At 40.6% G+C, this 288,358-nt stretch overlaps 1 protein-coding gene, 1 non-coding gene and 1 pseudogene across 3 annotated transcripts; 1 reads left to right on the top strand and 2 right to left on the bottom strand.

The window, feature by feature from the left end:
* Positions 1 to 52,771: 52,771 nt before the first annotated feature.
* Trnat-cgu lies at positions 52,772 to 52,846 on the bottom strand. Its single transcript has one exon. It is a non-coding gene; the product is annotated as a tRNA-Thr (tRNA).
* Positions 52,847 to 74,664: 21,818 nt separating this feature from the next.
* LOC124607721 (ubiquitin-protein ligase E3C) lies at positions 74,665 to 288,108 on the bottom strand. 2 transcript variants are annotated; one of them, XM_047139927.1, is made up of 17 exons: positions 287,938 to 288,108; positions 287,436 to 287,579; positions 287,135 to 287,344; positions 257,530 to 257,685; positions 243,335 to 243,588; positions 210,861 to 211,084; positions 197,419 to 197,594; positions 177,586 to 177,743; positions 170,258 to 170,505; positions 143,942 to 144,150; positions 130,774 to 130,963; positions 114,632 to 114,865; positions 114,175 to 114,419; positions 113,857 to 114,069; positions 113,633 to 113,761; positions 95,490 to 95,747; positions 74,665 to 76,416 (listed from the first exon to the last, which is right to left on the bottom strand). In XM_047139927.1, the coding sequence occupies exons 2-17, from the start codon at positions 287,553 to 287,555 to the stop codon at positions 76,249 to 76,251; spliced, it is 3,192 nt and encodes a 1,063-aa protein (XP_046995883.1). In that variant the 5' UTR covers positions 287,556 to 287,579; positions 287,938 to 288,108; the 3' UTR covers positions 74,665 to 76,248. The 2 variants fall into 2 exon arrangements, with proteins under 2 accessions (XP_046995883.1, XP_046995884.1); XM_047139928.1 differs by lacking the exon at positions 287,938 to 288,108 and adding an exon at positions 287,665 to 287,927.
* LOC124556638 lies at positions 226,771 to 226,888 on the top strand (annotated as a pseudogene).
* Positions 288,109 to 288,358: the final 250 nt, after the last annotated feature.

The raw sequence follows: 288,358 nt of genomic DNA, 5'->3' as shown, positions 1-288,358 counted from the left end.
AATTCTTTCACATCAGCTGTCCGGGAAGAAAAACTATTCCGCCTTTCGTACCCGCAAGTACAAAGAATGCCGAGAGCGGCACGGAGAGCCTACGGCGGCAAAAGAGCCGACAGCGGCTCCGCCTCGTCAGTATTGTTGCGCCCGCCTGTGCGGCACGCTTGATCTCACTCGCCTGTCTAACGGCATTTCCAGAACGTCCGCTTCACTGAATTCTTTGGGAAAAACTCACTCCCGAGTAATCTCAAGGAGTCCATTAACACTATCACAGTGGATAACTCAACACTGTCCATCATCACACGCATGTACTAGCCTGAAACTTAAAACACCGTCTAAGTACATCGGCAATGACTAGTAAAACACATATTCATGAAATCTTACAGCTAGTTACAAAATCATATTTACATTGCTTAATCTACTGTGACTCAGCTGAAAACTTAAACTAGCAGCTTGGATTTTTCAATTGATAAATAATCACTTTCTCTTAAATCATTTAGTCAAAATTAATTACTTATTAATTACAACTTCTTTAATGTCCTCTTGGTCAGGCAAAAGCATGGCAATCTAGCAAACCTTAAATCTTACACTCTATATTTACATATTGTACAAATTACTCATTGTGTGGTATTAATCGATCCTAGGTTGGTACAATTTCAGGTCTACTATATTCCGTATACCTAATCGTTTTCCAGAGCTTGGATACTCTAAGCAATAAGCATTTGTGTGAGGTATACCAATGACTTTGTATGGTCCATTATAAACAAACTTAAATTTAGAGATTTCATTGTCTATCTCGCTCGATTTCTCATGAGCTTTTACAAGTACTAAGTCTCCGATTGCAAACTTAGCAAAACGCGCTTTAGCGTCATGACGACGTATGCGAGCATCAGCTTTTAGCTTCATTACTTCTCGCAAACGATCTTTTTTCACACCAATACTAATGTCAATCCGTGGAGGGAATTTGATTACCTCTTCCACTAAACTTTTACTTCTGTCATCCAACAGGATTTCCTCTGGAGAAAATCCCGTAGATTCATGTCTCAAGGTGTTCATAATTCTCTCAAATACTGCTACATATTTGCCCCATGCCCTATGGTTGTGATGGAAATAGGTACGGCAAAGTCGGCCTAGCTCGCGCATATACCTCTCAGCGGGATTCCCAGCCGGACAATAAGCTGAAATATGGATCACCTCGACACCATTACTTTCCATGCCTTCATTCCACAACTTAGAAGTAAATTGTGCCCCATTGTCTGATAGAATCGCCTTGGGCTTGCCAATATGAACAAAATAATCGTTCACAAGCTTGCTATAGACCGCTTTGGCTGTAGCTTTCCTAATCGGGTATAGTTTGATGAACTTGGAAAAAGCTTCTAGCACTACTAAAATGTAGGCAAAGTTTCCTGATGACTTGGGCAAAGGTCCGTACAAGTCCACGCACAGTAACTCAAAGGTGTCGTTAGGCCTTATACTTTGCATAGGACCACGACTCGTACAGTTGGTAACCTTCACCTTCTGACATAAATCGCAAGTTTTCACTCTGTCAGTAACTCGTTTTAACATGTTGTTGAAATGCACTACTTCACTCAGCTTTTCCGTACATTTCTTTGGTCCACAGTGACCATACGCCAAATGGTAGTAGTCTATTATTTCCGTGACGTATTTGCTGGGCCAGCATACCCGCCAAATATTACTATCTTCACCCTTACGTATGTACAAGATATGATCGTATATCTTGTAATACTTCCTTAATTTCTCTCCTTCTGGACTCTTTTCATCATATCGGGTTTTCACCATATTTAAACAACCATCCTCGTTCTGATGACGACGTAGATTCTTACAAATGTTCATTATTAATTTACGTCCCTCAACTTCTTTAAAATAGTACAATTTGACCACTCCATCTGCCTCATCTTTCAATAGACCTTGATTAGACTCGGGCAACCGCGACAGCGCATCCGCTACGCAATTGTCGGTCCCTTTTACGTAACAGATGTCATAGTTAAATTGCTGTAAATACAGCGACCACCTAGTCAGTCTTTCGTGAAGTAGTTTACAATCCTTCAGATAAGTGAGCGCCTTATGGTCCGTATGAATAATCACCTTACGGTCCCATAGGTAACCCTTGAACTTCTTGAATCCCCACACGATAGCGAGACACTCTTTCTCAGAAATCGTGTAATTTCGCTCACTTTTTGATAATGTTCGACTAGCGAACGCTATCGTCCGGTGTTCCTTATCCTCTCCTTTACCAACTTCTTGGAACAGTTCTACCCCCACCCCGTAATTCGTCGAATCCGTTCCCAGATGGAAGAGTAGCGATAAATCAGGATGAAATAGTATGTTAGATCTTAACAACTCGTCTTTCAATCTCTCGAAAGCGGTCTGACACCCGTCAGTCCACACAAATGGAACATTTTTGCGTAAGAGGTTATTCAAATTTTCATCATTAAACACTTGTCCTTTTACAAATTTACGGTAAAATCCTGTGAGCCCTAGAAAACTTTTTAACTGTTTCCTAGACTTGGGTGGAGGACAATTCCTTATTGCCTCTAGTTTCTCTGGGTCTTTCGTAATACCAGCAGTGGTAATTACATGCCCTAAAAATTTCAGTTCCTGCTTCACAAATTCGCATTTCTTTAGCTTTAGAGTCATTCCGCCACGGCGCAATGCTCTAAAAACTTCATCTAACAGGTCACAATGGTCATGCCAAGTGGCATTGGCCAACAATAGGTCGTCAACATATACAGTTAATCTTGAACTCAAAGCCGGTCCTAGCACTTTATCTAGGGCCCTGATGAATACGGACACAGATATATTAAGTCCAAACGGCAGTACTCTATACTGATAACACCTGCCCGCAAACAAGAAGGCGGTGTATGGCCTAGATTCTTCTTCGAGTTCTATTTGCCAGTAACTAGCTGTCAGATCGAGGCTAGTCATGAACTTAACGTCATGAAAACGTTGCAAAATCTCCTCCATACTCTCTGGTCTGTCTGTTTCACGTTGAACGACCCTATTCAACGTGCGTGCGTCAATCACAATACGCACACTACCATCCCGTTTTGCTACAATGACCAAACCGTTATTGTATGGACTTGTACTTCTTTCAATCACTCCCCATTCGATCATCTTATCTATCTCCCGTTGCACTGCTTCCTTTTTGGACAGCGGTATAGCATACGGTCTCACGAAGAATGGTTCGTGCGGAATTACATGCAACTTGCATTTATATCCTTCCACAAGACCCGGTTTGTCTGAAAACACACTCTTATTCCTCATTATTACTTCATACAGGCCTCGTCTTTGTTCGTGTGTTACGTTTGACACACCGTCTACAATACTTTCCAATTCACTTTCTACACTATTGACAATGCCGAGATTCCTCACATTACAGTAGTTCAAATTCATACCTACGTCAATACCATTCGGCCAGTTAACAATGTGTATAGGCTGGTATAGCCTATGCACACCGTCTCCTGCCTTGTCAAAACTAACTACTATTGTTTTATCTTGGGACGTACATGTCAAAGTTTTGCTTTCGCAGTTAATCACTGCACGGTACTTTAATAGCCAATCTAACCCGATAATTACTTCCGTAGTTAAGTCTGGCACGACGACAAACTCTTGTTCAAATCGTGCCCCACATATCTCGAAGTTGACAAAAATCTGTTTTGTGACCGGTTTACTGGCCTTCCCAGTAGCACCGATAATTTTCACTCCTGTTACTGGCATAACTACGATGCCAGGTCTGTCTTTCAGTAACTCAAATATTTTCCCAGATACAGCACTCAATTCTGCACCGGTGTCAATCAACACGTTTAGTTGTAGGTCGTGCATATTAACAGACACTACTATCTGTCTACACTTGTCCTCGACTGTTTCTTTATTTTCCCACAGTAAATCCTCGTCTATATCCAGGTCATTCCAGAAAAAACCATCCGGCTTTGATCCTAAATCCGGTTTATCAGGCGGCTTTTTCAGCCTCTGTTCACATACAGTTTTAATTTCAACACGTTTGTTCTGAGGCTTAGTCTGTAGCGTCGCCTCCTATACCGAAACCTTTTCCTGTAACTCGTCAACTAGTGAGTGTTGCTTTGCTATCAATTCACTAATTGTCACATTCGTTGATTCCTCTTTAATCAGATTGATCTCATCTGCCAATCTACCTGGAGACATGTGCCCAGTAGTATCTGCAATTACTTCCTCTAGATCTGCGCAACCCACACTGTTATCTTCTGACCGTATAATGTCAGCTCTAACCTCATACACGCTGTAATCTACGTGCTTTTCTACCAATCGTGTCCGGCTATCACTAAAATTTTCGTAATCTTTCTCCTTAATACTCTCGCAATGTTTAAACTGGATGTTCGCGTCGGATGGGTCGGCTACTTCTACCACTACAACTTTCGGTAAAGTCTGCCGGTTAGGGCCAGAACTTTGCGTTACTACTTCAACATTCAACTCCTGCGGGACGAAACACGACGCATCTTGCTCGTGCTCCCCCTTAACATCAACTATTTCTAGTAAAGTCTGCCGGTTAGGGCCAGAACTTTCCATCACTTCACAATCACTATCTTCCTGCGGGACGAGACGCGGCAAATCCTGCCCGCGCTCCCCATAAACACTTCTCCCGTACAGGCCCCTATAATCTCTTAGTTCGTCGTATAAGCGACCGAACTGCCTTAACCAGACCTCATCCCTCTCTGCATCCCCTCGCTCGATGACGGACGTTTTATCCGACATCTGATCTTCTTTCAACACTTGCGAATCATTCTTAAACTCAATCTCCAGTTCCGCTGTGGGTATTACAGCTGCCACTTTATAGTCGATTTCCGGAACACTACTTAAATTGTTCTCACTGACAGTGAATGTATTTTCTACTGCCGTGTCTACAGCTGATCTACTACTTGTGGGCGCACTCCTTTCTCCTAATACTGGCACACTCTCCCGCCGTTGATTATTCCATACGGAATTTCCATAACGACGACACCTCGGTTTTCTACTGTTATTGGGCCGACAAAATTTCTCCACGCCCGGTCGGCCCCTCACCGGCGCGGCTAATGGTTTCCCTGTCTCGTCCCAGCAGATACGCTCCCCGGATGCTGCTGAGGCGGCTGATCACACCCTCTGGCGTTATTACTATTCTGTGAAGCCCGTATCACGTTAGTGTGATACTGGTTTCCGTCATTCCTGTTATTATTTGCATTGTACCGATTGTTATTACGGTCCGAACCATTATTGTTATTGCTGCCATGGTTGCGGTATGCATTATTCCCATGGTTATCGTTGTTGTGGTTGCTGTGGTACCCGTTGTTGTTACCACGGCCTCTACCACTGTCGCGATTATTGCGCCAATTGTCCTCGTCCTCCACTCTTTCCAGGAAATCATTTATTGTCCTGTAATTGCTTCCTACGTAGCGTTTTGTATCATCTGGAAGCTTTTTGTAGAGTTCCCAGACTATTTCGGATTCCGTGCGGCGATCACGCAAATATTCCAACTTGCGGATCCAGCCCTCACAAAACTCCTTCATCGAGCCGCGCGGGTTCGCATCGAAAGGCCTCGATACGACAAATTCGCGCCAGACACTTTGCTGTTTTTGCTCTGACCAGTATTCAGCCAGAAACAAATTTTTAAACTCGTCAAAAGTCAGGTTCGTAATGTTAAGGTTTAAGCCCCAACGCTTGGCATCAGCAGCCAACACATCAATAACCGCATTAATTTTTCTCTCATTAGTCCATGATCTGGGTAAAACTCTTTCACAATTTTTAATGAAATCCGTCGCGTGTATACCGCCTTTTTTCAAGGGGTCGAACCGTTCCTCTTTCGTCAACAATTCCGAACTATTTGCACAGATTGGCACATAGCTCTGTTTTTCGTCAAGTTTCTTTTCTAATTCCGACACTCTCGTAATTACTTGGCAAGTGGTTGTCGCAAGCGTTTCTACTTCCTTTTTTTTCTCTTCGCAGGTATTAGCCTGCTTCGTCACTTTGGTATCTACTTCGGATACTAAAGCCTTTAAAGTTTCCACCTTCTTTTGATCCTCTTTTTTCACTAATTGAATTTGTTCCGTCACCTTATTCTCGATGATCGGAGCAACTGCTTCTCCTACACTTTTTTCGATTCTGCTAATTTCGGAATTAAAACGCGTATTTATGCTCGCAATTTCCGCCTGAACGCCTATCATTTCCTGTTTAAGATTACCGATTTCGGTATTAATCACAACAATATATTCTTTGATTTTATCAACTTTTGCGTTAACAACTCCAACATTGTTGTTAACAACATTAATAGCTTTGTTCTGATTGTCTAGCTTCCTGTCAATTTTTTCAGACTGAGCTTCTTGCTTGGCAGCCTGAGCTTTAATTTCTGCCGATTGAGTTTCTATCTTGCTAGACTGAGCCTTGATTTCGTTAATCAAAACATTCAATAAATCAGCTAAATTCCCGGAAACTACCGGTTCTACTTCCGTAGCGGCTTCCTCTTTAATTGTCCCCGCGTGTTCGTCCTCAAGGGGTTCAGATTTGATTTTCACTTCCGATTCCGAAACATTTTCTAAAGTTTGGAATTCCATTTCTGCTCTTTGTTGCGTTTCGGCGGTCGCGTCTTTCACGCTAGCCGCCTGCCCCTGAACAATGGGTACCGCGGTGCGCGTTTCCCACTGTTCTACCGATTGTTCCGTATCCAAGTCTACCAAATTTTGGTAATTGTTGCCTTCACTCATTTTAATAATTTTCAATATAAATAACAAATCTCAAATCTAATTAGGATTCCTCCCACTACTTAATCTCGCTGACGTAACGACCTGTTCGTAACCAACACTTTGTTACGAGATTTGCACCATACAAAATTCGTGTCCAGAACAACCTCAAATCTGAAGATTGTCCTGTCACCAGGTCGCCACGTGTAACCTCCCCCCTCTCACTTATCGACCTTAATGACAGTGAAAAATTAAACCGCGTGTACCTAATGGAAATTTGGAAAAAGCAATCGTCACCGAAGTTAATCTATCGGTAAAGAGGGAGGAAAGGGTTACATCTAAATGAAAGGAAAAATGCAAATGAAACTGGTGGAAATTAATTTTGAAAAGGGGTAAAGTTAATAAAGAAAGTAAATGTGCGGCTATTACGTTAACAATTAACTAGCGGTAATTAGATATTTGAGATTTGGGGGAAATCACGGTCGCCAGTCCTAAGGACAATTACTATAGTAACTGAAAAAGAAAGGTTATTACACATATAATTAACACTAGAAGCGTGGCAACTGAAGGTTGACACGTGTAGTGTGAAAACTGAAAGTTTGTCAGAAGTAATAAATTTCGCTACACTCTGACTTAATTTAGCAAAAGAATTAATAAAACCGGAAAATCGAAAGTTAATTTAGTGACTGAAGTTAATAGTGAGCTTTCTTTCTGAAGCACATCGAAATCCAGTAAAATACGGTTAGTCTTGGACTACCTCAACAATCATTTCAAAAGCAACTTGACACGCAATTTAGAAACAAGAGATTTAACTTTGAACTTGAATTAAATGATTCTGAACTATTAACAATAGTAAAATTTAGTACGTACCAAGCTGAGCTGCAGTCACAGGTAAGCTAAAATACGGTAACAAAACTCGCACTCTTAATTTGTGCTTGTGTAATCTAACTATTGTAGCCAGCTAATGCTTGAATTGAACTTTGAAATTAAAGCAGTGAAATGGAATTATGCTGGCGTTTGAATTTCAACGACACTCGGGTTCATTTCGGAAAAGGAAGGGACCCTGCTTGGCAATGCAACTGGGACAATGAGCAACAAAGGTTCATGCTAAGTTGCTGTAATTTTGCGAGGCAAATGGAACAATTTGAAAAGCTGAGGTCTGCCATACAGTTCTGAAAGTTTACGTGCTTTTAGTCTTCCTTGTTGGTTGATTGAAGGTTTGAAGCCGTCGATCGAGGAGGTGGCGACAGTCACTCATTGTCGGCCGTCGCTGTTGCAGAAGCTGGATGTTGGCGCGCCTTCTTCTCGACACGGTCACCAGGCGAAACGGGCTCTTGATGTGCGCCAGCTAATGCTTCCCGTCCGCGACACACCATGTCAGAAACTATCATCGCGAGTCGAGCGCAATTACATGCTGCCAAACCCCGAAAGCGCGGCAACTCGCGGGAGCGTCACACAACACACCTGCTCCACTCGCTACTCCAGCCAGACTCCCACTGCCCGCGCTCCACGCGGCAGAGTTAACACTACCAAAGATCCTACACACTTTGAGTCTTCACACGACCTATCGATGTAATCGTTCGATAGCAGTTTTCCCTAGGCAAGACCCAGCGTAAAAATACAAATAATATTTACGAAACAAACCAATTATACATCGACATGAGTGCATAAATATATATATACCAACAGTAAAACAATTACAATATATAAAGAGACAGAAATGTCATATCTTGAGGTAACAAAACAGCGCCATGATCGGTCACGTTCAGGACATCCTGCTACAATGACTGCTCCTGACCTGGTGAATAGTGTGGATGTCATTATTCGTGCAGACCGACGCACCACAACTCCACGATTGGCTCTACTGATACCGGTGAGTACTGGAAGTGTGTGTGTGCAATGAATGAGACTCTCGGATGTTCACGGGTGTGCTGGAGACGTATTTCAAGAATGTTCACAAAAGACAATAAGATTCAAAGAAAAACCGTTTCATCTGAACTGTTGAACTAGTTTCAAACCAATGGACAAGGCCATTGTGTCACTCGGGTGGCATTACCCGCAATCACCGAAAATGAATAAATTCAAGACAGCTTCCTCTGCTGGCAAAGTCAAGATAACAGTCTTTGGGGGCAGTGGTGCTGTCATTGTCGTAGATATGTTGCTAATTTAGAGGCATTTATGAAGACTCTGAACAAGCTGAAGAACCGTAACTGACATGTTAGGTATGACAAGAAATCAAAGGAAATCTTGCTCCCGCACTACAATGCACGCCCATACACAAATCTCAGGACCCGTTAATACATCGCCAAGTAACTTTGCACACCGGTGCCTCATCTACCGTATGGCCTAGACCTAGTGCCCCGAACTTCCATTTGTTTGAGCCAGTTAAGAAGTGTGTACGTGGTACACCTTTGGAAGATAATGAGAAAAAACATAGCTACGAGCACAGGACAACAGCTTTTACCAACAGGGAATACATGCTCAAACACAACAGTGGCATAAGATCATACCACGTAAAGTATACGTTGTAGAGAAACAGTACACGTGAAAAACAGTTGTCTGGCGTTGTCACCAAATTCTGACCCCTAAGAATAAATATGTTATGTGAAAAAATTATGGGGTGTTATCTGCTGAACGACTGTCGTAGTTTCCCCAGAGACTAATGCCGCTCTGAAGTAAAGTCGACTCTTCGGACACGGCTGTGACAAGCACTGGAGGCAAGTTAGAGGCACGATCCAACACTGAAGATGGAGTTATGCCATGTGTCCGCCACGCGCGGCCTTTTCCAACACCACGTCACTGCGCGTCAGTGGAGCACTTACTGCAGGTACAGTTTCCTGTTGGTTAGCTGTTGCATTTGAACCATTAAGATCCAAAATCATAATGGAGGTTCTCAGATGGCTGCATGCATATGGTTACTGATTGTTTATGGCGCCACGTTTACTGCAATACTTACTCGAATTTGCGCTGTAGATGCTCGGAGGACTCCATGTGGAACATACTAGTGATGCGGGAAACCTCACATGACGATGCGCAATGGCTCGATTCTGTACGAGCTTTTTACTCAAGTGCTGCTTGATTAGTGGTGTCAATCATTTTATACTGCTAATACTGTTCGGCGAATACGCAATGTTACAGTGTTCACTGATAACAAATTCTCATTGTAAACAATTACTGTTTTACAAGTGAACATTTCTCGTCTCTTAAACCTCTGCTTACCAGAAAATCTGTACAGCGTTGCCTACCTGTCGGGCCTGAGAAGCATAAAATGACACTTTTTTTGGCAATTTACGAAGTGAACGACTATTGAGGTATAAATACTCATAAATTAATTTTATTTATTTAAAGTTTACATTTCAAAAACACATTTTTATACTTTTACAGGTGGCTTTTATTCTTAGTGAAAATTTTGCGCAGAATATACAGACAACAACTGACTGTTCCGAGCATACAGGTTTGATGCACTTATAACATGTAATGTGACATTTTGTATCTCTTCTCTATACAATATGCATATCTTCCCCTTTACTTAACTGGTAATTTCACTGCCCTTCCCAGATCGGGTGCTACCAATGAATCCACTGACTTCCTTACCCCTGCTAGCTGCTTTTCCAAATTGATGATGAAAGTCCGAAGTGGCATTTTTTATTCGTATTATTTATCATCCAAATTATGTCTACATTCATTACACTAACATCGATTATTTTGAAAAAAATTACAAATGGGCAAGGCTTCTCTACTTTTGATGATAACACCGTTGGTTGATCATAAAGAAAGGAAAAACGGTAACAGTTATGTTTTTGTTAGGAACGTAAAAGGCTATCATCACATTTGGTTGAAAACCAGGTGATGTAGACTATAGTCCACGTCCTTTAGGTATAATAAAATCGGCAGGCAGTTCAACTTTGTTTTTTTTCTGATAGTACCGACCAGTGTTAGATCTTTTGACAACAAATAATGAGATAAATCGAGAGATGTAAAAAAATATCACAGGCTCTATTATGTCCAGACTTTTCAAGTTCCATCACCAGGGTTTTCGCAACATTCTCTCCAAATTGCACAGCTCTGATTTCCTCCTTATTCCCCAAATACAGTTACATGGTGCAGCAGTACCTTGTTAAACTGTCACAAATTGCCAAGAACTTTATTCCGTATCTACCAAGTTTTGATGGGATGTATTGTAGAAATGGACAGCGACTTCGAAATGTGAGCAGCTGTTCATCCACAGTCATGCACCATCCTGGAATGCAGGCATCTCTAAGGGCAATTTCCTACGTATCAAAAACTACTCTGATTTGTTCCAATTTGTCACTTGACCTACGTTCAAGTCGGGCTGCTGCATTGTTAAAGCGCAACACCCTCAGAATACCATGGAAGAGGTTGCGAGACATAATTTCACTGAACAGTGTTCGGCCATTCTCAACACTCCAAAGCTGACTGATACTCCTATCTTCTTTCCTTGAATTGTAAACTCCAGTCAGGATCAGAACACCAAGAAACTTTTTCATTTCATGCATATTTATGTCCACCCAGTTTTCATAAACGATTCGACTTTCTTTGTTGGTCCACATACATACTTTGCCAATGAGGGGCACACGAAAGAACAACATAAAAAAGATTCTGCATCATCACAGTTTCTAATCGAATTACTTGTGGGGCTCTGGTCTTCTTTCAATACGTCCTTTTTGCTCCGCCTCCCAGAAATTCGATCTTGAGGAGCTGTATCAAGTATTTCACTCCCATTACGAGAAAACAATAAGTCACACTCAACAGAAACTGCACTGAATTGCCGGCCGAAGTGGCCGTGCGGTTAAAGGCGCTGCAGTCTGGAACCGCAGAACCGCTACGGTCGCAGGTTCTAATCCTGCCTCGGGCATGGATGTTTGTGATGTCCTTAGGTTAGTTAGGTTTAACTAGTTCTAAGTTCTAGGGGACTAATGACCTCAGCAGTTGAGTCCCATAGTGCTCAGAGCCATTTGAACCATTTTGCACTGAATTGTTCTTCTCTGTCTTCGTACAGGCATTCATCATCATCATCATCATCATCTTCGTGTAGGTTTGAGTTTTCGGCGACTTGCATCTCATTATCATCATCATTGGAAGATTCACATTCACTAGGCGGGATTTCAGAGTCAGAAGACTGCTCCAACAATTCTCTTATCTTCTCATCTGACCCCGGTAACATTTGCAGTTTGTAGAACTGGCAATTGTTATGAAAAAATGCACAAAAATAAACATGTGATTATCACAGGACTGGTGAACACTGAATAATAGCGCGAGTCAACAAGGGCAAATGACGTAACACAGCAGCGCAGACAGACATCTGGTTGTTGAAAAATTGCAGTTGAGGCCCGTACGGGAGGAAACTTGCACCAATACCTTAACATACATCCCTAACATTCTGCGTGGTGTCTGTTTGTTCTATATCGTGTCTCCCTACCACTTTCGCGCAACGACGCTCTGAGCGTGTTTTTTTAGGGAATTGACTAGTTTGAACCTGGGACCTGTTGCTGGTAAGGAGACGTCAGACCACACATGACATGTAGAGTTCAGAAGAGTTCAGTGGGACTAGCGATGATATAACCAAATACTTAATGATTTCAGCGTCAGCTCCACTGCACTCCCTGTAAAAGAATCTTAATACTAACTAAATTTAGTGGAAGGGGTTCAAGGCTTTCCTATTTTTAGTTATCTGGTAAAATAACGTCGAAAAAGCAGTTAAGTTTACCATTGGAAATTTTATTCTACTCAGAAAACATTGTTTATAAATTGCACTATTGATAAAAGGAAATGTTTTAATACAGGATGGTAAAAACCAACTGCATTCAACAAAAATGTGAACGAATATTCCCTGAATGGGTTTCCAAGTTCTACAATGGATCGAAGGATGACCTATGCCATATCACATCTATAATCTAGGTTTAAATTAAGTTTCACAAAAGAGAAAACTATCAAAATGGTCTACAGTGACCCTCAATTATCTTTAATTACTTATCTAACTTGTCGTAAACTACAGTGGCTGATGTGGCTTCTCAATAACTATATAACAGAAAAATCATCGCGTTTCAGATTTTTACTTCAAGTGGCAAATGTGAACACCATGAGCTTTAATTGACGATCGACACTAGTATTACGCAAAAAAGGGGGTGTAACAGATGGGACTTCTGCAGTTCTGAGTGAAGCTTTATGCGCTGTTATGCAGCATCGCGTGCATTTGTTACCTTGTCGGTGTTCGTCAGGGGGCGGCGGGCAGCACAGCTCCGCTCACCTCGCCGTCTCGGAAGCAACTCTCTCCTAACGTCTCCTTACTACAATTTACCGAAGTTGATTTAAAAAAACTATCTGGCTGTGTTTTCATCTGACCAATCAGGGTCTCAATGTTAACCTTAAGCTCCGCCTACAAAAATTCTGTCCATCCAATGAGAAACGTTATACTTTTCGTGGTGGGGCAATGTTTTTAAAGTTTGCAACGTAACAGAGACGCGAAAAAGTCTCACGCTAAAACTTGCAGCTGGTGTGGTCCTTTTAATGTTATCGTAAGATCTATACTGTTCTTCTGGAGGGCTCTAGCTTTTAACATGGGCTGGGGGTGGTCCTGACGTAACAGAGACGCGAAAAAGTCTCACGCTAAAACTTGCAGCTGGGGTGGTCCTAGTGGTTAGCTGGCGACGTGGGTGTCCAGTCCGTCCCTTATCGTAGGGCCTTCTAGCTTAACACGGTTCTGCTCTCGTCTTCTGTTCTCGTTTCTCCCCTCAGAACTGTGTCTGTCTCACAGTGGGAAGGTATGACATGCATTTAGGCATTCTTGTGTTAGTCTGTGGTATTCCATTTGCTCACTCGTTACTTGTATTACTTTGGTTAATTTAATGTCACGATTTATTCGGAGCTATGTGACATACTACTGGATTTGCTTATCATGTCAGGGTTTTCGTGGAAGGTGTTGGATTTGCCTGACACCTTACACATCCATACGTAAATTTTTATAATTTTTTCCAAAATTGTGACTAACTTGACAAATTAGGAAAATTCATAAAACTTGATTATCATAAAATGTATAGTTACTAATAGAGAAGACACTAAACATCACGGAAGGGCCTCTGAGGCATGGTGGTAGGTAAAGGGTTAATTTTGCGGCCTGTATGTCTCAACTAAGTTGTACACGGATTCACTTATTTTAATTTGTTTGTCTATGGCGAATCCTGTGTGTGGCTGTATAAATAGCCCAAACAGCATCGACAACATGTTAAACTTGCAGCTTTCCACTTCTCCAAACGTAACATATATGAACATTTCCTTCCATTTTATTTCATACAATTCGTGCCATCACACACTTCCTGAATTTAAATTGTGTTCTAGAATATTTCCGTGATCGAGACTGATGAGCGACGATAACTGACTGCTGTCACTCGTTCCGCCCATGAGAGTATGTTCCAGCGTAGGTCTGAAACACTTCGAGAAATTTCGACCAAACCTGGTACACATATGACTTATTACCACGAGATAATTATCGTTGAGACAAATCACATCTAGCGCCCATATTTGTGTAAGTGTCGTGAGAAAGTGGTGACATGTAGGCGTTACTCTGCTAGAGACACTTTCGATGGGGTGTCTGAACGTCTGTGGAGGAGTGGCAGTCCATTCTTCCTCAAGAGTCGAAGCCAGAGAAGGCAGTGATGTTGGACGCTGGGATCTGGATCAAATTCGAGGTTCGAACTCATCCCAAAAGCTTTCCATTGGATTCTGGGCAGGCTATTCCCTTACAGGAATGTTATTGTCCACAAATCATTGTCTCAATAATGTAGCTTTATAGCAGATGTATTGTCATGCTTTAGTGTTCTGTCAAGTGCGATAAGAAGACTATACCCTAACCATGAAAAACTTGTCAGTTTCACCTTCCATGTACTTCACGGTTGGCACTACACTTGATAGCAGGTAACATTCTCCAGGCATTCGCCAAACCCAAACCATTCCAACGGAATGCCACAAGATATACCGTAATACATCACTCTGAATCACTCGTTTCCAGTCATCCAGTGGCCAGTAGTGTCGTTCTTCACACTACCGCAAGCACCGCTTAGTTGCTGTTTCGTTTATTTTCTGAGATAATTCACCGAACTTTTCAGACGAATCTTGGATGTGGCGTCCCCTCTAGAGCCTTTTGTAGACAACACTTTAAGCACACGCACATACATTGGCAACAGTTTCACAGTATATTTACTCTCTTATGAAGATTGTTTCCAGTATCGAACAATAATTTGACAGTAACAGTAACACTAATAAATATAACACCGAACGGTCAAAGGAAAAAGAAAGAGATTGAACGTAGTTAAGAATAAATCACTGTTGTTGCTGTGCGATGGGCAAGCATACAAAAGTGCAAAGAAGGAGGCAAAACAAGCCGTGGCTAAAGCTAAAGCTGAATCAGTAAGGGAGGCATACGAACAATTACAGAAAAATCAGGATATGAGACAACTGATACGGATAGGCAAATCAAGAGATAAAGCTTCTAAGGATCTAACAGCAACAAAACAAATGAAAGATGAGAAAGGAATAATTCTGCATGACCATGGAAAAATAATCCAAAGGTGGTTGAATTATTTTGAGAAATTGCTGAATGAAGAAAACGTAAGAGTGAAAACTGAGGAAGGAGGGGCAAACGAAGGATTAACGATGGATATAAGTAGAGATGAAGTCGAATGGGCAGTTGAAAAGATGAACAATGGGAAGGCAGTTGGCCCAGACGAGATCCCCGTTGAGGTATGGAAGTGTCTCGGTAAAAAGCGAATTGAGCTCCTTTGGGATTTAATGAAGAAGATTTGGCGACAGGAGGAGATGCCAGCCGAGTGGAGAACTAGTGTACTGATCCCAATATGCAAGGGGAAAGGTGATGTGCAGGACTGCAGTAACTATAGAGGTATTAAACCGATGGCACACACAATGTAAATTTGGGAAAAAGTTATAGAGGCAAGATTACGCAAGGAGACTGTGGTATGTGAAGAACAGTTTGGGTTCATGCCTGGAAGAGGAACGACTGATGCAATACATGCTTTAAGGCAGATAGTGGAGACACACGGGGAGCTACAAGCCGACTAAATATGGCTTTCATTGATTTGGAGAAAGCATATGACAGAGTCCCAAGGGACGGAATATGGAGAAGCATGAAAGAGCAGTGCGTGCCAGAGAAGTATGTGAGGTTAGTGAAGGAAATGTACGGAAGAGCAATGACACTGGTGAGAAGTAGTGTGGGCATGACAAAGGAGTTACCAGTAAAAGTAGGGTTACATCAAGGGTCTGCGCTTAGTCCCTACCTCTTTGACCTGATTATGGATGTGCTGGTGAAATATGTGAAGAAGGAAGCGCCGTGGAATATGATGTTTGCTGATGATGTGGTTCTTTGCGAGATGAGCATCGACAGACTTGAGGAAAAGCTGGAGGATTGGAGGAAGGCACTAGAGGAAAGAGGGATGAAAATTAGCAGGACAGAGTTAGAATATTTAGCACTAAAGGATATGCAGATGAGGTCTTGCAAGATCCAGGATGATGAGCTGAGATCGGTCTGCAAATTTAAATACCTGGGGTCGTACATACAGAGGGATGGAGGACTGGAAAGCGAGATACAACACCGAATAAATTTCGATTGGAACAACTGGAGGAAAATGAGTGGAATGTAGTGTGACAAGAAGGTGAGCATTGGGTTGAAAAGGAAAGTGTACAAGTCGGTGGTAAGGCCTGTTATGATATACGGGGCAGAGACATGACCAATCACAGTAGCCCAGGAAAGGAAGATGAAAGTGGCGGAAATGAGGATGCTGAGGTGGATGTGTGGGGTAATAAAGAAGGACAGGATTAGAAATGAATTTGTTAGAGGAGCTGTGAAAGTGGGACCCATGGGGAAAAAGATACAAGAGAGCAGACTAAGGTGATACGGACACTTACAGAGAAAAGGGGAAGAGTATATCGGAAACAGAGTTGAAGATATAAAGATTGAAGGAGCGAGAAGGAGAGGAAGACCGAAGATGAGGTGGAAGGATAAGATTTCCGGGGACCTAAGGGAGAAAGGATGGAAGAAGGAAGAGGCAATAGATAGAGTACTATAGAGGAGAAGGATCCAGAAGAGCAACGCGGACCATACGTGACGTGGGACAAGGCGACGATAAAGAAGAAGAAGAAGAAGAAGAAGAAGAGAGAAGTTGCTGTTGTGATCTTAGGTCTGAAGAACTGTTTGATGTAGCTCTCCACGCTAATTTAATCTGTCCTGTGCAAGCCTCTTCATCTCTGGATAGCTACTGTAGTCTCCATCTATTCGAACCTGCTTACTGTACTCAAGCCTTGGTCTCCCTCTGCAATTTTTAGTCCTCTCCCCCCCCCCCCCTCCCCCGCTACGTCCATCCGTTAACATTCTTTGACGCTACAGAATGTGTCCTATCAACCGATTCTTTCTTTTAGTCAGCTTGTGCCATAACGTCTCATTTCGGACTCTAATTCTACCAGCATCAGCATTTACCTATAAAAAAAAAAGGAAAATAATTAAGAGGTTGAGGGAGAGAGATTGGACATAGTTAAGTATGAATCACAGTATTAATGTAAGAAAAAGAAGTAAATCATGAAATGTAAATGGTTGGCGTGTTGTCATATTTCCCCTTGAACAAGTGTACTATAATTGTAAAACTGACTTGTTTCACATCATAGGGAGAGGCCGCTGTTATGACCGATGGAAGACACAAGTAACTAGCTAACTGACTAGATGTGGGACTGACGATGGGAAGGTGCTGGACAGGGCAATTACAGTATTATTGCATGATGTGTGGAACAGTTTCAGCCAAAGTAAATCGGCTATGCCAAAGTAATCAGCTCGTTAACAGTAAAGCACCCAGAGGCAAATGAATGAGTGGGTAGGGGGAATAGTCTAATAAATGTAGAAGAAAAACTTCAAAAAGCAAAGATCGCAAGTAGAGCATTTGTTTCGACGTCTGGTTTCGATACGACTGCATTACCATCTTCGGATCTGCAACGGATAGAACCAAGTTGGCAGGGTAAAACAAGTGCGGTATAACTATACACAGAATTAATTGTCCATACACTTGGAAAAGAAACATACCTTATGCTCTATAAATTCACACAATGACTTCCCTGTGTCCTATGTATCGTGTCACATCATGAATATCCATGTGAAGATCATCAGCATCACTGGATATCTGCATGTCAAATTTAAAGCAAATAATATGTATAAAGACAAGGACAGTGCGCCGAATACGAGCAGACTGAGATGCAGAGTACTCACAACAATCATTCAATTAGCCCACGTGGCACTGTGGTAGGACAATTTGGAATCATCTTGTGTAAAGCCAAGGCTTGATTATACAATACCGAGTAACTCTATGCTTACTAAAAAAAGTGCTTTCAAAAAACCATTATTTATGTACAATGCATCATCCAAATCAGAAATCATAGTGATTTTAAAACAATAATTTATTTTTTATAAAATGTTTTAGCGTATTCTTAAAAGAGTCCATTCCATTAACATGTAAGACTGGTTTACATAGTCAGTTTATAATGTAATGTAGTAAGTTATCAAGCCAAAACCCTTCATGCTCTATAACATACATCAATAAAACAGGCTCCAAATTGTCGAGTTTGTGTTTAGAACAACACATTGAGAAACTAAATCTACTATGTATTCATATTCCATACCAAGAAATAAGTCTTAGAAGTTTGTAATGGGAATTTCTCAGCATCCTGTATATACTTATTATGGTATCTTATACATTACACGACTATCAGTAAAGTATGATATCTTGTGTCGGCCGATGTCCCTGGTGAATTTATGTTATGGCTAATTATCGAAATGTGGCGTTAACCATTTTAATTTAATTCATAGATACAGTTTAAGTTCATAGCGTTTGAATATGACCCCTTAAGTAAAACAACCTGCACTATATACACTGAAGAGCCAAAGAAACTGGTACACCTGCCTAATATTGTGTAGGGCCCCCGCGACCACGCAAAAGTGCCGCAGCAAGACGTGGCATGGACTCGACTAATGTCTAAAGTAGTGCTGGAGGGAATTGTCACCACGAATTCTGCAGGGTTGTCCATAAATGAGTAAGAGTAGGAGGGGGTGGAGATCTCTTCTGAACAGCACATTGCATGGCATGTGAGATATGCCCAATAATGCTCATGTGTGGGGAGTTTGATGGCCAGCGGAAGCGTTTAAACTCAGAAGAGTGTTCCTGCAGCCACTCTGTAGCAATTCTGGATGTGTGGGGCATCGCATTGTCCTGCTGGAACTGCCCACGTCCGTCGGAATGCACAATGGACATGACTTGATATAGGTGATGAGGCAGGATGCTTACGAATGTGTCAACTGTGAGAATCGTATCTAGACGAATCAGAGGTCCCATATCACTCCAAATGCATACGACCCACACCAATACAGAGCCTCCACCAGCTTGAACAGTCCCCTGCTGACATGCAGGGTCCATGTATTCATGAGGTTGTCTCCGTACGCATACACGGCCATCCGCTCGATACAATTTGAAACGAGACTCGTTCGACCAGGCAACATATTACCAGTCATCAACAGCTCAGTGTCGGTGTTGACGGGCCTAGGCAAGGCGTAAAGCTTTGTGTCGTGCAGTCATCAAGGGTACACGAGTGGGCTTTCGCCTCCGAAAGCCCATGTCGATGACGTTTCGCTGAAGGGTTCGCACGCTGACACTTGTTGATGGCCCAGAACTGAAATCTGCAGCAATTTGCGGAAGGGTTGGACTTCTGTCACGTTGAACGATTCTCTTCAGTCGTCGTTGGTCCCGCTCTTGCACATCTTTTTCCGGCCGCAGCGATGTCGGAGATTCGACGTTTTAATGGATTCCTGATATTCACGGTACACTGGTGAAATGGCCGCAAGGGAAAATCCGCACTTCATCGCTACCTCGGATATGCCGTGTCCCATCGCTCATGCGCCGAGTATAACACATCGTTCAGACTCTCTTAAATCTCGATAACCTGCCAAGAGTAACCGATCTAACACCCGCTCCACACACTTGTTGCCTTATATAGGCGTTGCCGACCGCAGTTCCGTATTCTCCCTGTTTATATATATCTGTATTTGAATACGTATGCCTATACCAGTTGCTTTGGCGGTTCAGTGTGATTAATTTCATCACAGTTAGAGCATAAGCTATGTTACTTTTCCAAGTTACGGACAATTAATTTTTATACATTGTTGTAATTGATCCATTGCAAACCAGAAGATGGTAACGCAGTCTTACGGAAACCAGTTACCGAAATAAATGCTTTACTAGCAATCTTGGCTTTTTGAAGTTTTTCTTCTGACCTTATTGCATTGCAGATCCCCATATTCTGGCACAGTGGGAGGAATATATAGGAACAGCTTAAGATTTGAAGCGTCTAGGAGCTGTGAATGGTTAGGGAGGTTAGAGATGGGTGTAAAACCTCGGCGTGGCATCGCCCTACTTGTCGGTTGCGGGCTGGGCTGACCTCTCCTGGTCGGCGTCGTCGCTGCCGGCGCCGGGCCCCCTCAGGCCGACGGCGTCGTCGTCGACGCGCTCGTACGAGACCCCGGGCCGCTTGACGACGTTGCGGCGCTGGCGCTGCGGCGGCCCCACGTCCTCGCCCAGCGCCGGCAGCTGCAGCTCGCGCTGCGCCGCCTCCAGCTTGCGCAGGAACTCCTCCAGGCCGCCGCCGCCGCCGCCGCCGGCCACCTGTCCACGCCGCCTCCACTACAGCCATTCCCGCAGTTACACTCTACTTCATTCTAGGCTTAAAGCTCGATTCAAATTGGACGCCAACGGAACGAAACGAGGTGGCAGGCGACGCTGCCGTCAAATCGTAGTGTCTTCACACTAGACGAAACGTCAACACGGCGTCCTTCGCTTATGCCTGTACCGCAAGGTGAATTTCGGGTCGGGAGATACCATCTGTGATACACTACTGGCCATTAAAATTGCTACACCACGAAGATAAAGTGCTACATACGCAAAATTTAACCGACAGGAAGAAGATTCTGTCATATGCAAATGATTAGCTTTTCAGAGCATTCACACAAGGTTGGCGCCGGTGGCGACACCTACAACGTGCTGACATGAGGGAAGTTTCCAAACGATTTCTCATACACAAACAGCAGTTGACTGGCGTTGCCTGGTGAAACATTGTTGTGATGCCTCGTGTAAGCAGGAGAAATGCGTACCATCACGTTTCCGACTTTGATAAAGGTCGGATTGTAGCCTATCGCGACTGCGGTTTATCGTATCGCGACATTGCTGTTCGCGTTGGTCGAGATCCAATGACTGTTAGCAGAATACGGAATCGGTGGGTTCAGGAGGGTAATACGGAACGCCGTGCTGGATCCCAACGGCCTCGTATCACTAGCAGTCGAGATGACAAACATCTTATCCGCATGGCTGTAACGGATCGTTCAGCCACGTCTCGATCCCTGAGTCAACAGATGGGGACGTTTGCAAGACAACAACCATTTGCCCAAACAGTTCGAGAACGTTTGCAGCAGCATGGACTATCAGCTCGGAGACCGTGGCTGCGGTTACCCTTGACGCTGCATCACAGACAGGAGCGCCTGCGATGGTGTACTCAACGACGAACCTGGGTGCACGAATGGCAAAACGTCATTTTTTCGGATTAATCCAGGTTCTGTTTATAGCATCATGATGGTCGCATCCGTGTTTGGCGACATCGCGGTGAACGCACATTGGAAGCGGGTATTCGTCATCGCCATACTGGCGTATCACCTGGCGCGAGGGTATAGGGTGCCTTTGGTTACACGTCTCTATCACCTCTTGTTCGCATTGACGGCACTTTGAACAGTGGACGTTACATTTCAGATGTGTTACGACCCGTGGCACTACCCTCCATTCGATCCCTACGAAACCCTACATTTCAGCAGCATAATACACGATCGCATGTTGCAGGTCCTGTACGGGCCTTTCTTGATACAGAAAATGTTCCGACTGCTGCCCTGGCCAGCACATTCCCCAGATCTCTCACCAATTGAAAACGTCTGGTCAATGGTGGCCGAGCAACTGGCTCGTCACAATACGCCAGTCACTACTCTCGATGAACTGTGGTATCGTGTTCAAGCTGCATGGGCAGCTGTACCTGTACATGCCATCCAAGCTCTATTTGATTCAATACCCAGGCGTATCAAGGCCGTTATTACGGCCAGAGGTGGTTGTTCTGGGTACTGATTTCTCGGGATCTATGCACCCAAATTTTGTGAAAATGTAATCACATGCCAGTTCTAGCATAATATATTTGTCCAATGAATATCCGTTTATCATCTGCATTTCTTCTTGGTGTAGCAATTTTAATGGCCAGTAGTGTAAAAAAATGTCGGAACATAGTACCAGATTCAAACAAATAGCAATGATAAAGTTTATTAATGTCCAAAGCGAACTTCGTAACTGGTGTTCTTGAGAAACTTTGCATGGTATGGTACACTGCTGAGAAGTGAAACAGCAAAACAAGTGTCGTCTAAACATTTCAAATTACCGACTTTTTATTTTCTAACGAAAATACCCGCTAAGTGCAAAAAGTCTCTAGCCTGGATTAATAAAAAATAGACAAAAGTTATGACGGTGGTTTTAATGCTTCATTTGTTCTCCCCCTCTTTGAGTTCAACGCATAGAACGTTCAAATAACCGTACGAAACTGTTAGAGAAATCCTTCTTTGGGATGTTCAACTAGGGCCCCACTTCCATTTGAATGTCGGCTATGTCGTCAGTGCGTCGACACAATGAATTTCTGCATTTTATCGTTGTGCTGCGGGTTCGCATTGACAACATTAGGTCTCGTTTATTCGAGAAAAGAATTGTCCATATTTTGCATTTCAGTCAAGTCGCGGTAGGTGTCCACGCGTAGCTGTTTTTGTACGGGCGGTCTAGTTAAGCGAGACCCGGAGATTTATCTCCACGCGGGGACTGGCTTTTGGGTTGCCGTTACGTTCGTGTCGTGATAAGTATCATTCCTCTGTCGAGATGGCTAGACGGGGTAGGTCCTGAAAGCCAAAAAAAAAAAAAAGTTATTTTTGGACAGACAGTACACAGGGTGAGTCACTAACTGTTCCCATCAAGAATAACTCCGAAAGTATGATAGGAGCTGAAAACCTTGTGGGTCAAATGCTGCAAAAAAATGGCTCTGAGCACTGTGGGACTGAACATCTTAGGTCATAAGTCCCCTAGAACTTAGAACTACTTAAACCTAACTAACCTAAGGACATCACACACAACCATGCCCGAGGCAGCATTCGAACCTGCGACCGTAGCAGTCCCGCGGTTCCGGACTGCAGCGCCAGAACCACTAGACCACCGCGGCCGGCACAAATGTTGCATGGCACAACGGGGGCCATAATTTGACGTTGGTTTTTTGTTGCTAGGTGGGGTCAATACAGAGATATGAAGGTCAACTTTATTTTTTTTTTTAAATGGGATGCTATAGTTTTATACTTACTTTCTGATAGTGGCTATCAGACGAATCCAATGATATGTAACAGTAAGGTCTTTGACGGTCAATGAAGATAAAAAAGGCGGAATGAACGTCCATTTACAGAAGGTGTTAGAAGTGGTGACCATTGGTATCAATGCAGTGCTGCAATCTTCTTATCATGGATTGAGTGGTATACCTTATCGCTTCGGCATTTATCGAAGCACATGCTCTGATAGTTCTCTCTCGTATATCGTGCAAATAGTAAATATTCGCCGAATACGGCGTATCCATCTAACGTGCCATTGACATGTAAACACCATTCGACGGTTTCGCAATACAGCACTAATAGGAACGGTAAGACAAGTATCGTCAATCAAGCGAATGTGAATGATGTATTCCTTCGAAGAACAAGTCGATATGCTCCTCATTTACGGAGAATGCCAATGAAATTCAGTGAGAGCTAGAGACTTACACGCTGAAAGATATCTTCAACGTACTCTCCCCACATGTCGTACATTTAAATACGTGTATGATAAATTGAGAACAACTGGATCTTTAACGCATCGGAAACACATTCGGCAAAGGAAAGTTACTAACGAGGAAACGGAAATTGGTACTCTTGCCACTGTGGTTCTAGATCCTTGTGTTAGTTCACCTCAAATCGCAAGGGAATCTGGCATGAGCCAGAGTAGTGTTGTTCGTGTTCTGCATCGCCATAAATATCATCCTCACCATATCAGTCCCCACCAAGAATTAACAATGGGCTGCATTGAATTCTGCCGATGGGCTCAACTTCAGATTGAGAGGGATGACACATTCATTAATTTGATTTTACTTACTGACGAGGCTACATTCATGAACCATGGAAATATTAATTTGCATAATACGCAGTACTGGGCAACTGAAAACCCATGTTGGCTGCGGCAAGTTGCACACCAAAAACCGTGGTCGGTGAATGTATGGTGTGGGATTCTGGAGGACAGAATTATAGGCCCCTATTTCATCGAAGGAAATCTTAGTGGTAGGAAGTACACCACATTCCTGCAAAAAACATTACAATATCCAAATCGTTGAATTGGACGCGGAGGAGACGTGTCGTGGCCGGCTCGCACGCCAGACTTGACGCCTCTGGATTTTTTCTTGTGGGGATTCGTAAAAGACGTTGTTTATAAAGACTTTCCAACTACACCTGAAGATATGCGAGACAGAATTGTCAGAGCATGTGCATCGATAAGTGCCGGTGCGATAAGGAATACCACTCAATCCATGATAAGAAGATTGCAGCACTGCATTGATGGTCATCACTTCGAACACCTTCTGTAAATGGACGTTCATGCCAACTTTTTGACCTTCGTTGACCTTCAAAGACATTGCTGTTACACATCATTGGATTCGTCTCGATAGCCGCTATCAGAGAATAAGTACCAAACTATAGCACCCCATAAAAAAACTGACCTTCATATCTCTGAAGTGACCCCACCTAGCAACAAAAATCCAACGTCATATTATGGCCCCCGTTGTCCCACGCAACTTTTGTCCCACAAGCTTTTCAGCTCCTATCATACTTTCGAAGTTATTCTTGGTGGGAATAGTTAGTGACTCACCCTGTATTTACATAAAAACGCAGCAAACGATATTTATAAGGTAATACATAAAACCTCTTCATCTTAGCGACTGTATTTTCTTTTTTTAAGTAGCAAATGAAGTCAAACCAACATTATTTCTTCTCGCTCAGTAAACCTGACCTTCTCACTTTTTAAGAATGTTTATTTAAATAAAATCGTTTCTTCAGTTCTTGTCTATATTCGTAAACGGAGTAAACTTTTTCTCTGTCCAGTTATTGTAGACCTTAACTCATTTTCGCTTTCACATATCTCCCCTCTCTTGTGAACAACACTCAACAGCAAAAAATATTAATGTCTCCTTGGAAAATTTGCACCTCGTCCCAAAAATATAAACACTATGACAACATAAAAGAACGAAATCCAGTACTATGAGTGAGAGAGGCGAGAACACATCAATTTCCAGTTCTAGGAAATGACGGCAGAGTTATCCCCCACCAATGTCATAACCAAAATTTTCTTGTCGACAAACCCTGACCTTGACGTCCCATTCCGTTGGTGGTCTGTATGAGTGCCGCCATTTGAAATGCGTTGTGGGACGTTTTGACGTTCGTTCCATCCAGTTCCATTCCGTCAAGCGTTAATCAGCCTTAACACTGTGCTAACCTTTAAGTAAGCAAACTGGACAAAAAATAAAAAAAAATTAAGTCACTCCAAAGAGACCATGAAGCACCGCTGCTAGTCTTGATAATGAACACATTTCGACGAGGAAGAGAATCCAAAAGTATCTTCAGATATGGCCTATCAATCTGATGCCATTTATTGATAATTAGACTCAGTAAGGCTACCAAGCTGCGGGGAAGTTGACTGCTGCGTTTCCACTGCTGTTCAACGCTCATGCTCATAAATTAAGGATAATGCTGATACATGGTGAAACAACGCTCTGGTGGGCGGTTTGCGGGTTTAAATCACCTCGGGGTATGACCATGCGGTGCATTTGACCTGCGGTCGTCGCTCGGTGGCACTGGCAGCAGTCCACATATGTAGAGGTGTGTTGGTGCATGTCAGAGTACGGTGCAGCGAGTAAGTGTGCAGACGTCTTCAGACATGCTAATGGTGACTGTGTGTTGAAAATGGCTCAAAGAACACATATTGATGACGTTATGAGGGGTAGAATACTAGGGCGACTGGAGGCTGGTCAAACACAGCAGGTCGTAGCACGGGCCCTCCGAGTGCCACAAAGTGTAATCCCAAGATTATGGCAACGACACCAGCAGACAGGAAACGTGTCCAGGCGCTAGAGTACGGGACGTCGACAGTGTGTAACACCACAAGAAGAACGATATATCACCATCAGTGCCCGCAGACGGCCACGAAGTACTGCAGGTAGCCTTGCTCGGGACATTACCGCAGCCACTGGAAAAGTTGTCTCTCGACACACGGTCTACAGACGACTTAACAGACATGGTTTATTCGCCCAGAGACCTGCAAGGTACATTCCACTGAGCCCTGGTCACAGGAGAGCCCCTAAAGCTTGGTGTCAAGAACACAGTACATGGTCATTGGAACAGTGGTCCCAGGTTATGTTCACGGACGAGTCCAGGTATAGTCTGAACAGTGATTCTCGCCGGGTTTTCATTTGGCGTGAACCAGGAACCAGATACCAACCCTTTATTGTCCTTGAAAGGGACCTGTAAGGAGGTCGTGGTTTAATGGTGTGGGGTGGGATTATGACTGGTGCACGTACACCCCTGTATGTCTTTGAACTGTAACAGGTGAGGTGTATCGGGACGTCATTTTGCACCATTATGTCCGCCTTTTCAGGGGTGCAGTTGGTCCCATCTTCTTCCTGATGGATGATAACGCACGGCCCCACCGAGCTGTCATCGTGGAGGAGTACCTTGAAACAGAAGATATCAGGCGAATGGAGTGGCCTGCCTGTTCTCCAGACATAAACCCCAACGTGCACGTCTGGTATGTTCTCGGTCGACGTATCGCTGCACGTCTTCAAACGCCTGCGACACTTCAGGAGCTCCGACAGGCACTGGTGCAAGAATGGGAGGCTATACCCCAGCAGCTGCTCGACCACCTGATCCAGAGTATGCCAACCTGTTGTGCGGCCTGTGTATGAGTGCATGGTGATCATATCCCATATTTATGTCGGGGTACATGCGCAGTGAACTGTCGCGCTTTGTCGCACATGTGTTTCAGGACGGTCTTCTCAACTTATCACCAATACCGTGGACTTACAGATCTGTGTCGAGTGTGTTCCCTATGTGCCTATGCTATTAGCATGAGTGTAAGTATTCATAAAGATTTTCTGTGTGGTTAATATCGGGTGATTCACCGAACAAGTCGAGGTGCAATAGGGTTTCTGATTGTCCATTACACCAGGAACGTATGTGCTCAGTTCTGTGGTTGTTATCTTGGAATGCAGGAGTGTCCAAAGCATACTCATCATGAAAATGTAAAAGAAAGGCCAACACTTGAACACGAAAAATGTTCAAATAAACTTCCTGGTTTACGGTTTAATAACCAGAATGAGCAGATCCAAATCATGGTACGAAAAACAGTCCCAAAACAATGTTCACTCGAAAACTTGTTGAGGGGGACCTTCATTCACTGACAGCAGAAATTCCTGTCGGGTACGAAACCGACTACCACGCACAGATTATGACACTCGCCTCACGTCGCTGTAAGTTCGGATCTTTTTTGCGACCAGTGTTCTTACGCCATGCTACAAGGCTGTGAGTGGTAGGCTGTCCTTGGAAACACATTGAACAATCCGTATCGACACGTCAACAAATCGAGCAACTTCATTCGCAGTGTGTTCTTGGGCCTGTACAAACACAATAGGTTCTTTCTGCCATTTTATCACGTCACCCCATCTTACTGCGCAAGGTCTACAAAACTGCTGACACATACAGCACTTCATTGACATTCTATCCGTCAGCGATAGAGCATCATATGACCGCCTGGTAAGTGTTCTACATCACACACAGCGCTTCAAAGCGACTAGTGTGCTCCTTTGAGGCTTTGAATAGTATTTTGTCCAGCTGCGTTATGCTACCACATCACCCTAAACTTTTTAAATCAAGCAAAATCATAACAATAAGAACCAAGAGACGGCAACGTCTCAGACGCCGAACCGAGCAGACGCGCCAGCAGCGGTAGCCGCTGCAGCAGTTTTCTGATACACAGTAATTTAGTTTAGTTTGTGTCCTTTTTTTTCACGTGCTTCGCAAAGAAGTGAACTATATTTTACTATGTCCACTATTGGTGCTTATCCTTGTGTAAAGCAGCTTCTTAGCATAATTCTCATACCGCCAGAGGCTCCACGTCACGCCACTAAGTGTAAATATCGTATGGTACACAGTATACAGTTTAAATCAGTGAATTCTAGTTTGCATACTTATCTCGCGCAGTAGCTTTGGGAAAGCAGAGTTTCTAGTAATAAGTTGGCTGTAGATACATCCACTTCAGTACAGAAATTTATATATGTTAAAGAGCTTTCTGTCTCAGGGTATAGTGAGAAATTTGCAGAGCAGTTTTTAGTGTTTCTTTAGTCTCCTCGTTATATTTTGCGTACATCCCAAACTCATTAGCGCCACTGGAGGTCTTATCTCTATTTTTTATACACTACGATATGGCTAGAGACTGTGCTTATTGTGAGCGGACACAAGGAACATTGGCTGCTATCCGTAAACAGCTGGAAGCTATGTTGGCTGCCGTCGACATGTTTCTGGCTAATGTTCAAAGTTGTGGCGACATCTTGGCGCTGGTGACGATACCTGCGACACCTTTGGTGCCGTTGGAATTCGCTGGTGACCCATGTGTCGCTGCATCTTCTGATACGCAGCCTCTAACTGAACCATCCTCATTCGGCCGCGCGGGGTAGCCGCGCGGTCTTGGGCGGCTTGCCACGGTTCGCGAGTCTCTCCCCGTCGGAGGTTCGAGTCCTCCATGAGGCATGGGTGTGTGTGTTGTCATTAGTGTAAGTTATTTTAAGTAATGCGTAAGCCTAGGGACCGATGACTTCAGCAGTTTGGTCCCATAGGAACTTACCACAAATTTTTTCATCCTCAATCGAGAGTGGGTGGCAGACAGTGCAAGGTTTGCGTGTCACCGGGCGGAAGGCGAAAGGGGCAGGTCGCACGGCCGGCTCCCTACGCCTTAGCAACAGGTACGGAGTGCTACCCAGTGTTGATCAGAACTCTGAAACGGCACGGGATGTCTCTCCCGTTGGATCAGCGGCCGATTTTTCTTCCCGGACCAGACAAGTGCAGAGGGTGGGTACGCTTGTCATTGGGACCTCCTTGACATGGAGGAGACCCTGCCGGCGGCTATCGAGCACGCTGGGTACAACCGGCTGCATACAGAGGCACAAGTCGGCACGAATGACGCCTGCTGCTTGGGTTCTGAGTGCATTCTCGGCTCCTTTCAGTGGATGGCTGATTTAGTGTAGGCAACTAGCCTGGTCCGTGGTGTGCAGGTTAAGCTGTCTATTTGTAGCATTGTATCCAGGGTTGATTGCAGTCCTCCGATTAGGAGCAGAATGGAAAGTCTAAACCAGAGGCTCAGACGACTCAGCGACGGTATTTGAACGGAATTTCTCGACGCCCACTATCGGTTGCAGAATTGTAGGGCTCCACTTAATAGGTCAGGCGTGCACTACACGCATGAATCGGCTACGGGTGGCGCGCACATGGGGCTTTTTTGGTTAGAGAAACCCTCCCTTGGGATCAAAAACGATTTGCCAGATAAATTTGCCACAATGTCCTCAGAGAACGTTCGTCGTCCCAGATCAGAGATAGGAAAGTTTAATATGATTTTAGTAAAATGAAGGAGCATCCAAGGAAAGGTTCCAGAATTAGTATCGCATATTGAAGGTTATAATGCACAGATAGTATTAGGAACAGAAGGCTTGTTGGAACCGGACGTTAATGAGCACGACATCCTAAGTTCAGACTGGAATATTTATCGTAAGGATAAATTAGCTGTCAAATGGTGGCAGCGTGTTTATTATAATGAAGAAATCAATAAAACCTAGCGAGGTTATCACATACCGCAATTGTGAATTAATCTGAGTGAAGGTTAGTATGAAAGATCGGTAAAAAGTGGTAATCGGAAGCTTTTAAAGGTCGCCTGGGTGAGGAGATTTAGTGATAGGGCTTGCAGACAATCGTTAATAATTTTCCTGATCATGCCGTTCTAATAGCGGATGACTTTAATTTGCCAGGTATAGACTGGGAGTGTCATGCCATAAAGACTGGTGCCAGAGACAGGGATTCGTGTGACATTGTTCTGGACGTCTGAAAAGTACTCTGAGCAGATAATTAGAGACCCAAATCGCGAGGGTATCGTCTTAGACCTCCTGGCAACAAACATACCTGAACTTACCTAATCAGTTAACGTAGACGAAGGTATCAGTGATCATAAGGCGGTGATAGCATCTCCGAAAACGAGTCTTACAAAGAATGTTAAGAAAGATAGGAAGACACTTTTGCTTGGCAAGAGTGGTACAATACGAATTTCAGAGTACCTGAGCAGTCAGCATCAAATATCCGGTGATGAGGACGACGATGAGGAGAACAAAAGAAAAAAAATCAAAGGCATCGTGTAATACGTCCTACACAAGTATATTCCCAGTAAGGTCTTAATGGATGGGAAAGACCCGACATGGTTAAATAGCCGTGTTAGAAAACTGCTAGGTAAGCAAATAGAACTTCATCTCAGATTCAAGAGAAGTAAAAATCTAGCTGACAAACAAAAGCTGAAGGAAGCGAAAACGAGCGTAAGGAGAGAAATGAGACTTTTAAAGTAAAATTTTGTCAGCCGATCTGAGTAAAAAGTCTAAGAGGTTTTGGTCGCATGTAAAATCAGTAAGTGGGTCAAAATCATCTATTCATTCACTCAGGCATCACACTGGCACCGAAACGGAAGATAACAGAGAGAAGGACGAAATACTGAATTCGGTCTTGCGAAACTGTTTCACCGTGGAAGATCGTAACACGGTTTCTCTTTTCAATCGTCTTAAGAACGTCGAAATGACAAATATTGAGGTAAGCGATCGTGGAAGAGAACTACAATCGTTTAGTAGTGGAAAGGCGTCAGCACCAGATGAGATACCAACAGGATTCTACAAAGACTATGCGAAAGAACTTGCTGCCCTGCTAGCAAAAATTTATCGTAGATTGCTTAAGCAACGAAGGGTACCTAGCGAATAGAAGGAAACTCAGTTCATTCCCGTTTTTAAGAAGGGCCGTAGGACAGATGCGCACGAGTACAGACCTACATCGTTGACGTCAATCTGTTGTAGAACTGTGGAACATGTTTTACGCTCAAGAATTATGACATTATTAGAGAAGGAAGTTCTCCTCTATAAAAATCAACATGGATTCCGCAAACAGAGACCCTGCGAAACTCAACTCACACTATTCCTCCATGAGATCCACAGCGCCGTTGACAATGGCGCTCAGGCTGATGCCGTGTTTCTTGACTTCAGGAAGGCATTTGACACCGTCCCGCACTGTCGTTTAGTGAACAAAAAAAAAAAAAAAAAATAACACAAGCTTATCGAGTATCGGAGAACATTTGCGACTTGATTCATGAGCTTCTTGCAGACAGAATTCAACTCGTCGCTCTTGACGGGAAAAATCGACAGACGTGAAGGTAATTTCCGGAGTACCCCATGGAAGTGTGATAGGACCGTTCCTGTTTACAATCTATGCAAATAATCTAGTAGAAAGCGTAGGAAGCTCTTTAATACTGTTCGAGATGATGCCGTTGTCTATAAGAAAGTAGCAACGCCTGAAGACAATATCGATTTGCAAAATGATCTGAAGAGAACTGATGAATGCTGCAGGCTCTGGCAGTTGACCCTCAACGTAAATAAATGCAGCGTATTGCGCATACATAGAAAAAGAAATCAACTACACCACATCTACACTAGTGAAGGCAAATTGCTAGAAACAGTATCTATCAACATATCTAGCAGTAACTATCCACAGCGATCTTAAGAGTAATGATCACGTAAAACATATAGTAGGAAAAGCAGATGCTAGATTGAAATTCATATGAAGAATTTTAAGGAAATATAACTCATCCACAAAAGAAGTGGCTTATAAAACGCTTGTTCGACAGATTCTTGGCATTTTTCATCTATCTGGGACCCTGCCAGGTACAACTGATAGAAGGGATAGAGAAGATCCAACAAAGAGCGGAGCGTTTCGTCGCGGGATCGTTTAGCCGGCGAGAGAGCGTTACGGAGATGCTCGAAAATCTCCAATGGCAGACGTGAAAATAGAGGCATTGTGCATCACGGACAGATTTACTATTGAAATTTCGAGAGAGCACTTTCCGGGAAGAGTCGGACATGTTACTTCCCCCCACATACGTCTCGTGCAATGACCACTAGGAGAAAATTCGAGACTTTGGAGCCAATACAGACGCTTACCCACAATCTATCTACATCTATATACATACTCCGCAAGCCACCTGACGGTGTGTGGTGGAGGGTACCCTGAGTACCACTTATCGGTTCTCCCCTCTATTCCAGTCTCGTATTGTTCGTGGAAAGAAGGATTGTCGGTATGCTTCTGTGTGGGCTCTAATCTCTCTGATTTTATCCTCATGGTCTCTTCGCGAGATATACGTAGAAGGGAGCAATATACTGCTTGACTCTTCGGTGAAGGTATGTTCTCGAAACTTTAACAAAAGCCCTTACCGAGCTACTGAGCGTCTCTCCTGCAGAGTCTTCCACTGGAGTTTATTTATCACTTCCGTAACGCTTTCGCGATTACTAAATGATCCTATAACGAAGCGCGCTACTCTCTGTTGGATCTTCTCTATCTCTTCTATCAACCCTATCTGGTACGGATCACACACCGCTGAGCAGTACTCAAGCAGTGGGCGAACAAGCGTACTGTAACCTACTTCCTTTGTTTTCGGATTGCATTGCCTTAGGATTCTTCCAATGAATCTCAGTCTGGCATCTGCTTTACCAACGATCAACTTTATATGATCATTCCATTTTAAATCACTCCTAAAGCGTACTCCCAGACAATATATGGAATTAACTGCTTCCAGTTGCTGACCTGCTATTTTGTAGCTAAATGATAAGGGATCTCTCTTTCTATGTATTCGCAGCACATTATACTTGTCTACATTGAGATTCAATTGCCATTCCCTGCACCATGGGTCAATTCGCTGCAGATCCTCCTGCATTTCAGTAAAATTTTCCATTGTTACAACCTCTCGATACACCTCAGCATCATCTGCAAAAAGCCTCAGTGAACTTCCGATGTCATCCACAAGGTCATTTATGTATATTGTGAATAGCAACGGTCTTATGACACTCCCCTGCGGCACACATGAAATCACTCTTACTTCGGAAGACTTCTCTCCATTGAGAATGACATGCTGCGTTCTGTTATCTAGGAACTCTTCAATACAATCACACAATTGGTCTGATAGTCCATATGCTCTTACTTTGTTCATTAAACGACCGTGGGGAACTGTATCGAACGCCTTGCGGAAGCCAAGAAACACGGCATCTACCTGTGAAGCCGTGTCTATGGCCCTCTGAGTCTCGTGGACGAATAGCGCGAGCTGGGTTTCGCACGACCGTCTTTTTCGAAACGCATTCTGATTCCTACAGAGTAGATTTCTAGTCTCTAGAAAAGTCATTATACTCGAACATAATACGTGTTCCAAAATTTTACAACTGATCGACGTTAGAGGTATAGGCGTATAGTTCTGCACATCTGTTCGACGTCCCTTCTTGAAAACGGGGATGACCTGTGCCCTTTTCCAATCCTTTGGAACGCTACGCTCTTCTAGAGACCTACGGTACACCGCTGCAAGAAGGGGGGCAAGTTCCTTCGCGTACTCTGTGTAAAATCGAACTGGTATCCCATCAGGTCCAGCGGCCTTTCCTCTTTTGAGCGATTTTAATTGTTCCTCTATCCCTCTGTCGTCTATTTCGATATCTACCATTTTGTCATCTGTACGACAACCTAGGGAAGAAACTACAGTGCAGTCTTCCTCTGTGAAACAGCTTTGGAAAAAGACATTTAGTATTTCGGCCTTTAGTCTGTCATCCTCAGTACCATTTTGGTCACAGAGTGTCTGGACATTTTGTTTTGATCCACCTACTGTTTTGACATAAGACCAAAATTTCTTAGGATTTTCTGCTAAGTCAGTAAATAGAACTTTACTTACGAATTCATTGAACGCCTCTCGCATAGCCCTCCTCACACTACATTTCACTTCGCGTAATTTTTGTTTGTCTGCAAGGCTTTGGCTATGTTTATGTTTTCTGTGAAGTTCCCTTTGCTTCCGCAGCAGTTTTATAACTCGGTTGTTGTACCACGGTGGCTCTTTTCCATCTCTTACGATCTTGCTTGGCACATACTCATCTAACGCATATTGTACGATGGTTTTGAACTTTGTCCACTGATCCTCAACACTATCTGTACTTGAGACAAAACTTTTGTGTTGAGCCGTCAGGTACTCTGTAATCTGCTTTTTGTCACTTTTGCTAAACAGAAAAATCTTCCTACCTTTTTTAATATTTCTATTTGCGGCTGAAATCATCGATGCCGTAACCGCATTATGATCGCTGATTCCCTGTTCTGCGTTAACTGTTTCAAATAGTTCGGGTCTGTTTGTCACCAGAAGGTCTAATATGTTATCGCCACGAGTCGGTTCTCTGTTTAACTGCTCAAGGTAGTTTTCAGATAAAGCTGAAAGGGTCCTGTAGCCACCTTTCATTGCCAACTCTCGTAGTGGTCAAGTCGGCAAAGAGGTTTCCGCTACTTGGGAGAAATCCACCTGCGTTAGGTTGGTGGCGGAAATGGCATCCTGGGGTTTTCCGGTCCACGCGGAGCGTGGAAGAGGCTGGAGAAGCGGGAGGCAGTCTGCCGCCGGTACGGGAAGCGTACACAGCTGTGCTCCAGTTGAAGAAGGGTGAGTTGGACTGACCGCGTGGCACGTTGTCACATAGAGAGGGGAGCTTTTAGCTTTTGGTCTCGAATTTCGTCTTATAAAGATTTATTTGCTGGGTTGCAGCAGGGAATGCAAGGCTTTTGTAGACTTTCAGTTTGATTCCCAATGCAGTGTTGACTTTGATCCGTGAGAGGAACGCAGCACAAGGGAGTTGCATGTGTTGAAGTGCCCTCGGTTCAGTGTGAGTGTTTATGTGCCTACAACTGTGTGTGTATGCTTCTAATCTTTTCCGTAGCTTGGTAATTTTTGTGTATTTGTGAATTTTCTTTGTCTCATGTGATTAAAATTTGGCCACGGTCCATAGAAATTGTCTCCGCGGACCGAGTGGGCACGCGAGTCTGTTATGAAACGTATAGTATTTCACAAGCAATTGTACATAGTTAGCATGCAACAGCAGTCTATAGATGCACTACATCAATGTTTTAAGGAATAAATAATTTTGCCTTCAATCTTATCTTGTGTACCGATGTTACGTCGCCGTTACCTTCGCCATTTACCTTGTAGTTTTCCTTGTTGGCTCACCTATAGCGTTTCCATGTGCACAGGTGTAGTGATTAGTGTCCCTTTTTTTATCTGAAACAAATGCTCTGGAATAGATCGTGTTTTCACGAATCTTGCTGCAGGCTGCACTTACGCATGGTGTTCACGACCTATTTACTTTACTCAAGATTTGATTCACGGGAAGAATGCCTGGATCATATTAATAACTACATCCCATTCTTTATCAATGACTTTACAATGAATGTTCTTTTGTGATTTTTTCTTATTAATAAATTAAGTAATTTTCCGACTCAGTGCTACTTCTTCTTTGTCGTGTGGCTAGAGTTGGTGGCGACCCTATCTTTTATATTGATTTCAGTGTCAAGTAGCATTTTCTTATTCAAAGTGCGCGCTATCAGGATACACTCAAAGGGCGCTTCATGCTTCTTGCACATAGCGTCCTTTTATTCACGCCACTTACAAAGCACTTAAAAAAGTTTCACTGGATTCTTTGTCCCTGCCACCCGTTATGAACGTTTGAGTCTCCCAGTCTATATCCGGCAAATTAAAATCTCCACCCAGAACTATAACATGGTGGGGAAATCTACTCGAAATATTCTACAAATTAACCTTCAGGTGCTCAGCCACAACAGCTGCTGAGCCAGGAGGCCTATAGAGACATCCAATTACCATGTCCGAGCCTGCTTTAACCGTGACCTTCACCCAAATCATTTCACATTTCGGATCTCCGTCAATTTCCTTCGATACTATTGCACTTCTTATCGCTATAAACACGCCTCCCCCTTCACTGTCCAGCCTGTCTCTGCGGTATACATTCCAATCTGAGTTTAGGATTTCATTACTGTTTACGTCTGGTTTCAGCCAACTTTCTGTCCCTAGTACTATATGGGCGTTGTGAACGTTTATTAATGAAAGCAGGTCTGGCACCTTTCTATAGATGCTCCTGCAGTTTACTATTAGCACATTAATATTGTTATTCCCTGTTGCATTTTGCCTACTCCTACCTTGCCGCGTCTCAGGAGGCGTCTTGTCGGGCCTAGGGAGGGAATTCTCTAACCTAAAAAACCCCCATGTGCACTCCACACGTACTCCGCTACCCTTGTAGCCGCTTCCGGCGTGTAGTGCACGCCTGACCTTTTCAGGGGGACCCTACATTTCTCCACCCGATAGCGGAGGTCGAGAAATTTGCACCCCAGATCTCCGCAGAATTGTCTGAGCCTCTGGTTTAAGCCTTCCACTCGGCTCCAAACCAGAGGACCGCGATCGGTTCTGGGAAACATACTACAAATAGTTAGCTCTGATTCCACCCCGCGAGCGAGGCTTTTCGCCTTCACCAATTCCGCCAACCGCCTGTACGAACTGAGGATGATCTCTGAACCCAGACGGCAGGAGTCATTGGTGGCGATATGAGCAAGAATTTGCAGTCGGGTGCACCCAGTGCTCTCTATCGCCGCCGGCAGGGCCTCCTCCACATCTCGGAGACCCCCCCCCCCCCCCCCCCCCCCCGGCAAGCAGACAGAGTGAACACTGGCCTTCTTCCCCGATCTTTCCGCTATTTCCCTAAGGGGCTCCATCACCCCCCTAACGTTGGAGCTCCCAATAACTAATAAACCCCTCCCCCCGTGTGCCTGCTCGGACCTTGCTGAAGGAGCAGCCACATGTCCACTCACAGGCAGAGCGGGCGATGCCACACGGCCAGCCTCCACATTGACCCTCCGCCTCGTGCGCCGCGAACGCCGCTGAACCCGCCACTGCCCTTGGGGAGAGGGTGGCCCAACCGCGCCCGGTACCCGCGAAGATGTCTCGACAGCATGGACAGTGGGTGAAGCATGTAACACCTGGGGTGTACCATGTGACACACCAGACACCCCACTGCCGCTACACTCCGAGGCAGCAGCCTGAAGACGGCTGACCGCGGCCATCAACACGCTCAGCTGTTCGCGAACAGTGGCCAGCTCCTCCTGCGTCAGCGCACAGCAGTCACACATCCTATCCATCCCAAGGAATCAATTTACTGTAGAGAGTTAATCAACTTTTAACTAGACTGCTAATTCACTAAAGACGGCTGATTGTTGACTAAACTGTGATTGCTAGCCACTTCTTGTAGAAAACAATGAAAATAGCACTACCTGTCTCTGAACTGTATTCAAAACAAATACTAGCACTACTGGCACTGTGGCTGACTAAAGGGTCTGTATTCAAAACAAACACGAAATCTATGGAACACTGTTACTAGCACTCGACAATTAAAGCTTCCTAAAAGCAAAAACACACTGAAGAAGAAGTGACAAGTAAGAAAAATACAGTTAATACTTAAATTAAGGTAGCTCGCTGCACAGCAGACGTGAAGCAAAGGCAGTTACGCGAGTGGAACAGGGTTGGAGACCTCAGTTAGTGGTACAAAGGTTCACTCAGCCACACACCATTAGGTGACTTGCGGAGTATGATGTAGATGTATCAGTGGGACGAACTGTGAAGACACCGGAGTATCTCGAGGATGATATATGCTTGCTCCTTAATGTTTTAAAAGTGTTCAAGAAAGAAAGATTTACATTTCAACATATTTTTGTGCTATAGGAATCAGCTTACAACAACACATATTTAGTAATTTAGGGAAACAAGATTATTGAATGTTTTTAAAGTACAATTATATTTAAGAAGAAAAATTAAGAACAGTATCCATAGACTTGCAGAATAGGTAACTTACACTGTTCATACAATTCAAGAAAAAAAAAGAAAAAAGAAAAACTGAACGCAACACACAAGGATGGAGAGAAAGTTTGTTCATATTCAGCAGTAGATGGCTTTTTAATCACATAAATCTGAAAATATTATTCGTATTTGGCATTATTAAACACAGTGTACTCGAGAAAAGATCACGCATCTTGAATCTGAACGAAAACACAGAAAGAAAATCTACATTTCTAAATTTGTTTACATATCGCGATTTGCGCTGTCGAAAACGACTTGTGATGTTTTTGAACAGTGTGTGCCATCAGCAAATCAGGCACAAGATTAATTAAGTCTTTTCTGTCCGTAAATTTTGATGTAAAAAGTACCCCTGAAGCTTTACACCAGATAATTGGAACAACAGAGGAAATTACGGGGAACTCCGAGCAACACTGCACAGTAGCAGCCATGCCATCTGTAAGGAACTAAACAACGATTACGGCGTAATTCTACAACATTTAGAGAAAGCTACATAGTAACAAGTCTATTGCACCTGACTCACAGTGAATCATGGTTCTATGCGCAAAAAGTTCGAGGCCAGACGACTTTTCACAATTCATTAAGGGCGGCAAAATGTTGTTCCTTATTTCAATGACGCACGAAAATGGTGGTCGTACGATGAATTTCTCTGAAAGAAATGGCGCATGAAAAGTGCTGCTTTTGCACGCGCGCGCGCGCGCGGGTGTGTGTGTGTGTGTGTGTGTGTGTGTGTGTGTGTGTGTGTGTGCGTGTGCGTGTGTGTGTGTGAGTCCACTATCTTTTCTGATGTAGTCACTGCTCTTTGTAACGTTTCAAATACTATAATAATAGTGATGATTAAAAATCTCTTAGTGTTTTCGACGGCTGCGGAGAAATTTGTGGAAAGACGTTCCTATCTGAAGTAAAGACGCTTCTGCAGGTTTCTATACTTCGGACAACGTGTGTTACATGACAAAAGGAGAACTGAGTACCTAGAGCTGGGCTATCTTTTGTAGTAATTGAAGGTGAAGACGACGCTCAGCACAGTGGCTGATGGGCGTAGCAGAAACAAGATAATGTACGACTTTGGACCAATATTCACTTGTTTTGGGTTGCTACTAACTCTAGTCCAACATACAATGCAGCTTGCTCTGGCAGTTTTGTCCCATCCTGTGTTGTCTTCGCTGTGTTTTGTTTCGTGTGTCGGTAACTTCACGTGTCACGTCCGCTTTCGTATAGACAGAGCCAGTAAGCTCGGGCCTAGGTATCGAGATGGATCTCGACGGGTGCTTGTATTTTCGTTAGACCAGTGTGCTCTGCGGAGCCGTAGGGCTCTGCAAGGCCTCTATGAGGAAACAGCCAAAATAAAATACACAGTACATCAAGTCTCGAAACATACACTGAGAAAAATAGCTCTTATTAATATCACATCAACGTTGATTTTTCTTGTCTCAGAGCGAAATAGCCCATAGTGAGGCGAAAAGAGCGTAACAAATCTACAATAATGCCACGACGAAAACATACGAACAAAAGAATTTAGCTTGTACGAGTAAGTGTATGACGACTCGATACATGTCACTGACTACACACGTACTTCTGTTTCGCAGCATGCTGTCTCATCTACACACATGTCTGCAAACTGACCACCACGAGTAATGGTCTGGGATGTTGCGTCATTTCATAGCACGACCACTTTGATTGTCATCTGCAGCACCTTTACAGCAGTGCGGCAAATCGACGATATTCTACGTCCGTTCTGTTGCCCTTCATGACAAGCCATCCTGGGCTTACATTGCAGCAATATAATGCACGCCCGCACACGGCGAGGGTTTCTACTGCTCGTCTTCGTGCTTCCCAAACTCTGTCTTGGTCACCAAATTCGCCCGCTGGATCTCTTCCCGATTGAGAACGTCTGAAGCACTATGAGCGGGGTCTTCCAACCATATCGAGGTTTGATGATCTAACGCGCCAATTGGATATCCCTCAGGACGATATGCAACAACTCCATCAATCAGTGCCGAGCCGGATAGGTGCTTACGTAAGAGCCAGAGGTGGAACGCACATTATTGACTTGGTCAGTTCGTCTTTCTCTGGAATAAATCATTCAATTTTTCTGAAATTTGTAAGATGCGGAAGTGTTAGGAGGAAGTGTTGTCTACTTCCGAGTGGTTCTCGGACTGGGTGAGCCCGTGGTCTAATGGTAATCGTCGTGCATTCTAAACTTGAGGTCGCATGTTCGCGTCCGGTATATCTTTCTTTTTTTTTTTTAACCACATGTCGGTCTAAAGTCGTGAGTCTGATTGAACATGGAAGATAATTCGCTTAACATCCTACCCACCAGCAATAACAAGTATTCCAGAAACAATTCCGCAGGACAGCTCGTGGCTGCGTCGCGATCATAACAGCTTACGCTCGAGCGTTTCCTCGCGCTGCAGCGGCTACCGGCCACCGGATAGACGCCACCCGCTGCCTGAAATACGGCGCCGCCCATGTGAACGTGGCGCGACGCTGTCAGTGTATGTATCAACAGTCATTTTCGAATCTGATTTTCTAATTATCATCTTGCAGTTAAGCATTGGATTTATGCATACTTGAAAATCATGAACTACAGTTCAGCATTGTAAAATTGAGTCGCGAGTGGAAAAAGGTTTAACATCTGCAACACAACGTTTACTTTTGGTATAACAGAGGGGTGAACGCAGAGGAGGCAGCTAGAAAGATTTGAACTGTGTTTGGCGTATTTTTCGCAAAAACACTCGCTCCAAAGACCGTTCTGGCATGAATGATTTTCCACATTAAGGAAGTCTCGACTACTGATATATGTGAAAGATTACCATTTTACCATCATGCGACATTTGCATTCAACAGGCAAAGTTCAGAAGTCTGGTGTAGGAGTACTGCATGCTCTAATTTGAAACAATAAAAATCAACGGAGTGACTATTATTGAACGTCATCAGGTCGCTCATTGAGCAGTCCTATGCAGTACTGATACTGGTGACGTGTTATGATGCCTTTATCGTTAACCTCCTAAGAAGAAATGAAAGTCTGAGCTCCACTAAAAGACGTAAACTCGAACAAAGAGTAGTGTGAACATAATATTTTACATCTGATAGCTCCAAAAGTGTGTTTTGGGCTAAGAATTCTGGCCCAAGGGGTGTGTGCAACACAGCTGGAATTTGTTGCCAACAACATCCAGGAGATTGATAGGAAAGTCGTCTCACAGGCACTTGAATTGATAGGGAAGTCCTCTCTCACGCACTTGTCCCTCTCGTCATATATTCGTAAAATTTTACCTTTCCCGCTCTTGATCGATCAACCGTCAAGGCCATTCATTTCTAGACGAAAACACTCTTAAAACTACACTGGTTTAATGACATTGTTAGAACCAGTGGGTTTCTACGGGCGTAGAATTTGTAAACAACTTTAGCATTCCAGAATGAGATTTTCACTCTGCAGCGGAGTGTGCGCTGATATGAAACTTCCTGGCAAATTAAAACTGTGTGCCCCACCGAGACTCGAACTCGGGACCTTTGCCTCACGCGCGCAAGTGCTATACCAACTGAGCTACCGAAGCACGACTCACGCCCGGTACTCACAGCTTTACTTCTGCCAGTACCTCGTCTCCTACCTTCCAAACTTTACAGAAGCTCTCCTGCGAACCTTGCAGAACTAGTACTCCCGAAAGAAAGGATATTGTGGAGACATGGCTTAGCCACAGCCTGGGGGATGTTTCCAGAATGAGATTTTCACTCTGCAGCGGAGTGTGCGCTGATATGAAACTTCCTGGCAGATTAAAGGTCCCGAGTTCGAGTCTCGGTCGGGCACACAGTTTTAATCTGCCAGGAAGTTTCAACTTTAGCATTGTCAGATTGTTTTAGATATCGTGAAAGAAAATTCTGCTGCTGATTAATTTCTCTTTGATGATTACTGTTGCGTTTAGTAAACTAATGGAAAATGGAATTAAAATATTCACTGTACTAATACAAATTAAAATCGGCTTACTACAAAAACATCACGACAGCAGTCTATCTCAGTAAAGCGTTAAGTGTCTGTAAGATGATTGAGCCTATTTTAACAGGAATTTGTAGGATATTACCGACTTTTGACTTCGTAAAGATTTGTATTTACTTCATTTCCTGTATCATTCGCAAGTATTATGAAAATGTGGGATATCATAGATAAATTATGTATTCACAGCAACAAAAAATACGTCGGCAGAAAACAAAAGTGACGCAGAAGCGTACGGTTTTCGCTCTGAGACTAAGGATTACTGAAAGTAGCAAGACGAATTTTTCTCGAGCGTTATCTTATGATTCCCTTATTGAGTTTGTATCTGCCTCCTTGTAGCTCTGCTACAAAAGAATTAAAAATCTGGCCTCCACCGAGTCTCGAAAGGCGAACGAAAGCAGCTTGCATCTGACAGCCAAGCATGTTAGCTGGGAACTGGTTTTTTCCTAAAGTGGGAAGATATCCTTTTGTGGTTAAATTGTTGGCAGATGTCAGTCAGACGTGTGCCGTTGGTCTAATCGTTTCGGTGTGTTGAATTTGTACCAATGATTTTTCTATACGTTTTTTCGGTCCCAAATAGAGAGTTGAAGTCTCCCATTAGTATTATCACGTCATCTTGGTGAATTTTGCTCATAGTATCTTCGAGTGTGTTCCAGAATTTTTCAATATTTCCGGTGATTTTTTTACTTTCGATGTTGGTGGGGGCATGTGCATTGATGAGTGTATATTTTTTACTGGGACTCTGAATGAGCATAGTCGTCATAAGTCGATTGTTGATGGGTGTGATTTCTTTGACAGAGTTGGTGATAGATCTGTGTTCGAGAAATGCAATGCCGAAGATTGGTAAGCTTCTCGCTACCTTTTGTTGTATTTTGCTCTTGAAGATACAATGGTTTCCGTAATGCAAGGTTTCATTGTCAGTTAGTCGTGGTTCTTGAAGTGTAAGGATGAGAATTTTTTGTCGTTCGATTTCTTTTGTGAGATTATTTATTTTTCATATTTGGATCAATGTATCGACGTTTAGTTTGCAAATGCATGTTTTCTGCTTGTAGGGAAATTTACCAGAGATCTTCGATATTCTCTGCCGTGCTGACCTGGACTCCCCAGAATCCGAGAATCCAACTGCCGCCTGTCGACAGCCGGGTTGTGTACCACTAGGGGTAAAGTTGACTTTGCTTGCATAGTTCATGTTTGCTTGTGTTTCATTGGTTTGGCCTGGGTGATTCCAGGACCGAACAGGACCAGAGGGTGTTGAAGCCTTTGAAAGCGAATATTTTCAGCCGAGATGATTGAGTTAACAGACGGTGACCAGAGTAGCGGTGATTTTCACTCAGACGTGTCTGGATTTTGGGTTCAACGGATTGAAAAGCCATTCAGGATTGTGTTACAATTTGGTTCACCCCAAGTATTTGATTTCCTCGGTACCGCCCATATTGGGGAGGATTCCCCCTATCCCCAAACGGGATTATTATTTTTATTATTGTTATTATTATTATTATTATTACTATTGTCATAAGCAAATCCGATATGGTGTATCTTCACGCCACTGAAATAAATGGTTCAAATGGCTCTGAGCACTATGGGACTTAACATCTATGGTCATCAGTCCCCTAGAACTTAGAACTACTTTAACTAACCTAAGGGCATCACACAACACCCAGTCATCACGAGGCAGAGAACCACTGAAATAGATGTGTATTGTTCGATTCAGTATTTCCATCACATACATATGGGTTACAATTACGTTACATTGCTGCTAGTACACATATTTCTCACTTTTTCTTAGACAGTTGCTACCTGTTACTCCATCATAGGAATTTATGTGCGCAGCATTGTTGCAATACAGACGTTTAATATTATCCGATTTTTGTAATTTCATTTTGATACCAGATCGTTCTAATCGAATTTAGCCAATCAGTCTTAATGTGAAGATCCCTCTACGACTTTCATCATATGATGGATCTTGCAAAGCACATTCTTAATCGGACTGTTGAATCTAGATCACTTATCTATGACAAGGCCTGAATTCTTAAACACTGTGGAAAATAATAATCCAATACGCTTATTACAAACACGTTATTTAAATATAAATCCATGAACTAACGAGATAACAGTTTATTTACAGGAGCAGAGCACCATCCATCATAGCAGAGCAGTGCGAGATTGGTTTCAGGGCCAAGAGAGGATAAAGCTGTTGCCGTTTGTTCCACGATCACCGAACATCAACAAGATATAGAATATGTGGGCAGAGGTAACAATGTCATTGCCATGTGGACCTACAAATGCACGTGACCTTTGGGAAGTAAACCACCACGCTACACTAAAAGTAAACTCGTCCACAAAACCCATGTGGACAATTATCTGATAATCGGTCAAGCTTTGCTTTGTCCCAGCTCTTTAGCTTACAAGTCCATTTACTTTCAGTCTCCTCCATACATTTCTTGCAATGCAAGGTAATTGAAAAATCTCATCCACTCAACGCCAGCTGAGGAACTGACTGGTGCATGTGTTGCTCAACACACAGTAGTTGTCATCGTCACTGGAATCAATGACTGTTTGTGCGCGCGCCCGCGCGCGCTTGTGTGTGTGTGTGTGTGTGTGTGTGTGTGTGTGTGTGTGTGTTTTCGTGTTCACGCACAATCTGAATCAATACTATTAACATTGGAGGGACAACCAACAATAAACATTGCATCGAATTTGACTGTAAAGTATTTTAATGCGATGGGAAGTTACAAACTCAATTGTTACCCAACCCACGTCCTGCATATTACGTCAAGTAAGATGTATTAACTCCATAGTATCGTTAGCAGAGACAGTGCGCTCTTGTTGTCGAGGCTCGCGACAAGTGCAGCGATTAGCAGTGCCCAATGCCGCCGCGATTTGTTTATGTTGGGTGAGCGTGGACACTGCAGCAGACGCTTCGCCATAAAGAGAAAGAAATCACCTTGGCTCTGACTGCAGTGAGCGGATATCACTGCCTGCGTGTTCTTAATAGTAGCCAAAGTGAGACTCTACTCACAGGTGCCATGGAGCAATTGCAACGGGTGTCATGGCACTAGTCATCAGAACATTATCCACTGATGAAATGTCCACTTTATTTGAATCCCAAGAAAATAGGAACGTTCTCACAAAGGAATGTGAGGTGATATCGAGATTTATCCAACTGCGACAATTATTTGTGTTTTACTGACTTAATCGGGCCGAAACCTAGAAAGCGTCTTCACCAGACGCGATTCACAATTTTGGAGCTTCTACAGTGGTTGAGTTGGCAATGTATCTTTGCTGTACAATATTGTTATTGAGATCACAGTCATTGGCCCATCCACCAGAAGATAGGCATGGCCTGGCTTATTGTTGTCATTTTTCCTGACGGATACTCTGCCTTTGCTCGAAACGTGAAGACTTAAGGTGAATTCGAACATTCCATATGGCGAAAATTTGATGTTTCTATTCTTCCATCTCTAACATTCAAATAACAGTTACAATAAGCGGCAGAAAAGCACCTGTGAACCAACAGTTAATCATAATTAGTGCAATCTGACTAATTCCATCTGTCATCTGATAATTTTGAAAAACTACTTTTCTCATAGAATGAGATTTTCACTCTGCAGCGGAGTGTGCGCTGATATGAAACTTCCTGGCAGATTAAAACTGTGTGCCCGATCGAGACGCGAACTCGGGACCTTTGCCTTTCGCGGGCAAGTGCTCTACCAACTGAGCTACCGAAGCACGACTCACGGCCGGTACTCACAGCAGTACTTCTGCCAGTACCTCGTCTCCTACCTCGTGCTTCGGTAGCTCAGTTGGTAGAGCACCTGCCCGCGAAAGGCAAAGGTCCCGAGTTCGAGTCTCGGTCGTACTTTTTTCATCTTCACAGCACCGCAGTATGAACTCAAGGGTTTCATAGGATACCTATACTTAATTTCGTTGTGATCGTTTTCTATGACAGTAGGGGAGCAGCAAAACCATCTGACTTGAAGCATACTTTTACAGCGGGATTTGAATCTTTCGCTATTCTTGAGGTATCAAGGATGTGAGCAATCACTCATTGCTACGGTATAGGCTAGGGCAGAAAGAAGCAGGTTTCTGTCAAACTAAACAATGAGAGACAATGTCGCTGTCACTTATTAAACAGGAATTGTTCAGAAAATTACAATTAAATCTAGTGAAATGAGTAGGTTGATGCAGCTGCAGTCCGGCACTATCACTGAGTTGCCAAACATTTTCCGATAGTACTTAAGATAAAAATGTATGTGTGTGTGTGTGTGTGTGTGTGTGTGTGCGTGTGTGTGTGTGTGTGTGTGTGTGTGTGTCTGTCCTTTCGGACATTCCCGAAAGAACAGACACTAAGAATCTCTCAACGGGTCATCGAAAGTTTTCAGTGCTAGACGAACGACATCGTCCGAACCCTCACGGGAATACAGTGTGGCCACGAGCGAGTGCATTAACGGCCCAACGGGTCATCGAAAGTTTTCAGTGCTAGACGAACGACATCGTCCGAACCCTCGCGGGAATACAGTGTGGCCGCGAGCGAGTGCAATAACGGCCCGAGGAGGGGGAGAGTGGGGGGGGAGGAGGGGCGGGGGCGGTGGGTACTGCGTAGGCGGCAAAGATGGGAATTCGCGTCTGACGAGGAGCGTGTGTAGATAGGTGCTGCAGAGAGGTTGGGTGCTGTGTCCCGACAGTGCCCACCGTCGGAGGTTCGAGTCCTCCCTCCGGCATGTGTGTGTGTTGTGTGTGTTGTCCACAGCGGAAGTGAGTTTAAGTTAGATTAAGTAGTGTCTAAGCTTAGGGACCGATGACCTAAGCAGCTTGGTCTCATAAGATCTTACTACAAATTTACAAAATTTTAAATCCAAAATACTGCATCTCGGTTCTTACAATAGTGCAATAGGTGCGCACTGGTTAGATGTAACTGATGAGAGACTCCAACTCGGATTGTGGTTAAGGGCGAATCCCAAGCGCATGGCCACGAACAATTGGGAGCGGAAACTTAATGTCATCGGAACCTTGTTGAAGGAGCATGGCTCAAAAATGGCTCTGAGCACTATGGGACTTAACAGCTGTGGTCATCAGTCTCCTAGAACTTAGAACTACTTAAACCTAACTAACCTAAGGACATCACACACATCCATGCCCGAGGCAGGATTCGAACCTGCGACCGTAGCAGTCGCGCGGTTCCGGACTGCGCGCCTAGAACCGCAAGACCGCCGCGGCCGGCTGAAGGAGCATGGCATGCGATCGTTAGACCGACTGCAGAAAGTTCAGTTTATAAATACATACATACTTAGCAAAATATATCAAGTCGTAGCAGTCTTACCGATACCACAGGTGACTGCACATAAAATATTAGCTGTGGCCTCTTGGTATGTGTGGAAACAAAATATCTTCAAAGTATCCTTCCACACGGCGACTTTGCAGAGGCAAAACGGAGGACTTGAAATTAAAGACGTACTTTTAAACTAATACATGCCACTAAGTCAGGCAATACGAAACTTCTGTTCCTCTCGTTAGATCCTGGGGATAGGAACGCTCCTGTTAATGTGGCATGCCAGCCTAGATTACGTCCGAAAGTACTATGGCGATTGGAGCTGTGTAAGACTTCCACCAGCACAAACCAACACTAGAACCGTCTATGATTATATTACCAGACATCGTTTTCGTCGGCCGCGGTGGCCGTGCGGTTCTAGGCGCTTCAGTCCGGAACCGCGTGACTGCTACGGTCGCAGGTTCGAATCCTGCCTAGGGCATGGGTGGGTGTGATGTCCTTAGGTTAGTTAGGTTCAAGTAGTTCTAAGTTCTAGGGGACTGATGACCTCAGATGTTAAGTCCCATAGTGCTCAGAGCCATTTGAACCATTTGAACAACGTTTTCAAAAAACAAAACCCGGTAAATTAACCTACAAAAAACTGGAGGAACGTCTGGAAAAATATCAACAATAAAATTCTGCCAACTAGAGTCAGTGCCGTATGGTGCGACGTTGTAAACGAAACCATATCCACAGCGGAATGATTATGGAAAATCAAATTCAGGCCATCTCCATACTGCGACAAATGTCGGCTTGTAGAAACTGTAGCGCACATCTTCTTATGTGAGAATAGAATCAGAATTTGGAACTGGACTAGGAAGAAATTAGCACTATCAACAGAACAGCAGAAAGTCATATACCGATAACTGAAGCTTTACATCCCGACTGGAAATGTTACCCGTCCGCTAAGAATAACAGTTATTCGTGGCTTCTGGGACAGTTTCTGTTTTACGTCGTAACAAACAAAACTTAGAAGAGTACATGTTTTATATTACGGAAGAACATATTAAGCTGAAGAAGAATAACAAATATAAGGAATGGTTTCAAATTTTTTTTATCTATATGTTGGCTACAAAGAGGTGGACAGTTTTTTTGATTAGAAACAGAATACTATTCTTTAACTTTTTTTTATTCCTGGAATATTCTTAGGCAGAATACTATTCTTTCACTTTTTTATCCCTGGGAAATTCTTTTACGTTGATTCTAAAATCAGAACTGTTCTAATTTGGCAAAACCCCTCTGGCTCCGAAATTTCTTTCATTTGTTGAAAAATAAATGGCTTCGTTACAGACCTCATACGCATCCAGTGCATAATAACTTAAACTATGAATATATTTCTGAATGAATGTTTGCTATGTATTTTTCCGTCACCCTCTTCACTGTTATAAGTTATGTTCTACAAGGAACGCACGCCATTGGAGGCTCCAATCTGTAATTTATTTTACCTTAATAACTACATCAATTTTGTTCTACAATTTAAAGTAATATATGGTGATAGGTATGGGGGAGGCATTGTGGCTAGGCCTCGGATCTTCGACCCCTCCCCTCTTTGCCACCGCCTACCTGGCGCTGAAAGTCTTCTCAACTTAAAAAAAATAATAGTGCAGTGATCAGCACGTGTGTCTAGTAAGCAGGAGGTCCAGGTTCGAAGCCCAGTCGGTCTCAAATTTTCATCTGCCGTCGTTGCTGTATTTCAACGCGCTGTGACAGTGTTTTTGAGGCAATAGAGGTGATTTGCGAACATTTGTCTTGCCATCAATGTAACAGGACTTCAACGGCATCCAACCCTTAGTCATTGCTTTGTGCCAACACTAGCCCATGTCATGTATATGCGAATCAGATTGTAGTTCATATTTAGTCAAATAACGAATGGTCGGTATACAAGTATGCCGGCCGGAGTGGCCGAGCGATTCTGGGATCTACGGTCTGGAATTTCGCGACCGCTACGGTCACAAGTTCGAGTCCTGTCTCTGGCAAGGATGTCTCTGATGTCCTAAGGTTTAAGTTCCAAAAAGATGTGTGTGAAATCTTATGGGATAGCATGTTGTTATCAATAGAGAGACGTCTACAGACGTTAAAGTAACCTCTGGCGTGCCACAGGGGAGTGTTATGGGACCATTGCTTTCCACAATATATATAAATGACCTAGTAGATAGTGTCGGAAGTTCCATGCGGCTTTTCGCGGATGATGCTGTAGTATACAGAGAAGTTGCAGCATTAGAAAATTGTAGCGAAATGCAGGAAGATCTGCAGCGGATAAGCACTTAGTGCAGGGAGTGGCAACTGACCCTTAATATAGACAAATGTAATGTATTGCGAATACATAGAAAGAAGGATCCTTTATTGTATGATTATATGATAGCGGAACAAACACTGGTAGCAGTTACTTCTGTAAAATATCTGGGAGTATGCGTGCGGAACGATTTGAAGTGGAATGATCATGTAAAATTAATTGTTGGTATGGCGGGTACCAGGTTGAGATTCATTGGGAGAGGCCTTAGAAAATGTAGTCCATCAACAAAGGAGGTCGCTTACAAAACACTCGTTCGACCTATACTTGAGTATTGCTCATCGGTGTGGGATCCGTACCAGATCGGGTTGACGGAGGAGATAGAGAAGATCCAAAGAAGAGCGGCGCGATTCGTCACAGGGTTATTTGGTAACCGTGATAGCGTTACGGAGATGTTTAGCAAACTCAAGTGGCAGACACTGCAAGAGAGGCGCTCTGCATCGCGGTGTAGCTTGCTCGCCAGGTTTCGAGAGGGTGCGTTTCTGGATGAGGTATCGAATATATTGCTTCCCCCTACTTATACCTCCCGAGGAGATCACATTGATCAAAATATGAAAAATAAATAATCTCACAAAAGAAATCGAACGACAAAAAATTCTCATTCTTGCACTTCAAGAACCACGGCTAACTGACAATGAAATCTTGCATTAAGGAAACCACTGTATCTTCAAGAGCAAAATATAATAAAAGGTAGCGAAAGGCGTATCAATCTTCGGAATGGCATTTCTCGAACACAGATCTATCATCATCTCTGTCAAAGAAATCACACCCATCAACAATCGACTTATGACTACGCTCATTCAGAGCCCCAGTAAAAAATATACACTCATCAATGCACATGCCCCCACCAACCTCGAAAGTAAGAAAAACACCGAAAATGTCGAACAATTCTGGAACACACTCGAAGATACTATGAGCAAAATTCACCAAGATGACGTGAAAATACAAACGGGAGACTTCAACTCTCTATTTGGGACTGAAAAAACGTATAGAAAAATCATTGGTACAAATTCAACACACCGAAACGCTTAGACCAACGGCACACGTCTGACTGACATCTGCCAACAATTTAACCACAAAAGGATACCTTCCCACTTTAGGAAAAAACCAGTTCCCGGCTAACATGCTTGGCTGCCAGGTACAAGCGGCTTTCGTTCGCCTTTCGAGACTCGGTGAAGGCCAGATTTTTAATTCTTTTGTAGCAGAGCTACAAGCAGGCAGATACAAACTCAATAAGGGAATCATAAGATAACGCTCGAGAAAAATTCGTCTTGCGACTTTCAGTAATCCCTAGTGTCAGAGCGAAAACTATACGGTACTGTCAATTTCATAATACCAGTTTTTTTTCTGCCGACATATTTTTTGTTGTAGTGGATACATAATTATATCTATGAATTGCCACATTTTCATAACACTTGCGAAGGATACAGGAAGTGAAGTAAATACAGATATTTTCGGGGTCAAAAGTCGATAATATCATACTAATTCTTGTTAAAATAGCCTCAATCGTCTTACAGACACTTTATGCTTCGCTACAGTCTGAGGCCTGCGACCACTACGGTCGGAGGTTCGAATCCTCCTTCGGGCATGGATGTGTGTGGTGTCCATAGGTTAGTTAGGTTTAACTAGTTCTACGTTCTACGGGACTGATGACCTCAGAAGTTAAGTCCCATAATGGTCAGACCCATTTGAAACACTTTTGAACTTAATGCTTTATTAAGATAGACTGCCGTCGTGATATTTCTGTAGTAAGCTGAATTTAATTTGTATTAGTACAGTGAATATTTTAATTGCATTTTCCATTAGTTTACTAAACGCAACAGTAATCATCAAAGAGAAATAAATCAGCAGCAGAATTTTCTTTCACTATATCTAATACAATCTGACAATGCTAAATTTGTTTACAAATTCTACGCCCGTAGAAACCCACTGGTTCTAACAATGTCATTAAACCAGTGTAGTTTTAAGAGTGATTTCGTCTAGGAATGAATGGCCTTGACGGTTGATCGATCAAGAGCGGGAAAGGTAAAATTTTACGAATATATGACGAGAGGGACAAGTGCTTGAGAGAGGACTTCCCTATCAATTCAAGTGCCTGTGAGACGACTTTCCTATCAATCTCCTGGATGTTGTTAGCAACAAATTCCAGCTGTGTTGCACACACCTCTTGGGCCAGAATTCTTAGCCCAAAACACACTTTTGGAGCTATCAGATGTAAAATATTATGTTCACACTACTCTTTGCTCGAGTTTACGTCTTTTAGTGGAGCTCAGACTTTCATTTCTTCTTAGGAGGTTAACGATAAAGGCATCATAACACGTCACCAGTATCAGTACTGCATAGGACTGCTCAATGACCGACCTGATGACGTTCAATAATAGTCACTCCGTTGATTTTTGTTGTTTCAAATTAGAGCATGCAGTACTCCTACACCAGACTTCTGAACTTTGCCTGTTGAATGCAAATGTCGCATGATGGTAAAATGGTAATCTTTCACATATATCAGTAGTCGAGACTTCCTTAATGTGGAAAATCATACATGCCAGAACGGTCTTTGGAGCGAGTGTTTTTGCGAAAAATACGCCAAACACAGTTCAAATCTTTCTAGCTGCCTCCTCTGCGTTCACCCCTCTGTTATACCAAAAGTAAACGTTGTGTTGCAGATGTTACACCTTTTTCCACTCGCGACTCAATTTTACAATGCTGAACTGTAGTTCATGATTTTCAAGTATGCATAAATCCAATGCTTAACTGCAAGATGATAATTAGAACATCAGATTCGAAAATGACAGTTGATACATACACTGACAGCGTCGCGCCGCGTTCACATGGGCGGCGCCGTAATTCAGGCTGCGGGTGGCGTCTGGCCGGTGGCCGGTAGCCGCTGCAGCGCGAGGAAACGCTCGAGCGTAAGCTGTTATGATCGCGACGCAGCCACGAGCTGACCTGCGGAATTGTTTCTGGAATACTTGTTATTGCTGGTGGGTAGGATGTTAAGCGAATTATCTTCCATGTTCAATCAGACTCACAACTTTAGACCGACATATGCGACCTCAAGTTTAGAAAGCACGACGATTACCATTTTTTTTTTTTTTTTTTTTTTTTTATTGGTCGTTGTGTCTGGTCGTTGCGGACGTCGCAAGACATCCTGTTCAAGTTCGTTGGTTGATCCTTCCACTCAGTTTTTTATTACAGAGGCCAACCGGCTCTCTGACCGAACACGCTGAGCTACCGTGCCGGCGAAACTGTGTGCCCGACCGAGACTCGAACTCGGGACCTTTGCCTTACGCGGGCAAGTGCTCTACCAACTGAGCTACCGAAGCATGACATCATTAGCCCACGGGCTCACCCAGTCTGAGAACCACTTGGAAGTAGACAACACTTCCTCCTAACACTTCCGCATCTTACAGTGTTGCCAGATTGTGCAGATAGCTGGTTGTCAGGGGCGGTCAGTTTTATTGGCCACCTTAAGTGAACGACTTGGACTTAGTCTCTGTGGCGGCTGGCCGGCGGCCAGGTTTTATGTCTAAGACTGTACATCACATCTACCGATTTCCATCCCATCCGGGTAATTACTTAGTGATGCATATTTTGTTCTGTTTTCTTTATGGTTAGCAAAATTTCGAAAAGTCCTTGACCGATTTACTTCAAATTACAAGACACTCTAGTAATCATTTAGATGCACATACGTAAATATTTTTAAGATATGTAATCGATAAATATGTACTACTATGTAGTAGGGAAACGTTGGTAGCAAAATTCCCGAAAGTTCTCGACCAATTTACTTCAAACTTTTTATACATTGCATTATATTTTTAATGTATATACTGTATGATTAAGGTTGGTCAGAAAAAGTCTGCAAAGCTTGTCAGGGTGTTGCAGGGTAGGTTGTGCTGAGAAGTAACTGTTTAGAAAAAATTCGATACATTGCGCCGTTTCCGAGTTATTTAGTACTGAAGGTAGGTTGGTTGGTTTGTGGGGGTTGAAGGGACCAAACTACACAGGCCATCGGTCCCTTTGTACTGAAGGTAGCCTATCAGGTCGCTGCGCGCGCAAATTCAAGCACTTCCACGCACTAAAATGCGGTAATGTACAGTCATCTGTGATCCGTGAGTTATCACTTGTTGAACACTCTTTACCAGTTGAAATGTGCCCTTTTCGGAAGTAATAAATTTAAGCTAGATGAGCAAAAGCTGCGTTTGTTCGGTCTGAGGAAACCAGTCATTGTCCACTGGTTTCGAAGAGAGTAGAACATCTAAACCAGAGGTTCAGACGATTCTGTGGCAGTTATCGGATGAGAATTTCTCAATCTGCGCTATCGCGTGGATAATTGTAGTAATCCCTTTAATCGGGCAGGCGTGCGCTACACACAGTAAGCAGTTATTAGTGCAGTGGATTGTGTAACGCGTGCACATGGAGGATTTTTAGGTTAGAGGAAACCACGCTCACTCCCCTTGGGATCAGAGACGGATTCTCTACCAAAATCGATGATACATCAGCCACAATATTCTCAGAGACTGCTCGTCCTCGCTGATTGGACACAGAAAAGATTGAAATGACATCAGGGAACTGTAGGGGCATACAAGGAAAGGTCCCAGTATTAGTATCGCTTTTTGAAGGTTATTATGCCCAGATAGTGCTAGGAACAGAAAGTTTCTTGAAACTGGAAATGAACAGCAACAAAATCCAAATTTCAGATTGGAACATTTTCGTAGGAATAGGTTAGTCACCAATGGTGGCGGCGCATTTATTGCAGTAAAGAATTCGATAATATCTAGCGAGATTGCCACGGATTCCGAATGTTAATTAATCTGAGTGAAGTTGCGCATCATAGGTCAGTCAAAAATGTCCGCTGGGTCTAGAGCTGAAGTGGTAGAGCGCTTCAGAGAGAACTTGCAGAATATTATTCATAACATTCTCATCACGCCGTTGTAATATGGGGTGACTTCAGCGTCCCACATACAGATTGGGAGAGTCATGCTATCAAAACTGATGCCATTCATTTGACATTATTCTGCATGTGTTTTCTGAAAATCAGTTTGTGCAAACAATCAGAGAACCAACTCCAGAAGCTAACGTCTTAGATCTCCTAGCAACAAAGAGACTTGACCTTATCGAATCAGTTAACGTAGATGAAGGTATCAATGATTATAAGGCATTGATAATAACTATGACTAAAGGTATTACAAAGAATGGTAAGAGAAGTAACAAAAATCTTTATTTAGCGGGAGAGCAGGGCACAAATTGCAGAGTATTTGATTAATCAACATCAAATATTTAGAACCAGGGACGAAGCTGTGGAGCATAAACGGAAAAAATTCAAAAGCATCGTTCAACATGCTTTAGACAAGAATGTTCCAAGATGGGAAAGACCCACCGTCGTTTAATAGCCGTGTCAGAAAACTGTTGCGTAAACAGAGTGTTTCATTACAGATTCAACAGAATCAAATCCTAGCAGACAAATAAAAGGTGAACGAAGTGAAGGACTACAATGAGAGAAACGTTCAATGAGTTTGACAGTAAATTTTTGTAAACCAATTTGACTGAAAACGCTTACTTGCAAAATATCGTTCATAACTGATGTAAAATCTTATGTAAAATCAGTGAGCGGTTCGAGGTCATCTATTCAGTCACTCCGTGACCATACTGGCACCGAAACGGAAGATAACAGAGAGAGGACCGAAATACTGAATTTAGTCTTTCGAAATCCGTTCATTGCAGAAGATCGTAATCGATACCCCCTTTCAGTCGAAATAGCAGATATAACAGAGAGAGGACCGAAATATTGAATTTAGTTCAAAAATGGTTCAAATGGCTCTGAGCACTATGGGACATAACATCTTAGGTCATCAGTCCCCTAGAACTTAGAACTACTTAAACCTAACTAACCTAAGGACATCACAAACATCCATGCCCGAGGCAGGATTCGAACCTGCGACCGTAGCAGTTCCACGGTTCCGGACTGCAGCGCCTAGAACCGCACGGCCACCGCGCCGGCCACTGAGTTTAGTCTTTCGAAATTCTTCCATTGCGGAAGATCGTAATCGATACCTCCTTTCAGTCGAAATGGCAAATATTGAGATAAACGATAGCGGAATAGAAAAGTAACTACAATCGCATAGTAATGGAGAGGCATCAGGACCAGATGAGATATCTGTAAGAGTCTACAAAGATTATTCGGTATAACTTGCTCCCTTCTAGCGACCGGAAAATGCACAAATCATTCCCGTTTTTAAGAAGATCTAGGACAGATGCACATACTTACAGATCTACATTGCTGACACCAAGTTGTTTTTGGATAACGAAAATCTCCTCTATAAAAATCAACACTCGATTCTGCAGAGATGTTATGAACTCAGCTGGCTCTGTTCCTCCATGAGATCCATAGCGCTGTAGACAACGGCGCTCAGGTTGATGCAGCTTACCGAGTATCGGAGCACATTTGCAACTAGATTCAAGAGTTCCTTGCAGACAGAACTCAACACGTTTCTCTTGACGGAACAAATCGACAGTTGTAAAGGTAATTTCCGGAGTACCTCAATGAAGTGTGATATGACCGTTTCTGTTTACAATATACACAAACAATCTAATAGACAGCGTCAGAAGCTCTTTAAGACGGTTCGAGATGATGCCGTTGTCTATAAGAAAGTAGCAACGCCAGAAGACAATATCGTTTTGCAAATTTATCTGAAGAGAATTGATGAATGGTGCGGGCTCTGGCAGTTGACCCTTAAAGTAAATAAATGTAACGTATTGCGCTTACGTAGAAAAAGAAATCCACTACACTAAATCTACATTATTGAAGGCAAATTGCTAGAAACAGTGTCTATCGTAAAAGATCTAGCAGTAACTATCCAGAGCGACTTTAAGTGGAATGATCACGTACGACATATAGTAGGAAAAGCAGATGCTAGACTGAGATTCATAGGAAGAATTTTAAGGAAATATAACTCATCCAAGAAAGAAGTGGCTTATAAAACGCTTGTTCGACAGATTCTGGCATTGTTCATATATCTGGGACCCCCACCAGGTACGACTGGTAGAAGGGATAGAGAAGATCCAACGAAGGCGATCGTTTAGTGGGTGCGAGAGCGTTACAGAGATGCTCAACGGACTCTAGTGGCAGACACTACAAGAGAGGCGTTGTGCATCTTCAAATGTTTACTGTTGAAATTTCGATAGAGTACATTCCCGTAAAACGTCGGACAGCATATTACTTCCTCCCACATACATGTCGCGAAATAACCAAGATAACAAAATTCGAGGAACAGGGGCTACTAGAGATCCTCACAATCATTTTTCCCACGTGCCATTCACGAGTGGAACAGGAAAGAAGACATCGGTTAGCGGTACCAGACGTACACTCTGCCAAACACAGTCATGTGGGCTGTGGTATTGACGCAGACGTAAATTATTATTTCTATCTGTAATAATACATAAAACAGAAACGTTTAACATTGTTTCCAATAATCTCGAAAACTTCTTGACCGACTGACTTCAAATTTTTGCCCGAAACACGAACAAACATTTGACATTTGGATGCACATAGGCTGTATAACATATATGTAATAGGCAAATGTTGTTCGCAAAAATCTCGTAAAGTTTTCCTCAGGAATGGGTGGACGAATCAAACTGAAATTTATCTGACATGCTAATATCTATGGTCCGTTGGCCATGTAAAAAATTACGCTTCTACGTGAATTCAGTCAAAGGATATCGTAATTTAAGTCTCATATTTTGATACTCGCAAACTCATTCGTAAAAACCTATAGGTTACCTCCCGTTGACTTACAACATGAAATTTGGCAGGAAGCAAGGTTCCACAGCATAAAAAAAGGGAAAAATCCGAAAATTATCTCTACTTACACACACGAAAGAATTTTTTTAAAATTTTTATCCGACTGTCTGTATGTTCCTCTAATAAGACCCCTTTTTTCTCAGGAACGGGTAGACTTATCAGGTTGAAATTTGTACAAGATACTGTACAGAAGTGACAAATGTCCTGGGGTAACGATAAGCACATTGTAGACTGCGGTAGTATCGCAAACTCAAGGTATAAAAGGGCAGTGCATGGGCGGAGCTGTTCAAATGGTTCAAATGGCTCTGAGCACTACGGGACTTAACATCTGAGGCCATCAGTCCCCTAGAACTTGGAACTACTTAAACCTAATCAACCTAAGAACATCACACACATCCATCCCCGAGGCAGGATTCGAACCAGCGACCGTAGCGGTCGCGCGGTTCCGGACTGAAGCGCCTAGAACCGCTCGGCATCAACGGCAGGCGGTGGAGCTGTCATTTGTGCTCAGGTGATTTATGCGAAAAGGTTTTCGACGTGATTATAGCCGCACGACGGAAATTAACAGACTTCGAATGCGGAATGGTAATGCGACTAGCCGCATGGGACATTCCATTTCGGAACGCGTTAGGGAATTCAATATACCGAGATCCACAGTGTCAAGAGTGCGCCGAGAATACCAAATTTCTGGCTTACCTATCACCGTGGACAATGCAGTCGCCGACGACCTTCACTTAACGACCGAGAGCAGCGGCGATTGCGTAGAGTTGTCAGTACTTGGTTCAAAAAATTGTTCAAATGACTCTGAGCACTATGGGACTTAACTTCTGAGATCATCAGTCCCATAGAACATAGAACTACTTAAACCTAACTAACCTAAGGACATCACACACATCCATGCCCGAGGCAGGATTCGAACCTGTGACCGTAGCGGTCGCGCGGTTCCAGACTGTAGCGCCTAGAACCGCTCGGCCACTCCAGCCGGCAGGTGTCAGTACTAACACACACGCAACACTGCATGAAATAACCACAGAAATCAATGTGAGACGTACGACGAACATACCAGTTAGGACACTGCAGCGAAATTTGACGTTAATGGGCTATGGCAGCAGACGACCGAACCGAATGCCTTTGCTAAATGCAACGATATCGCCTGCAGCGCATCTCCTGGGCTCATGATGACCGTATCTGTTGGACCCTAGACGACTGGAAAACCCTGGCCTGGTCAGATCAGTTCCGATTTCAGCAGCACTTCCGCAGTTATCAATTATGGACGGCTATAGAGGCAGTATGGCTCAATATTTCTGCAAGGAAAGGATGTCCGACAAGATATTGGGAGGTATTCCATGACTTTCGTCACCTCAGTGTAAAGCTTATGGTCCCTTGGCGGTGTACAACATTTCAGCTTCTACATTAATGTAATAAAAAAATAGGGTCATTTGCGTCACACATTTTGATATCTTGTCAGTATCAATATCAGCAACAGGCAAAAATCGCAGACATTCGCGATTGTGTGGTTGGATGAACTATCTATACACATGATTAACTTTGTACAGGTAGTTGTATACACAGTAATTTGCTGTTTTGTTTTCTTCCTCGCAGTTGGTTTTAAAAGATAACAGGGAAGTTGTATTTATGGCTTTTTGGCTTATGATTAGACTACTACTACAGAATATGAATCATCCAAAACTTTGCAATGCTACTCGGTTATAGATTAAGACCACATGAAATACTGTCATTGAAGCTGGAAATGTCTGTCTCTTACCTCATTTACCACTGATCTCTACCGATGTACCCATTCTTTTTAAACACCTTCAATTCTCAATCTCTGCAACACCAACACCCATAAAGTAAGCTCAGGGTCAGAGAGAATCGGAAAGAGCAGGTACACAGAGGCTTGGAGAGGGGATGGGAGGGTGAGGAAATGGACATAGGGAGGGGGGAAGGAGGAGTTGGACAGAGAGAGGGGAAGGAGGATATGGAGGGAGAGAGGGGGGAGGAGATGGACAGAGAGAGAGGAGGATGGAAGTGATGAGCAGAGAGAGGTGAGAACAGGAGGAGAGGACAAAGATAGCGGAGAGGAGGAAATGGATAGAGATCGGGTGGGGGGGGGGGGGAGGGGAGAATGGAGATTAGTATGTAAATCCCACTCCTGTATATATTTAGCAATTACGAAGCACTGCCAGATTCGCTAGTACATTATAAAGTGCTTAAATATGTAGAGCTTTCAATGTTTACAAATGAGACACAAAAGACATCCTCATGTCCCACAACAACAAAGACAGTCGAAAATGCCAGAAAGTACACATCGCGGTATATGTGTACATTCCTTCATATGATTTTAAAATTGGTCATTAGACCAAAACACCGACTACAAAACATCACGTGTTCCTAGGTTCACTACCCTCCACGCACAATGTTCTCTCCTATATTGCTGGGAAAAAAATTAGTCTCCATTGAGAGTTTTCCAGTTCATTCAAAATATTGTAGAAACAATGCAGATGTAGTACCTGGAATAGTTATGTTTATAAATTAATAGCTCAAGCATTTCTGAGGTATCAGGTACGAATGCATCTTGAAACATCAATACTAACATGAAGTGTAGCATCCAAGAGTGGCGATGTAGGCACTGACTCTGGCATGCATTCGATCATAAAGGTGATGAATACTATCTTGAGATACGTTATTCCTGACCTGTTTGGGACCGATGACCTAGCAGTTTGGTCCCTTCCCCCCTCTTTAAACCAACCAGCCTAACCTGTTCAGTCTATTCATGTAGGTCTGCAAGAGCTGTGAGTGGATTTGTTCCATTAACTGCTCCACTAGAGACAAGTCTGGTGATCGTGCTGGCCAAGAAAGCTGCTGCACATCTTGCAGAGCACGTTGCGTTACAATGATTGTGTTTAGGCGAACGTTCCCCTGTTGGAACAGCACATCAACCTTCCTGCTGCAAGAACGACAGAAGAAATGGTCACACAACATTCTGCACATATCGAGCACGTCATAGTTCCCACTAAAAACACCAAAGGTGAACGACTGTTACAGCTTATCGCACCCCCACATCATGCTATGTGAACTATGTACCACAATAGTTTAATTACTTGCAATAAGCTGTATATTCACTTGTAGATATTTCTTCTTAGTAAGATAATTTAACTATTGTTTGTTACTCCTATTCTGTCTGTATCTCTTATATTTATTCTGCTATGTGCAGTACGCACCACTGTCATCTCTCATCACACACCACCTTTTTTATATTTTGTCTGTATATCCTGTATGTATTCTGCTATGTGAGATATGTACCACTACTGTCATCTCTCATCATATATCATCTTAACATAATTTTCAAATTGACTTGTCCTAGATCATGATGTGCTTTGCTGTTCAAATTGTTTGATCTACAGGGCCAATAATAAATCAAATCAAATCAAATCAAATCAGGCCTAGGGAGGCATCAGTGTGTCTCGGATGAACGCACTGCTTGAGACACCACTCACTAGGTCTATGCCATATGTGGCAACGATCATGATTTGCATGCAGGCAGTATCTGTTTTCATCGCTGAAGACCACGGCGTGTCAATCCATCCTCCAGGTGACCCTCTGATGGCAACAGTCGAGCCGTGCAGATCGATACTGTGGCGCGATTGGAAGACTGGCTTCAGTTGTGTGTAAACGTTGTCCCACTGCTAGTAACTGCTTCGCAACAGTTCGTGATGACACTTGAGGGGTCTCATTAGCTCTTATCCTTTCTGTGGAAACGGTACGATCTACCACTGCAGCCCACACAATACGACTGTCTTGGTGAGCATCTATGTTCTTTGGTCGTCCAGAACCTCATCTATGAGTCTGAGAACGGTCACGTTTCTGCTGCTACCTGCATCACTGACATGGCGCATCCAACTCGTGTGCCAATTATCCAAAACAACCATACAGCCACTCGAAAAGTTACAATTTTACACCTCTAAAACTCGCTTAGTTGGCTGTAGGAAGCACGATTGCTTCTTCTTGTCATGGTACCTGCTTGCTCTACACGTCTGCGTCACACTGAGCCTTTTAAAGGGTAGATATAGATGGCGCTCTGGTAGTTATGCAGCTTTGTCATCTGCTGGCGGATGATATTGAAATCATTACCACTACATCTACCACCCCCAGGTAGGATATTGTGTGATTGGATCAAAATCGACAACATCTTTCAAGGTGCCATAATTTCTTTCCAGCAGTGTAACAGTAACAGTCGAGATAAATTGCTGTGAAGTAATTAATGAGTAAAAAAAGTTTGTACAAGCAGAGTGCAATAAAAGTTATTAATACACTTATTAACACTTAAATGTGGTTTACTGGAGCACTTGTTTACATATACGTAAATGCTTAATTACAATAGTATATTGATTACATAATTTACATATTAATTACATACATTTACAGTTTACCATTACTTGTAGTTACTTGAAGCAACATAGGATAGTAGTATACGTGCTAAAATGTATATAAATGTATAATTTTAACTGTACGATAATCAGATACGGTTTCACTGATAAGAACAGCTACTCAAAAGTACAATTCTTTTTAACTGCTCTCCGTAAATTCGTCGACTGGGTAAATTCATGCTTTTTAGTCAAGTCTTCTAAAACCTTTTTAAACTTGTGTAAAAGAGTCAAGTGGGTTGTTTCTGACGATTTGTTTCTGGCAATTGTTTGAGTGAGAAAGTGGTGAATATGGTAAATCTATCATGTAGCTATTTCTTTTATTGTGTTAACGAACATTATTTCTTAGTCTAAGTTTCTTTAAATTTTCTGTGGCATAAATTAGAGAACTATATACGATGTGAGTTGTGTTGCTCATTTTCAGTTCAGTCAGTACCCCAAAAATGTTGATAAGAGAGACATGTATAGAACTGGTCTTGCTTCTCCTATACAGCGGCTCTACACCTACCAGTGACTCGTCACTCACAGTCTAGTAGTTTAATAAACAACCGACGTCAGCATCTCTGGCGCCCAACTTGTAGGACAACAACTTATTCTGGCATAAAGCAGCCTGACAGAACCACCTCTTTACACCAGATTTGTAGGACCCGCCGTTCTGACGACAAGACAGTTTCCACTGGAGAGGACAGGATGCCTCTGGTATCTCTGATACATGAATCGAGGTACTTCGTCCGACTCGCTCAGTTCGAGCATCTTCCAATGAGTGACTTAAAGCGGGCAGCGAATAACAACTACTTCAGCTGTGAAATAATCCTCTAGGCAACATTGAGATGTTAACGTCCGTCTCCGTTAAAACAACTGATTCACCTCATACCCCATAACATATAAACAGTGGGGGCTGTAATGTGGCTTGTGCAATATTTATCTGTAAACTAAACAGATTATTTTAAATTAACCACACTAATTCTCTGTTAAACTGAGAACCTGTTACGCAACAAGCATTGCAAGTTCTTCTTTAAGATTTGCTAATACATTCAAGGCAGTAGTTTCTAATGGAACAAGAGAGGATCCTGGGTCAAAATTACCGATTCTTTGAAGCAAATTCGATGTCTTGTACTTTTGTCTAGGCTATGCTTCGTAACAGACTGGCGTAACATGACTAAATGAGGGTTAATGTGCGACAAAAGTGGACAATGGAGTATGTACACTACTGTTGAAGGGGGAATCTCACTGGAACACGACATGACGGTTATAATATTCGCAAAACACTATATTAGACCAAAGCAGTCGATTTTGTAAGAACTAAGTTTACCTCGTGGTCTTAAAATTTCCAGTGCAGACTTGGAAGAAACAGGTCAACGAGAGGGTAAAGCGAAAAATGTTGCACTAATAAATGTTGCTTCACAACTGTAGATTTACTACGAAAAATTTTGCACACAACACACATAACATTCTGAAAATACTCAAAAACATACATTTCATCATTCTCTACTGAAACTGGGAGGCAATGACATGGATAGGGCTACTGTTGTAAAAACTTCTAAGAAGCGCAATGTTGTTTACAATTGTTGATATGGTACGATGCGAGTTTTGTGTAGCACTACGAAACGTTCGAAAATACACAACATATCATGAAACAACGAAGCCTCAATACACTTAATAAAAAATAATGGGAAAACGAGATGAACAGTAAAACATCACAATGTAGAATTTCGAAATGGATCTCTCTGCCACATGTTGTCTCTCACAAATGAAAATCCAAAATTCGATTTATACACGTAAAGAAATGTGCGAAGTGCAAAGATTTTTTCCTTTAAGTGAAATTATGACACCTTTTGTCTAGTGTGCCAAAGATGAACACTTTAGCTTCAGTTTACCGACTCAGAATGCCGAAAATCAGGTTCCAAACGACTTGGATTTATAATTTTATAGCAACTAATGCCAAAAATCTATTATGTTATTTCCAAATATAGTTTTGCTACTGGGCTACGAGACAAGAGGGAAAGTAAGATAAATGTCATTTCTGTGTAACAAGCTTACCAGAAACATAGATGCTCCACAAACTAGCAGCAGTTCCCATGCTGGAATGCAGTCCTGCTTCGGACTTAAAATCATATGCGAGTCAACAAGTAAATATCATCCATACATTATCAGTGGCATCTGTTTTGCAGAAGAAGTCACAAGGCATTGACAACAGTTCTACTGAAAACAACGTCTTTGGTTGACAAAGAGTATTTATGGCGCAATCTGAGAGTAAAATTTTCGTTAGAAAAGGGGTGGCAGCTACCTCAGCGATAAAAGTTAGTCCTGCACTACATATCTCAAGTGCAGAATGGGCTAAATCAAGGTCAGTTCAAAAGTAAACCTTAATACTCTATCTCGAAGTAGGCTATCTCACGTAAGTACAGAACACCATACAGCCCATATTTATTTATGAAAAATCTGTGTACTATTTCCCATCTTGTCGACTGGAGGCAATGAGTAAACCCGAGATTTGTTGAAGAATCGAACTACAAACCATCTACAAACGTCTCATTACTTAACAAATAAGGTAATGCGTTAAGTATTAGGGTAACTTACCAGATCACTTGCAACCGGTATACATCGAGCGCGCGATAAGTTTGGCAAAAGTTTGAAATTACATCTGAAGGTCTGTTGAAGATCGCTAAGTGTTCTCAATCTCAAACACTGAATGCGTAAAAGCCCAGATAAGCAACACTCCGTTCTAAGCAATAGCTGGTTTTTCATGTATCTCAATGTCTATGGCGCAGATCTCAACTACGCGCCATACATCGGTAAAATTTTTCACGTACATTCTGTGATATCTGCGAATACTGCCTGTAAAATATGTTGCTAATAGAGTTAGTAGCAAAGAAGTGATAATTTAAAACGTCATGCCTGATGCTTAAGCTTTGCTCTGTGAACAGCGAAGATGTGGTAGGCGGTTACTTTCTTTTCTTTCATTATTTTGTGGAGGGAATCAACGAGAAAAACTTTCGTAAAGATCTGAAATTATGTGTAAAGTTTGTTGGAGGTCAGTAAGTGGTCTCATTCTCAAATACTGAATGAATCAAGTCTGGGTAATTTGCACGCCATGAGTTACACAGCCTCATAAGTGTAGCAATTGTTAAAACTGTGGCGTAAGATTATAGCTCTTACTGAATAGAATCTGCAACTGTCACCGTGCCTTGGTTTAATCATTAAGTAATAGACATCACTGGAAAAAGAAAAGATCTGAATATTATCTGAATATTTCCACGTGCCACACGCGTGCAGTTAGAACGGTACCTACAGACGCACCTGTGCAGTTTTCCCTATCATGTCACCCTGATATTTATTGATCCATCACGGACTCGGCATACGGCGCTGTAGCGATACGGTGTTTAGTTCAGACAAGCAAAGACTGTTTTAAATGAAGAAATTTAACGTTTCATATGGTCTATAGAAATGTTAATGAAGAATCAAGAGCATTTATATATCAGTTTCTTACAAGAAATTATTTTACTTTACTTGCCTGAGCTCCAATCAGTTTCAGAAGATTTGATATTTAAACATGAGTTTCGTTTCAGATCTGCAGCCTGGTGTATCTTTGGTGACTGAGACAGGCAACCAAGCAGCAGAACCCCAGAAAGAAGAACATGAAGATGTAGTCCGTCGTCATTTGGCTGTCTTCCTCAATGCTGAGGATGACCCAGAGGACGAACCCACACTTTTCGGATCCTCCCCACAAAAAAGGCGACAGGACATGACAATGTCACCAATCAGTTAGTTAAAAACACCCTTGGCGATCACACACCTCGCAAACGTCTTCAATGAGATTACTTGTTCCCAGTGTGCTGGAAACATGTGGAAGTGGTCGCGATACACAAACCAAGGAAAGACCCGCTATTCCCGCAGCACTATAGGCCGATTAGCCTCTTGTCAACTCTCAGCAAGATCTATGAGCGACTCCTGGTAATACCCATACAAGAACATATTACCAGAGAGCAACTTCTGCCGGATTTCCAATTCGGATTCCAGCAGAACCACTCTGCCCCACAACAGATCATGAGGGTGCTTTAAGCAGCCACAGAGGGCTTCAAACATAGAGGCTACTGCGGGATAGTGCTACTAGATGTAGCCAAAGCTTTCAACTCAGTATGGCATAGAGGGCTACTCTACAAGTTGTACACACAAGGGTTCCCCGGGAGCATAGTTAAGCAGATCAAAAGCTATCTCACGGATAGGGCTTTCTCTATCAAAGTAGAAACCGCCACCTTCACCAAAAGGTGTATTCCTGCTGGGGTGCCACAGGGATTGGTCCTGGGGCCCGTTTTGTAGTCTGTACACTGTGGACACACCAACAGTCCCCCTGGTGCACACTGCACAGTACGCAGATGACACAGCCTTCTACACACGAAATGCGAACAAGGACCTGGCCATCCATAGGCTACAAAGGGTTTTAGGTGACACAGAAAAACTCGGACCTGTCACTGGCACATTATCATCAACTCTGAAAAGACACAGGATATGCTGATCAACTGGAGGTTTTGACTTCCTCAACGCACCCCCCCCCCCCCCCCCACCCCCCACCTTCACCTAAACGGAACCCAACTCCCCTGGTGCAGAACCGCCAAGTACCTTGGTGTAACCTTGGACTCGTCTTACATGGAAACCCCACATAGATGAGGTCCACAGGGTCTGAGCCAGAATATCCATCCTATACCCAGTCCACAACTCAACCAGCTCCCTCTCCCACTCTGTAGGTGTTAATGTATATCAGGCCCTGATACAGCCAGTAATGGAATATGCAAGCCCTGTCTGGGGATATGCCGCAAAGCAGCACCTGGACAAACTCCAGAGGCTGCAGAACTGGGCCCTCAGGAGGGCACTGCATCTACCCCTTGGATTCCCTACCAGTGATCTGCACGCCGGTGCTGAAATCCCATTCCTGAAAGAGTGTTTCCAAGATCTGGCAACGGACTTCTATAAGAGCTCTTCCAGATCAGGAAACGTCCTCATCCACTCCCTAGATCGGTATGATATGTCCTGCAACATGCACAAACACTCAAGACTATCTTCGATGCCTAATCCTCCTCCCTCCCCCTTATCAATCATCTCGCCAACCACAGGCAAGTACCGGACACACAGAACATTCATCACATTACGCAGACACCCAAAAATTATTTCTGTAATAACCACACACAGAAGTAAACATGTGGAGTAAAAACCGAAATACTACACCCACTTCTCCAAATAGGGGAAAGTATTATATGAGAGTGAGAGCGATTGCCAAGCATTGTTTAGAACTCATTCATTCTATGAACTATACTGATGTCAAGATTTTAACACAAACATCGAGATACTGGGACAGCAAATCTATTGAGATTAAGGTCGCAGATAATCTCATTAGCCGGGACACCGGTTTCCTGCTGAGCTCAACTTGGAACCTGGCACTCTATCTTCTGAAGACACAATGGAGGCAACATCAAGACCCCAAGGAACATAAGTATGAAGATGAAATTAGAGATAACAGACCAGTACCTGTAACAAAGGACTCTCATGAAATGGTACCTCAGACAAAAGACACAATATCTGAGGATGTTCTTCCAAGTCTCAAGCAGCAAAGTGAACACCATTGAAAACAACACTGCAGACATTCCTTGGGGGGGCGGGGGGGGGGGGGGGCAAGGACTTAAGACAGAATGCCTAACATGGCACACTATGGTAATAGTATGTCCTAATACACAGGAGGGCGTAAATGTAATATCCACAAAGAACATGCACAGCATTCGGGACTGGAGCGGCTAGAAGAGAACGCTACAGCTGCTGCTATTGGTCGGCACACACCACAAACAGAGCACCGTAAGTGGCACGGACTGCAGAGGGAATGCCTCACACAACACAGGCATAAGTACTGGACTCGTTCCACACAGGAATCAGTATCAGACAGCACCTGAAGAAGACTGTGAGTCACACGGTTGAAATATCATTAAGGAAAGATGCGAGTAGCAGGCAGAAACCTAATTAATCAACGTTAAATGCCTCGCTGGGAAATCCTGTAGAATTATCTTGAATGATGCCCCGAGGCACACACGCTGAGTGCATCTGATGATGTTCCTTGCAATCCCTGGCTGCTATTTCCCATGTGTTGTAAAATTCATAACTATTTTGCCATTCACTGCTATTGTCCTTGCAACAGAAAATGTATAGTGTCTTTAGGTTCTAAAAACTTCTGGAAATGTAGTACTCTCCATTCACAAAGTTTTTTCTCATTTAATTAACCAATTACAAAAACTACTAAAATGTGAACATAGCAAGAATTCATATTCACATTACCTGATATCAAAAATAGTGTGTACAAATCTCATGCAAACTATCCTTCCTCAATTAATAATATTGTAAGCTCAGTACACCAATGTACTCTTTTGGCATATAGTCGCTGAAAAACTGGTTAAGCCCTCTTTAGTGACAGAGAGTAACTGATGTCACATATCTTTAGGTATTCAGTGTATTTGCAAATTTTGGCCCTCTCAAGTTATCCTTCATTGGCCAAGGCTGAGAAGTATTCTGGATATTCTAGAGCAGCTGCAGGGTGCTTATCCAAGAAGTTACACATACAGATTCCTGGTTGTGGGTGGACTTTGCCATGCTGGTAGACTCCATTTTTCAGTTCTGTAGAACTAAATGGCCCAGACACAACAACAATTTCGTAACACCACTTCAGTGTTTACCACTTGCACTCAGGTGGTACTGGTAGTATCAAGTCTCATCTCCTAGTCAGATAATCTGAAAAAAAAAGATTACTCTTTGTGAAACATGTCAGCAAAATTTTCAAAATCTCAAGCACTTTTCTTCTGATAGCCTTCTGTTTGTTAGTCTGTTATATGCGTCATGAAATTTGGTGCAGTTCTTTTGCTCACCAATCAGTGTGAATGACAGTGTTTGTACTGTCCTTACTTAGACAAGTTTCTCCTACTAACCAGAGACTGTCATGTTTTCTGCCAGGATCTCTCACACATTCTAAACTGTGTCAATTGTTTTACTTCCTGAGAGCCAGCCTAAAACTGGTGCTTCATCATCCATTTCCTTGTCATCCAAGAAGCATTTGAGCTAATATGAAACACATTTTCTGCTCTTGGTTTCTGTAGTTTGTGCTCATGCTACAAATGGGTGTCATCACTGCAGTTATTTTGTAATTTGTAGTAAAACTTGATGTTTATACTTTGCTCAATTACTTTGGGACAAGTCTTCACATTCACACATTTACTGGCTTCAGCAGGCAAACCTATTTTACTTCGGCAAGTTTGATGCTGGCATGTGCTTCTTGACATGCTTCTCTTTGAGCGTGGGCTATTTTTCAGACATAATTACAATTCAAGTACCAATTAATTCAACATAGTTTAGAAATACTTAGAGCAAGTGATTTCTATAGCTCAGGTCACTAATGGACACTGTTGTAACAATGTTCACCCTAGTGATAGTTGATTCAGATTCTACTAGTGTTAGACCCATATTCTCTAATGAAATGATGACAGATGCTGCTGTTGATGCAGCAACTGCAAGAGAATTTTAATCTCAGTACCTTCATTGGTGGCTTATTTGAAAAATACCTGTTTGTCAGCACAAACTATCCTCAACTCCCTTCAGTCCATATCTTCAATCAACTGTAACAACATAAAAGATCCACAATGACTCATCAGTGAGAGAGATGAGAAATATATGCATTTAACATTCTATGCTAAAGAATTGGGAGTGGAATCTTCATTGGTATTTCAGTATGTGCCAACAAAACATGTTAAATGTGTTAGAATGTTTTGAGTTCAATCTAATGACTAGGCAAGACAAGCAATGATACGAAGAAAAATGTTTGGTATTGTTGGCTATGTACCGGTAAGTTTCAGAGCATTATGTGATAACGTCACCTGATGTATGTTAGCATTAGGGTGTGTTGGTCATCAGTTGTAATGGCTGAAGCAAGAATTTGCCTGTTTCATCCATATCACCCTCTAATCCCACACAATTCTTGATATTGTAGTCAGACACTTCCTTACTGAAAAATTCACTCAGCACTACCGTAAACTTAAATTCTAACCTGAGTGGAATACCAACTACTCACTAAATATCATGCTAAACTTTTTCATCAAAGCAGTCTTCTGACGGATGTGACTTTTTTGAGACCTGATTGTCCAATACACTAAGTTATCTCAGTGGTATACTATAATAACCACAAGTTTTTATTTCCCTTTGATATTTTAGAGCCAATTAACTATTCTTTTGAGCCAATTTGTAACTTCAATAATGACTTTCCACATCTCTTTAATCTAACAGTACTTCACATTACTTTCCCATGTCAAGTTCATCAAAGGCTATTCTGTCATCAACAACACATCTGGTTATAGTCTCGTAACATTTTTTACATTAACATTAAAAAAAACTTCCAAAATAGAAGTTTTATTGCCCAGACTGTAGATGTCACATACCGTGATTACTAGTTTCAGCAGTTATATTGCCATCTGCAAGTGTTACAAATATATTGCAAGGTTTATAATTATCATACATAACTTTCAAAAACATTAACTCAGTTTTACAGATCATTCGATGCGTGAATTATTAGGACGGTGCATAAGTGCGATGAAACCAGTCCTGGATGATGTGAGCTGTGTGAACACTGGCCCAGTCCTCTTGAAACACTCTTCACATTTGAAGAACAAAGACTGTACCACGGGATACACTTGATCGGCCAAAATGGCCACATAATCCTTGGCAGTAATGAGACCTTGTATAGTAACTATGGGACCCATGGAATACCACAATATGGCTGCCCAAATTACCACTGAATTCCCACCACGTTTCACACTTGAGACAAACTCAGCCAGAAGTTGGAAACAGTGTGCAACCAAATGAGTTTCTTCCACTGCTTCACAGTCCAGGTTTTAAGGCTTTGGTACCACTTTTTCCTGTTATGGACATTTGCATTACTGATGAGTGACTTCGGAATTCCAGCTCACCTTGCAACTCCCAGCTTATGAAGCTCCATTAACGTTGTTTTGGTGTGTGACATTCAGTTCTGTTGCGGCTTTTGCAGCTGTTGTCCTCTTTATATGTCTTCACAACCCTCTTGTGTGACAGTCCATCACCACCACTCAACACACACTTTCATCTGCACTGACTTAACAGATAATGTTCTTCCACTTTCCCTGTATGTGGTATAAATTTTCAATACAGTGCCTCTTGAAACATCAAAAACTTCAGCTACCTCACTAACAGAAGCAACCACTATATGAGCACAAACAATTTGGCCACATTCAAAGCCACTTAGCTCTGACATAATGCACTCAAAACTACACCCAACATGATCAAACAATGACTGACACCTGCAATGTATTGAGGACATGGTAGAAGTGCCATTCATAGTTAAATGCAACAATACAACCTGCAGTCTTGGCTACCATCTGAAATTATGTTCAAGTACGCATTTCTCATTGTGTTTCTATATTTTAATTCAATCCATGTATTTCTACCACAACTGTACAAATGCACTGCATACGATTCAGCAGCTGACACCCAACTCGTTTCCCTTGGCTGACACCTTGACACACAGTTTATCAACTGGCTTCAGCCCATGAACATTGCTGGCATTAGTGTGGTCCAATGAACTCTGGTTTCAGCTGAATCAAGTGATGGGTGCTCATGAGTGAGGTGCATAACTCATAAAGCTATGGGTCTTGCTTGACAAACAATGCTCAGCTGAAGCAAGCTGTTGTTCAGTTATGATCTCAGCTGTATTCATATGGTCACAATTAGGCCTCTTGTATGGCTGCAGTAAAAAGTGCATGCCAGGTGGAAACACTTGCAAATTATCTGCATCCCTCTATGGCATTACAATGCCCTTATGGAGATTTATGATACAACAGGACTGCTAATTCGATGCACACAGATGGTTTGATGAATACTCTAGCGCATTTGCGACCATGGCTGAATGGAGTGATTAAATGTACATATATTTTCAGCAAGCCACCTTGTGGCTTATGATGAAAGGTACCACTGTCACTTCCCCTTTTTCTAGATCAGTCACAAATGGTATGCAGTAAGAATAACTTAACAAATCTTTCTACAAGCTTGAATCTATCTAATTTTATCTTCATGCACTTTTCATGAGGTATATTTAGAAGGAAGCAATACATTGAGTGACTCTTCTAGCATCATATGCTCTCAGAATTTTAACAGTAAACAACACCATGATGCATAACACCTCTTCCCGTGATGGATCAAGCATGCCGAGGAAGCTTTTACACTAACTACCATATTTACTCGAATCTTAGCCGCACTTTTTTTCTGGTTTTTGTAATCCAAAAAACCGCCTGTGGCTTAGAATCGAGAGCAGAGCGGAAGTTCTGAAAAATGTTGGTAGGTGCCGCCACATTTAACTTCTGCCGTCGAATATATGTAGCGCTACACAGGCATGCTTTGCAGGCACTGAGATAAATACTGGCGCCAGAACCTCTGCGTCACTAAATAAATTTAAAAAAAGGTGGAAGACGAGCTTCTTTTTTCTACGCCCCGAGACTGGCTAGACTGTCTGGGATGTTTGTCAATATAGCCAACTCTATGTTCTGAATTTTTTCCTACCTGTGACAAGTGATGGTTGCTAATAGGAACTTTTATGAATTGTGAATCACATGCAGTACCTTACAGTTTCTAAATAGTGTACATGTGGGAATGTTTGAATATTTAAAAATATTAACTAAACTGTTTTCCACGTAAATTCATTATTCAAGGTAATGTTTTTAAGGTGCAGGTTCTAATGCAGCACTTAGTTTTACTGGGAAATCAGTTAATTAGAAATGGCACCTAATTGGAAATCCTAAGGTAACATAAAAATGGGGAAAAAAAGTGGACTGATATATATTTCAGAGCATACCGACACTATTTATAAAGGCTGGTAGTTCAATTTCAAGTAGCATACCATATTCCGAATACTTTGAAACTAAATAATTTATGAGATAATTAATATTCAGTTTCAGAAATAGCTACATTTTCCATTGGGAATTTTGCCTCAGTGCTTGTTAAATTCCAACCTTTGCTGCTGTACTTTTGTTAACATGATTTTTATGCAGCAGTAGACATACTTGATTTACTGATTAGGTCATTAATTAAGATTTTTGTGTAGCTTTCAATACAATACTTGTACTCTTAAGTAAGGTGTACCCAAAGCAGATGCATAAAATGTTTCCATAAACTTTTCTAAATTCCTATATTACAATTTTTTTGTAAACCCAATTTTTATCAATACTTATTCGTCCATTCTGAGTAGCAAAATTTAATCTAACCATTTTTTAAATAATTGCGGAGTTTCTGAAATAAGAAGTTGTTCATACACCAGTCTTCGAATAGTCAGATGTCACTCAAAATCAGCAGTATGCACCCAGTCCTGGTCAAGCTAACTGTTCGCATAAATATGTGTATCAGTATCTGCAAAAACTCAATTTTGCGGCCTAAAAACTTTTGTTTGATTCCTGTAACTCAAATTAATGAGTAGTTTGTCTCAATTGTGTTTGTGGTTGGTAAGAGACTTGGACTGTCATTTTCATTTGAAAGAGCTGTTGTTGAGAGTGGTGACTTTCATTAGCGACCGAGTTCAGTAAATTATTGCAGTGTACTTTTACCTGATGTATTAACTACAAGACAGTACTGTATGTGGACTGTGGCATTTAGTGTAAATATGAACTGTGTTACCTGCCAACTTAAATATTTCGTTAGCAATGTGTTGAGGCTAGTACTGATTATCGGACAATGTTTCATTAACTTGTGCTTCATTAATTTTATAATTTCTCTGAGTAATTTTGCCAATGAAATCATGGCCATTTTTGAGCACTGACCTGATAGTAAGTGCTAAAAATTTTCTGAAGTTGAAAAACTGGTCAGCTTCCTAACAATAATGTCCTTGAGGATAACAAAATGTGTGAAAAAGTGAAACCAAAATTGTTTAGTGTACATTTTTTTTAAAGCAAACAATAAGATTTTTCAGCTTCCAGATAACAGACTAATGTGTTATTGAGAAGGCAATGGAGGCTACAGAAAATCATCTTGGTGATTCTTGAAAGTGGTAACCCCAAGAAAATTGCTACAAGTGAGGTGATTACATGTTTTATATGGAGGGAAATAAAATCCAGGGGTTGGAAGCTGTACATTGTTTTTGTAAGTATGAATTCCAATGGCAACAAAGTGTGTGTGTGTGTGTGTGTGTGTGTGTGTGTGTGTGTGTGTTACCATGGATCAAAGATTAGCAAGTGTTCCTTCTTCAATCAGTAGGTTTTAAAACTTGCAGATGTATACCCATCCATAAGTACGTCTAGACCATATAGGTTCCACTTATTTTGATTTCACCTAACTTCAGTCTCCCTATACTGGAGAAATCACAGTAGTTACCGACACATCAGAATACATTCCAGTTCCTTGAAATTCATCCTACTGGAACCTACAGTATCTATGGAGTATTATGTGCAAATGTATTATGATGTCATTGACCACTTTTAGATGTGCATGTCAATTAGTAGAAACAGCATACTGAAAAATGGATACTTAAGCCATAATTACTGACAAATTTAATTTCATAATAGGTGCCAATAATGAAAATTAAATTGTAAATGCCTTCTCAAAGGCATCACATACCAGTACTGGGAAATAAGAGGAAATATTTAAATTCTATATTATCAAAGATCTCCTCTCTCCACTAGAAGGCTCAAATGAAAGCAAGGGCACCTTTCACTGTTGAGTGTATACCAAGGACAAAAAACAACAGCTTATGCAACATGAAATTTGCAGACAAAGAAAGTAATAACACTGAGTTCCACCTGCAAGTGCTTTCTGTTTTGTGTCTGTCCCCTTCTTAATAATTGTAGACAGCGTGAAGAGATTCTTTACTGCCAAAACCAAGGTAACAAAACAGTATTTTATTAGTAAAATTGTCTAATTCACAGCAGAAACATCTGAAGAAGTACTAACTGCACAGACCACAGTCTGGCAAACTGTAGATATGTGAAAATATTATATTTTATATATTACATTAAATAAGTTTCCAAATCAAACACAAGCTTTACATCATCAGATACAAACATGCTTACATTCATACATAATCACATGACATTTCCAAAAGACATTAACAATATACAAACATATACAACCTGCTAGTTTTAAAAAGGTATCCGTATTAAAATCAGACACTTCTTGTTGAGCATACCCTGGTACATAGCACTGCTGCTGTCCACACAACTTTGTACAACACCTTCTTTACATTTTGACACAACAAATATGGTAGAGTAATAATGTACTCAAATACACTACTTGTTCTACACACATATAAATTATATATGGTACATGCCAGTCAGTACTCCAAGACTGTGACTACTGTTTTCATCAAACATAGAAAGCGCATGAAATAAAGTCAAACAAGTGCCAAATGCTTCATAAACATACAAGATTGCCCCTTTTTTTGTCAAAGACTGCATCTTTCTTTCTAAAAAGTTCCATACTCCAGTAAAAGAAACATAATATGATTTTCATCTATGTATGTCTCCTTGTGATATTCAGTCTTTGATGAACAGGAAATATGTGTATTAATTTATATGTAAGTGAGTAACATTTAATCAAGAATGTGGAGCAGACTTCCAGTTTTACTACACACCTACTATAATTTTGGTATTAATTTAATAGAAAATAGATTCCAGTTTTCTCCGTATAATAAAAAGTGCAACTACTGTTAAAATGGCTAGGAAAACTTTCCTGCAGCACACTCAATCTTCATACACAAGCAGTATCAAAATAAAGTTCATTTGTAAACACTCTGTCTGTGAGTACAGTAGTTCATAAAATTACAAAGGTCTATAACTTGCTATAACAAATAGGTAAAATTGCAAAAGAAACAAAAACGTGACTAATGTAAATAGATACATTTTTGTTATAGTTTATAGCAATGAGAAAAGCAAATGATGTTCACAATATTGACCATAAATGTGTAGAACATAAACATTTAATACACACACTGGGTTGATAACTTAAATGCACTCATAAAAAAGTTTTTACAGTGGTGTATGTCACATAAATTGTAACAGAACAGTCATCAAACTCCCCACTTACACCAGAAAACGCAACATTAACATGTAGGCAGGACCAGCCACCATTTAACCTTTATGACATACTGTGAAGACTTAACATAGTTGCTTCCATTGTGGATAAGCATTAAAATTTTATTAGTCAGAAAAAAATTTCTGCAAGCAATTGTATGATCTCAATGTAACAAATACATTGTGCACTTAAATATGGACCATCTTCCAACTCTGTAGAGAGACCACTTTTGTCCTGTGACTAAAATTTCACACCAATGTGATATGTAATGGCCCAGCAATAAGTACACTGGATTTCTTAATGAGGAACAACTTATTGTCTGCTACACAATCTTTAATGTTGTACACAAATACATTATTCATTTTCTTGCACATGTAACTTACAAAATAAAGGACAATTTAACTAAGCTCAAACCCAGCACCTGCTTGAATTGCGTACAAAAGTTTATCACGTAATGTGTTGACATCTGGAAACTCTGGCAGCTTAAGTAGATTCATACAAGTACTTGCTGTTGGAAGGCGATCTGAACTTCCTGCATGCTGCACACAGAAAGGAGGCTCCAGCTCCTGTAAGAAAACAGAATAGTTTTGCACTGATCAAGGCCTGAGAAAACTAACAAGTAATCAATGCAATTTTTTGTTTTAGATTGCTAAAATTTAGAGACAACCATGTGACCCCTGCAAAACGTTTGCACTTCCATAGTTTTAAATAATGACCCTACTTGGAATGAGTGTAGTCGTTGGGATATGGATAATTGTGTGAATTAACAGAAACCATCTTTAAAAATGGACCAAATGATGTGCAATAATAATTACGAATTTATGATAAATCTTTGTAAATACATTTTTGTGCATGTAATTTTGAACAAAGTTCTTTACAGAGCATTAGACTATCCCAGTGTAAATGATATTTGACAGAAGAGAGTATTTTATGGAAGCACGTACAGCTGTAGTAGCAATAGATAAATCACAATTCAATGCAACAGTGTCAAATATGTTTGTTCCCTGTTGTCCATCATAGATATGAGACAGTGGCCAGTCAAATATTTACCAAAGGAACATTGCCAAACATATGAATGTTTGGCAATTTATCTTTGGTAAATATGTTTGTTGTTTTGGAAAGTATATTCATTTAGAAAATTCAACTTGTCATACTGACAGAGAGAATGGACTACTGCAGTGATCACAGTTATTATTTATGACAAGTCTGTATACAAACCAACCAGTTAATAAGTACTTTAAAACAAATAAAATGGTATTTGTAATAACATAATACAAAAAGGAGATCTCTTACTTGTGATTAGTAAGTTAGTTCTGCAAAATATTGGTATCAAGTTGGGTGCCTGTGATGCCCTTTTGTCTATGATAGTTCAAATTTTCAATAAATAATAAGTTTCAGTGCAACATTGATCATTGATATGCAGTGTCAGAAGCCAGCTGAAAGGCTTTCTGATGATACCTCATTCATCCCAGTATGATTACTATGTGTTGAGAAAAGGGATGTTGACTTGAGAAATAATACACAGTATATTATCAGAAAACAAAGTAAAATATTATGCAAAAATTCCAACTAAAACAACTGCTTTGGTGCACATATGAAAAACAGTACACAAGACAACATTATAAAGAAAAAAAAAAGAACAGGACAAAAACAATGAGGACAATTTAAAAGTGATATGGTAGAAACTGCAGTAGCTGTATGTGGAAGGAAAAGTGACAGAAAATGATGGAAGGAGACATGGTGGAATGAAAGAGTCGGGGTTGTAGGAAGAAAGAACAAAGCCTTCAGATAGTGGTTCTGAGAAAGGACCGAATTAGCGAGGGAGAAGTATAAAAAGAAATAAGAAATAGGCAAATAAGACAGTGGAAAGGAGAGAAGAAAGTACTATATGAAATGGTAAAATGTGAGAGGTTTGAGAGCGGGTTCAACGACGATATAAATAAATGGTTAAGAGGTTAATAACAAAGAGACACTGAAGATAGTGTGAAAGGAACACTTTGAGCACTTGCAAAATCCGAACGGGCTTAGAGATAAGGATAACAGACTAAAGGAGGTAAAAAAAAACTCTGGGGAGGGGGGGGGGGGGGGCGGTATCTGACATGGAAATAGCACAGGACAAGATGAAAGGGGAAAAGATACCAGGTACGGACAAAGTAAGTGTCGAAATGGTGACGGCAGCAAGAGATGTTTGTTGGTCTTCAGAAAAATTGGCATGTATTCAAGAACGAGACTAGGAAGGTTTGTAGAAAATATAGGGGAGTCACACTGTGCCAAGGTATGTGAAAAGGTCCTGGAGAACAGAAACCAAACAAAGGGTGAAACAAATTGAGAGAGGAACAGCATGGCTTCAGACCTGGGAGCTCATATCTGATTGACACAGCACCAGGCACACCACTATGAATTTGGGGAAGACCTTGTGATGGTCTTTCTCAGAATAGAAAAAGCATTTGATACGTCTGTAGAAGAAAGGTCGGGGAAGCACTAGAGTAGAAGGGGACGATGGAAAAAAAAAAAAAAAATGAAAGGCTGGATTGATTCCAGCAAAATAAAGGGTATGAAACGGAGCAGGACATTGTCACCTCACCTCTTCACTGTGGTCTTGGATGAGATAATAACTAAGATGACAGAAAAAACTGGAGAAGGCAAGATGAAAGCAATGGTGTTTGTGGCTGACTTGATGGTCTGTGGAAACAGGGTGGAGGAGATTCAGGAACAACGGGATGCTTGAGAAAAAATGGTTAAGACGGCAGAGTATGAAATTTAATGTAAACAAATATGAGATTGTGGTTACAACCAGAAAAAAAGATAGGACCAACTATCGGAATAAGGATTGAAGGTGAACAATTGAAGAAGGTGGAAAGTGTCAGGTACTTGGAAAGTGTGATACAGGAAATTGGACCAAATGAGCAAGAGATCAGTGAACATGGCAGACAAGCAGAATCATTCCTGCAAGGTGTTAGGAGCCTGGCATGGAGCAAAGACCTCCCACAAAGAAGCAAAGTAGAATTATATGGAAGTTTCTTTATCCCAGTGCTGACCTATGTTCTGAAACATGGGTGATGATGAAATGATCTGTAAGTAGATTATAGGTAAGTAAAATGAAGTTTCCTGAAAGTAAGATGGGAGAAACAAGGAAAGAGAGGGTGAGGAATGAAGCAGTAAGGGAAGCAGTGAAAGAGGGACCTTTGTGGAGTGGGATACAAACATTAAGGCTAATATGGAATGGGCACTTAAAGAGAATGGAAAACAAGAGGATTCCCAAGAAGATACATGAAATGGAGAGGCAAAGAAAATGACCAAGAGGAAGAGCAAGGAATAGATGGACGAAAGGTGTAGAGTAGTTTACCACAGGACTGGACCAGAGTGAATGCAGAAAGATGGTGGGAAAACAGCACTAGATGGCATGGCTTATGTTCCCTGAGGCTGGAAACTTCAATATGAAGATGAAGAAGAAGAAGAAGAATAAGATGATGATGATGATAAAAGACAAATAGTATCTGAAAATCAGAGGTAGTTCATTGTAATTTGTATTTTACCATTGAAAAAAGTTTAGGGGAGACAGTGTGGCCTGTTCATCCAAACAGTGACTGATGTTATCATATGGATTTCAAAGATTTCTCATAATCTGAAAAGACCAATGGACAAAATAAAGCAGCGTTGGTCAGTCGAGAGCAAGATTGGAATGCAAACAAAAAATCAATCATAGTCATCATATACTTTACAACAGGAACCATCACTTAGAAGGACTTGTTTCCTAATGCTGAAACTATCATCTGGCAAACTCACTTTGCCATTTTTTGAAACAAGCCTCATTGTATTAGAAATTAGAATCACAGTCAAATTCAAATTCACAACTGTTGTTACTGTAAGGCAACAGAGATAATATGCTGGGCAAAATAGACCGGAAAATACTTGTTTTGTGTTTTGATGGGCATTGTATTTTCTTTGCTTAGTGTTTTGGTTTTCTATTAATTGCAACGAATTATAAAAGTGTGGTGATAAATGTGTAAAATTATATAATGCATTTAGATTTAAATATTATAAAATGCTGTAAACGAATTGTGGCCATGTTAAGGGCTTATTTTGACTAGTGTGGTGTCATGTGACCCGACTCAGGACTGTGGATATGAGTGGGAAAACGGGGTCTTTTTGTGGTTGGCCGTTGTGGTGGCGAGTTGGGAGCGGCAAAGTGCCGCGAGTGCAAGCATGGACGCCAGTGTATGCGAAGCAACAACGTGAAAGTGCGTGGGTGTGAGACAAACAGTCTACAAATCGCACCGATTATTATTTGTACAGATCAAATTTATTTGTGAACGTAAAAATGCATGGCCACAAAGTTAAAGTGTTTCTTTTGAATAAATAAGTTTCAGTCTGAACGTGTATAGTTCATTTCACTGCTGTTCAAAAGTTAGCCAATATCTGACTCAATAATAGGGTGCAAATGCAACCGTTTACTACCAACCCCCTTTGCAGATGAGCCACATGAAAAATAGGTAGTAAACGAGCCCGAGTTCAGTTGCATTACGTTGCACGGAAAGCATAGAAAGCAATCGCAGAAACTACAGTATTTTCAGAGTACAAGAAGAATAATGTTTAAGTATGCTCTTGATGATCTGCATGAATGTGCTATGGAGAAGCAATTTCTTAAATATTCTGACAGTACATGTAATACCAAATCAGTGAAAACTTGGCAGTTTTATTGTACAGATCTACACTTTAAGGACAGCAAAGAAGTAATCAGAACCACTACGTTGCCCGTAAGATCCTGTTTTCAAAAAATGCCTGAACAGACTTGTAATGATGTATGAAGATGGTATCTGTTCTTTCAGACATGTCCGAAAGAACAGATGCCATCTAAATATAGTTCAAGCTAACTGGCCATTGACCTCCTCCTGTGCTGGATGCACACACATTGTCCGAACTCTTTACGGGACTCGGTAAGATTGTCTGCCGTGAGTAATGAGTGTAATGGGCAGGGGCACTACGAATGTAGTGTAAGGACATTAAGTTGGGAATGTGGGTTTCATGGGGAGCGTGCAAGGGATAAATCTCTGCAGTCACAGTATCCCTCTCTGCCCTTGGTGGCTCAGATGGATAGTGTGTCTGCCATGTTAGCAGGAGATCCTGGGCTCGAGTCCCAGTCAGGGCACACATTTTCAACTGTCCCCGTTGATGTATGATGTGTTTTCAGCAATATACGAGGGTTGTTCTAATTAAACCGATTGTGTTCTGAGTGCTGCAGCGAAGGCTACATAAGCCACAAGATGCTGAAACATCATACATATGTTCCATTAATTGGTGCACATTTCCTGCCACTAGGTCAAAATATGGCACTGTAAGCAGTCAGAATGTGGTGTGGCTGTAGAAAAAGGGGAGAAACAATAAGACACATGATAATGGTGGTTCCAGCACATTTACTAGGACAGGGTCACAAGCGTGCTCAATAAGGTCTCCCAAATCAACAACATGCGCATCTGTAAAACGGCATGGTCGACAGTTGCTTGCAACATATCCGGTGTAAGTAGAGCGACATGTCGTCGCATGCTATCCTTCAGATCAGGAAGAGTTCACATACATTCCTGATATATCCCCACAACCAAAAACACATGGATTTAGGTCGGGGGATCTGGACAGCAACCCACCTCAAAATTGCCTAAAGGTGATGCAATCATTATCAAAGGTTTCTTGGAGCATATCTTTCACCTGGGAAGCGACATGTGGTATTGCGCCATCTTGCATAAAAATAGTTGTGTGGACACAGTTGCATTCTTGCAACGCTGGAATCATGTGTTGGTCAATTAGGTCCTTTCAACGTGCATGTCACTGTACATCTAATAAGCCCATGAGGCATCATCATCTTGAAGAAAAATGGACAGAGAATGAAGGAGCTCGTGAAACCATATCACACAGTCACATAAGCTGAATTCAGAGGAAGTTCCTGTGGAAAAAAGGTATATGACAGTTCTGTGCGTTTATAGCACTGTGCAGAGTGAAATGTAACTCATCCATTCAAAGAATATTCCCTGGTCACATGTCATCCATTTCTATCCTTGCCAAAAAACTAGGGGCAAAGTCATAGTGCTCTAGTTTGTCTTGGGGCTTAATTTGGTGCACATTCTGAATCTTGTGAGGATACCAGTGTAAAATGTGCCACAACATTTTTTGAAATACTGACCAGGAGAGAGACAAATATCAACACACAGCTTGAGCACTGGCTACCGACTTTCAGGCGTGTGTTGCACGATCGGCTATAGCTATTGCAACTTCACCAACAACTGCCATTGGAATGGGCTGCCTCTTCAAGACACACTACCTAATTCACGTGTTTCTTCAAATTTCTTGATCATATTCTCTAGCCCATTTAATGACATGGGGTCTCTTTGAAGGTGTTTCTGTCAGTGATATTCCTGCAGTGCAGCTCTGCTATTACTGCCATTCTGATAAAACAACTTTACCAGCAGTGAATAGTCTTTCTTCTCAGTATCTGTTAAGTTTCGTATGGAAAACTTCAACCTTCTTAACCTTTACATCACCAGTCACTTAACAAAAGAAATCAACATGCATCATCAAGCAATGAACAGCATACTGATGTCAAAACAGGAAAAATTTCACTTTATGACTGCTCACAGCGCTATATTTTCAGCTGGTGGCAGAAAGTAGAACTATTATTTTTCAGCATATTCTGTGAGCGAACATATTACTGAATATACCTATGATGTTTCAGCGCCCTGTGATGTATACAGTCTGCATTGCAGCACTCCAAACACCATCAGTTAACTATAGCCATCTGGTAACTGGAAAACTGCATTTTTATGGGAAAAAGTGAAGCAGCATCGTTCAAATAGTCATTAGCTTAATGAAACATGTACCAACACACACTCACTATGTACTCAAAAGTATCAGGACACCCACAAAAACTTACGTTTTCCATATCACATGGTCATGTGATTGGGTATCACTTGTGCGATACGTCTGTACGCGAGATTTTCACACTACTAAACATTCCTAGGTCCACTGCTTCCGATGTGAGAGTGAAGTGAAAACATGAAGGGAAATGTACAGTACAAAAGTGTACAGACTGACCCCGTCTATTAACTGACAGAGACTGCCGACAGTTGAAGAGGGTCGTAGTGTGTCATAGGGAGACATCTATCCAGATCATCACACAGGAATTCCAAACTGCATCAGGATCCACTGCAAATACTATGACAGTTAGGTGGCAGGTGAGAAAACTTGGATTTCATGGTCGAGCAGCTGCTCATAAGCCAAACATCACACTGGTAAATGCCAAATGATGCCTCGCTTGGTGTAAGGTGCGTAGACATTGGACGACAGAACAGTGCAAAGATTTTGTGTGGAGTCACAAATCATGGTACACAATGTGGTGATCTGATGGCAGGGTGTGGGTATGGTGAATGCCCGGTGAATGTCATCTGCCAGCATGTGTAGAGCCAACAGTAAATTCTGGAGGCGGTGGTGTTATGGTGTGGCTGTGCTTTTCATGGAGGGGGCTTGCACCCCTTGTTGTTTTGCATGGCACTACCACAGCACTGCATGCAGCTTTACTGTATGGTTAAATGATGATGGTGTCCTCTTGGGTAAAATATTCCGGAGGTAAAATAGTCCCTCATTCGGATCTCCAGGCAGGGACTACTCAAGAGGACGTTATTATCAGGAGAAAGAAAACTGGCGTTCTACGGATCGGAGCGTGGAATGTCAGATCCCTTCATCGGGCAGGTAGGTTAGAAAATTTAAAAAGGAAAATGGAGGTAGGTTAATTTAATTTAATTTATTTATTGTTCCGTGGGACCACATTAAGGAGAAGTATCCATGGTCATGGAACGAATCAATACACGAAATTATAACACGATAGTGGAAACAGATAAAATGAAATATAAGAAACATATTCAGGCAACAATTCGTAAGTTTAAATAAAGAGAATCAACAATGTAACACTGGAATTTGCTTAATTTTTCAGCTCTTCCAGGAGCCCCTCGACAGAATAGAAGGAGTGAGCCATGAGGAAACTCTTCAGTTTAGACTTAAAAGTGTTTGGGCTACTGCTAAGATTTTTGAGTTCTTGTGGTAGCTTATTGAAAACGGATGCAGTAGAATACTGCACTCCTTTCTGCACAAGAGTCAAGGAAGCGCATTCCACATGCAGATTTGATTTCTGCCTAGTATTAACTGAGTGAAAGCTGCTAACTCTTGGGAATAAGCTAATATTGCTAATAACAAACAACATTAAAGAAAATATATACTGTGAGGGCAATGTCAGAATTCCTAGACTATTGAATAGGGGTCGACAAGAGGTTCTCAAACTTACACCACACATAGCTCGAACAGCCCGTTTTTGAGCCAAAAATACCCTTTTTAAATCAGAAGAATTACCCCAAAAAATAATACCATATGACATAAGCGTATGAAAATATGCGAAGTAGACTACTTTTAGTGTTGAACTGTCACTTATTTCAGATACTGTTCTAATGGTAAATAAAGCAGCATTTAGTTTCTGAACAAGATCCTGAACATGGGCTTTCCACGACAGCTTACTACTATCCGAACACCTAGGAACTTGAACTGATCCGTCTCGCTTGTAATATGCTCATTCTGTCTGATCAAAATATCGTTTCTTGTTGAATTGTGAGTTAGAAACTGTAAAAACTGAGTCTTACTGTGATTTAGCATCAAATTATTTTCCACAAGCCACGAACTTATTTCATGAACTACATTATTTGATACTGTTTCAATATTACACACAAGATCCTTCACTACCAAGCTGGTGTCATCAGCAAACAGAAATATTTTTGAATCACCTGTAATACTAGAAGGCATATCATTTATATAAATAAGAAACAGCAGTGGCCTCAGCACCGTCCCTTGGGGAATGCCCCACTTGACTGTGCCCCATTGGGACTGAACATCACTACCACTCTCAATATTGTGGAGAATTACCTTCTGATTTCTGTTCTTAAAGTAAGAGGCGAACCAATTACTCCATAATGGTCCAACTTCTGTAGTAATATTTTGTAGTCAACACAGTCAAAAGCCTTCGTTAAATCAAAGAAAACACCTAAAGTTCGCAGCCTTTTATTTAATTCGCCCAAAACTTCACAGAGAAAAGAGAATATAGCATTTTCAGTTGTTACATCATTTCTAAAACCAAACTGTACATGTGACAACAAATTATGTGAATTTAAATTCCCCAGTAACCTTGTATATACAACCCTCTCGATAACTTTAGCAAACACCGATGGCATAGAAATAGGTCTATAACTGTCAACATTATCCCTGTCTCCCTTTTTATAAAGTGGCTTCACTACCGAGTACTTCAAGCGGTCAGGAAACCGACCACTCCTAAAGGAAAAGTTACAGATATGGCTAAGTACTGGGCTAACATACATAGAACAATACTTCAGTATTCTGCTAGATACCCCGTCATATCCATGAGAGTTCTTGGTCTTTAATGATTTAATTATTAACTCAATCTCCCTCTTGTGAGTATCACGGAGGAGCATTTCAGGTAACGGTCTCGGAACACTTTTTTCTAAGAGCGCTATATGATTCCCTGTTGGGACTAGGTTTCTATTTAGTTCACCTGCTATATTCAGAAAGTGATCATTAAATACTGTACATATATGCGACTTATCAGTAACACGGACATTCCCACTACGCACTGATTCAATATCCTCAACCTGTCTTTGCAGACCAGCCACTTCCTTTACGACTGACCATATGGTTTTGATTTTATCCTGAGACTTAGCTATTCTATCTGTATACCACATACTTTTTGCCTTCCTAATAACTTTTTTAAGCACCTTACAATACTGTTTGTAATGGGCTGCTGCATTTAGATTGTGACTCTTTCTAACGTTTTGATATAATTGCCACTTTGTTCTACCAGATATTCTTATCCCTTTAGTCAGCCACCCAGGCTGCCTGTTTGTGCTAGTACCCTGTTTTGAATGCTCTAACGGAAAGCAACTTTCAAAGAGCATGAGAAAAGTCTTGAAGAAAGCATTATATTTATTGTCTACTGTATCAGCACTATAAACATCTTGCCACTCTTGATCCTTGATAAGGGTTACAAAGGTCTCTACAGCAACTGGATCAGCTTTCCTAAAAAGTTGATATATTTAACATGTGTTGCAGCACAAAAATCTTTTAGAGTTAAAATTTGTGCATCATGATCTGAAAGGCCATTCACCTCTTTGCTAACAGAATGCCCTTCTAGTAATGAGGAAGGAACAAAAATATTGTCTATGGTTGTTCTACTGTTCCCTTGCACTCTCGTTGGAAAGAATACGATTTGCATAAGATTATATGAATTAAGGAGGTCTACCAGCATCCTTTTCCTTGCACAATCACTTATACAATTAATATTGAAGTCACCACATATAACTAACTTTTTGTGTTTCCTATAAAGTGAACCAAGAACTTCCTCTAGCTTTAGCAAAAATGTTGTGAAATCAGAGTCTGGGGATCTATAAATAACAACAGTAAGAAGTTTAGCTCCACTAAATGTAACCACACCTGCACAACATTCAAACACCTTTTCAGTGCAGTACTTTGACACATCAATTGACTCAAATGGGATACTGTTTTTCACATACATGGCTACTCCCCCACACCGCAAAGAGCTCCTAGAAAAGCTGCCAGCCAACCTGTATCCTGGTAAAGGAAGCCTCTGAATTATCTCCTTATTTAAGAAGTGTTCAGATATACCAATAATTTCAGAGTCAACATCTATAAGCAGTTCACTAACTTTATCTCTAATACCTTGTATATTTTGATGAAATATACTAATTCCCTCATTAATCGGATACCTAAGCATTGTCAAAAGTGGTTTCTTTGTTAGAGAGACTTCCCTTAAGCAGGAATACATATCAGCTGACTTCAATCTAAAAAAGGTACAACTCTAACACCCACAACTACCGGAATTTTTCCATGAGTGATCCCACCACCCCCACCTATGCTGTCACCTATAAGCTTTGCCAACCTCCCCCTTCCATAGCTGTTGAGGTGCAGGCCATGTCTAGTGAAACCCGTCCTGCTGATAGACTCCACCGACACCACTGAAATGTGACTCATGCCTTCTGTCATCAGCGCACCCCCAAGTCTCATGTTATTACGCCTGACGGCTGTATTAAGATGAGGCCGATCGTGATGCTGAAACAGTTCCACGAAATGCACATTCATGTTGCCAGTCTGAGTGGCTATCTTTTCCAGGTCACCATCTATGTCATACTCCCCATCCCTGTCAATACTATTACCAGCCCCACCCACAATCACTACCTGATCCTCTTTAGTAAAATTCCTACATAGCCCCCCTATGTTAACAGTCACCTGAGCCAATCCTGCATTAGGCTTCACAATGCTGGTGACTGGTACTCACTCCCCAACACTTCCTGCAACTGCTGGCCTACACCTCTACCATGAGAACTACCTAACAGCAGAACCTTCTTCTTTCTCTTAGACTTTTCAACTGTCCTATCCACCGTAACTGCTGAGGTCTGCTGCATAATTCCTACATCTACAGCTAGTATACATCTACATCTACAGTTAGATATAGTGGGAATTAGTGAAGTTCGTTGGCAGGAGGGACAGGTGAATACAGGGTTATAAATACAAAATCAAATACGGGTAATGCAGAAGTAGGTTTAATAATTAATAAAAAAAATTGGAGTGCGGGTAAGCTACTACAAACAGCATAGTGAACGCATTATTGTGGCCAAGATATACATGAAGCCCGTGCCTAATACAGTAGTACAAGTTTATATGCCAACTAGCTCTGCAGATGATGGAGAAATCGATGAAATGTATGATGAGATAAAATAAATTATTCAGGTAGTGAAGGGAGGCGAAAATTTAATAGTCATGGGTGACTGGAATTCGGTAGTAGGAAAAGGGAGAGAAGGAAACATAGTAGGTGAATATGGATTGGGGGTAAGAAGTGAAAGAGGAAGCTGTCTGGTAGAATTTTGCACAGAGCATAACTTAATAATAACTAACACTTGGTTCAAGAATCATAAAAGAAGGTTGTATACATGGAAGAATCCTGGAGATACTAGAAGGTATCAGATACATTATATAATGGTAAGACAGAGATTTAGGAACCAGGTTTTAAATTGTAAGACATTTCCAGGAGCAGATGTGGACTCTGACCACAATCTGTTGGTTATGAACTGTAGATTAAAACTGAAGAAACTGCAAAAAGGTGGGAATTTAAGGAGATGGGACCTGGATAAACTGACTAAACCAGAGGTTGTACAGAGTTTCAGGAAGAGCATAAGGGAACAATTGACAGGAATGGGGGAAAGAAATATAGTAGATGAAGAATGGGTAGCTCTGAGGGATGAAGTAGTGAAGGCAGAAGAGGATCAAGTAGGTAAAAGGACGAGGGCTAGTAGAAATCCTTTGGTAACAGAAGAGATATTGAATTTAATTGATGAAAGGAGAAAATATAAAAACGCAGTAAATGAAGCAGGCAAAAAGCAATAGAAACGTCTCAAAAATGAGATCAACAGGAAGTGCAAAATGGCTAAGCAGGGATGGCTAGAGGATAAATGTAAGGATGTAGAGGCTTATCTCACTAGAGGTAAGATAGAAACCGCCTACAGGAAAATTAAAGAGACCTTTGGAGAAAAGAGAACCACTTGTATGAATATCAAAAGCTCAGATGGAAACCCAGTTCTAAGCAAAGAAGGGAAAGCAGAAAGGTGGAAGGAGTATATAGAGGGTCTATACAAGGGCAGTGTTCTTGAGGACAATATTATGGAAATGGAAGAGGGTGTAGATGAAGATGAAATGGGAAATACGATACTGCCTGAAGAGTTTGAGAGAGCACTGAAAGACCCAAGTCGAAACAAGGCCCCGGGAGTAGACAACATTCCACTAGAACTAATGAACGCCTTGAGAGAGCCAGTCCTGACAAAACTCTACCATCTGGTGAGTAAGATGTATGAGACAGGCGAAATACCCTCAGACTTCAAGAAGAATATAATAATTCCAATCCCAAAGATAGCAGGTGTTGACAGATGTGAAAATTACCGAACTATCAGTTTAATAAGTATGGCTGCAAAATACTAACACGAATTCTTTACAGACGAATGGAAAAACTGGTAGAAGCTGATCTCGAGGGAGATCAGTTTGGATTCTGTAGAAATATTGGAACACATGAGGCAATACTGACCTAACGACTTATCTTCGCAGAAGGATTAAGGAAAGGCAAACCTACGTTTCTAGCATTTGTCGACTTAGAGAAAGCTTTTGACAATGTTGACTGGAATACTCTCTTTCAAATTCTGAAGGTGGCAGGGGTAAAATACAGGGAGCAAAAGGCTACGTACAATTTGTATAGAAACCAGACGGCAGTTATAAGAACCGAGGGGCATGAAAGGGAAGCAGTGGTTGGGAAGGCAGTGAGACATGGTTGTAGCCTTTCCCCAATGTTATTCAATCTGTATACTGAGCAAGCAGTAAAGGAAACAAAAGAAAAATACGGAGTAGGTATTAAAATTCACGGAGAAGAAATAAAAACTTTGAGGTTCACCGATGACATTGTAATTCTGTCAGAGACAGCAAAGGACTTGGAAGAGCAGTTGAATGGAACGGACAATGTCTTGAAAGGAGGATGTAAGATGAACAGGAACAAAAGTAAAACGAGGATAATGGAATGTAGTTGAATTAAGTCGGGTGATGCTGAGGGAATTAGATTAGGAAATGAGACACTAAAAGTACTAAAGGAGTTTTGCTATTTGGGGAGCAAAATAACTGATGATGGTTGAAGTAGAGAGGATATAAAATGTAGACTGGCAATGGCAAGTAAAGCGTTTCTGAAGAAGTGAAATTTGTTAACATCGAGTATAGATTTAAGTGTCAGGAAGTCGTTTCTGAAAGTGTTTGTATGGAGTGTAGCCATGTGTGGAAGAGAAACATGGACGATAAATAGTTTGGACAAGAAGAGAATAGAAGCTTTTGAAATGTGGTGCTGCAGAAGAATGCTGAAGATTAGATGGGTAGATCACATAATTAATGAGGAGGTATTGAATAGAATTGGGGAGAAGAGGAGTTTGTGGCACAACTTGACAAAAAGAAGGGACCGGTTGGTAGGACATATTCTGAGGCATCAAGGGATCACAAATTTAGCATTGGAGGGCAGCGTGGAATGTAAAAATTGTAGAGGGAGACCAAGAGATGAATACACTAAGCAGATTCAGAAGGATGTAGGTTGCAGTAAGTACTGGGAGATGAAGAAGCTTGCACGGGATAGAGTAGTATGGAGAGCTGCATCAAACCAGTCTCAGGACTGAAGACCACAATAACAACAACAACAACAACATAACCACCACCACAGCACAGGCCTATATTAATGTTTCAAGCACCTTCTTGCTTCCCACAGTTGAAGAGCAATTCAGGGATGGCGATTGCATCTTTCAACATAATCGAGCACCTGTTCATAATGCATGGCCTGTGGCAGAGTGGTTACATGACAATAGTATCCCTGTTATGGTCTGGCCTGCACAGAATCCTGACCTGAATCCTACAGAACACCTATGGGATGTTTTGGAATGCCAACTTTGTGTCAGGCCTCACTGGCCAACATCGATACCTCTCCTCAGTGCAGCATTCCATGAAGCAAAGGCTCCCATTCCCCATGAAACCTTCCAGCACCTGATTGTACATATGCCTGCGAGAGTGGAAGCTGTCATCAAGGTTAAGGGTGGGCCAAACCATACTGAATTCCAATGGACGGCGCCATGCACTTTTAAGTTATTTTCAGCCAGGTGTTCAGATACTTTTGATCAAATAGTGTATATACAGTGAATGAACGGTGGCAAAGTGACACTGGCTGATATTATTTCCACACAATAATGTCAGTCCACATTTTTTGTGCCTTGTTCTGTGTGTTCCATACACAACACATTACTAGAGAAATGTCTTAACCAAAGCCAATGCATTTACATCTTGAGAACATGATTTAAAACCGCTCTTAAAGGATTACATATTTAAGAACTTACATAAAACGTTTCAGTTAAACTGAAGACCACAATCTATCTAATTTTCCTCCTATGGAAAACATATTGTCAGTTAAAAGGATGACCTTCATCTTTCTGTATTGTTGCAGCAACTTGGAGGGGACTTCACTAATTATTTACTTGCGTAATTAGTGCTACACTTTTAACAATATACATGTCTACCCAGATCTGTAAACACAATAGTCCTACTGACATGGGCAGGATTTAAAGTTAGGTTTGTCTGATACTATATAGTTTTACTGTAGTAGATAAGAAACAGAATTTGATCTGAATATAAGTGTTGTGGAAGGAATCTATTTCTGATATTTATTTTTTTCTACTTTCATATAGGGTATGCATCCCTTTCTATGGTTTTATACTCTGATGCAAAAGTGTCAAAGGACATCAGAAAGAAAACTGAAGAAAAAAAGAAATCAAACATGAAAGAGTCTTAATATTTGGAATCCTATGGTAACACTAATATTTGTATTACACACATCTTGACCTTGTTGAATATAGACAGCTGATAATGGTTAGTGGAAATTTACATAAATGTTTTGTCTGATGTATTAAATAATAACAGTAGCTGAGTAGTAATGAAGGAGGACAGTAGCTTTCTTCACAATATCTGTTTCTCCCTCAAAGCACATATTAATATGTAAAATAATCCAGAAGTCATTCACATAATTGTCAGTGTGTGTAGATAAGCACTAATTGCAATTTGTTGTTAGTAGTATACTTTACAGAAATAGCCAATTTTTGTCTGTTTAATATACAACTTGAATCATTTCATATCCTTGAACGCTCACCGTTATTTATGGAACATAATGAATGAATGAATCTACGGACATGATGCCTAAATCCACATATATTGAACTGTAATGGTTTTAAGACTGAAGTCAAATCCTTCTACTCTGGTGCATTTCTTGTTAACTGCATCTGATGTCACATAACTGCTCTTGTTTAAAAACCCAAACTGAGAATGGAAGTTACAATGTCACTATTTAAAGCATCTGCAGCAAATATATATAACTTTAACAAACTGTCTTTCCAAATGTTGCAATACAGTTAATGCTTATTAAACCAATGGAATTTCTATATGATTTCAAAAGTATGTTCAGTTTGTTATTCCTAGATTTAAAGCAGTTATAAAGTTTCTGCCTATATTGAATTAGTAATATTTATTCATTATGTTTCTTGCTGATTTTCAAACAAAAATGAGCGAAGATTTACAGCCAGTCCTTGTGAGGGTACTTGATTTTCCAGATATTTTGTAGCCAAAGTTTAGAAATAAATAATTTCGTTGAGTGGAATTGACATCTCATACTAATTCTTAACATAAATGAACACTCTTTACTAGTAGAATTGTATGCATTTTTGTTACCCAGGATGATCATTCAGAATATAAAATTTTAATTATGTAAGAAGGTTTAATAGGCAACAAGTCATGTTTTGTGTATTTTGCTTTTTACATGAGGTATTCTGTCTGGTCTCCATGCCTTTACATGAGAGCTAAAGACATACTTAAAGAGTCCTGATGTGAAAAGATGTCAGAGGTGACAACGAGTCTTGTACGCTGGACACGCTGTCAAGGAATACCAGCCTGTTATTTATTACCCGGAAGGTCTCCTGTAACAATATACTTATCATCCAATATGTGTTATATTCAAAGGAGCAATAAAAGCCTTAAAAAACAAGAGTTGCCAGCACCTGGTTGTTAGTAAGAACTACTTTATTCTGTATATAAGAAGAATATTTAAGAAGTCAGGAGTTCACACTCTACTCCGAGATGGTGTGTGTGTGTGTGTGTGTGTGTGTGTGTGTGTGTGTGCGCAGCATTTTCAAATGAAGTCCCAAAAGTAACATGCCATCATGAAACATTCGTTTCAAAAAGTTTATTGCTAACAGCAATTCATACAATGTTTGCAAAGGGATATACTCCTTAATTTTCAACAGTCAAGAAAGAGGAGGTGCATTCAAGTAGGGTTGGACTTTACTTGATGATTTACAAAGAATGTCCATAAACTACAAGGGTCGTTCAATAAGTAATGCCCCACATTACAGAGTTACAATTTGGTGACAATATACATCAACATGTCTTGTCCACGTCCTATTTTTCTATGTAGTCTCTATCACGTTCTATGGCGGAACGCCAACATTGTGGAAGAGCATGTACTCCCTGCTGGTGAAAGCTCTTGTCCTGTACGCCTAGCCATGTTTTCACGGCATGACCGACACACTCGTCATCTTAAAAGTGTGTTCCCCATAGAGAATCTTTAAGCGCCCCAAGAGATGGAAGTCCGAGGGTGCCAGGTCTGGACTGTAGGGGTGATGAGGAGCAGTGGTTGTGACAGGACGTCCCAGGCATAGCTTATTACGGAGCTCTGCCCAATTGTACTCCTATCAACTGCAGGATCGCTATACACTGCACACAAACAGTTATGGACGTTCATCACGGTTTCTTTTTCTGCACACAGGAATTCCATAACAGCACACCGCTTGTAACGTGTGTCTATGTATATGCCATTTTGATGCTGTACCACGGCTCTGCCATTTGCCAGAACAGTTCAAAGCAAACATCAAATGCAAAGCACCACCAAGGAAGTTCGTCTAAAAAAAAATGTAGGGCGTTACTTACTGAACAACCCTCGTACAACCACAAATTAAAAAATCAACACCAGAACAGTATATTGCATGACCAGCAATTATAGGTGTACAAATTAGCTGACACCATAGGTTTATCAGAGGAAAAAGTATGGTAGATTTTATATTAAAAATGGTGAGAAATATTTTTTTTACAAATGAGATTATGAAATGAGTGCTATTGACGGGTGGGGGAGGGGGGGGGGGGGGGGAGAAGAGATAGTATAAGATATACACCAAAGTGAAAATGGGAAAAATGAGCATTTAATCAAAGTAGTGGCAGAATGCAAAGCCACGATTATTTATGTGAAGCTCTCGCTTCCAACTGCCCGCCTCCATGGCTGAGTGACCAACTTGATACACACTCATTCAGGGGACTTGTGTCCAATGCCCACTACTGCTAAGGATTTTTACTTGCTGGGGGCACTGGACTTGGGTAAAATCAGCCTCATGATGCCATCTGAGGAGCTACCTGATTCAGGGGCAGTGGCTCCAAGGTCAAAACATTGACAACGGCCATGACTGCAGTGTGCTCACCCCATGCCCCTCCATACCACATCCAATGATGAATGACTGAAGATGAAGCTGTGGTCAGCTGACTATTACGTAGCCATCAGGGTCTAATTGCAGAGCCCCCCCCTCCCCACTCCTTTCAATAACCAATCAATAGATGTGTCATTCAACTCTTCTTGTACACTTCTGTGTCTTCCTAAGCCTTTCTTCCACTTTATTCTAGTTTAGAAAGGTTTCCTGTTCCTCCTTCTACCATTGTACTTTATTTTCTTTCCCGATAGTTCCTAGTCTTAACCTTATCTCCACCTCTAAGTCACTCCACCAATTGTTAATGGGGTAGGGGGAAGGGGGAGGGGGCACATATTTCTGTGGCATATATTTGCCACTCTTTTTCAGAACAATTTGTTATTAGAGTAAAATCTTATCCTTCTCGCCTAAATATGGAAAATAATCTTAGCCATGAGCTAACTACACCATGTGATCAAAAGTATCCGGACTCTTGGCTGAAAATGACTTACAAGTGCATGGCACCCTCCATCAGCAATGCTGGAATTCTATATGGTGTTGGCCCACCCTTAGCCTTGATGACAGCATCCACTCTCGCAGGCATACGTTCAATCAGGTGCTGGAAGGTTTCTTGGGGAATGGCAGCCCTTCTTCCTGGTTTGCTGCACTGAGGAGAGGTATCAGTGTTGGCCGGTGAGGCCTTGCATGAGGTCGGTGTTCCAAAACATCCCAAAGGTGTTCTATAGGATTCAGGTCAGGACTCTGTGCACGCTAGTCCATTACAGGGACGTTATTGTTGTGTACCCACTCCACCACAGGCCATGCATTATGAACACGTGCTCAATCATGTTGAAAGATCCAATCATCATTTCCGAATAGCTCTTCAACAGTGGGAAGCAAGAAGGTGCTTAAAACATCAATGTAGGACTTTGCTCTTATAATGCCATGCAAAACAAGGGGTTCAAGCCTTCTCCATGAAAAACATGACCACACTATAACACCACCGCCTCCGAATTTTACTGTTGGCATTACACACGCTGGCAGGTGATGTTCATTGGGTATTCGCCATACCCACAACCTGCCATCGAATCGCCACATTGTGTACTGTGATTCGTCACCTCACTTGATGTTTTTCCACTGATCAATCATCCAATGTTTACGCTCCTTACATTGGAAACAGTGGACCTAGGGATGTTAAGGAGTGTGGAAATCTCACATACAGATGTATGACACAAGTGACACCCAATCACATGAGCACATTCAAAGTCCAGGAGTTCCACGGAGTGCCTCATTCTGTTCTCTCACGATGTATAACGACTACTGAGGTCGCTGATATGGAGTACCTGGTAGTCTGTGGCAGCATAATGCACCTAATATGAAAAACGTGTGTTTTTGGGAGTGTCCGGATACTTTTTATCACATAGTGTATGTATATGAAGACACTGCAGTGTAGAACTTACCTTGAAACCAAGTAAAGGTGGTCTTGAACAGCTAGTGACAAACTTTAATAACTGCCGTTTCTGTATATCCGAAAAGCCTTCAACTACTTGCCAAAATGCAAGTATTGTTGGGTGTTCTTGTGTGTAACCACCAGCATATACGGTATGTTGTTTAAGATCTTCTACATCAACAGGTACTTGGGCTCCTGAGATTAATACCTGCAGTTCTTTGTTGTTAAACATCTGCAGCCATTCTGGAGGTATAACATTTGCAAGACCCTGTATATGGAGACAAGTGTACATATTAGTAAAAATACACCTCAAAGTTGCATGATCATTAAGTCAAAATGCAATTAAAAATTGTTCCCCTTATACGTGTATTTCCTAACAAAACTGAGCTTAAACACCTGATTAAGTAAGTAACTATTTCTTTCAAATTCATTCACGACATTTTTCCACTATCTGGATTGATGGCAAGGATACATTCTGCTCTTTCCTCCAGAACTGGAACAACTATTCCTAATCTTCTTCAGCTGTTCAATCTCAGCTCAATAAGCTACCAACACGGATGTTTATCTGTAGTTCTGTGATAGTTTCATAAAAACCTGTCACTATCAAACTCACCAACCACAAAGAATACCTCCACTTTGACAGCAGCCATCCATTCTAAACCTGGACTGCCAGTATTGGAGTGGGAAATGGGAGTTACTAGAATATGTTGACAATCTTCCCATACCTCTTACATACGAACATTTATTATTTGTTTATTTACCATCATACACGAGGCCTGCTGTCTAATGGGCCTGCAAACCATGCGAACTACTACAGAAAAGATAAGCATAACAAACTTATTAAATAATTTCTGTTGTTACTTAAATTCCAGCATAATGTATTGTTCATCTACTTCAATAGACAGGGTGTACAGAAAGTCCAAAAACACTTTCAATTATTTATTGCACAAGAACTAAACACTGCACAGATGTCATTTATATTGCATTTTGAAGAGAAACTCTTAAAGTTTCTTTCACATACATTTGATGCGCAAACCATGAATGACCCGGCAGATGTCAAATTCTTGCCATACCCATTCCAGCATGGCATTGCCGATTGTGGCAGTTGCTTCCCGTATTCTCTCCCAGAGCTCTGCTAAGTCACGTGGTAGAGGCAGTACATGCACCAGATCTTTAAAGTGTCCCCACATAAGAAAGTCACACAGCGTTAGATCTGGTGATCAGAGAGGCCATTTTATGAAACAGCTGTCCCCTTTTATAGCATGGCCAATCCATCAATGCGGCAGCTCCGTGTTCAGGTACCCACGAACTTCACACTGAAAATGAGGTGGAGCCCCATCTTGCTGAAAGATGAATGGAGAGACCGACTGTATTTGAGGCATCAGCCACTGCTGCAACATTTCCAAGTACGAATATCCAGTGACAGTGCTCTCGGTGAAGAAGAATGGCCTATACAGTCTTCGACGTGACAAGGCACAAAAAATACCTTTGAGGAATCACCCTCAAATTCAACGCATTTCTGTGGATGCTTTGTACCCCAGATTCGACAGTTATGCTTGTTCACTTTCCCAGTGGTGTGAAAAGTAGCTTCATCGTTAAAAATTAAGTGCTCAACAATGCCAAACCCATCCTCATTCAACTGTTGCGACTGTGAGCAAAACTCAAAATGCTTATCTTTTTCGTCATCATTGAGGTTCTGCACTTGATCCAATCTGAATGGTTTCATAGCAGGACTTTCCACATTGATACTGGAGCCATTTCGTGTTCACGGGATGCACGACACACCAATTTCTTTGGACTCCTTACGAATGTCTCTCGTACACATTCACTTCACTCACACTGGAACATCCGCTTCTCTTTGCCAGGCACAAGCAACCCGTCTTAACGAACTTCTTGTGTCAGTGGTAAATGGCCTACCTTGTTGGTGGCTTACTTACCATCCTTCGTTCTAAACATCCATTGAACAGCTGTAGCACACTTATTTTTGTCGAACTCCCACACACAGGAAGCTCACTCCACACCTGAACCCATCATGTTTGCGATTAGCGCTGACTATCAGCAAATTACTGTGGCGATATACAGGGTGTTACAAAAAGGTACGGCCAAACTTTCAGGAAACATTCCTCACACACAAAGAAAGAAAATATGTTATGTGGACATGTGCCCGGAAACGCTTACTTTCCATGTTAGAGCTATGTTAGAGCTCATTTTATTACTTCTCTTCAAATCACATTAATCATGGAATGGAAACACACAGCAACAGAACGTACCAGTGTGACTTCAAACACTTTGTTACAGGAAATGTTCAAAATGTCCTCCGTTAGCAAGGATACATGCATCCACCCTCCATCGCATGGAATCCCTGATGCGCTGATGCAGCCCTGGAGAATGTCGTATTGTATCACAGCCGTCCACAATACGAGCATGAAGAGTCTCTACATTTGGTACCGGGGTTGCGTAGACAAGAGCTTTCAAATGCCCCCATAACTGAAAGTCAAGAGGGTTGAGGTCAGGAGAGCATGGAGTCCATGGAATTGGTCCGCCTCTACCAATCCATCGGTCACCGAATCTGTTGTTGAGAAGCGTATGAACAGTTCTACTGAAATGTGCAGGAGCTCCATTGTGCATGAACCACATGTTGTGTCGTACTTGTAAAGGCACATGTTCTAGCAGCACAGGTAGAGTATCCCGTATGAAACCACGGCGGTGAATCAAGGAAGTACAGTACATACTGACAAAACTAAAATGAGCTCTAACATGAAAATTAAGCGTTTCCGGACACATGTCCACATAACATCTTTACTTTATTTGTGTATGAGGAATGTTTCCTGAAAGTCTGGCCGTACCTTTTTGTAACACCCTGTACATGGAGGGGGGAAAACAAAATTTCAGGGTTTCTCTTCAAAATGGCATATGTATGATATATGTACAATGCTTGGTTCTTGTGCAATAAATAATTGAAAGTGTTCCCAGACTTTAAGTACACCCTGTGTTCACTGAATTAAAACTCCGTTAATGTTACACCTAATTACCAAAACAATTATTACACTTTCTGTCTCTAATACATTATTTTATCAGATGACTCAGACATGTTATGTTCAGAGTAACAAATCTGAACTGTTCTGGAATATCTGTCACTTGTTCCTTGATGCACAAATATTAATGAACTGTGTTAGTTTAATAACTATTTAAACATGTTCCATCATTAAATTATTCTCCAACCTCATTTCTCAAATCCTATTTATAAAACTGAATACCTTATCACTACACATTCTGATTATCATAACACACAATTTTCTAATCAAACTAAGTTCTGTTATCAGCACATGAAGTAATGTAAACTTGAGCAATTAAAACATGGGGAGTCTATTCTCCGCATCATCTATTTGCTGTTTTATCAATGTGACGCTTGGAGTCTACCTAAAGTTCCCTTTAAAAAAAAAAAAGTAATTAATTTACAGCACATAATGTCTGTTACCATATTTTGCAAATAATCAGTTTTTAAAAATATAATTTGATAGATAAAAAAGTTACTCAGCAAACAGTAGCAGGAGAAAATATATATGAAAGTTATGGAAAAATGCAAGCTTTTTGAGCCAGTGGCAAAAGAGTTTAAGGGAAAGGAGAAGAGGGATAAAGGAAAAGGGCTGATGAGGTTTAGGAAATGGGGAGAGTTATGGAAAAGTCACCCCGAACCCTGGGTCAGCAGATTCTTATTGAACAGGACGAGAAGGAAAGTTTCACAAGACATGCACGGAATATCAAGTCGGAGAAAAATGGCATTTATTCGCATTCATGATGTGTCTAAATAGCTCCCTACTTACATTGAAAATTATTTTCAAAAGAAATGTTGTAATGCTACTGGATATTTTTAATAGTGCATGTTCTCTTTGCTTGTCAGGTTGACTATCACTATGTGCTCTATTTCTTATTCTGTTCTTGCAATCAATTGACATACCACAAAAACATTCAGTCCTTATCAGTGTCCTCATTTTGGTGTTATTCTGCCATCTCATGTGATCCCTCCTCATTTCTTTGATTTTCAGCTGCACTTCCATCTTCTTGTTGACTTCCATCTTTTTCTTCTCACTTTTCAGTTAAATGTCCTCTGGGTTCCATCTTTCATATTGTTATAAATCTCATTCACTACATCACAGAATATTCCACCCTCAACTATATTATATACATTTTTATCTGTCAATATGTCTGCTCTTACCCCGTCACATATAACTGTACTGCACACCCCTTAATAATATGCTCTGGTGGTCCAAGTAGCATGCAGTCACATACAACACTATTTTATTCCTTAATCTTCTTCAGGGGCATTTGATATGGTTCATGATCAAACTTAAAGAAACTAAACCTCTATATCTCCATCAGTAATCTTTCCTTGATGTTGGAAAATATTTCTTAAACATGTTTCCTGTATTGCTACTATCTCTCTCTTGTTCCCTGCCACTGTCTCATTAATTTATTTCTTATTTCTAATTTCCTATCATAATCACTCACTTCTCTTTGTGCATTCTCCAAAGCCAGTACACACACAATTACATCTTATGATTTACTTAATTGGTCACATTGTTAAAATGATCACAGAGGTGTATCCTGTTGCTGTGTGGCTCCTGTAATTCATAGCATTACTCCATTTTGTGTGTAGCACATCTTCAACCATGCTGCTCCTCTGACTGAGTTCATACAATAGATTCATAAGCAATAACATTAGTAAGAAAGTAAAGGGGTATTTTCTGGTTAGCTGCAATAGCAGTGCAGAACTATTTGGAATACAGTCAGTATTTTTTCATTTTTTTTGAACTATCATAGTTCGCAACATTATTTGCACTATGACTGAGGTTGTTAAACTATGTACACTGTTTTATGAACAGTATCTTTTAAGTGATTACAGAGGTACCATTTGTGTAGGTTTTCACTCTAATCTTCTGCCTGTCTTCTGAATCCTCTAGCTATGATTAGAAGCAGGTCATATGAGTAAACCACACAACCAGCCACTTATTGTGCAGCGGTCACTTTTGTCACAGGAGCTCTATCCCCAGATCCTAAAATTCTTTTTCTTTTTCTTCTTCTTCTTGTGCACTATGTCTTTTGATCCTCCCATGAACCATGGACCTTGCCATTGGTGGGGAGACTTGCGTCCCTCAGCGATACAGATAGCCGTACCATAGGCGCAACCACAACGGAGGCGTATCTGTTGAGAGGCCAGACAAACATGTGGTTCCTGAAGAGGGGCAGCAGCAGCAGCCTTTTCAGTAGTTGAAGGGGCAACAGTCTGGATGATTGACTGATCTGGCCTTGTAACACTAACCAAAACGGCCTTGCTGTGCTGGTACTGCGAACGGTTGAAAGCAAGGGGAAACTACAGCCGTAATTTTTCCTGAGGGCATGCAGCTTTACTGTATGGTTAATGATGATGGCATCCTCTTGGGTAAAATATTCCGGAGGTAAAACAGTCCCCTATTCGGATCTCCGGGTGGGGACTACTCAAGAGGACGTCGTTATCAGAAGAAAAAAAAATGGCGTTCTACGGATCGGAGCGTGGAATGTCAGATCCCTAAACCAGGCAGGTAGGTTAGAAAATTTAAAAAGGGAAATGGATATGTTAAAGTTAGATATTGTGGGAATTAGTGAAGTTCTGTGGCAGGAGGAACAAGACTTTTGGTCAGGCGAATACAGGGTTGTAAATACAAAGTCAAATAGGGATAATGCAGGAATAGGTTTAATAATTAATAAAAAAATATGAATGCGAGTAAGCTACTACAAACAGCATGTTGTTGTTGTTGTGGTCTTCAGTCCTGAGACTGGTTTGATGCAGCTCTCCATGCTACTCTATCCTGTGCAAGCTTCTTCATCTCCCAGTACCTACTGCAACCTACATCCTTCTGAATCTGCTTAGTGTATTCATCTCTTGGTCTCCCTCTACGATTTTTACCCTCCACACTGCCCTCCAATACTAAACTGGTGATCCCTTGATACCTCAGAACATGTCCTGCCTACCGATCCCTTCTTCTGGTCAAGTTGTGCCACAAACTTCTCTTCTCCCCAATCCTATTCAATACTTCCTCATTAGTTATGTGATCTACCCATCTAATCTTCAGCATTCTTCTGTAGCACTACATTTCAAAAGCTTCTATTCTCTTCTTGTCCAAACTATTTATCGTCCATGTTTCACTTCCATACATGGCTACACTACATACGAATACTTTCAGAAATGACTTCCTGACACTTAAATCTATACTCGATGTTAACAAATTTCTCTTCTTCAGAAACGCTTTCCTTGCCATTGCTAGTCTACATTTTATATCCTCTCTACTTCAACCATCATCAGTTATTTTGCTCCCCAAATAGCAAAACTCCTTTACTACTTTAAGTGCCTCATTTCCTAATCTAATTCCCTCAGCATCACCCGACTTAATTAGACTACATTCCATTATCCTTGTTTTGCTTTTGTTGATGTTCATCTTATATCCTCCTTTCAAGACACTGTCCATTCCATTCAACTGCTCTTCCAAGTCCTTTGCTGTCTCTGACAGAATTACAATGTCATCGGCGAACCTCAACGTTTTTATTTCTTCTCCATGAATTTTAATACCTACCCCGAATTTTTCTTGGGTTTCCTTTACTGCTTGCTCAATATACAGATTGAACAACATCGGGGAGAGGCTACAACCCTGTCTTACTCCCTTCCCAACCACTGCTTCCCCTTCATGTCCCTCGACTCTTATAACTGCCATCTGGTTTCTGTAAAAATTGTAAATAGCCTTTCGCTCCCTGTATTTTACCCCTGCCACCTTCAGAATTCGAAAGAGAGTATTCCAGTCAACATTGTCAAAAGCTTTCTCTAAGTCTACAAATGCTAGAAACGTAGGTTTGCCTTTCCTTAATCTTTCTTCTAAGATAAGTCGTAAGGTCAGTATTGCCTCACGTGTTCCAGTGTTTCTACGGAATCCAAACTGATCTTCCCCAAGGTCGGCTTCTACTAGTTTTTCCATTCGTCTGTAAAGAATTCGTGTTAGTATTTTGCAGCTGTGACTTATTAAGCTGATAGTTCGGTAATTTTCACATCTGTCAACACCTGCTTTCTTTGGGATTATTATATTCTTCTTGAAGTCTGAGGGTATTTCGCCTGTTTCATACATCTTGCTCACCAGATGGTAGAGTTTTGTCAGGACTGGCTCTCCCACGGCCGTCAGTAGTTCCAATGGAATATTGTCTACTCCGGGGGCCTTGTTTCGACTCAGGTCTTTCAGTGCTCTGTCAAACTCTTCACGCAGTATCGTATCTCCCATTTCATCTTCATCTACATCCTCTTCCATGTCCATAATATTGTCCTCAAGTACATCGCCCTTGTATAGACCCTCTATATACTCCTTCCACCTTTCTGCTTTCCCTTCTTTGCTTAGAACTGGGTTTCCATCTGAGCTCTTGATATTCTGAACGCATTATTGTGCCCAAGATAGACACAAATCCCACACCTACTACAATACTACAAGTTTACATGCCAACCAGCTCTGCAAATGACGAAGAAATTGAAGAAATGTATGATGAGATAAAAGAAATTATTAAGGTAGTGAAGGGAGATGAAAATTTAATAGTCATGGGTGACTGGAATTCGGTAGTAGGAAAAGGGAGAGAAGGAAACATAGTAGGTGAATATGGATTGGGGGTAAGAAATGAAAGAGGAAGCTGTCTGGTAGAATTTTGCACAGAGCATAACTTAATCATAGCTAACACTTGGTTCAAGAATCATGAAAGAAGGTTGTATACATGGAAGAACCCTGGAGATACTAAAAGGTATCAGATAGATTATATAATGGTAAGACAGAGATTTAGGAACCAGGTTTTAAATTGTAAGACATTTCCAGGGGCAGATGTGGACTCTGACCCCAATCTATTGGTTATGAACTGTAGATTAAAACTGAAGAAACTGCAAAAAGGTGGAAATTTAAGGAGATGGGACCTGGATAAACTGACTAAACCAGAGGTTGTACAGAGTTTCAGGGAGAGCGTAAGGGAACAAATGGCAGGAATGGGGGAAAGAAATACAGTAGAAGAAGAATGACTAGCTTTGAGGGATGAAGAAGTGAAGGCAGCAGAGGATCAAGTAGGTAAAAAGACAAGGGCTAGTAGAAATCCTTGGGTAACAGAAGAAATATTGAATTTAATTGATGAAAGGAGAAAATATAAAAATGCAGTAAATGAAGCAGGCAAAAAGGAATACAAACGTCTCAAAAATGAGATCGACAGGAGGTGCAAAATGGCTAAGCAGGGATGGCTAGAGGACAAATGTAAGGATGTAGAGGCTTATCTCACTAGGGGTAAGATAGATACTGCCTAAAAGGTGGAAGGAGTATATAGAGGCCTATACAAGGGCGATATACATGAGGACAATATTATGGAAATGGAAGAGGATGTAGATGACGATGAAATAGGAGATATGATACTGTGTGAAGAGTTAGACAGAGCACTGAAAGACCTGAGTCGAAATAAGGCCCCGGGAGTAGACAACATTCCATTAGAACTAATGGCGGCCTTGGGAGAGCCAGTCCTGACAAAACTCTACCATCTGTTGAGCAAGATGTATGACACAGGCAAAATACCCTCAGACTTCAAGAAGAATATAATAATTCCAATCCCAAAGAAAGCAGGTGTTGACAGATGTGAAAATTACTGAACCATCAGTTTAATAAGTCATGGCTGCAAAATACTAACACGAATTCTTTACAGACGAATGGAAAAACTAGTAGAAGCCGACCTTGGGGAAGATCAGTTTGTATTCCGTAGAAATACTGGAACACATGAGGCAATACTTACCCTACGGCTTATCTTAGAAGCTAGATTAAGGAAAGGCAAACCTATGTTTCTAGCATTTGTAGACTTGGAGAAAGCTTTTGACAATGTTGACTGGAATACTCTCTTTCAAATTCTGAAGGTGGCAGGGGTAAAATATAGGGAGCAAAAGGCTATTTACAATTTGTATAGAAACCAAATGGCAGTTATAAGAGTTGAGGGGCATCAAAGGGAAGCAGTGGTTGGGAAGGGAGTGAGACAGGGTTGTAGCCTCTCCCCGATGTTATTCAATCTGTATATTGAGCAAGCAATGAAGGAAACAAAAGAAAAATTCGGAGTAGGTATTAAAATCCATGGAGAAGAAATAAAAACTTTGAGGTTCGCCAATGACATTGTAATTCTGTCAGAGACAGCAAAGGACTTGGAAGAGCAGTTGAATGGAATGGACGGTGTCTTGAAGGGAGGATATAAGATGAACATCAACAAAAGCAAAACGAGGATAATGGAATGTAGTCGAATTAAGTCGAGTGATGTTGAGGGTATTAGATTAGGAAATGACACTTAAAGTACTAAAGGAGTTTTGCTATTTGGGGAGCAAAATAACTGATGATGGTCGAAGTAGAGAGGATATAAAATGTAGACTGGCAATGGGAAGGAAAGCATTTCTGAAGAAGAGAAATTTGTTAACATCGAGTATTGATTTAAGTGTTAGGAAGTAGTTTCTGAAAGTATTTGTATGGAGTGTAGCCATGTATGGAAGTGAAACATGGATGATAAATAGTTTGGACAAGAAGAGAATAGAAGCTTTCGAAATGTGGTGCTACAGAAGAATGCTGAAGATTAGATGGGTAGATCACATAACTAATGAGGAGGTGTTGAACAGCATTGGGGAGAAGAGAAGTTTGTGGCACAACTTGACTAGAAGAAGGGATCGGTTGGTAGGACATATTCTGAGGCATCAAGGGATCACCAATTTAGTATTGGAGGGCAGCGTGGAGGGTAAAAATCGTACAGGGAGACCAAGAGATGAATACACCAAGCAGATTCAGAAGGATGTAGGTTGCAGTAGGTATTGGGAGATGAAGAAGCTTGCACAGGATAGAGTAGCATGGAGAGCTGTATCAAACCAGTCTCAGGACTGAAGACCACAACAACAACAATGTCTTTTGAGACAAGGATTGGGAACCATCCTGGTGTTTCCATAGATAATGGCAGGTAACCACCGAAAAACCACACTTACGCTAGCCACAGTATCACATCAACAGTCATTACTCTGCTGCACGTATCCAAAGTGTGTCTGAATCATTTACAGATCTCCGAAATTAAAGCACTGCATATTAAGTTACAAGAGCTCAGCCCTAGAGCCTATAATATGGGCCTCAAAATCAAGGCCTGCTGAGAACCTCTTGCTGTTGCTTTTAGCATAGCTTCACTTAGACAGTAAATCCACCAGAAGTCCCTTAACCTTTTATACAAAACTGCTGGAAATCTCACTCAACTGTGGAAACAAGGCAAGCCACTACTGGTTATCACATGATCCTGCAAAGTCAACCATCATTCCCACACTGCAAGTGTCTGTTGTATCTTTTACAAGACTTGTGTTCTACTGATAGCGTCTTCATTTGGTTCCTCGTTCTGAAACCCATACCGACTACCACTGAGACAGTTTAGTTCTCTTAGTTCTGCAAGCCTCTTGGAAAGCAACCTCTCTTGTTTTGCTAAATTATAACTCATATGAGACATTATGACTACATTAATGCGGGATTCTGATAATCACTTTTCTACAGTTTGAAAGCTTGTAGTATTATCTTTAAAATTAACATTCATTCACTATATAGCCTTGCCAATTAAGGCATAATCTTGTCCTACAGTGCTTTAAGTAGCACAGCCTTTATGTAATCAAGCGCAGAAGCATTTCTTTTCTTCCATTTAATGATTCGATTTACTGGAAACAAAATTCATCCACAAATAATTACTTATGGCAATGATTCCCTCCCCCCTTGTACTTCCATTATTTTGTGCTGTGCATTCTCATTGTGCTACAGATGTAGACTCCAGTTCAAAATATCTATGCAGAATAATTTAGGCTGACTGGATTTCCAAAATCAAAATAAAGGACACATATGGGTACCGAAGATTGCGATACCAAACCTTGACTTTGATCCATGACTTCATCAACATGGCGGTCAACCCTTAAAACTTATACAATATGGCAGACCTTGACGTCACTCATTAATGTAGGCAGACACAAACACAGGAATTAATACACATAGTATAGGAAGACACAAAGCTACATTTTTGCTTTCCAAAGCTAACATGCTGTGTACAGATGCAGGAGGTGCTGGCCACTGTTCGCGAACAGCTGAACGTGTTAATGGGCGCGGTCAGCCGTCTTCAGGCTGCTGCCTCGGAGTCTAGAGGCAGTGGGGAGTCTGGTGCGTTGCATGGTACACCCCAGGTGTTACATGCTTCACCCACTGTCCCTGCTGTCGAGACATCTTCGCGGATACCGGGAACGGTTGGGCCCCCCTCTCCCCAAGGAGAGTGGCGGGTTTAGCGGCGTTCGCGGCGCACGAGGTGGAGGGTCAATGTGGAGGCTGGCCGTGTGGCATCGCCCACTCTGCCTGTGAGTGGACATGTGGCCGCTCCTTCAGCAAGGTCTGAGCAGGCACACGGGGCGGAGCTCCAACGTTAGGCGGGTGATGAAGCCCCTTAGGAAAATAGTGGAAAGGTCGGGGAAGAAGGCCAGTGTTCACTGTGTCTGCTTGCCAGGGGGTCTCATCCGAGATGTGGAGGAAGCCCCGCCGGCAGCGATAGAGAGCACTGGGTGCACCCGACTGCAAATTGTTGCTCATGTCGGCAACAATGACTCCTGCCGTCTGGGTTCAGAGGTCATCCTCAGTTCGTACAGGCAGTTGGCGGAATTGGTGAAGGCGGAAAGCCTCGCTCGCGGGGTGGAATCAGAGCTAACTATTTGTAGTATCGTTCCCAGAACCGATCGGGGTCCTCTGGTTTGGAGCCGAGTGGAAGGCTTAAACCAGAGGCTCAGACGATTCTGCGGAGATCTGGGGTGCAAATTTCTCGACCTCCGCTATCGAGTGGAGAAATGTAGGGTCCCCCTGAATAGGTCAGGTGTGCACTACATGCCGGAAGTGGCTACAAGGGTAGCGGAGTACGTGTGGAGTGCACATGGGGGTTTTTTAGGTTAGAGAATTCCCTACCTAGGCCCGACAAGACGCCTCCTGAGACGCGGCAAGGTAGGAGTAGGCAAAATGCAACAGGGAACAACAATATTAATGTGCTAATAGTAAACTGCAGGAGCGTTTATAGAAAGGTCCCAGAACTGCTCTCATTAATAAACGGTCACAACACCCATATAGTACTAGGGACAGAAAGTTGGCTGAAACCAGACATAAACAGTAATGAAATCCTAAACTCAGATTGGAATGTATTCCGCAGAGACAGGCTGCACAGTGAAGGGGGAGGCGTGTTTATAGCGATAAGAAGTGCAATAGTATCGAAGGAAACTGACGAAGATCTGAAATAATTTGGCTGAAGGTCACGGTTAAAGCAGGCTCAGACATGGTAATTGGATGTCTCTATAGGCCCCCTGGCTCAGCAGCTGTTGTGGCTGAGCACCTGAAGGATAATTTGGAAAATATTTCGAGTAGATTTCCCCACCATGTTATAGTTCTGGGTGGAGATCTTAATTTGCCGGATATAGACTGGGAGACTCAAATGTTCACAACGGGTGGCAGGGACAAAGAATCCAGTGAAATTTTTTTAAGTGTTTTATCTGAAAACTACCTTGAGCAGTTAAACAGAGAATCGACTCGTGGCGATAACATATTAGACCTTCTGGTGACAGACCCGAACTATTTGAAACAGTTAAAGCAGAACAGGGAATCAGCGATCATACATCAGTTACTGCATCGATGATTTCAGCTGTAAATAGAAATATTAAAAAAGGTAGGAAGATTTTTCTGTTTAGCAAAAGTGACAAAAAGCAGATTACAGAGTACCTCACGGTTCAACACAAAAGTTTTGTTTCAAGTACAGATAGTGTTGAGGATCAGTGGACAAAGTTCAAAACCATCGTACAATATGCGTTAAATGAGTATGTGCCAAGCAAGATCGTAAGAGATGCAAAAGAGCCACTGTGGTACAACAACCGAGTTAGAAAACTGCTGCAGAAGCAGAGGGAACTTCACAGCAAACATAAACATAGCCAAAGCATTGCAGACAAACAAAAATTACGCGAAGTGAAATGTAGTGTGAGGAGGGCTATGCGAGAGGTGTTCATTGAATTCGAAAGTAAAGTTCTATTTACTGACTTGGCAGAAAATTCTAAGAAATTTTGGTCTTATGTCAAAGCGGTAGGTGGATCAAAACAAAATGTCCAGACACACTGTGACCAAAATGGTGCTGAAACAGAGGATGACAGACTAAAGGCCAAAATACTAAATGTCTTTTTCCAAAGCTGTTTCACAGAGGAAGACTGCACTGTAGTTCCTTCTCTAGATTGTCGCACAGATGACAAAATGGTAGATATTGAAATTGACGACAGAGGGATAGAGAAACAATTAAAATCGCTCAAAAGAGGAAAGGCCGCTGGACCTGATGGGATACCAGTTCGATTTTACACAGAGTACGCAAAGGAACTTGCCCCCCTTCTTGCAGCGGTGTACCGTAGGTCTCTAGAAGAGCGTAGCTTTCCAAATGATTGGAAAAGGGCACATATCATCCCCGTTTTCAAGAAGAGACGTCGAACGGATGTGCAGAACTACAGACCTATATCTCTAACGTCGATCAGTTGTAGAATTTTGGAACATGTATTATGTTTGAGTATAATGACTTTTCTTGAGACTAGAAATCTACTCTGTAGGAATCAGCATGGGTTTCGAACAAGACGGTCGTGTGAAACCCAGCTCGCGCTATTCGTCCACGAGACTCAGAGGGCCATAGACACGGGTTCACAGGTAGATGCCGTGTTTCTTGACATCCGCAAGGCATACAGTTCCCCAGAGTTGTTTAATGAACAAAGCACGAGCATATGGACTATCAGACCAATTGTGTGATTGGATTGAAGAGTTTCTAGATAACAGAACGCAGCATGTCATTCTCAATGGAGGGAAGTCTTCCGAAGTAAGAGTGATTTCAGGTGTGCCGCGGGGGAGTGTCATAGGACCGTTGCTATTCACAATATACATAAATGACCTTGTGGATGACATCGGAAGTTCACTGAGGCTTTTTGCAGATGATGCTGTGGTGTATCGAGAGGTTGTAACAATGGAAAATTGTACTGAAATGCAGGAGGATCTGCAGCGAATTGACGCATGGTGCATGGAATGGCAATTGAATCTCAATGTAGACAAGTGTAATGTGCTGCGAGTACATAGAAAGAAAGATCCCTTATCATTTAGCTACAATATAGCCTGTCAGCAACTGGAAGTAGTTAATTCCATAAATTAATTGGGAGTACGCTTTAGGAGTGATTTAAAATGGAATGATCATATAAAGTTGATCGTTGGTAAAGCAGATGCCAGACTGAGATTCATTGGAAGAATCCTAAGGCAATGCAATCCGAAAACAAAGGAAGTAGGTTACAGTACGCTTGTTCGCCCACTGCTTGAATACTGCTCAGCAGTGTGGGATCCTTACAATATAGGGTTGATAGAAGAGATAGAGAAGATCCAACAGAGAGTAGCGCACTTCGTTATAGGATCATTTAGTAATCGCGAAAGCGTTTGGGAGATGATAGATAAACTCCAGTGGAAGACTCTGCAGGAGAGACGCTCAGTGGCTCGGTACGGGCTTTTGTTAAAGTTTCGAGAACATACCTTCACTGAAGAGTCTAGCAGTATATTGGTCCATCCTACGTATATCTCGCGAAGATACCATGAGGATAAAATCAGAGAGATTAGAGCCCACACAGAAGCATACCGACAATACTTCTTTCCACGAACAATACGAGACTGGAATAGAAGGGAGAACTGATAGAGGTACTCACGGTACCCTCTGCCACACACCGTCAGGTGGCTTGCAGAGTATGGACGTAGATGTAGATGTTTTATTTACTAGTGCTTCTTGTACTTACACTTGCTTCTTTTGAAAACACTTCATTTTTAGTATGGTCTGTTGGTAGAATAATGGAGCTTTTGAGTATAAAATGATCACAACACAAAAAAATGGTTAATTGCAGAAAGAACATGAAATCAACAGGAGAAGTGTAGAAATTAATGGGTTTTGGGTGGGGGCAAACCAAATATATGGCAGTTCCAATAATGAAGATGTATCAAATCAATCACTAGTGCAAAAATTAATCTGACGTACTCACCCTAAAAAAGTCGAAATAACTTGCATTACTAATCAAATAAATATTTTATTGTGGTCACAATCAAATAATTGGGAGAGAGAATGATTATTACTTATGGAGATTACTTATTTCTCTCTCAATTATATTTTGCAGAAGCATGTAGGTCATTCAGGAGTTTGGTATTTGCAGATAGAATTTCACAAAAATCAACACACAAAGTATCCTGAAAATGAGTTTTTGCTATAATTACTTGTTGCATACTAAATCTGTTCTTTTCATCAATCCATGAACTATCTGTGACAGAGAACACACTTTCTGCAGCAGCATTGGTGCCAGGTAGAACTAACACAAATGAAATAATGAACTGCATATTTCTGCAGTAGATATTTTCAGCTGCAAGCAAGCTGAAAATAACAGACCATTTTTCACCAACACATTTCACAGTTTTCAATTCATCAATTTTTACTTCACATATTTTTGTCATGTGGATCACTTCCTCACAAGCTGATCTTCACATATTTCTTTCAGAATATTTTCATCAAACTCTGATAAAGTTTTAAGACTTTGCTAAACAGACTTCCGAAGAAGAGGATATTTGAGGTGAACCCAATTAAATTGTTTCAGCACATGAAATGGGTAAGCCCGCTTCTCAATATAATCAATTAATGTCTCACAAAATAAACCTGAAAGGTCAAAGAAATCAGAATCTTTCTGTAAACAATCATCTTGCAATCTACTTATCAATGACTGAATTTTCATAGTTTGAAAGTTTTCCTCCTTGCTTGATTTAACTTTCCTTTTCAACGTCTGTAACTCCTCCAAAGCCTCATTTGCTGGCATATCTGCTGCTTTTCTTGAGACAAAAAATAATCTTTTAGTTTGTTGTCAATACTGATAATTCTGTTAACAGCCAGTTCCAAGGACAGCCATCTGCTTTTAAAATTACCAACCACCTGTTTGTATTCTACTTCAGAAAACTTGCAAATTTCTTGTAATTCTTTGACACAAATGATGTAAATGTGGAAATATCAAAAAAATTTCTTTATAATTGTTTTTATGCCCACTGGGAGAGTATCAGCCCCTGTTTGTATTGCATTATGCACTATGTGAACTGCACAACCTACACCACGAATTTTGCTCTTCAGAAAAGGTTTAACTCTTGCAAAGGCATTGTTTTGTCCCTTTCTCCCTGCACTTCCAAAATTTGTGTTGCAACTGTCTCCACAACATGCAACAATTTTACCCCTGAGATGGTATTTATCAGAACTTCCATGATAAGACTTGTTATAATGTCAGCTATTTCATCTGTTATATTCTGGAAATCAATCACATTTACTCGAATACCCTTACTTGGCACAAAATATCTAACAATCACTGGTACCAATATTACATTTTTATGATTGGATGTGTCCACCTTAACTTAAATATATTTTACATCTTTCAGTTCCATGCATATTTGATGAGATGCATATATAGCCAGCACATTCACTATTATGGATTCACACTTTGTTCCTAAACTAGCAAACTTCTTCTCAAACAGCTTCCTAATGACTGCAGCAGTGCAGTCGATTGATCTAAAGGAACGGTTGTGTGTCATTACATGAAAACCTAGCAAAACTCCCTCAGCAGGATGCTTTTCTTCATCATTCACATAACTCTTCTCACAGTTTGTAATAAAAGACATCATACTTTATGATGAAGTTTTGCTTGAAACAGCTAGCTTGTGTTTCTTCACATTAAAGTGTTGCAAAGCATCAGATCAACCTCCATGATCGACTGTAAAAGTACTTTTACACAATGTGCAAAATAATTTCTGGGTTTGCAGTTCTAATTTCAAAAATGGAAATTCAGCTTTCATTTCATCAGTAAATACTCATTTATTTTTGGCATTTCTGAGGAATTTAAACTTATGCAATATAATGCACCAGGCAACGTAATCCGCAACTCTAACCATCTAAACTCAGTTAGATCACACTTCTAATCACAGCAACCTCAGGCAACAGACAATTAAAAAAGAAACACAAAGTGATAAACTGCTCGTGTTTTACTGCACGGTGCCGGCATCGAAACAAATGAAAAGTGAAATAGGGGTTGGTCGTCTGGATTTCCCATGATCCACATGCCATTACCAACTCCTGCATGCCATGGAAAAGCTACCAGGTGAAAGCACTATATAGTACCAACCATAGAGTACTTTTTTTGTTCTCTATGACACCAACCAAAGAACTTTTTATTCAGTTTGATTTAATCAGACTATTTACTTTATTATTTGGTTATGACCATATTTGTTCTCCATTTGGTTACACTGAACATTATTTAAAATCACGCTACTTCAAAATATATGGGAGGGTTAGTAAAAAATGGGACCATATAGGACCCGTATTTATTTTGTTGGGACAATGGGACAGTTAAGTTAAATAAAGGATGATCCGGTAAACTATGGGATGTCTGGTCACCCTAGTATAATTTGAGCAACACTTGCACTAGTTCTATCGGTGGCTGCTAGCATGACCTACCAATAAAAAGTAAAGATGTCATAAATATGAAAGTTATTTTGATCACCACAGGGCTTTATGAGGCATTAGCGTCGATCCTACAAGCGGTGGTTCATCACTGTCTCCCTCTAATCAGGTACAGTGGGCCTACAGTTTAACGTGAATTTCGGACCTCAGTGTAAATGTCTGTTTTTACATATACGAATGGCTGACATAGATGAAAGTTAGGTAATAGCCAGGACAAATCCTAAAATCAACCAGGAATTGACACTGTACCCAGTAAGACATCAACAAATTTCTGCAGATTACAATATTTGTCATATTTCTGTCTGCCCAAGACAATACAGATCTCTGCTGAATAAGTGCAGGAAATAAGCTACAAGATTGATAATCAGCGACTCTCACATTCGTCTGACAAAATTTGAATAATAATAATAATAATAGTTAGGGGAAAAATTAATAATGAACTGTGGGATCTTCTACATAGAAATAATATTAAAACTCAATCGTTAACTTACACTGATGAGACACAGAACTCACCTGTTTGAAAGCATTGCACTGAGCCCTCATCTGCCTATTCAGTCTGTAATCTGCAACTAGATGAATATATTCTATCCTGTTTAAAGCAGTTACTTGAATGTTTGCACCACCTTCCTTCAATTCATCCACCTATTGCAAAATAGATGACTCAGTTCATGTTATTGCAAAACAGTGTACTCTATTAAGACTTTTTTCCTATATTTGGAGAGTAATGATGCACTTACTCTTGTTTTTCCAAGTTCTTCATTCAGAACAGTAAAATCTAGTCCCAAATCGGCAACATCACCATCATAATTCTTGAGATATAAAAGATTACGATACATAAGAGGATCTAGAGATGCAAGATGATGTACATCAACATCTGAATGCCGTCCAACCAACTTTGACAGAAAAAATTCAGCAAATGGAAGCTCTACTAGCAAGTTTTCATACAGTGCCTGGAATAAGAAGAGAGTTATATGTTTTTCTTTACTTACAAAGTTCATTATTATAATGAAATTATTCACAATTAAATACCCAATGCATGATGTCACTATACTTACTTTTCCCAACATTCGTCCAATGAAGAAGTAATGCTTTGGGAAGTCATCAAAAAGCAGATGAACACTAGGATTAGGGTACAGAAAATTATCTTTTGTGAGACGGAAAAAGCCTCTGTTAGGGTCAAAGGCTGTTTTAAGAAGTTCAGAAAGGAATTCTCTGAAAATACCACCACCATCAACACCTGCTTCATCCATTCCAACCTCATTAACCAGTTGAACTCTCATTTTCAGGCGTAGTTCCGGTTCTATACAAGAAAAAAATTAGTACTAATACAACAAATGTTAAAATAAAATGACTTTACCAAACAATAAAATAATTTACATGGAAAGATTCAAATAAATAATATAAGCTAAAAAATTGAAAGCATTACGATTCCAGTTTTTCTACACTAAATAAATTCAGTTATGATTTAAAAACATATAATAAGCAACTGCTGACCGGAAAAAAATTACTAACCATTCTCAAGCGATAGTTTATCAAAAGCATCTTCATACAAATAATTTCTCCTTATTGCAACTTGTATACTTGGTCCTTGAAGAAAATGACTCTGTTCTCCTTGATGTTCCATTTTATCTCTTATTATTAAACTCTGGAAAACTAAAACACGCTCTTGAAATGGCACTACAAATGGCAGTTCTCTGAGAATGGTTATTGTGCGGATTTCCTTTGTTGATAGCGGTGGGCCTTCCTCTAAAACCAATAATTATATTTAATTTACACATCTGAATTTGCATCAAATATATTCTATCAGTACGTAATTATTATTCAGTATGATGATATCAACACCAATGGTTTCTTAACATATTTAATATTAGGATGCATAAAATATGATGAAAGGTGTACCTTAAAGTGACATGACAAAGTACTTCACTACACACCTAAAAAGTGAACACCACAATACAAAACTACAAAAAAATTGTTAACATAGACCACTTTACAGTGAACAAAAAAATGTGGAAACTGAAGAAGACACTAGAATTCTCAGAGGCACTCTTCGAGCTAAGTCTGAACTTGATTTCTTATTGTCTAGACCTTATAAATAAGTATGTATTAATGTATATCATTGGAACAAACAACTTATAATGGGCTTTCAATAAATAACGCAACAATTTTTTTTTCTCAGCCAGGATCGGTTGAAAAAAATGTGGAATTTGTTGTGAGATACTGCGGGACATTCCTGCTTCAACCCCTACAGTGTTGTGAAGTTCCAACAGGTGGCGTGCTATACATAGCCTTCAAATGGCATTCCAAGCAGAGAACTGTCTTGAGTTTTTTAGTTTCTTTTGATGGAAAACTAGAGTATCATTTATATTCATAGGCACTTGCACAATGTCTACAGAGACTTGGCAGAGAAAAAAAACATGGTGAGTCAGGGGCAAGGTGTTTGACAAACCTGTCTGATCTCTTGTGTGCCAGCTAGCCGCACACAGTTGTGACTCCCGCAATGTTGCACTGTGCAGACATTCTCATCTGAGGCGATCGACAGATCACAGTCAAACACCTTGCTGAGCAAGTCCTTGAGTTGGGGTATTCAAACGTGCGTGCCCGCTGGGTTCCTCACCACTTAACAGAGGGCCATAAAGAGCAACAAAGGACCACCTGTACAGAATTGCTTGCAAGTTTTGTACAACATCGTCACAAGCAATGAAACATGGGTTCATCACTAAGAACTGGAACAGGAATCCACGGATTGTCGCTATGCCACTTCTCTTCTGAAGAAAAAGTTCAAAGCCGCACAGTCAACCACTAAAGCCATAGTGATGATATTCTGGAACTCTGAAATGGCTATTTGCTTGCTGTACTGCCTCAGGATTCAATAATAAACTCTGAAGCATACTGGGCTACTCGCAGGAAACTGAAGAAATGGCTCCAGTGTGTTTATTGCCACAAAACTGCAAACAAACTTCTCCTTCTCATGAGTTAGCACACCTGAAAGGAACTCACAAAACCTCACTGGACTGTTGTTCTTCATTTATTCTATAGCCCAGATCTTGCACCTTCTGACTTTCCAACTGTTTGGTCCACTGAAGTATGCAGTCTGTATGAAGAAGTACACGGATGATTGGGAGGTTACTGACACAGCAAACCGGTGGCTCCAATGTCGACTAGTAGAGTGGTACAATGCAGGCATACAGGCCATCCCAGTAATGTGACTTAAGGCAATGACATCGAACAGAGATTATTTTGAAAAATATGGCTTTGTAGCCGAAAGAGTCGGGAATAAAACGGTGTACTGGAATCCTGAATACAACCAACCTACTTTCGGAAAAGAAAAGTGTTGCATTACTTATTGAATGCCCCTTGTATTTCACATTGGGACTTATTCCCCAGTGAAACAGACCAAGAGCGATTAAAACATAATGAAAAGCAAAAAACTGAGATAACGACTATAGATTTCAAAATCACTGAAAATTTAGCAATGACTAAAGCCCTTGTTAGTATAGTGAGAATGGGCTTTGGAACGACCACCTGGAAGTTGTTAAAATTGTTTATTTACAAATTTCTACAATGGATATTCATGGCACGTCTGAACAGCTATGGAAACAATATGCAGCTTTAGTTACAATGAACGCCTTATTTTCAAGAATAGTACAAAAAACTGCTTCATAGTAAGTTTAAGGAGAACATTTTGAAAATCTCTTTTCGGACTATTTCACACGTCACTTTGAAATAAGAATGTTGACACTTCGAAAGGTAAACCGAGAGTTTACATTGTGTGGGTCAGAAATCAAATAGCAGAGTGGAAAGGAGACAAAGACATGGGGAGTTAATTATTTTGATGTGAATTTTATTGTCTCAGTATTCCAATGTGGCTACTGAGAATGACAATGAGTTCCAGTGAGCTCCCAGCATGTTCCACGAAAGGGCGTTCCCATTTTCGGAATTAAATCCTAAATCATGTAAGCAGAGTTTTCAATTGGACAATTGGACTGTGCAATTAGAACTAATGTTGAGAGTTATCTGCTGAAACCAACAAAAAGAAACCAGTCACTGACTGCAATGTGCATGCTACTTTTAACATCAAGATTGTAGATACAGCTTTGCTTCACTGGAGAAAGAATTAATCAAAATTCATATGAAAGAATTCAGCATTTATCTTTCACAATGCTGCTGTCAATACTTCAGATGAGAAGCATGAAAAGGATGACCATGTATTGTTGGGAGAAGAGTGTATGAAGAAATTTCCAGTACCTACAGGAAATGAAGCTAACAATAGTCATAGTGCAATGAGGGTGGCATTTATTAACGATGTATTTACATAAAGAGTTAAAAATTGGAATAAATTTATGAAGTGTCAGTTTGAAAGCCTGATCATCTGTCTCTTATTTCTAGTAATTTATTTAGTTGCATATCAGAACATGGAGTGAATAAGAAAATCATGAATAATATTATAAACTACCTTTTACACAATAAACATGCTCAAAACTTTTATCAGAGCATATTGAAATGTATACACATAGCACTTCTTATGACTTCGGGATGAAAATTTGCATCACCATAGTAGATGAAATAAACTGTGGCTTCATACTGCAATAATTAGCTTCTGTCTGCTGCCCATAACAGTAGGCTTCATGAAATTACTGCCTCTACTTTTTATGTACTTCAAACTTGAAAATTTATGACACTGTTCCTACAGTAGTTTATGCACCACATGCAATCACATAAAGACAAAACGTAATAACTGTGAAGTGCATCTTACAATGCATCACATCATGCATGAATGCTTTCTTGGTTCTTTTCATTGGTTATTTTCATAACACACTTTCAAACTCTCCCAGTCATGATCTGTCCCGATTTTCTGTGAATTGAAGTCAACAGCAACTTCTTTCCACATCTCTGCCTTGTTGGCCGTTGTAGCTTTATCAACACCCCCCCCCCCCCCCCCCAATCCTGCCACCTTCTGCCCTTATATCAGCTCAATACAATTTTAAGCAGCAAACCTTTTTCATATGAGGAACAGTTTGAAGATTTTCACTTTCCCCCGTCTTTATAATACTGAGTGGTTATAATTAAAGTGTAGTTACTCACAGAGGTACAGTGTGTTCTGTAATTATTGTGTGGCAGTGAAACTTGGTAGATATTCTAATGCGTTAATGAGCAATTGATGATGTTGGAAAAAAAGTAGTTCCAATCTTGGTCACCAGATGTTAATCTGGTGCTGTCGATGCAAGATGATGTACAGAAATGTTTCCATATATAATGGATTAAAGAACAGAACATGGGCGGGGAAGGTCAAACAAGTGGCGTAATCTTGATTTTATTATTAACCACTGCTTATACAATTCATTCAATATGAACATCAAAGACGCTGAAGAGATGCTGTACAGCACCAGATTTGCACTTGGTGGCCAATATAGGAACTACTTTTAATTTTTATTTTTTTATTTTTTCCAGCATAAATCTGTTCCGCATTAACACATTAGTATATCTACCAAGTTATGCTGTCAGATGATAATTACTGCCAATACTTCATGAGCAGATGCACTTCAATTATAACCACCCAGTACAACACCTTCAATAATAAATACTGTTCCTCTACAATATATGATTAATATGATAATTGTGTTGATAGCTGATGTTAGCCATGATGTAAGCCATATTGTCAAGCATGTTTTGTGCTTTATTAGATCAACACTGAATCTCCTTTGGTGGATTCCAGTTTAGTGTTATACAACAGAGAAGATACCTGAACAGTGTTCAATTTCTGAACTAACATCAAATTTGAGCTCCTGTCAGCAATGATTATACAATTGGCCCTTAGAGAGGTAATGGGAGCAAGGGCTGGATTCCAATATTGTCTACGCTGAAACCACTATTTCAGGTCCACAGTCCACTGCCCAAAGGATGTCCATATAAACACATGAATACAACTTTACCATTTTATATGGAAGGTTATTTTACAAAAGTCATGTTGCTAATAGGCACTGACATATAGTGTCACACTCTTTTTAGTAATAGGTTTCTTTGTTTTGCTATCTAATAAAGGGGTAAAGCACAAAAGCCCAACACATAACGCAAATACCATCCATACACCAATCTGGAAGAACACATAATGTAAGAACTCTGCACATTACCAGACGTACTGCCTTAGTAAACACAAAATGTACTAAAATGACCAGTGATAATGAATTTGTAACTAATGAACTCCCTTAAGAAGGTACAGATCCTTTGAAAATAATCAAGAAGGGAATTATAGGAAGGTCATTGGTAGCTCTATTAAAGTAGGATATCACAATAGAGACTAGGATTATAGTATTAGGCAAGCAAGAGGTAGAGGAGATTCAAGATTGTGGTTTGGAAACATGTGGCCAGAAGATAAAATCACACTATTAGACTTGAACTAAGTGAATGATGGACACAGGAGAACTTTGCAAAAATATTCTTTCATTCAAAAGAGGGCCAATTTGTAATATACGCAATATCTCACCCACGAACACTCACAATGAGAGAAATTCTTCGTAGAAAAACTAAAGACCTTTACAATGCAGATTGTGGAGGGTTAATTGGAGGTTAAGGCACTAAACAGAAGTCATCAGTCTCTCATTCATTCATAGGAGTTAGTGATGTCAATCAGAAATCTGATTGAATTGTGATATTATGTAGGAGTGGTAAAATCAAGGCACCAAGAGAAATATTGATACCACAGATGGTAAATAATTGCATGAAGGATAGAAGTAATAATCAAATAACTGTTATTGACTAATCACCTTAATTACGAAGTTATAAGTTCCTAAAAAATTGCAGAAATGAACATTTTACAATCTGAAGTTTAAAAAAAAAAAAAAGTCAGGAAAGGTGCTGATTACATTTCATTAATTATATATGATAAAATATTTTACAGAGCATAATTACTTCCCTCCTGAGTATATAGTAAACCTGTCTACAACAGATTTTGTCATCATGGCTTACTGACATTGGTTATGCTGAGAGACATCGAAAATTTTTTATTCCGTGCAGATCAGAATAAAGGATAGGAATAAAACTGCTTTTAAACCAAGTAACGTCACAAAGTTCAAGGGATTTGTCTAAGTTGTTGCACTTTTTCTAACAGGTGACATCACAAGATACGCAGTTCACCTATTTATCCATACTTATTAATAGAAAACACACGTAATGGTTGTTGTCATGAAGTACAACACTGAATGTTGATCTAGTATGAATGCAGAAACACCAAATGATTTAATGATCAGTAAAATGAACCATTTGTCTTTAGGGGGGAGTATGTTACCAAAATAATTTTGCAAAGGATCATATTTGGGCTGCAAAGAGTGCAACAAGATTACAGTTCAAGAGAAAAGTATCTTCAGTCACCAAAGAAAATCCAAATTCTGTGTTATACAAGTACAGGCAGACCCAGGAAGAAAAAGAGGCAGTGGATGAGGAAGGGTAGTGAATATTTCTGTATAAAATATTGAAGATGGGCCTCACATTTAATAATGCAAGCGGATTTTATTTCCATGTTTTACTTTTATTTCCATTAATGGTATGTGAGATACATTTGTACTGATATTGCAATATTTGAAAAATTACAGAAATGTTTGTAAAGCACACTTGATGTTTTACTAAACTAATTTCTAGCCTTTTCAACTTAACCTAATTTGTTATTTACCATTTTTTTTCTCTGGAAAATCATCTTTATTCAAGGTTGGAGAGTATATCAAATATAGCATTTAAAAGCCTAAATCAGGCTTCTAACTTTTAAAATTTTCCAGCCGAGGGCCCCAGACTCCCCTCCATATTTGGCATGTGGTTACTGATAGCCTTCTCTCAAGGTCGGTAGCTACATAAAAGTGTAATAAACAATAGGACAGACAACAGTAAAAACATGGCAACAGAAATAATCAGGTAGGTAGTGTAATGGTACTTGAATTACGTAACCATTACGGCACCTCACCTCAACCTCTCGATACCAGCAATATTCTACTGTGTTTCTGTAAAGTAGTTAACATATTTCTGAGACAACATTCAGATTTGATTTCATTAATGTAGAGGTAGTTTGATACATCGATATGTTTATATTGCAATGATATTATTCTTATGTGTATTCTTTCTTTTGTCACTATAATCTTTGTCGTACTTGTAACTCTTGATTTTTGGGCCCGTAAGCGGTTATTAGAGAGTCAAGTCTTGGTCGTCATGTTGAAAAGACGCAAATTGTAGTCAGTTTATAAAATGTGAACTTTAACAGTGAGGAAGGTATTTTCAAGTATGTTTTATATTGTGAAGTGATGTTTTGTGTGTTACATGATATTGCAACAAAAGTAATAAAAAAGAAGTGTAACTTAAATTCGGAGTGCTGATTACTTTTTTTACATCACCATTGTGCTAACTTGCAAAAGTTTAATCTTCAAGAATGGCTTATGCAACACATCTATAAATCTTTTGAATATCGCAAAATAACACCTAGGCCTCTCTGCATCCGAGCTTGGAGTCATCACTACCTAGATTTTCGACGATTGAGCCACGAGTTCACAACGAGCCCAGCGTGGGAAACACGAAAAGATGGTGCCTAGTTTATCCATTATTTCATTAAATGACTTTATTAACTGTGCTCTAATGACACCTGCCACATAATGTAACTTTGTTGTTGCTCGAAAATGCAGTATTTAGCAGCATGAGCAACACCACAATCATAATTAATTTTTGACGTTTGTTGTGGTAGGGTTGTTAGAGTACGAAAGTGCAGTTGAGAGTGCCACAGGGCTCAGCCTGCAGCAGAAGATGTTCCCCACCACAACCATTTCAGACCTGAAGAAAAGAAGATCAGAGTTGAATGTCCCATTGAGAATAAAATCATTAAAGACAGAACACAAGTTTGGATTAACGTATTTACTCGAATTTAAGCCGCACTCGAATCTAAGCCGCACCTGAAAAATGAGACTAGAAATCGAGGGGAAAAAAATTCCCCGAATCTAAGCCGCACCTGAAAACTGAGACTCGAAATTCAAGGGGAGATAAAAGTTTTAGGCTGCACTTTCAAATCGAAACAAAGTTGGTCCATTGTAATATGAGACACAACTTAGGTTGAATGAATGACGATACAGCTGTAGTAGTTTGGTTCAAGTCGTAAGCTTAGCAGTTAAGCTTTACCAGGTAGCCGTTGTTATGCGTCAGGCGCTCCGTCCGTATTTATACGGGTACCCTTCCTTTTTCACGTGCTTCGTCTGGTTTGAATTGATTGCTTATTTTTCTTTGATCTGATAAGTGCAGTTCTCTTTGTTATAGGTGTTTCCATCATTCAAAGCTGAAAATGCATTACTGTGCTGTGTCATGCATTGTTTGTCGCATTCTGAAAATGAGGGTTTACGGCCTGTCGCCGCTCGTGGCATGGCTTGCTTTTGTGCACGCTACCGCCGCTTACAATTAAAAAAAAACAAAGAGAGGAATCGTCTCATTAGCGAAACAATGGCAAAAGACTGCTATTCGTTGCTACTTACACTGCTGCTTTCTTTGATAACGATCAACAAGAACCAAATAATAGACTGCGTATGACAGAAGATGTTCTGAACGAGAATTTAGCGAAAATTTTTTCCGTTTGAAAATCTTTGCAGACGCCTCTTTAGTACATTACATTATGCAAAGAAATTAGAGTCATCTTAGATTTAAAAATCTAGTCAATTGCCGTGCTTCATTTCTGACTGTATCGCTATTAGGCATAAGAATAATACGAATATAAACATGACATGGTATGTATATTCTTCCGCGTCTGCTGTTGTCTCACTCTAGTTTCGTAGTTTATTAGGCGGACAGGATTTAAATGAGATAGCAGCAAACACGAAAGAATACATGGCAAAATGTTTATATTCGTATTATTCTTATGGTGAAGAGAATACTGCATGAGATTCACAATTCATAAAAGTTCCTATTAGCAACCATTTCTTCTCACAGTTAGGAAAAAATTCAGAAAGTAGAGTTGGCCATATTGACAAATATCCCAAACAGTCTTGCCAGTCGGATTTTCGTAGTACATTGAAATGCTGCTACGTTCGAAGAGGAACAATACGGAATTTGTATTTACTTCGTTGGATAATGTATGAAAATGCAGTGGTCGAAACTCGGGGCGGAGAAAAAAAAAAAGCTCGTCTTCCACCTTTTTTTTATTTATTTACTGACGCAGAGGCTTTGGTGCCAGTATTTGGCTTTGTGCCTGCGAAGCATGCCTGCGTAGCGCTACATATATTCGACGACAGAAGTTAGTTGTGGCGGCACCTACCAACATTTTTCAGAACTTCCGCTTACTTTGCACTCGATTCTAAGCCGCAGGCGGTTTTTTGGATTACAAAAACCGGAAAAAAAGTGCGGCTTAGATTCGAGTAAATACAGTAGAAATGCATAGCGAAGGAAATCAGCCATGCCTTTCAAAGGAACCACCCCAGCATTTACATCAAGCAATAATGAGAAATCATGGTAAATCTAATCTGGATTTTTGGACATGGATTTGAATTGCCGTCATCCCAATGCGAGTCCAGTGTGCTAACCACCGTGCATCTCGCTCAGTCCTCACACTCGGTCTGAAATAGTCAAAACATTAACAGCGAGAAGAGAACCCACTCTCTCAGAGGAAATATAACAACCTTTTCAATTGTTATTTGTTATTGGCTAGTATGAAGGATAACAAAACTTGTAAGGTGTTGCATTCATCAGAGCACTATATGAAGGAGACCACCTAAGAAAGGACAAAAGGGTGCAGCAGACAGGAATAACCACATCTGAACATATTTAACATAGAGTGAAAGGGATATGGCAAGAGTGGCTGGCGGAGGAGGTAGGGTTGAGATGCCCATCGATACAACATCTGGTAGGATGTACCCGAACCCCAATCACTGCCCCAAAAAACAATTTGAAACATTAGATCTGAGGATAAAAATCCCTTTCTCAGAGGAAACAAAGTATCAGTTCAGTTTTCATATGCCATCCATCAACAATAAAGGCCAAAAGTTTGGGACACCCCACTTGGCATGGAGAGCTGAGAGGAAGGGGCATTCCATCAGGATGTGAGCTACTGCCTGTAAACTTCCAGAACTACAATGCTGGAATGGCTCATAACATAAGCTAAAACTATGGGTTAACGTGGTATGACTGATGAAAAACAATAGGTGACGGTGGGTTTCTTCTGGGAGCAATGGAAGGAAGAATTTCATACAGGCACAGTCTCCTTGAGAGTGTAGATTTTATTAGACTGCGCAGGAGCCCATCAGATGATGTTCCACCTCTGAGTGAGTAAGCACCTTATCTGCATCCAAAAACACATGCCTGTGATTATCAAAATGAATGATGAGTGAGTAGTTACTATTCTAGCAAAACAGCTGGGCAATTCATACCGTGGGATACCTAAATGGCGTGTTAGATGCAGAAAAGTTCTCAAGCATATTGGCCACCTTCAACACCTTTTCATACAACATTGCACCGTTTATGAGAATACTGAAAGCACATGCTGTCTAAAACCAGTACTTTATAATTCTTCCAGCTCTGTATATATAGATTAACTGGCATATGTCATCTTTTTTTAATCTGCCACTTTCCAAAACCATTTCTGACAACAGAGTTCATCATAGACACAGGTATCCCTAAGGCCTGTGTTAATGTGATGTGTGTTTCACAATGAACTTAAAATCTTTTGAGAATTTTTACTCTCTTCATAATATTTTCCATTTTAAAACTGCAACAGATAACATTAAGCTTTCACTTGAAAGAAACCACTAACAACACAACATCTTGATCACCTACACAAGGCTATGAATGATGCTACGTGGTACATGCAATTAACTCTTAGCATGGTTGTTGACAGCAGTAGATATGTAAACTGAAACTGACTCGCCCTCTGTCTGTAACAACAGCTTTATGGCGCAGGCAATGTGGTCAAGCCTTAATGAGAAATTGACACTGTGTTCAGTGCACACACTATCCACAAACCAAACTATACTATTAGTTACGAATTCTGGGAAGTAGATGTCCTCTGCATATGATCATAATCACAGGCAGCTTTAAATTGAAACAATAAGGCTACAATAACATCAGCTTACTACTGAACGCTAAGGTTGGGAATGACAAGAAAAAGTTAATGTTTGTCTGAAGTAGCACCTTCTTCAGACTTCTGTCAAAACAGCTGCTCCTGTCACGATTAAGCTGAGTAGAGCCTGGCAATGGCAGGAGACAAAGTGCAAGCACCACTGATTATTCCAAAGTCTGCTGGTCCAGATCCACTGAGTAGAGCACCCAAGGCTCAAAAAGTTAACTGTTTAACATTTGTAAACATTTGTTGAAGGCCACACCATGCCAGCAATATTTTATGCAAACAACATCAGTTTTTTCTCCACTGTTGCTTCATAAAGAGTGAATCACAGGAAAATTATAAGTATGTTAATGCAAAATGGGTGCACCTTAGCACTGAACATAGGATATTAGATGGGAGTGATAAAAAGGTGTTACGTTAGTTTTGAAAAAAGGAAAATCTGATTCTGAGTAAAACTTGATACTGTGTAGTGCCACCTCATCCATTATAACATGCTGGATCATGCTCAGTACGCTGTGCAAGAGGTGATATAGACCCTGCTCCTCAAGCCTGACCCCCCCTACAATGGCAGCCACCTTGAGGGCATCCAGCATTGTGTGGCCACTTCCTGCAATGACAGACTGTAAGTTTCAGCTAGTCCCAAGCACGCGCAAGCAACCAGTTTCATATCAGCAGACACTGCAACACTACTCCATTTGGTTCATTCCTACTTTCTGCAAGAAGGTGTTCACAAGGTTGGCACAGTGTGCTCAAGTATTTTCACCAAAATGCTGACTGTCGGGCTGTACAGTAGGTAGGAGGATCTTGTCTTGATGCTACTGTACAACCCCAGCTGTCAGTCGCACCTTGAAACCCAAGGAACTAGTAACTTTTATTGTCTTTGTATCTCGCTAAGATTTTAAATTGTCTAAACTTCTGGCCATCCATCCCAATAAATACCGATATTTTACTGGACTTTATAACTTTCATTCGTCCCCAACAATGCACTTGCTCCTCCATGCCAGCATCCTACTCATGCCATTGTGCATACACCATAGCCATCATTATACCCTCAATAACGATGATACCAGTGCAGAATGTGACTGACCAACTGTCTTGTTGTATTTGTGGAACTGCCTGCCTAATATATGCAACGATATGTAGTGACCTCTACACTTTTCTATGAAAATTGGCAAATGTTACATTAGTCCCACACTTGTCAGTGAAGTGAGCCTGGTGACAGCTACAGGTTCCATTCCAGCTGTTCACTTACCCACCTTCTTCACACACAGCTGTGCTGTAATTGATCACGATGAGATGGTTGCCAACTTTCTGAGTTGACACAGCCCTCACAGAATGCACACTGTTCTGTAGCATTATACCTACACGCCATAATTCTTCAGCTGGTGTTGTTGACTGCAAGTAACTGCAAAGAGCCATATCCTCAATGTTTTGTGTACATCCCATGGCAAAAGTTTAATGTTCAAATGACGTTGCTTCAGTGCCGCCGATGTGGTGAGCAACTTTCTGTGCTTACAAGCCTTTCTGCCATAAAGTAAGAGGTTGAGACAGACAACCATGTAAACAGAAGTTGCATAATCCAGTTCACAATTGGAGGCATAGGGCACTCTACTGCAAAGCACTAAGTATGCAAATTTACTTTTACCTCCACTACAAGTGTGGCTGTCTGTAGAAATTTTGTGTGGTCAAAACAGTATTGAGAAAGAGGTTTCCAACAAAATAAACATATACAGTGCAAGTCAAAAGCATGGCGCAAAAAAAAAAAAAAAAAAAAAAAAAAAAATTAGAACAGTTTAAATTGAAGCTTGACACTCGTGAACACGTTACCTGCAAAAATTAATTAGTGCATCTCAACAAGCTTGCGAAATGTAGACTGAAATGCTTAAGCATGTAACCATAGCAAATGGTTTGCCTGAGAGGATCAAAGGTAAAATACTTCAGAAATGTGAACATCGATATATGGCTGTGTGCCATGGAGAGAGAGAGAGAGAGAGAGAGAGAGAGAGAGAGAGAGAGAGAGAGCATGGCAGTATTTAGATTTAATAAGTGCAAAATGTTTATATGCCAGCTAGTTCTGCAGATGAAGAAATTGAAGAAATGTATGATGAAATAAAAGAAATTATTCAGATAGTGAAGAGAGACGAAAATTTAATAGTAAGACAGAGATTTAGGAACCAGGTTTTAAATTGTAAGGCATTTCAAGGGGCAGATGTGGACTCTGACCCCGATCTATTGGTTATGAACTGTAGATTAAAACTGAAGAAACTGCAAAAAGGTGGGAATTTGAGGAGATGGGACCTGGATAAACTGACTAAACCAGAAGTTGTACAGAGTTTCAGGGAGAGTGTAAGGGAACAAATGGCAGGAATGGGGGAAGGAAATACAGTAGAAGAAGAATGGGTAGCTTTGAGGGATGAAGTAATGAAGGCAGCAGAGGATCAAGTAGGTAAAAAGATGAGGGCTAGTAGAAATCCTTGGGTAACAGAAGAAATATTGAATTTAATTGATGAAAGGAGAAAATATAAAAACGCAGTAAATGAAGCAAGCAAAAAGCAATACAAACGTCTCAAAAATGAGATCGACAGGAAGTGCAAAATGGCTAAGCAGGGATGGCTAGAGGATAAATGTAAGGATGTAGAGGCTTATCTCACTAGAGGTAAGATAGATACCGCCTACAGGAAAATTAAAGAGACCTCTGGAGAAAAGAGAACCACTTGTATGAATATCAAGAGCTCAGATGGAAACCCAGTTCTAAGCAAAGAAGGGAAAGCAGAAAGGTGGAAGGAGTATATAGAGGGTCTATACAAGGGCGATGTACTTGAGGACAGTATTATGGAAATGGAAGAGGATGTAGATGAAGATGAAATAGGAGATATGATACTGCGTGAAGAGTTAGACAGAGCACTGAAAGACCTGAGTTGAAACAAGGCCCCGGGAATAGACAACATTCCATTAGAACTAATGGCGGCCTTGGGAGATCCAGTCCTGACAAAACTCTACCATCTGGTGAGCAAGATGTATGAGACAGGCAAAATACCCTCAGACTTCAAGAAGAATATAATAATTCCAATCCCAAAGAAAGCAGGTGTTGACAGATGTGAAAATTACCGAACTATCAGTTTAATAAGTCATGGCTGCAAAATACTAATGCGAATTCTTTACAGACGAATGGAAAAACTAGTAGAAGCCGACCTTGGGGAAGATCAGTTTGGATTCCGTAGAAATATTGGAACACATGAGGCAATATTGACCCTACGGCTTATCTTAGAAGCTAGATTAAGGAAAGGCAAACCTACGTTTCTAGCATTTGTAGACTTGGAGAAAGCTTTTGACAATGTTGACTGGAATACTCTCTTTCAAATTCTGAAGGTGGCAGGGTAAAATATAGGGAGCAAAAGGCTATTTACAATTTGTATAGAAACCAAATGGCAGTTATAAGAGTTGAGGGGCATCAAAGGGAAGCAATGGTTGGGAAGGGAGTGAGACAGGGTTGTAGCCTCTCCCCGATGTTATTCAATCTGTATATTGAGCAAGCAATGAAGGAAACAAAAGAAAAATTCGGAGTAGGTATTAAAATCCATGGAGAAGAAATAAAAACTTTGAGGTTCGCCAATGACATTGTAATTCTGTCAGAGACAGCAAAGGACTTGGAAGAGCAGTTGAATGGAATGGACGGTGTCTTGAAGGGAGGATATAAGATGAACATCAACAAAAGCAAAACGAGGATAATGGAATGTAGTTGAATTAAGTCGGGTGACGTTGAGGGTATTAGATTAGGAAATGAGACACTTAAAGTAGTAAAGGAGCTTTGCTATTTGGGGAGCAAAATAACTGATGGTGGTCGAAGTAGAGGGGGTATAAAATGTAGACTGGCACTGGGAAGGAAAACGTTTCTGAAGAAGAGAAATTTGTTAACATCGAGTATAGATTTAAGTGTCAGGAAGTCGTTTCTGAAAGTGTTTGTATGGAGTGTAGCCATGTATGGAAGTGAAACATGGACGATAAGTAGTTTAGACAAGAAGAGAATAGAAGCTTTCGAAATGTGGTGCTACAGAAGAATACTGAAGATAAGATGGGTAGATCACATAACTAATGAGGAGGTGTTGAATAGGATTGGGGAGAAGAGAAGTTTGTGGCACAACTTGACTAGAAGAAGGGATCGGTTGGTAGGACATGTTCTGAGGCATCAAGGGATCACCAATTTAGTATTGGAGGGCAGCGTGGAGGGTAAAAATCGTAGAGGTATACCAAGAGATGAATACACCAAGCAGATTCAGAAGGATGTAGGTTGCAGTAGGTACTGGGAGATGAAGAAGCTTGCGCAGGATAGAGTAGCATGGAGAGCTGCATCAAACCAGTCTCAGGACTGAAGACCACAACAACAACAACAACAACAACAACAACAAGTGCAAAATCTGTATGGACGTTTCCAATGCAATACAAAGTTGCATACTGAACACACAACATCAGTTGCAATGCAGATTAAAGCCAAGACCAGTCACTGACAGAACAAATATAATAAAAACACAGAATTTGGATGTACAAACTCAAACATGGTACACGTGAGAAGTCATACATTAGACGAACAGGCTTTTTGGTACAATATAATGAAAACACCTGCCAAAGTAAAATATCAGCATTTGGTCAATATTTACTTGAATGCATGGTAGAATCAAGGACACTTTCATGTTCATGTGTACAGCTCCTTAGAGACTGCAATTGATTGTACTGGAGGAGGCGGAGCTTTAATTATGTAATGAATTTGTCTGAGAAAATTCTAAATGTGTTTAAATGTAATAGCTATATTTACACATTTGTCCATTTACAAATGCCTTATATACCTTCTCATCTTGAAGAAAAAAATAAAAAAAAATAGGGGGAGAAGAAGAACAAAATTGCTGAACAAAAAACTACTGACAGGTCTCTGTCCTACAACTATATTAGTAGATTGCAGTATATGCATAAATTCAAACAGGCAGTTAACTCTAAATTGTAATGTTAAAGACTCATAAATTTGCAAAATATGATGTGCATGTACTGAGAAGTCAGAGAGAATCTCAAATTTGATACATACCTCAGATAGATATGACTGTGCACCCACCATTCAAACCTGTATTTCAAACTATCAGCATACGGGGATTGTGACAAAACAGTTTTAAAAGTACTTAAAGATAGCAAGCTAACAGGTACAATCACAAGTCATGCATTTTGGAATTAGAAGATGTCACTACATATACAGTGAATTTGAAGACAGTTGGTACTAGAAGCAGAACCACATTATGTTATGTGGCTGAGACCAATCATTACACAAGTGTAGTAACATTTCCATATTGAGTACCCAAAGTTTTTCCGTTTAAATACTCAAAAATAGTGAAGACTGACTTTTATGTATTATACTGGAAAAAACAAAAACAAACACATTCATGCACGCACGCATGCACATGCACTCAAAGACAGAACACAGAGAAATTAACACTAAATTATTCTCTTCACATGTAAACACGAATATTACTCAAATTTCTACTTCCCATCAACACAGAAGTATCTTCAAAAATTTATTTATGCTCAGAGTTATTTGCATTACCTAGTTCTTCCTTTGTGAACGCTCTCAGTCCTTGAAATGGCCTGTAAACTCTCAGTCGACGTCGCCTTAATGTGAAATCTGATGGTTTATCAACTGGTATGGTAATTTGTTTTGAAATCCAGTGGTTTTCAGGACAGAATGGTCTCCTGATGTCACGAGAGTGAAGCTGTCGCACTAGACCTACAGTAACCTGCAACGTCAAAAGGTGGTGACTCAGTATCATCTTCAAGACACACGAGTGTCCAATTTTTATTTATATTATGCTGACATACCTAAAAAAACTAAGAATATTCTGACAAACAAAAATGAAGGCAACCATTGAGAGTATATGGTTGATCTATCGCACTTGGAGACAAGTATCAGCTCAAGAAATTGCACCAAGCTCTACCCTGTGCACCAAGTTTCCTTACCTCCAAGACGATTTTGGATTGTTTGATTACATCTGGAAAAGAAAAATACTCTAGTCACATTTTATGAGCTTCATGCTCATTATGGGTTTCTCTGTGGAATCCACAAGGAAGAGAATATATGGAATACTCAAACTAGCACAAAGGACAGGATAGTAGAACTTTTATTAAGACATCAGTGAATAATTTCCACGGTTTCAGAGTGTGCCATGGGAGACCACAATTACTGGGAAGGTGAGGTTAGAACATATAGAACAAGTAAGTGAGGAAGGTGGGTGTAGGTGCTACTCGGAAATGAAATGATTGGCACAAGAGATGAAATTGTGGCAGGCAGAACAAAACAGGTCAGAAGACATGTGACCCAAAAAATTAAAATGGTTATTCTAATTATTATCACTGCAAGGGGCATTCAATAAGTAATCCAACATTTTCTTCTGAAGGCAGATTGGTTTTATTTAGGATTCGAATACACCATATTATTCTCCACTCTTTTGGTTACCAAGTGCTATTTTTCAACATAATCTCCATTCAATACGATGGCCTTATGGCACCTTACTGGGAGGGCCTGTATGCCTACATGGTATCACCCCCTGATCAATGTCGGAGCCAACGTCTTGTTGCAACAATAACCTCACCATCATCCACATACTGCTTCCCATAGAGTGTAACCTTCATGGGGCCAAACAGATGGAAGTTGCAAGGTGAGAGACCTGGGCTGTAGGGTGGATGAGGAAGAACAGTCCAATGAAGTTCTGTAAGCTCGTTTCGGGTGCACAGACTTGTGTGAGGCCTTGTGTTGTCATGAGACAGAGAACTTCATTAGAATTTTTGTGGCAATGGGCATGCTGTTTCTTCAATTTCCTGAGCATAGTACAACAGGCTTCATAGGTGACTTGTATTATAAGGGAGAACATCAAACAGAATAACCCCTTCAGAGCCCCACAGGACTGTCATCATGATGTTACCAGCTGAGGGGTTTTTCATCTGTTCCCACAGTGGGCGGCTACAAAAGGCGTCTGCTCCACATGTCAGTGGCGGCCTCAACCAACCTCCTGATCTGGAAAGTCAGGTTGTAGTCGGCAGCATGCCATACATCCAACTACTAAACATCATGATGGTACAACGAGAAAAATCTCGTTACCCCGGGCCCCAGCCAATAGACTGGGATCGTCATGAGCATCGGATTCCGGGGGCTCACGGACATCATGAGACGAATCGGAGCTTCTCAAACTCCCTCAAGACCAAACGCAAACACTACATTGGCACACTCAACGTGAACACCCTGATGAAGACAGGAAAGATGAAACAACTGACAGACACTCTTGAAAAATTTCAAATCAAAATATGTGCACTGCAAGAAACACGATTCACAGACGAAGACCATTTCAACATGGAGAATTTCAGAATATACAAAGGAAAATCATCGAGACAACTGAAAAACCTAAGGCTTTTTGGCACAGGATTTGCAGTACACAGGTCCATCACGGACAGCATAATTGACTTTTCGTCACCAAACGAAAGAATCAGCACCATCACAATGAAATCAGCCAATAAATCCTACACAATAATCAACGCGCATGCACCGACTAATGACTACAACAGGAAAAACCCAAATGAAATTGATGACTTCTGGACGATAATGGAAGAAACTATCAGAAAAATTCCTGCATGTAGAGTCAAAATAATACTGGGAGACTTCAACGCTAAACTCGGAAAAGAAAAGATATACAGACATATCACAGGAAAACATACTCCACACAAGGACACCAACAAAAACGGGAAACATCTGATAGACTTTTGCAAAAGCCACGACCTCGCCATTATGTCAACAAAATTCAAGAAACCAACACGAAAACTTACCACATGGAAATTCCCCAGCGGAAAGCAAGAACTACAAATCGACCATGTAATAGTCCAGAAAGACTCACAAAAAGAAATTTTGAACATAGACACCCGTAAAGGCTACTTCGACTCAGACCACCACCTACTACAGATCACGAATCGTCTTTTGCCCAAGAAAAAGCTCCATAAGATCAAAATTGTTAGACCAGATCCAGAATACGTTACTTTAAACCAGACACAAATATTACACAAAATTAAAATGGAGAAAATGACAGACTGGACACAACTTTCACGAAGAATCCGAGAGGCCATGAAACTAGCACAAGCACCACGCACACGAAAACACTGTTGGTGGAACCACACATGTGGCCAAGCTATTGACAAACGAATCAGTGCATGGAAAAAATTTAGTAGCCATAAATCCCAAGAGAATTGGATGAACTTCTTGAAAACACAGAAGCAATCAAGCAAAATCATTCGCACTGAAAAACGACAGTATGACAAACGGCAACTGACAGAGGTTGAATCGGACTTCATGAAGAACAATACAAGAAACTTCTACAGAACGTTCAGAGAAAATATGACTGGATATCAACCACCCAACTTGTGCTTCAGAAGACTGGATGGAACCCTAGAAACCAATACCAAAAACAATTGTGACATTCTGGCAAAGTACTTTGAAAAACTGCTTAACACGGACCCCCCATGGAAGAAATGATGACAGAAACGAGCACATACAATCCAGATAGTGAACCTCCAACTCTAGAAGAAGTTAAAGAAATAATCAAGTCACTCAAGAATCGTAGAGCACCAAGAGAAGATGGCATCATCGCGGAAATCTGGAAGTTACAAGACCCAGAACTCACCAAAGACATCCACAGGATCTTGGAAGACATCTGGAAGACCATGAAAATTCCTGGCGACTGGAAAACTGCCCTGATACACCCACTACACAAAAAAGGTGACAAGACTGATCCGAACAACTACAGAGGAATATCCCTACTACCGGTCACATACACGATCCTCTCTAAAGCTTTACTGAACAGACTAGAATGCCAGACCGACCACTTGATTGGGGAATACCAAGCAGGCTTCCGTAAAGGGCGGTCTTGTGCGGAACAAATGTGGAACCTGAAAATGATTTTACAACACAAACTGAACCTGATCATTACCTTTGTTGACTTCAAAAAGGTGTACGACTATATCGACCGGAAAACTCTCTTCAAAATTCTAGCAGAATACAAAGTAGACAACAGAACACGGGCTATCATAGAGCAAACTTTAACCAACACGACCTCCAAAGTAAAGTTCTATGGGGAACTATCAGAGTCCTTTGAAATTCGCACAGGTGTCCGACAAGGCGATGGCCTCTCACCTCTCCTTTTCAATCTGGTGTTAGATAAGGTCATAAAAGAATGGGAAACATCACAACAGGGGATAACCTTAGGAAACCTTCAGATTAAATGCCTGGCTTTTGCAGACGATTTGGCGATTGTCACGAAAGGTATAAAGGAAACAAAAGACGCTATTGAAAAACTGCACGAAATCGCTTCCAAAACTGGACTACAGATCTCTTACGAAAAGACACAGTATTGAGCACAAAGAAACTCTCATCTCTGAACACAAAGTATGGCACGATTTACAAAACGGCAAACTTCAAATACCTCAGTGAAACACTACAAATGAGTGGACATAACAGAGACTCAAACGAAGAAAGAAAGACTAAACTGGACAAGGCATACAAAGTAGTGTGGAATCATTACAACAAGAAGTCTATCTCACAAAAAGCCAAATTACGCCATTACGACACGGTGGTGCTCCCCGAGCCACTATATGCAGCAGAATGGAAAATACTTAGGAAAATATTTGGTGCAACTAACAACAATCGAATATGGATCAAGAAACCTACAGAGGAACTGTACAAACATATGGAGACAATCACAGAAAAGATTAGAAAACGCAGACTACAATTCTATGGACACCTATACAGAATGCCATAACACAGGCTGACCAAACAGATCTTTGACTGGGTAACCACTAGAAACAACAAATGGGTGGCAGAGGTAGAAAACGACCTGAACCAACTCAACATAACAGCAGAGACAATAAATGACAGAATAAAATTCAGAAACATCATTAAGAAAAGTAAACTACACGAGATACAATGTGACAAACGAACAGGCATAAAATGGACCGAAGAACGCAAGCAAGATCACAGCCAGAAGATGAAAGAAATATGGGCAACCAAAAAGGCAATCAAGATGAAGCCGAAGACACAAAGCCGACAAAAAGCATGGACAGAGGACCGGAAACAGAAACACAGCGAGCGAATGAGGGAAGTTTGGGCAGCAAGGAAGGCAGCAAAAGGAACTGGCCATGTAGTTTAGTCCAAATGTGCTCTTTACGGGCAAAACACAAAGATGATGTGACTTACCAAACGAAAGCGCTGGCAGGTCGATAGACTTGTGTCTGTATATGCGTGGATGGATATGTGTGTGTGTGCGAGTGTATACCCATCCTTTTTTCCCCCTAAGGTAAGTCTTTCCGCTCCCAGGATTGGAATGACTCCTTACCCTCTCCCTTAAAACCCACATCCTTTCGTCTTTCCCTCTCCTTCCCTCTTTCCTGATGAGGCAACAGTTTGTTGCGAAAGCTTGAATTTTGTGTGTATGTTTGTGTGTCTATCGACCTATATATATATATATATATATATATATATATATATATATATATATATATAGAGAGAGAGAGAGAGAGAGAGAGAGAGGTGATGTGGTGGCCACTCCATGAATTGCCATTTTGTTTCCATTTTGAAGTGATGAAACCATGTCTCATTGCCTGTGATGAGGTTTGACAAAAAATTGTCACAATCAGCCTTGTAATGCAGAAGCTATTCCACATAGACGGTTCTTTATTGCTATTTATGGTCTTCTGTTAGGTAGTGAGGAACCCAGTTGGCACACATCCTTCAGTACCCCAACAGCTCGATGAGTGTCAGCATTACTAACAGAGACGTCCAGCTGTGCAGCGAGCTGTTTGAAAGTGATCCATCAATTACTTTGAATTAGAATGTTCACACATTCCACCACTGCACAAGTCACAGCTGTGTGCGTACAGCTGTCATGCTGGAGATTAGACAGATTTGTGAGACCTTGTTATGATGACAACAGACTCATCACGCTTTTGTTCACTGTTAGGTCTCCAAAGACATCCTGCAATATCCTCTGAATATCCCATATGCTTAGGTTTTCCACCAAAAGAAACTAGATAATGGCTCTCCGCTTGCAATACACCTCCATTACAGATGAAATTTTGAAGAATATGTATAGGGCCGCCACCTATAGGAACTTCGTCACATTACAGGGGCTGAAGCACAAATATTCTACGATGTCCCACAACAAATTCTGCATTTTTTTCAACAGGAGTTGGTGGAAAAATCTCTTATTTTTATGTAATTAAAGCTTAAAAATCATTTAATATCATGATCACATGATCAAAAACTCTCTGTTATTGGATGATACACTGGTGACGTCACAGGCGAAGAGTAAGATGAAGCCGTAAGTGTGTTGGAGGAGCATTAGCCAAGGTTATGAGGTTTTTACGTACTTTTTCTGCAAATTGTTTAGTTATTTAGTAATCGAAAATGCGATGACAACTTTTAAGTAACAGCAGAAAGGAATTTTGTGAATGCCGATAGTGTAAGCCTTGCAAAAGTTGATGCATTTATGCTCCATCCCCTTAGAGTGGCGACACGTGCAACAACAGACATTCTTTTCCCTGCTCCCTTTTAACATCATTAAATTCACTCAGAACTGAGGAAATGTAGAACTTTTGCAAATGGGTCCTTATATAATAACTAGATTGTTGACCACCAGTCATGAGCTACAACCCAAAGCACAAGAAAATTATTCTTGATAAAATTTAATGCTTATTTCCTCTGTAGAAGACACTCAGCAGAGAATCTGTTTCTAGCAGGTGTTCAGTGGCACCACAATGATGCGTCCAACTGAAGATAACGAGGTCACACGTTCGAATACGGGAAGGGTCATACATAAGTTTTACACAAAATATGAAAATAGCATTTGCAAGAACTTATTGTAGCAGTTGTTTCGATTGTGGGATGTGTTATATATATCTTCACATTAATCTTAGTCTGAGATATGGAAATGGAGAATAAATGCATTTACTTTGCGAACAAACAATTCACTTTCTGGGAAGCATTGCTACTGGTGAAAGTATCACCATATACCTACAGTACATGAGGTGTAGGACAATGAGGTTACATGGAGAAATATAACGTGTGTACAACATGCAGGTGACACAAATGTAAGGGCTGTGAAGTTTGTGAGTGTAAACTAACGGCATCCTAAGCAGACTTACTTCATCTTTATTTAAGATGATGAAATTGCAAAAGTTTAAACAATAAGGATCCTATCTGGACAGTGAAAAGATAAAAACATTGTTTCTAAAAAACTAAAAACTGTATGGTCACATTAACTAGAAAATATTTTTTTAACATGAGGTGTGTGAACAGTGGCTGCAAATGTAAGTGCTTGTAAACAGCAAGGAAAACACAATAATATTCTGTTTCTGATCAGTGTGGCGAAGTTTTGCATTTGTGATTTGGTTGTCATACGAGAGGACTGTCAAGTCGTTTTACAAGTAAGTTAAAATGTTCTTTCACATTAGATTTGAACCAGCAATCTATGGACAGTAATTTGTAAAATTTGACAGTCTACCGCTCTAACAACAGAGCTACTGAACAATTGAGGTGTAGTTGGGTAAAACAACAATTTTCGCTAGGAGTTTAATTTTGTTGAATGATGCTATCTTTTTTGTAACAGTGGGAGAGCATATCTCAGAGATAAGTTGTAACTTGAGTTGCTATCATGTTTTCAAATGAAGCACTAGTGAAATGACTGAATTCATGACATCCACAGATTTATGGCACTATATGAAATCATCGTTTATTTGGAGAGGTGCATATGGGACCTGAAGATGACATAGTGGAAGTTGCACAGCTGTTGGAGAATTTCTCCGATATTGACAATTTTAATTAAGTTCGCGAATTTGTGTGTCAACATGGTGGAAATTTGCCAGTGAAGCGCTTCCACATTTTATGCATCTTCATTTCAGGAGTTTCTATAGATGTATTTGTATAGTATGGTACTACAAACCATTTATAACCCATTTTGCAAAGCATAAATTTCAAAACAGGACATCAGTATGACTTAGCATTATGAAGTAAGAGCAGCGAGCTAGCCAGTGATGTCACAGGCACCTCATGATTCGAATGGAGCGTTTTAGCGGGCTTTCAAATTACTTTAATTTCATATCCATTTTTGTAGAAGAATACTGAACTTTCTAAGAGGGAGAAAAGAATGTTAGGATCATAAAATGACATACTTAATCATTTAAAACAATTTCCAGAAAACAGTGAAATACCCTATTATCAATCTTAACTTCTATGAAATAATCAACAAAGTTAAAAGAGTAAATACTCTGAGCTCCTCTAATATAAAATTCACTCATGGAACTTTTTGTACTTGTACTTCACAATTTCATAAAAAATGGCAGTCTGATCTGACTGCTGAAAGCAGATGTAACAACTTTTCACTAAATGTTTACTATTTCCAAAGCAGTAACATTGGTGATGGACATATGTACAAGGACAATTGAGGTATAGTGAAAATTATATAAATTACCATAGTTTATTTCATTGTCGAATAAATTACACAAAACATATTTTACTAAAGAGAAGGGTGACTAGATAATCAACGAAGATGGATACATTTATTACAAGGAAAAGCAAACTTAGTTATACCGGATATGGTTTGAAGAAATGCCAGGTCAACACTGTTCAAAAAATGATGACAATATGGAAAGGACAGATTGCTACTGACCACACTGATGAGGTGATGAGCTGCAGACTGGTCCAGTGAAACAGAATACTAAATATATTCAGCCACAGGACTAAGCCCTTCATTATTCAAATGCATTCCCATAAGTACAACACACACACACACACACACACACACACACACACACACACACACACACACACACTTGCCAGTGTTGTCTACAAGGTGCTAAAGCCAACAGAAGAAATGTTAGTGGTGGTTGTTGGGATGTTTAAGGGGGACTAAACAGCGAAGGTCATCAGTCCCCAGAAATGTTAGTGTTTAAAGTTCTGTCGACAACACGGTCATTACATTTGGAGCACAAGCTCGCACTGGGGAAGGATGGAAAAGGAAATTGGCTGTGCCCTTTCAAAGGAACCATCCCAGCACTTGCCCTACATAAAACTGGATGGCGGAACAGGGATTTGAGCCATTGTGCTCTCAAATGTGAGTCCAATGTGCTAACCAATGTGCCAACAAAGTCAGTTACAGACACTAAAATTCAACTTCTCACGGTATGTGAAAGCATTAATGGATGTCCTGGTCAAGTTTTATGACACCACAGTGTGGAAATACATGTTCTACTACAAGGCAAAGCATGAAAGAAAGAGTCTGCCAAGTCAGATTTTTGCCTCATAGAGGGAAATAGTCATATTGGATTCAGTCATATGGAGTTGAACTCCGTATTTGGTGGTTTTTGTATTATAAGGTATGTGCTATGACTATAAGTTGTTTCAGAGCATCAGCACATGGAGGATCTCTCAAAAACATCTTTTTTGGTAAGATTTGTTGCAATAAAATGACAGGAAAACTACATATTGGTAGTTAAAGGTTTCTCTTATTTTATGCTTTTCATACATATATGAAATTTTTGAAAATATTGTTAATTTTAAATTGAGAATGCTTGTATTTTGAAATGTGAACTGCTTCTCAGTGTAAGAATGGTGGGACTGGCATTTTAATCTAATTCCTTTCCTGAGATTATCTCCTTAGGAAAAATGAAGTGATGTGTTCACAAATTATATTCAATAAAGTGATCAAAATGAATGCATTATTTTGTAGGTAGTTTGTCAATGACTTTTCATATGGTCAATCCAATTAGCATTATATGATGCTTATAATGGAATTCAACAGTTTATGAAATGCTATATTTTAAGCTGATATTTGGGAATATTTTGTCACTTGTCTCAAGCCATCAACGAGTCCAGAACTTTTTCATGATTATCTCTGCTCTTCTTTAACAGTCAAAAAAGAGGGTGCAGCTATTTTATACGTGTCCATTTTCATAAACTAGTGCAACAGATGCAGCCAACAGCTGCCTCTGGAGACCAGTGTGGTCATAAATCATGATAAATTCTGTCAGATATATCAGGTCATTTTGGAGCATTCAGCAAATACGATGGACACCATGTCTGCCACACTTTGCGATGAGAAACACTGATTAAGCAGGTATCTTTGCTGGAGTGGGTAGTGGGGGATACAGAAAAGACACAGAGGGAGAGAGGCAGAGGAATAGCGGGGTAGGGTGGGGGAACATGCTGGTACTGCCTGTGGGAGTGTGCAGGGATCTGGTGGGGATGGATAAGGCTGCTATATACTGGGGGTGAGGGAAGGCTCTGAGCACTATGGGACTTAACTTCTGAGGTCATCAGTCCCCTATAACATACAACTACTTAAACCTAACTAACCTAAGGACATCACACACATCCATGCCCAAAGTAGGATTCGAACCTGTGACCGTAGTGGTCGCGCAGTTCCAGACTGTAGCGCCTAGAACAGCTCGGCCACCCCGGCCGGCGGGGTGAGGGTAGGGGGAGGTGGAAGGGTAAATAAGAAATATAGAGAAAGGAAGATTATGCAAGTATATTAGTGTGGGAAAAGGGAAGGGGATAGGCAGGTGAAGGACAGGGACTAGTAATGGTGGTGGCCAGGAGGGCTACGGGACTACAGTATTTGCTGTAGATAGAGTTCCCACCAGAATACTCCAGAAAAGCTGGTATTGGTGGGAAGCATCCACATGGCACAGACGAGGAAGCAGCCATTAAACTGAAGCACATTGTTTTGGGCAGCATGCTCAGCAACACGGTAGTCCAGCTGTCATTCGGCCACAGCTTGGCAGTGACTATTTATGCGGACAGACAACTTGTTAGTTGTCCTGCTTACAAAGATTATGGCACAGTGGTTACAGCTATGTCGGTAGATCACATGGCTGCTTGTACAGTTGGCCCTATCCTTTGTAGTGTATGAGATACCTGTGACAGGAATGGGGTAGTTGGAGTGTGACGTATATGGGACAGATCTTGCATTAGCAGGAGTATGAGCCCTGAGGCACAGGGCTGGGAGCAGGGGTCGAATAGGAACAGCCAGGAATATTTTGTAGGTTGGGTGGGTGTCAGAACATTGGGGAGGATATTTCCCAATTCAGGCATGATGAGAGATAGTCACGCATAATGAGAGATAGTCACACCAGGGTGAAGAATGTGTTCAGATGCTCCATTCCTGGATGATACTGTGTGATAAGAGGGGTACCGCTTTGTGGCCAGACAGTGGATATGTGGGGGATGGTAGGTGACTGGGGAGTGACAGCACTACGGATTTATTTTTGGGCAAGCTGGGAGAGAAATTCTGCTCACACCTCAACTTGGTTCAGATTCACTGTTATCATCATCTTGATCTGGACCACGGAAGAGGAAGCCCCACAAACATTCCTCCAGAACCTCAACACCTTCTCCCCTCTTTGCTGAACCAGGTCGTACAGCCTCTCCATCACTGTACGACATATCTGTAGTGAGGCGCAGCCCTCTCCAAAAATGCCAAGAGTTAGAGAGATCTTCAACAACCAAAATTATCCTCTCACCTTCTCCAAAAACAGATCTGGTGTGCCTTGTCTCCCTGGTCACCTACCGCCCCCAGATACCCACTGTCTGGCCACAAAGCACAAAGCAGCACCCCTCTTGGAACACAGTATCATCCGGGACTAGAGCATCAGAACCACATTCTCCATCAGTTCCATCCCAGAAACACTCTCTCAAATAACCCCCCCCCCCCCCCCCCCCCCGGTCTCATCATGCCCTTAAATGGAAAATGTCCTCCCCAACCCTCTGCTGCCCACCCAACCTACAAAATATCCTTGATTGTTCCTACTCTACCCCTGCTCCCAAACCTGTGCCTCATGGTTCACATCCCTGCAATCAACCTAGATGCAAAACCTGTCCCATACACTCGCACTTCAACTGCCCCAGTCCTGTCAGAGGCATCTCCTACACTACGAAGGGAAGGGCCAATTGTGCAAGCAGACGTGTTCTACCAACTTAGTTGCAATCACTGTGCCACAATCTTCGCGGGCATGACAACCAACAAGTTGTCTGTTTGCATGAATAACCACTCACAAACTGTGGCCGAGGGACAGCTTGCTGAGCATGCTGCCGAACATAATTTGCTTAATTTTATCCACTGCTTCGCTGTCAGTGCCATGTGGATTCTTCCCACCAACATAAGATTTTCTGAACTGAGCAGGTGGGAACTTTCCCTGCAACTAATCCTTCATTTCTTAACAACCCTGGACTCAAATCTTCACTAGTCCCTCTCTTTCACCTGCCTATCCCATACCCTCCTCCCACTCCAGTACTATAAATGCCTTCTATCCCACCAATGCACTTAGATAGTCCTTTCCTCTTCTCTACTTCTCCTCTCCCCCTTCCTCTACGCCGTACACAAATTTCTGATGCTACCCCAAGCAGCTTTACTTCGTCCTCACCACATCCTTGCATGGTTGCACCTCATGCCTCTTCTGTACCCCCACTACCCACCCCACCGAAGATTGTTCTTACCCCAGCTACAATCACAGTTAGGCCTTAGTGCCCGGAAATAAAAAAGTGGCCATGTGTGAGTGAGTTATGCTTGTGTGACAGTTTTCTATGAATGATGAAGGAATTAGTCTGATAGCTGAATATATCAAGCAGTCTTTTTTCACTGTGCCTGTGAGACTCAACAGTAGCTCTAAGTGGTGAGTATCAATCTAGCCTTTCCAAATTGTTGGTATTACATTCTGGGTTTTCTACTCACAAAATGAGCATGTCTGAGCTGAGGAAAAGCGAAAGGCCAGCAGTGGGGTGGTGGGAGAGACATAATGGGGATGAAAACAATAAACTTGTCACTAATGGTAATTTAAAAACACAGACACACACAAACTGCAAAGCTACACCATAAGTCTTAATTACTACCCTGTAACTGCTGATGCAAGTCATTGATGGCTAATATATAGAGCAACATACGATTACTAGGCACATTTAAACACTGAAATCCTTACTAACACCCTACACTTTTCATAATTCTAATAGATATATTTATGCTTGGTTTTAATGTCTTTTGAAATGTAAAAATTTGGCTGACAAAGATACATGTCAACTCTACAATTTGTATGAAACACATTAATTTCATACAATGAATTAAGTGAGTCTGTGGGTCATCAGAGTTCTTACATATTTAATACTGATGATCAGTTATTGTCTGACACAGCCTTGTATACCAAAACCTGGCTCAGAAGACTAGTAAGTACTGCTGAAAATCTACTGTTTGTATATTGACCGACAAATGACAGTTAACAGCTCACAGCAGTCCTGGTCATGATATGAAAAACAGGGCCTCAAATAATTTCTCAACACAGTGTGTGGAACACAGGTCTGCCATGGGCAAAGTAAAACTAAAAAGGTGAATTACATAAGCATTAGCCACACATTTTAATAGCATTAGTAAAGCCATTATGTCAACTTGCATCACTACCTGGCAGCCTGCATTCCATGAAAGACTCATAATGCACATTGTGTAGTAGCTAACCTTACACCATTACCAACGTGTGCAAAATACAAAAGAAAATGCATAATTTTTTCTATTTTTTTTAAAAAAGAAAATGTGTTGGATACAGTAACAAGCCTCACACTTTTGTAAATGCTTTAGCAGAAGGTATCCTGTAACAAACAAAAATAAAAAACTTTGGAAAGTTATTTGCAGTTAACAGACCTTAAACAAATGTGCCCACATCTGTGTGTCCTGTGGACATGCTGGAGCTGGCTGCTCTCTGCCCCGTACTGCTGCCTTATAATCATCACGTACAGAAGGCCTCGAGTCTGGAAACGCCAATTCTACCAAACCAAGGGAGACTTCTTTGAGTGTTAGCGACAGCTGTACAAGGCTTGACAATGTGAAAGGCATTGTTGGAGGGCTACCACCTAAAAATCAAAGAAAATAATTAATCAAGAAAGCTTAACTCATTTTCTTAAAAAATCACAAAAATTCACTTTAAGTCAATGAGTACCACAGCTTACAATAGCGCCCATACAATAGTCAGTAGTAGGGAGGGAGGGAGGGAGGGAGGGAGGGAGGGAGGGAGGGAGGGAGAGGTAAATCAGAGGGGAGGGGGGGTTTATGAAGTATTTGTAATATTTTGGCTCACTATAACCACCTTAGTGGTACCTAAAACAATTTTACGCTATTTCTTGTAATCTGTTTAGAATAGATGATAAATTGCTGAAGCAATATGCAACAGGATATGTATGTATCTTCGACGAACAGATCCGGCTGGACACCCGAGAACCTTGGTTACAGCACATTCGCTGGGAAAGCCTGAGATCTCAGGATATGTATGTTTCGCATATTTCACTTTCACACCATCATAAAATATCATTTGACATTGAGGAAAGTGTTTGACAACCTCATGGACCTCTGAACCCTCTATCTATATTACTATGTAAAGACAGGTTGTAGATTAATATTGTTACCAAAAATCTCATGAAGTTCTTGACCGATTTACTTCCTATTTTTACACAATACTCTACTAACTTTCAGACAGACATAGGCTACAGGTTTTTAATATACCGGATGATCAAAAAGTCAGTATAAATTTGAAAACTGAGTAAATCACGAAATAATGTAGATAGAGAGGTACAAATTGACACACATGCTTAGAATGACATGGGGTTTTATTAGAACCAAAAAAATACAAAAGTTCAAAAAATGTCCCACAGATGGTGCTTCATCTGATCAGAACAGCAATAATTAGCAAAACAAAGTAAGACAAAGCAAAGATGATGTTCTTTACAGGAAATGCTCAATATGTCCACCATCATTCCTCAACAATAGCTGCAGTCGAGGAATAATGTTGTGAACAGCACTGTAAAGTATGTCCGGAGTTATGGTGAGGCATTGGCGTCAGATGTTGTCTTTCAGCATCCCTAGAGATGTTGGTCGATCACGATACACTTGCGACTTCAGGTAACCCCAAAGCCAATAACCGCACGGACTGAGGTCTGGGGACCTGGGAGGCCAAGCATGACGAAAGTGGCGGCTGAGCACACAATTATCACCAAACGACGCGTGCAAGAGATCTTTCACGCATCATCTAGCAATATGGGGTGGAGCGCCATCCTGCATAAACATTGTACGTCCCAGCAGGTGTTTATCAGCCAGGCCGGGGATGATGCGATTCTGTAACATATCAGCATACCTCTCACCGGTCACGGTAGCAGTTACAAAACCAGAATCACGCATTTCCTCAAAGAAAAAAAGCCCGATAATGGTAGACGTGGTAAATCCAACCCATACCATGACTTTCTCATCATGCAATGGAGTTTCCATGACAGTTCTAGGATTTTCGGTAGCCCAAATTCTGCAGATGTGAGCGTTGACAGACCCTCGGAGCATGAAATGAGCTTCGTCGGTCCACAACACATTACTCAACCAATTGTCATCTTCTGCCATCTTTTGAAACGACCACACCACAAATTCCCTCCACTTCACTAAATCGCCAGGTAACAGTTCATGATGCCGATGGATTATGTACGGATAGCATCGGAGGGTACGCCTAAGTGCCAACCAAACAGTAGTGTATGAAATGCCAGTGCAACGTGCGACTGCACGAGCGCTGACTTCCCTGTGTATAGACAAACTCGCTACAGTCTCCATTTCTTCCTGAACTGTCTCAGCAGCATTATGCCTTGTGCTCGGTCGGCCACCATGGGGTCTATCATCTAAACAACCTGTGGCTTCAAACTTCGAAATCATTCTCCCCACAGCTGCATTTGTCAACAGACCTTTACCCGTTTGAATCCCCTTCCTATGGTGATAGGATCGTAACGCTGAACTAGCACATTCCCCATTCTGATAATACAGCTTCACTAAAAGCGCCTTTTCAGGTAACGTCAACATGCTGCGACTGCTGGCGCATCTGATTCTCTCTCTCAATACAGCTCCTTTTATACACGACTGTCATGTGCAGTCACTGACGTTTTGCTGTCCAGCGCCATCTGTTGGACATTTTCTGAATTTTTGTTTTGTTTTAGTTCTAATAAAACCCCATGTCATTCCAAGCATGTGTGTCAATTTTTACCTCTCTATCTACATTATTCCATGGTTTATTAAGTTTTCAAATTTATGCTGACTTTCTGATCACCCGGTACATTGTATAGAAACATATACTACATAAAGAGGAAATGTAGTTCGCAATAATCTTGAAATGTTCCTGACCAATTTACTTCAAATTTTTACATGCAACTCATATGCTCTGTAAAGAAATAGAATACCCATTGTTTAAACAACATACATAGTATATAAAAATCCTATACCTACACACCTGTACAAAAATAAGTTGTTTAACGTTGTTACCAAAAATCTTTAATAGTTCTTGACTGATTTACTTCAAATTTTTCCGTGTTGCCTAAGTAAACATCAGATGGACAATGACTATATGCACGGGTCATTCAATAATTAAAGAGAGAAATTGGTCTGGAGGGAAAAAAAAAAAAGAGTTTATTTTTACAAAACAATACTTTTTCTACTTTTCAACATAGTCCCCTTGAACATTTATGCACTTGTTCCAATGACCTACAAGCTTTTTCATTCCAGCTGCAAAAAACTCTTTATCTTGATGTTTTGAACCAATTTCTCACAAACTTTTTCATTTCCTTGTTGTCCTGGAACCCCTTCCCATGTAATGCCTCCTTCAGTGCACCAAATCAATGGAAATCACTAGGTGCTAAATCACAACTGTAAGGGAGATGAGGCAGTACCTCCCAGCCCATTTTGTAGATGGTTTCATGGATTAGTTGAGCAATATGGGGACATGCGTTGCCTTGCTGGAGAATCACACCTCTCCTCTGAGATTTATGACGTCTCTCTCTCTCTCTCTCTCTCTCTCTCTCTCTCTCTCTCTCTCTCTCTCTCTCTCATGGCTACGCTCCTCTTTATGAGATAATCACAAAAAACTGGACCTTCACTGTCAACATGAATTTTCCTGCTGATGCTTGGGTTTTGAATTTTCTCTTGACCAGTGAGTTGGTGTGCTTCCACTCCATGCTTAGTATTTTTGATTCTGGCTCATAATAGTGAACCCAAGTTTCATCACAAGTTAAAATTTTGTTGAAGAAGTGCTAACCTTTTCTTTTGTAACGATCCTTTAGCTCTGTGCACTCTCTCAACCCTGTTTCCTTGTGAAGCCGTGTCAACTGCTTTGGGACCCATCTTGCCCATATCTTGTTGCACTTCAGCTTGTTACAGATAGTGTTATGAACTATATCGGTACAAACTTCAACCTTATCAACTTCATTTCCCACAGTCACATGGTGGTTGGCACGAATAATGTCAGCAATTTGACTTTAAAATGAGGGACTTGTAACTTGTCGGCCAGAACAGTGTTTGTCAGTCACTGAGTCATGACCATTTTTGAACTGCTCTACCCGCTTGTAAAAATTTGCACGATTCATACAACATTCACCATAAACTTTAGACATTCTACAATATATATTCACTGGTTTCTCACCTTCTGCAAGTAAAAAACGAATAACAATACGTTTTTCAACTAATGTGGACGTTTCAAGCACACTTGCCATCTTGAAATGTATTTTTGATATTATAAACAAAACAATGTTAATACATCAGCAGATCAGGGCTCATCCCAGTGTTGCCTATTAACAATTTTTACCCACATCAATTTGTCTTTTTAATTATTGGATGACACTCGTATATACAGGTACACTATGTGATCAAAAGTATCCGGACAATTGGCTGAAAATGACTTACAAGTTTGTGGCGCCCTCCATTGGTAATGCTGGAAATCAATATGGTGTTGGCCCACCCTTAGCCTTGATGACAGCTTCCACTCTCACAGGCATACGTTCAATCAGGTGATTGAAGTTTTCTAGGGGAATGGTAGCCCACTCTTCATGGGGTGCTGCACTGAGGAGAGGTATTGATATCGGTCAGTGAGGCCTGGCAAAAAGTCAGCATTCCAAAACATCCCAAAGGTGTTCTATAGGATTCAGGTCAGGACTCTGTGCAGGCCAGTCCATCACAGGGATATTATTGTCATGTAACCACTCCACCACAGGCCATGCATTATGAAGAGGTGCTCGATCGTGTTGAAAGATGCAGTCACCATCTCTGAATTGCTCTTCAACAGTGGGAAGCAAGAAGGTACTTGAAACACAAATCTAGGCCTACGCTGTGGTAGTGCCACACAAAACAACAAGGTGTGCAAGTCACCTGCATGAAAGCCACACCACTACCTCTACTGTTGGCACTACACACTCTGGCGGCTGATGTTCACTGGGCATTCGCCACATCCCCATCCTGCCATCGGATCGCCACACTGTGTACCATGATTCATCATTCCACACAACATTTTCCCACTGTTCAATCATCAAAAGTTTAGGCTCCTTACATCAAGCGATGCATCGTTTGGCATGAACCGGCGGGATGTGATGCTTATAAGCAGCCGCTCGACCATGAAATCCAAGTTTTCTCACCTCCCGCCTAACTGTCATAGTACTTGCAGTGGATTCTGATGCAGTTCGGAATTCCTGTGTAATGGTCTGGATAGATGTCTGCCAATTACACATTACGACCCTCTTCAACTGTCAGCAGTCTGTCAGTCGACAGACGAGGTCGGCCTGTTCGCTTTTGTGCTGTACGTGTCCCTTCATGTTCCCACTTCACTATCACATCAGAAACAGAGGACATAGAGATGTTTAGGAGTGTGGAAATCTTGCATACAGATGTATGACAAGTGACACCCACTCACCTGACCACATTCGAATTCTGGGAGTTCTGCTGAGTGCCCCATTCAGTTCTCTCACGATGTCTAATAACTACTGAGGTCGCTTATATGGAGTACCTGGCAGTAGGTGGCATCAAAATGCAGCTAATATGAAAAATGTATGTTTTTGGTGAGGCCCAGATACTTTTGATCACATAGTGTGTGTATATCTCACACACACACACACACACACACACACACACACACACACACACACACACACACACACACAGTATGTAAATCTATGTTACCGTACACAGAGGTGACAAGTCATGTGACAGTGATAAGCACATATACAGATGCCGTTAGTATTGCACACACAATGCATAAAAGACAGTGCAGTGGCAGAGCTGTTACTTCTACTCAAGTGATTCATGTTTAAAGGTGTCTGATGTGATTATGGCCACAACAGACTTTGAACACGGAATGGTTGTTGGAGCTAGGCTCATGATTTCAGACTTAACTATCACGATGGACAATGCAGTGGCCACCTGCCTTCGCTTAACGATCGAGAGCACTGGCATTTGCGTAGAGATGTCAGTGCTAACAGACAAGCAACAATGTGTGAAATAACTGCGGGACATACAACAAATGTATCTGTTAGGACATTGGGGTGAAATTTGGCATTATTGGGCTATGGCAGCAGGCGACCAATCCAAGTGCTTTTGTTAACAACACAACATCGGCTGCAGTGCCTCTCCTGGACTTGTGACCATATCGGTTGGATCCAACACAACTGGAAAATCAAGCCCTGGTCATATGAGTTCCAATTTCACTTTGGAAGAGCTGATGGTAGGGTTCAAGTGTGAAGCAAACCCATGAAGCGATGGACCCAAGTTTCCAACAAGGTACTGAGCAAGCTGGTGGTGGCTCCATAACAGTGCGGGCTGTGTTTTTGTTGAATGGACTGGGTCATCTGGTCCTACTAGACCAATCATTGACTGGGAATGGTTATGTTCGACTACTTTGAGACCATTTGCAGCCATTCATGGACTTCATTTCACAAACAATGATGGAAATTTTATGGATGACAATGCGCCTTGGCCCCAGGCCACAAGTGCTCACAATTGATTTGAAGAACATTCTGGACAATTCAAGTGAATGATTTGGCCACCCAGATCGACAACATGGGACATAGTCAAGAAGTCCATTCATGTACAAAATTCTGAACTGGAAACACTTGGGCAATTATCGATGGCTATAGTGACAGCATGGCTCAATATGCCTGCAGGGGCCTTCCAACAACTTGTGGAGTCCATGCCATGCTGTGTTGCCACACTGTGCCAGGCAAAAGGAGTTCCATATGATAATAAGAGGTACCCCATGACTTTTGTCACCCCCCTGTACAAAGAAAACGTTAATAGTTGTTAGCGAAAATCTGGAAAAGGACTATCACAGTTTACTTCAAATTTTTGACGATGCTCTACTAACCATTACACAGACACAAGCTATACATTTTTAATATATGTGGTATATAAATATATGTATAATACTTATAGGGGAATTGTCATTAGCAACAATTTCAAAAAGTTCTTGCCTGTTTAACTTCAAACTGTTATATGGTACCCTAATACCACTCAGATGGGCATAGGCTGTATATCTTTTCAACTAACAATGTATAGATTTTCTGCTAAAACTCACTGTGAGAAAGAAAATGCTCCACTTTGAAAATGTGTGGTTTTGTTTTCTTTCTCACACTGAGTTCTATCTAAGATGTCAGGGCATTTAAACCATTAAACAAATTATTTCTTCCACATACACTCCTGGAAATGGAAAAAAGAACACATTGACACCGGTGTGTCAGACCCACCATACTTGCTCCGGACACTGCGAGAGGGCTGTACAAGCAATGATCACACGCACGGCACAGCGGACACACCAGGAACCGTGGTGTTGGCCGTCGAATGGCGCTAGCTGCGCAGCATTTGTGCACCGCCGCCGTCAGTGTCAGCCAGTTTGCTGTGGCATACGGAGCTCCATCGCAGTCTTTAACACTGGTAGCATGCCGCGACAGCGTGGACGTGAACCGTATGTGCAGTTGACGGACTTTGAGCGAGGGCGTATAGTGGGCATGCGGGAGGCCGGGTGGACGTACCGCCGAATTGCTCAACACGTGGGGCGTGAGGTCTCCACAGTACATCGATGTTGTCACCAGTGGTCGGCGGAAGGTGCACGTGCCCGTCGACCTGGGACCGGACCGCAGCGACGCACGGATGCACGCCAAGACCGTAGGATCCTACGCAGTGCCGTAGGGGACCGCACCGCCACTTCCCAGCAAATTAGGGACACTGTTGCTCCTGGGGTATCGGCGAGGACCATTCGCAACCGTCTCCATGAAGCTGGGCTACGGTCCCGCACACCGTTAGGCCGTCTTCCGCTCACGCCCCAACATCGTGCAGCCCGCCTCCAGTGGTGTCGCGACAGGCGTGAATGGAGGGACGAATGGAGACGTGTCGTCTTCAGTGATGAGAGTCGCTTCTGCCTTGGTGCCAATGATGGTCGTATGCGTGTTTGGCGCCGTGCAGGTGAGCGCCACAATCAGGACTGCATACGACCGAGGCACACAGGGCCAACACCCGGCATCATGGTGTGGGGAGCGATCTCCTACACTGGCCGTACACCACTGGTGATCGTCGAGGGGACACTGAATAGTGCACGGTACATCCAAACCGTCATCGAACCCATCGTTCTACCATTCCTAGACCGGCAAGGGAACTTGCTGTTCCAACAGGACAATGCACGTCCGCATGTATCCCGTGCCACCCAACGTGCTCTAGAAGGTGTAAGTCAACTACTCTGGCCAGCAAGATCTCCGGATCTGTCCCCCATTGAGCATGTTTGGGACTGGATGAAGCGTCGTCTCACGCGGTCTGCACGTCCAGCACGAACGCTGGTCCAACTGAGGCGCCACGTGGAAATGGCATGGCAAGCTGTTCCACAGGACTACATCCAGCATCTCTACGATCGTCTCCATGGGAGAATAGCAGCCTGCATTGCTGCGAAAGGTGGATATACACTGTACTAGTGCCGACATTGTGCATGCTCTGTTGCCTGTGTCTATGTGCCTGTGGTTCTGTCAGTGTGATCATGTGATGTATCTGACCCCAGGAATGTGTCAATAAAGTTTCCCCTTCCTGGGACAATGAATTCACGGTGTTCTTATTTCAATTTCCAGGAGTGTATATTCTTTCTCCTCGAACACAATTTTAAACTAGTATTATATACAAAACAGTGTGCTACTTTGTTTCCTTTATCACAATCAGCTTTAAGAGGGAAGTATTTATGCCTTATTGATTTATGAGTAGAATACTAGTATGGAATATGAATAAACTGAAACTTTACAATCCTACCTGTTCAAAGACTAAAACTATGAGAAATACTGTCACTCAAGCTACTATCCTAACAGATCCAGCAGCTGGAGAGATCTCTCCTGCACCCCTAATATTAATGACCTCAACTGATTTACACATTCATTTTAACTGACTTCATTTCTCAATCAAGGTTTTGTTTGCAGTAACAATAAACAAGGCTCAAAGTCAGAGAGAGAGAGAGAGAGAGAGAGAGAGTCGGGGGAGGGGAGAAAATGGACAGAGAGAGGTGGAAGGAGGAAATAGACAAAGAGGGATGAGGAGAACATGGTGGGAGATTTTTTGGGAGATTAGGACATACATACAATTCCTATATATATTCAGTAATTGCAAAGCATTGCCAGTTTCACTAGTTAATTATAAAATGAGGGCCTTGCACAGTCTTTTTCAGAAACACATTTTATGCTATCGCCTGTCAACATTTTATATCCTCTTTACTTTGACCATTATCAGTTATTTTGCTACCAAAATAACAAAACTCATCTACTGCTTTTGGTGTCTCATTTTATTTATTTATTTGTCCATATAAATCTCTTTTTAAGTATATATATTGTACGCAGGATATTGGACAGAAAACCTTTTTAGCTATTGGATTTTCAAATGTCAAACATACATTTTATGAATTTTTATGACAAATTGGATCTATACAGTTAATAATTACAAATTTTTGAAATACTGTATATTTATACCTTATTTCTACAATTAAAGATAAAAATTACTTTTTTTCTTGCATAAGATACTGTGAGATTGAATAGTAGCAGTTTTTCAGAATATAGGATGTCACAGACTTTTTAAAGCTTTGTAGTTCAGTAAGAGATTTTATATGTCTTGGTAAACTGTTGTAAAGTTTTGTTCCTGCATGATATACACCTTTTTGGCATAATGTGGTGTTACAATGATTGACATGTATGTCACTGTCTGACCTGGTACTGTAATCATGGACACTTTTGTTTTGAGGAAAAAGGTTTTCTTTTCTCAGTATGCTTTTTTTGACATGCGTGACTATTTCCAGTATATAAATGCAGGGAAGGGGTAGGGTCTTTAGATATTTAAAGAAAGGTTTGCATGATTTTCTGTTGCTCACTTGTTTCATTATTCTTATAATTGCCTTTTATTTCCTGAAAACTGTTATGGCCTGATGTACATTTCCCCAGAAAATGATACCGTACTTCAGTATTGAATGTACATGAGCAAAGTATACAGCCCTACCTGTTTCTGCACTAGTACTGTTGATGAGAATTCTTACCACATAGCTCATTTTTGCTAGTTTTGAATTTAGGGTTGTGATATGAGTGTTTCATTTAAGATTTTCCTGGATATGAATCCCAAGAAATTTAGTTTCATTGACAGCACTAATGTTTTGGTTATCTATACATATTACAGGTTGTGCCGGATTTTTATTTTAATCAGTGTGGAAATTCATGAGTACCGTTTTTTGGGGATTAACTATTAGCCTGTTTCTGGTAAATCATTCAGACACTCCTTTTGTAATATCTTTTGCAGATGCAGTAAGATTTTCTTCATTATTCCCTTCAATCAATAGACTGGTGTCATCTGCAAACAGTACTGGTTCAGAATCCCTAATGTGTGATGGGAAATCATTAATGTAGAGCAAAAAAAAGAAAGATACCTCGAATGGAGCCCTGTGGAACACCAAGAGTTAGTCCACATGGTTCTGAAAGGTGTACCTGGAGTTCATTTCCTTCCGTGTACTTAATTTCAGTTACCTGAGAGCGATATTCCAAATATGATTTGATCCACTGATTTGGCACACCTCTTACACCATACCATTTGAGCTTCCTCAGGAGTATAGAATGATCAACCACATCAAAAGCTTTTGTTAGGTCCAAGAATAAACCTGAGATAATTCTGGTTGTCCACTGCATTTAAGACATGGTTTATCAGATTGAAAGTGGAAGTTTCAATTGATCTCTGTGGTCTGAAGCCATGTTGACATCCAGAAATAATATTATTCTTGTCGAAGAATGTAATTAGTTTTGAAAGGAACACTTTTTCAAAAAATTTCGAAAACCCTGACAATAGAGACACAGGCCTATAGTTACCGTATTTTCTCGAATCTAAGCCGCACTCAAATCTAAGCCGCACCTGAAAAATTAGACTCGAAATCAAGAAAAAAAAATTTTCCCGAATCTAAGCCGCACCTGAAATTTGAGACTCGAAATTCAAGGGGAGAGAAAAGTTTTAGGCCGCACCTCCACATCGAAACAAAGTTGGTCCATTGTAATATGAGACACAATTTAGGTCGAATGAATGACGATACAGCTACAGTAGGCTCGAGCCGTAAGCTTAGCAGTTAAGCTTTACTAGGTAGCCATTGCTATGCGTCATGCGCTCCGTCCGTACATATACGGGTACCTTTCCTTTTTCACGTGCTTCGTCTGGTTTGAATTAATTGCTTATTTTGCTTTGATCTGGTAAGTGCCGTTCTGTTTGTTATAGGTGTTTGCGTCACTCTAAGCTGAAAATGCATTACTGTACTGTGTCATGAATTGTTTGTCGCATTCTGATAATGAGTGTTTACGGCCTGTCCCTGGTCGCGGCATGGCTTGTTTTCATGCGCGCTACCGCCGTTTACAATTAAAAAAGAGAGGAATTGTTTCATTAGCAAAACAATGGCAAGAGACTGCTATTTGTTGTTACTTACACTGCTGCTTACTTTGATAATGATCAACAAGAACCAAATAATATATTGCTTTTGATAGAAGATGTTCTGAACGAGAGTTTAGCGAAAATTTTTCTCCGTTTGAAAATCTTTGCAGACGCCTCTTTAGTACATTACATTCTGCACAGAAAGTAGTCATCTTAGATTTAAAAATCTAGTCAATTGTCGTGCTTCATTTCTGCCTGTATCACTATTAGGCATAAGAATAATACAAATATAAACATGACATGATATGTATATTCTTCCGCGTTTGCTGTTGTCTCACCCTAGTTTCGTAGTTTATTCGGCAGATAGGATTTAAATGAGATAGCAGCAAACACGAAAGAATACACGGCAAAATGTTTATATTCGTATTATTCTTATGGCGAAGAGAATACTGTATGTGATTCACAATTCATAAAAGTTCCTATTAGCAACCATCTCTTCTCACAAGTAGGAATAAATTCAGAACGTAGTGTTGGCCATATTGAGAAACACCCCAAACAGTCTTGCCAGTTGGATTTTTGTACTACATTGAAATGCTGCTACATTCGAAGAGGAACGATACGGAATTTGTATTTACTTCGTTGGATAATGTATAAAATGCAGTGGTCGAAACTCGGGGCGGAGAAGAAGGCTTGTCTTCCACCCTTTTTTTTAATTTATTCACTGACGCGGAGATTTTGGCGCTAGTATTTATCTTTGTGCTGCAAAGCATGCCTATGCAGCGCTACATATATTCGACGGCAGAAGTCATTTGTGGCGTCACCTACCAACATTTTTCAGAACTTCCGCTTACTTTGCACTCGATTCTAAGCCGCAGGCGGTTTTTTGGATTACAAAAACCGGAAAAAAAGTGCGGCTTAGATTCGAGTAAATACGGTACCCATACATTGATGATCACCTTTTTTATATAGGGGTATTACTTTTGCCATGTTCAGTTGCTGAGGGAAGACACCACATGATAAGGATGAATTGCATATGTCCAATAAAGGTGAAAGTATTTGTCTTGCTGTTATTTTTATAATATAATCTGGAATATCATCAATACCAGTTCAATACTTACTCTTCAGTGAATTAATGGTATTTAGGAGCTCTGTTGGGCTTACTGGACTGAGGAACATGGATATATTATTTATTTCAATAGATGAAAGTTCTTTCCCAGCAACAGTTGCATAGTAAGAATTGAAACTGTTTGCAACTTCCCTAGGGTCTGTGACATTCTTGCCATCATGTGATACCACAATATTTTTGTGAGTTGTCTTCTTCCCCGTAAGATCCTGCACAGCTTTCCACATGGACTTAATTTTATTGGATGACTTCATAATATATTTGTCATTTTTCTTAATTTTTGCCTCCCTTATGACGCGTTTCAAAACTAGCTTGTATTTTTTGAAATAATTAATAAATTCCGGGCTGCTGTTAGTTTTTGACTGCAGAAAAAGTTCCCGCTTCCTTTTACAAGATACTCTGATGCCTGGTGTAATCCAGTTTCTGAATCCATCTGTGTTTTTGGAAATAACTTTCCTTTGTGGAAAAGCTATATCAAAATTATGCTTGAAAATGTTCACAAAATGTTCCATCTTTTCGTTAGTATTAGAGGTATCATATACTTCTCTCCAAGATTGTTCACTGATTAGGTACTGGAAGTATTCAATATTTTTCCCACTACAAATCCTTTTATGGATAACATTTTCTATACTGGTCTATTCTCTCAGCATCCACTGTACATCGGCTACACTCCCTCATTTGACCTTTATTGATTTGCATCTTATAACATTTTTTCAAACCACTGTCCATTCATTCAATTCATCTTTCAAGTCTTTTGTTTTGTCTGACAGAATTTCTATGTCATCAGCAAACGTTATCTGAGCTTTTATTTATTATTCTATTCTGCTGCAGCTGAATTATTTTTCCAAAGTTCTCCTTGATTTACTTTACTGCTTATTATACGTACAGACTGAATAACAAGAAAAATAAGCATAATTCTTGTCTGACTATCTTTTCCCCAATTGCCTCCTTTTCACAGCCTTCACCTCTTAAGTGCTGTAAGGTTTCAGTACAAGTTCCAAATAGTCTTCCACTTGCAGTGTTTATCCCTGGTAAATTTATAATCTGAAAGAGTGTATTGCAGTCAACAAAGTCACTAAGTCATAGGGCCTATCTCCCTTGTGTGGGCTTACATTTTTCCGGAACGTGAACTGATTTTCAACCAGGTTGGCTTCTATCAGTTTTACCATTCTTCTATAGATAATTTGTGTTAAAATATTGACATAACAAACTGATGCTTCAATAGTATTCACACTCATTAGTACCTTCTTTTTCTGGTAATAGTCTTATATTCTTTGTGTGGGTGGAACAGTTTTGGCATGGTTGGGTCTCCCAAGGATATGAACAATTATGAGGGAGTGCCACTTATCCCATGTGCCTTGTTTCCACTTGGGTCACTTGAAGCTCTGCCAAATTCTTCTTGTCTGTCAATCTCAATACTTAGAAATTTGTATTCTCTTTTGCCTGCATCACTTACAGCTTTTTTTTTTTTTTATCAATTTAATTTTATATCCTCCTACTGAACCCCATCATTTTGCTGGTTGTTGTTCTGCTGCCTTGACTATTTCATCTCTCGAAGCTACCCATTCATATTCTATTGTATTTCTGTCGCCTATTTCTGTTAGTTCATGATTAATTCTCTGTACAATTTCTGGTCATTTCAATTTCCCCAGTCCCATCTTGTTAATTTCCTACCTTTCTGCAATTTCTTCAGCTTTAATCTACGTTTAATAATTAATAGATTATGCTCAGAATCCACATTCACTCTTGGAAATGTTTAGCAGTTTAAATTCCAGTTTCTAAATCTTTGTCTTTTCATATCTGAAATGTTCTGGTGTCTACATGTCTCTTCTATACATATAATAATCTTTCATGAACCTTACACCAAGTGTTAGCAATGATTAAACTGTGCTATTCTACCAGGGGTTTCTCTTCGCATTCCTTTTCCTCAGTCCATGTTCTCTTCCTACCTTTCCTGTCTATTCTCTTCCAACTTTTCCTGCTCTATCAGTCCTAGTCCCTCATCACAATTAAATTTTTGTCACCCTTAACATACTGAGTAATTTCTTTTATCTCACCCCCCCCCCCCCCCCCCCCCCCGGATGACTGCAATGCTAGTGGGCATATATACAGTGGAATCTCATAAGTACCTCTCTCATTACTGCATTTTCTCGCACAGTACATCCATTTTTGGAAGTCCCAGCACCAACTGAATTAAACAAATGTTAAAATGATTAGACTGTGAATTTTCCTCCCCACTTGGTGCATTTAAATTTGGCAATGTGTCATGTTTGGCTGTTGCACTTTTTTCCATCGAGAGTTGTGAGAGTGGCAGGAGAAGATAATCGCAGCCATGTGGTGCAGAAATATTCAGGGAGGCAGAGCTATGCAGGCGCCGGAAATTTTGCAGATCATACAGATCATTTGCTATGGTAGAAATGATGCACAGAAGTAGTTCATATAGGGTGGTGGTAGCTCTCTAATGACTTCTGTAGTGGCCAAACAAACTGAACAGCATGTAATTCACTTGCTGGTCCACTTTGTTGACACTTTAGCATTTGACTGACTTTCAGTCCATGATTGTTTTTAGTCCATGATTTTTTTTTATATGTACCAGTTTGTAATGTATAGAGGACAGTGAGACAGTTTCCAAACAAAGAAAGTGGAACATTATTCAGGAAGTAAACAAAAAAGTGTGCACAAAGTCACACATACGGCGTGCTGATATTGTACGAGAACTGAACATTCCTCCATCAACATGAAATACCACAGTGAGAAAATGAAAATAATTGAAGCAGCATGTTTGGAAGGAGGAAACAGCAAATGAAAGAGTGTGTGCAATGGTCAGTTTCCAGAACTAGAAAACGTGCTACTAAAGTGTTTAAAGCAATCTTGTACTTTGAACATTCCAGCTGAAGGTATAATGGTTCATGCTAAAGCAATATACTTGGGACAAAAGTTGGGACTTGTACATTTCAAGGTATCCAATGGCTGGATCGAAAGGTTCCAGAACAGACATAATTTATTACATAAATACACTCCTGGAAATGGAAAAAAGAACACATTGACACCGGTGTGTCAGACCCACCATACTTGCTCCGGACACTGCGAGAGGGCTGTACAAGCAATGATCACACGCACGGCACAGCGGACACACCAGGAACCGCGGTGTTGGGCGTCGAATGGCGCTAGCTGCGCAGCATTTGTGCACCGCCGCCGTCAGTGTCAGCCAGTTTGCCGTGGCATACGGAGCTCCATCGCAGTCTTTAACACTGGTAGCATGCCGTGACAGCGTGGACGCGAACCGTATGTGCAGTTGACGGACTTTGAGCGAGGGCGTATAGTGGGCATGCGGGAGGCCGGGTGTACGTACTGCCGAATTGCTCAACACGTGGGGCGTGAGGTCTCCACAGTACATCGATGTTGTCGCCAGTGGTCGGCGGAAGGTGCACGTGCCCGTCGACCTGGGACCGGACCGCAGCGACACACGGATGCACGTCAAGACCGTAGGATCCTACGCAGTGCCGTAGGGGACCGCACCGCCACTTCCCAGCAAATTAGGGACACTGTTGCTCCTGGGGTATCGGCGAGGACCATTCGCAACCGTCTCCATGAAGCTGGGCTACGGTCCCGCACACCGTTAGGCCGTCTTCCGCTCACGCCCCAACATCGTGCAGCCCGCCTCCAGTGGTGTCGCGACAGGCGTGAATGGAGGGACGAATGGAGACGTTTCGTCTTCAGTGATGAGAGTCGCTTCTGCCTTGGTGCCAATGATGGTCGTATGCGTGTTTGGCGCCGTGCAGGTGAGCGCCACAATCAGGACTGCATACGACCGAGGCACACAGGGCCAACACCCGGCATCATGGTGTGGGGAGCGATCTCCTACACTGGCCGTACACCACTGGTGATCGTCGAGGGGACACTGAATAGTGCACGGTACATCCAAACCGTCATCAAACCCATCGTTCTACCATATCTAGACCGGCAAGGGAACTTGCTGTTCCAACAGGACAATGCACGTCCACATGTATCCCGTGCCACCCTACGTGCTCTAGAAGGTGTAAGTCAACTACCTTGGCCAGCAAGATCTCCGGATCTGTCCCCCATTGAGCATGTTTGGGACTGGATGAAGCGTCGTCTCACGCGGTCTGCACGTCCAGCACGAACGCTGGTCCAACTGAGGCGCCACGTGGAAATGGCATGGCAAGCCGTTCCACAGGACTACATCCAGCATCTCTACGATCGTCTCCATGGGAGAATAGCAGCCTGCATTGCTGCGAAAGGTGGATATACACTGTACTAGTGCCGACATTGTGCATGCTCTGTTGCCTGTGTCTATGTGCCTGTGGTTCTGTCAGTGTGATCATGTGATGTATCTGACCCCAGGAATGTGTCAATAAAGTTTCCCCTTCCTGGGACAATGAATTCACGGTGTTCTTATTTCAATTTCCAGGAGTGTATGTTTGAGGTGAAGCTGGAAGTGTGAACATTGACACTATACGGTCACAGAAAAACACTCTTCCATCAATCGTAGAAAACTACAGTCCCAATGATGTTTTTAATGCAGTTGAAATGGGCTTATTTTTTCATCTTCTGCCTGACAAGACTCTTGAATTCAGAAAAGAAAAATGCCATGGTGGGGAATTTAGTAAAGAGAGACGGTTTTATTATGTTGCAATGAAAGTGGAAAAGAAGTACTAGTGCCACTTTATTTATTTAGCGTATGGCTAATACAGACATATCATGATATTACATATACATATGTACATATTGACACACAAGAAACTTAAGTATGTCTTTACAACTGAATATCCAGTCCTTCAATGCAGCGCACTGCATCTGGAGTTGCTAGCAGGAAGTCCTCTTTGGCGCCGTGATAGGCTCGAATCCTGCATTCACTGACAATGTGGTGAACAGTCTGGTATGGAGCCCCGCAGTCATAAGCTGGATCAGGCAGCTTGTTCCACTTAAAGAGAGCATCCCTGCATCGCCCATGGCTGGTACGGATTCTGTTGAGAGTAGACCACGTCTTGCGTGGTAAGTCGAATCCACTTGGAAGTTTAGCACCTGAGAAGATGTTATGCAGGTGCACATCTGTCATTGCTTCCCACAGACCTTTCCATTCTTCAAGAGGTTTGAAATTCTTAGCAACCATGTCAGCAGCATCGCACAGAGTTGGATGACGTGATTTCAGTCTCTTGCGATTTAAAAGTGGCAGGTCGCTATGCACGGGTAGGTTAGAATTCCTGGAGATCTTGTGGAATTCTCTCATAAGGGCAGTACATCTGCGTAGATCAGGAGGCATTATACCGGTTAACAGTGGAAGCCAATAAACTGGAGTAGATCTGATTGTGCCAGATATTATGCGCATTGTCGTATTCAGCTGGGTATCAACAAGCCTTGTGTGATGACTATTCACCCAAACAGGTGCACAATACTCAGCACTTGAGTATACCAAGCCCAGAGCTGAAGTTCGCAGGGTGGTTGCTGAAGATCCCCAGGTAGTTCCGCATAGCTTATGGAGGATGTTGTTTCGAGTCCTCAGCTTTTGAGCTAAGTTAAGAAGGTGTTGTTTGAAGCATAGTGTTCGATCCAGGATGACACCAAGATATTTGCCACTAATAATTGGAAAGGCAAAGAGTCCACAATGCTTCAAAAATATGCAGACAATATATATCTAATGTGAGTGCATGGGTAACAATAACGATATTCAAACAATCCTTGTGTGCCTGGGATGCGCAATAGGGTTTTAGAAATAGAAAAATCATCCTGTTTATCGAGCACCATGCAGGGCGTCCCCAAGACGCATCATATCTATGTAATACATATGAAGTGTTTTTTTCTCGCAACTGTACAAGCCACCTTCAGCCACTAAACCAAGGCATTATAAAATGTCTCAAACAAAAAGATAGGGAGATCCTTATACAGAAGAAGCTGGCTTATCTTCATTCTACTATGAGAAAGGTTACAATCTTTGACACTACGTATTTTGTAAGATGTGTCTGGGATTCTAAAAGCACAATCTCAGATAGCTTCAAGAAAGCTAGCTTTCATCAGATGCCAATACTTACTGAAGACATCACACTGGAAAATGAAGTAGTTGCAGCTGAACAACGGCAGAAAACAATGGGGCTAGAAGAAAACACTGACTACCTTAGTTTTGATGAATATGTTGACTGTGACGAAGATGTTTCCATCTGTCAGTCCATGACAACTGATGCAGTACTACAGGAACAGATGGCAAAGAAACAAGAGGAAAGTGTAGATGAGGATGAATTGGAACCTCTACTGGTTCCTACAATGTCAAAACCTACAATTAAGCATTATATCTAGAGTTTTGAAATCAACAAAGAAGCGATGAACACATTAACTAAGGCGGACAATATAATATTAACTAAGGCGGACAATATAATATTAAAATCAGGACCAAAGAAACAGTCGACTGTTGAAACGTTTTTCAAACCTTTATGAAGATAGGACAACGAACTGTATGTTATCATGCTACAGTGTGGTTAGGCTAACAAAATGTACGATATACCAATAATTTGTTGAAATGACTACCCCTGTTCTGTTACCAGTAGTAATTCACTAATGGGGGGGGGGGGGGGGACACTATATGAACCATGTCCGTCTGTTTTTAGAGCAGTAATAAAAATTGCAATTTTAGTGTATTTTTATTTTTCTTTACCAGATGCCAGGTACGTATTTTGGATACTAGAGAGTGCATTCTCACATCATGGGACTTTCCTCCATTACAGTTTGGTGATGGCAAAAGTATATATGCCCAATATACCGGATTTACAAAATGTCACTGTTTTTCTTATTGCATAATAAAGCGTAAGTTTGAGAGTTTTTGGGTTTCATGATCCGAATGTGATCTTGAAAAGGAGCATTTTAAATTATAATTTTTTTGCTATAGCATGTCATGGTCCCATATTGCCTCAAATGTAGTACCTGTAATTCTACATTTTCACCAACAAAAAATCCGAATCATTACTAAATTAGTCATTTTTAGTATCCACATGGAGATAGTACATTACATATTACATGTGTACATTTCCCATGGGGCAAAAATGTTTTGGTGTATTTGGCGCTTTTTGCAATGTGGTCAGGTCACACACAAATCTACATGTACATCTACATCTACACAGATACTCCACAAGCCACCATACGGTGTGTAGTGGAAGGTACCCTGTACCACTACTGGTCATTCCCATTACTGTCTACATGCCTCCATGCATAATTCCTGAAATATATGAGTGTCTGCTTGTGTCTGTATATGTGTGGATGGATATGTGTGGATGGATATGTGTGGATGGATATGTGTGGATGGATATGTGTGGATGGATATGTGTGGATGGATATGTGTGGATGGATATGTGTGGATGGATATGTGTGGATGGATATGTGTGGATGGATATGTGTGGATGGATATGTGTGGATGGATATGTGTGTGTGTGCGAGTGTATACCCGTCCTTTTTTCCCGCTAAGGCAAGTCTTTCCGCTCCCGCGATTGGAATGACTCCTTACCCTCTCCCTTAAAACCCACATCCTTTCGTCTTTCCCTCTCCTTCCCTCTTTCCTGATGAGGCAACAGTTTGTTGCGAAAGCTTGAATTTTGTGTGTATGTTTGTGTGTCTTTCGACCTGCCAGCACTTTCGTTTCCCATTCTTTACATAGACAGCATGCTCGCTGATACTATATGCACCATACATGTGCCTGACTAGCAGTCATTCCTCACCAGGTGACTGCTATTGCAGTGGCTTTATACCAATAGTAAGGTCAGTGGTCATATTGTTCTGGCTGATCAGTGTAGTATAATGAATAGGAATGGACCCCAAACTGAACCCTGTGGGACTCCCTTTGTGATTACTCCACAGCCACTAAAATATTCTACCCTTCCGACATTGTTTGAATTATTCACCACAACTTCTTGCAATCTGTTTGCTATGTATGATTCAAACCCGCTGTGTGTAAAGCCATCAGTTCCACAAAACATGAGTTTTTTCTACAAGAGTAATATGATCTACACAATAAAATGCCTTCAAAAGATAAAAATGCCAAATGGCAATATTTTATTATTTAAAGCTTTTGCTATTTGATGAGTGAATATATAAGAAGCATTCCCAGATAAGCAACCCCTCTGGAATCCAAATTGTGATATGCAAACTAAATTGTTTCTACTGAAGCATGAGATTACTCTTGAGTACATTCCATCAACCCTACGTAAGTTAGTTGCGCGCTCTCTCTCTCTCTCTCTCTCTCTCTCTCTCTATCGCTCTCGCTCTCTCTCTCTATCGCTCTCTCTCTATCGCTCTCTCTCTATCGCTCTCTCTCTATCGCTCTCTCTCTATCGCTCTCTCTCTATCGCTCTCTCTCTATCGCTCTCTCTCAGGAGTCTGCTATTTCAGTGAAGGTGGTTGGTGCTACTTCTAGTTGCTTAAAGTTCTATGTGACAACATTTTCAATATAGCCAGTTGCTTCTTCAACTGAACTATTTACTGTATTTTTGCTACTTCATTTAGAAAGTGATTGTGAAAAGTACTCTCAACTTGTGAATTATTAGCCACAACAACATTTGACTTATAGTTTAATTGTTATGGTGTCTTGTATACTGACTGACTGTCCTGTCCTCTGTTTGATAATATCCCTTATAGTTTTAGGTTACTATTCACATTATTAATTTCTATTAGTACATGCATACTTCTTGACATTTTAATGACTCTCCTTAAAATATTACAGTATTTTTTGTGCTGTGCACGTAATTGACTACTTCTAGTCTTTATATAAATTTTCCTCTTCCCCTTACACGAGATTTTGATTACCTTAGTTATCCATGCCTTACCTTTCTTAATGAATATTCTTGATATCTTTTTACGAACTGAATTTGAAATTAGCATATACCTAAAAACAAAGATGATGTGACTTACCAAATGAAAGCGCTGGCAGGTCGACACACACACAAACATACACACAAAATTCAAGCTTTCGCAACAAACTGTTGCCTCATCAGGAAAGAGGGAAGGAGAGGGGAAGACGAAAGGAAGTGGGTTTTAAGGGAGAGGGTAAGGAGTCATTCCAATCCCGGGAGCGGAAAGACTTACCTTAGGGGGAAAAAAGGACAGGTATACACTCGCACTCACGCACATATCCATCCACACATACAGACAAAAGCAGACATATTTAAAAGACAAAGAGTTTGGGCAGAGATGTCAGTCGAGGGAGAAGTGTAGAGGCAAAGAAGTTGTTGAAACACAGGTGAGGTATGAATGGCGGCAACTTGAAATTAGCGGAGACTGAGGCCTGGCGGATGACGAGAGGAGACGATATACTGAAGGGCAAGTTCCCATCTCCGGAGTTCGGATAGGTTGGTGTTGGTGGGAAGTATCCAGATAACCCGGACGGTGTAACACTGTGCCAAGATGTGCTGGCTGTGCACCAAGGCATGTTTAGCCACAGGGTGATCCTCATTACCAACAAACACTGTCTGCCTGTGTCCATTCATGCGAATGGACAGTTTGTTGCTGGTCATTCCCACATAGAATGCATCACAGTGTAGGCAGGTCAGTTGGTAAATCACGTGGGTGCTTTCACACGTGGCTCTGCCTTTGATCGTGTACACCTTCCGGGTTACAGGACTGGAGTAGGTGGTGGTGGGAGGGTGCATGGGACAGGTTACAAGGATAGGAGCCAGAGGGTAGGGAAGGTGGTTTGGGGATTTCATAGGGATGAACTAACAGGTTACGAAGGTTAGGTGGGCGGCGGAAAGACACTCTTGGCAGAGTGGGGAGGATTTCATGAAGGATGGATCTCATTTCAGGGCAGGATTTGAGGAAGTCGTATCCCTGCTGGAGAGCCACATTCAGAGTCTGGTCCAGTCCGGGAAAGTATCCTGTCACAAGTGGGGCACTTTTGTGGTTCTTCTGTGGGGGATTCTGGGTTTGAGGGGATGAGGAAATGGCCCTGGTTATTTCCTTCTGTACCAGGTCGGGAGGGTAGTTGCGGGATGCGAAAGCTGTTGTCAGGTTGTTGGTGTAATGATTCAGGGATTCTGGACTGGAGCAGATTCGTTTGCCACGAAGACCTAGGCTGTAGGGAAGGGACCGTTTGATGTGGAATGGGTGGCAGCTGTCATAATGGAGGTACTGTTGCTTGTTGGTGGGTTTGATGTGGACGGACGTGTGAAGTTGGCCATTGGACAGGTGGAGGTCAACGTCAAGGAAAGTGGCATGGGATCTGGAGTAGGACCAGGTGAATCTGATGGAACCAAAGGAGTTGAGGTTGGAGAGGAAATTCTGGAGTTCTTCTTCACTGTGAGTCCAGATCATGAAGATGTCATCAATAAATCTGTACCAAACTTTGGGTTGGCAGACTTGGGTAACCAAGAAGGCTTCCTCTAAGTGACCCATGAATAGGTTGGCGTACGAAGGGGCCATCCTGGTACCCATGGCTGTTCCCTTTAATTGTTGGTATGTCTGGCCTTCAAAAATGAAGAAGCTGTGGGTCAGGATGAAGCTGGTTAAGGTAATGAGGAAAGAGGTTTTAGGTAGGGTGGCAGGTGATCGGCGTGAAAGGAAATGCTCCATCGCAGCGAGGCCCTGGATGTGCGGAATATTTGTGTATAAGGACGTGGCATCAATGGTTACAAGGATGGTTTCCGGGGGTAACAGATTGGGTAAGGATTCCAGGCGTTCAAGGAAGTGGTTGGTGTCTTTGATGAAGGATGGGAGACTGCATGTAATGGGTTGAAGGTGTTGATCTACGTAGGCAGAGATACGTTCTGTGGGGGCTTGGTAACCAGCTACAATGGGGTGGCCATCAGTCCTTCCATCAGTCCCTATACCAGTTCCAAACTGAACAATCCATTGCCCTCACCCACCTAATCCTTTACCTACACATCAACTCAGCCAATGAACACACCCGTCAACTCCTATCCTTAATAAAAGTCCTTAATCTTTCCTCTCCCACGTCCACACCTGCTGTTCAGAGCATCCTCCTACAGGCCAACCGTAAATTAGAACAGCATGCCACCCTCCACCTCAAAAAACTATCCAATCTCCTGGTTTCCCACCTCCGGAAAGGCAACTCACTCACCCTTCACAACCTTTCCAGCAAACCTCAACCTCCTCTCATTGCACACAAACCCAGCCTCTCCCATCTACTCAATCTCCCACTTCCAGCTTCACTCCCTCCAAAACCTCAAAATTCCGATCAACACAATCTGGAACCACAACACCCTAATTCAGTAGTTAACCTTTCCTCCAAACCTCTCTCCTAATCCGAAACCTCTGTCCTATCCAAAGGCCTCACCTTCAGCCCCACTCCCAGATTCAAACAGACAGCCCTCGTCAAAGATTTACTGTCCTACACTCGTACTCTCTGCTGGAAGTATCACTTTGCCACGAAGAAAAATGATCCTAATCCTACTCCTAATGATCCGACTCCCCAAGACACCATCCAAATTGAACCCTGCCTGGAACAGTTCCGTCCTCCGTCACATCGGGACCCACCTCCTCTTCCTCAAAATCACCCTCTCCAAACCTTCCAGGAATTTCTGACTTCCAGCCTTGCATCTCAATCCTTCTTAAAAAACCTTAATCCTACACCCAACATCACCACTGCTGAAGCCCAGGCTATCCGTGATCTGAAGGCTGACCGATCCATCGTCATTCTTCCGGCGGACAAGGGTTCCACGACCATGGTACTTGATCGTCGGGAGTATGTGGCTGAGGGAGTGAGTCAGCTTTCAGACAACACCACATACAAAGTTTGCCAAGGTAACCCCATCCCCGATGTCCAGGCGGAGCTTCAAGGAATCCTCAGAACCTTAGGCCCCCTGCAAAACCTTTCACCTGACTCCATCAACCTCCTGACCCCACCGACACCACGCACCCCTACCTTCTACCTTCTTCCTAAAATCCACAAACCCAATCATCCCGGCCGCCCCATTGTAGCTGGTTACCAAGCCCCCACAGAACGTATCTCTGCCTACGTAGATCAACACCTTCAACCCATTACATGCAGTCTCCCATCCTTCATCAAAGACACCAACCACTTCCTTGAACGCCTGGAATCCTTACCCAATCTGTTACCCCCGGAAACTATCCTTGTAACCATTGATGCCACGTCCTTATACACAAATATTCCGCACATCCAGGGCCTCGCTGCGATGGAGCATTTCCTTTCACGCCGATCACCTGCCACCCTACCTAAAACCTCTTTCCTCATTACCTTAACCAGCTCCATCCTGACCCACAGCTTCTTCATTTTTGAAGGCCAGACATACCAACAATTAAAGGGAACAGCCATGGGTACCAGGATGGCCCCTTCGTACGCCAACCTATTCATGGGTCACTTAGAGGAAGCCTTCTTGGTTACCCAAGTCTGCCAACCCAAAGTTTGGTACAGATTTATTGATGACATCTTCATGATCTGGACTCACAGTGAAGAAGAACTCCAGAATTTCCTCTCCAACCTCAACTCCTTTGGTTCCATCAGATTCACCTGGTCCTACTCCAGATCCCATGCCACTTTCCTTGACGTTGACCTCCACCTGTCCAATGGCCAACTTCACACGTCCGTCCACATCAAACCCACCAACAAGCAACAGTACCTCCATTATGACAGCTGCCACCCATTCCACATCAAACGGTCCCTTCCCTACAGCCTAGGTCTTCGTGGCAAACGAATCTGCTCCAGTCCAGAATCCCTGAATCATTACACCAACAACCTGACAACAGCTTTCGCATCCCGCAACTACCCTCCCGACCTGGTACAGAAGCAAATAACCAGAGCCATTTCCTCATCCCCTCAAACCCAGAATCCCCCACAGAAGAACCACAAAAGTGCCCCACTTGTGACAGGATACTTTCCCGGACTGGACCAGACTCTGAATGTGGCTCTCCAGCAGGGATACGACTTCCTCAAATCCTGCCCTGAAATGAGATCCATCCTTCATGAAATCCTCCCCACTCCGCCAAGAGTGTCTTTCCGCCGCCCACCTAACCTTCGTAACCTGTTAGTTCATTCCTATGAAATCCCCAAACCACCTTCCCTACCCTCTGGCTCCTATCCTTGTAACCGCCCCCGATGCAAAACCTGTCCCATGCACCCTCCCACCACCACCTACTCCAGTCCTGTAACCCGGAAGGTGTACACGATCAAAGGCAGAGCCACGTGTGAAAGCACCCATGTGATTTACCAACTGACCTGCCTACACTGTGATGCATTCTATGTGGGAATGACCAGCAACAAACTGTCCATTCGCATGAATGGACACAGGCAGACAGTGTTTGTTGGTAATGAGGATCACCCTGTGGCTAAACATGCCTTGGTGCACAGCCAGCACATCTTGGCACAGTGTTACACCGTCCGGGTTATCTGGATACTTCCCACCAACACCAACCTATTCAAACTCCGGAGATGGGAACTTGCCCTTCAGTATATCGTCTCTTCTCGTCATCCGCCAGGCCTCAATCTCCGCTAATTTCAAGTTGCCGCCACTCATACCTCACCTGTGTTTCAACAACTTCTTTGCCTCTACACTTCTGCCTCGACTGACATCTCTGCCCAAACTCTTTGTCTTTAAATATGTCTGCTTGTGTCTGTATGTGTGGATGGATATGTGCGTGTGTGCGAGTGTATACCTGTCCTTTTTTCCCCCTAAGGTAAGTCTTTCCGCTCCCAGGATTGGAATGACTCCTTACCCTCTCCCTTAAAACCCACTTCCTTTCGTCTTCCCCTCTCCTTCCCTCTTTTCTGATGAGGCAACAGTTTGTGCCCTGTATCCTTTGCTTTTGCTTGTTCTGCTCTGATTTCTTTCATTTGTTGTATTTGAAAAAATAATATTGTCATATGAATGAAAGTTATAAACATCATTTTTGTCATAAAATGTTAGTTGGCTCAAATCAGTAGTATAATGACTCTTACTTCGTCTTACTGTTTTTTAGAGGACAAGGTGTTCACTCTATGCTGTTCATGTCTGCATGTGAAAATCGCTTTTTTATGCTCAATATCATTAGAGCAGTGATTGATATATATATATATATATATATATATATATATATATATACAGGGCACAGAGAGTGAAGAGGGATAACAGCATGAGAGATGTTTTGTTTACCAACCAGTGACGTATTTTAATTTGACCTCTCTCTCCAATACTTACCTATCATTGTATCATCACCATAGAATTCTCCGTCATGCAGTGTTATGAGAAGCAAACTGAATAAAGAGCAGAACACTGCTAGCAGTGGCACTATGCGTGCAGAATCATCACTCGACAGCGGCAGTCCCCTTGATACAATATGCAGTAGTGGTGTGGCACTGCCAAAGAGCGATGTCTGCCTTACAGCCAGAATAGCACTCCACAAGTGCCGCAGGAAAGTTGGTCGAAATGCTAGCATGTGAATTAGTCTGAAATAGTTAAACAAAATTACAAAGCTTTATTTTTGTGGTCAGGAATCCATTAATGTTTGCGCTCTACAAAACATGAATTAAAATACACTGTAAAGACATAGCATTTTAAAATGTTTCTAACAATATTTCACTTACTTTCCGTGAAGTTCTGCCAACAGTTTTTAGACTTTCTGCTTATATCCGCTCACTTATTGAACACAGTTTCAAAGTTTTAAACGAATAATGTAAAATGAATGAAAAGGGGCAACAGGTTTGATTTACAGGCAGCAAACAGGATTCAAAAATAGTGTACCTTGGCAACCATCCACAGTAAGCATGGAAGGATGTAAGCTAGTGACCTAATATAACATTAAAAAGCCTAAGGAATATGACAGCCTTCATATGATTTTTTGTGTTTTTCAACATTATGATCTTTACCAGATTAATCACTTCAACACAAGAGAAAAGGCTAAAGGGGTGGGTAGTTTGGTAGGAGATTGGAAGGGCAACTGTCATTTTTCTAAATTTCATGTCATCCACATTTCTTCTATGTATGTATTGTAACATTTGCTGCACTGGTAATGGGTAGTAATAAGTACATATGGCTGAGACAGATTTTGGCTTCAAAGTCAGGTGTAAATGAAAACTGGAATTAAACTAAGTAGAAGAAGAGAGAAAATGAATTTCATGGCCTTTATTATTTATGAACGTCATTATGAATGAAGTGTACACAAGCCTTTTTTCTTCTTTATGTTATATTTTACTGACACAAATGTATAAAAGTATTTTAGACCTAATCAAGTCACTGCATTCTATTCTTAATCTTGACTTCATATTCACGGCATCTGGTCCCCCCCTTGTTAAATGCATATGTGGCACTGTGCAAAAAAACCAATGTGATTTGAAAATGCTCCCAGTGCACATGGCAGAACTAGTGCACTGAAAGAATACATACACTGCCCACCACAATTCAACTGCCATGAAAACACTTACTATTCTAATTAAGTTCCAAAATAATACTGTCTGCTAAAACCTGATACTGGCACCAGTGCACTTTTATAAAGAATGGTGAAAGTAGTTTAGCATTTTACATCTCATTACCGATGAAGTCACTAGAGAGACAGCATAGTTAGGATTAAGGAAGGCTGGGGAAGAAAATCAGCCATGTCCTTTTCTCAGACAACTGAACCCATAACTTACCATTAATTTGAAAGGAAACTTCAGGGCATTCTAAACCTGGATGAGTAGATGGGGATTTGAAACCTGGTCTTTCCAAATGCTTGTCTATCATCTTAACTGCTGCACAACTTCATCCTCACTGAGAAAACTGTCATAGTTCAGTTCGCATTCACCTTGACTTCAGCTCGCTCCCAAAGGAGGTTACCCCAGCTTCGGTATACCACTCCCGGTTTGTTGAACTTCGTTCGAAGTTAATTAATGTGACCTTTATTTATACAAATGGCTCTAAGACCAATGACGGTGTTGGGTGCTCTTTTATTGTCAGGGCACACAGTTTCAAATACCGGCTCCATGGCCATTGTTCGGTCTTCACAGCTGAGCTATTTGCCCTCTACCAGGCTGCTCTTTACATATGCCATCACCGACATTCTGCTTATGTCATCTGCTCTGATTCCCTCAGTGCCATCCAGAGCCTCAGTGATCTGTATCCGGTTCACCCTTTCGTGCACCGGATCCAACGCTCTCTTCAGCAGCTGGTGGACGACGGTTCTCTGGTTACCTTTATGTGGGTTTCTGGCCATGTTGGTATCCCTGGGAACGAAGCTGCAGATGCCGCGGTCAAGGCTGCGGTCCTCCAGCCTTGGACAGCTTCTTGTTGTGTGCCTTCATCTGACTTTAGCAGGGTCATTTGTCAGCGAATTTTATCGCTGTGGCATGCTGATTGGGCTACACTTATGGACAACAAGCTTCGGGCCTTGAAACCTCTTCCCATGGCTTGGGCGACCTCTTCACGCCCTTCTCGGTGGGAGGAGGTCGTTTTGGCCTGGTTACGAATTGGACACTGCCGGTTCAGCCATCGCCATCTGCTGACGGCTGCGCCGGCGCCGTTCTGACCACGTGGGTAATTGCTGATGGTACACCACATTTTAACGTCCTGTCTGAATTTTAATACACTGCATGTTGATCTTGGCCTGCCATGTACTCTGGATGCCATTTTAGCGGATGACCCAGGAGCAGCTGCTCGCATTCTTCGTTTTGTCCACTTGACAAACCTGTCTAAGTACATTTGATTATGCTGTTTTCTTTTCATCCCATGCCTGTTAATATGGCTTTTATAGTGTTGTCCCTTTTAGTTTCTGTTTTAACCTTGTGCCTCGCAGTGCATTCCTAGCTTAGTCTGGGCGCTGCTAATGACCATCGAAGTTATGCGCCCTAAAACCACAAAAAAACAATTTGTGAAAAGGCTTTGTGGCAATAGGGGATGTTGCAATGAGCTGTATTAACTGTGATGCCCTTTAAAACAGTTGATAAATGTGATCCTGAAACCTTACTCATGAAATTGATGGTTCAGAAGTTTTGGGTTTAGTGCTGAATCGTCAAGAGTTGTGAAAACAACTCAGCAGCAAACTCAAAAACTAGTAAATCAGCTCATAAATAAAATTATCATGAGCGAAAATTCTGAACAAAGTTAGACAAGAGTGATGTAATCAGTCTTCCTACTCCTGAAACATGTTCAGGAAAGTAAAGCCTCTACACAATATTTCATTATGTGTAATTTAGGAAACTACTACTTTATTTTGAGCTATGCAAATATGGCAAATGACAAAGCAATATAAACCTGTGTGTTGTGTACATGGAATTAAATGAGAGAGAGGAGAATATGTGCTTTCTTTAACAACATGGGACATCTTTCCACAGTCTTAGTTAAGAAGCACTAGAAGGTATTCAAACTGTAATTCCACAACCTCACTTGAAAATTTGCACTTTAGAATGATACTGGCATTATGCTAACACTAATCGATACTTACAAAGAAACTTTTAATGAAATACATCAAAATTATCTCCCGTTTTCTGTACATATTTCAAAAGGAAAAACACTATTTCAAGAGCGCAAGATTGAGACTTTATTACTTTATTTATGCTGCTTTTTCGTTCAATTTAATGTGCAGTATTGGCAAGTATATGCCACAGTTCAATGGTAATTCATGTATGGTTGTTTCAGTTTCTGATTTTACTTGTTCAAGTTTATTCATCCCCAACACACATTCCTAAATCACAATGAAAATGTGAATGCTAGGAGACTAATGAAAGCTGTACATTTATCATTGTCATTATGAATGGCTGAGTGTATGACGAAAGGACCAACAGAAAAAACAGTTTTCAATAAGGCATGCTACAATTTGTTAAAATGAAACACACTCAAGACATATGTCATTTGTCCTATGACTTACAACCAAACAAAATGTTTTAAGTAGGATTTCTCCAGTTGCCGTAGTCATCCATATTTTTACACATATTCTCATTGCTAAAATTATTTCAATATATAATTATTTTTGATGTAATTGACATGATGCAACATTTTATGCAACCATTAAAACTTACAAACATATTTGCATGAAAAGATTTGATTTGACAGATGACACTATACAAGATTCTGCTCCATCCAGAAGTGATCCACAAACTGGAATAACATGGATTGATATTCATTAGAGATGAATGCAGCATATTACACTCACATTATGAATAAGACAAATTTTGGATATGCTACATACCTGTAGCAACACACACGCTCACAATGCAACCTTTTTGTGAATCAACAGCACCTGCACCAGAATCTTTTTCTATTTAAATTGCCTGACAAAAGCAGTGAAGCACTCAGAAGGCATAGTTGGCCGACAGTGTACGTGTATACACCATTGGGAGGTACATAGCTGATTACAGCTGTGATTCTCAACAGCATGTAGAATGACCACCAGAGTTGTTATCAGGTCTGGTAGAGTGTATAAGGGGAGTCAACGTCATCAGATGTTGAATGATCACTGTGAAGGACAAAAATACAACGCTGTCTCCAATGCTGACTCACACTAGTACGCAGTATCACCATCTGACAGTTTGAAACTGACCTCACTGTGTGCTTTTACTTGACTGACTGGTCAAATCATGCAATATAAAGAATTACGTGGCATATGGATATCACAGAGCCTAATTAATATTTGACTGCATGGGAACGTGAGTTGAGGCATACTCGTCACAGAGGTTCTAGTCAGCCTTGTCTGACCACCACAAAGAAGTATATGAAGATAGTAACTGTTCCGAAAGAACAGATACCAATGATGACTATGCAGCTTCTCTAGATAGAAATGAAAATTAATCAAAACCCCCAGCTGCCAACAGGTGTCACTGGAAGTGTCTCAGCCACTGGAAAAAAAAAAGATCACATTAGGGTAAATTTCCCCATATTGAAGAGTGCTTGCTAAAAATGATAAGCCAGTTTAGAGGACAAAACATTCCCTTAAGTGGCTTCATGTTGAAGGAAAAACAAAGTCCTTTGCTCAGTCCCTCGGGATTGAAGGATTTGTGGCAACTGAAGGGTGGCTCCCATTTTTAGTCATTCCATCATGTTTAAAAAAAAAAATTCTTTGGAAAGAGAGCCAGCATGGAAAATTCTCTCTGTATTGAACGGTTTGATGAACTAAAACAACTTTTGAATGGCTAAGACTTATGCAACATATTCAACATAGGCAAAACTGCCCTTTTTTAAGTATATAAATGTCTTCCTGATTGCACCCAATAGTCAAAGATGAAAAGTGTCATAGAAGGAATCTGCACAAGGGCAGAACAACTGTCCTTCTGGCCTGTAACATACATGGATCTCAAAAGTTGAAACCACTCACAATAAGGAAATCTGTGAAACCACGCCATTTCAAGGGAATAAAATCATTTCCCACAACTTATCGCTAAAAAAAGTCATGGATGATGACGGAATTGTTTATTGAATGGCTGACCTAAGTTGTCATATGAAAAAACAGAAACACAAAATTTTACTATTTTTGGACAACTGCACTGTACATAATGACCCACCACCATTAGATCATGTAAAACTGATTCCCCTCCCCCCCCCCCCCCCCCCCCCAGCCAACGCAACATCAAGATTTCAACCACTGGACCAATGCATACTACAAAATTTTAAAAACTCTCTGTCCGAGAAAAACTGTTTTACTTGTGCTGGATAGCACTGAAAAAGGTGTGAAGCCAAACATAATAGTTTTGACTATGAAATGGCCTGAAAAAATGTTGATCGTAACACACTTTATAACTGCTTCAGAAAGTGCACGTTTAAAATGTAAAACAGCCATCAGACTCACGAGAATTAACAAATTCGGCGAGGGAACTTCTATCCAGCTGTGGTGAGTTAACCTTTGATGATTTCATTCATGTTGACAATGACACTGGTGTCCATGGTGTTCTAACTGATGCTGAACTGTTGGCCTGTCAGGATGAGCATGAGGAAGTGGAAGATAACAAAGAATAACTGCCAACTCCAGTCACACTTAGTGAGGCACAGTCATCTGACCATACTCAATGCTCCTATGCCCTCAGATGGAAGCTAGTGATGATTTCTCCTTAGCTCCCATCACCATTGAAAATTCACTTGGCAGTGCTACATGGAAGCCACTCTCTCAAAACAAAATCAATGACTATTTTTCAAAATGATGTGTAACATTTTCATTGGTATGCTTTTCAAATTGTACCATATGTCTATATGTATATATTATTTTGGTCATTATTAAAATAAATATAATGTACATATATGGGTAACAGGTATCTCATTTACTTGACTTATTTTCCTCAATTCCTCTAAATTATTTGAATAATTCATATTATTTTGAACACTTGTTAATGTGAGCTTTTTCTGATCCCTTGAATTTCAAATTATTGAGAGTTCACTGTAATACCCATGAGAGGTCACCAATATGCAGTGCCCAGATAAACCGATGAAGCAAAAATATACATTCTTTATACAAAGTAAAAACTGATTATCTTCTCAAACTTATTATGGCACCCTTTGGGGCAAAATGAAGTCATTCAAATTAGGATTAACACAGTTTTCGCATTTTCTGCCCCTGAAACAATTAGATTTAGAAATAAAACATTTTCATAATACATCTATTTTATATATTCTGAAGCTCTGATGTCAAAAACACACCTTTCATAGTGATATTGAGCACTGTTTTTCCTCTTCACTAGTTCACTCCTCGTTAATGTATCGGATCTCTGAGCTGAAAAGTACCAATTTCTTTTGTACTTATTACTCTCTAGGGAGTACGCTTTATATTTTGTACACGATTCACCTTTTGATGCAGTTAGATACTGTAACAATGAATGTTTACCACTTTAAAGCTCCTGGAAGGTCATTTTTACAACCTGCATATGATGTGGACTTCTGTACTAAACTTTATGCATGTAACATTAACAAGTGCACCATGGGCAAACACTATCAATGTTGTCATAGTCCTCAAAATCATGCGAATGTTCATAAAATTACAGTAACACTCACAATAATAAAAAAAAAAAAAAAAAAAAAAAACCTGACTCTTTCTCAAACATCTGACATTCTGACTTTAAACAACATTCAGTGTATCTTGTTAATCCTATAATCCTATTTCATAAAATTCATGAAAAACTTATGGACCATTAAAAGTGGCAGAGGTGTGGGGAATAAAGCTTAATCATAAATTACAGGAACTTATGCAAGGGAGATTTTTAGTTAAATTTATCAAATCACAGAGAATATGTTGGTTAGGGCATATGTAGGTGGATGGCAGATGAGAGGCTGCCTAAGAGAAAAATCCAATGGAAACTGTACTCCATAAGAAACAAAGTGCACCAAAGAGCAAGAGCCAGAAGCAATATTTTGGCTAACCTTACTAGAAATGGAGATCTGAAGATGTAAGAGGGAGGGTGAAGGAAAGGGGACAGGGGGGGGGGGGGGGGGGGGGGGTGATGGAAGCATTCAGAGAGAAATTCCTATTTGTCCTTTAAAATTAAACCTAATAATAATGGCAAGTGATTCTCTTAGTTTGTTGTGCATAAATATTCAACATATATTATAAAAAGGAAAGAAAAAGCTCTACTTACTTATACTTATGAATAGCAAATTTGTTTGATATCAGCAGGTTGTGGCACACTTGACAAAGAGCTTGTAACACCTGAGGATCTTCAGACTGATCTATTGCAGACAGTAAGTACTGCACTCGTGCTGTATCATTCAACATCTCGACACAGTATTCCAGTATCTAAAAGAGAAATTAGAAAATGGAACCCTATGTTTAAACTGATTTACTTGACAAAAGATTTCAGTAAAAATTAATAAGCATGTTTTGATAATGTCACAGATTTCCAGCAACACTTGGCAAACAACAGAATGATGCTCATTACTAGGAGTTCTTTGAAAGTAACTATTTTCTAACACACCTGCTCACTGTACATTTAGAAAATAAATACATACAGGGTGTTTCAAAATGAATATACAGGTTTTAAGGCTTTGTAGCATTTATTACGAGGGTCACTCCAAAAGAAATGCACACTACTTTTTTTTTAAATCCATCTTTTATTCTACATGCTTAGAAGTTTTACAGTGTGTAGATACATCCTTAAGGAACAATATTTTCATTTCTCCACATAATTTCCATCCCTCTCAACTGCCTTATGCCATCTTGGAACCAGTGCCTCTATACCCGCATGGTAAAATTCTGGACCAACCTGTTGGAGCCACTGTTTGGCAGTGTGCACAAGGGAGTCATCATCTTCAAACCTTGTTCCACGTAGCACGACAATTTGTTCACTGTGATGCGTCTGTCAGCAGTCACAAATTCGTTAACTCCCTGCACATTGTCTGGAGTGTGTGAAGTACGAGGCCTGCCGCTGCGAGGACAATCCTCAATATTGCCGTGCCCACTTTCATCACGTAACCTGCTTGCCCATTGACTGACTGTACTGCGATCGCCAGCAGCATCTCCATACACCTTTTTTCAACCTCTTGTGGATATTTCCCACTGTCTCATTTTCACAGCACAGGAATTATATGACAGCACATTGTTTCTGACGAACGTCAAAAGTAGCAGCCATCTTGAAGACATGCTGTGACGGTGCCACTCACGGGAACAGGTTGAAATAAGTTTGAAAACAAGCAGGATGGATGTATCTACACACTGTAAAACTTTCACACATGCAGAATGAAAACCGTATTTTTACTAAAATAGTGAGCATTTCTTTTGGAGTGACCCTCGTACATTCACCTTGCAAATATAAATAATACATCAAATGAAAGAGCAACTCAAACAGTTGTGTATACCTGTACGCAAAGGGAAGAGACTGGAACAACCAAGAGTGACTGAAGAACATGCTGAACAAGTGAGAGCCTTTCACGTCTAGCACCAAGAAATCAGTTTGGTTGGCTAGTCATGATTCATCATTTCCAGTGATGTCTCTGTGGAGACCTTTAAGGAGATGCTTACAACTATGTCCTTATTGTCTGCCATTATTACTAGCTGTAAAAAGCCTACAGCATACATTTTGTGTGTCAACTTTGCAAATGAAATGCTGCTGCACGAGGATGAAGATAATCTGAATCGTGTCGTCTTCGGTGATGACTTGACATTTCACCTAAGTGAACACTTACAGGAAAAACTGTTTCAGCAGCTCTTTCATTTGATATATTATTTATAACTGTAAGTTGAACATAGTAAATACTACAAAGCCTTAGAACCCGTACATTCATTTTGAAACACCCTGTATTATTTTCAAATGAGCACTCAGGTGCCTTCTAAGCTAAAGAAGTAGGATGATGAAAAGGACACCAAGAAAATGGTGACAATTACAGAGGTCTGAAGCCAAAGAAAAGCTACAATGAAGAACAGAGGGATGAACAAAGGGGAACTGAGAGTAAGTGAATCTGGGGCAGATTGAAAGATGGAGCCACCAATTACTTCTCTCCTCATTACTACTGAGTGACTTTTAAGCGACTCTAGCAAGATTGATATACATATAATACTGTAAGTTTCACTTTCTGTAACAATCGGTGCATTTCCTTTCTGTCACCCACATAATGAACACCCTGATACCAAAATAGCTGTGATTAAATGTGCACTAACATATAATTCATCACTAAATAAATCCACACAAAAGCCAGAGAACAGAATGGCAATGCTGAGTGAAGTGGTACACTGTCTCTTGTTACTGCACAACTTCCCTCTTCTTGCCTTCATACAAGCACGCCATACTTTAAAAAGTGATGGTCAACACAGTATTTAGGGTCATTATCATAACTGCTTTGTGTAAAATATGCTGCTAATGGCTAAACAGACTGGGATATATGAACACAGCACATACAAATGCTTAATATGTTCAATGTGATTGTTTCTACTGAGTTTCTCCTCTATATGAAGATGATTTGAGTTTTACACAATAGTATGTGTACAACAGAGTGGCTCATATTCAAGTTTTAATTTCTTTTTTTCTTATGTGTGCTACCCTACAGTTTGGTTTTATTGCACAAAAAAGCTGAGTTTTACGTAATTTAGATTCAGTGGAAAAAGGGTAAGAGTTTAACCCTTGGCCGAAACCTTGGGGCAGAAAATGAAAAATCACATAAAAGTCTTGTTTATATTTTATACCAAGTAGTATTGTTGAGAAGTAGCTGATTAACTGAGAGCTTCATTAATAACACCTTAATAATTAATACTGTTGTATTAATTTCAATAATAGAATATATAATGCTACTGTGTTCAATTTTGTGAAACAAATATGATTAGAAAATCTCTTGACAAAATTTTCTTTGATAATATCTCTTTTATGCTCTGCACCCTGAATCACATACTGCTTCTGTTGCTCATTTCTACAAATCAATGAGCTTGACAGCTCACTCAATGAGTCATTTAAAAATTTCAGTTTAATGATTAAAATTGATCATACTTAATTTTCTTGTCACTGAGATGGATCTGTTTTATGAAACTTGTCACTAAAATCAAACCTGGAAAGAAAGACTCACACTTTATTACAAACTTACTGATTCATACTTGAATCCCTTTAATGTTTTCATCTGATAATTCTGCTTCATGAATCACTGTAATGAGCATTTTCTTTCTTACTTTTTTTTCAGAGGAGAAATTACAAATGAAGATGGCAATAGCAACATACTGAAAAAGGTGAAAGATACTATAAATTATTTTTTTCCATTTTTTTAAAGCCATGCACAGGATATGATGATTGACAAGCTGGTATTTATAAGGTTTTGAAAGAATATCATTCAAACACAATGATTTGGCTTTATAAATGGGGTACAGAATTGTGCCTTCAAATCCAGCTACATGTAAAATATAAATATCACAAACTTATTTATCTTCTTCCAAACAATAAGTAGCTTTCGCCAACCATCTTGCCTAACAGACAGTACCTGGAACATGGAAAGATACCCCACGAGATGCTGCTTCAATATGGGTAATTAGAGGTTGTTCTAATATTTCAACATAATTCTCCCTAGAATGTTGTTCTCTTAGTTTACCTCAGACCAAATTGAGGCTTTAACATGTATTAGCCTGCGCCATGTGTTCACTGAGACATCAGCACGGAATTTAAGTTTGAAATCCATTAATATTTCCAGTATGATCAGATATGTTTCTCTACAGCTCATATTTTCCTCAAAGACACACCTGAAAATGATTTAATGTATCTGATGCATGTACGGTAAGTACAACAGATTCTTTGCCAGAACATTTTAAATCAAAGCACATGCACCTCTAAAGATATTTGATGCAGGTCTGGTCCAGCCATCCACGTAATACGAGTGGCCAGCAGCAGCAGCCTCCACTGCCGTTGGTGTTAGCACACACTGTTTGGTTCACATTTTTGCTTTTCTTACAACCTTCCGTCAAGAAGTGAGTATTATCTGCGTGTTTACATAACCGAATAGTGACTGTTTATGTTTAAAGCCCTCTTATTTATTTCCCGCATAATTTCATTGAGTTAAGTCTGTAGTGTAGTATCACATTGCTATTTACTGCTACTGTCATGTAATTCACTTTGAATTTGTGACTGTTGTGAACAGTAGGTGATTAGTCAGTCTACATCCAGCTACCGACACAGGAGGAGCAGCCAGCAGCAGCAGTTTGATTAATAAACATCATTTAATTCATGAGTTCTGCTATCTTTAGTACCGATAGGGACTGTAATTGCTGCATTTTGTTGGAAGCTACTTTTTTGACCTCTCTCTCATAACTCTAGGTGGTGCTAACTTCAATCACACAGACTGAGGCTGTTGCCAATGGGTATCACTGCAGGGGGCCAAATGTGTGACCAAAGGGGGCCCAGTTATTGCCTGCACTGAGGTTGACCCTCACTCCTGGTCGATTAGGAAGTCATTTTGAAGTGTGTCAGGCAGCAAAAGACTCCCCAGAACACTGATCAAAAGTGTCTGCCTGGTTTGCCTGACAAACAGCTTTCAGGCGCTATCTGTGAGCGATAAAGATGCTGAGCCAAATGCAGTCGCTACCCCGTTTCACAGGAAATCTCTTGGCCTATAAGACAAGGGCATTTACAGATCATGGAATTCTGGTGTTTGGAGGTATAATGTTAAATGTATAACAGATCCTTTAGGGGCATATGGCTGGCAAGAAGGGGAAGAAGTCCTAGATGCATTCTGCATACTGGAGGTAGTCATCCCAGATTTGGAATACGTCCTTCTAGATACCATGAAGAGCAAAGGGTGCAGCCAACTGCAGGCGGTGCCTCACGTCAGTGCCAGTGATGTGTGGTACTTTGGATTTCAAGAGATTCATGTTCTTGACAGTTATTTTAATCAGTAAAGACTGTCTGTCTTGTTTGTGAGATGAAAGCAGAGCTCACCATCTGTAGCATCATCAACAGGACTGATTGCTGACCTATGGTAGACAGCCGAGTGGAGTTTCGGAATGAGAGGCTCAGATGGCTCTGCAACTGTGTAAACTTCAGATCCCTTGACTTGCACTATAAGGTGGTAGGCTATCAGGTTCCTCTTAATAGGTCAGAGGTCCACTGCACACAGGAGGTGGCTACACAGGAAGTGGGGCCAGTGTGCAGCGGACTGGGCAGCTTTTTAGGTTAGAAAGTCTCAAAAAGTATGAAACGGGCATCAGCCTCAAAGGGTGCAGCTCAAATTCAGAATAAGGGTAGATTAGGAACCATTGGTACATTGTGTAATGACCATATATGGCCATATTAGCGTGATCGTGAGCAGTGTACTGCAGCATCACTGATGGCAGGCAAGTGTGGATGTTGTTACTGCAATAATTCAACAAGGCCAGTGCAATGTTGTGAGGCAGGTTAGCTTGCTGTACTCAGTGGTATTGCACCGACTAGTAGTGCAGCAAAGCATAAGGCAGACTTTCACACCGAAAGTGGCAGTGGAGTTTTAAGATATGTAACTCGTAGGGAAACATATGCATAAGGATCCTACAGCTGATTATAAGTAGTGGTCATCCTTGTAATAGAATTATTGTAAGTCTCACAACCAAACCCTCCCTGGACTTAGTGCCACGGCACGACTGGTCACTCACCTCATCTCCAGCAGCACAGTCTAGTGCGATGGCGGAGCTGGCCACACCAAGTCACCTCCAGCAGCACAGCCGATTCCTGCTGAAGTGGCAGTGAGTTACTTCCTATGCACATCAGCCACCATCTGCCACCACCGGACAGGCTTCTCAGTGCAGTGGTCACCCCCCACCATGATGCCAAAGGATACCATTGTCAAATTCACACACTGCTGGCACGGGGTCCATGCAGCCAGCTTATGTAACAAGGACACCACCATGGTGTAGTACCATGTCAGCAACAAAGGGTGTGCAGACAGTCAGCCCAGCCAATCACAAACCCAGTGTATCAAGTAAGTGTCAATAGCCCAGCCAATCACAAACCCAGTGTATCAAGTAAGTGTCAATAAAATGAGTTGATACATTTGGAGCTGCCTTTCTCTGGAGCCAGCTGGAATCCAACCTTGCCCTTACCAACACACCACACCATCCTGGCTCATAGCCACCACACCTTGGGCCAGAGGGGCACTATAGTTTGGTGCCAGAATTTGAAGAATTGTCTTCACACAGCACGGCATATGGACCAAGACCTACTGTGTCAGCATGGTACGGTGACTGATGAACTATTTGGTTATGTTGTTGAGAGTGTAATAGACAAGGAAGTGAAGTTTAACTGTCATTTTAACTTGAAGGTTACTTCGTTTAGGCTGAAGGAGCTGGCTGACTTAGTGGAGTTTAAAGGTAATGGCAGTGGGCAATATTTGGTGCCTGTAAGATGCATGCAGTGTAACTTACTTGGTCATCATGCATAGAGTCAGTGCCTTTAACCCATTACACAGGTCAACAATAAGGTCACATTGCAAGGCAGTGAGATAATCTAGGTGGCCCATGATGTGAAGTTAAGACTAATTTGCAGTGATCTTTTGGAATTGTAATTAATCTTGTTCTGTTGTATTACTGTGGGTAATAGACAGTAAGAGTGTCACAGTGGCAGAGTCAGACACGAAATGTGTGTTGGAGCCAGAAGCAGTACAGATATAGTTAGAATGCAGCTGACGGCAAATAAAACGCATCTAAATGGGCAGTTGGCAGTTGAAGATGGACAGTTAGCAGTGCTTCAGGCACTGCAGCATGAGGTGGATCCAGCTGCCACAGAACTCATTGTTCCCTGTTCTGGAAAATCATCAGAGGACGTACGATCATTCTTAGAGGACCTTAAAACACCGGCAGAGGTGAGTGGTTGGATGGATAGTCAGTTGTGTGTACCAAATTTGTGGCTAGTGGGGGAAACAAAAACATACTCTGAGGTGTATGGAACAATTAAAGGATGCAGCAAGCTTTTGGACAGTTAGGGAAAGGATTTTTGCAAAGGTATAAGAAACAGAACAGTACAAGATATTTTCAGGAACAGTTGATTGCTACTGAGAAGAGGTATGGGGAAACTGTAGAAAATTTTGCAGATCGGATAAGGAAATGTAATGAAACCAAGTACAAGTTAGGGCAGAGTGATGCAGCAAATGCAGTTTTGTTGCAAAAAGTTGGGTAACGGGTGCTTGGTGATTTTCCAAGGGGATTACCATTGGGCATATCAAGGAGAATGCATACCGGTGCATCAAAGGATCTGTAGTCTGCTATTAAGTTAGCAATGGAGTGTCTTTTGTAAACATTAAGTATTACAGGTACGGAAAGAAAGGTCATTTCCAGAGGCAATGTTGCCAGCACCAGGAATGTAGAGGAAAAATATTATAGGAGAATTTGGCCAATGTACATAGGGGTGGATGAGGAGATGGTAAGCAACTGTTCAATGCAAGAGGCAACACGAAGTCCACCTAACAGTGTTCCCCGTTAAAAATGGATGGAACAAATAAATTTGCAGATGTGGAGCAGGCATTAAGAGATGTTAAGAGGTAAAGAGAGCAAGTTTTTTTTTGGACACAGGGACACACATTTCAGTTGCCAGCAGAGACTTAGTGGGTCGAAGGCAACAGAAACCGTCACACTATAGGTTACAATGGGGTCAGAGATAATGATGTTGGACTGTTGACTTCAGCGGATGTCGATTTTCATATAGAGACTGTCTGATTTTAGCAGGTAGTACCACATGTGTGAGAGGGCTACAGAATGTTTTTGGTGTTAGACTTTTTGTAGTAACATTGTACTAAAACTGACCTTTCGCAACATACAGTAGAACATAGTGGAATTATATTTCAGCTAGGGAAAACTGCTGCCAGCATAGAACTGTCGTGAGGGGCTCTAGAATATTGGACACACCAGTTAAATAGTGTACTATTCCACTAAGGCTCGATTTGCATGACTGTGTGCCAGGTGGCACTGGAAAGCCACTTTGGGTGAGTGTAGAGCTACCTCTACCCACAGATACCGTATTTACTCGAATCTAAGCCGCACTCGAATCTAAGCCACACCTGAAAAATGAGACTCGAAATCAAGGACAACAAATATTTCCGAATCTAAGCCGCACCTGAAATCTGAGACTCGAAATTCAAGGGGAGAGAAAAGTTTTAGGCCACACCTCCAAATCGAAACAAAGTTGGTCCATTGTAATATGAGACAAAATTTAGGTCGAATGAATGACGATACAGCTGCAGTAGTTTGGTTCGAGTCATAAGCTTAGCAATTAAGCTTTACCAGGTAGCCATTGCTATGCGTCAGGTGCTCCGTCCATATTTATACGGGTGCCCTTCCTTTTTCACGTGCTTCGTCTGGTTTGATTTGATTGCTTATTTTTCTTTGATCTGATAAGTACCGTTCTCTTTGTTATAGGTGTTTACGTCACTCTAAACTGAAAATGCATTATTGTACTGTGTCATGCATTGTTTGTCGCATTCTGATAATGCTTTTGTGCGCGCTACTGCCTCTTACAATAAAAAAAAGAGAGGAATTGTCTCATAAGCGAAACAATGGCAAGAGACTGATATTTGTTGTTACTTACACTGCTGCTTTCTTTGATAATGATCAACAAGAACCCAATAATAGACTGTGTATGACAGAAGATGATCTGAACAAGAGTTTAGGGAAAATTTTTCTCCGCTTGAAAATCTTTGCAGACGCCTCTTTAGTACAGTACATTCTGTACAGAAATTAGAGTCATCTTAGATTTAAAAATCTAGTCAATTGCCGTGCTTCATTTCTGATTGTATCACTATTAGGCATAGGAATAATATGAATATAAACATGACATGATATGCATATTCTTCCACATTTGCTATTGTCTCACTCTAGTTTCGTAGTTTATTAGGCAGACAGGATTTAAATGAGACAGCAGCAAACACGAAACAATAAATGGCAAAATGTTTACATTCGTATTATTCTTATGGTGAAGAGAATACTGCATGTGATTCACAATTCATAAAAGTTCCTTTTAGCAACCATCTGTTCTCGCAGCTAGGAAAAAATTCAGAACGTAGAGTTGGCCTTATTGACAAACATCCTGAACAGTCTTGCCAGTCGGGTTTTCGTAGTACACTGAAATGCTGCTACATTCAAAGATGAACAATACGGAATTTGTATTTACTTCGTTGGATAATGTATGAAAATGCAGTGGTCGAAACAAGAGGTGGAGAAAAAAGCTCGTCTTCCACCTTTTTTTAAATTTATTTACTGACGCAGAGGCTTTGGTGCCAGTATTCATCTTTGTGCCTGCAAAGCATGCCTGTGTAGCGCTACATATATTCGACGCCAGAAGTTCGTTGTGGCGGCACCTACCAACATTTTTCAGAACTTCCGCTTACTTTGCACTCGATTCTAAGCCGCAGGCGGTTTTCTTGATTACAAAAACTGGAAAAAAAGTGCAGCTTAGATTCGAGTAAATATGGTATGTTGTGTGTTTTGTAGTGTCTGGAGAAAAACAATACAATGGATCCAGCAAGTTGTTTTATTAAGAAAAGTATTGTATGTGTGCATGAGATAGGGTGGGAGAGTAAACAAAGGTAGTGTTTAACTTCCAAGAAATAATATTGATGGCAATTGAGAGATTTATACCAAATAAACCAGTAAGAGAAGGAACTGATTCCTCATAGTACAAAAAACAGGTCAGAACACTGTTGCAGAAACAATGTAAAAAGCAAGCCAGATTCAAATAAAAGCAAAAGCCCCAAGATTCGAGATTTTTTACAGAATTGTGAAGTTTAGCAAGGACTTCAATGTGAGATGCTTATAATAGTTTCCACAACAAAACTTCCTCTTGAAATCTGGCAGAAAATACAAAGAGATTTTGGTTGTATGTATAGTATGCTAGTAGCAAGACACAATCAATGCCTTCTCTATGCAACAGAAATGGAAATACTGTTGATGACAGCACTGCTAAAGCAGATATACTAAACACAGCCTAGCGAAATTCCTTCACCAAAGACAACAAAGTAAATATTCCGGAATTCAAATCAAGAACTCTGCCAACATGAGTAAGTTAGAAGTACATATCCTTGGATTAATGAAGCCACTTAAACCACATAATAAAGACTAATCTTCCAGTCCAGATTTTATATCAATTAGGTTCCTTTCAAAATTTGCTGATATATTGGCTCCAAACTTAGCTACTGAACACAGTCACTCGCTTTACAAAAGATGCATACATAAAGAATGGAGAGTTGCACAGGCTGAACAAATACTCAAAAAAAGAAATAGGAGTAATGTGCTGAATTACCACCCATATTACTAATGTTGATTTGCAATAGGATTCTGGAACATATATTGCATTCAAACATTATGAATTACCTAAAAAAAATGACCTGTTGACACACAGCCAGCACACATTCAGAAAATATTGTTCCTGTGAAACACAACAAGATCTTTAGTCAGACGTAATAATGAGTGTTACTGACACAGAATCTCAAAATGACTCCATATTTCTAGATTTCTACAAGAGTTTTGACACTGTTTCCTCACAAGCAGCTTCTAATCAAATTGTGTGCTTCTACACCTACATCTACATTTATACTCTGCAAGCCACCCAATGGTGTGTGGCGGAGGGCACTTTGCGTGCCACTGTCATTACCTCCCTTTCATGTTCAGGTCACATATGGTTCGTGGGAAGAATGACTGCCGGAAAGCCTCTGTGCGCGCTTCAATTCTCTCTAATTTTATATTTGTGATCTCCTCGGGAGGTATAAGTACGGGGAAGCAATATATTCTATACCTCATCCAGAAACGCATCCCCTCGAAATCTGGACAGCAAGCTACACCGCGATGCAGAGCGCCTCTCTTGCAGAGCCTGCCACTTGAGTTTGCTAAACATCTCCGTAACGCTATCACGCTTACCACATAACCCTGTGACAAAACGCACCGCTCTTCTTTGGATCTTCTCTGTCTCCTCTATCAACCTGACCTGGTGCGGATCCCACACTGATGAGCAATACTCAAGTATAGGAGCCTGGGAGCCTGTATCTAATATTTTCTGGGTCTCATGAACAAATAAAGCGAGTCGGGTCTCACACAATCATTGTTTCCAGAATCCATGCTGATTCCTACAGAGTAGATTCTGGGTTTCCAGAAATGACATGATACGCGAGCAAGAAAAAATTTCTAAAATTCTACAACAGATTGATGTCAGAGATATAGGCCTATAGTTTTGCGCATCTGCTCAACGACCCTCCTTGAAAACTGGAACTACCTGTGCTCTTTTCCAATCATTTGAAACGCTCTTTTCCAATTATTTGAAACCTTCCGTTCCTCTAGAGACTTGCAGTACACGGCTGTTAGAAGAGGGATAAATTCTTTCGCATACTCTGTGTAGAATCGAATTGGTATCCCGTCAGGTCCAGTGAACTTTCCTCTGATGAGTGGTTTCAGTTTTTTTTCTATTCCTTGGACACTTATTTCGATGTCAGCCATTTCTTCATTCATGCGAGGATTTAGAAAAGGAACTGCAGTGCGGTCTTCCTCTGTGAAACAGCTTTGGAAAAAGGTGTTTAGCATTTCAGCATTAGACGTGTCATCCTCCGTTTCAATGCCCATTATCATCCCAGAGTGTCTGGATATGCTGTTTCAATCCACTTACTGATTTAATGTAAGACCAGAACTTCCTAGGATTTTCTGTCAAGTCGTTACATAGAATTTTACTTTCAAATTCACTGAACGCTTCACGCATAGCCCTCCTTACGCTAACGTTGACATCGTTTAGCTTCTGTTTGTCTGAGAGGTTTTGGCTGTGTTTAAATTTGCAGTGAAGCTCTCTTTGCTTTCGCAGTAGTTTCCTAACTTTGTTGTTGAACCACAGTGGGTTTTTCCCGTCCCTCACAGTTTTACCCGGCAAGTACCTGTCTAAAATGCATTTTACAATTGCCTTGAACTTTTTCCTTAAACACTCAACATTGTCAGTGTCAGAACAGAAATTTTCGTTTTGATCTGTTAGGCAGTCTGAAATCTGCCTCCTATTACTCTTGCTAAACAGATAAACCTTCCTTCCTTTTTTATATTCCTATTTCCTTCCATATTCAGGGATGCTCCACTGATTCCCTGTTCTGCGCTTACAGAGTTGAAAAGTTCGGGTCTGTCTGTTATCAGTAGGTCCAAGATGTTATCTCCACGAGTTGGTTCTCTGTTTAATTGCTCGAGGTAATTTTCAGATAGTGCACTCAGTATAATGCCACTCGATGCTCTGTCCCTACCACCCGTCATGAACATCTGAGTGTCCCAGTCTATATGTGGTAAATTCAAATCACCACCTAAGACTATAACATGCTGAGGAAATTTGTGTGAAATGTATTCCAGATTTTCTCTCAGTTGTTCTGCAACTAATGCCGCCGAGTCGGGAGGTCGGTAAAAGGCGCCAATTATTAACCTAGCTCGGTTGTTGAGTATAACCTCCAACCATAATAATTCACAGGAACTACCCACTCTATTTCACTACAGGATAAACTACTACTAACAGCGACAAACACGCCACCACTGGTTGCAAGCAATCTGTCCTTTCTAAACACCGTCTGTGCCTTTGTAAAAATTTCAGCAGAATTTTTGGCAGAGTTTATCTCTGGCTTCAGCCAGCTTTCCGTACCTATAACGATTTCAGCTTTGGTGCTTTCTATCAGCGCTTGAAGTTCCAGTACTTTACCAACACAGCTTCGACAGTTTACAACAATAATATCGGTTGCTGCTTGGTCCCCACATGTCCTCACTTTGCCCCACACCCTTTGAGGCTTTTGCCCTTTCTGTACCTGCCCAAGGCCATCTAATCTAAAAAACTGCCCAGTTCACACCACACAACCCCTGCTACCTGTGTAGCCGCCTGCTGTGTGTAGTGGACTCCTGACCTATCCAGCAGAACTCTAAACTCCACCACCCTGTCGTGCAAGTCGAGGAATCTGCAGCCCACATGGTCACAGAACTGTCTCAGCCTATGATTCAGACCCTCCACTCGGCTCTGTACCAAAGGTCCGCAGTCAGTCCTGTCGATGATGCTGCAGATGGTGAGCTCTGCTTTCATCCTGCTAGTGAGACTGGCAGTCATCACCAAATCAAACAGCCGCTGGAAGCCAGAGAGGATTTCCTCCGATCCATAGTGACACACATCATTGGTGCCTACATGAGCGCCCTAAGGGGCCCCATTACGCGTCTTGACATTGGAGCTCCCAACTACCAGTAAGCGCACCCTCTGCAACCACACGGATCTTGCAGACTGAGGGGCAACCTCTGGAACAGGACAAGCAGCCATGTCCGGCTGAAGATCAGTATCAGGCGGGGACAGAGCCTGAAACCGGTTCGTCAGACAAACTGGAGAGGCCTTCCGTTCAGCCCTCCGGAATGTCTTTCAGCCCCTGCCACACCTCGAGATGACCCACTCTACCACGGGTGAGGGGTCAGCTTCAATGTGGGCAGTATCCCGGGCAGCCACAGCTGTAGTCCAATCGAGGGATGCGTGGGACGAGCTGGCCGTCCCCGACAAAGCCCTGTCCGGAACCCCGCAGTGATGCCCATTGGCAACAGCCTCAAGCTGTGTGGCCGAAGCCAACACTGCCTGAAGCTGGGAGCGAAGGGATGCCAACTCAGCCCGCATCCGAACACAGCAGTCGCAGTCCCTATCCATGCTAAATACTGTTGTGCAAAGAACGTCTGAACTAATCTACAGAGAGCACAAACAATTCGCCACAAAATTTAAATGGTTATTAAAATACAAGACTGCCTAGTAAATGCAGTAATGCTGCTACTTGCGCACTGCTGGCACACTGCTCGGCGGCAGAAGGCTAACTGCACTGTCAGTAATGTACAAATACTATTTGAAAGAAATAAACAAATGACAGACGACTATGTGACTTTACACGTCACAAATATTAAAATGCAAATCTGCCTCCGCTAAATACGAAACTACACAATGATTTGGCAGATTTGAATAAACAAGTGCACTAAGAACACTCAACAAATTTTTCCAACTTCATTACTACACTTATACGAACGCTAAATAAGCCACTTGCTGCTACTTGCACACTGCTGACACACTGCTCGGCATCAGAAGGCTATGGAGCATTGTTTCAGTTGTGTGATGGGATTCATGACGTCCTGTCAACAAGGTCATGGTTTGTAATAACTGATGAAAAGTCATCAAGTAAACTGATGTGCTATCCGGTATTTCCCATGGAAGTGTTATTGGCACTCTGCTGCTCCTAATGTGCACTAATGATTTAGGAAATAATCTGTTTGCACATGATGCTACCCTTTACCATCTAGTAAAGTTATCATAAGATCAAAATTGGTTGTAAAATGATTTGATAAGATATATCCTAAGGTGCAAAAAGCAGGAATTGACTCTTAGTAAGGAGAAGTGTGAGGTCATCCAGATGAGTACTAAAAGGATTTCATTAATTTAGTTTACATAATAAACCATAACATTTATAGGCTGTAAATTAACTATATGCCTAGGGATACAACTATAAACAGCTTAAATTGGAACAATCACGCAGAAAATGTTGTAGGGAAGGCAAACCAAAGACTGCACTTTATCGACAGAACACTTACACAAAACTACAGATCTACTAGACTGCTTACACTTTGCTTGTCCGTCCTCTTCTCGATTACTGCTGTGCAGTGTGGGATCTTTACCAGACAGGGTTGATGGAGGACTTCAAAAAAGTTCAAAATAAGGGCAGCTCGTTTTGCATTACTGTGAAATACGGGAGAGAGTGTCGGGAATATAATGTGCGAGTTGGAGTGGCAATTATTAAAACTAAGGCATTTTTCACTGCAGTGAGATCTTTTCACAAAATTTCAAATACCAATTCTATCCTCCAAATGTGAAAGTATTTTGTTGTCACCCACCTACATAGTTATAAGCGATCATTATAATACGTAAGAGAAATTAGGGCTAACACTGAAAAATTTAAGTGCCTCCTTCTTTATATAATTAAAAAAAAAAAAAAAGAAAAAAGAAAAAATATAAGCTGTTCCAACAGTGGAATGATAGAGAAATATTCTGAAAATTGTTTGATGAACCCTCTGCTAGGAAATTAAGTTTTAACTACAGAGTGATATGTGTTGTAGATGTAGGTGTGCCAAATCCATTTTTTTAGCTTAGGACATAAAATACCATTTACAGGAAGTTTCTTAAAAAGGGTGTCCCACATAAAACCAGTATGCCTCATGTACCAGTTAATCATCTCTGGTCAAATTGCTTGTGAAGTGGCAATACTGTCTTGGAAGCTGGTTACACTATTTTTTATTGGAAAGTTGAGTGCAGCTGTTTGTTCATACATCAGTTGTTGTGAAAAGACTTGTTTCAGAGGGACCCTGTCTTCCACCAGACTTCTCCTGTGAAATGACTACAATTACAGCCACTGGTAAGTTCACAAACAGGTGTTTATTATTCCAGTTACTAATTGGTTTAACTTCTGATCGACAATAACTAAAAATCCAGAACAAGAACAGACTCTCATGATGCTTCTGAGTCAAATCCAGTTCTGTGTTTTCTACAGGTCTCCACAGTTACCAAATCCCATTATCACAGAACTTCACCATGGATGGAGCTCCATGCACACCACACTGCTCTGCAGATTCTGAGCACTGCCTGCTCTGACATCATGAGCAGCCGTATGGTATCCCCGGAACATTTCCAACACAAATTACCACACCAATCCAAACAGAACCTAATTTTCTTTTACTTATAACTATTTACTTAAACCTAGTATTTTGCACTTCAATTCTCGGTGTTACACACATTTCTGCAAACAAAAACACACACAATCTCGCAATCTCAAATCAGCAGTATGTGTGCATATCACCAACTCCCACTAACCATCATGCACACTTGCAACCTTACAGCTAGAACAGGGAATTGATGTTGGAGTGCTACATGAATCCAGGCCCCATCAATGACTGTAAAGAAATGTTTCAAGTGAAGTATCCTGGTAGAAAATTCCCTGCAACCAGCAGTATTCAAGATCTCTACAAAAAATGGAGGATTGTAGGATCCGTTCAGGAATAGGTGACAGACAATGAGGACCCCTAAAACTACAGACAGAACTCACATGGACATTATGAGAAGTCCCCACAAGTCAGTAAGGAGGTTTTCACAACAGATTGGTGCATCTCTTACTTCATGTCATCATGAACTAAAAAGATATGAAATCATAATACGAGTGTGGCGCAAGAACTGAAATCTGTAGGTAGGGGGGGCGGGGGGTGGGGGGGGGGGGGGGGTGGGGGGGGGGGGGGGGGAAGAGTTAATTATTGTAACTTTCTGTTAACACCAATTCTGACAGTTACTTGGATCCTTGCTTTACTTCATGTCAGACAAGGCTTGGTTTCACTTGTCAGGTTATGTAAACTACCAGAATTGTAGATACTAGTTGCAGGACATCCCACATATTCTATGTGAAGAACATCTCCACTCAGAGGTGATAGGTGTTTGGTGTGTGTTTTCCAGCATGCACATTATTGGCCCCATATTTATCAATAACACCTTAAACAGTGCTGGATATCTAGAGATCATAAACTCTTTTTATGCACAATTAACAGATTCAGAGAAGCTGTATTCCTACAAGATGGCGCAACCTCTCACACATCCAACCAAAGTATGACCCAGGTCACCAATGTGTGTTCCCTGAAGAGAGACTTGTCAGTAGAGGCCTCTGCCACCCAAGATCTCCAAACTTAACATCACGTGATTGTTGTTTATGGGGCACACTAGAAAGCATATTGTGTGCTGATAATCCTTGCACAATAGACAATCTTAAACAAAACATTACAAGAGAAACCAACAGCATCACGCCTGCAGAATTACATTGTGTTGCTGGTCAACATCATGATATGAGGTCAGTGACATGTGGATGCCTATGGCCACCACTTCCAGCATCTCTTACATGTTTGTTATTGTTACTATTACAAATTCTTTTTAAGTTAGTTCACTGTTACTTGAATATCGGGCATGAGGCACACTGTTTTATGTGGGACACCCTGTACAACTTTGCCTCTCATCTTCCGTAGTACTTAGATGACTGAAATGTGTATAAAACTACCAGCATAGAATGAGCAGTTTCTTTCATTTTCAAACACATTTGCATGTGAAATATAGATATACCGGGTGATCAAAAAGTCAGAATAAATTTGAAAACTGAGTAAATCACGGAATAATGTAGATAGAGAGGTAAAAATTGACACACATGCTTGGAATGACATGTGGTTTTATTAGAACCAAAAAAATACAAAAGTTCAAAAAATGTCGCACAGATGGTGCTTCATCTGATCAGAATAGCAGCAATTAGCACAACAAAGTAAGACAAAGCAAAGATGATGTTCTTTACAGGAACTGCTCAATATGTCCACCATCATTCCTCAACAATAGCTGCAGTCGAGGAATAATGTTGTAAACAGCACTGTAAAGCATGTCCGAAGTTACGGTGAGGCATTAGCGTCAGATGTTGTCTTTCAGCATCCCTAGAGATGTCGGTCGATCACGATACACTTGCAACTTCAGGTAACCCCAAAGCCAATAATCGCACGGACTGAGGTCTGGGGACCTGGGAGGCCAAGCATGACGAAAGTGGCAGCTGAGCACACGATCATCATTAAACGATGTGCGCAAGAGATCTTTCACGCGTCTAGCAATATGGGGTGGAGTGCCATCCTGCATAAACATTGTACGTTCCAGCAGGTGTTTATCAGCCAGGCTGGAGATGATGCTATTCTGTAACATATCAGCGTACCTCTCACCCATCACGGTAGCAGTTACAAAACCAGAATCACGCATTTCCTCGAAGAAAAAAGGCCTGATAATGGCAGATGTGGTAAATCCAACCCATACCATGACTTTCTCGTTGTGCAATGGAGTTTCCACGACAGTTATAGGATTTTCGGTAGCCTAAATTCTGCAGTTGTGAGCGTTGACAGACCCTCGGAGCGTGAAATGAGCTTCGTCGGTCCACAACACATTACTCAACCAATTGTCATCTTCCACCATCTTTTGAAACGCCCACACCACAAATGCCCTCCGCTCCACTAAATCGTCAGGTAACAGTTCATGATTTTGTACAGATAGCATCGGAGGGTACGCCTAAATGCCAACCAAACAGTAGTGTATAGAATGCCGGTGCGACGTGTGACTGCACGAGCGCTGACTTTCCCGTGCATGGACGAACCCGCTACAGTCTCATTTCTTCCTGAACTGTCTCGGCAGCATTATGCCTTGTGCTCAGTCGGCCACCATGGGGTCTATCGTCTAAACAACCTGTGGCTGCGAACTTCAAAATCATTTTCGCCACAGCTGCACTTGTGAACGGACCTCTACCCGTTCGAATCCCCTTCCTATGGCGAAAGGATCGTAACGCTGAACTAGCACATTCCCCATTCTGATAATACAGCTTCACTAAAAGCGCTTTTTCAGGTAACGTCAACATGCTGCTACTGCTGGCGCATCTGATTCTCTCTCTCACATTACAGCTCCTTTTATACATGATTGTCATGCGCAGTCACTGATGTTTTGCTGTCCAGCGCCATCTATCGGACATTTTGTGAACTTTTTTTTGTGGTGGTGGTGGTGGTGGTGGTGGTGGTGGTGTCAATTTTTACCTATCTACATTACTCCGTGGTTTATTAAGTTTTCAAATTTATACTGACTTTTTGATCACCCGGTAAGTACATAATTTATTGGATTACTCAATTTTATATTTGCTTTAATTTTGCCTCTTCACAACTACCACTATTCACTCTGAAGCTCTCTTTGTCAAGCAGCTGTTGACTGATTTCCTGTGTCAACTCTAAGCCACTGAATGATCATATTCTGACTGCCTTCTTCAACAGCAATGGTCTTAAAAGCATTAGCATGTGTTCAAAATCACTGAAATAAATCTGATTCATTTCTTGTGAATTCCTGTTGTGCTTCCGGCATTGAAGATAAAATTTTCTACGACATTAGGTCACGTCGAGTTAGATGTCAACTTCTTCTACATGACTAACTTGCAAGGCCTATTCTGGGGTCTTATTCAATATCTTCTAGTTTTCTAAGTTATCTGAACACCTTTATGGCCATGAAAGCCAGTATATCTTTGTAATTGCCTCTGTGTTGATTCAAAACTTTTAATGATGATATGCAGTTTATCAACTCTTGTGCTAGAATACGAGCTTTTTCTAACCTTCGCACCTAACACAGTTTATCTGGTGGCTTGATGCACAATTAATTTACATACCACAAATTGCAAGAAGAAATCGTTAATGTTTGTTTGATAAATGGGCATTTACTCCCAATTATTTCATACATGTAAAAGCAAGTAAATATATTACCTCCTGGAAGTGAACTGAAAACGGAAACACTGTTCATGCTACAGATGTTGCCTTTCCTTGAAAGTAAAAGATAATTGTGTTGGGATGTGCAGAGAAAAGGTTGAGCTTAGGTTGCTCCACTGTCCCTCTACTTGTCTTGGGGGGACTGAGTCACTGACCTGCCATGCTAACCAGCTCATGTGATCTGAGAAATGTGAATGCATTCATTTAAGAAAAAGTAAGTAAACAATTGGCCTGCATTAGATAATGAATCAATTTATCACACAGATGTAATACTTTGTGAAGCTCTCTCTTTCTGGATTTTCTGTTTTCGAAGGCCCAAGGGTACTCTTTCCCCACATCCTACTAAGCCCAAATTTCACACAGCTCTTTCTTGCATAGAACGGTACAGCAACATGATTCAAGAAAAATTATCAGTAACTTTTAACAATGCCATACATGAATCTCTCCAATGTACATAATCAACATATACTGCAGTTAAATGTTCACCTTTGATTTTTTTTACACTTTTTTAATACTAGTACCGTGACCAAGTACACTAAAACTACAGAAAACTCAGGAGAACAGAGGAGCTGTATCTTTATTTGCAATACGAGGGAAACAAGGCAAGGTGGTTAACTACTAAATTTTAGTCATAGCAATAGCTGCAAAACCGTAATATTTCTCACATTCAGCAATAATTACAGACCCGCATTTCCTGTGCATCTGCACCTTCATGGTCCATCTCTTCTGCAGAATCATCAGAGGCACTGTCATCCAATACTCCTTGATTCCGAGTTAATACAGTGAAGTTCTTTGTCAGAGCAGCCAAAATTTGCAAGTAGCCAAGCAACAGGAGGTGTTCCTCATCATCTCTCCCTGCAACTAAGATACATAATGTTTTTATCTTGTAATACAATTTTATTAACTATGGTACATAATAAACAGATTGTGCAGGCCTCAGAATAACAAAAACAGGAAAAAGTAAGTTACAGGAAAGTAAAATGAAAGTGGTACAAAGCATCGAGTTATATTAGGGAAAAGTCACTCTGGAATGATACAGGTACAGAATAGAATTTAAGAAATGGTATACTGTGCAATGCAAGATTGCAGATTTGCAAAAATGAACAATACTCCATAAGGCTAGGAAGAAGTAATACAAAAATGCAGAATAAGTAGTTATTAGAGGATTCAGATGGCTATCTTTTTGCAGTGGTAGTATTTATAAATATCAGGCAGTACAAATCTCAGATTTCAAAGAGTTTCAGCATACTAATGGTGTGCTACTCTGGAACACGTGAGGCAATACTAACCCTACGACTTATCTTAGAAGAAAGATTAAGAAAAGGCAAACCTACGTTTCTAGCATTTGTAGACTTAGAGAAAGCTTTTGACAATGTTAACTGTAATACTCTCTTTCAAATTCTGAAGGTGGCAGGGGTAAAATACAGGGAGCGAAAGGCTATTTACAATTTGTACAGAAACCAGATGGCAGTTATAAGAGTCGAGGGGCATGAAAGGGAAGCAGTGGTTGGGAAGGGAGTGAGACAGGGTTGTAGCCTCTCCCCAATGTTATTCAATCTGTATATTGAGCAAGCAGTAAAGGAAACAAAAGAAAAGTTTGGAGGAAGTATTAAAATCCATGGAGAAGAAATAAAAACTTTGAGGTTCGCCGATGACATTGTAATTCTGTCAGAGACAGCAAAGGACTTGGAAGAGCAGTTGAATGGAATGGATGGTGTCTTGAAGGGAGGATATAAGATGAACATCAACAAAAGCAAAACGAGGATAATGGAATGTAGTCGAATTAAGTTGGGTGATGCTGAGGGAATTAGATTAGGAAATGAGACACTTAAAGTAGTAAAAGAGATTTGCTATTTAGGGAGTAAAATAACTGATGATGGTCGAAGTAGAGAGGATATAAAATGTAGACTGGCAATGGCAAGGAAAGCGTTTCTGAAGAAGAGAAATTTGTTAACATCGAGTATAGATTTAAGTGTCAGGAAGTCGTTTCTGAAAGTATTTGTATGGAGTGTAGCCATGTATGGAAGTGAAACATGGACGATAAATAGTTTGGACAAGAAGAGAATAGAAGCTTTCGAAATGTGGTGCTACAGAAGAATGCTGAAGATTAGATGGGTAGATCGCATAACTAATGAGGAGGTATTGAACAGAATTGGGGAGAAGAGGAGTTTGTGGCACAACTTGACAAAAAGAAGGGACCAGTTGGTAGGACATGTTTTGAGGCATCAAGGGATGACAAATTTAGCACTGGAGGGCAGCGTGGAGGGTAAAAATCGTAGAGGGAGCCCAAGAGATGAATACACTAAGCAGATTCAAAAGGATGTAGGTTGCAGTAAGTACTGGGAGATGAAGAAGCTTGCACAGGATAGAGTAGCATGGAGAGCTGCATCAAACCAGTCTCAGGGCTGAAGACCACAACACCACCACTCAAAAATAACTATGTTACTGGGGTTAGAGTCAGAGACCAATCAGAAGAAACTATGTTATAAGATTTAGGTCACCACATGTCCAGTGTCTAAGAAACTGCATTAAAAGGACACTTTGATGGATCCATTTAGGCCCAGGTGGAGTCACTACAATACTTTAAAATATGGAAATTTTAGTTATACATTTTAGTAATACATAAAACAACCCCAACCTTTTCAAGAAATCGAAGGACTAGTGATTTCTATCAGTTCCAGACATATGAGGGTCTCCCAGAAAGTAATGCACCAATCCCCCCCCCCCCCCCCCCCTCCCAAACTTTTGTACCTGCTCAATGTTCTTTCATGGCATACAAAGTTAAAGTGATTCCACCTTATTTCAATCGTGCTTCTCACTGTGCACGTGAGGTGCTCTGTTAGCACACATTGAAACACTCTCAAAATATAAATCTTTCATCTGTAGGAGTATGAAATGCATGGGATGTTCACTTTATGTAAAATCGTGAATGCACTGTTACTCTTTGTTCATATTTTTACGATTTCACATGAAAGATTCATAAAATGCTCAAAAAAGGTACACAGATAAGGCATACTGCCTACAGGGAGCAGAGAGATAATCTTATAATGAAACCATCATCTTACATTTTTCAGCCTCAGGTCACATAAATACTGTACTTAACACGAATCTAGAGCACACTTTTTTTTGTTTGCATTAGGTAGTCATGAAATGAAAGGCAAGCAGAGAAGAATATCATATGAACCTACTTTCAAGTGTAAAGTAATTCTTTATGCTGAAAAATATTGTAATAGAAGTGCAGGAAGAGATTTCACTGTAGATGAGAACAACGTTTGCTTATGGAAGAAACAGAAATTGGGATTATTTGCAGCTACTGCTACTAGAAAGAAATTCACTGGACCTCACGAAGGAAGACATCCTAATGTTGAAGTGAATGTTTCGGAATTCACCCGAGAAAGGAGGAAGAATGGGCAACCTGTGACCAGTGACACTTTTTTAAAAAAAGCAAAAGCGGTGGCTGCAGCTCTTAATATACTGAAGCTAGAGTTTAAGGCTAGCCAGGGGTGGGTTGATTGCTTTGTGAAATGAGCGGGTTTATCTCTGCGACACCGGACAACAACATGCTAAAAACTTCCACAGGATTTGCAGAAGAAACTTCAAAAATTTCAGCAGATGTTACCACACTTCAGAAAGAAAAGAATTTTTCAATGGGCCAAATAGGCAACACTTACAAGACTGCAATGTGGTTTGATACGCCACATAATTACATGACTGATGAGAAGGGTACAAAAGTAGTTACCATCAAAATGTTTGGCTGTGTAAAACAGTACGTAACAGTAATCCTGGTAATCACAGCAGATGGGAACAAACTTCCCCCTTTTTTAATCTTCAAGTGAATAACAAGACCCAAGACTCCAAAAAAAGAAAAGCTAGTCCCTGATGACGCCATTGTTCAGAATCAAGAGAAGGGATGGGTGAGTGAAACTTTGATGCTTGACTGGCTCCGAAACGTGTGGGAACTCCGTCCTTGTGGGCTTTCCAAGCAACCGTCAATTGTTTGTCTTGATGCATTTCGTAGTCATCTCACCGAGAACATAAAAAAGAAGATCCACAGCCTACCTAGTGACCTTGTTTTTATTCATGGAGGAAGACTTCTGTATTACAACCCTGGATATTAGTATAAATAAACCTTTCAAATGTTACGTTCAGGAACAGTACGAAAAGTGGTTTTGCAAACCAAATCAAGAACTGACTCTGGCAGGAAAAATTAAATGTGCTGCACCCTACATTATTGCACACTGGGTTTTGGGTGCCTGGAAACATACTGAAGCACCAATGATCGTAAAATCATTCAAGAAATGCTGTATTTCAAATACTCTGGATGGCAGTGAAGATGATGTGCTCTGCAACGACACTGAGGATGGCAGGGAAGGAGGAAAGGAATCTATTTCTGATGTAGACTCTTCCAAGGATTCCAGTAATGATGATATTAATGAATAATGATCACTAACACCTGTAATTAAAAGTATGTTTCTTTGTATGTCATGTAGGTAATCAAGTTAGGCATTCTTTTTAATAATGAAAATGTCACTTATCACCATAATGAGTAACTTAAAAATAAATTATTATTGTTTTTTATAGTTCATGTATACGTTCACTACTTTTTGAAATAAAGTTAACACTGTAAAATAAATTTCAACAATCCAAAATACGCTATCAGTGATGTGCCAAAATTCATTTTTTTTATTAATGTAATTTTTAAAATTGGGGTGCGCATTACATTTGATGGTGCTGGACTGTATAGTAAATCATCATGTGATTGTTTGAATGTGTTACAAAGTAACCTGTCAACTGAACCTGGCCTTTTTGGTTACTATGTAATCTATTAAAATCATGTGATGATGAGATGTTAAGAGATTAAAACTGGTAATGATGTTATCTGTGTGATTCAAGGCTGGAGGAGAAAAAAAATGTTGCTAAAAACATTTACACCACCATTATGATTAACAGAGTTTGTGGTTTTGTATCAGAATTATCTTTCTGAATATTATTTCGACCACAGGAAATTAAGACTCCCTGATTAACGTAGTTCATAAGAGTACCTTGTGCCTCTAACCACAAACAGAACAATGGGGCTTGTGTATATTGTTCAGTCCGAGATACCTCAAAAGGTCATTCCAAGCTTAGACCACACACGCTGTCACTTTACACCAAGAATAACTGTGAACACGGGTATCTGCCTGTCAAAACATTTAAATATTTAACCTCTAATGTGAGACACAAAACACTGATGATCTGCCTCATAGTGGTCACCCACAGTCAGCAACATCACATGAAAATCACTAACCATAAGTTATGACTTTTAACTACCTTGAGAATAATGGGTCAGAACTGTGCATTACTGTTTAGAGGCAGCTGTGGAAGGGGGCCGAGTTGACCAAGACAGTATACAATTGACTCCACGCAATCAATTTCATCTCTAGGCATCCATTATGAACAACAGTAGAAACCCATTTGCTCTGTATTGCATGAAGAAGGCATGTAAGTGAAAACCTGGAAAATATCAATAGTGTCAGCTTCTCTTCATCAACAAGTGTAGGGCACCTCTGATACTTGTTGCTCATAATAGCGTGGAGGCAGCTAGGGTGGTGAAGCATGTCTCATGCATGCAGTTTTGGAGGTTCATCAGGGTGATTTTGGGAAGTTACCATGTCCACATCTCTAACATCTCTCACTACTATCAAGTGTGGATCCTTTAATTGATGCTCCCTTCCTCCAAGAACATTACATCAATGAGTTCATCATGTAGATGATAATGCACAAGCACACTTGGCCCACTTCCTCAATAACTTCCTCCGGGAGACAGGAATCAGACTAATGGAACAGCATGCAGTAATTGCTGGAGTGAGTCTAATTGAGCATGCTTGGGTCCATTGAAACTTGCAGCATGCTGTCTAAAGAACCCTCCTCAACCACTGTGTGACTTCAAGATGGCACTGTCAACAACAGGACAGGATTGTGAACAGCATACATAGGACATAAAGTATGCAACGATGTACAGGGAGGACCATGTAGCATACATGTTACCAGGAAACAGATTTATTAAATTACAAGACTGAATTGCTGACCAATATTTACCATCAAACATATGAAATTTCAGTACTTCCAGGCAACACACACAAACATACTTACCCAATTGCTGTGAGGATGAGGACATTCCATCTCATACTGGGGTCTGAGTGACCTGCCCTTACATTTTCACGATCCATGATCTATCCCCCGCTCCTCCCTGAGGAATGAACTACAAGGGTCATTCAATAAGTAATGCAACATAGGTTTTTTTTCTGAAAATTATTCAGGATTCCAGTACACCATATTATTCCTCACTCTGTTGGCATCAGTAATCTCATCATCATTCATATACTGCTTCTCATGGAATGTATCCTCCATTGGGCTATGTCGGACAGTACAAAATCTGGTCTGAAGGGTGGATGAGGAAGAACAGGCCAATGAAGTTTTGTGAGCTCCTCTTGGGTTTGCAGACTTGTGTGAGGCCTTGCATTTTCATGGAGAGGGAAAAGTTAGTTTGCATATTTGTGGCAATGAGCACACTGAAGTCTTTTCTTTAATTTCCTGAGGGTAGCACAATACACTTCAGAGTTGATCGTTGCACCACAAGGAAAAATGTCAGAGAATAACCCTGTCACAGTCCCAGAAGATTGTCACCATGACTTTACCGGCTGAGGGTGTGCTTTGACCTCCTCCTTCAGAGGAAAGGTTCTGTGGTGCCACGCCATGGATTGCTATTTTGTCTTGGTTTGAAGTGATGAACCCATATTTCATTATCTGTGACGATGTCTGGAAAAAAATTGGCACGATCAGCCTCATAATGTGCAAGCAATTCTGCACAGACAATCTTTAGTTGCCCTCCATGGTCTTCCATTAGATAGTGAGGAACCTAGCGGGCACAGACTTTTGAAGACCCCACCTAATGGACGAGTGTGTCTGAACTACCAACAGTGATGTCCAAGTTGAGAGCAGTGACGTGTTTATTTGTGATTTGTTGATCACCTCGAACGTAAGTGTCCACAAATCCCAAACACTGCAGGAGTCACAGCTGCGTTCGGCCGGCTGGCCCGCAGGAGATTGGGCAAGTTTGTGTGACCTTGTTGCGATGATGACAGATGCCTCGCCCAATGACTCACTGAGCTTTTGTTCAGCAGATATTCTTCAAGCATCTATGAATATCTGCAATGCTCTGGTCTTCACCAATAGAAACTCAATGCCAGCTCTACACTTGAAATGCACCATCATTATAGACAACATTTTTAAGGCTATGTATAATACCCTCACCATTCAGAACTCCATGAAACTGTAGGGGCTGAAGCAGAAATATTCCCTGATGTCCCACAACAAATTCCACATTTTTTCAACTGAAATTGGCTGAGAATGGAATGTGTTACAAAACTTATTGAATACCCCCATGTTAGTTCCAAAAGCTAGGACAGTAATTTTGTATGTGTCTATCTGTAGTACTGAAATTTCATCTCCTGAAGCAGCCAGCCACCAATTCAGTCTCATAATTTTGGAGTTTTTTTGTTTTTTTTTTTTTTTAAGCAATTTTTTTCTTTTGGTAAAAGAAATACTTCTATTCTGAAGATAAACATTTTCAAACAAACTCCCTTTATGTTGGTTATCATGTTTTTGTTTCACAGTAATGAAAGATGTTTAGGCTCATTTTTTTCTTCCCTGCTTCCCTTGAATCTAATCCTACATTTCACAGGTCATTGGGTGGTGCAAACATTTCTGAGTGTACAATGCGAAACAGTTGTGAAAATAGTTTTTCCAGTCACTATGCTGTAGTTTTTCTCCCCACCTATGAACATCCAATGAGTCAAAATCAGAACACACACACATCAAAGAAAAGTGATTCACTATTCATATACTGTCTGGGGCATTCCATGTCAAATCAACACAATTTTAATATGATCAAATAATGGAAACTTCAGGTAGTAAGATCAACAATGTAGGAAAAGATAGATTGCTACTTAGCGCAAAGAAGGCACGTCAAGTTGCGTTGCAGACAGGCATGATTAAAAGACACTCACATATAGCTTTCAGCCACAGCCTTCATCAGTAAACAGTGAAGACAGATGACAGACACACACACACACACACACACACACACACACACACACACACACACACACACACAAAGACAGCCATCTTCCACACCTCAGACCGGAAGTGCTGGCAAGTATTCAACCAAGCATAAATTCACTGTATTATGGGAAAATGTAGTTCCTGCCCACGAAGTGACCCGATAAAAAGTACGCTAAGAAATACATTTGATAATAACATGGTTGAAAATATCATCCTCCGACAGTAGGTTTCAGCACACAGATGTAACTTAGAAACAACGCAGAAGACATGAAAGGTGTTTATTGAATTATTTTCTGAAAAATTGACTGCACTGATACTCCATGATTTTCTAGCTAAGCAGCAAAGCTCTTTCGTAAATGAAGTCGAGGAAAACTTGCATGAGGGAGAGTATGCTGTTAATGTGACTTCTCTGGGAATTACACTTTCACATCCAAGATGAGACCCAGAGTTATCACTGGTCAAGTGGTGATGCAGCAGTGTTTTAATAATCAACTTCAAACTGGTATACAGAACATATGCTACTCTTTGGACAGCTGTGCAGCCCAGTACAAGAACAAAAATTATTTAACTTGTTGCCACGAAGATTTTGACATGGAAACAAGACAGTTTTCCCCCCCTCTGCTCATGGAAAAAGACCTTGCAATCATAGCATTGGCATTATTAAGAGATTAGCAACAAAAGCAAGTCTGTAGAGGATGTATGATAGCCAAATTCTACTCCATAACTACTTTTTGATTGAACAGTTAAAAATATTACATCTGTACACTTTAAATTTTCAACACAAGAGAGATATACTGAAACTGAATGATTTCTTGAAGTGTACCTCAGTCAACCTGTTACCACTAAAGGGACACATGCCTCCCTCTACACCAATAGCATCAAGTACATCAAAAACATTAGTTAATACTTTTTCAGACACAACATACTCTCCTGTTGAAATGGTCACAAAATCTCCAGAAAAATTGGCTACGGATACATGATCGCCATCTGGGACAAGACACACTGGCTAGCTTATGTTTTAACAAAACATGAATGTCTTGAGTTACTTTCCTTCATCCAGCTGGCCCATCATATTCTTTCACATATCCTGCAAAACTCGATATTCTATGGGTATTTGTGAATGATGTTCATTACAAAGTGAAGCCAGTAACACCAACAGGAAGAACACACCAAATTCCTGGGGATGATACTCTAAAAACAAATGAAGCTGTTAAAAAGATATTGTTTGCATCAGGTTTCACAAGGGACATTTCAAATGAGTGTGTTGACAGTACATTTGTATGTGTACATAGATACATTAAGAATAAAGTTGTGATTAGATTAGATTAGTTTTTCATTCCACAGATCCATTTTGAGGAGATCCTCGTGGATGTGGAACTTGTCACTTTTTTTTTTAAGCTGAAATAACAATACTAATAGTATGATTATATACAATACATCATTTTTTAAACTGAAATAACAATACTAATAGTATGAGTAAATACAATACATCATTTGTTTCGATTAAAAAATTCGTCAATGGAGTAGAAGGAGTTGGCCACTAGTAAGTCTTTCAGGCTTCTTTTAAACTGATCTTTATTTGTAACTAAATTTTTTATGTTTGCTGGCAAATTATTGAAGACAAGTGTTCCTGAGTAGTGGACCCCTTTTTGAACTAAAGTAAGTGCTTTTAAGTCCTTGTGCAGATCATTTTTGTTCCTGGTATTGTATGTATGAACTGAGCTGTTTATTGGAAAAAGAGATATATTATTTAGGGCAAATTTCATTAAGGAGTAAATATACTGAGAGGCAGTAGTTAGTATACCCACTTCTTTGAAGAGGTTTCTACAAGATGTCCGTGAATTTACTCCACAAATAATACGTATTACACACTTTTGGACTCTGAAAACTTTTGTTTGACTTGAAGAGTTACCCCAAAATATTATACCATATGACATTATGGAATGAAAGTAGGCAAAGTATGCAAGCTTTTTCATTTTTATGTCACCTATGTCTGCTAACACTCGAATTGCAAATACAGATTTGTTAAGGTGTTTCTGCAGTTCTGTGGTGTGCTCCTCCCAACTGAATTTATTATCAAGGAATTTAAGACTGCCAACCTCTTCTATCTGCTCTTCTTCATACTTTATACATATGCTGGGTGGAAACCTCTTACAGGTTCTGAATTGCATATAGTGAGTCTTTTCGTAATTTATTGTCAGTGAGTTGGCTTTCTGCTTAAGACAATCAATTTTACAAAAATATCATTCTTAATGAAACATGTAATTCTGAAATTTCATAAAGGTGTGAACCCATGACAATCTCATATTCATACTTAGGGAATTAGTTACCAATAGTGTGAAGTGTTGTGTATAATTTTTCAAAAAATTCTAAGATGCACGTTATTTGATTAATTAAAAAAAATTTTCATTTAAGGGGAGACAGTGGCAGTCTTGCACTGATATTTTTATAAATCCATATCTTTGCCATTTTTGTTCCATCTCATTGAAATTTTGCACACTTATGTATAGAGATCTAATATGATTTTTTTTTTAAATCAGAATTTTTAATAACAATCTAATGCAGTGAGATAATTTTGAATTTTTTATTGCATTATTATTTTAAGGTACACTTTTTCATAATTTTGAGTCAAATTTTTTAATGGTAAAATAATCTACCCTAATAGGTGTACAATGAAGTGCACTAACTTTTTGGTAAATTAACGCTATTATTTTCTGTGATATTTTGGATTCGAACATTTTTTATAAGCAAACTTTTCAATATATTATCAACTACAAAACTGTGTATAATATTTCGATTAAAATTTTGTTCCACTTAAATATTGCTTCAAAGTAAAAGAATAGGTGTGCCAAATTTCATTGCAATCCTTCCAGTAGTTTCTGATATATGTGTTCCTGAAAGGAGAAAACCTCAAGTTGCAGAAATATCATTTTAAAGTTTGGACGAGATGTAAAAAAAAAAAAAAAAACAACAAACTATCACAACTTAGCTAAAATTGTCCATATCCATATTCCATTTCTTCCTCATCATCCTCTACAGCTCTTTTAGCTTCTCTGCTCCTTTGCCTAGCAATTTTTTGTATGTTCTGGACTGAAGTCTCCGCCTTCGCGAGTCTTTGCTGATCAATGATCTACAGTATCTGCTCAGTGAAGACTCCAGATGTAAAGCCCAACTTGCTGAGGATGTGAAGTCTTGTCACATTCCAATCATTAAACACTGTTGTAGCTTCCAAAGCAGAAATCTTCACCACCAAATTGGAAACAAACGCAGTCTTTGGACATTTTTCCAAATAAGAGCATTGAAACTTTCATTTGGGTTCTGTGTTTTCCCATGCAGACATTTTTCTAGCAGTTCTGGTGAAGCAACTGCTCTAAAAGTTTGTTTAATGGCCACTGAAACCTCATGAGGAAGGTTATTTTTATGGGCATAAGCTTCCCCACTTTCCTTACTTTTCAAAAACTTGCACCATTCATTACAAGAGAGGCCATGTTGAGGTGTAGTGTCTGTCGACAAGTAATGAAACCAAATGGCCCATACTGCTTTCCTCATACTGTCCAAGCTTGTGAGGTTACTTCTAATTGCAGCACCATAACAGACTTGTAGGCTGTCAATTCTCTTCTTTGTTAGTCTGCTTTTACCTCCCAGTGGCTTCCCATCCTCTAGTAGCTTGCCTTTATTGTCTGCAACAAGTCTTCGGAGTCATCCACCCATCCTCTTCTGAATATGGCCTAAGTACTCCAGTTTCTCAACAGTGCAATCTTTTCCATAGGGCTGACTTTCAACTACATTCTTGAAAGCACTAGACCATCTCCTAAATACTGTAAGTATCTTACTCTATACTTTTGCAAAGCTCTATGGAAAATGAATTTCATACCTGCAGCTTCCATCCCACCACTGGAGCCCGCATAATTTCTGCTACAAACAGCTTTATGGGCTTCTTACCATTCTGTTTCTTTACCTGCATCAATATAGTTCTTGTGCAAGGAACATGCAGAACAATATTTAGACATCACCTCTAATACTTTTCCAGTGTTGACACTAATGATTGTTGAAACTCCATGCAGTGAAGTATGCCCCCTCTTCATCCAGGAACTGTCACAGGAAACTGCTATATCGTTGCTATTAGTTGATTCATAATTTTCTTGAATTGCCCCCAGGAGTGCCATTTTCATGCTCTCTTCACTCACTTCTGCAACTGCATTGAGGAGAGCAGTATTCACTGCAGGAAATTTTTGGGGAGGACCAGGCATGTTCATAATACCACATAAAAGGTTTCCACCATCTCTTCCAATCCCTATACATCTTAGGCCATAAGAAAATCTCATATTGGCTTCATAGATTCTATTAGCATCACAGTTTTGACACAAAATGTGCAATGTGCAAACCAAACTTTCTCTCTTTCCATCATCAACCAAATCCACATTTCCTCCACGAACAGAGCACTTGCAGGCTTTTCTAAGTGCTTCTGCCACCATTTCCAGATCCATAATTCTGAAACCTGTATTTCTGTCATTTGTTTCTTCTGACACAATCCCTGTCCCAAGTTTTATTTTATATGCACTTGGAGACAAGCTAATATTTGCATCTGCAGGCCCGACCCTAACCTCAATGTCAGTTTTTCACTTTATATTCGAAATATGGGACTTACTATATTTTTTAAATACTTTACCAGGCCTAGGCATTGTAAAAAGGGATCAACAGATTCAACCTCGAACAAAGAATGGCACAATAAATCAAGCATCTCTCGAATTCCACAGAACAGCACAAAACTTGTTTATAACACTCCACAGCATTCTATACCACACTGATTGAACCAGAAAATGGCTCCACAGCCTTCTTTACAACACTGCTGTTATGGATACAAAAAATCACAGCCTTCTAAAGCTATATTTTCTAGGTTCACAGGCAAAATTCTGCAATAAAATTTTTCCTCCATTTGGTACATTGAAAAGCGGGTGTGGTGCATTACACTGCTTAGGGTTTTAATTTTTTTATGCCATTTGTAGTTCGAATTTCAAGGAAAAAATTTGGGATAATAATCTCAATTATATTTACTATCAAATAAGCAAATAAAAATAATTTGTAAATTTTTCATTATTTCTGCCACTGTCTCCCCTTAAATTTGAAAAACATCTCAAAACCCACATTGTATTGTATATCATAGGAAATCTTGTGAAAATGCTACAACATGACACCTCTCCTATAAATTTAGCTTAATTAGGAGAGTTGCTACAGTAGTTTTAAATCAAAGCAGACGGGCATTTTTTGGTGATTTTTGCCAGCTTCCAACATGGGGTTGACTTATTTTAATACAATTAGGTATTTTTCTTAATGTATACATAGGCTAGCTCTGTGCCAAATTTCATCAAAACCTGAGATGGGGAATGAAATCACTGTGTTGACTCGAAATGGAATTACTCGCCCTGTTCAACAGGTCCCAAGTTTTCACAACTGTTTCCCAATGAATTAGTTCCCACTGAACAGCAGATCTTCAGGTAATGACAGTAACAAAAAATTCCCCTTCAGTTACTCTAAAATTTCTCAAGAGACAGGCACACACACAGCAAGAAAAAGGAGCTTTCTTAACTACCATTCCTTCCTTCTTCACCTTCGCTCTCTTGGAATGTCTGTCTGTTGCTGAGTAGTGATATCCCCTTCATCTTGTTTGATGCATTTCATATTATGTATTATACACAACTTACACAAAGTCTTCTCATTTGACATTGTAATTACTTTTAACCATTTCATCATCTTCCCAAATCTCAGCTCAATGCGAATCTACTTCAATCTTCCATCGCTAATCTACTTCCACTATTGATGTTGGAACACTATATTTCACTACAATTTTTATCATGCATACTACTTTGGCCCTCAGAGAGACATTAAGCTGTCAATCATCTAAATGCTTAACAAAGGCAGCATCTAAACTAAACAATTTGATTTGCTATTTGGTATAAATAATTTCTGTTAATTACATTTTAGATCGCAATATTTTCTAAGTGTTGTTATAAATGTAAATCTTACTGAAATGTTTCTTCTCAAGTAATAAGACAGAAAAAAGAAGCCATGTAGATCTTTGGACACTGCCTTCTCCTTCAGCAAATCCTTCACAATCTCTCAGTGCATCAAGCAGCTCACGGAATGGGAACTGAGGTAAATCAACCAGGGCTGGTAAGATGAACATCTCTACTGCTTCAGTCATGGGAGATGCCAGGATGTGTTGACACAAAGCTTGGAGAACCAGTGCACTGAAAAACAGGATAACATCAAATTATTATCATAACTGCAGATCAGATTAATAAGAATAGTAGTAGATTTGCCAGTACAAGGAAATAACAAGTTCATAAAATAGAGATCCAATCTTCAATATGTTTGCTTTTTATGTAATAAATAAATAAATAAATAAACAGTCTTAAAAATGTACTGTCAATACTTTACACTAGTTTTTGATTGTATAATTACTGTAAATACTGAATCATACTGCCCATCATTTTACACTAACATTTGCACACCCCTGGTACCACATCTAGGATTAAATTTTGAAAAGCATTCAATTTTTTGAGAAATGTAACACTGTGCACTTCATAAAGTACAAAACTGTGACACTTTTTGACTAAATGATGAATCTCACAATGGGGCTTCAGACACACAAATACCTGGAGATAAAAATATATGGGAATACAAAATGAAACAACCAAATAGATAAAGTTGAGTCACAGACAGGCACAACAAAAAGACTGTCACAATACAAGCCTTCGGCCGACGAGGCCTTTGTGGAAAATAGATGACACACACACACACACACACACACACACACACACACACACACACATATATATATATATATATATATATATATATAAAAACAAAGATGATGTGACTTACCAAACGAAAGTGCTGGCAGGTCGATAGACACACAAACATACACACAAAATTCAAGCTTTCGCAACAAACTGTTGCCTCATCAGGAAAGAGGAAAGGAGAGGGAAAGACGAAAGGATGTGGGTTTTAAGGGAGAGGGTAAGGAGTCATTCCAATCCCGGGAGTGGAAAGACTTACCTTAGGGGGGAAAAAAGGACGGGTATACACTCGCGCACACACACACATATCCATCCACACATATACAGACACAAGCAGACATATTTAAAGACAAAGAGTTTGGGCAGAGATGTCAGTCAAAGCGGAAGTGCAGAGGCAAAGATGTTGTTGAATGACAGGTGAGGTAGGAGTGGCGGTAACTTGAAATAAGCGGAGATTGAGGCCTGGTGGGTAACGGGAAGAGAGGATATATTGAAGAGCAAGTTCCAATCTCCGGAGTTCGGATAGGTTGGTGTTGGTGGGAAGTATCCAGATAACCCGGACGGTGTAACACTGTGCCAAGATGAGCATTTTCATTTCAGCCTCATGTTACACTTTCCACCTTCTAATACCATGTCACTCTCACAACACCCCCACAACGACCCCATTAAGTTTTATTTACATTCCCTCCGCAAACATGCCTTCGCCCTAGCCAGATTACGCTCCCATATTCTATTTTCCCAGGCTTGTCTATCATTTGGCATTAGCCCCAAAGGCCTCACACTTTAAGTTCCCATCTCTGGCTGCAACCCTTCTTTCCATCAGTCCCTATACCAGTTCCAAACTGAACAATCCATTGCCCTCACCCACCTAATCCTTCACCTACACATCAACTTAGCCAATGAACACACCCGTCAACTCCTATCCTTAATAAAAGTCCTTAATCTTTCCTCTCCCACATCCACATTGGCTGTTCAGAGCATCCTCCTAGAGGCCAACCGCAAATTAGAACAGCATGCCACCCTCCACCTCAAAAAACTATCCAATCTCCTGGTTTCCCACCTCCGGAAAGGCAACTCACTCACTCTTCACAACCTTCCCAGCAAACCTCAACCTCCTCTCATTGCACACAAACCCAGTCTCTCCCATCTACTCAATCTCCCACTTCCAGCTCCACTCCCTCCAAAACCTCAAAATTCCAAACAACACAATCTGGAACCACAACACCCCAATTCAGTAGTTAACCTTTCCTCCAAACCTCTCTCCCAATCCGAAACCTCTGTCCTATCCAAAGGCCTCACCTTCAGCCCCACTCCCAGATTCAACTAAACAGCCCTCGTCAAAGATTTACTGTCCTACTCTTGTACTCTCTGCTGGAAATATCACTTTGCCACGAAGAAAAATGATCCTAATCCTACTCCTAACAATCCAACTCCCCAGGACACTATCCAAATTGAACCCTGCCTGGAACAGTTCCGTCCTCCGTCACAGCGGGACCCACCTCCTCTTCCTCAAAATCACCCTCTCCAAACCTTCCAGGAATTTCTGACTTCCAGCCTTGCATCTTAATCCTTCTTAAAAAACCTTAATCCTACTCCCAACATCACCACTGCTGAAGCCCAGGCTATCTGTGATCTGAAGGCTGACCGATCCATCGTCATTCTTCCGGCAGATAAGGGCCCCACGACCGTGGTACTTGATCGTCGGGAGTATGAGGCTGAGGGACTGCGTCAGCTTTCAGACAACACCACATACAAAGTTTGCCAAGGTAATCCCATTCCCGATGTCCAGGCGGAGCTTCAAGGAATCCTCAGAACCTTAGGCCCCCTGCAAAACCTTTCACCCGACTCTATCAACCTCCTGACCCCACCGACACCCCGCACCCCTACCTTCTACCTTCTTCCTAAAATTCACAAACCCAATCATCCCGGCCACCCCATTGTAGCTGGTTACCAAGCCCCCACAGAACGTATCTCTGCCTACGTAGATCAACACCTTCAACCCATTACATGCAGTCTCCCATCCTTCATCAAAGACACCAACCACTTTCTCGAACGCCTGGAATCCTTACCCAATCTGTTACCCCCGGAAACCATCCTTGTAACCATTGATGCCACTTCCTTATAAACAAATATTCCGCACATCCAGGGCCTTGCTGCGATGGAGCATTTCCTTTCATGCCGATCACCTGCCACCCTACCTAAAACCTCTTTCCTCATCACCTTAGCCAGCTTCATCCTGACCCACAACTTCTTCACTTTTGAAGGCCAGGCATACCAACAATTAAAGGGAACAGACATGGGTACCAGGATGGGCCCCTCGTACGCCAACCTATTCATGGGTCGCCTAGAGGAAGCCTTCTTGGTTACCCAGGCCTGCCAACCCAAAGTTTGGTACAGATTTATTGATGACACCTTCATGATCTGGACTCACAGTGAAGAAGAACTCCAGAATTTCCTCTCCAACCTCAACTCCTTTGGTTCCATCAGATTCACTTGGTCCTACTCGAAATCCCACGCCACTTTCCTTGACGTTTACCTCCATCTGTCCAATGGCCAGCGTCACACGTCCTTCCACATCAAACCCACCAACAAGCAACAGTACCTGCATTATGACAGCTGCCACCCATTCCACATCAAACGGTCCCTTCCCTACAGCCTAGGTCTTCGTGGCAAACGAATCTGCTCCAGTCCGGAGTCCCTGAACCATTACACCAACAACCTGACAACAGCTTTCGCATCCCGTAACTACCCTCCCGAACTGGTACAGAAGCAAATAACCACAGCCACTTCTTCATCCCCTCAAACCCAGAACCTCCCACAGAAGAACCACAAAAGTGCCCCACTTGTGACAGGATACTTTCCGGGACTGGACCAGACTCTGAATGTGGCTCTCCAGCAGGGATACGACTTCCTCAAATCCTGCCCTGAAATGAGATCCATCCTTCATGAAATCCTCCCCACTCCACCAAGAGTGTCCTTCCGCCGTCCACCTAACCTTCGTAACCTGTTAGTCCATCCCTACGAAATCCCCAAACCACCTTCCCTACCCTCTGGCTCCTATCCTTGTAACCGCCTTCCCTACCCTCTGGCTCCTATCCTTGTAACCGCCCCCCGTGTAAAACCTGTCCCATGCACCCTCCCACCACCACCTACTCCAGTCCTGTAACCCGGAAGGTGTACACTATCAAAGGCAGAGCCACGTGTGAAAGCACGCACGTGATTTACCAACTGACCTGCCTACACTGTGATACATTCTATGTGGGAATGACCAGCAACAAACTGTCCATTCGCATGAATGGACACAGGCAGACAGTGTTTGTTGGTAATGAGGATCACCCTGTGGCTAAACATGCCTCGGTGCACGGCCATACACATCTCGGCACAGTGTTACACCGTCCGGGTTATCTGGATACTTCCCACCAACACCAACCTATCCGAACTCCGGAGATTGGAACTTGCTCTTCAATATATCCTCTCTTCCCGTTACCCACCAGGCCTCCATCTCCGCTTATTTCAAGTTACCCCCACTCATACCTCACCTGTCATTCAACAACATCTTTGCCTCTGCACTTCCGCTTCGACTGACATCTCTGCACAAACTCTTTGTCTTTAAACATGTCTGCTCGTGTCTGTATATGTGTGGATGGATGTGTGTGTGTGTGTGTGTGTGTGTGTGTGTGTGTGTATACCCGTCCTTTTTTCCCCCTAAGATAAGTCTTTCTGCTCCCGGGATTGGAATGACTCCTTACCCTCTCCCTTAAAACCCACATCCTTTCGTCTTTCCCTCTCCTTCCCTCTTTCCTGATGAGGCAACAGTTTGTTGCGAAAGCTTGAATTTTGTGTGTATGTTTGTGTGTCTATTGACCTGCCAGCGCTTTCATTTGGTAAGTCACATCATCTTTGTTTTATATATATATATATATATATATATATATATATATATATATATATATATATATATATATATATATATATATATATATAAAAACAAAGATGATGTGATATATATATATATATAAACAAAGATGATGTGACTTATCATACGAAAGCGCTGGCAGGTCGATAGAAACACAAACAGACACATACATACATACACACAAAATTCAAGCTTTCGCAACAAACTGTTGCCTCATCAGGGAAGAGGGAAGGAGAGGGAAAGACGAAAGGAAGTGGGTTTTAAGGGAGAGGGTAAGGAGTCATTCCAATGCCCTAAGGTAAGTCTTTCCGCTCCCGGGATTGGAATGACTCCTTACCCTCTCCCTTAAAACCCACTTCCTTTCGTCTTTCCCTCTCCTTCCCTCTTTCCTGATGAGGCAACAGTTTGTTGCGAAAGCTTGAATTTTGTGTGTATGTATGTGTCTGTTTGTGTTTCTATCGACCTGCCAGCGCTTTCGTATGGTAAGTCACATCATCATTGTTTTTAAATATATATATATTACTGCTGCCTCTGGCAACTGAAGCCACACTTAGCCACACTTCAGCTGCATGAGCGTGTCTGTTGTCTATTTTGTGGTTGGCCGAAAGCTTATATCGTGAGTCTTCTTGTTGCGCCTATTTGCAACTCTGCATCTCCGCCATTTGGTGCGTAGCAACTTTAGGCAAGGCAACAAAACTACGCATGAAAGAAGAGCCTACTGTGTGAAACCCAAGGAAAGAAAACCTCAATGTCTATCGAAGGTCAACAAAGCCTAGGTAATGAAACAAAGAAGAAAAATGGGGAAAAGGAAGAAATGCTGGTAAGGTGCCCCAGCCAGGATGCAGCAGGAGGCACTCAAAGGCAGAAACTGTGATGGGACCCCTCACCACCATCCCCACTCCCCCGCCACTTACTAGAGGCACCCCAGCCAACAACACACAATAAAGACTAGCAACACGGCCATGGCAGGTGCAGCACAGGAAAACAGAGTAAGAACGACAAGTGAGGCAGAAAACACAATAATGGGAAGAGGAGCAAAAGAATGGGTAAGGTGAGGACTGGGACAGACCACCAAGCCCAGATAGCCATTACCCGGTAGGAGCAGTGGAGGCAACAGGGCATCTTGCCATCCCCTATATGAGCCAAACCGCCTTCATGAATAAACCTTAACACCAGGTCAGTCACCAAGGCATTGTATGCTAACATCAGGATAGTGAGTCAGGAAGAGTTGGGTTGATTTGGTGGAAGAGACCACACAGCGAGGTCATCTGTCTCATTGGGTTAGGGACAGATGGGAAAGGAAGTCGGCCGTGCCCTTTCAAAGGAACCATCCCAGCAATTGCCTGAAGTGATTTAGGGAAATCACGGAAGACCTAAATCAGGATGGCCGGATGCGGGATTGAACCATCATCCTCCCGAATGCGAGAGTCGGGAAGACTGAGATTCCATCTTAGGATGGCGAGGTTAGGACAGTCCAGCACAAGTGGACCACCATCAAACAAGCAATACACTGACAGTGGGGCAGATCTTCACACTGGAGGAGATGACCATCAGTCAAGTATGAGGGATGCGGAGCGGCAAAGGGTGATGGAGTCCTTGTGAGAGGTCCACATGGAGGACATCCACAAATTTGTGGTCTCCTTTATTGTCCACAGTTTGTTTCGCGAAGTCAGAGTATGCCACTCGTTATTCTAAATACATTGAAATTAGTGGCATAATACTGATCGAAGGTCCGATGATAGAATACTGATCTCAAGATGTAGCTTGCCAGTAGCCAATGTGGCCAACCTGTCAGCAAGTCCTGATTGAGAGGGAGTGGGCAATGCCCTCTGGGATGCTGGGGAGACCTCGTCCAACAACTTACACATCTTCTTCTTCTTCTTCTTCTTCTTCTTCTTCTTTGCAGGGTGAAAGGAGGTGTGATTGAGGAAGAGAGCAAGTCACAGCGATCTGTGGACATGAGAGAGAACAAGCAGCTTAGAGGCCCACAGCGTGTGGGTCCAGTGTCCTACTTGAACTAGTACACTTCTTGTCCTCGAGATGCAGAGGTGGGGGGTTATCAAGGGAGCCTAGCAGGTGCCAAAGAAGAAGGTTTTCTCTATGGCCGAGGAAAAGAAACAGTTCCATGATGGGAGTGAACAGGAACCACCCAGGAGGAAGAAAGGGAAGGGGGATAGGATGGAGGAGGAAGAGTAGGAGGAGAAAGAGGAGGGCAAGAGGAAGAAAGGGTGCAATAGAAGCAAAGGTTGATGATAGAGACACCAGGTTGAGATGGATGAGTTTCTGTTGAGCTTCGGAGAAAGACAGACTGTCAAGAGTTTTGAATTCCTGAATCTTATTTGCCTTTTTAATAGGTTGGTCAACCCAACAAGTGAGACAGTGTGAGCCGGAACAGTTCATGTACTTGGGCGGTTGGGTGCAAGAACTCATCACATGGAAAGGGTAGCCACACTTGTGTGACCAAAACAGAGCTAATGGAAAGACTGTATGGGAGGTCAGATTAGGGCTTCACTTCACAACATTAAACCATAACCATGATTTTTTCCGGGAGAGTATCCCCCCTCAAAAGCAAGAGTGAAAGTGCTGGTATCAATGCCAGATGAAATGAGCGCCACATTAGTCCTCAGTCCTCATCACACTGAATGGAAGATAATGCCCCGGGTCATATTTAAGGACTGGTGGGGAGTGCTGCTCACCAGGATGTGTTCACACACACAAAGATAGGTTGACTGACTGGGAGAAGAGGTTTCAACCAATATAGAATGAGATCACATCTTACTGAGTTAGTCTCCTTCATCAAACTTATCTTCTACGTGTTCAACAAAAAGAGTGGTTTGGTGGCGGCTAAAGTCTCCCCATCTGTCCGGGAACAAAACAAGTAATGGGGAAAGTATTTCACCACAAGCCCTCCTCCCAGGGGGTAGCCAGGGAGGGGAAGGCTAAGGAAGGAAGAATAGGAGCAGAAATCCTTTCTGATGAGACAGCTGCACAAGAGCAGTCAGAAGTATGGAGCTTAGCACATTTCACGTGCAGAGCATCTCACATTATTTCACTCACACAATAAAGCTAAAGAAGGCTTGGAAAATCTTACAAAACTGCGGGCCTACAAAAGAATCTTCTCTAAGTCTGAAACAAACTTAGTAGAGGATATTGGCAAACTAAACACATGATTAACTGCATATGCAAAAAATGGTAGATGTGAAATTCTGTAAATTCTACACATCATTCAAATTAATACTTGAGGAAACATTTAAGAAAGGGTCGATCGACTTCAACAACGGCAGTTAAGGAAAATGAATGGATAACTGTGCTATTAGGAGGTCCTTTGAGACTCAAATACCTCAGTTATCCATGAAAAACACTGCACCAGTCCAAAGTCCCTAAATTATTTTCACAGGTACAAAAATGTATAAAGGAGGGAAGTGCTTGGTGCAAACAGTCATTCAATGACAAAATGATGTACAGCATAAAAATAATAAAAGTAAAATAGAATGAAGTGTCATAAAACAAGAAACTGGAAGAGGCAGACAAGTACATTAATGCACAAATTAAAGATGAAAGTAGATTGATAGAAAATCCACAGAACCAGAAAATGTTGTAAGTGTTGTTAGTTTGAAACTTTTCTTTTGAAACGGCTTTTGTGTGCCAACTATCTTCTGACCTAACATACGACACAAGACTGGAAACATTAATATTCTCATGAAGTAATGAAACTTTAAGTTTGTGTGTTTTGTAATGTTCATTATTTTTCAATAATTGTAATGCACTCTCATTGGCCACAAAGTTTTGAGTTGGTTGCTCCATGTTGACACCAAGCTTTTGTAAGAACATACAAAGTACTGTGTTTTCAGGAGCTGTGTTGGATGCTGCACTGTATGCTTCCATTGCAGATCTGGTAATGCATATTTGCCTGTGAGATGTCCAAGTAACAGGCCCACTGGCTAATATACTGAAATAATGCACTGTTTAACAATAAGTATTAGTATCTCCAGCAAAATCAGAATCTCACAATACAAGAGTTTTAAGACTGTTACACTGTATTTAATACCTTTGTCTCTCGTACCTTGAAGGTTTTTAGGATACGTTTAACACCAGTTTAATGCTCAGGTCCAGCACTATTGACAAAGCATTAACTTGACTTACAGAAAATATTGTGTCACGTGTTATCATTGTGGCAGCAAACATCAACCCACCTACAGCCTCATGAAAGAGAACCTGTTCCATGGACTTTTTTGTATTCATTAGCTGGCCACTGTCCCAAGTACAACTGTAAACTGTAATCAGTAGATATTGCACGAGTCTTACAGTCATTCGTGTTTTTCTTAGAGGCAATTAATATAGCCCTCTTGACAGACAAACAATTCTTTGGTTTCACTGTCTTGCCTGATTTCCAAACCTACAAAGTACTAGGATCATCATTTCAAAATGAAACCTGAATTCAAATATTTTGTTTATAGCTGCGGCTGATATACTCTGAACTCGTTCGTCATCAACAAAAATGGCTAAAGCATTTTTTGCCCATCAACTAGAGCACTGAACACACAGATATAAGAATAAAGCTGTTTCAAAGCAAAAAAACTTTATAAAATGAACAAATTTTGATTCAAACATATCTTGAAGGCTGCTTCAGTCCATAAAAGCTTTCCTTTAATTTGCAGACAAAGGCTGCATTACCATTCATGAAACCTACAGGCTATTAAATGAAAATATCTTCTTGCAAATAACCATCTGAGAAATGCAGTTTTCACATAAAACTATTTCATGTCCGTATTGTACTGTCCAATTAAAGCCAAAAGAATGCCAATCAATTCATACCTAATAGGTGAAAAAGTTTCTCCATAATCAAGTCCAGAATTCTGGGAATATCCTTTTGCACATAATACAGTTTTATACTACACTGAAGTACCATCTGCTTCCACTTTGCTGAGAGTTTGTGGTTCATCAATGACTGCTATGCAATTCTCATAATTTTGAAAACGAAGTTCACTGCAGTTTCTAGGATTCATTCCACCTGCGTAACATTCTCAGCAGCACACAGACCTTGATGTTGCATGACTACATCTCCATTTTCCACAGTCTGTTGAACTTCGTCTTTAAAAACAGCAGAATAGTTGGCTCCACCTAATGATCTGAGTGGCATCTTTACAAAATATACGGATGAACAAATTTTCCTGCAGTACAGACATGAGCTGACAAATCTGATCTAAATTCCTCCCTAAGCAATTTACCATACTGACACGACTAAAATAAATAAATAAATAAATAAATAAATAAATAAATTTAAAAAAAATTGCTTTAAGCCCTTGATCTTAAATTTGGAATCAAACCACAGTCAGCCATTGTCTTCCAATTCTCAAGGTTTAAATGTCCCAATCTCTTGTGCCATAATACAGCTATGTCAGAAAATGCACAATGTGTTTTGCGAGTATTTTCCACATAAAACAACATTCTGTAACACTAATTTTTCATCTTTTATACCAATTACCACTGACCTTTCAGTATGTCCCTCAATCTTCTTGTTGCCGAATATGAATTTTAAACCTTTACTGGCTGCTGCTGCTTCCAATGGAATATGATCTTTCTTCACACCAGATGTATCCTCCAGTGTACAGGGTTTCCTCACACAATTTACTAGTGCATTCAACTTAACTAATCAATACTTCAGCATAGACAACTGAATTATCGCATATATGGATGGGCACTTCAAACTTCTCTAATAGTTTAAATGTCGAAAACCATTCCTTGTGTGCAGCACTGTCAGCGAACCAAACACTATCACAATTAATAGCCAAAAGTTTATAATTTCTGCACTCAGAGTTTGAGGTTTAGTTTCTGTACTTTCTCTTGACAATTTAAAGTCTCTTGTTGCACCCAGGTTTATAATGCCCATTCTTGTGACAGTAACAGCAATCAACATTATTCTTGTTCACAGGATTTTTGCTTAGCTTGCTTTGCAAACACTGACTTCTCCTTTTTGTGCTTAACCTTACAACAGCAGCAAACAACATTGCCATTTCTTCAATCTGTGACAGATATTGCTCTTCTTTGAGTAACCTTGCTGCCAAATTATCGAAATTCTGCCTGCTTGCATCACAGTAACCCAAAACAGTAACAAAAGACTCATACTTTGCCAGAAGTGGATCTAAACCTTTGGCAGTCTTTTCCGTATCACTCACTAGTTCACTAACATCTGCAAGGGACTGGGCAGTCTTTCATCTTTCTTAATATGTTGTGCAGTAGTATCACTATTTCAATATAAATTTATTTATTTCAGAACTCTGTTCATGAATTATCTTAAGACAATTCCACATACTATTTACCACAATGCCCAAAAAAACAGTTTGCAATAGGTGAAAAAAAAAAGTACTGCTTTAGCATTAAGCTCATCCCACAAATTCTGTGCAGCTGTGCGTTCAAATGGCTTACTTTACTTCTACCAACAATTTCCAGTACCAATTTCTTAACACAGAAGATAATTTCCATTGGATATTTCCATAACTGAAAATTACCTCCATCAAATTTCTGTACACTGAAAACTTCATTCCATACATTTTACCTTTTCATTTTCCAAGTGTAAAACCTTCGATGCAACTGCACTCTCTTCAAAGAAGTGATTAACATATAGAACAAAATAAGATATTACGTAGATAATAAACACATTTTATGGACCCATAAAAAGTTTGGAGTGAATCAGTCTGTGGACCAAAAGGCTATTTACAATTTGTGCAGAAACCAGAAGGCAATTTTAAGAGTCGAGGGGCATGAAAGGGACGCAATGGTTGAGAAGTGAGAGACAGGATTGTAGCCTATCCCCAATATTCAATCTGTACACTGAACAAGCAGTAAAGGAAACCAAAGAAAAATTTGGAGTAGGAATTAAAATCCAGGGAGAAGAAATAAAAACCTTGAGGTTTGCCAATGACATTGTAATTCCGTCAGGGACAGCAAAGGACTTGGAAGAACAGCTGAACGGAATGGACAGTGAGTAGAAAGGATGATTTAAAATTAACATCGACAAAAGCTAAACGAGGATAATGGAATGTAATTTAATTAAATTGGGTGATGCTGGGGGAATTAGTTAGAAAATGAGAGACTTAAAGTAGTAGATGAGTTTTTCTATTTGGGCAGCAAAATACCTGAGGATGGTCAAAGTAGAGAGGATACAAAATGTAGACGGGGGATGGCACAAAAAAACCATTTCTGAAGAGGAGAAATTTGTTAACATTGAGTACAGATTTAAGTGTCTGGAAGTCTTTTCTGAAAGTATTTGTACTGGGTGTAGCCACGTATGGATGTGAAACATGGACGATAAACAGTTTTGATAAGAAGGGAATAGAAGCCTTTGAAATGTGGTGCTACAAAATAATGCTGAAGATTAGATAGGTAGATCACATAACTAATGAGGAGGTACTGAATTAGGGAGAAGAGGAATCTGTGGCACAACTTGACTAGAAGAAGGCATCGGTTGGTAGGACACGTTCTGAGGCATCAAGGGATCACCAATTTATTACTGGTGGGAAGCATGGAGGGTAAAAACCGTAAAGGGAGACCAAGAGATGAATACGCTCTGCAGATTCAGAAAGATGTAGGTTGCAGTAGTACTCAGAGATGAAGAGGCTTGCACAGGATAGAGTAGCATAGAGAGCTGCATCGAACCAGTCTTTGGACTGAAGACCACCACAACAACAATAAATGTGATTATTCAGAGAGGCATAGCTTCAGTACTATTGATCATGGAGATGAGGGGTCAATTGTTTTGGGAAGCCCTTGGCCTAGTGACCATTTATATACCTATCATAATAACAGGCATGCTGTATCTATCTTACAGTATAGGGTCAAAATTTGATGCTTACACACTTCTTCCAGCCCAATCAAATTGAGAAGACTGGTTGGTTCTTTTGCATTAGGTGACTTATAAAAGCACCATTTGTTCAGGGGTGGTTCCTGTGGAACTCCAAAAAAGCATGATCTTTGGGTACGAAAAGTACAAACTGTGGGGATGACCACTTCTATAATTTTTGTTCATGGCAAATCATCAAAATTTTTACCATATCATTAACCACTATCGAGAGTTGGAGCTTCAAAGTTACCATGCTTACATATAATATCTATCTGAGCTGTAAATGAAGTGTTAACTTACATAGTGAACACATGGCAAGGGTTCTAGGGTCATTGCACAGGTTCCGAGGATATAACGCTATGTTTTTGGTCAAAATTTTTTCACCAGTAAAACTTTGTGACAGGTTGCCTCAGCGTAATGGGTACTTCACACTTACACAAATATACCCAAAGTGGTACCGTAGTGACAAAAAATGTGCTAAGAAGGGTCTTAACTTGCCTGAAAAGAACTTAAAATGACAGCCAAAAATTATGTAAAACTGGAAACACTGCAAAGTCAATAAAATATTTCTAATAAGATTTTTACTCTTTTAAGAGAAAGCCATTAGCTCAGCATTTTCGATGAATTTCAATTGATGAGTTCCATAAAAAAATATAAAGTAAACAATTTTGTGTTAACCTTATATTATGCATACTTATTTGTTGTTTGTATGTGACAACGTATATAAATGTGTCAAAGAATATAAATAATCTGTCAAAACTTTACTGACCTATACAGTTTGTTCTATATAAGCAGCACACCCTGTTGCATCAGGGAAAAGAAGAGTGTCAGTGGAAAAATGTTCCTGTTGTGGTACAAAAGAGGCAAATATGTTCCTCTTTAACAGACACTGACAGAAAAGTGGGCAACCAGCTGTCTCAATCCACATCCCACCTTCCTCATCAAACATTTTGGTGTGTGAACATATCTGTGCCTTTTTATGTTGAAAGATATCAATACCAGCAGAGAGACAGTGACAATGGAAGAAAGAGGAGACAGTGCCAGTGTGTGTGTGTGTGTGTGTGTGTGTGTGTGTGTGTGTGTGAGAGAGAGAGAGAGAGAGAGAGAGAGAGAGAGAGAGAGAGAGAGAGAGAGAGAGAGAGAGGGGGGGGGGATGTGATGATGGGAGGGAAACAGTGGCAGAGGAAGAAAAAGTGAGATGGATGAAGACAATAGCAGTAGGAGCCAAAGAGAGAGGAGATATTGATGATCAGTGATAGACAGTAAACGAGAAAGACGGATGGATGGTTATAGAAGGAGTGGAAGCAAGAGACAGGAGAGAGAGTCTAAACGAAAAATACAGATGAGTGGAGACCACACACAGGCTGGGGGGGGGGTCTCTGGATCTTCCCAAATCAGTGAACTTTAACACACCCAGCTATACGAGAGTACACATTCCAGATCAAAATTTTGAACATGTGGGAATAGGGAGGGGGGAATTAGACAGACCCCTCAAACTTTCTGAGCAGACAATGCAGTAGGAAAAAAAAAAGACAAAAGGGGACAGTGAGAGAGACAACAGTGGCAGTGGGATATACTGTAAATCAATGCGGGAGAAAGTAGGCAGTGGAGACAAACATGTACAGACAGTGGCAGTAAGAAGACGATGCTTATTACACAGGCTTAACCAGAAAGAGAGACTAGGTAAAAGGATTTAGAATGTAGTGTATTTTTTTGTATGATTATCTTCACACACTAAAATAGGATTGAGGCAGCTGGTTCCATGTTTTTCTGTCACAGTCTTTTCAAGAGGAACATATTCACCTTTTCTATGCTGCAACAGGAGCATTTCTCTGCTGGTAAGTTTTATTACTTGAGTAAAGGAAAGGCACATCGAACACAAGACACAGAACTAATTCCATTAACAATGATAAGTCTACAAAGGAATAAAAGTTCATGTGTCAGGCGAAAATGGCAAAGACATAAAAACATCAGATGCACTAATAAGATATTATCTACCTGCACATAGAGATCACAACATAATCAGCAAAACAAGCCATAAAATTATAAAATAAGCAGTCAGCAGGTCTAGATGAGGTGTCAATTTTTGTTCTAAAGGCATGCATGGACAGCATAAAAACTCCTTTAACAAAAAATTAGTCTTTCAAGTCACGTATTTAGAATCTAAAGCACGCACTAGCTGTACCTCTAATAAAGAAGATAATGTGGTAAGTTTTGAACATTACAAGCCAGTTTCCCTACTCTCACCACATGCAAAAATAAATGAATCAATAACGAAAGATTGACTAATGAGTTAGCTGAGTAATTACAACCTCTTTAACAAAGCATAGTTTGGCTTCAATGATAAAACAGAATTTATGAAAGGTCTTCATGACTGGATAGGGATGATTATGTTACACGTATATTTTTAGGCTTGTGAAAAGCTTTTGAAACTGCTGATAATGAAATACTACGCAATGAACTTGGGAATTTGGGGTGCAAAAGGTAGAGACAGACCACACTTCAGATTAAGCTAAAATATTACTGAAAAAATTATTAGACTTCGAACATAACAACATTTGTGTTCCTCAGGAGAAAATACTGGGACCAATTCTGTTCATAATATATGTATATCAATGGTACAGGTACAGACCAACACATATACTTTTATCTTTATATGTTTTGCAACACAATTATATGAGCAGACTAAATGCACAGATCGCAAGCATACCACACCCAACCCAAACAGAATGTCATCAGTATAAGTCATCAGGGAACTACCATCAGTGTTCACCAGTTAATGCCTTCTGGTGTGATACCACTCTTAATATTGATACTCTAGTTTTTAATACTGATGAAAGTTGTTTTGTTTTTTCCATACACTGAATCAGTCCTTCCAGCAACCACTTCTTCTTTGTTTCCTTCCATTTTTCCTGCAGCAATTCATGTTGACTTCCCTGAAATTCCTATTTATTTCAAACTCATGTAATTCTGAACTATCACCTGGATTATTCGTTGCCACAATGGCTACAGCATTAAATAATTTCAAATGCTTCTCATCCTTAAAAGCCAATATCCTAATTTCAGGATCTTTGCCTGACCACAACATAAGCCAACTTCAATTTTCCCATCCCTGGGTCAAACGATAAACAAACTCACACCAGTCTACATATACCAATTCCTCTTGCGGTTTTTGGACAGCGTATTCACTATCACTAGCTGGACGAAGCTTAATTGTTCTTTCTCTTTTCTCATTTCTCCTGTTATATTCTCCAATAACTACCTGGTGGGTATCCTCATATTCTTTCCCTATCTCTTCATCTTTGCTTGTGATATTGGCATGTATACCTTGAAATGTATTTAATCCAGAGATTAATTTCCATTACTATAATAGTTGATGCCAACGGCCTTGCCGCAGTGGTAACACTGGTTCCCGTCAGATCACCGAAGTTAAGCACTGTCTGGCTTGGCTAGCTTTTGGATGGTTGACCATCTGGTCTGCTGAGTGCTGTTGGCAAGTGGGGTGCACTCAGCCCTTGTGAGGCAAACTGAGGAGCTACTTCATTGAAAAGTAGCAGCTCCAGTCTCAGAAACTGACATACAGCCGGGAGAGTGGTGTGCTGACCACATGCCCCTCCGTATCCGCATCCAGTGACACCTATGAGCTGAGGATGACACAGTGGCCGGTCAGTACTGCTGGGCCTTCATGGCCTGTTCAGGAGTAGCTTAGTTTTTATAGTAGTTGATACCAACATTTGCTAAAGCACTTGATATGAACTTGAATATGAGTTATGGGACACACGTGATCATATATAAGTAGTGCCCAATAAGAGGCCTCCAGGCCAATGGCGCCAAATGCTCATTTCCATATATATAAGTAGTTAATGATATCAATATAATAGAGGGAAACATTCCACGCGGGAAAAATATATTTAAAAACAAAGATGATGTGACTTACCATACAAAAGCGCTGGCAGGTCGATAGAAACACAAACAGACGCATACATACACACAAAATTCAAGCTTTCGCAACAAACTGTTGCCTCATCAGGAAAGAGGGAAGGAGAGGGAAAGACGAAAGGAAGTGGGTTTTAAGGGAGAGGGTAAGGAGTCATTCCAATGCCCTAAGGTAAGTCTTTCCGCTCCTGGGATTGGAATGACTCCTTACCCTCTCCCTTAAAACCCACTTCCTTTCGTCTTTCCCTCTCCTTCCCTCTTTCCTGATGAGGCAACAGTTTGTTGCGAAAGCTTGAATTTTGTGTGTATGTATGCGTCTGTTTGTGTTTCTATCGACCTGCCAGCGCTTTCGTATGGTAAGTCACATCATCTTTGTTTTTAAATATATATAAGTAGTTATTTTGATCAGTATGGGTTGCAACTAATACAAGCCTTTTTTTGGTGTTGACATGAGTACAACGCAGACATATAACGTAAATCAATAGAAGTGCAAAATAATGATTCAAGTAGCACTTTAGTTTCCTCTTATACTGTCTATTAAAAATGTTACAGTATGTTCAGGAAACTGAAAATTTTATTATAAAGACACTTCACATTGAACTTCATTATCTAGTATTTAGTTATCAGTCTCCTGATTGTAAAAGTGCAGCTAGTTGAAATTAAAAAGCCTACAAAGTATGTACCGCATAAAATTTCTATACACATAAACTCCGCCTAAGCCGGTCCCAAGCCCGGTTGTAAAAGGAGGAGGGGGAGGAGTAACACCTCGTAAAAAAACCTTGGTTCACCTGGCCCGGGTGATAGTACCTTGTGAGGGTCCCTTGCCAGGGATACGGCGAAGACCTCAACGGTAGTGAAGACGGAGATGAAGATCATCGGTACGGCGGAACTGGCGGAAGAGGCAAGCATTATCAACAAGATAAAGCATATTGAAAAGCCCAGACACGTCTGTGTGGCAACCACCGGTACTCTGGCCAGCGTCTGTTCACCATGTGAGGTGCGGCTGAACACCAAGCTCCAGGAACTAACAATCCCTGGTTCTAACTACCCAGCATTAGCTGGAACTTAATTACAAGCAGTATGATTCGTACAAGTAAAATTAATATTACCCCAGGTGGCCAATCCACTCGCCCTGTGGCGACAACCAAGCTATCGGATTCTGGGGAGCTTGGGCTCGTACGACAGAGAAAGTCGGAGTTCTCTAGTAAACGTCCACGAAAGTCCCATACATTTATTGGCACTTTTAACATTCAGACACTAATTCAGACAGGCAAACTTCATAATCTTACAACAGAACTCAACAAACAGAAAATTCAAATCCTTGCTCTCCAAGAGACCAGATTCACTGATTCAGAAACAATAGACTACAACAATTACCGTATCTTTAAAAGTAAAACAGACAAGAAAATTGGCAAAGGAGCTGCAATATTTGGCATGGCTTTTATTGTAAATAAGGACACCCTTGACTCTGTTATAGACATGAATCAAATCAGTAACAGACTAATGACCATGCGAATCAAGCACACCAACAAAATATATACATTTATTAATGTTCATGCACCTACCAACATTGCCAACAAAAAAGAACCGGAGAAGACAGAAAAATTTTGGGAAAAACTCGAAACTGAAATGTCCAAAATTCCAAAGGAGGATGTAAAAATTCTTCTAGGGGATTTCAACGCGCAAATTGGCAAAGAGAGGAAATATAAAAAAACAGTCGGTAATTACCCTGCACACAAATTCACAAACAAGAACGGCATGAGACTCATCGAGTTATGTCAGCAAAACAACCTAAAAATCGTGACAACATCACTTCGAAAAGACCCCAAGAAACAAAAAACATGGAGATCACCAAACCTTCAGCTTGGTGAATTTCAAATAGACCATGTTGCGATCTCCTATGACTTCCAGAAAGAAATACACGACGTTCAAGTCCGCAGAGGGGCAAATATAGATTCTGACCACTACCTTACCAGAGTTAAAATTAAATTCACTCCAAAAAGGAAACGCCAAAGGAAATCACCACTAATTCCCAAATTTGACTTGAAAAATATCAAGGAATCAGAAATTACAGAAGCATGGGATAAACAACCAACAAACAACTGGAAAGATTTCCGAACGAAAATTATACAGAAAGCAAGAGATTTGATTCCGTTAAAGAAAATATCCAAGCATCCATGGTGGAATTCGAATTGTGATAACGCATTAGAAGAGAGACAACAAGCCTTTTTAAATTACAATTGTGACAAATCAGAAACCACACAACAAACATTTTTCAAAGTGAGAAAACAAACAGCTAAAATACTTAGACAAACTAAAAGAAAATACCTTAATGAACAGCTAAACACAATTGAAGAAAACTTTAAGAACCACAACACTCAAGATTTTTATAAAATATTCGCAAATCAAATCAAAGGATACACTCCACAAAATCTCTGCTTCCGGAAACAGAATGGAAAATTGGCACTAACTAACAAAGAAAATTGCCAAGAACTAGCTAAATATTTCTCACAACTCCTAAATTGCCCACAACCAAGTACAAGATTCCCCAGATTACAACCAGAACACACGAATGAGACTTCACTACCACCATCTCAAGAAGAAATTTATAGTCACATTAGAAAACTCAAAAATAATAAATCATCGGGAGAAGATGGAATTGTAGCTGAACTACTGAAAAACCTTGGTCCAAATTCGTTAAAAGAGATCACTAGCATCATCAAAGAAATTTGGCAGACAGAAAATATCCCAGAGGAGTGGAAGTGTGCACTAATTCACCCATTGCACAAAAAGGGAGAAAGATCAGACGTAAACAACTACAGAGGCATTTCACTTTTACCAGTTACCTACAAAATTCTATCTGCATGTCTCCTAAAGAGGGCACAAGAACAACTAGAACATACAATTTCAGACTACCAAGCAGGCTTTCGTCCTAATAGATCATGCCCGGAACAGATATTCAACCTTAAAACTATTTTAAAGATTAAAGCAATCAGGTCAAAACCAATAATCTGCACATTCGTTGATTTCAAAAAGGCATACGATTCCATAGACAGACAGTCTCTATGTCACATTCTCGAAGAACGAGGCCTAGACACTAAAACCCGAAAACTAATTGAACAAACACTAACAGAAACCAAATCAAAAATTAAATTCAGAGGGGAAATTTCGGAACCATTCTCAATTAAAACAGGAGTAAGACAAGGAGATGGGATCTCACCACTATTATTCAATATAGTTTTGGACAAAGTTATGAAAGAGTGGGAAGTAACACTAAGGAAACAAAGCTTTTGGAAGCCAATTGAACTAGGAAGAGGTAAAGGAAAATTGAACATCCCTTATTTAGCGTTTGCAGATGACTTGGCAATTATAACTGACAGTGAAGAAACAGCAGTAAAACAAATTGAGACACTTAAAGAATGTGCTGAGAAGGTTGGCCTGCAAATCTCCTTTGAGAAGACAGAATTCATCTGCTCAAAATTAGATATTTCGAAACTAAAAACAAAGTATGGTGAAATAACTAGAGTCAAGCACTTTAAGTATCTCGGTGAAGTTATTGAACCAACAGGACTTGAGAAAATAGCACAAAAAAACCGATTACAGAAAATCAAGAAAGTATTCGGACTTATTCAAAATATATATAACAAGAAATGTCTATCAAAAGGCACTAAAATCAGACACTACAACACAGTCATCAAACCAACAGTCACATATGCAAGTGAAACACTCTCCCTGAATAGAAAATTAGATTTACACGAAATTAAGAAAGTAGAGAGAAAAATTATTAGAAAAATCCTAGGACCACGATACACACAAGATGGATACAGGCTGCAGACTACCGAGACAACCGAAAAAATATCAAACATCGAGGCAGATATCAGGAAGAGGCGGATGAAGTTTTATGGACATATAGACAGATTACCTGGAAACAGGTTAACTAAACGTCTATTGGACTATATGACATCACTTAAGGCAACAATACCCTGGGTAACTGAAGTTAAGAAGGATTTGAAAAAGGCAAAAATTGACATAACAAACACATCAGACCGGGATACATTCAGAAGAAAAATCGACAAGTGGAAGTTTACTCCAGAGACGGAATCTAAACCTTTCCGACCAAAGTGGACCGAAGAAAGGAAGAAGGCCTTTGGGGAGGCAATGAAGAAATACTGGGGAAATAAGAAGAACATTAAGAAATGTTAATCACCTGCTTATCGTTCTCCCATGGGGACATTCGCTAATAATAATAATAATAAAGTTATTTACATCAGTGCATCTCAACTGAAACCTTTTCTCCTGTTTTGGAAAAAGAATTTGCTTTTTCCAAAAACATTTTGTATGAAAAATTACTGATGACAGAATATTTCTTATTCCAGAATATTTTATTGTCAAACTGAGAAAGATTTGAATGACCAATGCTTTATTGTAATACTAATTTCCTGGTTTCTGAAAATTAAACTTCTGCCAATATTAATGTCCAGATTATGAAGTTCTTGTACTTAAAAAGATCCTGTTTCTCAAGTTCTTGTTGGCAATGTGATTATAGATATGGGCGTCGTGTGCCAACTACAACTCAGTCTCATTCTGTGTTCTGTTTTTGTGATTTAAACATACTATTCACTTCTCTTTCATCTGAAAATGTTTGCATTTTATTTCACATATGTATAGAAATGGTATTATGAACAACTGATCTGATGATAATAAATCACAAAAATGGCAAAGAAATTTATCATTATGAACAAACCCGACCTCAGACAACAAGGAGGAAGCACAGAAAGATAAGCAAAACATATTTTTGTTGTAATCATTTCTTCCCAACGTTAATTAAGTAGTGTAAAATGGAGAACACTTATGCTTAAAACACACTTTGATGTTTAACATTGCTGCTTACTGACAAAAAGGAACATTACAATTGGAATTTCTCGTCTGGTATCTGAGAAAGTATACTGAAACACTACTGCATTTTGTATTTTGCAATGCCGTAAATAGAACTACATACAAAAACTGAAACAAATAAAAGGTGGTGACAAAATACATACTCAAATGAAAAAAGTGGCACACTAAAGTAAAAATACTGTGGACTGTTGAGAAAAATTGTATTTTATTTTTGGATTTTTGTTATAATTATCAGTGAACTCTTAAAATGACTATCACTGGGGGAAAGGTAAAAGAGACCAGTGAAATAGCAAGGGAAACACCATAGTTGGACAAGACTGTTAATAATGTAGTGGAGGAAAGTAAGACTCTAGATTTGACAGAAATTGCAAAAATGTTTTCAGTTCAACTAAATCAGGAATTTTTGAAGTTCACAGCAGGACACAGTGAACAGCTAAAATTAGAGTTACAAAGGAGTCTGGAATAAAATCAATAATGCATTCAAACAGTAAACAACTACTGACAAAAATTAGAATAGAATACAAATAGGCTTTCAAAAATTGAATGTTACTTCAGAAAAGGTTTCAATGTTTAAAACTTGGGTCAAGACTGGATTCAATAATTTAGGAACTAAACTGGGGGGGGATTAATATCTAAACATGATAAATGTAGAAAATCTTTTAGGAAAGACAACATTTTTACTGGAATTGAGGATGTTTCTGTACAAGGGAAAGACACGAACGAGAAGGTTATTAATTTTCTTGCTGTAAAGGCACAGTATTTCATGTCGGTATTAAAAATAAAGCTGAGAATACTGATATCAAATGCAATGTTGAAAAAAGTTTGGATTTAAATTTCATTCAAAGCAACAAAATGTTAAGGAAACATCACTAACAGTGACAAAGAAAGAGTACTATGCAAATAAATATCAAATATGAAGAACTGGCAGATTTGTCTGTAAAGTATCTGTAATGAAGATGGTGAAAATTTCAAGATGTTGACTCAAACCCATAATAACATGCTTGTAACTAACTTGGATGATATTGAAAATCATTGTTTTGGTAAGTATCTGATAATGTTGGAAACTTCAGTGTGGAGAAAACTGTGTGAAACTAAAGTTGTAAGTGATATGTTTACAGGTAAAATTACAACAAAATCTGTAAAAAACTTAATTTTTATGTCAATGTTATCTTTTGTTACTAATTTGTGCAAGGATGTGTCAAGAAACAGACAGAATAACTCAAAAGAAACAGGTGATTTAGAAAACAATGGTGATTTAAGTGGAAGTCTGTGCCCTCAGGGGGTCATGAACCCTCTTCATGTATGTCTGGCAAACACAGCACTGTTTTTTCTGTTTTCTTCCTTCTGTGCTACATCATTTCCTCAATTTTTCTGTTTATCATGTTATCTTTTTCTGTCATTCTATCCTCTTTCTGTTACGCAGAAACGTCCAAGAAGCAATTTTGTTTATTTTATTTATTTTTTTCTACTTCTTATTGATTCTGACAGAAAATATTTCTGAATGAAATAACATTTTATATGCTTCATGTTTCTGTTTTGTCTGGATCCACTGAAATATATGTTCATTAATTCTGCCTATGTTTGGGAAATTATCAAGCTTTATTTGAAAGAATTTGTTTTGTGCTAAATTATTTAATGTAATGCAGAAAGTCAGACCTGTTGTTTTTGTAATATTATATAATTTTCATCAGCAACTGGATATGATTGTTATAGAAAAACAGACACAGTCAGACCTGTTGTTCCTTCTACCGCACTATTATATTATTTTAGTCAGCAACTGGATACAATTATTATGGAAAAGCACACACATTATTGAAATTTTTGTGGTGAATCGAGATCTTTTAGCACTTTCACAATACAGCAATGGGAATTTTATTTCTCCCAGTGTGGTGGTGCATGTAATCGTACTTTCTTGCATCTGTTGGCATTGCTTTTTCTGTTTCTCACCAGTTGATTAAAACACCATAGGCTTCTATTTTGATATACTGATCTTCTATTTTGAAAGTCCATTATTTTAAACAATGAGGGTTCACATAAGATAATTTTATTCTAAATTAATCATGAATTATGTGATATCTCATTTGTTCAGAAAGTTCTCTTGTTGAAGGGTCACACGAAATTGCATTCACTGCTGTTTGTTGGGCCTGGCTGATAATACATCATTCGTTAGTGTGTTGCTGATACCATAATTAGAGGAGTTGAGCATAAGCCACAAGCTATACATACTGCCCAACGGGAACATCTTAACACGAGGCACAGATGATACATGTTGGCACGAACATGTTATACTGGAATTCATTAAATTTTATTTATTATTCCAGTAACACTAAAATAGAGATTGTTTATCACACTACACAACTACCGAAATTATGATAGCTGCGTGTTGTGTAAGTACTTGTTGAGATCAAATTGAAGAAATGCTGATGTAAATTGGTTAAGAAGATGGTAGCTGTGAATACATAATAAATGGTGATGAAGCAAATATGAATATACTGTATGCAGAATTCTTTTTTTTTTTTTTAATTTTTTGCTGACTTGTTGAGGACTGTGATGAAATTTGGGGGTTTTCTTCATGTCAGTCAGGCCATAACCGCTCACCAAGACAGAGCAGCAACAGGAAACTAATCAATTTTGTGACATTTTACGAATTCCTAACCTGGAGCAAATTATATAGTTTCACCTGCTTGGTTTTGTATTTTAGTTTTTGAACTTTGTCATGTTAATTTAATAGACACATCTTGCATTTTTGTTTGTGTTAGAAAATAAGCCGATTTTGTGACACATTATAAGTTCTTAATTGTATGCGAATTATTTAGTCTGATCAGTGTGCTTTGGTAGTTCAGGTTTTGAAACTCTGCATGTTAAACTAATTTATCAGACAACCTTTTTGTGTTTTTGTTAGTGTCTACAGCAGAGGTCTGCAGCGCATGTCGATAGTCCTTTGTTTGTCTGTGTAGCGTAATTTTCCATAGTCTTTAGTACTGACAGGAACTGTGACTGCTGCATGCAGATGAGAACCAAGTTGGCCAAACTTCATTCTCAGCTCCCACTGTGACGGCTTCAGTTACACAGCTTGTTTACTCTCAGTTCCAGCTATGTTGACTTCAGTTACACAGCCTGAGACGCAGTCGATGGGATGGGCATGAGGATCAAATGGACATCCAGCATGACCCTTGAGTCCACTGATCAGTCTGCACCCCTTAACGCTAGCACTGAGGCTGACCCTTCACTCATGGTCAAGTGAGAGGGCATCCTGGGGCTTGAAGGTTATGAACAACTTTCCAAGGGGGCCAAATGTAAGACCTCCCCAGATAGTCTGATAAATAGGTTCCAAGTGCTGTCTGTGGCTGACACTGTCCCTCAGCTGGATGCAGTCACTTGTCGAGTTTAAGAGGAAACCCCTCAGCCTGCAAGATCTGGGCAGTCACAGGGAGTGGGATTATTGGTAGTTGGGAGCTCCTGTGTAGGAGGCACTATGGGGCCTCTTAGGGACATGACTGCCAAGGAGGGGAAGAAAGCCTGTGGAGGGAAAGAAAGCCAGCGTGCACTCTGTGTGAATACCAGATAGAGTCATTCCAGATGTGGAACGGTTCCTTTCGGATGCCTTCAAGAGCACAGGGTGCAGCCACTTGCAGGTGGTGGCTCATGTTGGTACCAATAATTTGTGTTGCTTTGGATCAGAAGAAGTTCTCTCTACCATCAGTATTACAGTTATAAATTGTTGTAGGTGTTGGAAAGGCACCACAGCTCCAAGTGCTAACAGAAAGCACTAAAACGCAAATTGTTATAGGCAGCTGAAAGCTGGCTTAAGCTGGAGATAAGGCCACTGAAATTTTTGTGAAGGAATTAATGGTGTTCAGAAAAGACAGACCAAATGCAGTTGGGAGTGGCATGTTTGATTCTGTTAGTAGTAGTTTACCTAGTAGTGAAATTGAATTAGATAGTTCCTGTGAATTAGTATGGGTAGAGATCATTCTTGGCAACCAGAATGAAATAACTGGTTCCTTTTACCGATCTCCCAACTCTGATGATACAACTGCTGAAAGTTTCAAAGAAACTTCAGTCTCATTTCAAACACATACCCAACTCATGAATTATAGTTGGTGGTACTTCAATTAACCCTCTTTTTTTTTGTCATCAGTCTCCTGACTGGTTTGATGCAGCCTGCCACGAATTCCTCTCCTGCGCTAACCTTTTCATCTCAGAGTAGCACTTGCAACCTACATCCTCTATTATTTGCTGGATGTATTCCAATCTCTGTCTTCCTCGCCTTCTACAGCTCTCGCTAGTACCTTGGAAGTCATTACCTCATGTCTTAACAGATGTCCTATCATCCTGTCCCTTCTCCTTATCAGTGTTTTCCACACATTCCTTTCCTCTCCGATTCTGCACAGAACCACCTCATTCCTTACCTTATCAGTCCACATAATTTTCAACATTCGTCTATAGCACCACATCTCAAATGCTTCGATTGTCTTCTGTTCTGGTTTTCCCACGGTCCATGTTTCACTACCATATAATGCTGTGCTCCAGACATACATCCTCAGAAATTTCTTCCTCAAATTAAGGCCGATATTTGATATTAGTAGACTTCTCTTGGCCAGGTATGCCATTTTTGCCATTGCTAGTCTGCTTTTGATGCCCTCCTTGCTCCGTCCGTTATTGGTTTTTTATTGCCTAGGTAGCAGAATGCCTTAACTTCATCTATTTCGTGACCATCAATCCTGATGTTAAGTTTCTTGCTGTTCTCATTTCTACTACTTCTCATTACCTTTGCCTTTCTTCGAATTACTCTCAATCCATACTGTGTACTCATCAGGCTGTTCATTCTGTTCAGCACATCAAGTAATTCTTCTTCACTTTCACTCAGGATAGCAATGTCATCAGCGAATCTTATCACTGATATCCTTTCACCTTGGATTTTAATTCCACTCCTGAACCTTTCTTTTATTTCCATCATTGCTGCCTCGATGTACAGATTGAACAGGAGGGGTGAAAGGATACATCCTTGACTTGTGTCCTTTTTAATACGCGCACTTCGTTCTTGGTCATCCACTGTTATTATTCCCTCTTGGTGTTTGTACATATTGTATAAGACCCATCTCTCCTTATAGCTTACCGCTACTTTTTACAGAATTTCGAACATTTGCAACATTTTACACTGTCGAACACTTTTTCCGGGTCAACAAATCCTATGAATGTGTCTTTATTTTTCTTAGTCTTGCTTCCATTATTAACCACAAAGTCAGAATTGCCTCTCTCATGCCTTTACCTTTCCTAAAGCCAAACTGATCATCATCTAGTGCATCCTCAATTTTCTTTTCCATTCTTCTGTATATTATTCTAGTAAGCAACTTGGATGCATGAGCTGTTAAGCTGATTGTGTGATAATTCTTGCACTTGTCAGCTCTTGCAGTCTTCAGAATTTTGTGCATGATGCTTTTCCGAAAGTCAGATGGTATGTCGCCAGACTCATACGTTCAACATACCAACATGAATAATCACCTTGTTGTCACTTCCCCCAATGACTTTAGAAATTCTGATGGAATGTTATCTATACATTCTGCCTTATTTGATCTTGAGTCCTCAAAAACTCTTCTAAATTCTGATTTTAATACTGGATCCCCTACTCTTCTAAATCAACTCCTGTTTCTTCTCCTATCACATCAGACAGATCTTCCCCCTCACAGAGGCTTTCAATGTACTCTTTCCACCTATCTGCTGTCTCTTCTGCATTTAACAGTGGAATTCCCGTTGCGCTCAATGTTATCACACTTCCTTTTAATGTCACCTAATGATGTTTTGACTGAATATGTAGGCAAAATACATGTTTAAATCCAGAGGGACAAATAAAACACCATCAGAAATTATGCTAAATGCACACCCTGAAAACTATTTTGATCAATTAGTTCATGAGCCCACTCAAATAGTAATGGCTGTGAAGAAACTTGACCTCTCAGCAACGAGTAATCCTGTGCTAATAACGAGCATAAAATGGATGCAGAGTTAGTGAACACAGTGTTGTTATAGCAAGACTGAATAACGTAACTCCCAAATCCTCCAAAAATAAATGAAAGATATATCTATTCAAAACAGAAGATAAAAATTTGCTTGACATCTCCAAGGGAGACAATCTCAGCTCCTCCCAAACAAACAATGTAAGTGTAGACCAGATGTGGCTTGAATTCGAAAAAATAGTATTGATAGCAACTGAGAGATTTACAACCAAATAAATAACATGTGACGGATATGATCCCCCACAGCACACCAGAGATTAGCGATATTTTACAGAAGCTTGAAGTTTAGTGCAGGCTTCAACATCAGATGTTTATAAAGGTTCCCACAACAAAACTGTTTCTTGAAACCTGGCAGAAAATCCAAAGAGAGTCTGGTCGTATGTAAAGTATCCTTGTAGCAAGACACAATCAGTGCCTTCTCTGCATGATAGCAATGGAAATACAATTGATAACAATGCTGCTAAAGTAGACTTACTAAACACAGCCTTCCAAAACTCCTTCATCAAAGAAGATGGAGTAAATATTACAGAATTCAAATCAAGGACATCTGCCAACATGAGTAACTCAGAATTAGATATCCTCGGTGTAATGAAGCAATTTAAATCACTTAACAAAAGTATGTCTTCCAGTCAAGACTGTATACTAATTAGGTTCCTTTCAAATTATGCTGATGCAATAGCCCCATAATTAACAATAATATACAACTGCTCGCTTAACGAACGATCCATATTTAAAGACTGGAAAGTTGAATGGATCGCACCAATATGCCAGAGAGGTACTAGGAGTAATCCACTAAATTAAGGCCCGTATAATTAATGTTGATATGGAACAGGACTTTGGAACACATATTCTGTTGGAACATTATGAATTATGTCGAAGAGAATGATCTATTGACACACATTCAACACGGATGTAGGAAACATCATTCTTGTGAAATACAGCTAGCTCTTCACTCATGTGAAGTTGATTGGTACTGAGAAGTGATTTCAAATTGATTCTGTGTTTCTAGATTTCCAGAAAGCTTTTGACACTGGACTTCAAAAATGGCTTGTAATCAAATTGCATGCTTATGGAGTATCATCTCAGTTACGAGACTGGATTCATGATTCAAAGGAATCCATTAAACTTCGGCTACACGATAAAATCAATCAAATCTAAAGGCCATAAACTGAAGTACATACCTAGGAATTACAATTATGGACAACTTAAATTGGAAATAACATACAGAATATGTTGTGGGGAAGGTAAACCTAAGACTGTGTTTTATTGGCAATACACTTAGGAGAACTACTAAAGAGACTGCATACACTATGCCTGTCCATCATCTTTTGCAGTACTGCTGCACAGTGCAGGATCCTTACCAGATAGGATTAACAGAGTACATTGAGAAAGTTCAAAGAAGGGCAGAACATTTTATATTATTGAGAAACAGGGGAGAGGTGTCAGTGACATGATACAGGATTTGGGGTGGACATCACTGAAACAAAGGTGTTTCTTGTAGCGGTGGGACCATCCCACAAAATTTTTATCATCAACTTTCTCCTCCAAATGCGAAAATATTTTGTTGATGGTGACCTACACAGGGAGAAACGATCATCACAGTAAGAGAAATGACACTTCACACAGAAATATATAGATGTTTGTTTTTTCCATGCACTGTTCAAGAATGGAATAATAGAAAATTATTGTGAAAGTGATTCGATGAACTCTCCACCAGGCACTTAAGTGTGATTTGCAGAGTGTCCATTCAGACGTAGATGTTTATGTAGATTATGATGATGAGCTGAGGTTCTTTGCAAATTATGACGATACAGTGAAGGTTGAGGTGATGTGTGATGTATTAAGCTGTTATGAGGACACTGATGATGCTACTGATAATGATGATGGTGTTAAGGAATTTTAGTATTGAAGTGTGGAAGTTCATTTTCACTGTGTCTTGTGGTACGTATTTGCAACAAAGAGTCAGATAATTTAACGTTGTGCTGACAGTGGGTCTTATGATTCTAATTGATTCTAATACAAATATGGATTACAGCTATAGTCTGATCCATGAAGGATGGCAGTTTGTGCAGGTCGGAACAAGGATGGAGACTGCATTGTTGTTAGTTACAAGCAACAGTTGGGGTATGCCCACAGAGAGGCTTTATGCTTGAAGTAAGCATATATCCTGCAAATTATGTGTCTCACTTGCGTGTATAAAATTTGTCACTTGCCACCACCATTAGCCTTATCAGCTTGCAACAAATGAAATAAAAATTCATTAAATAACTCACTACGATCACATTTAATGCTTGCATCGCATACAACATTCACAGCAGAGCACCCAGAACACTACTAACCACTCATTGCTCTGTTGGTGAATGCACCACGTTTGGGACTCCAAATATAATAACTTTGCAATGATAACATGTTGACAGAATAATAAAGCAATAACAGTTTGGGACTCCAAATATAATAACTTTGCAATGATAACATGTTGACAGAATGATAAAGCAATAACAGTTAACTGTGAAAAATATTTAGTAAAGTAATGTTGCTGACAATGAATAAGTAACACCATAGTGAACAGCAGAAACAAATGTCTGACATATTCAATTAACAAAATAGAAACATGTATAAAAGGAAATGCGGAAAGGGGAGGGGCATTGTAACAGGAACTATGTTAGAAACTGATTTATAAGTAAAAGTAGATGGGGGTGATTGTTACTGCAGAAATGTCAAGAGATTTTACTGCTATAATTTAAACAAAGAGATCACACTTTAGTGAATATATTTCTGTTAGTAACATAGTTTTGAAGAAAAATCTTTGATTGCTGTGAAGTTATTTTTAAATCTTTCCATCACTCATAATGTTGACAGGATTATTTTGCAGGTTATATATAGTATTAAAATGTCATTAATAATTAGTCAATATGGTCATTTTGCTTCATGGTCCTTTGAGTACCAATAACCTGGTAATTAGTTCTTTAATGATACATATCTGAATTTTTGTACAGGGAACACCACTATTTAAGGAGACATCATATGAGAAATGTTCCCTTTAACACTGGATTTGGTAATCAGTATCATTTTTATCTACTCATATAATAAGAATTGACATTTGTAGAACTGGGTATTATAACTATCCACCTGAAGCTAACATAATCAGTATGTTCCAGAAAATGTCAGACTTCAATTAAAGATTTTTCAAATTAAACTTTATTTAGTTATCAGTCTCCTGATTGTGACAGAGCACTTATTTTTATTAAAAATATTTTATTTAAAGAAATATGATGAACTTACACTGTCTACAACATATGTATTGCATAAAATGTGTACACAGATGAAAATTATTTATACTAGTACTGACATAACCTCATCTAAAACCTTGCCATTTTTGAGATAACAATTGCTTTTCCAAAAATATTTTGTTTGAAAAATTATTGATGATGGAAAATTCCTTATTCGGACCATTCTATAGTCAAACTGTAAAAGATTTGTATAACCAATGCAATATTCTCATAACTCTTAATCTGCTACTTTCTAAAAATGTAAACTTTTGTCAAAACTAATGTCCTAATTATAAAATTATTGTAATTAAAAACTTTGTTTCTCAAAAGTTCTTATGGCCAATGCAAGCTCATAAATATGGGCATTGTGTACCTATGTCTCAGTCTGTTTTTTGTTCATCCCATAAACATAATAAATTCCCTTTCTTCAGGAGTTTGTACATTTGTTTCAATCGTGTGTAGAAATGGTATTCTGAATAGTTGATCTGACAATAATAAACAACGAAAATGTCTACAAAATGTGTTTCAGTCGTCGTGTAAGAAACTAGAACTTGTACGATGAGCAGGAAGCAAGAGAGAAATATAAGCAACACACATTCAATTTGTAGTAATTTCTTCAAAGTGTTAATTAAGTAGTGTAAGAATGGTGAGCATTTATACCCAAAAAGCACTTATTTTGTTTACTCTGTTCAACTTCGTTGCTTCCCGTCTGGGACGGAATACTGCAATCCATTGATTTGCTGCTTATTCTGACGAGATTGACTCTAGAACTGAAATGGCTCTGAGCACTATGGGTCTTAACATCTATGGTCATCAATCCCCTAGAACTTACAACTACTTAAACCTAACTAACCTAAGGACACCACACAACACCCAGTCATCACTAGGCAGAGAAAATCCCTGACCACCGCCGGGAATCGAACCCAGGAACCCGGGCGTGGGAAGCGAGAATGCTACCGCACGACCACGAGCTGCGGACTAGAACTGAAATATGCGCAGTGACTCACTTTCTCCTTACCTTGCACTGTGTAAGTAATCCTACTCCCATTATACAATTTTTTGTGCACTGTTACTTATTACCTTACATCTGTCTGGACATATCCCCTAAATGCTTATTCTCTTTGTACTCAATATATAAGCAGCAGCTAGGTTTGAACCTGGGACCCAGAGCGTTATGATTACTAGTCAAAGATGTCACCCTTAGACTACTACACTAAACTGTTCCTGTGTGCACTCACTTTTTAGCTAAGGGATTATCTTCTGTAGATCAAATGCACAAAACGGACAAAATTTTCAAACTGCAGTAAAACTGCCCATCTTCAGGTGTTGTAACTTGGTGCTGTGACCCCTGAGCGCCTTAGTAGACATGTACGAGGTGCGGTGTGCTACCTATGAGCACAGAGCATGGAGTACTCACAGCACCAAGTTACGACACCTGAAGATGGGCATATAAGAGCCCAGAACCGATCGTGTTATAATAAAAGAACTTTAGAACTGAAGTGGTATTTTCAATCTCTGGTATAATGCTCAGATGCGAATGTTCCTTCAACAGGGTTGTTTGTCTTACTATCATTTCACTGGGCAGAAAATGAACTAACTGAGCAGTTATGCACATCTGATTTCATATAAACATAAATGATACAGTAGATTTGTAAGGTCAGTGCCAATACCTATACAGCAGTAAACAACACAACAAACTCAGCTATGTAAAGTTCTGTTTATTTTTCACTACCACTATTCAAAACCAAAGTACATTTCCCTTTTAGTTCATATAATATAATTTTTTGCACAATGTTTCAGATGTAAGATGACAAAGTTTCCTACCTGAAACGGTTATCTGGAACTCTTGTAACAACATTAAGTGGCCGTGCAATCAGTTCGAAAAGGCAGGCTGCCAGCTGTGTGGGTGGACTAGAACTGGGTCCCATCATCGGTGGTGTTCGGCTGTCAACTAATCGACGCACTTGCCTGAAGTAGCCATGTGCTATTAGGTGAGAGAACAGTTTTACCAAGTATGATGTAGCGCCATTTGTTCCAAGTATACGGATACTGTTCTCCCATGATGTAAACACTTCTACCTGACAAAAAAGAATGGAAAAAATAATTTAGTTGAATAACAAAAAAGAAAATGACATTAAGACATTGCACAGAACAGGAAAACTTGTTAACATTGTGTCTAGTACAACTACCCACTCAGAGTAACAAATTAGTATGTCTCCCATGTTGAAACTAAAAATATTTTCACTGCTTAAAGAATTATATTGTTATACAATTACATTTTGAGAAAATGACAAGGAAGGAAAGAGATTTATATTTGTGGTATATAAATGAAGCAATTATATTTGCTACGTGGCCAGCACGAAAATAGGGCTTCAAGGTCACCTCACCATCTTACAGCATTGCCAGTTTTTAGTGATAGGTTCAAATGTTCACAAAAAAAAAAAAAAAAAAAAAAAAAAATTGGCAACTCTATTTTTAGTCTAGAATATGATGGAGTACTTTCCAAAAGAAAATTCTCACTAGCTGCTAGGAAAATAATGAAAACTAACATTATAAGAAATTCTGGAGGAAAATAATTTTTTTACTTCAACCTGTGGTAGTAAAAGTTCACAGAAGCATATGCTGCATCTTTTATTTCAGAAACATAAAAGTATTCTGAGATAAAAAATAAAATATTACAAGAGGTGTGAAACTGAGCCAACTGTGTAGCGGAAAATGTAGTCACTGATGAATTTTCATTCTGTAGGACTTCCCACGAGAAAGTCGTTAAGAAAACTACAAAATTATTTTTGGTAACATTTCAGACATCATTATTGTGTCATATCACGTACAGAGGCAAATTACTTCCATGATATTCCGTACGCAGCAGTGCACGAGTCGTCGTAGGCTATTGCCAAGAGTTTTGTTTGGACAGCTTACTTTAATATGACCGAGAATATTCCCTACTTCCCGAAAATATTTTACTGGCTGCTAATACATATCCTTCGACATAGCATCCCTCACTCAAAACACCAATATATGCTATGCAAAAGTACGTGTAGTTATTTTGTATGTCCTCTACAACTGAAATGAATAGACAAACTTTTAAATCAAGTCAGCTTTTTACATAGTCGGCACTTACCTAAACTGAAGGATCTTCTGGCCCCTTTCTTCAGATTCACTGTCGCTCGTTTCAGCCAGGTGTATTATCACAGATTCCACTGTCGTGTCTCTTAAACCCTGGTTCAAGAAATCAGTTTCTTGCAATGCTTCTGCGTGTTTTATGCACTTCTCCAAGTCCTGCTGAGTAACATTGTCAAGAGCTTCGTGTGTTAGCTTCTTGACATCAGCAAGTTTGAAAGTAGTATTTCTTTTCGCTACTTCTCACTTTACTTGGGCCCATATCAATTCAATGGGATTATACTGGCAGTTATACGATGGTAGACATACCACTGTGTGTCCCATTTCGTTTGCCAGTTGATCTAATTCTAAGTCTTTTTGGTACCTATGATTTCTTCCTTACACAGGAATTCAGCCTTCATTTGATCGACTGAAAATTAAACATTCTTCCTCTTTAACCATTCCGTAATATCTGACTTGTGCCAATCTGAACGTGGCAGCTTTTCTATCGGAATGGAGTGGTAGCTGGTGTTATCCATCATGATAATTGACCCTTCTTCGAGCACAGAAAACAGTCAAATAAACCAATTCTTAAAACCTTCTCCATTCATTTCTGAAAGGTAATCGTATTGGCAAGAACTTTTCCCACCATGAAAAACAAGTAGGGCCTCTGGTATGAAATCTGTGGTTAATGAGCCAGCGTGGGCGATGATTAATCGGCCACCTCTACCAGTTGGCACTTTCAAACGCAGTTTCCTTTGGAGTCATGCCATATATACTTATTGGTGTCGTTCTGTGAAACCCAAGTTTCATCCAAGTACACTACAAGCCTGGTGTCTCCAGCACGCAAGAAGCGCATTGTATGCAAAAACTTTGCTCTTGCTGCTGTGTTCCATTAAGAATTTCCGTCCATCATTACACTTCTTGAATCTGATACTAAGGGAGTGGAGAAGATGAAGAACAGAGGTCCCTGGGCCCAAGTAATTAATTTTTTCACAGAGGTCAGCCTGTATTTTTTAGCCATTGGATACTCTCCTCTGTCGTACTATCCAAGTACAGTTCTACGTACGTGCTCTTTATTAAAATTGTCAAAGTTGGTTGATTTCTGTTCACGTTTGTATCCCTTTTTTGGAGAATCGAAACACTCATTCGTGTCTGGAGATTCTGTCAATGACAAAGATTTGCTAATAAGGTCTACAGTCAACTTGGAGACACCACACGCTTTAGCAGTAAGTTCATGAATCTGCACAAAATTTAAGTTATTCCTCACTTCTTCATTGTCAGCCACATCAATAAAAGACTTGAGTACATTCAATATGATTAGTTTCGATTGTTTACGAATGTCTTTCCACCCTTTATGCACACCGACTGGAGGAGTACTACAAGGAGGGCGTTGCTCCTGCATTGCTGTTCACCACCGAACACACATCGAAGCACCTTTCTAAAGACAGTAAGGCACTGAGATCAGACGTGAACACTTGATATAGCACAGCAACAATGAGCTTTCAGCTGCTCTGACCTATCGCACCGCTAGTGGTATCTACATGGCAACAAAGCCGAGAGGCAGGCGAATCACAGTCCACAGCCCCTGCTGGCGGCAGGCAGCGACCATGACCTCGAGGACTCTACTTTCATGTTGGCCAATCTAGTGTCTTGTGTGTCTGAGTGTTCCTTGGAGAATTTCAAATTCCTTGAGACAATTCAGAGATGAACCCTGAATGGGAAGTCACAATGAAACAAAATGCACATCTGAGTGGCTGAGCAATAAACTAAGGAAAGACAACAGATGTTAAACTTCAGCTTGTAAGCACTTATTAAATATTAATAACTGTAAACAGAATATAGTGGTAACAGATTAAAAATAATAAGGAATTCTCATTAGTAACTGGACTGAATTCAAAAAGTAACTCTTGAATCTCATGACAAACAGAACAACATACAATTCGTGGTAAAGGCACAAGAAGAGGACAGTACCTGTTTCCTCGATGTAAGTAAAACAAAGGCAATTGTACCACAAACTGCACTTTGTGATTTCAGTAAAGCCTTTGACTATATACCCTTTAATGAGTTACTTGCAAAACTGAAATTTTATGACATATACACCACATCTTTAGCTATAATCAAGACCTGTTTAAGAAATAGGAGTCAGTTTGGCTCACTTAAAAACAGATGCTCTACAGAGAAGGACTGGTGTGTCACAAGCTTCAGTCCTTGGTCCATTTCTGTTCAACATTGGAATTAATGAACAAAACAATGCTGCTCAATGCATTACCCAACACGTAGAATTGCATCAGGAAAACTCAGAAAAAAATTTAATGACAATAACTGAAATTCCTGGATGGAATAACACGTAAAATAAGAGAAAGGCAACTGCTCACCTATATATTGGAATGTGTGGAGCATAGAAACACACAACAAAAACATTATTCACACTAGCTTTCCCAAACTTGCTCTTTTTCTAGTGAAGTACACACACTCATACACACAAGCACACAGACATCCAAATGCACTCTCCTGTGCTGCGGAATGTGAATGATCAAGTGTCTGGTTAAAGCAATTAATGAAAACTTTATACACAATCCATGCCAATAAGCATCTGAAACCACTCCTTAAAATTCTGCCAGTAGCAAAACTTAAAAATCAGAAGTCCAGGTTTCAATCTCAGTTATGTTACTTCCATGGCAGGTCAAGTGGTTACAGAAACTAGGTTGGGACAAAGGCCTAAAGATTTGTCAAATGCTCATGAAAAATCCAGGTTCAACTTCTAGTTCTGTGACAAATGAAAATGAATACTTTCTTGGCAATTATTTAACGAGTGTACAAATGGTTCTATGTAATCATGTTAAGACATATTTAGCTCTTTGAACTAATTACCAGGACCAGCAAAAGGTAATTATTTAGCTGTGCATTACTTTCATCTACAGATACACGTACCGAGAGGTACATGATCACAGAGAAAACTAAGTGTCAGCTGCTGAAAACAAAATCAGAGAAACTAATAAACCAATTACAAGTAACTGTCTTTTAATTTATCTTCAGCATTTTGAATTTGCCCTAAAACAAAGTTCAGTTGCAAGAAATGATGCTACAGTTTCAAAATGAGTCAAGTCAATCGGATATTACTCGTTTTTCATCTTACTTTGATCAAAAGTATCCGCACACCTGGCTGAAAATGGCTTACAAGTTCATGGTGCCCTCCATCGGTAATGTTGGAATCCAATACAGTACTGGCCCACCCTTAGCCTTGATGACTCTTGCAGGCATACGTTCAGTCAGATGCTGGAAGGTTTCATGGGGAATGGCAGCCCATTCTTCATGGAATGCTGCACTGAGGAGAGGTGTTGGTGTCTGTCGGTGAGGCCTGGCACAAAGTCGGCTTTCCAAAACATTCCAAAGGTGTTCAACAGGATTCAGGGCAAGACTAAGAGCAGGCCAGTCCATTACAAGGATGTTATTGTCATTTAACTATTCTGCCACAGACCGTGCATTATGAACAGGTGGTTGATCGTGTTGAAAGATGCAATTGCCATCCCAGACTTGCTCTTCAACAGTGGGAAGCAATAAGGTGCTTAAAACATCAGTGTAGGCCTGTGCTGTGATAGTGGCATCACACCATAACACCACCACCTCCTTATTTTACTATTGGCACTACATACACTGGCAGATGACTTTCACCAGGCATTCGCCATATTCACACCCTTCCATCAGATTGCCACATTGTGTACCGTGATTCGTCACTCCACACCAGGTTTTTCCACTGTTCAATCGTCCAATATTTACGCTCCTTACACCAAGTGAGGCGTCATTTGGCATTTACTGGTGTGATGCGGTGGTTTATGAGCAGCTCCGCAACCATTAAATCCAAGTTCTCCAGCCTCCCACATAAGTGTCATAGTACTTTCAGTGGATCCTGATGCAGTTTGGAATTCCTCTGTGATGGTCTGGATAGATGTGTGCATATTACACATTATGACCCTCTTCAACTGTCGGCGGTCTCTGTCAGGCAACAGATGAGGTCGGCCTGTCCACTTTTGTGCTGTATGTGTCCCTTCACACTTCCACTTCACTATCACATCAGAAACAGTGGACATAAGGATGTTTAGGAGTGTGCAAATGTCGCGTACGGATGTATGACACAAATGACATTCGATAAACCTGACCATGTTCGAAGTCTGTGAGTTCCACAGAGCAACCATTCTGCTCTCTCATGATGTCTAATGACTACTGAGGTCACTGATATGGAGTACCTGGCAGCACAATGCACCTACATTTTTGAAGGTGTCCAGATACTTTTGATCACATAGTGTATTCAGAGTTGTTTCTATGAAACATATACTTGTATTAATATGCTACATAATGAAAAAGGTGGATTGAAATTTAACACCTGCGTGTAGTATGGTGCTTGCATGATTTGTGTCACTGATCAACATCATGTGGTGTAATTACAACGGACTCTGGGGGAGGTGAAGATATTGTTTAAGTGACAATGCAAATCTGGCGTGCCTGGATAGGTTAGTTGGTAAAGGGCACTTTTCCCAAAAGGCAAAGTTCCAAGTTCTAGTCCTGATTCAGTATCTACCTTTAATCCATACCAGTACACATTCTGCAGCACAGTGAAAGATTCATTTTAGAAAGTTTTGAATGTTCAGCATGAACAGAGACAACATAATGCTAGAAGTGATTCCACTTCTGAGAAAAGTAAATGAAAAGTGTATATTCTCAAATTATAATAAACATCTTTTCAAAACAGGGTGCAAAATTATCTTCAATTTGTGAGAGATGAGGTCTGGTCAAGAGAAGTACAACATGAGCTTAATGGAAGGCTGAAGACTGAACTGCACATAATGGCTTGAAGAAAACAATAGATTAGTGTGAGAGGCTGTCAGTGTATGGTGATCACTGCTGGTATGGATTGAAACTATGGGGGACTAGCTAGATCCCACTTTTCTAAAACAATCTTACTAGATATGTTATCTGGTAATGCTTTAGACATTTTGACCATCTCTATGGAAACAAGAATAAGCAGGCAAACTCTCCCTCCAGGTTATCTCAATCAGAAGTTTCTAGTGCAGTTGACAGGTAGAAGAGATACAATTGATTTTCTGCTCTAGCCCACCCATACTTGATACCCCACAGAGTTTACTTGTGATTGATTCTGCCATCCTGCAGTAAGCCAAACCCATTGGCCACATTTTTGGAGGACATCAAAGCTGCCTGCAAAGAAACTCCACTCAAAATTTAGTAGCAGCAGCAGCAGCAGTTGTTGTTGTTGTTGTTGTTGTTGTTGTTATAGGCTATGCTCGGAAATATCTGCATTCTGGCCTCCATCATTATAAACACTTATTGTAATTATGGACCCAAAAAAGTTTTCTGCTTTCTACCATCTTATTATCTACCTTAAGTGTAGCAATAAGAAGCCCCTGTGATGGTTAAAGAACACTTTTCATTATTTTAATTTCCATGAAACTATCCCGTCAGTTAACAGAGTTGCAAAAAAGAAAAAAAGAAAGGAAAAAAAAGAAAGAAAGAAAAAAATAGTGCACTCATGGGCCTGCTTTCACGTTTACATGTGAATTAGTAGCACTGATCTATTCTCCACTTGGATTTCCATTGTTGAAATGGATGGAATATGATACTACCCCTCTTTGAATGCTATATGTACATATGTATTCCTGTATTATGAATGTAATTAACAACAGACTAAACTGCAGTTGCTGGAGGTTGATACAGATTAGTAGTGTGCACATTAGCTGACATTCAAGCCACAAGAAATGAAGAAAAAAAGTAATAAATGCTAAACACAACAAGAAATAACTAGCAACAGATCAATCACCTGTTTTCAGCACACTAATTCTTCAAAACTTAGTTTATGCATATACATCTGAAAATTAAAAATAATTTCATGGGTAAATGTAAGCAAATAATCTAGTTGCCGAGTTCTCGAGAGGCACATAAGCAAGCCTGAAAATGTTGCTAGCTTTCGGATGACGCTACACAGTTCCAGCTGATTAAATGGCACAATAGCTGTTATATTTCAGCCTATCTATTTCATGTGTCATTTTCAATACATGTATGTGTTTCAGTGAAACCAGTGAATATGTAGTGTTTAGACAGTTTGCAAAATTAATTACAGAGTGTCTGCAGGGGACAGTAATTCCTCAAGAATGGAACAATATTGAAAATATCATCCTCCAGAAAACAGAAGACAAGTAAGGCAATTTCCTTTCTACAATATATGACATTCACTAAAATTATCATGAAACCAATGGATATTTCACGATGGGCCACTTGGAAATCATGGATGAAAGTATGAGATGAAGCAAACATATGAATTACTGTTTTGTATGAGATTCATACATTCTGAGAAAGTTTTTAACTCAATGATAACTAAATCACCACGAACACTTGCAAAACAAGGCACTGATTCAATTTGTTTTAGTTTTTTTGACCAACAATTCTAAGGTTAGTCTGACACTGTTCACAGATCCAGTCACTTGTAAACTAATAGTGTAAAACTGGTACTCTACATTGCCAACAATTTGCATTATACACTCATATCCGGGCTTCCCTCAGTAGTTTCTTTCCTTCCACCATACCTTCAATAAGTTTTCAGTGGTAGCTCATTTCACATAGACCCGGGCTTCATTCATATGAAGCTGTGCTCTAAATATAGCATCTGATGAATCTGTTTATGGTCTCAAGGTTTATATTTTTGGATGTTAGCAGCTACTACTATTTTTTCCCTTTAAAAAGAAAGGGGGTGGTGGGAAGTAGCCACCTGGCATATGCCACCAGTGCACACAATTACCTTAGTTTTCTTTTTGTTTATGTCCATATTACAGTTAGCACATGTTCTAGTTTACTAAGCACTTCGTTTCACTTATGGGGACCACTACAATGTAATCAGTCAACCATATTGCTATATCCTCAAGTAGCTGGACATCACCACACACATCAGAACCAAAGAAAGAAACAACTTAAACAGCAAGGCAGAAGGACAGCTTGCAGAAGAGAACATGACACCAAGTGGAAGCTGAGCTAAACAAGGCTGACTGACAGCACACACACACACACACACACACACACACACACACACACACACACAAGACCTAAGCAACCTACATAAACACTGAAGACAAAATAGATGTCAACAGGCCAAGAGCAAAGAAAGAGACAATCCCAATTGTGACCAGAGACAAATACCAAGTGCCAAAGGAGGTTGTTACCCAGTAGTCCCACAGTACAGTGATGATAGCAACTGACAATATTGCACATGAGTACAGAACTAACTGACTGTTCACTGGGCAGCTGTATTTATATTGGCTACCAAGAATACTATTGGCCAATACTATTGTAGTGAGAAGAGTGGCACACTCACACTCCAGTGCAATGCTGTTTCCTATAATGGCCATCTAGGTTACCTGCAGCGGGCATTCAACTTCTGCAGAGCCAAATACCTGAACCTTCCCCCTGAAACAGGTGCATATGGATGAAAACGTACTGGGCAGTGCAGTGGAATGTTGAATGGAGGCACAAGTGAAGATCCTGTCCCTTCGACCGCCAGCTGTACCTAGGGAGGGTGTCTGGCAGCATTCAACACAACATTGCTGCAAAGGGCATACCAAGGGGTTCCACCAATCCATATGTATGCAGAAAGGATCAAAAGTCCGATAGGGCGGAGTTGAAGATTGCCACCAAAAGCAATGACCATGGGGCCACATTGTGACTGGAAGGCAGCAGGAAACTGGCAGCAGATGCAGCATCTGCACTCAAAGCCAGAGTTCGTTATGGCAGCACTCGAGCCCCTTCTGTGTTTGGACCAATGTAAGCCACTGCCCATGCATATTCACAACTGTCACCAGTGTTCAAGCCTCAGTACTCCAATAGGACGGGGCCCACACAGCTGTACCATGTGTTTAATATGGAGGGACAGGGGTGGGGCTCTAGAGGGGGCAGCATCAGGTGGAGAAATAGGGTTCGCAATTGCCGCATGTGGAGGAGCTCAATGGAGCTATGATAATTAATTGTCATGGTTTGATAAGTGCTCAGAAACAGGGTGAGACCTGACTTCATGGCAGAGATTTCAGCAACTTTTTTCATGTGCTGCTTTAAGGTCTGAACTTCCACTTCACCATTTGAGGGCTGCAAGTATGTTTTATGTCATTCGCCTTGAAGAAATCTTTAAGGCAAATGGTGTTCAGAAGCTGAACTCATTCGCCAACCAGCGGGGTAGGTAACTGGGCCAACCATGGGTCACATAAGACCTGCTGCAAGGTAGGGTACTGGCACCTGACGGCAAATACATGAATAGCCATAATGGGGAAACAGTCCAACATATCTTGCCGCTCAGTATCAATGTGGAAGCAGAGCACCTCCTGTTGATTGAAATCAGGATTCAGGTCAGCACGTTGACGTACAATATGTCTGAATTGAACTGCTGAGCCATAGGTTTGCACTGGATGATATAACTGTATGCATCCAGGGACAATGCCCAGCTCTGAAGGCATTGGGCTGTTCACTCTGGGAGACTGTAGTGCGGCCTGAATAATCCAACCAATCGATTGTGGTCGGTAATTGGGGAGAACTGTGTCCAAAATAGATAGACATGAAACTTTTCAATGACAAATACTGTCGCCAATGCCTCCTTTATGGTCTGCAAGTATTCCACCGTGCCAGCGCCAATGTCTTTGATGAGTGTGCTATAAGCTGTTCGGAGCCACCTCATGCCTGTGCGCCAAGATTGTGCAAATGCCATATACAGATGTTGACAGATGCTTCAAACAATGGACAACCAGGAGAGATTGGTGAGAGGCATGGGAAGGAGTTCAGCATGGTTTTCAACTGGGTAAAAGTTCAGTCCTAGGTGAGGCTCCAGTTGTAGGACACACCCATTTTATGCAACCGAATGAGGGGTTGTGCAATGTGGGCTGGGGGGGGGGGGGGGGGGGTGCCCAAAAACCCCTGGAATTCTGGTAAGTCTGTCAGGTAAGGTAAGGAGTATATCACAGAGACATTCCACAAAATGGTCTGATTCCCTCTTCAGTGAGCCAGTGTCCCAAATATTCCACTTCTGGTCGAAAAAACTGGCACTTCTCTAAATGTCAGTGCAGGTCTGTGTCCTGCAGGGTCGTTAAAAGGATACAGAGATTTTTGTAAATGCTTAGTGGGAGGGTGCCATGATAATGAGATCAACCAAGTAATTCATGCAAACAGGAACACGCTGTGTCAGCTGTTTAAAAAACCTTTAGAAAATTGGGGGGGAGGAGGGGGGCAAAGGCAATGTCAAATGGGAGCTGCTTACACTTGTACAAATCAAAAGGTATATTAATGACAGTGATGTTCTGCGATTTCTCATCTAAGGGTAGCTGGAGATAACCATAGGTGAAGTCAATCTTTGAGTAGTATTCCCCTCGAACAAGTTTGGTGAGATAGTTTTCTGGTTGGGGATAAGATAAGTTTTCACCTACAATTAAACAATGATTACAGACTTGAAATCTACACAATCTGAAGGAACTATTGGGCTTTATGATGAAGATGGGGTGTGGCCCATGCACTAGACTTCACCAGCTCGATAACCCCAGCAACCTGGAGATGACCTAGCTCCTGCTTCACATCAACATATACTGTAACCAAAGTTGGCCTGATGTAAAAATGAGGCATGGCATCAAGCTGAAGAGTGATATGTGTCTGAAAGTGTGAAGCACATCTTAAATATGGCTGAAACAGAGATGCAAATGTAGTGCAGACACTGTTTAGTTCCTGGAAAGGAACTATGTCTGATACAACCCTGACTTCATTATCAGAAATAGAAAGCCCAAATGATCTAAATGCACCGAGGCCAGAAATGCTGATAGCAGATGGGTGTTCTACCACAAATAATTTTATGAGCATGTAACACTTTTGCAGGCTGCAACCTTTTTTTGAGTTTTCCATTCATCAAAAAACAAAAGTCACGGCATATTTTATTACTTTTAGAAATACAGATGTGCCAAATCACATGATTCTTTTTGGTACACCCTGTATATTACTGCACCATAAGTTTCTTTGTTTTTCTTAATTTGCCCTCTTGTATTAGTCATAATGATGTAATTGCTTCTCAAATGCAACTATGTCTCCCAAAACCAAACAGATTCACTAGGAACCTATTTTTAATTTTTGCTTCCATTCTTTGATAAAGTACTTTTGTGAGTATTAAGTTGCCTGTGATGCTAGATCTCTGCTCTTTATTTCTCCTATTTTCATATATGGAAGAAAACATACCTCAATGCTACACCTTCTATTAAGACTTCCTCAGGCTAGCACTTAACTAAGAATTGAAAGAAGAGGCACCAGGATACAAACAGCAAAACGAAAAATATTTTAGCAGCCATACAGAAAGTCATCTTGCCGTCAACACTTTGACAACCAGACACTTAGAAGAATTTTGGGCCTAGAAAACCAGCCATGCATGCAATATTTTAAACAATTATTGGGGCATAAATAAACATTACGTCTTAAAGAGTAATCCACACAAAAAAGTACCAAGTTCCAAAATTTATTTTCTGTATTTACCTTAGTTCTTTGATAGATTACAAATTTTAAAATAAAGGTGACAAAAGTATAATTATCTTTCCATAAAAAGTGTGAGGTGAGTTACTGAGCAATTTCTTCCTCTTGAGCTTCCAAAATTTCTTGCTCACTCAACAAATGTGATGTGTCTGTAGCCGAATTACAGTGAACTGCAAAACCTAATGAGAACGTGCATGACATTATGTCAACATGATCACACGCTGGCTCAGCATGTGACAGCATCTGTTACACTTGCAAATGTTTCTTTGAAATAATCTAGAAATTGGCAACAGAAGGCAGCACCTGTCAAGGGACACCTAGCAAGATATCTGTATATTGTTCTCATATGAATTTAATCCAGTTTTTGAGCGATAGGTGACACACACACACACACACACACACACACACACACACACACACACACACACACACACACACACTCTGAGAAAATCACGGCCCAATCTGTACTTGCGTACGGTCTTTTGAACACAGCTTTGTGGCCCAAGCTATGCTCGGGTATGGTAACCGAAGTGTTAAAATGGGAAAAACAAGTAGAATCATAAGTTCTTGTTGTTGTGGTCTTCAGTCCACAGACTGGTTCGATGCAGCTCTCTATGCTACTCTATTCTGTGCAAGCGTCTTCATCTCCCAGTACCTACTGCAACCTACATCCTTCTGAATCTGTTTAGTGTATTAATCTCTTGGTCTCGCTCTACAATTTTTACCCTCCACGCTGCCCTCCAGTACTAAATTGGTGATCCCTTGATGCCTCAGAATATGTTCTACCAACCAATCCTCATCCTAGTCAAGTTGTGCCACAAATTTCTCTTCTCACCAATTGTATACAGTACCTCCTCATTAGTTACATGCTCGATCCATCTAATCTTCAGCATTTTTCTGTAGCACCACATTTCGAAAGCTTCTATTCTCTTCTTGTCCAAACTATTTATCGTCCATGATTCACTTCCATACATGGCTACACTCCACACAAATACTTTCAGAAATGACTTCCTGACATTTAAATCTATATTCGATGTTCAGAAATTTCTCTTCTTCAGAAACACTTTCCTTGCCATTGCCAGTCTACATTTTATATCCAATCTACTTTGACCATCCTCAGTTATTTTGCTCCCAAATAGCAAAACTCATTTACTACTTTAAGTGTCTCATTTCCTAATCTAATTCCCTCAGCATCACCCAACTTAATTCGACTACATTCCATTATCCTCATTTTACTTTTGTTGATGTTCATCTTATATCCTCCTTTCAAGACACTGACCATTCCATTCAACTGCTCTTTCATGTCCTTTGCTGTCTCTGACAGAATTACAATGTCATCGGTGAACCTCAAAGTTTTTATTTCTTCTCCATGGATTTTAATTCCTACTCCGAATTTTTCTTTTGTTTCCTTTATTGCTTGCTCAATATACAGATGAATAACTTAACTTAACCAGTTACTATATGCAAAGCACCTTGGTTCTGCATATGACACTGTACTGTTTGCCTCCAGTGTAAATAAATATCAACAACGCATGGAAGAGATTAATACAAGGTTAAAGCAGGCCAAGAAATCAATGACAACAAGGTAAAACAAAAAGAAACAAGAAAAAATTAACAATAAAAGTATAGAACAGATTGAGTTTTTATATTTTGGGCAGAAGAAGAAGAAGTTTGTCAATAACAAAATGAAATAACACAAGAGTAAAAATGACCTGGAGTAATTCTGGTGGACTAAGTGGTTTTAAAAACTGTTTCCTAATAGGTCTGTAAAGGGATGTTAACAATCAAGCATGTGTTAGTGGTTTTGCTTACAGCACTGGGACATTGACTTTGAATGTGAAAACCATTCAAAATCTAAGGGTTGCTCAGTGATAAATGCAAAAATATTATTATGTTGGGAATTACTAGGAGCAACAAACAAATGGACCCAAATTAATGAATAGTAGATGGAAGTTCTTTGCTGGATTCCTGCAGATAAGAAAAGAGTAAGATGATGACATAATGGAATGTGGGTAGAGAAAGTAAACACACAAAAATAAATAGTATGGATACCCTTAATCTAGTACTGCTATTGCTGCTGCAACAATGATGATGTATGTTTATGAATACGGAAGCAGAGTACAAGTCTGAAGCATATATCCATGTTGCACAATTTTATTTTATATCATTAGAATACCATCAGTACTCTTTTTGAAGGAAAACCATAAGACACAGTTATTTTAAAAGAATAAACACAAATGGCTCTGTAGTATCACATACACATTGTTAGTAAAGAGAATTACAAATTATAAATGATGGCTAGTTCACACTGAGACCCATAAAGAGTTAACAAGCACAGTAATGACTGAAACAATTCTTTAGAATAAACTTACTATGCGTAACCCAACAGCGAGCGAATCACGGCTGCCGGCTCGTTCCATCTGTTGTAAGTTTAGGTGCAACAGTCTCTGTATTCGCCACAGCCAACTTTCATCAGCAGTTTTTAATACACTTTCATGCTGTTTAAGTAACAATTGTGAAACTGAGACCTGTTAGCAAAAGAAAAAAAAAATTGAACATTAATTTTGTTGTTGAGGAAAATGTAAGTGCATAGAGATAAATATTGTTAAACTGATAAGGGCTGGAAAATTTGTGAGGTAATTTAATAAACAAAGACGTGACACACACAATTTCACAGCTGTTGAATCATTTATAAATTACAGTCAAAGAAATATCTTCACTGTGAGTATTCATAAGCTTAGTAATTTTTCATCTTACTCAGTTTCTCTCTACACTGTTATAGTTTTCTTACTCATTCCTGCTCAAGAGCCTTATCATTTATTTCAGATCAAATAATTTCTTCATGCATTTACGGTGCCTTATACAACACAACAGTTATCTTTTCCTTGGTTACATCTGTTTACTCTGCAAACACTTCCAAAACTGATGACAGAAAACTTTAATAAATACCTTTTCAAATACGTGTGACAAATGAGTCAATGGAGACCTTTGGTAACATTGGTTGGCTTATAGTGATTTATGTAATGGTATTGTGAGGGTGGCGTCATGCTTAAGCACTACATTTGGAAGTTAGTTTCTTTTGTATGGGGGCTCTTCTTCTGTTAATTTGAGTTAGAGGAGAGTGCACCCCACAAACCATGGACGTAGCTGAGGCAGGGTAGCCTATATGCCTCTACGATACAGGTAACTGTGGCGGGTAAGTGCAACCCCATGGGAGGGGTATCTGTAGAGAGACCAGACAAACATGTTGTTTCTGAACAGGGACAGCAGTCTATCAGTAGGTGCAAGGGCACCAGTCTGGATGACTGACTGATACCTGGTCTTGTAACATTGACCAACATGGCGTCGTTCTGTCGGCATTGTAAAGGGCTGGAAGCAAGGGGCACTACACCTGTTATATTGTCCGAGGACATGTGGCTCTACAGTATGGCTTAATGATGATGGCATCCTACTGAGTAAAATACTTTAGAGGTAAAGCAGTAGTTCAGTCAGATCTCTGGGGAGGTAGTACCCAGGACGTCATCAGGAGAAACAAAACATTTGTAGGCTTCACAGCCTGGAATGTTTGATCCATTAATGAGGTAAGTATAGCATAGTGAACGCCTTATAGTAACCAAAAAAGACACAAAGCCAACACCAACCATAGTAGTTTATACGCACACCAGCTTTGAAGAGGACAAAGAGACAGAAAGAATGTATGATGAGATAAAAGTAATTATTCAAATAGTTAAGGGAAATGAAAATTTTATTGTCATGGAGGTCTGGACTTTGATAGTAGGAAATTGAGAAGGAAAAATAGTACAACATGAACTGGGGATGAGAAATGAAAAAGGGGAAGACACCGGGAAGAATTTTGACCACAGCACAATTAATCATTGCTAATACTTGGTTTAAAAATCGTGAAAGCAGGTTGTGCATGTGGAAGAGACGTGGAAGCAATGGAAGATTTCACACAGATTATATAACAGTAAGACATAGATTACAAAAACAGATTTTTAACTGCAAAAAGTTCTAGAAGCAGATGTGTAGTCTGGCCATAAATTACTGGTTATTAACTGCAGATTAAAACTGAAGGAACTGCAGACAGGTAGGAAATTAAGTAAAGGACACCTGGATAAAGTGAAAGCATTAGAGGTTGTTGAGAGTTATTATGGGTGCCTTAGGCATCGATTGACTGAAACAGGAGAAAGGAATTCACCAGAAGACATATAAGTACTCTTGAGAGATGAGCAGAGGATCAAACAGACAATAAGGTACAGCTCAGTACAAATCCTTGGATAACGCATGAGATAATGAATCTAATTCATGAAAAGAAAAAATATATGTATGCAGCAAATGAAGCAATCAAAAGAGAATAATACAGACATCTAAAAACTGAGATCGACAGGACGTACAAAAAGACAAAGCAGGAATGTGACCTGTCCAGTTTTCTTGGCCTAACTGATTAGTGGTGTGCTTCAGTGAGCACTGATTGCCAGCAAGAGCAACCCTCTGATCTCAGTGTCACACATGGACTGTAACACGAAGATTTTTTATCTTCCAAATGAAGTTTGATACAGACAAGTGGATGCCAATCCCATGAATAAAATCATGAGGAAGATAGTGACCCTTCTCAGTGCCTAAGGTCTGACATGTAACATCAGTGATGGTGTTAGAACACAAGTGGCAGTGTCACAACAACTATATGGCCCTTTAAGGTACACAAGAACAAAATTCCTCTGAGGCCCAGTGTTAATAAAAGTCTTGCACCTACATACCAGATAACAAAATACTTGAAAGCAATCTCAGTAAATACATAGGGAAATACGAACATCACTTTCACAACTCCGGTGACTCCATAGAGCACCTAAGTCAACTGCAGCTCTAGAATAAGGACATTAAAGTCAGTTTTGATGCAGACTCCCTCATTACGTGAATTCCACTTTCTCATTTCTTGGAAACAATTGCAGAAAAGTTAGATGATTGTTTCACATAACTTTTTAGGCATTTTCTGAAGTCAACTTATTTCCTGTTTGACAGAAAATATAACAAACCCATGCCATGGCAATGGGTACACCGTTATTGTTTGCCATGGTGAACCTATACATGGAGCACCTTGAAGCAGAAGCACTAGGATCCACCTAGTTGAAACCGATGTTTTTCTGTTGGTACCAGGAGACACCTTTGTAGTGTGGAAAAACTTGAAGATTTCCTGGAACACTGAAACTCAATCCACTGTAATATAAAATTCATGATGGAACTTGAAAAAGAGGGATAGCTACCTTTCCTCGACCTGCTAATTGAGAGAAGAAAGGACAGATCCATGGGTCACAGTGAATATAGAAAACTTATGCAAACTGATCTCTATCTCCACACTCTGAGCCATTATCATCTGTCACCAACAAATTCAGTGCTAAGGATTCTGTTCCATATAGCTTTAACACTTTCAGACAAGGAAACACTCACCAGAGAAGCCAAAAATCACTTATCTACCTCAGTAACCCAAAACCCAGAAAAACCAGCAGACTCCTCCTCCTTTGTCTCCGGAAACCAGGGTGCATAATGCATTCCAAGTGAATGTGGCACATCTTACATGGATGAAAGAAAGATTAGAGTTTAACATCCCATTGACAGCACAATCATTAGAAACAGAGCACAAGCTCATAATATGGAAAGATGGGGAAGGAAATTGGCCTTGCCTTTTTCAGGGGAAACATCGTGGAATTTGCCAGGAGCAATTTAGAGAAACCACAGAAAACTTAAATCTACAGACAGGGATGTGAACCATCATCATCCTGAATGGGAATCTAGCGTACTAACCACTGGGTCATCTTGTCCGTTTGTCTTACATGGGGCAGACCATCAAAACAGTATAGGAGAGGCTGCAAGTAATGTCAGCAACATACTCAACTTATAAAATAAGCAAATCAGCTGTCAGCAAGCACTGCCCCAAATACTATCATGAAATGAAATTTGATGAGACCAGTATATAGTGGGGCAAATGCCAAGTTCCTGGGCCAGCATAATTAAGGAGTCCATCAAAATAAAGGTGTCAGATAACATAGTACACAGGTATGGACATCAATATAAACAAGGTTTGGCGACAGGTACTGAATTAAGATCTCATTGGACCCTGTATCTGCCACAGCTGGAAAATGCTGAGACAATTTGCATTTCTGAAGAATATCAGTCGCACTCTAAAATAAAAGAACATCAAAGGGCATAGTGGTCATCAGAAATCAAATTCTGCTCCAAATAACGGTCTGAGACCAGCAAGAGTTCATTGTGGCACGAGTCCAGGCAATGACTGCTAGTAAAAGCCAAACTCATAGCACATGAACATTAAAGCAGGAATGGCTTGATGAGAAATGCAAGGCTGCAGAATCATGCACGATTATAGCAGAATCATGCAAGATTGTAAGAAAGGTACATTTACATGATTATTCTGTAACTGAATAGATTAAAAATCTACTCACCACATGGTGGCAGGAGAAAACACAAACAAAAAAAGGTTTTATGCATGCCAGCTTTTGGAGTCAGGGTTCTGGGTGGCTATTCTGATCTCTACCCTTTTTCCTATACCTCTTCAGTCCTTTTCCTTCACCCCTCTTCCTTCCTCTTCAATCCTTCTGCCATAAGAAAAAGCCACTGGCTCCAAAAGCTTGCTTTTGTAAAACCTTTCTTTCAATGTGTGTCCTCTTGCCACCGCTTTGAGTGTTTTTTTTTTTTTTTTTCCTCTATGCAATTACATTATATTGACAAAAATTGTTTATTTTCCTTGTTACACATAATTATTCCGCAATTCAGAGTTAAGTTCATGGCAGAGGGTTCACCAAACCATCTTTAAGCCATTTCTCTATCGTTCCACTCTTGAACAGCATGCATGAATAATGAACACACAAGTCTTTCCATGTGAGCTCTAAGTTTTCTTATTTCATTTTGATGATCATTGCTCCGCTCCCTATGCAGGCAGGCACCAACAACAAATTTTCAAACTCTGAGGAGAAAGTTGGTGACTGAAATTTCATAAGAAGATCCTGCACAACGAAAAAGCCTTTGTTTTAATGATTACCACCCCAACTCATGTAGCACATCCATGGAGCTCTCTCCCCTATTTCATTATAGCACAAAGTGAGCTGCCCTTCTTTGAACCTTTTCAATGTACTCTGTCGGTCCTATATGATGCAGATCCCACTCCAGACAGCAACACTCCAGAAGAGAAAGCACATATGTAGTGTAGGGAGTATCTCTGGTTGATCTGTTGCATTTTCTCAGTATTCTGTCAATAAATCGTAGTGTTTGATTTGCTTTACTCACGACATTAACCATGTGATCATATCAACTTAAGTTATTAGTAACTGTAATCCTTAAGTACTTAGTTGAATTTACAGCCTTTAGAATTGTATGATTTATCATGTAACCGAAATTTTGTTACTCATGTGGATGGCTTCACACTTTTGATTATTTAAAAGTTAATTGACGCTTTTCACACCACACATATATATTGTCTAAATCGTTTTGATCATTTGATGATTTTATAAGACAGTAAATGGCAGCAACATGTGCTAACACTTTAAAAGTGCTACTCAGATTCTCTCCTAAACAATTTATATAGATCAGAAACCACAGAGCACCTATAACACTTCCTTGAGGAATGCCAGATATTACTTCTCTTTTACTCAATGACTTTTCATCGGTTACTACAAACTGTGATGTTTCTGATAGGAAACCACAAATCCAGGCACACAACTGAGAAGGTAAGTCCATAGGTACACAATTTGATTAGAAGTCTTCTGTAAATATAAAAATATGTAATCAATTCCACATCCCTGTCAATAGCACTCATTATTTTGTGACAATAAAAAGCTCAGTGTGTTCCAAAAGAACAATACTTTCTCAATCTGTGTTGGCTCTTTGTCAATAAATCATTTTCTTCAAGATAACTCACTGTGTTCAAAGATAGTATATGTTTCAAAATACTACTGCAAATCTAAGTTAGCAGTATGGGTCTGTAATTTAGAGGATTGCTCCTATTTCTTTTCTTGCTTATTGGCTTGACTTGTGTAACTTTCGAACTTTTAGGTACAGATCTTTCTACAGGCAATTGATTGGATTTGACTGCTAAATATGGAGCTACTATATCAGCTTAATCTGAGAGGAACCTGACTGGTATACAATCAGGACTGAATGCCTTGCCTTTATTAGTGATTTAAGCTGCTTTGCTACACCAATAATATCTACTTCTCAAAGTTACTCATGTTGGCAGTTGTTCTTAATAAGTCTGCTTTAGTGGCACTATCACTGATAACATCACCATTATTATGACACACTGAAAGTATTGATTGTCTTTCTGGTAGTGTACTTTACATATGAATAGAATCTCTCTGGATTTTCTGCCAGATTTTGAGACAAGAATTATGATGCTGAAAGTATTAAAAACATCTCGCACCAAAGTTCACACTACATTTCGAGCTTTTGTAAAGTTTCAGCAATCTTGATGATCTTGCACTATTTTAAATATGGCATGCTTTTTTCCTTGCTTACGCAACAGTGTTCTGACCTCTTTACCATACCACCTCTTATTAATTTATTTGGTATATGGCTCTTAATAGTTGTTGATGCTATTCCTTTGAATTTAAACAACATCTGGTCTATACTTACTTATTCAGATTGGAAGGAGTGGAGACTGTCTCTTAGGATTGCCTCAAGTGAATTTTTATCTGCTTTTTAAAATAGACAGGTTTTGCGTTTATTTTTGGTGGGATTGAATGTTATGGTACTGAGTCTCACTAAAAGAACCTTGTGGTCACTAATCCCTGTACCCGTCAAGATGCTATTTGCTCGGGATTATTTGTTGATACGAGGTCTAGCAGGTTCTCGCAACCATTTACACTTTCAGTGGGCTCCTGAACTACTTCTTCAAAATAATTTTCTGAGAACACATTCATGACAATTTCAGACAACATTTTATGTCTTCTCTGACTTTAAACATGTATTTTCACTAATATATTGAGGGTAGATTGAAGTCATCAGTAACTATAACTGTGCAAGTGGGGTACCTATTTCAAATGAGACTCAAGTTTTCTTTGAACTGTTCAGTAACTTTATAACCTGAATTGGTGGTCAGTAAATGGAACCAATTATTAATTTATTTCAGCTGTCGAGTATAGCCTCTACCCGCTGTTGAGGATAACCTCTATCCATACCAACTCTCAAAAACTATCTACTTTGACTTCACTAGAAGGTAAACTATTACTGACAGCAATAAACACTCCACCACCTACTGTATTTAATCCATCCTATATGTGCATGGTTCTTTGTAAAAATTTCAAATGAACTCATTTCCAGCTTTGGCCAGCTTTCTTTGCCTATAACGATTTGCGCTTCAGTGCTTTCTATTAGCACTTGGGACCCTGGTTTTTTCAACACAGCTACAACAATTAACAAATACAATACAGATTGTTTCTAGGCCTACTTCTTAGTGTTTGTACTGCACCCTTTTACACTGACACCCTTTCTGTAGTTTGCTGAGACCATCTAAGCAAAAAAGAAAAAAACACCCAGTCCCCTCCATACAGTCTCTGCTACCCTGTAGAAGCTGCCTGTGTGTAGTGGACACCTGACCTACTAAGCAGAACCCAGAACCCACCACCCTATGGTGAAAGTCTAGGAATCTGCAGCCTACATGGTTGTAGAACTGTCTGAGATTCTGATTCAGATCCTCCACTAGGTTCTGTACCACAGTCAGTTCTGTCAATGATGCTTAAGATGCTGAGCTCCGCATTCAGCTCACAAGTAGGGTTGGCAATCTTTACTACTTCAACTAACCGCCTGAAACCAGAGTGTCTCTCTTTCAGTCCAAGTACCAACATGAGCCACCATAAGCAGTTACCTGCATCCTGTGCTCTTCAGTGAATCCGGAAGCAACCTTTCCACATCTGAAATGACTCCTCCTGCTATGTACACAGAGTGAAAACTGACCTCTTTCCCTTCTTGGCAGCCATATCCCTAAAACACCCCATTACACATCTAATGTTGGGATTGCCAACAATCAGTGAGCCCACACTCTCTGAATGTCCAGATCTTGCAGCCTGAGACACTTCCTCTGGACCAGGGCAAGTGACATCATCTGGCTCAGGGACTTCGTCGGCCACAGATAGCACCCAAAAACTGTCCATCAGATGACTGGCATGGCCCTCTGATCAGCCTCCTCGAAAGTCTTTCGCTGCCTGCCTCTCCTTGGAATGACTTCCGCCCCAACAATCGATGATGAATCAACTTTAGTATGGGCAGTACCTGGGGCAGCTTCAGTAGTGGACTGATCAAAGGATATATCACCTGGACCTATAATGCGGACTCCCATGGTGACAGCCACTGGCAACATCCTCAAGCTTTGTGACCAAAGGTGACACCTCCTGAAGCTGTATGCATCTGAATGCAGCAATCACAGCAGCACATGGAAAATTAGAGACACCTTAGGAGAAAAGAAAAGACCTGTATGAATATTAAGAGGTCTGATGGGAAACATGTACTAAGCACAGAAGGGAAGGCTGAAAGGAATATCTTTTTGCCTGCCCACCCGTTCATCAGTATTCCGACTTGTTTGGTATGACCCACCATCAATTCCCCTCCTGTGCCAACCACTCGATCTTAGGTTGGTCAGCTGTTGGTTGGTTGGCTTAAAAGAGGAGGGGAAGGGACCAAACTGCTAGGTCATTGGTCCCTTGTTCTAAATAAAACAATGTCATAAGGGTGACAACACAAAACGGAAAGAAAGGAAAGCCACAAGAACGACGGAAGGGTAAGAAACACTTAAATGGACAAAAGAGGACAAGAAAACCACAGAAATACGAGAAACAGGGAGAAAAGATTAAAACGACAAAACAGACTACCATGGCTGGCTGACCATGGGAATAAAAACGAGAAGCCAGCCACTCTGCAACACATTAAAACCTCCACCCTAAAAGCACTAGGGTGGAGGACACAGAAGGACAAAGGACATGTGCAAATAAAAAAACGCACAAATAAACATAATACAAAATCAGCCGATGATGCATTGTCAAATAAAATTAGCTGTAACAAATCCGGTAACCGAAGATTTCGTTGCAGGGCAGTCAAAGTGGGACAGTGCACCAGAATGCGGGCCACTGTCAACCGGGTGCCGCACCGACACTGAGGTGGGTCTTCAAGGTGTAGGAGGTAACTGTGGGTCACTCAAACGTGGCCAATGCGGAGCCGGCAGTTTGTTGTGTGTACCGAGACTATGCCATTCTGTCCCCAAAGCCGAAAAACCTGGGGGGGGGGGGGGTAAGAACGAACGCAGGTCAATTATTGGAACGTCCATCTCCAGCAGTTTCCACGTAGCCTGTTTGGCCACCCTGTCAGCAAGTTCGCTGCCTGGGATTCCGACATGTCCTGGGGTCCACACAAACACCACTGAATGACCAGACTGTTCCAGGGCATATATGGACTCCTGGATGATCGCTACCAAAGGATGATGAGGGTAGCACTGGTTGATGGCTTGTACGCGGCTCAAGGAGTCAGTACACAGTAGAAAAGACTCCCCAGGGCATGAACGGATGTACACAAGACCAGGAGATATAGCCACCAGCTCTGCAGTGAAAACACTGCAGCCATCAGGCAAGGTGTGCAGTTCTATATGTCCTCCATGGACACAAGCGAAGCCGACATGACCATCAGCCATCGAGCCGTCTGTGTAAACCACTTCATGGCCTCGGTACATGTCAAGAATCGAGAGGAAGTGACAGCGGGGTGAACTGAGTCCTTTGAGCAATTTGAAAGGTCCAGGCGAAGCCGCAGCCTAGGTGTTCACCATAGAGGTGTACGCAAATGGACCTCGAGTATAGGTGATAAAAGCAAGGACTCCAGTTCAGATAGAATTGGACACGAACTGCAATTGTAAGCCCTGACCTGGGCTGTCAATGCGGGAGATGAACCACCGTGGGTGGGAAAAGGAGACGGTAATTCGGATGCGCAGGAGAATTACCAATGGGTGCAATGTAACTGGCGAGCATGGTGCACACCTGACCTGCGATGAAGGGACTCCAGCCTCTGCCAGGATGCTGGTCACCTGACTTGTCTTAAGAGCTCCTGTCACTAGTCGAACGCCACAGTGGCACACTGGATCTAGTAAATGAAATGCTGAGGGCACCGCCGAACCATAAATCAGACTCCCACAGTCAAGGCTCTGTAGAGCCACTGCAGCGTAGAGTGATCTGCACCCCAGTCGGTGTTGCTCAGGCAGCTGGTGGAGCAGTACGAAATGCAGAAGTCATCCGCATTCAGAGAGGGTGAGGTGGACGGCCCTACAGCTGCTCCCAGACTGTTGAAGACCTCTAAACATAGTGATACACTCAATACAGAGCCCTGCAGGGCTCCATTCTCCTGGATATGGGGGGAACTATGGGAGGCACCAACTTGGACAAAGAAATTACGAAGCGATAGGAAATTCTGGATAAAAATCACGAGTGGGCCTCGGAGACCCCACTCGCATAACATGGCAAGGATATCGCTTGTAGTCAGGCGTGAGATTTTAATCATCTGACCATGGATACAATCTGGCCCAGGAGCTATGTGAGGGCAATGTACAAGGACACTGAGGAGCTCCCACTCTGTAAATGGGGCATTATAGGATTCAATGTGGTGTATAGTGAATGAGAGGACTTTCCCTTCCATCCGCCGCATGAGAGTGTGAAAGGCTGGGGGGTAATTCTCCGACGTAGAGGCGCAAGCAGTGCTCAGCAAAATGCTCGGCAATCACATTTGCATCGGTAGATAACACACCATTTATGTTAACACGGGGAGCACCTGTTGGGGTCCGGTACCCAAAAACTCGTTTGATCTTTGGCCAGACTCGGTAAGGTGACGTATGGCACCCAATGGTCAAGACGTATCTCTCTCAGCACTCCTGTTTCTGTCTTTTTATAAGCTGGCAAACATGGGCACGGAGCCGTTTAAAGGCTATGAGGTGCTCCAGGAAATGGTGCCACTTATGCTGCTGTAGAGCTTGCCGACACTAATTAGTTGCCTCAGTGAATTCCTGCGACCATCAAGGAACGGTCTTTAGCCGGGACACCCTAAAGAACAAGGGAGCGCGTTTTCCGCCACAGAAATGATTGTTGTAATTACATGCGCAACCACCACATCAATGTTACCATGTGGGGGAGGATTCAATGGTGACAGCAGAGATGAAAGCGTCCCGGTCTACCTTGTTTAAAGCCCACCTGGGCAGGTGTCCGTGGGCCTGACGCTGGGGCAGTGACAGGAAGATGGGGAAGTGGGAACTACCACACAGGTCGTCATGTGCTCTCCAGTGCATAGATGGGAGAAGGCCAGGACTGCAAACCAAGAGATCAATGGCCAAATATGTGCCATGTGCCACACTGAAAGGAGTAGGAGCACCTGTATTTAAGAGGCAGAGGTCCAGTTGTGACACTAAATTTTCAACATCTCTGCCTTGGCCAGTAAGCACGATGCCACCCCACAAGGGGTTATGAGTGTTAAAATCTCCCAAAAGTAGCAAAGGTTTAGGGAGTTGATAAATCAGTGCAGCCAATGCGTTCAGGGGTACTGCACCATCTGGAGGAAGATATACTTTGCAGACAGTTATTTCCAGTGTTGTCCTTATCCTGACAGCCACAGCTTCAAGAGAGGTTTGAAGGGGCACAGGTTCACTGCATACTGAGTTCAGGACACAGACACGAGCTACACCTGACACTCTATTATAGTCACTATGGTTCTTGTAATATCCCCTATAGCCGTGGAGGGCAGGGGTCTGCATTGCCGCGAACCAGGTTTCCTGGAGGGCAATGCAGAATGCAGGTGTAAAGCTTAAGAGTTGCCGCAGCTCAGCCAGGTGGTGGAAAAAACTGCCACAGTTCCACTGGAGGATGACGTTATCGTGTGGCTAGGAAGGCATGAAGGCAGGTTATGCCTCAGGGTCACCTGCTGCCACTGACTGAGTATTTGTAGTCATTTCTATGGTGGATGAAGCATCAGTGAGACCCAGGTCCGCAGAGGACGCTAAAATCTCCACCACATCCTCAGATGCAGAATTGGTAGGGAGTGCTGGTGTTGGGGCAACCAGAGGGCTCATTTTCTTAGCAGACTTCTTTGTTTGCTTACCCTGTCGCTTCTCTTTAGGGGCTTGCTGGGAGGACTTCTCTGAAACAGCTTCAGGCACGGAGGAAGACTGAAGCTCTTCATCTAGCAACTTTTGGCTCCTTCAGCCACTGGTAAGTGTCTGCTGTGGCATTAGTGGAGACCTTGGGAGAGAGGGGCCCAATGGACCCCTTCCGCACGAGACGAGCTGGAGGAGGCTGTTGCTTCTCCAGCAGAGGGGGGAGAGAACCGATGTCCCCTGTGTTGGGGGGGGGGGGGGGGGGGGGGGTTGGGGCGCCTTGCTCCAGAAGTAGGTGCTTTGGGAGCAACAGAGGAAGATTTGCCCCCTACCACCAAGGGGGCAGATGTGCTCTGGTTTCCCGGAGGGCCCACTGTTCGTGGCACAGGGTGAGGAACCACTGGCACTTGGGACAGCGATGGTGACGTAGCTGCAGAATATGTCGACGTCAACCAAATGGGATGTAATCTTTCAAATTTACATTTAGTCTCTGTGTAAGTCAACTGGTCCAGGGTCTTGTACTCCATGATTTTCTGCTCCATTTGGAGTAATGGGCAGTCTGGCAAGGAGGAGGAGTGGTGCTCTCCACAGTTGATGCAATTGGCAGGAGGCGCACATGGAGTATCTGGCTGCCGGGGATATCTGCAGTCTCGACACGTGGTGCTGGAAGTGCAGTCCGAACTTCCAGCACTTAAAGCACAGCATAAGGGGAGGGGCGTATAGTTTAACATCACAGCAGTAAACCATCACCTTGACCTTTTCAGGCAATGAATCACCCTCAAAGGCCAAGATGATGGCACCAGTAGCAACCCTGTTGTCTTTGGATCCCCTGTAAACGTGCCGGATGAAATGAACACCCCATGTTCTATACTTGCACAGAGCTCGTAGTCACACTGCAAGAGGAGATCATGATGAAAAATGATCCCCTGGACCATATTGAGGCTTTTATGCGGAGTGATGGAAACAGAAACAGGAATATCATGCAACTTGTCACAAGCGAGTAACGCTCGGGATTGGGCTGGGGATGCTGTCTGAATCCAGACTGCGCCGTTTCGCATCTTGGACACTGCTGTCACTTCTCCAAACTAGTTCAATGAAAACTTGAGGCTTCATAAGTAGAAAGGAGTCCCCATCAGTCGGAGGCGAATACAACAGACTGGCTACCATGCTGGATATTGGGTGCAGAGAAATCCAATATTGTCATGGGGCAAAAGAGTACAGGAGACAACGGAAGAAGATGACATACCGTGGAAAGCATTCTTGCCCAAACAGTTGAATCGCAGGTGGAGATGCAAAGCCATGACAACAGATTCCGAAGATCGAATCTAAGGGCACTGTGGATAACTCATGCACCATGTAAGGCATCCTTCCCCATATGGCCTGCACTTCTCTAGAATTTTGATAGTGGCAGGTCAAACCACAGAATGGGATCTGAACTCATAGGGCCAAAAGTGAGAGACTTCCCCTGGAACCACAGGGAGATCAATTTGAGGAGTAGCACTTGCATCCAATATCCTCAATTCCCACAAGTACCACAGAAGTTATTCCCTGATGTCTTAAAACATGCACTATCATCCTCTCCCTTCTTCTTATCAATGTTTTCCATTTGTTTCTCTCCTCTCCTCAATTCTGCAGAGGTTCCCTCAGTTCTTATCAGTCCACCTAATTTTCAAAACCCTTCTGTAGCACGACATCTCACATGCTTCAGTTCTCTTCTTGTCAGGTTTATACATGTTGCAAAATTTAACCTCCTTAAAATGCTTTGCTTCAAATGCACTTTCTCAGAAAATTCTTCCTCAAATTAAGGCCCATGTTTGATAACTTCTTTTGGTCAGGAATGATCTCTTCACATGGACTAGTCTACTTTTTACATCCTCCCTGCTTCATCCAGCATCGCTTCCAAGGTAGCAGAATTCTTACACTCCATCTACCTCCCAGTCCCCAATTTTAAGCTTATCACCAATTCGCCATTCCTCATTACTTTTGTCTTCTTTCGGTTTACTCTCAGTCATAGAGTGTGCTCATTAGACTGTTTATCCCATGTAACAAGTCCTACAATTCTTCCTTACTTTCACTGAAGATAGCAAAGAATTTCATCTGCAAATCTCGTCACTGATATCTTTGCACACTGAACTTGAACATCACTGCTGAAGATTTCTTTCATTTCCATTATTGCTCCTTCAACCTATAGACTGAACAATAGGTGCAAAAGATTATACTCTCGTGTTATACTTTTTCTAATCCAAGTTCTTCGTATTTTTTCCTCTTGGTTTTGGTAGATCTTGTACATAACCCATCTTTTCCTATAGCTCACTTCTATTTTTCTCATATCTTGCACAACTTTACAGTATCCAATGCTTCTTCCTTATTGACAAGTCCTATGAACCTCTTCTGATGTTTCTTCAGTCTTCCTTCCATTATCAAGTGTACAGATTCTCATTTTCTTTGCCATCCTTCTGCATATTATTATTGTCAGCAACTTCAATGCATAGGCCTTTACACTGCTTGTGTTGTAGTTCTCACACGTATCTGCCTTTGCTACCTGCAGGTATGTGTTAATGACATTTTTCTGAAAGTCTGATGATATGTTTCCAGCCTCATAGATTGTACACACAAACTTGAATAGTCATTTGGTTGTCACTTCCCCCAGCGATTTTAGAAATTCTGAAGTTAATGTATTTATGCCTTGAATCTTATTTGATCACAAGTCTTCCACAGTTCCATTAAACTCCAACACTACTATTGGATTCCTATATCTCTCATGTTGACTGCCATTTCTTGTACTATCACACCACCAGTTCGGTCTTCCCCTGTGTAGAGGCATTAAATGTGCTCCTTTCACGTATCCACTCTCTCCTCTGCGATTAACAGTGGACTTCCCATTAAGTTCTTAACGTTGAAGGCTGTTTTGTCTTTTCTATATTCTGAATCAGTCCACTTGAAAAATATTTCCTTGCATTTATTAGCTTCTGTTTCACTGCAATTCCTATTTCATATGGTTGTATTCCTATCTTTTTATGAACATTTTTGTTCTTTCCTTTTCATCGTTCAACTGGAAGTACAGGATTATGTAAAAAGGACTTTACAACTTTGGAATGATATAGAAATTTATTGAGATAACTTACACAATCGGTACATGTTGCATTTTGTAGCAAAAAATGTCAAGTTTCACATAAAGGTGTCATTCTGGTTTGATGTGACTGCTATTTGTGAAGCAGCAAACATCTCAATGGTAATCAATTTCTTCCCACACTTGTTGCAACAAATTGGGCATAACTTGTGCAACAGCAGTGAAGATTTGATTTTTCAGGTCAGCGAAATTGTATGGTATGGGAGGAAAATACACATGGCCGTTAATGAAACCCCTTAGAAAGAAATCCAGTGGTGTCAAGCCTGGACAGTGGGGTGGCCATGCATTTGGCCCTTCATGGCCAATCCACCAACCTGGGAAGCAGTTATCAAGGAAAACTTGAGCTTCCGCGAGGAAATAAAGTGGTGCGCTGTCTTGCTGGTAGTGAACCATCCCAACTCTTTCTTCTAAATCAATCTGTGGAATTTAAACAATTTCAAGCACATTCAGATACAAAATACCAGTGAGAGTTTTCCAAGAAGAAGAAATGGCACACTTTAACTATGGGGCTGTCAGAAACATGTTCCGGGTTGCATGTGGATTTTTGCTGCCCAGTATGAAATGTTGACTCATGACTGAAGATTACTGTGTTCACGTATGTCTCATCATCCTCTACTGAAGCAATATTTCCACAGAGAATTACCCTCAAGCAACGTTATCTGCATCACTAATATGCTGTGTCACTGTGCATCTGTGTGGTTTCAAGTGTAAACATCTCTGCAGTACTCACCAAACAGTCCTCTGTGGAATGCCAGTCCTATGGAATGCCAGTCTCATGAGATGCACACTGCATTGATTTTTGTGGAATGTGGGCAAAGCTCTCCCTTACCTGTTTGACATAATCATCAACATACAGGTGACTTGGTGATTTATCATGTCACAGGGAACAACCCATCTCAACAAACTTCTTGTGCTAAGAGTAAATTGTAGGCCTGCTTGGAGGTTCTTTGGTGTATTTGGTCGAAATTTATGCTGAGCAGTTGTTGCAGAATTTTTTTTCATGAAAAAACCAATTTTTTTCATGAAAAAACCAATTTTTTTCATGAAAAAACCAAACCACACAGCAAGCATGCACTGCAACAGTGAAATTAGGCATTTTAACTGCGCACTATGGTGGCACAGTTACTGGCAGAGCAGGGTACTGATGCACTACATGACTCAAACTTGAGGTAATTTGCTACAAAATGACATCTACAGACTCTGTAAGCTATCTCACTAAATTTCTATATATTCCAAAGTTGTAAAGTCCTTTTTGATTCATCTTGTATTACTTCTGTTGCCCAGGATATCTTCACAGTTACTTTCCGTGTATCTATATTTGTCCATCCAACTGCCGTGACTGATCTTTTCAGAGATGTCCATTCCTCTTCAACTGACCTGCCTACAAAGAAATTCATTATCACAATATCTACAACATTAGAGAACATCAAAAGCACTTCATCTTTTCTCAATACTTCACACCCCATGTCTTTCCACATCGGTTCTCTCAGAAGATTCTCCTGAACTTCAGTCTGCTCTTCATCATTGCTAAATTCTGCTCCAAGTCTTCATCCGCTTCTGGGTACACTTTACATTCCAATATCTGATTTTGGAATCTCTTTCTGGACATGACGTTATCTGGCTGGTATCTTCTCATGTCTCTAAGCTTTTCCCAAGTATACCTGCTTATTTATGATTTTGGAACAGTGTATTTGCTATTAATAGCTGAAATTTACTGCAGAACTCAACATTAGTCTTTCTCTCTCTCATTCCTATTAGTGAACCTGTGTTCTCCTGTAACCCTTTCTTCCATTCCTTCCCCTAGAGCAGCATTCTAGTCAGCCATAATTATCTGATTTTCACCACATTCTCACACTGAATTTCATATTCAATATCCTCATATATTTTCTGTATATCTTCATCTTCTGCTTGTGACATCAGCATGTATATTTTAACTACTATTATTGGTGTCCATTTGCTTTCAACTTGGTGAGAATAATCTTATCACTGAACTGACCACAGTAACTCTCTGCCCTGTCTTCCTGTTCATGACAATTCCTACTCCAGTTGTATTGTTATTTGCTGCTGTTGAAATTACTCATCTAATAGAAATCCTTATCTTCTTTCCATTTCACTTCACTGACCCCACTAGTTAATGTTTATCATCCATATTTCACTTCCATACAAGGATACACTCCAGACAAATATCTCCGGAAAAGATGTCCAGACACCAAAATTTAAGCAATTCCAACATTCCATTGGTATAAAGAGTAGTGACTCAGTTTGTTTATAATTTACTAAGGTTTTTGCCACAGTTGCATATAATTGTTTTCAATGGTGACTAGTTTTGAACACTTGCATTCATTTCCAAACTATTGCCTGTGTCTCTGATGTTAGATTTACATAATTTCATTTGAACATTTGAAAGATTTTGTGCATACATTGTAACATTACAACAAATGTGATTTGATTGTAATATAATTCCAATGACAAGGAAATCATAATAAATTATAAATACTTACATTTAAATTTAATCTTAATGAATTTCTCTCTGTCAGAAATGCTTTTCTCAAAATAACCAATCTGCTTTTTATGTCCTCTCTGTTTTGACCTTTTGTAATTTTTTTTTTCCTGCCCAAGGAGCAAAACTTATTATTAGCTTTAGTATCTCATTTCCCAATTGAATTCTGTAAAGATCACCTGATTTAATTCGACTATATTTCATTACCTTTATTTTTCTTATGTTGATATTTAACATATAACATATTTTCAAAATGCCGTTGATTCCACTTAAGTCTCTTGCTGTCACTGACTGAATTGCAGTGTCATTTGAAAACATTAAAATTTTTTTTATTTCTTCTCTCGGAACTTTAATTCTCTTCCCAAATATCTCCTTGGTTTCCTTTCCTGCTTGCTCAGGGAGAGGTTAAACCATGTCTGACTCCCTTCACTACTGCTTCACTTCTGTGTCCATTGAATCTTCTAACTGCAGTCTGATTTGTATATAAGTTGTAGATAACCTTTGCTCCCTGTATTTTACCCCTACTACCTTCAAAATTTCACTGTATTTGTTCCCATTAGCATTATTAAAAGCTTACTGTACAGTATTTTGGACTCATGCTTTGTTAACATTCACACCTGTTTGCAGCAGCCTTCTTTGGAACAGAAATTATTACATTCTTCTTGAAGTCTGAGGATATTTTGTCTGTCTGATATGTCTTGCATCCAAGTCCATGTATAAACAATACTCATAGTGATACACTAACTAGTTCCATCTTGTCACAGTGCCAGCACTCAACATTACACTGTAAAATAGTTGTGTAGCCTCCTGTTTGCCATCTGAAGATGAGCATGATATGGTTCTAAAAACAGTTTGTGGAATAAATGACATTTTAAAAAAATGACTTGATGCAGTTTTCTTTATTTATATTGAATATATAGTCACGGGTTCCTAAACATCTGTAATGGACAAGCAGTAAAATACTTTCCACCTCATCTTCATTTACTTCCTCTTCTCTGTCTCTAATACTGTCTTCATATTTATTTCCTCTCATTTAGCTCCTCTGTGAACATGTAGCTTTTAGTTGAAAAAATGTCATGATGATCTTTTCATTGGCAAAGATTCCAGATTAGTTCCAAATATGGATATTCTGGATGGTACTGCCAGGGGGAAGATCAGCATGAGAAAAAAACTGAATAATCAATGAAAGGATAACATTATACACACTACAGTGTGAAATGTCAAAAGTCTGGATGTGGGAGGGGAAATAGAAAAATCAAGTCATTAGGTGTAAAATGGTTTCTTTCTGAAGACTCTAAATAAATTCTCAAGTCCCATGCCATAATACAGTTGAAAACCTCCAACTGATTAATAAGATATATCGACAAGCGTTATTTTTACATATTCCTTAAAGATGTAATCCCAGAAGGATCTTGTTAGGGCAAGATTTCTGCAGCAGAATAGCCTATAGAATATCCTGTGGGGGTACAATGCTATGACTGACTTATGGGCTGCAAATGGCGAGGGTGGTAATTGTGTGTTCAATGCACCAGTCACATACTGTGTATGTGTGACCAATGTAGGGTTTCCACATGGGCATAGAGTTCTGCAGACTCCCAACTTCTGCTATCCCAAATTATCCTTTACAGAACAAACTGAGAAAACAGCACCAGATTTTGGAGGTGGCCAGTAGAGATCAGAAATGGAGTGGGCATGAGAGCAACATTGAGGGCTGCCTGTATTAGACTCACAGCACCGCCGTTACATCAGTGCTATACTAGCTTCCTTCTTTCCTTCCTTCCCACTGCAGATCCACTAGCATGACAAGTCTGAGAATGGTAGTGCAGCAGTCACTTCCTGCTCGTCAACTCGTTCCCTCTTGTACATGCAGGACATTAAAGCTAGGCATGACTTAGCACGGAGTTTGAGCGCAAGAAATTACTCTCGTAGCACTGACAGGGTAAAAATGATTGACTCTTGGGATCAAATGGCATCTAACACAGCTGTATTTTCTGAGACTGTGGAAAGTATAAGATGAAAGTTAAGTGTTGCAGTGTATAGAATTGCAAATTTTCTCTATAAGAGGAAGAGTGATACCTGCTGCTAGAGTGCACACTTAAGATGGTAAAAGAAAACTGCATCCAACCAAAACAAAATGATTGTATTACTGTTTAATAAATTTACAGCAGTCTTCAAAAATCTTTCATTCATATACATATGCGTTACACACACACACACACACACACACACACACACACACACACACACACACACACACACACACAATATACCTACATAAGTACATTACATACTTAGATATGTGCACATGTGTAACTTTTATATACACAAATAAATGGAATAATACTCATTGCTAACTGATCAGTCAATTTACAGGTACATAACAATCATCAAGCCACTGCTTCTCTTGCATTGTAATATAATTTTTTTTTTTTTTTTTTTTTTTTTGTAAAATGGTGATGTCTTGGATACGATAAATAATAAATCAAGCCCAACAGTCCTGTATGTAATGGCAGTGACACGAGTCCTTGGCTATATTTGCGAACTTGGTCCCGACAACAGACCCAGTTATCGAGTTTAGGATATATGGGCCAAATTGAAGAGGTGTGGAAAACATCTATTGTATCTGAACCCAGACTGTAGGTGGTTCCAGCTCCTTAGCAAGGCCATCTCTGTCAGACATGGCATGTGCCTGGAGCACCAATGTTCTACATAAGCCCACTGTTTGTGAAGGGTGGCGCCAGCTAGATACATGCAAACACAGATCCATGTTTGTGGGCTTATAGAAACAGAATGTCCCAATGACTCATCCCCTTTCCAACTGACCAAGACATCCAGAAACAGCAGACAGCCACACTTCTCCACTTCCAGCTTGAATTCGATATTCTTTTGGATTGAATTCAGATATTGAAGAAACAGTGAAAAAAAAGGGGGGGGGGAGCACTACAACAGTATCATTTACATATCACCAAAACCTTTGGTTTAAGTTCTCGGGTCATTCCATATCAAATCACCCAAATAAAAAATAAATTTTACACCCACCTCCTTAGATTTTCATGAAATTTGGATCAAAAGGTTCTAATACCATCCTGACAACACCCGCAATTTTTTTTTTTTTTTGCTGTATCTCTTATAGTTTTTTTTATAAATTTTTAAAGTTTTTATGTTTCGCGTTTTCCGAACCTTCTGAAATGGTAAATTTAATTTGTATTCAAAACTTTAAAATTGCTTATCTTAAAAACTCTCTTAGATAACATCATGAATGTTTGCAGCAAGTTTATTTATTATACATATTTGAAGATAAAAATGATATATATATAGTATGTTTTTTTTTTAACGGATGTTTTGTTTTATAAGAACTGCAATATCTAGAGTCTCAGACCTGATAGAATGCTCAAATTTGTTTGAATTTACTCTTAAACATATAGGCTACTTGATAAAACAAAAATAATGATGGCTTTTTAACATGTTTATTAATTATAGTAGATTACATTAGAATTATGTACAAAGATGGTGTACTTACGACACTTATGTATAACCCAACTGATTGCTTGAAACATTGAATTTTTTGAGTAATTTTGTCTTTTTAATAAACATTAATGCTGATTCAAACTGTTTTTACACTTCATCCAAGAGCTTTCAGTTCTTTTGATACAGTCTTTTTTGAAGTAATACATTCTTCTAGTGCCGCTTGATTGAGGTGCATCTACTACACAGACTGTGCGCTCCAAAGGCACAATGCAAGAATCTTCTCTTTCAGGCCAATAAAATGATGCAGCTGGTCCTGAAGGATGTAGAAATAGAATTTCTGCATCTTCTTCATCATTGAATATTGTTTTTACCAGTCCAAAGTACCAGTTACCATCATAATTTGCAGCCACATAGCTATTTATGGATGGTTCAACTGAACCCAATCAGAAGAAGAATGGAAAGAAAAGACTAGGAGGGTTTTACACTATCTGTAGTCCTAATTTCAAGGTTGTTTGTTGGAAGTGGTTTGAAGTTATGAAAACTTCTTGTTCCAGGAATGGTTCGGGTTGCTGAAAAACGTTTTTCTAGTTTTAACCGTAGCAAATCAGCTTCTTTTTTGTCAATAAAGTGAAAATGAATGTTTTCAATATTTTTTTCACAAAACTTGTACACATCGATTGCTGTCATTATTTGTTCTTTGTCTGAAAGCTGTAGACTGGCTTTCCTTAAAATTCTTTTAATAGTTCCTCCTAAGCCATCACAAACTGACTTCCCATGACTTGTTGCAAAAAAAGTGTGTTAGGCCTTCAAATTAAAGTCTCTCAAGTGTTCAGTCAAATTTTTAAAACTGTTTCTATTTTTGTACTGCCCAGCACAACCATCTGTAAAGTAGTGAACTGAGTCAATGTCAGTATGATGTAATGACAGCCACTTTGTAATTTCTTTTTGTACAAAGTTAACAAAACCAGTATCATGTTCTTGGTCATCACTAATAAAACAGTGGTTGGAAACAAAAACATTGTTTTCCTCATTTCTCAGAAAAACTCCAACTAGGTGTAGAGTACAACCACCTCTATTCCAGTAGTAACTTTGGATCTCATTTTGTACAACAAAGGAATAATTTTCACTGAAATCCATCACAATAATTGTTGTTTTGGGTGGTGGGTCTTCTTTCAATCTTTTAAAGGCCGCTGATTGGGATTTTGCTATAAACGAGTGCGGGGTGAGCTTTTCCAATGACCTAACCAATAAAGAAATGTAGTCTTCAACACTGATAAGACTGTTTGATCATTTCTGCCCTGTCTGTGTTAACCCACTGACTGATTACAATTTCTTCTTCTAAATCATAATCTTCACTTAGTTTTTCAGTTAACTACTTAGTTAGTGCAGTTTGCAGGACAGCTGTCGCAATGATGTAGCATGCAGTTTTGGTTTTCCGTGTTGCATAAAAGCATCTTAATTAGGTCTTTACAAGAACATTCTGGTGGATACTGCATACACATACAGTGTGTATGCCTGCAGCACCAGCAAGGATACACCATTTAGGTCTCAAGAAACAAAATTTTGAAAATCCTACTTCTACCTCGGGATTCTCCCATTTGAAAGAATAATAGAGTTCTCTCAAGTTACACAAAATGAGTCTTTTTTGCATGTACACATTTTTTTGAACACTTACTTTGTCTTTTGTTCGAGGTAGCACTCTGGAACTTTCACCCTTTTCATAAAAATCTGTTACAAGTCTTACTGTATTTTCAGAAAGAGTTTTACCTTTTTTTGGACCAGGAGTTTCCAAACTACCCTTTTCAGATTTTAGCTTTCTAGCTTGTCGCACCATGTACTCACTTACATTAAATTCTTTCACCACTTTATTTCAGAATCTGGGGCCAAGGTCAGAATCTGGATTTTTCTAAACCTCCCAACAGATGAAATCTTCTCTTTCATAAGAGAAATAATTACATCAAAATCCTTTGCTTTCTCAACCACACTTGTATCTTCTTCGTCATCATCAGAACTTGGGGCATCATATTTTAATGCTTTTGAAACCATCTTTTTTGCAGTCTTTTCAATACTGCTAACCTTCCTTTTAAAATAAGACCCTTTACTTTGTTCTGACAAGCCATGAAGCTTTATCAGTGTTAAACCTAAATTATCAAGAGCAATGTTTGTTTGTATGAGGGAGTCATTTCTGGATTCCAATGATTCTAATTCAACCATGACTTCATCATCTGTTTCACTTTCATTGACTTCAACTCTTAATTTTTCCTCACAAAAGTTACGGCATGTTGAGCAAAGCTTCTGTCCAGGTTTTATGCTAATATTTTCTGTCAGTAATTGTTTAGAAAGATCCAAGCCTACACTTCTCAACAATTTTTTGATGGGCTTTTTGTGGTTTTTTTTAGTGGGTCTACACATCTTGTTTGATACTTTTCAAAACAATTAAAAAGTAGTAGCTGTGGTGTGAACATATATTCTTAAATTCACACAGATTAATTCCAGATTGTAACTGGATCAAATCTTTTTCTTCCTCACTCAATTCAGATACCGGTTGTAACTGTTTTTGAAGGTGTGTAGGTTGTTTGGGAATGGTCAGATTTTTTTAAATAACCCTACGCTACAGGTTTGAATAGCTGACATACTGATTTCACTTTTGGTCTGATTACTGTTCTGGTTACTTTTATAGGATATTGGAAAAGAATCTCTGTAAACTAAGTAACAGTACTTACTGAAAGTTCAAATAAACTTAATAAAATACTATCCAAGCACTATTTAACACTGTAATAATTTTTTACTTCAAAACACAGGAGTAACAAAACAAAATCCAAGCGTACATTGTTACCCGAAGAAGACAAAAACTTATTTTCGGTGTCTAAGTCACTTGGTACTTTTTATTTTTAAAATATAATTAATATTATTTTAAAAATTAGATAACTATTAAACAGGTTAAAAAGCCAACATAATTTTTCTTTTATCTAATAGCTTATACAATTAAGAGTACAATTTTGAGCTTTCTATCAGGTCTGAGACTCTAGATATTGCAGTTTTTGTAAAACTAGACATCCGTTAGCTTAAAAAAAACAAAAAAAAAAAAAACATTTGTAATTTTTTTTTTCATTTGGAAGATTTTAATATATCTTTATGGTAATTTTTTTAACATTTAATATAATACACAAACTTTTCCAAAATTTCATACTGATATCTTGAGTATTCTTTAATATACAATTTTTTGTTGTGAGGACACGTTTAAGTTAAGATTTCCGACTGCTGAAACAAAGCCAAATCTAAAAACTTTAAAAATTTATTAAAAAACTATAAGAGATAGAGCAAAAAATTGTTACAAATGCTTTCAGGATGATAAAAGAAGTAATTGTACCAAGTTTCATCAAAATCTGACATGGTTGGTGTCGAGGCCTGGGTGACTTGACATGGAATGACCCTCTCCCTAATTGAGTGCCCCCCCCCCCCCTCTCAAAGCCTTCCATAAAAACATTTGTTACCAGAATGGAGGAGAGACTCATGGCAACACCGTCAATTGCTCAAAATATACACTGTAGAATAAAAAGTAGGTTGATAAATTACACAACAAAAGAGTGCTGCTATACTAGCTTTGAACCTACTCCCAACGAGAGAGAATAAATCCATGAGAAGGACTCATAGTGAGGAGTGAGACATCATCTAATCTTACTAATAAGTTTGATACATTGAGTCATGGCAAATTCAGTACATTAAAGAAGTCACTAGAGATGTGAGTCAAATGTAAGCATTTTTCCATGACAGGTTTCAGTAACAAAGGATGATGTCTAGCTAAGTCATATGTTGGAGCACCTATATTATTCGTAACAGCTTATAATGACATCCCTTCTTTGTGAATTCTGAGAGACCATATAAGCTTGGTCGAATAGAGCTGTGAGGTCTTAAGCTTTTTGAAACTTCTTGCAGAAGAGAAGAAGAATTCAAAAATGTTGACTTTTTCGTTCCACTCTACCTGTGGGGTATTTATCAATCTTCCAGTATGTTGGTTCAGTAAACAAGCTGTAAATCTTCTGGCCATAGATCTCATGTGGCAACTGTACAGTGTCATTTCTCTTATGCACTGCAAGAACAATAACATGAGGATCTTTCCAAAGCTTGTGTAGTGTGGTCCTTTCTGTAGAGGAAATATTGTTCTTGTAATGCAGAACTCTCATAAGCAGGCAACATGTTTCATTCCTTACTTCTTCCACATCACTCAGAAGAGGTCTAACAACTTCTTCACAGCTTCTTCAATAACACTAATAAAATCAGTTAAAGGCAACATTTTAGTGTGGGCACAAAGTTCAAACCTTTCCAGAGCACTGACAGCATCAACAACCTCCACAACCTTAACCATGAAATTGACCATGAAGTGCCAAATGGCATCTTGTAGTGAAAGGCTGGCTAACTTCTAGAATTATCTTGAAACACACTCGTTATGGACCAAGTCCAACTTTGTTCAGGTCACATCATTAACCCATTCTCAGGAGAGGGATGGGAGACTGGATGCAATCTCCATGTGCAGATAAAACAGCGGTTCTGAAGTGGTGTCAGTTCACAGTGACTAAAATGAAACCTTTCCTTCATGAGTACTAGGCTTCCCTTACTTTTGATGCACTTTGCACTGCCAATCATGATAAAATGTTATCACTTAGGCAAACTTCAAGATAATGCCATTTTCCTGGCACTTCAGTAAAAACCACAAAGAACTCAACAATGTCACACATTTATTACATAAATTGTCCACCATTTGGTTGGGTGATACCTCCTTCCCAAAGATATACTGAATGTGATTCTTGAAGTTTTCCCGGCTTAATGAGTATTCCACGAATTTCTGGGATTGCTAATAGAGACAGCCTTTCTAAGGAAATGGAACACCTACAATTTGTGTCCAAAGATTACAGATATTCTCCACATGAGATCAACACAGCTCTATGAAAGAAGAAACATGACCACTGGCAAGAGCAAGAGGAGCTGTTAAAGTCCTGGGCGTTTCTCCCATATGTCAGCAATATTTAATTGAAATTAGGCTCAATCATAGGGAAACACTGCAGAAGTCTGGAGTCTACAGAGTACCATGCTAATGTGGCAAAGCCTACATTGGTCAGACCATTCACACAGTACATGAAAGGTGTCTTGAATACGGCTGCCATACTAGCCTTTTGCAGCCCAGTAAGTCAGCCATATCCGAGTATTGTATCTCTACAGGATACTCAACCTCTATGGATTATTCTGCCTCTATAGAAGTGCTAGCAGCCATTGCCACAAGGTTACAAGTATATATGCACTTTTCTGACACCTGATCTCTGCCAAAATTGCCATTAGTTAACAGAAGAAAGTAGAAGCCTAAAAATTGGAAATCCTGTCCTGATCAGGGATGAAGAATGCTCTCAAACAGAAAAATCAGGATTAGGAGAAGGATAACCAAAGAGAAGGGAGAAAACGAAAACAGGACTTTTCAGAACAGAAAAATCTCACTGTGCCAAAAATAAATTACTCATAGCTTGTCTGAGAACTGATTCAGTAAAAAAAATACATTTGTGCAGCATGTAGATGTGGTTTTGGTGAAGACTCAACACAATGTTGTAAATATAAAGAATTCTGTGATGATGACTGACTGGGTTACAAAGATGTAAGCCATCACTGTGACTACTGCTGAAAAATCTCATGTGCAAACTCTTGCCCAACTGAATACATACTCTTATGCATCTGTGCAAGTAAGAGCAGGCTACACAGTTCACACTTCTGTCCTCTCGATCTTATTGGGTCTCTCTTAAGAGGAAAAATACATCCATTTTTACAATTATCAATATGTAGGATCCAAAATGACAATTTGATATATAAATAAATAGATTACAATAAAAGTTGACTGTAAGTAGAAATGCTCATTTATTTCTTATCATCATGCTCTTACCCAAAAGTTCCTTATTACTGTTGTTTTTTTCTCCCCCAGACTCAATTTCTCCCCCTGAATCTGCAAAGTTTCAACAATAAAATCCCGTCTTTTGTTGATATTTAGTTTTTGGCAATTAACCTTAAAAGTCATTCTGTACATTATTTGTCAGTGTAATCCTTTTCTTTTCAGAAAGTTTATGCACTTGATGTAATGGTATCCATGAGTTCAACTGAGTTTGACAGATTAACCAAAGTATTCAATACCATATTTCATTCATTACAATTTCTGTATGCTGTAATGATATTGGACAATTATATTGAGTTTTATAGACGAAGTGAAGTCCTCAACATCAATTTCTTTATAGTGTTTTGTCATGGTTTTAATATATATTTATATTCATCATCATTGGCTGATTGGGGCTGGCTGGCACTTATGTTCTTGGGGGGGGGGGGGGGGGGGGGGGGAGAGAGAGAGAGAGAGAGAGAGAGAGAGAGAGGAGAGAGAGAGAGAGAGGAGAGAGAGAGAGAGAGAGAGAGAGAGAGAGAGAGAGGGAGGGGGGGGAGGGAGGGAGAGATCATGTGTGTTAACAGCAGCTGACTTGGTTGAATGATATGAAGGCACCATTTAATAAAAGAACTGTTACAGTGGCCACTCATCTAGGTTAGGTTGAAAGTTAGAAGGCTGGTCTGTGAGTTGGCAAAGGCACAAATACGAATATGAAAGCTTCGATGTTGTGACAATGTTTGATAGAGTAAACCAAAGTCTCTGCTAGGTTGAAAGATGATATCTGCATTCAGTGATGCATATTGACAGATGATGACTTGTTTATCAGTCGTTACTGCTGGGCCTTCCAAGGTCTATTCAGACCAAGAAGAGAGTGGCTACCAGGGCAATGAAATTCCTATACTGGTGTCCATATGATTAAGCATTCATCCACAGACTGTGAATTTCCAACCGCAAGTCTGGCATCCATGAAGGTCAGCGAGAGGTGAGGAGCTATGAGATGTACATGTAATGAGTATCTGCTATAATACATCAGAATGAAGACACCAGCAACAACATTCAAATCAAGGTCAACAATCAGGAGACTGATTTATTCAAGTACTGTATACAGAAGGTTTCAATATGGTCGTGTGTGCAAGACAGACAGCTACATTTGTAGCACTTGCCTCAGGAGTATGCATTTTATGTGGTCATGTCAACCATGTACACTCCACTGCTGATCAAGGGTGCAACTAAACCCACCGATACAGGATGTCTGCTTTGTCCTGTGGCATAATGACGACATGGTGCGTGATGCCATGTGTGTGTAAATAGAAAGAGAACAATTCAGTTATGATATTTCTTTTGGATCTAATTTGTTTGCGAAATGCAGGGTTTTGGTAAAACACTGATCTATAGAGTCACCTAACATCTAGGTTAGGTAGAAAGCTAAAAGGTTGGTCAGTAAGTTGGCAAAGGCACAAATGTGAATATGAAAGCTTCGATGTTGTGACAATGATTGATAGAGTAAACCAAAGTCTCTGCTAGGTTGAAAGATGATAGTATTTTTTGTGATTTAGCATGGTAGTATCACAACACATCAATTCATCTGACCAATGGAAGATCAGAGAGTATTGACATACCTTTCAAAATACCAATAAGTATGATTTGGATCACCCCCTACTGCTTAATCTTGGTTGTGGTGACAAGAGTGATCTGTAGCACGACTCAATGCCTGAGTTAGGTTCAAAGGTGACAATTTGGATGTGAGGAAAATCTGGTTGTGGTAACAAATTGACCAGTGGTGAAGTATAATGTTAATGTTCGCACCATATTGAAAAGGTGAGCCTGTGTGACTGAGTGGGGATGGGGGAGGAGGGGGTGATGTGTAACTTGAAACTGGGGCCCATTATTAATAAAATCATCAGAAAAAAGCAGTATCTGGATGCATACTGCAACACCTCCATGTTTTCCCAACGTAAACTGTGATTGTGGTGTTTTACAGGCACTTATGGCTTTATAGCTTATGGGCATCAGTATGATGATGAAATGTGCAATTACGTCATTTCAGAGAATGAAAAGAAGAAATTTCCTACTTAACCTGTACAAAAATATATTTTGCAGATGACAATTAACAGAGCGATTTGGCCAACATAATCCTGAAACATAAATAAAACAGAGTGCATGAGATTGTTTTGCGAGGTATGCTACTACTGTTTTTAAGCATTGTTCTCCTCCTCTTGAAAGCCTTGCCATACTGACGGACTGATAAAAAAAATTGCATTCCTTTCCTATGTAGCATGGAGCCACTATCATTAACAAGACACATTGTCAAACTGATAGCGATAGTAATCACACTTCCGAACTCAAGAACTAGGTACTTGTAGCACTGACATGCCCATTTTGTAAATTTAAATTACTTACCTAAGACAGCACTATAATTTTGTTTGTACACTGTTATGGGACTTGCACTTTGTTTAAGTTTCTTAATACCAACACACAACATCTCAAGATACGTCAGTAATTTTTCGTTGAATTACCAAATCATTGTGTAAAGCATGTACAATATAGATGCAATTCATTACAAGAAAGCAGTGCTACATGTCTGTCAACAGCTTATGTAGAATGTGTTTCCTTGTTTAGTATGACAATAAAGTGAAATAAACTACTTTTCCTCACCACCTTCCACACACAAAGAACATTTATTGATAGCTACAGATATCCTCTAAGTTATCATATATACTTATACTATACACCATCAACCAACATATAAAAAAGCAACTGATGGTGCAAACAAAATGTGATTTTTGAATGGAACTGTGCTTCATACCTACCAAATAAGTAAAGCAGTTAACAGCCTACTTATCACTTACCAGTCTTTGTACATCCACAGCTTCATTATAAAAAAATAATAATTTCTGAAGAAGTAACGCTAATGTTTTTTCTGGCGTTATTTTAGCTTTATAAGCTTCCAACATCTTATCAAATTCGTCACGCTGCAGTTTTTTGTGTCTCAGTCTGGTCAAGTAACTCCGTACAGATGCTTGGATCATTATTGCACTATTCTGCCGGCGTCTTAGCTCCTGAACAAAAAAACATTGGAAGGTATCGAAATAAAAATCAAGTATACCATAACATTACTACTTTGTTATGTAGTACAGGACTACTCTCTACCTCTCGTTTACTTCGTTCAATCTGCGCTTTCTGCAACAGTTCATTTCTCTCATGTTTCCTGCTGGCACCGGAGAGATTCTGTTGTGGTCTTCTTCGAAATTCGCCTTCAAAACTATACATTATTTAACTGGTGGTACTAAAGAGCTGTAGAATTTAAAAGAAGGAAAAAAGTGATATATATCTGTACGATGACAGTGTGATACAGCATGAAATATAAAACACCACTAACATCTCTTCCTCATGTATATAAACGTGACTAAACACGACAAATAATTATTTAGACGTTATCTTTTGTTGGACCTACGACACTGAGCTACAACTTCTGGACCTTCACATCAAAATGATAACACAGCAAGTACTAGCTTGTCACAGGGAGAGTGAACTGGATACTGATGCACAACAGTTGTCAGTAACGCTGTCAAACCTTTATGTACAGATGATGGTCGCGCCAATCATCCGTATAGCAGTCTTGCGTGACAATGTAACTTTTTGGATTACTCACACTGTAAAAATTTAATTACGTGACGTTGGCAGCAGACGAAGAATAACGATGCCAAACGTTCCTATTCCTTTTACTTTCACTGTGCACAACAATCCTTCACTAAATCGTTTACCAACTGTAAAAACACACCAAACCACATCCTATTTCCCGACTAGAGTCACACAGCACTGACACTACAAGCAAAGATGCTATTGACATAAACTAGCGATTGTCATTTTCCCAGTTTACAATCATTGGAAAGTTAATGTGACAACATCGGTGATTTTGTGATCTCTGGCCGCTGTCTCTAGCAACTTCATAGTTTTCAATATCATTGTCAGAGGATATGTATCGGAGGAAAGCGGTCTACACCCGCAAATGCATTATTAGTTGAAGCATTGCTTGCAGATTGTAAGTTCCGGACGGGATAGAGATTTTCTTC

Source organism: Schistocerca americana, chromosome 1 (assembly GCF_021461395.2).
Source record: "Schistocerca americana isolate TAMUIC-IGC-003095 chromosome 1, iqSchAmer2.1, whole genome shotgun sequence".
Taxonomy (NCBI): Eukaryota; Metazoa; Arthropoda; class Insecta; order Orthoptera; family Acrididae; genus Schistocerca; species Schistocerca americana.
The sequence above is the reverse complement of the archived record's forward strand: the minus strand, read 5'-3'. Positions and strand labels throughout refer to the sequence as shown.

Excerpts from the sequence above, each read along its gene's own strand:
- LOC124607721 (XM_047139927.1), bottom strand. The coding sequence starts at position 287,555 with ATGTATAGTTTTGAAGGCGAATTTCGAAGAAGACCACAACAGAATCTC. Across the intron at positions 144,151-170,257 it reads TGGTGATGATACAATGATAG|GTGGTAGCCCTCCAACAATG; the intron begins GTAAGTATTGGA and ends TTTGATTTTTAG. Across the intron at positions 114,070-114,174 it reads TTGGACGAATGTTGGGAAAA|GCACTGTATGAAAACTTGCT; the intron begins GTAAGTATAGTG and ends TTCTTATTCCAG.